Source organism: Marmota monax, unplaced genomic scaffold, assembly GCF_021218885.2.
Source record: "Marmota monax isolate L192 unplaced genomic scaffold, Marmota_monax_Labrador192_F-V1.1 WCK01_AAM20220418_F8-fsc00057, whole genome shotgun sequence".
In the NCBI taxonomy this organism is placed as follows: Eukaryota; Metazoa; Chordata; class Mammalia; order Rodentia; family Sciuridae; genus Marmota; species Marmota monax.
In genome coordinates, this window is record NW_026693933.1 from 8,937,354 (window position 1) to 9,203,976 (window position 266,623).

The 266,623-nt window shown below is 38.8% G+C and overlaps 3 protein-coding genes and 1 pseudogene across 6 annotated transcripts; 3 read left to right on the forward strand and 1 right to left on the reverse strand.

Moving 5' to 3' along the window:
• Positions 1–34,064: 34,064 nt before the first annotated feature.
• On the forward strand, positions 34,065–82,635 carry Gpnmb (glycoprotein nmb). Of its 2 annotated transcripts, XM_058585348.1 has the most exons (12): positions 34,065–34,249; positions 40,541–40,693; positions 41,463–41,606; positions 43,689–43,862; positions 46,840–46,998; positions 47,273–47,584; positions 53,617–53,715; positions 54,875–54,977; positions 56,537–56,745; positions 61,030–61,123; positions 61,511–61,711; positions 74,707–82,635. In XM_058585348.1, the coding sequence occupies exons 1-11, from the start codon at positions 34,180–34,182 to the stop codon at positions 61,662–61,664; spliced, it is 1,671 nt and encodes a 556-aa protein (XP_058441331.1). In that variant the 5' UTR covers positions 34,065–34,179; the 3' UTR covers positions 61,665–61,711; positions 74,707–82,635. The 2 variants fall into 2 exon arrangements, with proteins under 2 accessions (XP_058441331.1, XP_046319606.1); XM_046463650.2 differs by lacking the exon at positions 74,707–82,635 and having other exon boundaries at positions 34,066–34,249; positions 61,511–62,692.
• Positions 82,636–83,615: 980 nt separating this feature from the next.
• Positions 83,616–105,923, forward strand: Malsu1 (mitochondrial assembly of ribosomal large subunit 1). Of its 3 annotated transcripts, XM_058585349.1 has the most exons (5): positions 83,616–83,888; positions 85,447–85,625; positions 91,346–91,427; positions 92,989–93,168; positions 105,907–105,923. In XM_058585349.1, coding segments are annotated over exons 1-5 (693 nt in total). In that variant the 5' UTR covers positions 83,616–83,638; the 3' UTR covers positions 105,909–105,923. The 3 variants fall into 3 exon arrangements, with proteins under 3 accessions (XP_058441332.1, XP_046319584.1, XP_046319585.1); XM_046463628.2 differs by lacking the exon at positions 105,907–105,923 and having other exon boundaries at positions 92,989–93,198; XM_046463629.2 differs by lacking the exon at positions 105,907–105,923 and having other exon boundaries at positions 83,617–83,888; positions 92,993–93,198.
• Positions 93,816–240,407, reverse strand: Igf2bp3 (insulin like growth factor 2 mRNA binding protein 3). Its single transcript, XM_046463626.2, has 15 exons — positions 239,876–240,407; positions 238,452–238,512; positions 193,725–193,773; positions 141,286–141,337; positions 141,131–141,194; positions 129,410–129,691; positions 124,744–124,878; positions 122,872–122,994; positions 120,875–121,010; positions 118,901–119,026; positions 103,728–103,844; positions 100,428–100,502; positions 97,545–97,676; positions 96,602–96,715; positions 93,816–96,121 (listed from the first exon to the last, which is right to left on the reverse strand). Exons 1-15 carry the CDS (start codon positions 240,048–240,050, stop codon positions 96,023–96,025), a joined length of 1,740 nt encoding a protein of 579 aa, XP_046319582.1. The 5' UTR covers positions 240,051–240,407; the 3' UTR covers positions 93,816–96,022.
• Positions 155,430–155,555, forward strand: LOC124106105 (U1 spliceosomal RNA; annotated as a pseudogene).
• Positions 240,408–266,623: the final 26,216 nt, after the last annotated feature.

Consider the following 266,623-nt stretch of genomic DNA (forward strand, 5'->3'; position numbering starts at 1 on the left):
CATTGTGTCTTTCATGCTCATGACAATTTACATATTTACTTGTGTAGCCATTTATTTAATGTCTGTCTCATCCCCTCCCCACAATGCTCAGCAATCAGCCCCCCTACTGCATTCCCATGAATTACCAGTAAGTCTGACCACATCCAGGCATAAAGCCCAACCCAGAGAGGATAATTAATAATTTATTGAATGAGGGGAGATTCCTCATTGAACAAAGAGATTGTTCCTTTGTTGTTAGGGATAATCATCAGTCAAGTAGATTTAGTAAGGTCCAGGCTATAAAACCGTCAGCTTTGGACAAATATGACTGAATCTGAAAGATGGAAGAAGAAACACATCTTTATTTTATTAAATTAAATAACACTGCTAATGTTCAAATCCACTACCAACCACATATTGACCAGAATTTATTCACTACTATTTGAGCAAAATGTGATTTTGTTTTTGAATTCCTATTGTCAAGGTATAATTTACATGCAATAAAATACATGTGTTTTCAGTGGAATTAAATATATATATACTGGCACTGGAGATTGAACCAAGGGATGCTTAACCACTGAGCCACATTCTCAGCCCTTTGTTATATTTATTTTTTAGAGACAGGGTTTCCCTGAGTAGCTTAGGGCCTAGCCAAATTGCTAAGGCTGGCTTTGAGCCCACGATCCTCCTGCCTCAACCTCCCAAGCCCTTGGATTTACAGATGTGCACTACCATACTCAGTGGGATTCAATAATTTTTGATAACTATATATACCTGTTTAAACACCACAGTACTCAAGACATAGAACTTTTTTCATCACTTCAGAAAGTTCTGTCTTGTCTCATTGCAAACAATCCCCACTTCTGGTCAAAGCTGATCTGCTTTGTGCCACTATAAATCAACGTTGCTTGTTTAGAAGTTCATATTTTCTATCTGGTTTCTTTCAGTTACCATAATATATTTGAGATTTATGTGTGTTATTACATTATTAAATAAGTCAATAGTTTCTTCGTTTTTATTCATGAGTAATATTCTTATGTTCGAATATCACAGTTTGTTCATCCATTAACTTGTTGACAGGCAAGCTTTTCTACTTTTTAACTACTGACTATCAGAAAAACTGCTGTAAACATTTGTGTACAGGTTTAGTGTGGATATTTCTCTCCAGTAAACTCTTAAAAGTGGAATGGCTACGTCATATGGTCAGTGTATGCTTAACAGTTTTGCTTTTTGGGGAAATCTTTTTATCAGCACATATTAATTATACATATTAATGGGTTTCAAGGGTGCACTTGATCAAATCCAAATACTCTTTTTTTTACCCTCCCCATTTCACGCTTAATATTTAATTGCCAGATTAAGCAAAAAACAAAAACAGGACACATTAAATGTGAATCTCAGATCAGCAATGAATGATTTTTAGTATAAGTCTCATACAATATTTGAGACACAGTTACTCTAGAGAAGGTATTCATCATTTATCTGAAACTCACATTTAATTGAATGACCTATATTTTTTTCAGGTAATCCTATTTTGATAATTCTAACAAAATCACAAAGTTTGAATATATCTGGCTTCATCATATTTATTTAATAATGTAGGCTTTTGATAATAAATTTAAATAATATAAACACACATTTAAAAAGCAAATGCTCATGTGATAGTTGCACAACTCTAACATGATAAACACCACTCTACAGGACACTTCAAGAGGGTGAATTACTGAGTATGTGAAGTATATCTCAATATAGCTTTTTTAAGAAATGTGATCACACTACTCCAAAGCCTGGGCTTCCTGGCTCTTACAAGTCTGAGTCGTCCACCTCAAGACCACCTTGAATACAGGAAACAAAAGAAATTAATGTCCTTTTTCAGAGAAGGCTAAGAAACGACTTCACCCATGAACCAAGACTGTCTGCAAGAAGTGAGAACCACAAAACATGTCCCTACTTTCAAAGAATGTGCTATTCAGTTGAGAGTGCAGAGGGAAATCACAGAGCTTGTTATTAAGGATCAAAAGGAATGTCCCAGACAATAAGCTCTTGAACTGTTTGAAGCTAACAGATCACTGGAGCCTGGCATGCAGCAGAGAAGGCTTTGTGAGCTTTGAGCCAGGTGTTCAGTAAGAAGGATTTTACTAAAAGAGAAATGGAGAGAGTTTTCTTTGCAAAGAAGCTGGCGTGAGCCAAGATGTGAAGGCAGGAAAGCACAGGGCATGTTTGGAGGTAGGGTGGTAGCAACCAGTTTGTAGTGGGCTGCCTGTACACACAGGGAACTGAGGCAGTGAAGTGGGTGTTAGCCACACCCAACATGAAGCTTTGTTCTCAGTTGCATTAGCAGTGGGGACCCAGGGTGAGGTCTTGAAGCGAGAGTGGTTTCTTAAATCTTGAAAGAAGTGTGCAGGGTAGATTGGAGGAGAGAAGCGAGGATGTCACAATGCAATGGTACCACAAAATGAGTGGAGTAAGGACCCAGACTCCTGTGCAGCCACAGGACAAGCAGGAAGAAAAAAATGGCAGTGTTCAACTGGATGAAGACTTGAAAGGGTGACACTGCCATGGAGCTGAGGAAGAGGGAAGAGTCAGAGGGGACTTTAGCCTCCCACCAAGAGTGAATGGATAGACTTATCCATTCAACAATATATAAATATATCAAAACATCACATTGTACCCATAAAAATGTACAATGACATGTCAATTAAAAATAACACTGAAAAGAAGTGATTGTGCTCCCTCGCGTCCTCTTTTTCTTCCCCCAGAGGTAATCACTGTTTGGCTTGAGGGGTGCCCTTCTCCTCTCAGCATGCACAGGTCATACTGTCCTGTCTATAGTTAGTTTTACCAGAGCTTTCCCACTTGTAGTCTTCCTGGGTCACACAGGTGAGAATCCACACCTACATTCCCCAGAATCCCCTTCTCTGTAAGGTTCCAAGTTTGCTTATGAGAGATATTTGCTCATATCCACAAGGAGGAAGAAAAGGAAAAGGAGAGGCCATTTTCCTCGGGAGGCAGTTGCCCCAGACAGGTAGGAGATGTGAGGTTCAAAGCAACTTGGAGAAACTGTTCAGTTTGGTCCTTCAGACTGAGACCATCAGCTGCAGCTTCCCTGACCTTCCTTTCCCCAGTCCTTTCCATACTTTCCCTCAGTGAAACCCCCATCCCTGGAATGTGTGGACACTCTTGTGATATCCTGACCAAATCCCATACAAAGATTTACCTCCATCTTTTTTAACAGCTGCATAGTATCCCACTGTATGAACATGTCATAATTTATTTAACCTCTCCTTTATTGATAGATCTTGGGTTTTTTCCAGAAGTTTACTAACACAAATAGCATCAGGATATCCTTTTTAGACCACACACACATGTACACACAGTTATTTCTTCACCAACCTCCTTAAGCACATGACTGCTGAGTTGTGCTTTTTGTGTTTTTAAGGAAGTTTCCATCACGCCAACATGTCACATTGTTAGGTTCCTGTGACCACTATGAGGAAGAGGAGGGGAAGGGAACCCTGGAGGCTGTAATGTTTAGATTTTCTCTTCACTGTCTTCAGTTCACTAAATATAATCCAGTTGTTAACAGAGGGGCTCCTTGAAGCATCCTCTAAATTAGGGAAATTTTTTTTCAAACTTCTATGCAAGTCTTAGTTGCCTTCTAATCTGTTTTTGTTACCTGGAGTGGAGGTCTCTCTCTCCAAATTAATTCTACCTCTTAGCCTTTATGTCAGTCAGCTTTGTGTTGCTGTGGCAAAATACCTGGAAAAAGAACTTAGAAGAAGAAAGATGTATTTGGGATCAAGGTTTCAGTCCATGGTCAACTGGCTGCATTGCTGCAGGCCCTTGATGAGGCAGAACATCATGGCAAAGAGGGCATTGTGTGGGGAAGAAAAGAGAGAGAGAGAGAGAGGACAGGGACAAGACATACCCTCCAGGGCACTACCTAAAGTTTCCACTACCTCCCAGTAATCCATTCGGCTATGAATCCCTCAATGGTTTAATCCAGTGATAAGGTTAGAGCCCTCATGATCCAGTCACCTCCCAAGAGCCTCACCTCCGAACAATGGTACACTGGGACCAAGTCTTCAACACATGAGGAATACTTCATAACCAAACCATAATCACCTCTGTTCCACCATCATAACCTCTGTTCCACCCTAACAATTCACAAAAATTGGGGGAAAAAACTTGAAATTTCTAGTTTCCTTTCTTCTTTCACCATTGTCTAAGGGCTACAACCCAAACTAAAAGAAATCTACTGCTACAACCTTCCAACCTCCATTACCACAGGGCTGAGACCCAGTCCCCCAACCCATGCTTGGCTTCTCAGACTCTGTGTTAGCTCCATGGCTTTGTGATGAACAGTCTTCCCGGTCCTATAGTGCCCTTATCCTGTATTGTGATGTGTAGCCATCACCCTGAATCCATGAAGTTGAACTTCTAGCTGGACTAATGCAGCATCTGACAGAAATATGTTGAGCATCCTTTCTGTTGCTGACACCAGAGTAAACTACCACCACCAACACCACCACCATCATCATCATCATCATCTTACAAACCTCTCTGGGCTAGCTTCATTTTTTGAAGCCCTAGAGTTGAGCTGTAAGATCATATAGGTCTCCAGTTAATGCCCAATTATACTTTGTTTTGTTTTTAATAAAATGGATCCTTCCTTCCTTCCTTCCTTCCTTCCTTCCTTCCTTTCTTCTCTTTCTCTCTTTCCTCAGTACTGGGGATCAAATCCAGGGCCTCATTCATGCTCAACTAGTACTCTGAAACTGAACTACAAACCATAATAGTCTTTTTTTCTTGATCTTGCAGATTTTTTTTTAATTTTTTTATGTTTTGCCTTCCTATCACCAGTTGTACAATGCTACCAACCCCATTTTCTAACTCCTGCATTGGAAGTTTTCTTCCTCCACCTTCTCCCTTTGAAAGATTCCCACCCATCTCCATTAGTATCCTCAATTGCATAGGGTTCCTAATGAAACTTCCAGCCTACTTTGCAATACTGTTTCCTTCAGGCTGCAACATTTGATGACAGTTTATAAACAAAAATTTCTTTTTAAAAAAATTTTTATATTTTACAAGTAGTTGGACACAATACCTTTATTTTATTTATTTAATTTTATGTGGTGCTGAGGATATAACCCAGGGCCTTGCATGTGCTAGATGAGCACTCTACTGCTGAGCCACAATCCCAGCCCAAACAAAACTTTATTTTACTGGAACTTGGTAGGCTGAATGAATAAGTACTATTCATAAAATAGCATAATATTGCTGTCAGCATTGTTTCTAAAGACTTACAAATACTGCACTGTTGGTATTAGTAAACATTTGTTTTGAAGGTTAAGTTTTGGGGTATTCTTTTTTCTTTTTCTTTTTAAGGTACCAGGATTGAATCGAGGGGCAATTTACTACTGAGCTAAACCTCCCCAGCCCTTTTAATTTTAATTTTGAGACAGAGTCTTACTAAATTGCTGAGGCTGATCTCAAACTTGAAGTCCTCCTGGGATTATAGGTAGGCACCACCACACCCAGCTAATGTCTGTTTTATCAACAGAAAACTATGATCAGAAACAGGAATGGTATTGAAGTTATAAGCATGACCTTGTAATTACGTGATTTTCCAAAACAATTTTTCTAACTCTACATATATCAGCTATCCTTTGTCCTTTGAAATAGTACTTTATTTATGTCATCATAGTTGCCTAATTTCTATTTACTTATGAGATTTAGAACAGAAGAACACACAAAAAAAAGTCACTCGAAACAAAAATTTTAATTAAATTACTAATGCAGAAGCAAAAAACACTGGCCTGCTATTATTACTTAAGGTGGGATCAATATAAAAATGTTTGCTAATTTGATTTTTTTTAGTCAATTACATTTATAGTATTCAATGATATATCATTCTATAATAGCGTGTGTATATGTATATATATGTGTGTGTGTATGTATATATGTAATACATATATACTTTTAAAAATTATTTTATTTGTTTATTTTTTTATGTGGTGTTGAGATCAAACCCAGTGCCTCACATGTGCTAGGCAAGAGCTCTACCACTAAGCAACAACCCCAGCTCTCTCTATATATATACTTTTTAAAAAGTGGTTTCTCTACTCTTCCAAATTCCACTATAGCCAACACCTTTTTTAAAAAAATATTTATTTTTTAGTCTTAGATGGACACAATATCTTTATTTTATTTTTATCTGGTGTTGAAGATCCAATCCAGTGCCCTGCACATGCCAGGCAAGTGAGCTACTGCTTGAGCCACAGTCATAGCCCTAGCCAACACTTTTCTGAGCACATTATGAGGCCCAAGATCAAGTTTCTCCTTTGGCATGTTCTAGAGTATAGCTCATTCACCACTTGCAATGCTGGAGATTACTTTTCAAGGTTTTATATTAATAGTTAAATGTGTATTTTATTAAAGATTAGAGAAAGCATAACTAAGCCAGGCATAGAGGTGCAGGCCTGTTATCCCAGCAACTCAGGAGGCTAAAGCAGGAGGATCACAAATTACAGGCCAATCTCAGCTATTTAGCAAGACCCTGTCTCAAAATAAAAAATTTAAAAAGGGGTGGGGATGTGGTTCAGTGGTTAAGCACCCCTGGGTTCAATTACCAGTACCAAAAGAAAAAGAAAAGAAAAAGTAAAAGCATACCTAACAACTTACCAAATTCCTGATTTTATGGGTACTGTTGCTTAGATAAAGGATAGCTAATGTATGTAAAAACAAATATTAAGTAAAAAATATGATAAATGGTACCCAAATATGACAAAACTACGAGGTGGCTCAAGAGTGGCTGAAGTGGAGACAACTTTGCTCTTTCTCATTGTGCTTGAAACACTGTGGTTCTTCATCAGAGTTAAATAATGTGATGCCCTGGTCCTCATCCATCCTTTTTCCTGCTCTATTCAACTCCTCTGCCATGGGCATAGCAAGCTAACGTAGTGACTGGCTTTTTGTTCTCCCCTGTTTCCTGGAGCACTGAGGCAGAACTTGCCTGCTGGATTAATTGTGCTGCATTTGAGTGTCAGAAAAGATTATTGGCATATCTGTTTCTATGATTTTGATTTGTTTTGCTTTTGAGGAAAGGTATAGTAGCGTCCTGTGCAGCTCCAGAGTCCTGTGCAGCTGACTTAATGTCACAGGGTTTGCTGGCTGGAGGCATTTCAACACAAGGCTCAGGCCCCTACAGAGGTAATCCCATGACTCCATGGGACTGCCCTAGTTACTCTTGTGCCAGAATCCGGTAGTCAGTAATACTGCTCAAGTGAATAGATCCTGAGCCATCTTTTTGTTTTCTGGGAATTTTATGGAAAGAGTGTGCTTAATCTTGGAGGATTTGATTCAATCATTGTCACTTAGTGATTCAAATTTTTTTTTTCAAAAAGAATATAAGAGATAATTTAAAAATGCATTCAATAAGATAAGATATTTAGACTAGTAGGTAAGGAAATAGGGGCAAAAGGAAAATGAGAACAGGAAAGATACAGTGGAACTAAGAGTGAGTAGTGTACCCCAGATACGAACTATAAAGGCTCCCTTTGCTGGTGGTGTGACAGAGTTTGCTCTCAGCTTATTAGCAACAAGATAATGAAAGCAATAATGAATTATGTATCTCACAGCGTCCCTAACATTTTCTTATAAAAAAGAGAACACAACTAACCAATTGCTTACAGAAGGCTAACAATCCCACATGCTGAGATTAGAGAGAAGCTTCTCTTGTACACATACCTTCAACAGAGCCCTGGATGCTTTCCCTGGGATGTGCCTCAGTACAGCTATTTCATTCATTATCCTTTAGCAGACATGGGGGTTCAAGAGTGAGCATCACCAATCAATTCTACAGGGAACCAAGACTATGCCTTTTGGGAACACATTTCAGCTGATTAGCTTAATTTGTGGGCAAATTCTGGACAGTCTCCACTCTGTTATCCACTGCTCCATAGACACTGTCTCTCAGCAAGCTCTGCAGACTCTCTAGCATCTGTGAGTTCAGAGAAATGCAGTTGTTCCAGAGGACCATGTAATTTAAGAGGCTGAGCTGGAGGTGAGCTCAGGACTGGCTCTGTAATTTGTGGGGCTCAGCGTAAAGTGCAAATTCAGGGTTCATTGTTCAAAAAACAGAGGAGGTAAGCAGGTCTCTGAGTGACAGGAGGGTGCTGATGGGAGAATCCTGTGCCCTTAGATGCTGTTCCACCATACCAGATCCAGAAGAACTGCCTGAGCTAGACAGTAGACCCAGCTCTGCACCACTAGCTAGAAGTCACAAGGCCTTTGGGTCAGGAACATCTTGAGCAGGAACCACCAAAGAAAATTTTGAATTCTTCATTCATTAAATGCATATTTATTGAATGCATACTAACTAGATCAAACACCGATCTTGAGACTTGGAATACAGTCAAGAACAAAACAGACTAAAATTCTACTCTTAGGAGTTTACATATTACTTGTAGGAGAAATTTTTTCTGTATATAGGAAAATGATGAGTACTATGTAAAAAATACAAAAGAAAATAGATTATACTGTAACAGGGATATAGTTATTATAAATAGGGTGGCCAAGTAGTCCTACTGAGAAGGGAACCCTACATAAAATAAAAAAGAGGCAAGGGAGGAAGCCAAGCCAATACCTGGGGGAACAGCCAATGCACAGGCCGTGAGGTCCAAGGGTACCTGTGGGTTTGAGCCACAGCATAGTGAGCATGGTGGGCTGGGGAAAGTGGTGTGGGATGAGGTCAGAGAGGCCACAGGGGCCACAGCACAGGCCATGGCAAGATTTTTTACTCTGAGTTAAATGGAAAGTCTTTAGAAGGGTTTGAGCAGGGCCATGATCTTTTGAGGTTTTGTTTTGTTTTGTTGCTATTGTGTTGGTCTCAAAAATGATTCTTCTTGCTGTCACATTAAGAATACATGGTGGAAAAATCAGAAGAAGATAGTGTAATGCAGCTGAGAGCAGCTTCTTCACTTGCTGTGACAAAAACACCTGACAAGAACAATGAGAGGATGAATCATTTACTTGGGGGCTCATAATTTCAGAGGCCTTAATCTATAGGTGGCCAACTCTATAGGACCTGGGATGAGGCAGATCATCATGGTGGGAGTGTGTAGCAGAGGAAAGCAACTGAGGACATGGCACCTGGAAGCAGAGAGATCTCTGCTCAACAAGGACAAAATATACAGAGCCACGGGCGCTTTGCTCCCATCTGCTTCCTCTTTCACTTCGATCCGGGCAGAGAAGCTGAATGTGTAATCAGCAGTGGATTGTAAGTACCCTAGGCAAAGAAAGCTCAGTGAGCCCCGCCTTTTTTTTTTTTCTTGAATATTTTTTATACAGGGAGAGTTTGTGGATTGGGATTGTTGGCTGGGCTGCGGTTTCTGTGCCGAAAATCCACTCCACGGGAGCCGCCATTTGCTCTCTGCTTGCTGTCTTGATGGCTCTGTCTACATTGTCCAGCAGCCGCACCTAGAGGTTGGAGCTGGGCTGCGAGCCGAGCCCTGTCCTCTGAAGGCTGGACCGCGGCCTTGAGCGCCTGGGTCTCCTGTTTGCCGCTGCACTTTCGGGCAGAGCCTTCTCTGGGGTCGTTCTGTATCCCCCTGCAAGGGGACCTGTGCTCCAGAGGAGGGGGGCCTGAGAGCCACAGCGGCAGCCGCTTGGGCCCCGGGGGCCGGGCACCAGGCGGCGGCGCAGCTACGGTCGCGGACGAGCGCGGCGCCCCTGAGCGTGGCCCCGGGGAAGAGGCGATGGCGGCAGGGTTTAATTTCTAGAAATCTGGACTGGAAACAGAAGCAGCAGTTTGTATAATCCCAAGAACTTGCTTATGCCAGGAAGCTGTAAGGGCAACATGAATATCATTGAGGAGATCTAACAAGGCAGCGGGCGGGGAGAGATCAAGTCTCTGACCTCTTCAACTGCGCGGGCATAGGGAGCTGTAAATTGTATAAATGCTGTTTGCTCAGGATCACTAGGCGATGCTGAGCTGATGTGGATCTGGGGTGTACAGTCTGGGCCCCTCAGAACACACACACCGAGCCCGGATCGGCTGCATTCAAGCTCCGGTTTGCCTGCTTCTCGTGACTCAGCACTAACGATCCCGCTGAAATAACTGGTTGGCCCTTATGAACTTTCAGAGGTAAAAACCAACCGCGCTTCATAGGCAGTGGCCACAGGATTGAAACGGGGATTGGGAGAGACAGTCAGGACCCACCCGTTGCATTGGTCACCCGGCAAAGGGAACGAACGGTCACCATTTGCATGGGATACCACCTTGGCAGAGAACTGACGTCACGGGAGGAGGAGATAACTGCATTGAAACCAGCGCGACAGGGCTCCCAGGAGCAGCAGACCTGGCGTGTAGCCAGTATTGAGGTGAGCGTCACAGGTGAGCGCGGCCTGGCTTGAGGAAACACAAGAGAAGGCCCTAGGCACTCAGGATTGGAGACCCACCCAGTCTGTGAGGAAGAGCTCCTGCACAATGATTGGTTCCCACCTATTGAGAGGAGAAGCTTGACCCAGTGGGCACAGCTCCACCTACTGGAAGAGAAATTAATCGAACTCTATGACTGCATTTATTATTATTATTATTGTCATTTTTTTTCTTTCATTTTCAATTTTTTTTGTTGTTGTTGTTCTTTAACTTTTTTAAATGTTTTTAATTTTTTTATTTTATTATTATTTTTTAATTTTAATTTTCATTATTTTTATTATCATTATTATTTTTGTAAAAAAATTTTTTTTTCTTTTCTTTCTTTCTGTATTTTCTAACTTTTTTGTGTGTGTTTTGTTTTTGTTTCTTTTGTCTTTTCATTTCTTTTCAATTTTCTTATTCCCCCTTCCTTGAATTCTACCTGCCTACTCTCATTCTCTTTAGTGACTTCTTCCATTCCCTTCTAATATCTTTCCTCACAAGCATCAAATAAATTTATAAGAGTAAACAGTAACTCAGCAAACAGAACAAGAAGTAACATGAGCAGCATAAAAAAGCAAGGAAGAAAAGGAGTACAAACAATGAAGGACAGCCTAAATATTCAGGAGGACCTAGAGTCAGCAGAAAAATGGTCATATAAAGAACTCAAGGAGGGGCTGGGGATGTGGCTCAAGCGGTAGCGCGCTCGCCTGGCATGTGTGTGGCCCGGGTTCGATCCTCAGCACCACATACAAACAAAGATGTTGTGTCCACTGAAAACTAAAAAATAAATAAATAAATATTTAAAAAAAAAAAAAGAACTCAAGGAATACCTTAGACAGATGGAATGGAACCTTAAAGAGGATACGAGACAGCAAATCCAAACAGTGAAAGAACACTTTGAAAATGAATTACATAAACAGATAAAAGAAGAAGTTAAGCATCTTTATCAGGAGATAGAGATTATAAAAAAAATCAAACAATAATTCTAGAAATGAAGGAAACGATAAACCAAATTAAAAACTCAATTGAGAGTATCACTAACAGAGTGGAGCAAGTAGAAGCCAGAACGTCAGATAATGAAGACAAAATATATCACCTTGAAAAGAGCCTAGCCAACTCAGAAAGGCTGGTTAAAAATCACGAGAGAAACATCCAAGAGATGTTTATGTTTATGTTATGTTATGTTTATGTTATGGGATAACATAAAAAAACCAAACCTATGAGTCATCGGGATAGAAGAAGGTACAGAGATTCAAACCAAGGGAATGAGTAGCCTGCTGAATGAAATAATTACAGAAAACTTTCCAGAAATAAAAAAGGAAACAGATATACAAATTGTAGATGCATACAGGACACCAAGCACACAAAATCACAGTAGACCAACGCCAAGACACATTGTTATGAAGATATCCAATATACAGAACAAAGAGAAAATATTAAAAGCTACAAGAGAAAGGAGGCAGATTACATTCAGGGGTAAACCAATAAGGTTAACAACGGATTTTTCATCACAGACGCTGAAAGCGAGAAGATCCTGGAACAACGTATTTCAAACACTGAAAGACAATGGATGCCAACCAAGAATTCTGTATCCAGCAAAATTAAGCTTCAGGTACGACAACGAAATAAAAATCTTTCATGATAAACAAAAGCTAAAAGAATTTGCAGCCAGAAAACCAGCATTGCAAAGCATGTTGAGCAAAACACTACACGAGGAAGAAATGAAAAACAATAACCAAAACCATCAGTGGGAAGTGCCTCTATAAAAACAGAGGGCGGGGGGAAAGCTAACCATGGAGAAACAAACTAAATTAAATTTAAAAAAAAAGAAGATAAATAATCAAACATGGCTGGAAGTACAAACCATATATCAATAGTAACTCTAAACGTTAATGGCTTAAACTCTCCAATAAAGCGACATAGGCTGGTAACATGGATTAAAAAAACAAATCCAACAATATCCTGCCTCCAGGAGACACATCTGATTGGAAAAGACATACACAGGCTGAAGGTGAAAGGTTGGGAAAAAATATACCATGCACACGGTCCTCGTAAGCAAGCAGGGGTGGCCATCCTCATATCGAATAAAATCGACTTCAAGACTAAGTTAATCAAAAGGGATAAGGAAGGACATTATATACTGTTAAAAGGAACCATTCACCAACAAGACATAACAATTATCAATATTTATGCACCAAATAATGGTGCTGCGACATTCATAAAACAAACTCTCCTCAAGTTCAAGAATCAAATAGACCACAACACAATAATTATGGGTGACTTCAACACACCTCTCTCACCATTTGACAGTTCCTCCAAACAAAAGTTGAATAAAGAAACTATAGAACTCAATATCACAATCAACAACCTAGACTTAACTGACATATATAGAATATATCAACCATCATCAAGTGGATATACTTTTTTCTCAGCAGCACATGGATCCTTCTCAAAAATAGACCATATATTATGCCATAGGGCAACCCTCAGTAAATATACAGGGGTGGAGATAATCCCATGCATTTTATCTGATCATAATGGAATGAAACTGGAAATCAATGATAAAAGAAGGAAGGGAAAATCCTACATCACATGGAAAATGAACAATATGTTACTGAATGATCAATGGGTTACAGAAGTCATAAAGGAGGAAATCAAAAAATTCTTAGAGATAAATGAAAATACAGACACAACATATCGGAATCTATGGGACACAATGAAAGCAGTTTTAAGAGGGAAATTCATCGCCTGGAGGTCATTCCTCAAAAAAAGGAAAAACCAACAAATAAATGAGCTCACACTTCATCTCAAAGCCCTAGAAAAGGAAGAGCAAAACAACAGCAAATGTAGCAGAAGGCAAGAAATAATTAAAATCAACGAAATTGAAACAAAAGAAACTATTGAAAAAATTAACAAAACTAAAAGTTGGTTCTTTGAAAAAATAAATAAGATCGACAAACCCTTAGCCATGCTAACAAAGAGAAGAAGAGAGAGAACTCAAATTACTAACATACGGGATGAAAAAGGCAATATCACAACAGACGCTACAGAAATACAGAAGACAATTAGAAATTATTTTGAAAACCTATATTCCAATGAAATAGAAGATAGTGAAGACATCGATAAATTCCTTAAGTCATATGATTTGCCCAGACTGAGTCAGGAGGATACTCACAACTTAAACAGACCAATATCAATAGATGAAATAGAAGAAGCAATCAAAAGACTTCCAACCAAGAAAAGCCCAGGACCGGATGGGTATACAGCGGAGTTTTACAAAACCTTTAAGGAAGAATTGATACCAATACTTTTCAAGCTATTTCAGGAAATAGAAAAAGAGGGAGCTCTGCCAAATTCATTCTATGAGGCCAACATCACCCTGATTCCGAAACCAGACAAAGACACCTCAAAGAAAGAAAACTACAGACCAATATCTCTGATGAACCTAGATGCAAAAATCCTCAATAAAATTCTGGCGAATCGGATACAAAGGCACATCAAAAAATTGTGCACCATGATCAAGTAGGATTCATCCCTGGGATGCAAGGATGGTTCAATATACGGAAATCAATAAATGTTATTCACCACATCAATAGACTTAAAGATAAGAACCATATGATCATCTCAATAGACGCAGAAAAAGCATTCGACAAAGTACAGCATCCCTTTATGTTCAAAACATTAGAAAAACTAGGGATAACAGGAACTTACCTCGACATTGTAAAAGCTATCTATGCTAAGCCTCAGGCTAGCATCATTCTCAATGGAGAAAAATTGAAGGCATTCCCCCTAAAATCTGGAACAAGACAGGGATGCCCTCTATCACCACTTCTATTCAATATAGTTCTCGAAACACTGGCCAGAGCAATTAGACAGACGAAAGAAATTAAAGGCATAAAAATAGGAAAAGAAGAACTTAAATTATCACTATTTGCGGATGACATGATTCTATACCTAGAAGACCCAAAAGGGTCTACAAAAAAACTACTAGTACTAATAAATGAATTCAGCAAAGTGGAAGGATATAAAATCAACACGCATAAATCAAAGGCATTTCTGTATATCAGCGACAAAACTTCTGAAACGGAAATGAGGAAAAACACTCCATTCACAATATCCTCAAAAAAAATAAAATACTTGGGAATCAACCTAACAAAAGAGGTGAAGGATTTATACAATGAAAACTACAAAACCCTAAAAAGAGAAGTAGAAGAAGATTTTAGAAGATGGAAAAATATACCCTGTTCGTGGATAGGCAGAACTAACATCATCAAAATGGCAATATTACCAAAAGATCTCTATAGGTTTAATGCAATGCCAATCAAAATCCCAATGGCATTTCTTGTAGAAATAGATAAAGCAATCATGAAATTCATATGGAAAAATAAAAGACCCAGAATAGCAAAAGCAATTCTAAGCAGGAAGTGTGAATCAGGTGGTATAGCGATACCGGATTTAAAACTATATTACAGAGCAATAGTAACAAAAACAACATGGTACTGGTACCAAAACAGGCGGGTGGACCAATGGTACAGAATAGAGGACACAGAGACTAATCCACAAAGCTACAACTATCTTATATTTGATAAAGGAGCTAAAAGCATGCAATGGAGGAAGGATAGCATCTTCAACAAATGGTGTTGGGAAAACTGGAAATCCATATGCAACAAAATGAAACTGAATCCCCTCCTCTCACCATGCACAAAAGTTAACTCAAAGTGGATCAAGGAGCTAGATATCAAATCAGAGACTCTGCGTCTGATAGAAGAAAAAGTTGGCTCCGATCTACATATTGTGGGGTCGGGCTCCAAATTCCTTAATAGGACACCCATAGCACAAAAGTTAATAACAAGAATCAACAAATGGGACTTACTTAAACTGAATAGTTTTTTCTCAGCAAGAGAAACAATAAGAGAGGTAAATAGGGAGCCTACATCCTGGGAACAAATTTTTACTCCTCACACTTCAGATAGAGCCCTAATATCCAGAGTATACAAAGAACTCAAAAAATTAAACAAAAGGAAAACAAATAACCCAATCAACAAATGGGCCAAAGACCTGAACAGACACTTCTCAGAGGAGGACATACAATCAATCAACAAGTACATGAAAAAATGCTCACCATCACTAGCAGTCAGAGAAATGCAAATCAAAACCACCCTAAGATACCATCTCACTCCAGTAAGATTGGCAGCCATTATGAAGTCAAACAACAACAAGTGCTGGAGAGGATGTGGGGAAAAGGGTACTCTTGTACATTGCTGGTGGGACTGCAAACTGGTGCGGCCAATTTGGAAAGCAGTATGGAGATTCCTGGGAAAGCTGGGAATGGAACCACCATTTGACCCAGCTATTGCCCTTCTCGGACTATTCCCTGAAGACCTTAAAAGAGCATACTACAGGGATACTGCTACATCAATGTTCATAGCAGCACAATTCACAATTGCTAGACTGTGGAACCAACCCAGATGCACTTCAATAGATGAATGGATAAAAAAAATGTGGCATTTATACACGATGGAGTATTATACAGCACTAAAAAATGACAAAATCATGGAATTTGCAGGGAAATGGATGGCACTAGAGCAGATTATGCTTAGTGAAGCTAGCCAATCCCTAAAAAACAAATACCAAATGTCTTCTTTGATATAATGAGAGCAACTAAGAACAAAGCAGGGAGGAAGAGCAGGAAGAAAAGATTAACATTAAACAGATACATGAGGTGGGAGGGAAAGGGAGAGAAAAGGGAAATTGCATGGTAATGGAGGGAGACCCGCATGGTTATACAAAATTACATATAAGAGGTTGTGAGGGGAATGGGAAAATAAACAAGGAGAGAAATGAATTACAGTAGATGGGGTAGAGAGAGAAGATGGGAGGGGAGGGGAGGGGAGATAGTAGAGGATAGGAAAGGTAGCAGAATACAACAGTTACTAATAGGGCATTATGTAAAAATGTGGATGTGTAACTGATGTGATTCTGCAATCTGTATTTGGGGTAAAATTGGGAGTTCAAAACCCACTTGAATCAAATGTATGAAATATGATATGTCAAGAGCTTTGTAATGTTTTGAACAACCAATAAAAAAATTAAAAAAAAAATAAAATTAACACACATAAATTTTTTTAAAAAAAGGACAAAATATATACCCCAAAGTCACACCCCAGGGACCCACCTCCTCTACCCACACCCTACCTGCCTCCAGTTATCACCCAACACAGTAGTCCTTTCAAATTATTAATCCACCAAATGGATTAATCCAGTGGTTAGGTTACAGCTCTCATAACCTAATCATGAGCTTTAATGGGGCACCTCATATCTAAACTATAACAAGAGGTGACCAATATTAGAAAGAAAGAGGTGTGTTGGTATTGAAGCTGCTCCAGCCTAAAGAGCAGGAGTGTCTGCAATAGTCACCAGCCTTGAATATGAGGGCTGGCACCATTGTGTGAGACAGAAGACAGAGGCTGGAGGGAGACTCTGGGGAAGGGACAAGCTGGCATCCAGCAGACATCGACTCTCCTATAGACTTGCATCTTCTGGATGTTTCATACAACAGAGTTAGGTAATATATGTCACAATGTGTGCCTACACCTTTCACTCAGCATGTTTTCAAGGTTCCGTGTTGTAACACATATGAGCACCTCATTCCTTCTTGGGAATGGAAAATATTCCACTGTATGGATAAGTCATATTTTGTTTATCCATTAATCATTTCTATCTTTTGTTTGTTGTAAATTGTGCTCCTTTGAACTTTAATGTACAAGATTTTGTTTCAATTCTTGGGATATAGGGGTGGAATTGCTGGGTCATATGACAATTTAATGTTTTACTTTTTTAGGGATCCAAACTGTTTTTTACTATGGCTGCACCATTTTACATTCCCACCCGTAAAGAGCTTGGGTTCTGATGCCCCCACATCCTCATCAACACTTGTTCTTTTTCTTTTCCTTCCTTATTTCTTTCCTCCTCCTCCTCCTCCTCCTCCTCCTCCTCCTCCTCCTCCTCCTCCTCCTCCTCCTGCCCCCCTTCCCCCTTCCTTCTCCCCCTCTTCCTCTACCCTGTCCCCTCCTCCTCCTCTTCTTCTCTTCTTCTTCCTCTCCTCCTCATCCTTCTACTCTTCTCCCTTCTCTCCTCCCCTTTCTTTCCTCCCCTTCCCCCTCCTCTCCTCCTCCTTCTCCTCCTTTTTCTTTTCTTCTTTCTCTCCCCACCCCCCAACTCTCTTTCATTCTCTCTCTTCTTCTTTCTTGGAGTGATACCTCAGTAACTCACTGTGGTTTTAACCTACATTTCCCTGATAACAAATGACAATAAGCATCTTTCTTGTGATTTTAAGCCATTTGTATATCTTCTTTAGAAATGGGTATTCCAGAGAACTGGAGTCATCCCTGAATAGAGTATTGGAGGGCCTTTTTTTCCCAGTATTGTTTGTTTTTCAAGTGTGAATTGAGCCATGGCATCTCATAGAGTAGATGCAGATTTATTAAACAAATGAACACTGCTGAGATGGTCACTATTCTATTCTCCATTTTATTTAGGAGGAAACTGACACTCACATAGCACTAAGTGGAAGAGTTAGGGCCATTAGATCTTTCCACAGAAAGCTTAATTTTGGAATAAGGTTAATGAGCTTATGAGGCTCATGCAAGAATCACACATGGGACACAAAATCTGCTCATCAAAAATAAGTTCCTAGAGGCCAGAATTGTAGCTCGGTGTTACAGTTTGATCCCCAGTCCTACAAAAAATAAAAAATAAAATAAAACAAAAACATAATAGCAAAAATAAGTTCCTATTTCTCTGTCTTCCTGATAGTCCAGTCTATAATAAAGTTTCTGAAAGGGAGTCTGATCTTTCTCAGCCCTCCAAGAAGACCTTCTTATCTATCACCTCCTACCCATCAGTCCTCTTCACTCTGCTTGCTCTTCAAAACAAGTCTTTTAAAAGTGGCTCAAAAGTTTCCTCCTCCAGGTAGTCTTCGAAGATTGAGCCTACCATACTCTTCAGTGTCTCCAGCCACCTGTCAATCTATGCCTGTTGATGACAGGCTTTATGGTCTCTCTATAATACTTTTATGCACATCAAAACTTAAATGTTCATGTGGCATTATTCATAATAATCAAAGTGGAAGCAATCTAAATGTCCATCAAATGATGAATGGATAAATAAAATATGTAATTTATACAATGGGAAAAAGCAGAAATCTCTATTCCAGTCACAAAGAGGCTGACAGAAGAGACTAGGACATTGTGGGTCCTGTAATCTAAGAAAAGGCAGATATCTGATGGTGCTGTTAGGTGAGATGAGAACTGAGCGTGAACCATGAGTTCTGACATCATGGAGCATAATGACCTTGACAAATGCTGTCCAAAGGAATGGTGGGGAGAGAAACTGCATTAGGCAGTTTTTTGCCACCATTACCAAAAAAATCTGACAAGAACACTTTTCAAGGAGGAAGTTTATTTGTGGGCTCACAGTTTCAGACATCTCAGTGCACAGATAGCCAGCTCCATTGCTCTGAGCCTGAGGTGAGACAGAGCATTATCTCTGAAGTGTGTGGAGGAGGAAAGCAGCTCAGGACTTGACAATCGGGAAGCAGAGACTAACCTTGACAAAATATAAACCCCAAAGGTGCACCCCCAAAAAAACCTATGTCCTCCAGCCATACCCTACCTGCCCACAGTTACCATCCAGTCAATCCATTCAAGTAAAATAATGCACAGGTTAGATTAAGACTCTCATAACCCAAATTTTACCTCAAAACTTTCTTCCATTGTTTCATGCATGAGCTTTTGAGGGGACACCTCATATCTAAACCAAAAGAGTATGGAAGAGGGTGTGAAGGCAGCATGTGGATATTCTTTTGAAGATCTGGGCTACAAATAGCAGCAGAGATCTGGAACAGCAGCTAGCCAGGAAGAAAAGAGGAATGTCAGTCCTACAACCACAAGAAACTGAATTTTGCTAACAACTGCAGGAGCTTGGAAGATGACCCTGGGATCTAGAAAGGAACTCAGCCCAGCTGACATCTTAATCACACCCCATGTGACCCTGAGCAGAAGATCCAGTGAAGAGCAGAAGATCCAGTGAGGTTGCTCAGATTCCTAAATCATGAAAATGTGAGATAAGAACTAAGATGTGAAGAGAGGATTAAGTACAAAGTGATATTAAGGAATTATTGTTAAAATGTAATTTGTTAACATGTTATAAAATATGTTTTTTTAATTTTGTATTTGGGTTTTTTAGGGTCCAGGATTTGCTTAAAAAATAATATCAAAGAAATAAATAGATGAAAAATGTAGGAATAAATTATGACCAAATATTAGTAGTGATTTCATGATAATGTTTTTATAATAAAATTAAGATTTGGGGCTGTGATTGTGGTTCAGAGCACTTGCCTAGCACATATGAGGCACTGAGTTCAATTCTCAGCACCTCATAAAAAATAAAATAAAGGTTCATTGACAACTAAAAAACATTTAAAAAATAAGACGTGTGTGTTTGTGTGTGTGTGTGTGTGTGTGTCTGGAGAGAAAGAAAGGCCACTCTCAAAGCCTCCTTCTCCTCCTCCTCATTTCTTCTGTGGTAATTTCACTTTACCTCACTGACAAGGGTGTTCTCTTTCGGCTTGCTGTCTTTCTGCAGGATGTGCCTGTTAAAGCATACTTTTATAATCTTCTCATAAAAGTCGGGTTAAGCCTTTAACCTGCAGCCCTATGTGTCATAGCATCAGTAAGAACTGACCCAGAAAAACAGCAATCTCCCCTCAGGGGGTCTGCTTGAGGCCCAAGGGGCTGACATGTCATGGTACAATGACTCATTCGGGCCCTGGTGGGCCCTCCTGGTGCCAGCCCCAGCTGTCTTTCTCACCACTCTGAGCCTCCTCCACCACATCGGCCCAACCTTCCTTCTTTCTCAGAAACCCCATTCCCTCAGCAGAAGCCACATGTTCCGCTCAGACCCCATCTGACAGCTGTGGCCCCTGGCCCAGCCCCACAGACCACCAGTGTTCCCTTTCACAGGCTCTGGTGTGTTCCTGCCAGAAAAGTCCACTTCCTTTACGATCCTCTTTTTCATGGTGTCACTTTTTTTGGCCTTGTGTATCATGCCAATTCCTTGCACACTTGATGAAAGGATTCAGGGGCAGAGAACTTGAATCAATGGGGTCTTTTTATTTTTGAACATCAGTAAACAGCACAAATCAGTTCAATGAGTTCAACCCCCTCAGTTATTTTCATGCTTACTTCAGTCCCTGCCCGCCATTAAATCCTCTGAAAATGCCTCTTGTTACCGCCAGCTAATGAAGAAAGTCGTTCTTTTTTCTAAGTTTGAACACACTCCAAAATGTTGGCCTGAAAGATCAATTTAACATTGGAGAGGCCCAAATGCAAAAATCTTTAACCTTCCTTTTTAAACAGTTCATTGTTGTTATTCTAATCGTTTTCTTTCCTCCTCATTTTATTCTGCTCACTGGTAGTATTTTGATCTGTTTAGTAGTGCAAAGTGCAATCTTTTATTTCCAAGGCTCAGAAAGACGTGCCAAAATCCTTTCCACTGATTAAGGTACAAATAATGTAATTAGAGATTAAAAGGTCCAGTTAACCTATTAACTTTCCTTCATCAAAATGGACCCCTTAGGCTCTTTTTTTTTTTTTTGCAAATCTCAACATTCAGGTCCAAGAGGGACAGTCTGCAGAATATTTAGTGTTACTAACAGAGAACATGGCGCTCCTTGTTTTTGACTAAAATTAGTCAGTGATATATTAATTGCCTAAGAAGTAAAAATCATAGGAAAAATATCCCTAAAACAAGGATTTAAGGGCTGAGGGGATTACTCAGTGGTAGAGGAGCACAGTACTGCCAAAAAAAAAAGATGGGGGGGATTTAGAACCAAAAATATATATGGTCTCCAGTAGTTCTGAATGCTTAATATCTAACAGAAAAGACCAAACCTTTCTTCCTACTTGAACTTTTAGGAATGTAAGTTAAGGCTGCAGGTGACATAGCTTCACCAGATACTTCAAACACCCAATGAAACCCTCAGCACAGTAGGAGGGTTCAATAGAAAAGTCTGGAATCAGACAGCAGGGGTTCAAATCCTAGTTCCAGTGATAACTAACTATGTGATATTGAGCAGATTACTTCACTCTCACTCTCTGTGCCCTGGTTTCCTCATCTGTAAAACCAATTAAGAGTTCCTACCCCCAGAGGGTTGTTGTGAGCATGTTCCCAACGTGGGGAAGTGACCCTCACTGTCACCACCTTTGTGTCCCAGGTGGATGATAGTTAGCTCTCTCTGATTCAACCTCACACAACCCTGTCACAAAGATTTTCCCCACCTACTGCTCCAGGCCTTTCTCAGGCTTCTGCTCCCTGATACCTGCCTGTACCTGGCAAACCTCCTGCATTTGCCCTTGTCACATGGTCTGCCACTCCCATGAGAGGACATTACCCTGTGGCATGCTAAACCACCAAGCCTTCTCTTGGAAGCAGCAAAGAGCAGGAATCCCTCAGGCCATAATATAAAGCAGAGCTATTTTCCAATGTGCTCTTTAACTTTTCCTATGGTGGTTGTTGGTTATGAAGGTAGGTAAAGAAAGCTGAATTAATTTTATCCTTCAGTTCAGGATACATTTTTGCCATTAATCCATATAAGTCTTTTTCCTTTATATTTTATTTATTCTTTTATTCACTTTCCTATTTTCATATCCTCCCAGGTCACTATTCTGCTTCTAAAGTATTTGTGTAAAGGGGCTGTTGTTGAGGCAAACGTGAGTCTCTAAGTTACTAAAGTACATGTGAAGCACCCCCTGGTATCAAGATCTGGGCTGCTGAGGACATCTAGACTCCCCTAACTGCTGCCTGATGTCCTGTGCTGCATATCCTTTCATTTGATTATCCCCTCCCCCAGGAGATGGTCACCCCAGTGTATAAAAAAACAGAAGGAAAAGAAATTTCTCAAAAGATAGTATTGAGAAATCTTGCTACTATGTGGATAAAAATAAAACTGGGTCTCCACCTAATACTACACATAAAGTGAATTCTAGATGGAATGAAGATCAAAATATGAGAGTTAAAACAGTGACATTTAACAAAAGAAAATTTAGTGGAATATCTCAGTGACCTGGAGAAAGATGTCCTTAAACAAAATTTCATAAGCATAAAATTTCTTCACCATCTTTTCCATCCTGTCTGGTTTTTCAGTTCTCTGTCTCCTCTGAGTCAGACTTTCTCAACTGCAGAGAGATTATCTTCCAAGGACACAGACAGAAAAAAAAAAAAACTTTAAACTCTATCTTTTCCCTACTTTGTTTTTTGTCCTGTCTGATAACAGGGAGTCATTTTGTTTTCTTTTGTTTCTTTCTAGGCTCCTCATTTGCCCAGGTCAGGCTTGGCCAACTATGGCTGTAGGCCAAATCCAGCCCACCACATATTTTTATACAGATAATAAAGGCTTTTATCTCTTAGTTGAAGGGGAAAAAAACTCAAATTAAAATATTTGTGACCATGAACATTATATAAAAATAACTTTCAGTGTCCATTAATAAAGTTTTATTGGAACACAGCCAGGATCATTCATTTACTATTGTCAGTGGTGGCTTTCTCACTACGACTGCAGAGATGAGCATTATGACAGAGGGCATATGGCCCACAAAGCCAAAAATATTTACTATCTGGCTCTTTACAGGAGAAAAATCCCCAACCCTGCACAAGACATGTGCTCCTCGAGGTGGGGAACATATCCAATATATCTTTTATTTCCCTGATTGTTTAGCATAGGACCTTGCAGATAATCAATGATATTTCTATTCTTTGAACTACTTTTTTGCTTCAAGTAATAGAACACCTGTTTGAAAGGGTTTTGAATTCTGGTATGACAAGAAAGCTAGAAAGAAGACTGGTCTTGATTCCAACTCAATAATATTAGACCAGAGCCCTGGGTTGGTGTCTCTTTCCTATGCCCTCACAGTTTCAAGTTGGCTGCTCCACCTGCTTGGATCATTTCCTCATGTGGGCATGTTCCAAGACAGGAAATTGGCAGAGACACAGGCAATGGACTTAATCTAGTATACTGTCATGTGGCATAATGATGTTTTGGTCAAAGACAGTCTGCATATGTAATGGTGGTCCCACAAGGTTTCATGGAGCTAGGCTGAGGATGGAGCTCAGTGGTTGATCTAGCATGCATGAAGCCTTATCACCTAACGACGTCGAAGCTGTTGTGACATTAATCACATGTTTTTGGTGACCCTGGTATAAACAAACCTATGGCACTGCCAGTTATATAGAAGTATAGCACAAAGAATTGTGTATGGTACATAATAATTGATAATGATAACAAAAGACTATTCTACTGATTTATGTATTTACTGTGCTTTTTGTTATTTTAGAATGTACTCCTGCTACTTATTAAAAAAAAAAAAAAAAAGCTTACTGGAGAACAGTGCACTACACTACCCCTGCAGCAGACTCCTTCATTTTGTATTTACCTCATTTCTTGGTTGCATCAAAAGGCCACATAGAATGATTGACTTCTGCCATCTAGGTTGTGTAAGTGCACTCTAGGATGTTCCCACACGATTACAATTGTCTAATGACACATTTCTCAGAATGTATCCTGTCATTAAGCAACACCTGACTGCACATTTCTCCTTATAGGGGAAGAAAATAATCTGTGGAGCTGCCCCCAAAGCAGACTTCCCTCTATTGCATTATCAGAAGTGGATCATAAGCTCCCTTAGAGTGGGGCCTGGACCCCTTCCCTTGAGAACCAGAGATCTCATCTCCACCAAAACTCCTACAGCATCAGGGAATGAGAAAGAAAAGAATAGGTCTGAGATAGGTAATGAAAACTCTCCCCCTGAGCTCACTAATAGGGAGGCTGAGGTTGGGTTGTGTTTTTGTTTTTTAAGAATTTAACCTTTATTTTTTGTTTATCTGTTTTTTATGTGGTGCTGAAGATCAAACCCAGTGCCACACGCATGCCAGGTAAGTGTTCTACCACTGAGCTATAGCCCCAGCCCAAGAGGCTAGTTTTTGACCTTGATTAAAGCAACCCAGAAATTTGAACTATTTTTTTTTATGTGTTGAATGAAGCAATAGTTTAATTCCAGCCTTCTCTAAGATGAGTACCTCATTTTAAAAGAGAATGAATGACTTTCAGATAATTTCAGGTGCTTTCCAAACCAAAGAAGCACAAAAGGTAGCTGAATCACTTTATAAGTTCCGCTTGTCCTTTCTAATGAAATTTAATGTTCTACAGTAAGGCCCCTTTAGCTGCTGGACAGTCACGTGGAGCAAGGCCATAAGTTGAATAGCATCCCACAGGGCTTGTATAGGCAAAGCTCTTAAATTTATAATGACTAACTTGTCAAGATCACAAAAGTGCTCTCTTGCAATGGTTACACAAGCTATCAAACAGAACTAGAGTAATGGTTTATAGCCAAAGTACACAAGGAGCACAAAAAAAGAAAGGCTGGGATGTGAACACACAGGTTCCAAGAAGACCGGGAGCCAAAGCTCAGCATGTGACCCTGGCCCCCATGAGTCAGAGCCCATGAGCATGCCCTGACAGGTGGCTCTTTTGATTCTCCATACTCTGTTACATGTTCTGTTTATGAACCTCTGCATGCTGGGCTCAGCAGATGTGCAAAGGAAGCACAAATAAGGACCATTAAGGAAGGCAGCATAAGTTTTAAAACTAGAAATCTTCAAATATCCACTTGATAAAGTTTTTATATGACAGTATTTATATACTCCTTAAAATTTTGGTTGTACTGGGACTGGAAGCATGGCTCAGTGGAGAGCATTTGCCTAGCATATATGAGGCCCTGGGTTCAATCTCCAGCATTGCAAAAAAATAAATAATAAAATAAATTTTGGATGTTCCATTTTCCATACCAGTGATTCTCAATTATTTCCATTTGTGGCATGGGCAGGATCTGTCCCACACTCTTCCCTGTCCTGTTCTGATCATCCCAGCTGCCTCTAAGACCCGGGTGTGAACACAGATGAGTCAATTCACACAGTCCTCTCCCAGAGGAACCTGGAGCAATTAGGGGCTGTGGTGAGAAATTACAGACTTATATGAAGCAAACAAAATGCTGGTTTTTACAAAGGGAATTGCCTTGACTAGTCGAGTGCACAGTTCTGGCTCTGTCCATGTTCCCTAATGTCAGAAGATGGTGAAGAGTTGCTCAAAACAACAAATCACATCTAAGTTGTTAAACTTTGAGCTTAGACAACTGCTATGAATCCTAGCCTATCCATTCTTCTCCCAGAAATTCAAATATATAGGGTATACTCTCCACGCCAAATGTTGAATTTTTAGGGTACTCATCTCCCCACAACATACACACACACACACACACACACACTTTAGTAGAATTTACATTCCGTGAAGAATGGGTGGAAAGTAGGGAGGCAAGAGACTCATGTCAGCTTCCAGCCAGTCTACAGGTCCTTGGGTGGAAGCTGGACAAGGTCCGGAATGCTGGTCTTGTAATAGAACTTCTCGTTTCATTTGGTATAGGTGGGCACATTCTACCAAACTCAGTTTCTTTGGTCTCTATTTCCATATTTAGCCTTTACTGAAAGGTATTGGGTAAAACTCCCATTTCATTTTTCAGTCATTCCATGTAAAAGACTAATGAAAATATACCATTTAGCTATATAGATTTATCAGTTTTAGATTTACATGATTGCTCTAAGGAAGGTAAATAAATGTATGAGAAAGTTATAGTGAACTGAGAAAATGCTGAAGATGGAGGGTAAGGTAGAAAACTTCTGAAATGCAACCTCTTTTAAAAACTGATCTGCTGTAACAAGGGAGAGCATGTTGTCATGTATGTGAGCTAAGGTATATGGCATTACATTTATGTAAATGTTTTCTGTGAAATCACTTAAACTTTTTTCAGAATTTTCCCATATATACTGAAGTCAGAACAAACTTGCTGCTTTTTATGTCCATGAAACTTCATCTTGTAAATAAAAATTGTAATGGCCCTCTCTTATTGACATAGGCCTGCACACTTTAGTCAACAAGAATATTCTGTAGTCTGTTCTATACCTTGCCTTGCTAAGAGTTTAAATATATTTCTGTTTAAATCCTATCAAATTTAATGAATAAAAACTGTTTAAAAGTTATTGGAAGATGTGATGCACTGAAAAGGAAGTAATAGCACATATGTGTTATTATGGCCCAAAATGTACCTAAATCTAAGCATAAGGCCACTCCAAAATGAGGAACATTCTATAAAAAACAGGCCAATACTAATATCATGAAAGATAAAGTAGGCTGAAGGAACACATTCAAGATCAAAAGAGATAAAAGGGACGGAACAACTAAATGCAATTCAGGATCCTAGATAGGGGTGGTGGTGCTCCAAAAGATATGATTGGGGGCTAGGGGTGGCAGCTCAGTGATAGAGTACTTGCCTAGCACATGTGAGGCACAGGATTCAAACATCAGCACCATAAAAATAAATAAATTAATTAATTAAAAGTATTGTGTCCATCTACAACTAAACACTTTTTTTAAAAGATTGCAATGATAATATCTTGGCAAATTTGAATAGGTTTGTTGACATTAAAGTTTCCGATTTTGATAATTGTACTACACCAATGCTAAGAGAATATACTTGATCTTGGAAACATCAACTAAATAAAATAAAAGTAAATGAGGGCTGGGGTTGTGGCTCAGTGGTAGAGTGCTTGCCTAGCATTGTGAGGCATTGGGCTCCATTCTCAGCATCACATATAAATAAAATAAAGGTACATTGGCTATATATTGGCTATATATATATATATTTTTAAGTAAATGAGTTGGATGTCTGCACCTTACAGTTCATTTAAAAAACATAATAATGGCAAGTGTGCATATGTACATGTATATACCACAGGTATGTGCAAATTAAATATCATGTAAGTGTGACCAAATTTTCAGATCCGTAAATATGGAGGGTACATGAGAGTTCTTGTATCATTCTTGTATCTCTTCATATGTTTGAGATTATTTCAAAACAAAATAAAAATTTTTAGTTATGGGTTCATACCCTGCACTTCTGAAATCAGTTACTCTGAGAGATTTTATTCTGCATTGACACTGAAACATTATCTTGAGCAAGACGCTGATGACTAAGTTGAGATCAAAAAGGTTTACAACCAAGTTTTGCAAGATTTATTTCTACTTTGAAAATAATGCTGGAGACGGACAGTCGGGTGTGGGAAGTAGTCATTAAATCAATTATGTGTAATGGGAACTCAACTTCTATGTTTCCTCTTTATCTCCACTCCTGGGAAATCCGTCAGGGGAAAAAGTACCTGATGTACATGAAAACATCCTCCCTCTTATACTCACTTTCCTCACAAATCAGGCTGGACTCTGCACGTGGCTAACTGGCAAGCGATGTCACTTTTACGACTCGCAGGCATATGCACTCCCTTGGGCTGAAGCTCCTGAGACTATCCCTGCTCAGAGAATCCCAAGTCACAGCCCCTCATGAAGTCATTCATGTTCCTCCAGAACTGTGCTGTCCAGTATAGTAGCCACTGGCACGTGCAGCTGTTGAACACCTGCAACGTGAGATTGTATATTGACAAGTGCCCTAAGGGCCGCGGGTGTAGCTTGAGGGTAGAGTACCTGCGAAGCATGCACAAGGCCTTGGGTTTGATCCCCCGCTCTGCAACAAATTCAAATAAATTGATACGTGCTGTCCAACACACACTGGATTTCAAAGGTGTTTCATGAAAAAAAAGATTGTAAAATATCTCATAAATAATGTAGTGTGTTGATTACCTATCAAGGTGTTTTAGATATATTGTATTAAACAAAGCACACTATTCAGATCATTTTAACTATTTCCTTTTACCTTTTTTATGTGGCTACAAGGAATTTTAATTTATACATGTGGCTCACATTATATTTGTATTAGTGCTTGAGAGGTGAAATGGAACAGCCCTGTCCTCCAAGCCCTGGCTGTGCACCCTGACATGTTTCCATCAGAACAGGGACAAGTGCTTCTCCACCTGACTGCTGCCTCTGCTGGGCTGTAGGCTCCCTAAAGCCAGAGCCTTATTCTTTGTACCTTGGCTTTTAGCCTCACCTCTGCCTCACCTGATCAAGGTGTATTGTTGAATTAATTGTTCATGTTAATTTTTGGGGGGTTAAAGTGAAATTCATATTACAATATTAGCCATTTTATTTATTTATTTTTATTGTTGATATTAGCCATTTTAAAGTGAGCAATTCAGTGGCATCTTATACACTGATAATGATGGGTAACCACCACCTCTATCTAGTTCTCAAATATTTTTATCACTCCAAAATAAAACCCATTAATCAGTCACTCCCCATTTCTATACTCCCTCCCTACAGCCCCTGGAAATCACCAGTCTGCTTTCTATTCCTATGAATTTGCCCATTCTGGACATTTCTTAAAATCACACCGCATGGGACTTTTGTGTCTTGTTTCTTTCCCCCAGCATAATGTTTTTGAGATTTAGCCACATTGCAGCATGTTACGAGTATTTCATTCCTTTTTTTTTTAATATTTATTTTTTAGTTGAACACAATATCTTTATTCATTTTTATGTGGTGCTGAGGATCAAACCCAGGGCCCCGAATACGCTAGGCAAATGCTCTACCGCTTAGCCACAACCCCAGCCCTTCATTCCTTTTAAAAAATATTTCTTCTTCTATTCATTCCTACAAGGAATGCTCTCCAGGCACTTTTGTCTTATCAACTAAACTCATAGTTTAACTAGGTCAATTCATACTCTTTTTTTTTTTTTTTGTACCAGGCATTGAATTCAGGAGTGCTTAACCACTAAACCACATAACCAGCCTTTTTTAAAAATATTTATTTATTTATTTATTTTGCTGTAGTTGGACACAATACCTTTATTTTGTTTATTTTTTTATGTGGTGCTGAGGGCCAAACCCAGGACCTCACATGTGCTAGGCGAGTACTCTACTGCTAAGCCACAACCCCAGGTCCCCCCCCCGCCCCAGCCCTTTTTTATATTTTATTTACAGACAGAGTCTCACTGAGTTGTTTAGGGCCTCGCTAAGTGTCCGAGGCTGGCTTTGAACTCTCGACCCTCCTGTCTCAGCCTCTTGAGCCACTGAGATTATAGGCGTGCACCACTGCACCCAGCTGCAATTCGTACTTTTTCCATAAACACTTCTCTGTTTCCTCCATCTTCTCTAAACTCCTATAGTTCTATCTACATGACTTCATTTAAATGCCACATACCAGTAATGTTTAGGATTGACTTAAAACTAATCCAAAAGTGCGGGGGAGGGGGGGAGGGGGGATGAAACACCACTGGCTCTATTCTCCCTCTCCCCATACTGTCATCTGCAGGTGATGGACATGTTGTTCATTGTGTTATTCTATTTGGGGGCTTTGGGGAAAGTTTCCACAATAAAAAATTCAATTTTAGAGGCTAATGCCTTATCCTCCCAATGAGATCCTGGGCTCCTCTAATTTTTATTCCTGCCTTAGAGGATAATAACTTTTATAGAAAGATAGCCCTCCACTAGTGCTTGCTGAATTAATTCTATCTGAAGTGTAAAAACTTCCATCCGGAAAAAAGCTGGATTTAGATGTGAGGAAAAAGATCCAAGGTGCTAGTCTATCTCGTTTCCTGGCCTTTCTTCCACAGCCAAACCTCTTTTTGATTTCTGATCTAGCTACCCTTTTCTTGGGCTTATCATTGATCTCCAATGAATAAATGCAATGCTGTGGCCCCAGTGTTCTGAGATGTTTCTGGATAACCCATAATTATCATAAAACTGGAAGCCAGGTTTGTATTTTGATTCCTTTCATGGCTCCCTCCCTTCTTTCTCAGCATAGATCCTATTTTGTTCTCCTTCCTGGGTCCCACCGTTCTCCTCATTCCCCATGGCTTCCTCTGCTGCAGTGTGGCTGGGGTGTAACTCAGTGGTAGAGCCCTTGTCTGGTGCATGCAACCACAATCCACAACAAGCACTCCTTCTACACTAACGATTCAGAGAAAGTTCTCTAAAACCAAAACTAGTACGTAAATAGTGTGGTAATCCACATTTTTTTCTACAACCACTGCTTTTTCTAATTTTAAGTGGGGCCAGGAACTCCACAAGAAGAGTCATGTCAAAAAAATGTTTGCAGCCAGCATCCAAGAAGAAAAATGTCTTTTCTCACATCTGGTGTCTAATTCCTTCAGGCAGAAAATCAGCTAAAACGATAGCAGTTATTTCCACTTTGATTGTAGAGGCAAGCGAAAGGGACACATTTACCTTTGAGATCCATTTTCTTCTCATTTCCTGAAAAGTAAGGGGAAAAGATTTTGATGGGAGAGTAATTGCAAAATTTAGCAAACCTTGGAAAGAAGGAACTTTAATTACTCATTTGTGCAGAGAATACCCAGACAGGAGAGATGGAAGAACTAGACACAGAGCAGAAGTCTCTGAGTCATTTGCTAATGCTTAAATCTGAAAACCGTGACTCTGATTATGATGCGTTAAAAAGCCTGCACTTGGCAAGGCAGTCACATGGGCTGGCTCGTTCCCTCCCCCACCCTCTCTCCCCGAACTAATTCCTTTATCTTTAGTTTATTCTTGCCTTTCCACTCTGCCAAATATCAAAGGTTTTGTTTCAACAGGTCTGTAATCTGTAATCTTTGGGAGGTACTTTCCATTTTTGTTCCCATTACCCACATTTCTTCAAGAATAAAACTCTCTGCCAAGTCACCTGCTATATGACTGTGCTAGGCAGAATAATAGCCTCCCCAAAATCCACTTCCTAACCCCCCAAACTGTGACTATGTTTTATGGCAGGATTGGGGTAAAGCTTGCAGATAGAATGACCTAACTGGGCCCAGTGGTCCCGAAACATAGGACAAGAGTCAAAAGTTGATGCTGGACAGAGGTGAACAAGAGACCCTGTCTCAAAATAAAAAGAAAGATATGGGAGAACCCATGTCAGAGAATGAGATATGAGGAAGACCCAACTAGTTATTGCTCCCAAGAAAATAGGATATGTGAGAAGCTTCTAGAAGCTGGAAAAGTCAAGGAAGCAGATTCATCACTAGTGCCACTCTCCTGACACTTCAATTTTAGCACAGTAGTCCCATGGCAGACCTCTGACTTTGAGAACAATAATCAATTTATATTGTCATAAGCCTTTGAGTTTCTGTCAAGTTCGTTATAGCAGCAACAAGGAACTAATACAACAGCTTTTTACAAGAGATGGCAGGGAAGGGACCTTAACTAATTTTTATGATTACACTTAAAAACACCAGTTTGAACTGAGCAATTTCTAAAACTAACAATGTTAATACCAACCTGGGTGATTCTTGTGTGTGGTTGATGCCTGCCACTGCTTGTTCCTTTGAGTGGCTGCTGGCTGTCATCACATCCTAGGTATTCCTCAAGTTGGGGCTGTGGCCACCAGGAAGGGTGTCAGAAATAAAGATGCTTAGAGGCAAATAGTAACACTTACCAAAAGTTGGCTATTGTTTGCCTTACTTGGTGTCATTTCTTTTTTATTTCCTTCCCTCCTTCCTTCCTTTATTTTATTTTATTTTATTTTTATACCAGGCATTGAACTGAGGGGTGCTTAAAGCGTTGAGCCACATCTTCAGCCCTTTCTATTATTTATTTTGAGACAGGGTCTCTCTGAGTTGTTTAGAACCTCACTAAATTGCTGAGGCTGGCCTAGAACTTGCAATCCTCCTGCCCCAGGCTCTCAAACTGTTGGCATTACAGGTGTGTCATTTCTAAATAGAGTAATTGTGTCTGTAATACCAAACAATTGAGATGTTTCCCTTTTTTCAATCAATTATTTCAATTTCTTTCACAGTATGATTTTTATTTTTCAAAAATAAAACAAAGTGTAGATACTCTTTATCTCAAAGAGCCCTGTCTCCAATTACTTTATATATTGTCAAACTCTGGTCATTAAGGGATAAATTATACAATTTGTAGTTCTTTGTAATTAAGAACTTCTGGTGAGAGAGAGAGAGAGAAAGAGAGAGACAGAGAGAGAGAGAGAGAGAGAGAGAGAGAGAGAGAAAGGACAAGTGAACTTCCAGTTTCTTGTTCACCTCTGTCTAGCACCAACCTTTGACTCTTGCCCTGTGTCACTGTCTCTCCTTGATGGAGCAGAGAAGGCAAGAAAACATAAAAGAAAATTTAGTCATTGTGACTCCCTAAACAAAACTAAGGTTTTCTTATGGAAGAGTTTAACATTTCCAATTTATTTAGAGACAGAGGACGCTAATCTAGCCAAAAATACAAGCCAGGACTGTGTCAGCAACAAAGAGCAATAATATTTAATAATAGTAGGAAGTTTTTCCTAAATTGAAAAGCTTTTTTTTTGAACTGTATAAGTTATACATATTAGGTGTGGTGGTGCACACCTGTAAGCCCAGTAGCTCAGGAAGCTGAGGCAAGAGGATCAAAGGTTCAAATCCAGCCTCAGTGAGACCCTGTCTCAGAATAAAAAATAAAAAGGGCTGGGGATGTGGCAGCGTGAATGCACCCTTGTGTTCAATTCCTGGTAGCAAAAAAAAAACTTACACGTTTTGTGAACAGCAAATAGAACTATGTAAATTATTTACTTTACATGACATAAAACCAATAAATATTCCCATGATTCACTTATTCATCTGTATTTGAAAACAGTTGTCTCAATCATGGATTATGGGCTCATGTGCCTATCTTTCCCTTGATATTTGCTTCAAAGGCTATAAAAGGAGCTCTAGGCAGCTGCATATGGCCTAGGTGTAGGAAATTGGCTGTCTCTGCTCTACGGATTTCAGTTTCACAGACTCTTTCTATTCCCCTGTAATACAACCAAACATAAACCAGTACTCCACATTTTTCCCTTACTCCCAACAAGGACTTCTAATGCCCTGAAAATGGTCACATGGATGTGCCTTGGAGAAAGATCACATGCAATAGAGTTCATGTCATCTTTGTACAAAATTTATATTTCAGGCAAGCTTGTTTTTACATCAATGCCTGCTTGCCATAAAATGAAATAAATATGCAGTGTGTTTTATGCAATTGATCCTGAAAGATACAACATGCATGTACATGCTTTAAGAACAGTCACCTAAGATTATGCAGGTTGTTTTGAAAATTATAAAGAATTGCACTGATATTCCAAATGTGCTTCTGAGTAAATTTCTCAACTACTGGAAACCTGTGCAACTGTTTCCAGCACATTCTGGCACAACATCTACATTATTAGCTATATATGTATAACACTATCTCAAATGACTGGAGAGACCCTCCCCATCTGTCTCCTCTTCAGGGAAGGGAATACAGAAGCATCTGCTAGTATTGGGAGCTGATCATCCTAAAGTACAGAAAAAAGATCTATCCTCTGCACATGAGCTGAGTGACTGAAGGAACCACAGCAAGTTCATCATCAATGAGGATGGAGAACTGAAATTTTATTTGGAGAAGAATATTAAAATGGGGTCATAGGATAGGAAGTTCCTCTAAAACTAGTAAATATGAAATTACAAAATCCAAATCAGGCACATCCAAATAGTGAATAAATAGATGCCTGGGGTGAGTGAGTCACAAGCACATGAGCTGTAAGAGGTTGAATTCAAGAAAACAGATCAGGCAATGCTGCTTAATACCATCACATGATCTGCCCCGAGGCCCTGTATTTCGTTTAATAAAGAGTGGGGCACGGCTGAGCCCAGAACACTAGTGCTCTCCGTGGATGGGACCAGAGGAGTTGAAAGTTATATCCTGATTGCCAGGGCAATTCAACATGGAATGTCTCTACTGTGTCCTAGGATTTCTGTTTCTGGCTTCTAGACTGCCACTTGATGCAGCCAAACGTGAGTAATTCTATTTTTATGTTTAACCCCTCCTGTGACTGTTGGCTAGGTGATGGATAATAATATCCTCTGAGCTGACCTGGACTGAAACTCCCCAGGAAGCATTCACGGATTCGGACTCATTCATTTCTCCTGCAAACCACTGGGAATGTTGAAACTCCTGCATCCTCCAACCGCAGCCTTGTTTCAGGCTCATGGAAAATAGAAATCATGCAGCCCTATGGAGCTCTTTTTTCATTGCCAATTCCTCCTCTGCTGTTGCCAGACAGGGGTTGAAAGAGGGAGGATGGTCCCTGTCCCTAGAATAAAGTAACTCTACCAACAAAACTTTGTCTGGCTTCCTTTCAACAGCATGGAGACAAACCTCAGATGAAATGGGGGCTCAAATCTGGAGACAAGCTCTCTCATGCCCTATCCAGAAACTTGGCTGAGCTTTCTCTGCAGACCTGTAGGAGCTTGCTGCCCTTTCTCTGAGGTTACTGAGAGAAGGGCTGACACCTGCTTCTCTACCCTGGTTATGCTTTAGAGATGGGGCAGTGTGTGTGCACTTCTGTGCGTGTGGTACTGGGGATTGAACCCAGGACCCCTTTACCATTGAGCTATATCCCCAGTCCTTTTTATTTTTATTTTGAGACAGTCTTGCTAAGTTGCAGTGACTGGCCTCAAACTTGAGGTTCTCCTGCCTCAACCTCCCTAGTAACTGGGATGACAGGTGTGCCCCACTGAGCCAGCAAGACTGGGCACTTATAACAATGTTGATGCCAATCAATGAAATCGGCATGTTTGGGAGTGGGCTCAGCCTATTCTCACTTAAAAAGTGCTCTGGCCCTCCGGATGCGCAGCCAGGGGTGGGAACCACTGAGGTGGAGTGTGCCCACTTGTTTAGTGCACAGGTGACCCTGTTCCTCCAGGAAGAGCAAGCGAGTTAAGAGTGAAAGTGAACCACGCCTCTCCCAGAAGGTCCACCCCACCTTGCTCCAATAGAGCAGTGACCTTCTAGGGGTCCCGGTTCCTCCAGACAACTCCATGAGGGGTCAGCGAAAGTGGGGGTGGGTTTGAGCATCCTGGAAGCCACACCTGACTGGTGCCCAAGTGTGTAGTCACTATGCAGGCCGTCTGGTTTATGTCACTCAGGTAATGCCCACAACCGCCTCCAGCACTTTGGACCAGTGAGTCCAAACACAAGGACCTCAGCCAGCTGGGGCCAGGCGACCTGCCCAGTTGGTGTCGGTGTTTGGCTCCTTAGAAGAGCTCGGGGAGACTGAGGCTGTGATTGTCCCTCTTCCCAGGGGAGGAGAGAAACCACAGAGAGGGCAAGGAATTCAAGTGGAGTGTGCCCAGTGGAGTGGCAAGGCCCACAGCTGGTAGATGGAAGAGGAAAGAAAACGGCCATCTAAAACGCTGTCCTTCCTGCCAGGGCTTAGAGGACCCACTTGGGTCCCCTGCCAGCCCGGCTGGTCCCCGAGTGACTTAGCTTCATTGAGTTTTCATTTCCTTTTACCAAACTGGTGATAAGTTCTTGTGAGATCAACTAACAAAAGGTGCTTGGCTAGGAGACATACATGGTGGAAATTCTTCTTCTCTGACAGATCTGCACCCCGCTCCAGCAGACCTCTGAGGACAGACTCCCCAGGAATCTGCATTCCTGAGAGATTGAGATATGGGCACACAGACAGGTCCATGGGAGCCCCTGCCCCCGATTCCAGGTGTGCTTAATAAAACAGATTAACCAGAGGATGAATCTGGGCTGTCAGTTTGAGAAGAGTCCCAACCTATTAGGCAGTGTTACAAAGCCCAGACATTCCTGGGTTCCTCTTGCCCTAGACTAAATATTCTGGCCCAGATAAATAAGGGCAGATAGCATTTAGCAGTGTGTCAAACACCAAGGGACTTTGAACCATAGTCTGGGCAATCACAAATCTTTCTTTGCAATCTGCTTTTTACAAAATGCAAAAAAGTTGATGACAGAGTAGGTAAAAAGCAGCCCCAGACACCTGCTCTCTGCTGGAAGGCAGAATAGGGAGTGGTGAGTATAGAGGGGGAAGCCCACCTAGCAGTGGGCCACTCAGTCCTACCTTCTGCCTATGTCTCCTCCCCCCACATTCACACACACTTGTTGCTTCCTTTTAGAACCTGCATACCGTTCATTTATCTTATTTTCAAATCTGACCTTTCCTTTTGAAGTAATTATACATTCATATGAAATTGTAAGAAATAATAGATCTCGATGCACCCTTCACCCACTTTGCTCCAGTAGTGAGATAAGGCAAATCCTGGTATCGTAACCAAGATATTGACATTAAGATAGTCAAAATACAGAACCAGTCATCACCACAAGCATCCTCATGCCCTTTTATAGCCAAATCCACTTCCCCTCCACCACTTCCCAGACCCTAGCAATCACAAATCCATTCTCCATTTTTATAATTTTGTAATTTCTGGAATGCACGCAAATGGAATTATACAGTAGGTGACCATTTGGCACTGGCTCTTCTTTGACTCAACATAGTTCCCTGGAAATTTATTGAAGTTGCTGCATCTATAGTTTGTTCCTAGCCGAACACTATGGCCTATGCCTATAATCTCAGCTCCAGAGGCTGAGTAGGAGGATTGCATGTTCAAAGCCAGCCTCAGCAATTTAGCAAGGCCCTAAGCAACTTAGCAAGACCCTGTCTCTAAATAAAAAATTAAAAGGGTTAGGGATGTGGCTCAGTGGTTAAGCGCCCCTGGGTTCAATCCCTGGTACCCCCCACTCCCCCAAAAAAAGTTTGTTCCTTTTTACTGCTGAGTAGTATCCCATGGTCTGTATGAACCAGAGCTTGTTGAATCATTCACCCACTGAAGGACATTTGGGTTATTGCTCTTGGGGTTACTCTGAGTAAAGCTGCTGTGAATCTTCAGACTTTGATATGAACGTAAGTTCATTTCCCTAGGACGCACATCAAAGAGTCAATTGATTGGTTGTACAGCAGTTGTGTGCTGTTCTACAAGAAATCAACAGTCTTGCTCTACCATTTTATATTGCCACTAGCAATAACTGACTGTCCCTACTTCCTCTGCTGCATTACTCTTTATTTGGGTTAAACTGATAGATCTATGGGGGTTTTTCATTGTAGTTTTATCAGGCATTTCCCTATTGGCTAATGAAGTTGGGTATCTTGCCATGTGATTATTTGTCGTCTGTATATTCTCTTTGTTGATATATCTGTTCATGTTTTTTAGTCATTTTCTAATTGAATGGGTTGTTTTTTCAGGTTAAACTTTGAGAATTTTTTATATATGAGAATACTACTCCTTTGTTGGAAATGTGATATGCAAAAAATTTCTCCTAGTCGGTAGCTCTACTTTTCATCCCCTTACATAGACTTTGACAGAGCAAATTTTTTTTTGTTTTAATAAGGCCCAATACATCAGTATTTCCTTTTATGGTTTATAGCTTTGGTATCAAGTCTAAATTCTGGTCTAGCCCTGAATCCTGAAGGTTTTTGTCTATGCTTATTACTTTTTTTCCCAGCACCTTTTGTTGAAAGTCCATCTTTTCTCCACTGGATAATTTCTAAATCTTTGTCAAAAATCAGTAGGCCATACTTGTGTGGGTCTATTTCTGGGCCCCTTACTTCATTTCCACTGACCTATGTGTCTATCCCTTGACACGCTCCTTTTAAGTTTATATTTTTCCTTGACTTCTAACATTTAAAATCAGAGGAGAAATCTGTGTTTTGATTATATTTCTGGAAATTCTCTCAGGATCTGAGGAAGAAGAAGGCTCTTTGAAATAGAAAGAACTAGTCGTGAGGATGAAAAGATGTGAATCTTCATTTCCACTACATTAAAGATGGCCCTAGGTGAATCATATCAGTCTCTAGGCCTGGCTTTATTCATCCGCAAAGGGAAGGAGTTCATTCTCTGTGACTCAATTAAAAGTGAATTTCCTATTACAAACATTTATTGATAAACATGAATTTCCTGTCCTCACTCAGCATCTGTTTCCAAATAAGAATAATGACAGAATCACATAGCATTTGGGTTTTGTCTAATTTGAAGGTCCAGAAAAAACATATGACCTGAGGTCAGACAGCCAGTTTAGTAGCAGAACCGAGGCTAGAACCTAGGCTCTATGACACCTAGATCAATGTTCTCTCCCATTCCACCTGACTCCCTGTTAAGAGGGGACAACAAAATGTCTCTTCCTGGGGAGAAAAAAAACAAAACAAAACTCTTTCTCCTGCTGGATACAAAAGAGCCAGGCTCAGTGACACATGCCTGTAATCCCAGTGACTCAGGAGGCTGAGGCAGGAGGATCAGAAGCTTGAGACCAGCCTCAGCAACTTAGTGAGCCCTGTCTCTAAAGGAAAAATAAAAAGAATTGGGGATGTAATTCAATAGTAGAGCACTAGAGCACTCCTGGGTTCAATCCCCAGCATCATCAAAAAAAAGGAAAAGATAAAGGAGGTCAGTAGCAAACATTCAATATGGTTTCTCTGAGCACCCACTAAATACCATACCATGTGACAGACCTTTTCCAGAGCTTAAAAAAACAGAGTTTTGGGCCTTTAAGAGTTTGTGGCCAGGTCAAGCCAGCACTAGATTAATTGATGAGACAATGATTTTTAAAAGCATATGATTAGTGGTTGACTAAAGATTTCAGGTAATTGACATTTGGCCATGAACGAAATACTATAATTCTGAAAGGAAAAATAGGGAGTTCATTCTCTCGTGTCTCTTTTTATAAAAGAGGAAACCTTGTCCTAGAAGCTCTCAACAGATTTCCTCTCCGCTTTCATTGCCTAGGATTTAATCGTCTGCTTCTTCCCAAACTGTAAGAAACGCTGGGAAAGTGTCTGAAATTTTGATATGTTGTAGCAGAGCCTCTGTCGGGGAGGGAAAAACTGGAGTGTGAGCAGGAAACGGCTACTGGTAGCCAATCAACCAACCTGCTACAAGCTTCAAAGAAAGTGGAGACCACATGACCAGAGTTGTCAGGCAAGGAAGACATCAACAATGAAGATCAGAAATAATTTTAAAGGAATTATAATATTATAAACTCTAGAGCAATCATTCAAAACAAAATAAGACAAAGAGATACAGTTAATAAGCCAGTAGTAAAGACAGAATGGAATACAAATAAAATCCTAAAAAGTACAGCTAGAGAAGAAAGACAGGAAAGAAGAACAGATGGGACCACCAGAAGACTTAAATTGCACAGTATTTATAATTAAATTAAATATAAATTATCTAAACACTTCAAATACAAGGTGGAGATTTTTTCCAGACTAGATTTGCAATAACAGAGCCAACTATATGGTGTCTCCAAGAAACCCATTTCAAACATAAAAATGCACCTAGGTTAAAAATTTTTTAAAAAAATAGAAAAATATATACCAGTTAAACACTAAGCATTAATATCAAAGTATTTTTCAGAACAAAGAGTATTACCAGGGGCAGAGGATCAATTTCTAATAAGAAAAAGATCAACTCATCAAGAAGACTTAACACATCTAAATGCCTATATACCTAAAAACAGAGCTTCCGAAAACATGTAGCAAAAACTGACAGAAATAAGCAAATTTTTGACAATGCACAATTCTAAAGATTTCAAGATTCCTCTCTCAGTAATTGAAATAAAAAGTAGACAAAAACATCATCAATTAGCTTAATATAGTTACTTTTTTTTTTTTTTGGTGGTGGTGGTATGGGGACTCAAACGCAAGGTCTTGCACCTGCTAGGAAAGCACCCTGCCACTGAGCTCTAACCCCAGTCCCAAATATAACTCTACAAGTGCATAGGGAACATTCACCAAGCCAGATTATATTCTGGGCTGTAAAAAATTTCTTTCACGGTGGGATCTCCAGCCCTGGTATGTGTCTCTTGGAATCCTGGAGGCATTCTTGAGCCTAACTTTCCTTAGCCAACAGCATAGTTCAGACTGGGAAAAAGATGCAAAAACTGTCTGAAGAACACTGGCATCTGAGTTTTCCTAAGGATATTGTACCAAATCCAAGTGTTCGGAAGATATAAGAAGCCAAGAGATGTCGAAGAAATACTGGCTTTCAAAACATTTTTTTGGTTCATTTAAAGTACATAAAAGAGATCGGTTCCAAATGCTGTATGCAAGTTATTTCCAGTAAACTCATTTTTTAAAAAGCACCCTCTGTTTACTTGGCATGTTGGCTGTATTATGGATGTGCTTTCCAACGGTATGAAATGAAATCTTCTTTAACGATTGTTGCATAAGGACTAAATGAGGGATGGAATAGACAAAGTAATTTGTTTTTCAAATACCAACACAGGATTTCATGATGTGCTGGGCAATGAAAGGTATCCTGGTTATATGAGGAAACACAACCAATTAAATGGCTGGTCTTCCGATGAAAATGACTGGAACGAAAAGCTGTATCCCGTGTGGAAGAGGGGAGATGCAAGGTGGAAAAATTCCTGGAAAGGTAAGCCCAATTGAACCCTCACAACTGGAATTTCTGACTTTAGCAAGTCTTGGAGGTTACAGAGTTCAGGTTTTCGCTGTCACTTCCAAGTGCATGGCACCCGGATTTGATGATCTCTCCTTTATCCCGACTGTTTCACTTTCTAGACCACTTTTTAATCTTAGAATTTTCCAAATTTATAATGCTTGAAATATTTTGGAAAGTCAGCAGGTTTAGTCTCAAACCTTTCTAACCAACGTGGGAATGGTCACCTTCAGAAAAGTGTGGTTCATCACAAAGCGAATATCTTTCTACTTAGATAAATAATGAGTCCTTCAGTCTTTGGGTATTGAGATGAAAAAATATGTGAACTTTTAACATTTGTCTCCTCCATCCCATTGAGCAGATTTTTTCAATCATCATAAGTAAATATTTTTTTAGTGGTTAGAAAATTCTTTCACGAGTCAGATTTCTGTTTATCTTCTAGAATGTTGTATTCTGAAAGCTAAAGTAAGGCATTCAGAAAATAAATTTAATATAGCATAAAAAGACATATGGAGCCAGGTGAAGTGTGCCTGTAATCCCAGCTATTCTGGAGGCTGAGGCAGAAGGATTGCAAGTCTGAGGCTAGCCTGGGCAACATAGCAAGACCCCATCTCAAAAACAAAAAAGTCCAAAGAGACATATGGATCCTCTTTCTGGACCTTATCAATTGATTAAACTTTACTTTAAATGTTTATTAATGGGTGAAAGGTAAAAGATCAGTGAGCTCCATTTCTTGTTGCTCTAGGAGGCCGTGTGCAGGCAGTCCTGACCAGTGACTCACCGGCACTGGTGGGCTCAAACATAACCTTTGCAGTGAACCTGGTATTCCCCAGATGCCAAAAGGAAGATGCCAACGGCAACATAGTCTACGAGAAGAACTGCAGAAATGGTGAGAATGCAGTAGTTCTCCTGAACTACAGGAGACCCGTCTCTACCCCTTAATGCTCACAGGTACTTCTGAAAGGGCAAGATGCTGCTGCTGTCCTTGCCACCCTCCTTCTTGTGCTGGACGACAGCGAGGGAGAATGTGGTCCTACCAGGTCCCTTCATCAAATCAACAGCAGCCAAACCTACTTCAGCCCACTGGTGGCTGTGCTGATTGGATCCCTCTTTAAAAACTACACTGTCCCACCCAGCTTTTTCTTAGTGTCCAGTTGAATGGACAACCTCATTGATCTCAGATTATGATTTTATTACTTGGAACTTTTTTTGGAGATCAAAATTGCCAATTTGACAGATGTTTGCTGATGAGTTTAATTTCTGCTGAACAGTATTTCTCAAGCAAATGCTGTGTGGCTTGCACAAATGCTCAAATGTGTATTTGGGGCTCTTAAAGAGATAAGTTCTTTAGCCCGGCATGGTAGCACACACCTTTAATCCCAGCAGCTCAGAGGCTGAGACAGGAAGATCGAGGTTTCAAAGCCAGCCACAGCAATGGTGAGTCGCTAAGCAACTCAGTGAGACCCTGTCTCTAAATAAAATACAAAATAGGGCTGTGGATGTGGCTCCATCAAGGGAAATTATCTTTTCAAAGCTGTACATTCATTATTATTATTATTATTATTATTATTATTATTATTTTATTCTTATGTGGTGCTGAAGATTGAACCCAGGGCCTTGCACGTGAGCACTCTAACGATAAGCCACAACCCCAGCCCTAAAACTGTACATTCTTAAAAAAGAAAAGAACAGCTAATTTACTGAAGCTTATTCTTCAATCAGTGCTAAAGCTATTCAATGTCTTTATAATCTGATTTTATTATTTAGAATTTTTATTAAACTGTTGATGAGTTCATGCCTTATTATTTTTTTACCTTCTCCTCTGGGGAAAACATTGAATTCTGTATGGAAAGGGCTTAATATTTAACACGTGTTAAGTAATATGGTCTTTTTTTTTCTGTTTCTTCTTTTTTAAAAAAAGCTGATTCTTATGACAATCTAGTCCTGTGAGCATTTTTATGGGAAATAATTCTTATGAAAATGTTTATAAGTATCTATCATCACTAAAAAAAAAAAAGAAAGAAAGAAAAGGAAAACTAGGAATCTTTGCAGAAGTAACCGATTCCAGGTGTAAGGTAAGAAAGTACTAGGCCATCCTGAGACATCTGTTGTGCCAGAAAATAAGAAAGAGCTCACAGACTACCCAGGTTATGTCAAAAAGACACAGGAGCCAGCTCAAGGAGCTTCCATTGGCCATGTTTGGGATAATTTAAATATAAAAAGCAATAACAACTTATAGATTCATAAAGAAAAAGGGTCAGGCACAGTGGCACACACATGTAATCTCAGTGGCTCCAGATACTGAGGCAGGGGGATCGCGAGTTCAAAGCCAGCCTCGGCAAAAGTGAGGCCCTAAGCAACTCAGTGAGACCCTGTATCTAAATAAAATACAAAATAGGACTGGGGATGTGGCTCGGTGGCAGAGTGCCCCTGAGTTCAACCCCCAGTACCCAAATAAATAAATAGGCTTTTCAAGGATTGGGGATGTCGCTCAGGGGTAGAGAGCTTGCCTAGCAGCCTAGCATTGTGAGGCCCTGAGTATCATCCCCAGAACTGGGGAGGAAAAAAAAATTATTTCAAAAATATCAGTGACAATAAATAAATAAATAAAAGAGGGTAAGGGGACTGTTCTAGATGAAAAGATATTGACCATTACTTGTTTAAAATGGAAAATTCCATACACACAGAAAACTTGAAAGCACCCAGATACCTTCCACCTATGGTCAACAATCTAAAATTTTTGCTATATTTGCTTCTCTCTGTAAGTTTATATTTATATCTGCATAGGTATAGATATAGAGATTAATTTATTGTTGCAAAACAAAAATAAAAAGGGCTGGGATGTAGCTCAGTGGTAGAGTGCCCCTGGGTTCAAAACTCAATATGGGGTGGGACTGGGGGTGGGGAGTTAATAAAATATTTAATTCAGAGTTGAGCATGATAATCATGTCTTGTTTCTTTCTCTGTTTAGATTCTGGCTTGTCTCTTGACCCGTATGTTTACAACTGGACGTCCTGGTCAGAGGACAGTGACTGGGGGAATGGCCCTGGCCAAAGCCAGCACAATGTGTTCCCTGACGGGAAGCCTTTCCCTCACCACCATGGATGGAAGAAATGGAATTTTGTCTACATCTTTCACACACAGGGTTAGACTTTTACAAACTCTTTTAGCCTCTTCTTTGCCTTTTTAAAGAATTTTTAAGCTTCACACCAGCTGTGGGGTGCACACCTGTAATCCCAGTGACTTGGGAGACTGAGGCAGAAGGATGATCATTTTGAGGCCAGCCTCAGCAGTTTAGTGAGACTTTATCTCAAAGTAAAAATGAAAAAAAAAAAACCCCACTGGAGATGTAGCTCAGTGGTAGCCACCACCCAACTCCCCAGATATAAGTCCCCAGTACCAAAAACAATAATAGAGAAGAATAATGAGAAGAAAACCTTAACCTTCTCTTTTCTTACACTAAAATTGAAATTATAACACCAAAACTTGAACAACAGTTACTCCATTAACTCTCCTGAGTTTGAATGGACATAAGAGAGAAAAATAAAATTCTGCTTGACCTTGCTAGATCTCCAGGACACCAAAGAATTAAAATGAGAAAAGAACAAAAAAACAGATCCAATCTCTCTCTCTCTCTCTCTCTCTCTCTCTCTCTCTCTCTCTCTCTCTCTCTCTCTCTCTCTCTCTCTCATTTTTTTTCCAAAACAAAATCACTCAATTATTTAGGCTAAAACAGTAATATGAAAAAAACCTATTAATATTTATTCATTCAGATGGCACATGGATGGGCATTTATTCTTTAATGTCCTCAAATGAATTTTTAAGAATTAAATGTATGCTCTTTGAGGGGAATTTGGGAAATGCAGAAAAACACAAACAAAAAATACACTTCATCCATTGAACATGATGGTGTTTTCACTACTAATATTTCCTTTCTGTTTGTTGTACCTGGAATTGAACCTAGTGTCTTGCACATTCGAGGCATGTCTTAAGCTACATCCTAGCCCTTTGGATTTTATTTTGAGACAGGGTTTTGCTAAATTGCAAAGACTCGCCTCAAACTTATAATCTTTCTGCCTCAGCCTCCTGGGATAATAGCCATGTATCATAGGGCCTGGAAATATTAATATGTTTTTTTTTATACCAAGGATTAAATCCAGGGGCACTGAGCCACATCTCCAGCCCTCTGTCTTAAGATTAGAATGTATACCTGTTTTTGCTTGCTATTACAAGCTACTATCATTAAAAATTCCTATTTACATTATTTTAATGGCTGCATAATATTCCATTATGTAGAAATAATATCATCTAATTACTGTTCTTCCTTAACATAGCCTACCCTCTCTTTTTGTAAACCATAAATGGTGTTCTCTTTGCTTTATTAGTGGAAAAGTGATTATTGTAGGAGAAACAAATTTAGGTTATTATTAGCAAGGCTGCTAAATTTTTAATTTAAAATGTCACCAGAGGGCTAGGGATGTAACCGGGGTTAGAGTGCTGTTAGCATGTGCAACATCCTGGGCTCTATCCCCAGTACAATTAAAAAAAAAAAAAGCTACCAGGCGAGTGTTTGAAACTACTACCAAACAGCTTCTACATCTCTAAATGTTTCTTCTTTCCTCATAAATTAGAGAATGTACCTTTCTCCTCATTGAACTTATTTATATATAAAAACAAAATCATAATACATACTTATTAAACAAAGTACAAAATGTCAAATATTATGCCCATCAATTGCTTTAAAGCTGTTTTTTCAATTCCATCTTGGTCCTGTCAGTCAACTCACCAAACATGACTTCCTTGACCCATCAAGGATGTGTTCTGACTGTTTACATGGAGTCACTTATCTTCACTACCACTCCTGGCACCATGTAGTTAAGGTTTTTTTTGGTGGGGAGTGGGATTTTTTGGTGATGCTGGGGATTGAACCCAGGGCCTTGGTGCATGCTAGGCGATCACTCTACCCACTGAGCCATATCTCCAGCCCCCAAGTTAAAGTTTAAGTTAACACTCTTTAGCCTAGTTGTGATTAAGTTCCTTCAACTTAACCAGATCAGATGTCTTTGCTTAAAAGTCAGTCTTCAACCTAGAAATTGCTGTTTTTCTAACAAGACTCTCGTGAATTTCCATCCTCTACTGAGGTCTCAGAGTTTAGGGATATTCCCAACTCAACTAAGCTTGATCACATCTCTCAGAACTGGGATTAACATTTTCCACTTGTAAAACTATTCCTCCATTCCCTCTTCTATCTACATCTTTCTCTCATCACTTACTTTATATAGTATACACACACACACACACACACACGTGTGTGTTGGTTAAATGTGTGTGTATACATATATCTTTATATAGTGACAGTGATACAAATACTATCAGAAAGTAGAGGATTCCTGTGCCTCTTTTAAAAAAAAATCCTGTTTAACAATATAGCTCTAGTCATATTGTCAACAAATTAAGGTAGAACACCTCATTGTTACATTAAATGCATTTTATTTTTTTTATTTACATATGACAGCAGAATGCATTACAATTCTTATTATACATACAGAGCATAATTTTTCATATCTCTGGTTGTATACACAGTATATTCACACCAATTCATGTCTTCATACCGGTACTTTGGATAATAATGATCATCACATTCCACTATCATTTCTAACCCCATGCCTCCTCCCTTCCCTCCAACCCCTCTGCCCTATCTAGAGTTCCTATTCCTCCCATGCTCCCTCTCCCTACCTCACTATGAATCAGCCTCCTTATATCAGAGAAAACATTCAGCACATTAAATGCATTTTCTGTGGGGGGAAAAAAATGTGTACTTCAAGTGCCAAATCACTTCAGTCATGTACAGTATTTACTTGTAAACTGAGGGCCAACTGTATTATCCCAATAAATAGCTCTTTTCATTTTAACCAACAACCCACAATGATGTGTGTACACTGTGGGTGTGCTCTAGAAAGCGCTACATAGAAACCATCTTCCTTCCTGGAGCAGCTCTATCTTCCCTTCCCATCATCCCTCCTCAGGGCAATCCCTCCATGGCAGTCACTGGTCTTTCAGAATCAACTTCTAGAAAGATGGTGTGATGTTGCAGGTAACTAAGAACGTCCATCTCCTTGTAGGTCAGTATTTCCAAAAGTTGGGACGATGCTCCGTGAGAGTTTCTATAAACACAACCAACATGACGCTTGGCACCCATGTCATGGAAGTGACTGTCTATAGAAGACACGGCCGGGCGTACATGCCCATTGCACAGGTTAAAGATGTGTACGTGGTAACAGGTGCGTGGTGTTGTGGGCTCTGAGGATGAGGCACGTGGCTCTACTGGGGGTTAAGAAAGAGCACTGAGTATCCTGGGTTGGGTTATGATTCACCTGGGCCCCTACCCAAGCTTAATTATGTTGTATCCCATCTATGTTTTCCAGAAGAACTTGAGAAAACTTACATACAAAAAGGAGAGCATGATGCTGTGTTACCCCTAATTTTTAACCTAAAAGCCTCACCACTTTAGATAAAGCCTGGTGCAATCCTTCTTCTTTGTGATGTTTTTTGTAGATGAGATTCCTGTATTTGTGACCATGTCCCAGAAGAATGATCGAAATTCATCTGATGAAACCTTCCTCAGAGACCTCCCCATCAAGTTTGATGTCTTGATTCACGATCCCAGCCACTTCCTCAATGAATCTGCCATTGACTACAAGTGGAACTTTGGGGATAACACTGGCTTGTTTGTTTCCAACAATCACACTTTGAATCACACGTATGTGCTCAATGGAACCTTCAACCTGAACCTCACAGTGCACGCGGCGGTGCCCGGACCTTGCCCTCCACCTTCACCCAGACCTCCAAAACCAACCTCCTTATTAGGTAAGCATTTTATGGAGGATCCTGGAGGTAAATTCTCTTTTAAATTTTTTTATTTGTTTTTTTTAGATATACACGAAAGTAGGGTGTATTTTGACATATTATATGTATGTGGATTATAACTTAGTCTAATTGGGATCCCATTTTTGCAGTTGTACATGATATGGAGATTCATTAGTTGTGTATATATGGAGGAAAGTTATGTCTGATTCATTCTACTGTCTTTCCTATTCTGGGGAGAGATTCTTTAGTGGCTAAAAAATATTCATGTATGTTATACACATACACACACACACACACACACACGTGATGCTGGGGATCAAATCCAGGGTTATATTATTAAACCCTGCTTAAGTTAAGGGTCTGGGGCAGCTCAGTGGTAGAGTGCTTGCCAAGCATGAGCAAGGCCCTGGTTCAACCCTCAGCATCATACGAAAAAACAAATGCCTTTTGAAAGAGTTGTGTAGAGACTCTGCAACGATTCCACTTTGGACCTGTTGATTTTTTAAAACCAATTTATCACCATCTTAAAGAGCAAGGAAGAAAGGAAAACGTGTTTAAAGTCATTTTCCAGGTAGAATTTGATGACACGTACTTGGCGCTTTGACCCTCCTAATTTGGGCTGCCTCTTGCTATGTATGTGATGCTTTCCCTCTCGGAGCCTGTCACATTTTTGTTTAGCTCCCATTTTCCATATGGATGAGAAGACACACTGGCCTCTTGTAAAGTTGGGCCCTCTCCATTTTCCTTCTGCCCCCTCCCACAGTACTGATCCCACACTTATTCTCCTCCCCTACCCTATCCACGTACTGATCCCACACTTATTCTCCTCCCCTACCCTATCCACTCTCATCCAGTGTCCCATGAAGACATAGCTATACTTGAAAGCAACTGCCAAATGGCTCAAGAAAGAATGATGCTTGCAGGCCTTTCTGGACCAGCAAGCCTGGGCCACTCCAGCCATTTCAGTTGCTCCAGAAAATAAAGCTTGATTAATCCAATACCACCTTCTATTAATAGTCTGTGAAGACATTCAAGAAGTTCCTCAGAGACCACTTTGAAGAGACTGGCTCCCATCCCCACTACCCCATGCCAGCGCCACCCTTCCTCACTGGGCCATTTGCTCATCTTAGCACCCCAGGCTGACATCCTCTCAGTGGTCACAAGAGGGCGCCATGACCAAACCCAGCAGGAACACTCCATCAGGATGCCTGCCAGTGCCTCCTGTGGTTGTTTCTACCAACACTTGTTGGTTATAAATAACAAACTGCTCAAGTGTAAGTAATAAAATGTTATCTTGTTAAATCGAGAACATCTCGGGTTGGGGTTGTAGCTCAGTGGTAAGCACCTGCCTAATGAGGCCCTCAGTTCAATACCCAGTTCCCAAAAAAAAAAAAAAAAATTAAATCACAAAATCAAGACACTATATGGTATTAGTACTGACTCTGATTGTTTTTTGAAATGTTTTAAATTACGAAATTAATGTACATTTCATAGTAAAAATTAAACAGCAAAGTCTAGAGTAAAAAGTAAAAGTCCTTATTACATTCTTTTTCCTGTTGGAGTTGGCAGTGGGTTTTTGTTTGTTTGTTTGTTTTGCCATACCATAGAGTTACATCCCCAGTCCTTTTTATTTTTTATTTAGAGACAGGGTCCCTCAAAGTTGTCATCTTCCTGCCTCAGCCTCCCAAGTAGCTGGGATTCCTGGTGTGTGCCAGGGACTGTTTCTTTCCAGATCTTTTTCTGTGCATTTACAAACATGTTTTGTATATACATGATACACATGTAGGTTTATCATTTTGGTTTTTATGTAAGTGGATTCATGATGGATAAGCAAACTGTATAAATATGATGGATATATATTTATACAGTTTTTTTAAGTGAACAACATCATAGACATCTTTCCATTATCAGCAAATATTAGTCTATCTCATTTTATTCAGTTACTACATAGTGTTTCATAGGATGTAGATGCTATTGTTCGTTGTCTTTTTTGATGAGTGATAAGGTTAATCCTAATTACAATTACAAATAGAACTGTACTGGATTAGTTTAAATACACAGCTTCATTCTTTTTTTTTTTTTTTTTTGTACTGGGGATTGAACCCAGGGGTGCTACACCACTGAACTACCCCCAGCCCTTCATTCATATTTATATAACTAAATTTATATCAATAATATATATAAATAAACTTAGGGAAAGGGTCTCATTAAATTGCTTAGAGCCTCACTACATTGCTGAGGCTGGCTTTGTACTCTCCATCCTCCTGCCTCAGCTTCCCAAGCCACTGGGATTACAGGTGGGTGCCACCAAACCTGGCTTTCATTCTAGTATTTCTGCAGATGAACCAATTTCTTTATCTATAAGTATTGATGGTCTTCCTTACAAATAAGAACAGGTGTAAAATTCTGCTATCATTTTTTCTAAGTTAGACCATAAGACAAACTAGTAAACCTTATGAGTTAGTTAAGTTTAATTATGAAGGGAAGTTTCCTGGTTGGTTTTTATCTAAAGGTGTTTAATCAATCCCAAAATGCCTTGAAGCTGTGCAGGGAGGGAAGAGTGGGGCTAATTAACAGGCATTGAAATGGACCAGCCTTGGGGAAGGGCATCAAATCTTCCTAAAACCCCATGTATAACTTCCTGACATGTTAGGATAAAGCTAGTTGGGTGATAATAGGAGTCAGCTCATGGCTTCTAAAAGAGGTCTTCTCTTCTAAGGGCGGGGGATATAGCTCAGTGACGGTGGTGTGCTTCTAGCAAGGGTAAGGTCCTGTATTCAAGCACTGCAAATAAATAAATAAACAAATGGAATTTTTTCCCAGAGAACAATTCTAACTGTGCTCTCAAATTAATGGGCTTGGATTATTGAGCATTATATTATTATTTGTCCAAAAATTATGCACCCCCTGCTTTAGCAAGGGGCTTCATATGGGAAAAAAAAACAGCCCAAAACAGAAACCAAGTGCAACCACAGTCATGAGATGGTTACAGAGTTGAAGAGGTGATGACGTTAGCTGATTAAATCATGGGGCAGGTGTGTGTGCACTGTTTTTGTCACAGAATGCTCTTTCCTTAGCTGACAGTGCTCTTGTTCATTTTTCAGATTTTTTGGGGGAGAGGGTACCAGTGATTGAACCCAGGCATGCTTAACCGCAGAACCCTTTTCTATGTTTTATATTAAGACAAGGTTTTGCTAAATTGCTGATGCTGACTTTGAACTCACGAGTCTCCTGCCTCAGCCTCCCAACCTGCTGGGATTACAAACATGAGCCACTACTCCTGGCCATTTTTCAGACTTTTGTGAAAAAATCTAAAGCAATCCTTGTAAGACTGATGCTGATCAGTGTAATATAATATGTATGGGATATGTATCAGGATATACGTAAGGATCTGAATAGATACCATGTTCTGATATATATTCACATGTATACATATATACCGTATCCTCTCATATTAGACTTACATAAAGAATCAAACCGGGTGTGATGGCACATACCTGTAATCCCAGCAGCTCAAAAGGCTGAGATAGGAGGATCATGAGTTCAAAGCCAGCCTCAGCAACTTACCAAAGCCCTAAATAACTCAGTGAGACCCTTCTCTAAATAAAATATCAAAAAGGGCTGGGGATGTGGCTCAGTGGTTGAGTATCTTTGAGTTTAATCCCTGGTACAAAAAAAAAAAAAAATCAAGATCTTTACCTCCCATTCTACCATTCTCTGGGTAATAGGGACATAAATACTGAATTAAGGATAAAATGTGCCTTCTTTTCCATCTTTTAAAGTGTTCATTTCTTTTTATCAACCCTTTAATCATACCTTGACTTTGTGGATATAATATCTATAAAACTCCATGTGCATTTTATAAACTCTCTACATAAGGTAGAATGACTGAATCTTATTATTTGGTCTTTTTTAAAAAGAAGTTTTGTTTTAAAATACGACAAGGTCATGGTTCTATGCTCTAAATTCTACCTGCCAAGAACCTCAGAAGAAGGAATTTTGTCGTTTTCTGGGGAAGAACTAGTGATCTTAAATGTCCTGCACAAACAAATCTATTTCTATAAAGCATATCAGCCTAGTCTTGGGAGAGACTGAATATCCTGTAGTCACTTCCAAATGACCACTGTGAAACTCAAGGGACATTCCCAAGAGCCTGCAACAGCCTGTCCTGATAATCCACTGCAGTGCCAGGACCTCTCTAAGATCCACTAAGCAGCAGGCATTTCCCAACTGTCATGAAGCACTAGTTTCTGGAAATGTGCTGAGAACAGCTCTGAGAAGTCCTTTCCAGGCACAAGAGAGTCACAGGTCATGTCACCCATAGTCATAGAAGGCCTGGAGAAATCTCCCAACTGGCTTCATCCTTACATGTCATGAAGCCAGATAAGGGGCTCCTAGGAAGCTTTGATGTCCTTCCCCAAGGCTCGTGCATTTCAATGAAATGTAATTAAAAAGAAAGGCTGAGGATGTGGTTCAGGGGTTCAAACCCCAGCACCACAAAAAAATAAAATAAATCAATAAAAAGAGATGATAGGGGCATATTTTCAGCACCATATTTCCTTTCTAGTCTTTTCATCTTGTTCAAAGAGTGGCAACACCTTTAAAATTATAACTAGTAGGATATTAGAGTCTTTGCTCTAATTATACTCAACACTTATTCATGTCTTACATTCTCTTCTCTTTTTTTCCCATAATTTTAATCACAGTAAGATTCTTAAAATGGATCCTTTGGAACTGTGAGTCATCCAAACAGAGAGAAAAGTAGTTTTTTCCATATTATGAGAACTAGAGAACTGATATTTAAATATTTCCTATGGGGCAGCCATATGAGAAGCAGGTTTTATATACCTTATTTCATTTAAGTTTCATGGTTCGACCCTGGGAGGGTATAATTTTTATTCCTGTTTTATATATAAGCAGATAGAGCAAAGTTAAGCTAGGTGACCTTGGTTTCAAACAGCTAAAAATGAATGCTGCTAGAATTTCGGCCCAGAATGCTTGCCTCCCAAATTCAAATGTGACTTCATCTAGCATGACCTGCTTTATTTCACTGTAATCCTATATCACAGATTTTTTATTATTATTATTATTATTATTATTATTATTATTATTATTTTTGGAATTAGGCATTGAACTCAGTGCACTAAACCACTGAGCCACATCCCCAGTCCTATTTTTTATTTTCTTTAGAGACAGGGTCTCACTGAGTTGCTTAGTGCCTTACTGCTGCTGAGGCTGGCTTTGAACTCAAGATCCTCCTTCCTCAAGCCTCCCAAGCCGCTGAGATTACAGGAGTGCACCACCGTGCCCAGCTTGTATCACACATTTTAATATGGTTTCATCTTTTCATTTGCTTCCTGTGTTTAAACAAGATATAGGATGGTGTTTGGGGCTTGGGGTATAATTCAGTGATAAAGGGCTTGCCTGCCATGGACAAGAATCCTGGGTTCCATCCCCAGCACTACCAAGAAAGGGGGTTGGGGATTATGTTTATTTACATAATTTAATAATTATAATACCTTATAGCCCTCACATCTGTATGAATCTTTATACATTTAGTTCAAATTTCTGCATCAATGTGTGCAATTCTTAATTTTTTTTTTCAAAATAGCAGATAGATAAATGTTTAAATTTTCAGTTATATCCAAAGGCTGAATGTTTTCCCTGGTACACAGATGTTAATTCACAATAAGGGGCTGGGGAGAATACACAAGGGGCGGGGGGAGAATAGGAATAGAGTGAAGGAAGGAGAGGGAGAATAGGGGTAGGAATGATAGTAGAATAAATCAGACATTATTACCCCTTGTGCATATATGTTTGCAGGACCTGTGTAACTCTACATCTTGTACAACCAGACAAATGAGAAGTTATATTCCACTTATATATAATGTGTCAAAATGCATTCTACTATCATGTATAACTAATTAGAACAAATAAAAGTATGTATATCAAAAAATAATCTTCATTTCTGTCATGTACATCTGTTACATTCTTAGCAAATGTTTTAAAATCTTATTATTCAAACACTCCAGTGCCTGCTGGTGACAACTCCCTGGAGATGAGCGAGACTCCCAATGGAAACTGCCAGATTAACAGATACGGCCACTTTAGAGCCACCCTCACCATTGTAGGTAAGGCTGAAGGCCAGTGGGGAAGGATGCCAGAGTCTACCAAGCTCACCCATTCATTTTGCTTTCTCTAGAAGGGTAGAGGTGGGGATCAGGGACACCCCACTGTGTCCAAGGTGATGCCACAGGTGCATGACAAATGCTCTCCTAGTTTCCAGATTCCCTCCTGCTCACCTGGGCTTTCCTTAGACATTCTATGGAAGTGAGCCCTGTGTAGCCCATATGCTAAGGAGCTGCCCTGGACCTAAACTCCACGTGTGCATCCCAGTAATCTGAATAAATAGGGGGTGAAGCGGGGCCAAGATAGAGTTGCCACAACTTCTACTCTCTTCTTCTGGCTGCTTTTCACAATGTCATCTTTCTTAAGTGAAAAGGGGGAATGACCAGCCACCCATGACTGTGTACTTTGGATACTGCTTCCAAGGCATCCAGCAAAGTAGACAGGTGGGGACCAAAGTCCAGCCTGTGCATCCTGGGCTAAGCCACCTCTGCCTGGGAGCTGGCCTCACCAGATGTGGGGCTGCATCAGCCCAGGGGTCACCTTTTTCGAAAACATCTGCCCAGAGAGGTTGTGCTTTCTAATAGGTTCTAGAAATAAGAATCTAGATTGGACAGAAGAACAGTTCATTGTAACTTTGGAAATGCTTCATGGACATGCATCCCAAACTATGATCTGGTGTGTTTCTGTTGGCAAGAAGACTGTCTCTATTTTTCCTTTTCTTTTTCCTTCCTTCCTTCCTTCCTTCCTCTTTCTTTCTTTCTTCCTTTCATCATTCCTTCTCACTAAGGAGTGTTTCTTAGTCCATTCAGGCCTCTATAGTAGAGTACCATACATAAGTGGCTTATGTATTTCTCACAGTTCTGGAGGCTGGAAGTCCAAGATCACAAAGCACTGGCAGATTTGGTGTCTGGTGAAGGCCCACTTCATGGATGGCCATCTTTTTGTTGGGTCCTTACATGGAAGAAGGGGCAAGGGAACTCTTTGGAGTCTCTATATAAAGACACTATCCCATCACCTACCTCTGGCCTTGCCTCCTAACACCTCCCCCTTGGCTGGGATTTCAACATAAGAAGTTGAGGGGACACAAACAGTATACAGCAGAGTGGTTGTTTTCTTTTTGTTGTATTTTGATGTGCTTTTGTATGGTGGTTCTTTTGCTAGAGGGAATCCTAGAGGTTAACATCATCCAAATAGCAGATGCCCCGATGCCCAGACCAAAACCTGACAACTCCCTGATGGACTTTGTTGTGACCTGCAAAGGGACGTAAGTACATGTCTCTATTGGAGGGATGGGTCAGAACAAAGACCCTGGTCTGAACAGAGGCCTGGACTGCCAATCGTTCTCTCTAATTTAAAACTACCATTTATTGCTGGGCACAGTGTCACACACCTGTAATCTCAGAGGTTGAGGCAGAAGGATCACAAATTCAAGGTCAGGCTGGGAAATTTAGCAAGACCCTGTCTCAAATTATTTTTAAAAAAATTACATAGATAGATAGATAGATAGATAGATAGATAGATAGATAGATAATTGGGGAGCACCCCTGGATTCAATCCTCAGTACTGAAAAAGTAAGTAAATAAATAAATAAATTCCTATTTATTAGAAACCCAAATGAGAAAGGATTATGAGGTGCCACAAAAGGTGCTCTCAAGCACATACTTAGTTTGTTAAGAGTAGAGAAATGCTCACTACCTTTAACTGTTAATGGTTGAATAATAATTATAGCAACTAATATTTATTCATGTTCTCAGTGCTTACATCTTCTCATATTAAATCCTCACAACAATCACAAGTCTCTCCATCTGACCAGAGGTGTGTGAGGTACACAGCGATCACAGAGCTCAGCCACAAAATCCACAGTGGTACTCAGCAGAGCTGGGCTAGCAGCCAGAGGTCTGGCTCAGAGCTGGTTGGTCTTCAGCTCCCTGGGGCCATTCCCAGTGGGTGGAAGCCAATGTGAAACTGTCATGTGATAATCCTCTCTATACAATTCACAAAGCTTTTTCTAACATAATTTGATTTCCTATGATTTGGTCATGACTATATACAATAAAATACATATAAATTAGCACAAAATATATCAATTAATTAAATATATCTTGACAAATCAACTAATTTACATATATATAACTTAGCTAATAAAAATATGGATGTTTCTAAATATAGAAAGTAATCAAGAGAATGGAATAGTATAAAGATGTGACCTCATTTGGTAGGAAGGAATATAACTAAGAAGGTCTCTGGCTTGGGGAGATGAGTAGAATGAACTGTTTGTATGACCTTGGACTAGTTATTTCCCCTCCCTAAACTGGTTTGTCACCTGTTGCACTGAGATAATATTACTTTCTTCTTGAGCCCAGAGGGACAAGTAAGATCATATCATGTATCTAAACCCAGCTACGTGCACATAGCAAATCCTGCATGGTATTTTACTGGACCAAGACAGGGCCCACTCCAACATCTAATAATATCTTTGCCTAACACCTAAGCCATGGGCACCTTTAGACTTTCCATGGAGCCAGAATGCAGAGGGAATGAATAGGGCTTCACATATTTTCCATAGTCCCTTGCCTTGGGAGACGTCATCTCTTCCTCCTCTGTCCTGAGAATGCAGAGGAAATGGTAGCAAATTCCCCAGGTTTATTCAAGAGTAAACCAGGCATGACAATTCAACATCAGACGATTTGGGTAAGAACAAGATGGGGTTCAATTTTATAGAAAGATAATGCTTTTTTTTATTCTCTATGAAAAACTGACATTACATTCCTCTCTCCACCCTCTGTGATCTGTGTGTCCTCCCCAACCCCTCCCATGTCACAGCATCCCTACCGAGGTCTGTACTGTCATTTCTGACCCCACCTGCCAAATTGCCCAGAACATAATCTGTAGCCCCGTGGATGCGGAGGAAACCTGCCTGTTGACTGTGAGAAGAGCCTTCAGTGGGTCCGGGACATACTGTGTAAACTTCACTCTGGGTGATGACACAAGTCTGGCCCTCACAAGCACCTTAATCTCCATCCCTGGCAAAGGTGAGGTGTGTGTAAGGGTTCTATGAGCATTTCACATTGTAAGTAAAGTGTCCAATAGTAAAGCCATTGAGGGCTTTGCTGACAATGTTTAATTTTATTTCAGTGCAAAATTTATTGAGCTCTGGTTAATAAGGATTGAGAACTGGCATTAAAATAGAACCACAAATCTACTTAGGAAAGTGATGAGAGAAAGAGAGACTCTATGAAATACTGGCCAAAGAAAAGCCTTTTGATGAAAAAAAATCAGCTGTTGACCATGGATGAGTAATAATGGAATATGATCACTGCATGCTTGATAGATTTGTATTTCAAGAGGAAAATGTAAAGGCCAGGATCAAAAAGTAACAATGCTCTCCAGTGGAATGATAAGAAAAGAGAGGCTGAAGTCACATTTCCATGAGGGTCAACTGGGTAGATATGAAACTAAGAGAACAAGAAACCCAGTGGAACCCCAACTCCCTTCTCACTTGGCATGTGTCCTTTCTTTCCCTTCCCCCAATCTACCAAGCATTACACTGACAGTAACACACCAACTCGCCTGCCCCTGAGATGTTTGCCAGAAAAACTACTCTTGGCCCTCCTCATTCTTGAAGAGGTAAAATGTCAACAAAATAGACTAAAGAATTACAGTAGATGGGGCAGGAGTGGTAGCTCAGTGGTAGAGCGCTTGCCTAGTATGTGTGAGACACTGGGTTCCATTCTTAGCATCGCATATAAAAAAATAAAATAAATATCCATTGACAACTAAAAAATATTTAAAAAGAAAAACAGTTTCATTAGAAATTTGCACTTACTGGTGGTACCCTATTTCCTCCAGTCCCCAAACTAATACTCTACCTAGTGGCCCTAACTGAATCTCAGTTGGAGCTGACTTTGTGGTCTGACTTCTTTTTTTTTTTGAGAGAGAGAGAGAGAGAAGAGAGAGAAAGAATTTTTAATATTTATTTTTTAGTTTTCGGTGGACACAACATCTTTATTTTATTTTATGTGGTGCTGAGGATCAAACCCAGCGCCCCGTGCATGCCAGGCAAGCGCGCTACAGCTTGAGCCACATCCCCAGCCCCCTGACTTCTTTATGTCTTAGGAGAAGTGCTCTTTGGTGGAAGGGACAGGAAAGAGTAATGTGTACACAGTGCACTAATTTTACTCCTTAATTTGAGTATTTTCAGGTACAATCTAATGACTTGCAACTCCTTTGGATAAACTAAAATGTACTTATATCTTTATTCATTAATCATATAAAGGGCAGCTTTAACCTCACTGGAAAGAAAAATCTAAGAAATCATACACATACAACCATGTGTCTTTTGATGAAAGGAACACATTCTGAGAAACTCATCATTGGGCAATTTTGTCATTGTGGAAACATCCTGCCATGCTTTTTGACAAACCTAGATGGCAGAGGTCAATCACTGCACTGGCCTCTTGATACCATCAAGCTATGTGGTTAAAACAGATAGATGAGGGCCTGGATTGTGGCTCAGTGTGAAGGAGAATTTCCTTCTAGTCCCTGGTAAAGCGCTTGCCTGGCATGTGTGAGGCACTGGGTTCTATTCTCAGCACCACATAAAAATAAATAAAAATAAAGGTATTGTGTTCAACTACAACTAAAAAATAAAAAAATAAGAATCTACAACTAATATATTATTAGTAGTAGTAGTAGTAGTAGTATTATTAACCAGATAGATGAGGTGCTTCCAGCATAATATGAAACATTGATTCTTGGTAAACTTTTTTCTTTTGATAAGTAGAAGGCACACATTCTAAAATAACAACAGAAAGCATAGTAAAGTATAGGATTACATATATCAGTAACATAATTATTATCATTATCATTATCAAATATTATGTGCTATATATAATCATGTGTGCTAACTTTTATATAGCTATCTGGGCAGCAGCTTCGTTTGCACCAGCATCACCACAGACTGTAGGTACTGCTCTGCAGTATGACATTATGATGGCTACAACGTCACTAGGTGACATAAATTTTCATTTCGATTGGTGTATCATGGGACCACCATTGTATATGTGGTCCATCGTTGACCAAAATGTTGTTATGCAGACACTTCTTGGCAGTTAGTATGAGTTATTGTTAGTGAGATTCAAGGTGCAGATTTAAGAACAAAAACAAAGATACAAGGGTGTCCTGCTTCCTGCAGGGTAGGATGGGTTGGAGCCTGGGTAAAGAGCTGGGGAAGGCAACGAAGCAGCCAGGACTGTGGATTTTCAATGCAGTCACCTCTGGGAGCTGCTGAGGTTTTCCCTCCAGAGCTACCACAGCTCCTTGGAACTACCTCTAGAATCATAACTCAATCTACTAACCTTCCTCGGTGCTGGCAGACTGCTGATCTCTTGTGTGGATTACATGTTTAGATATTAGCTTTTCTCACTGTTCCTATAGTGAGAGATCATGCCGGGTGTGACTTAAGCCATTTTCAAAAACAGAGTAAAGGGGACAGGGGATGCCCAGCATTTGTGAGGCACTGGGCTCCATCCCCAGCACCGAAAGAAAATAAATAAAGGAAGCTCAGGAGGAAAATTTTTAATCCATTGGGTATTGCAGCTTGATAATTAGAGTTTCAAAATCAGATCATCAGAAATAAATCATGGCTCAAAAGCAAATTTATGGACTTTTAGCCCAAATTATTTTTATTGATTGATCTGATGAACATTCATGGAGCAGCTGCAATTATTTCAACAAATAATCATTAAGCATCTACTTCAGACCCAGCACAGTTCTATGCCCAAGATAAAATTCTAGATACAGGAGCAAGACAAAACAAAAGTCCCTGATTTTCTTAGCTGTGACAAACGTTACTAAAACAATTTTTTTTAAACATGACATTTAACCATTTATTTAAACACTGAATTAAGCAACACTCAGAGTCAGAAAAGTTTGAGAGAATCCCCACCACCACCATGAGGGTTTTGGTTTTTTGGCACTGCGGTTTATTATTATTAAGCATTGGAGATTGAACATAAGGACACTCTATCATAAGCCATATCTCCAGCCCTTTTTACTTTTTTTATTTTGAGGCAGGGTCTCACAAAGCTGTTGAGACTGGTCCTCCTGCCCCAGTCTCCTGATTTGCTGGAATCACAGGCAGGCACAGTGGCACCCCAGTCAACAGTGAGCTTTTTTGCAGTGCTGGAGATTGAACCCAAGGCCTCATGCAAGCTAGGCAAGAACACTAGCACTAAGTCATAGCCCAGGCCCAGCAGTGAGCTTTTTTAGAGGCCAACCAGGACACTGAGCAGAGAAATCACCTAAATGGCTCCAGCAGTTCTTTAGAGCTGCCTGTGATTGGCTACAACTGGGTAGTTGATTACATTCTCCTAAATTAGATTTTGGTGATATGGCTTACCCTTTAAGCTTCCCTTTGTTAAGTGGGAACTAAGAATACTTGAACAGCCTCGGGCCAAGAGCCTTTTCCTTATTTAAGATAGTCAAACAAATAAGCAAGAGATTATTAAGAGGAAAACTAAGCCAAGCCCAGGAATGGAGAGAGAGGAGCATGGAGGATGGAGGGGGGAGGGCAGAGGTTGGCTATCTAGATCAGGAGGTGAGAAGATGTCCTACCCACTCAGGGGCACCTTCTCAGTGAAGGGCCTCCTATGAGAGGGACCCGAATCACAAGGAAAGGCCCACGTAGATCCTCAGGGTTCATGTCAGGGTCTGGTTGTATTCTGTGTGCTGGGGCAGCCACAGGCAGTTTAGAAGCATGGCCTGGTTGACGCCTTTTGTTGACGTTAGGAGAGAAATATATGTAAAGAATTAACGGCAATAGAGTCCTCAGGAAGAGAGGCAAGCAGAGTAGCCTCAGAATCACCTGGGAGGCAGAGTGTATGAGGGAACTTGAGATGAGCCATGTCCTGACATGAGAGGTTGTAAAGGGTGTCAGGAGTAAGGTCAACTCCCAGATTTTGAACACAGCCTGAAGGTAGATAGTGGGAAATGAGGTCAGAGGCAGGAACAGTGGATCACTGGAGCCCTTCACCACCTGGGTGCTGCTCAGCAGAGACTTGAGCAGGTGTCCCGAGGCCATGACATCGCTTCCTCTGAGCCCTTAACACAGTGTTCCAGACACAATAATTCATTCTCTAAATGGAAGATAAGCTGACCCAAAGACTATGTATTATTTAATGGAAAAGATTACCAAGAGCCTAGAGGGAGCCATACATCTTCCGTGATAGCTCCCTTCCTCATTTATTTAATGGCATTACAAGTAGCATGTCCTCTAAGTGAAAGATGTAACTAATATGGTCCTGCTTCTGTTTAAGACCCAGCCTCCCCTTTAGGAACAGCGAGTGGTGTCCTGATCTCTGTTGGCTGCCTGACCCTATTTGTTACTGTGGTCGCCATCTTGGTGTACAAGTAAGTTTTGAGTTCTAACACTTTAAATCTCTACGTTATATTGTCAAAAGAAATGTGCCATTTCCTTTTCTTTTTCTTTTCAAACATTTGTGTATGAGAAAAAAATCTTCCACGGAAACTTGAATAACAAATTGGCCTGTTAATTTTGCTGTGGTTTATTTTAAAAACCTACAAGTGCTACCAGATGTCCATAATGTTACATCTATGTAATGTTTAACATGTAATCTCAAGTCATGACTATTTTCATAAAATGCCAATCGTGTTACAAGTCATACATTAGATTAAATGGAATTAGCCTTTTTGTACCTGACAAGAAAAAGATTGTACAAAGTAATGTATTTTAGCTGACAAGCTTTATTTAACCACTGTCCAACACATCATTTTCAGAAAACATAAGGAATACAAGCCAATAGAAAATCGTCCTCGGAACGTGGTCAAAGGCAGAGGCCTGCATGGTTTCCTCCACCACACAAAGGCGGGCTTTTTCCGGGGAAACCAGGAGAAGGATCCACTTCTCAAGAACCAACCAGGAACCCTTTAGATCTTCAGCCTAATTTCTGACTGAGAGCCCACCTCAGTGCCATCTATGTAAGTGCATGGGCGTGAATGACTATTAACTCTTTTTTCCTAAAGATTATTGTAAAATATATATATCATGATTGGGGGTGGGTTTTTTATATCTTAATGACACTTTAGAGAAGTGGTAAAAAACTTAGCAGCGCTTCCTTTCATTATTTGCTAGGATTTACATAGAATGTCTTAGGTTATTTGTAGAGTAGACTGTTCATTAAAATCTGACCCAGGTTAACTAGAAGGGGAGGCTGGGTACTTTCTAGCTCTCCATTTAGCTATGTGCATAAAACCAAAGTATTCCTAGTCTGAAGATTATGTTCCAAGCTAACTGAATTCTATTTTGTTGAATATGCATGAGATCCTGACAGAAAAATAAGGTCCAAGACTTTCATATGATGTACATGCTTGTTATACTCAGAAAAATAATAATAATATAATAAATAGATGTGAGTATTGTATTTTGATGACAACCTGCCCGCCCAGCTGAAGGAAGGAATATTATTCATTCATTTATCCCACAGACATACATTTAGTGCTTTCTATATACCAGATATAGTGCTAGGCACATGACCCTGTACCTAGAGAAATTTTATATATATACACACATATGCATATGTATGTACATTTCTGTGCACATATTTGGAATCATGTTATGATTTTCAAAGGAGACTTCTAGTTTTCCTACAAGTTTCTCTGTTTAAATGATATGGAAACTTGATCAGTGAGGATTTAATCTCCATTTGTAACTGAAATTATCTGTCATATGTTAGACATAACATTAATTTTATCTTTCTTGAAAAATAAATTGTGGGAAGAGACAAGGCCTTGGTATTGTAATTATTTTTCTAATGTATTATTTGCCTTTCAATTTCATTTATAGTTTTTGACAGATAAAACTCTCTCTATCATCACCCCAAAGCATTACTAATTTAATCTCATATTTTCTAATATATATGTATATATATTAAATTTCAATTAAAAGGTTTTTAAAAAACATTTTAGTTGTCATTGGACCTTTATTTTATTTATTCATTTATATGTGGTGCTGAGAATCGAAGCCAATGTCTCACTTTACCACCGAGTCACAACTCCAGCCCTCAATTTAAAGTTTTAATATATACATGGATTTAAACAACCAATCTAAAATAAGAGATCAGGGCTGGAGTATAGCTCAATGATAGAGTGCTTGCAAAGCATGCACGAGGCCCTGGGTCAGATACCCAGCACTGCAAAAATTAATAATAATAATAATAATTAAAAAGAGACTTTCTATAAGCAATTTTTGTGGATTCTGAATAGTCAGTAAAATATTAAAAATAAAGACAGAAAATAGAATGCTATGTCACAGTTTGGCAAACTTTTCCTATAAAGGTCAAGCTAGCGGCTTTGTGGTCTATTCAGTCTCTGTCACAGTTACTCAACTCTACCATTGTATTATGAAAACAGCCAGAGATATTGCATAATTGAGTTCCAGCAAAAACCTATTTGTGAAAAAAGGTGGTACACCAGCTTCAGTCCATGGACATGGTTTGCCTGTTCTGCACTAACAGAGCCTAAATAGACAGCAGCCAAGTGCAATCTGAGAATCTAGATTGGATCCTGGCTTGGGTGCGGGGGAAGCAGCTCTGAAAGATTTGGGGGATAACTGGAGAGATTTGAATGCACCCTGGATGCCATATGGTATTACAGAATTAATGTTAATTTTCTTAAAAGATAGTAAAGGTATTGTGGAGACCAACGTTTAGCCTAGTTCTCTTGGATTCCTGAACTTTTTTTTTTTCAGAAATCACCTCCAAAGTATGCAAAAATTGGTCAGCAGGAATTGTGAGAGTTCTGCTCATTTGTGTAATGACTGTAGGGCAATGGCTGTCAACCAGGGATGATTTTTTCCCTTGCCAGGGGACATTGGCAATGTTTAGAGATATTTGTAGTTGTTACAACTGGGGCGGGGTGCTACTGGCATCTAGTGGGTAGAGGCCAGAGATGCTTTTAAATATCCATCCATAGGGCAGTCCCCCCAATGAAGAATTATCTGGCACCAGAAAATATGCTATAGAGTAACTGAAGTAGTCCTGGGTGTAGATATAAAAAAGACAATTTGAATTTTAACCCAGCCCTACCACTCAAAGCTGAGTAAATCCAAATGTGTTATTTGACCTTGCTTGAGCCTTCCCTTTCTCAGTCTCCTCATCCGTAAAGTGAGTATGAAGTTTCTACCTGACTTCAGAGCTGCTGAAAATCCATCTGCAGGAATAAAAGTGCTTTGTGTATGGCCCAGTAGTGTATATACTCTGTGTGAGGCCTAGGGACAGAAGCAGTGCAGAAAGGCTTTATCATTTTTGTGATTAAAGGCCAAGACATTAGTACCTTAAGCAGAAAAGTAATTTCAATTTACAGCAGAATCACCTGGAGCTATGTTGAAACAGAGATTGCTGAGTCCACCCCAAGGGTTTCTAGTTCAGTGTTGTGAGATGGGTCCCGTAATTTGGATGTCTTACAAGTTCCCAGGCGATTGTGATACTGCTGGTCCTCAGGCAGTTTTTTAAAATTTGATTTGAGCAATTAGTCTTGCCATCTGCTCTTCCCTTCTCCTATCAATAGGGGGAAGCAAAGAGCAGCAAATATATGGTCACCAAAGAAGCAGGTCGAAATCCTCATCAAACCTCCCTCAATTTCAGTCTAACAAACGGCAGCAAAGAAGGATGAAATAGTAAATTATTTAGATTTATATTGTCCAAGTGACACTGGCAACTAGCCATTTAACTTCCTCTGAATCACTATCTGTAAAATGGAGAAAATAAAAGATAGTGGGATGGCTTGTTTAATGTTTGATGAGAATGGGAACTTCCAAAGAAAGTTGTATGTGTAGGTAATAAATTATTCTCGGAATTTCTTATTCCTTATGAACTTTTTTAAATGTCGCCATTTTAAACACTCCTGAAATTTTTATAAACATTGTTTGCCCTCTTTGAATTTTCAATAGTTTAGAAGGCAGAATGTTCAAGGTGTTCATTACACCCAGAATGTACAGTGACTCCAAAGCCAAGTGACAGGCCAAGGATGGACTGAAGAGAATGCAATCATCCAGAGGGTGAAGGTGACCTCCCTCAGGCAGGAGTCCTGGTGGAGGGAGAAAAAAAACCTTAATTTTTTTTTCAAAGAATGGGCTCAAAAGCTGCTAGAATAGGTACCTAAAAAATTCAGAGGTCAGCTTATATAGGACATACCCCTGATGGACGGATTTTGATCATTCGACCATCATTAACTGAGCACCAGTATGTTCCAGGCTCTGATCTACAAGGCAAAGTAGTGACAAGAAAAACACAGATAGCTTCATGGAACTTAGATTCCAGACTAGTGCAGCATGTCACTGTGAACAGGTGGGTTCACTACAGTGAGTGCTGACTTCTGATTCACCCCATCCTGGACACCCCATTGGTCTCAGCTTAATCCACAGGAACAATTCCCCTTCCGGTTAGAACTGAAAGGCCACTCCCTTTGTCCTTAGGATTCTGGAATAAAGTTTACTTTGGAACTCTTCCACAGGCTCTTTGGAACTTGGATGCCTTAATGTTATTTTAACCAATTTTCATTCCATGTGTAACTTCCCCACAAATATGATGTCACTTCACTAATTAAAATGTCTCTCTAATTTATGATGTAATTTTCAACTGTTAATTGCAATCATATAGGTTTTAATGATACAAATTAAATATCAAGACTCAAGCTTATTGAGTTCTTAATTGTAAGGTGTTATTAAAATAAGTACCTTTAGGGTGAAAAGAGATTAATCACTGCTGAAAATGTAGCAGCAGATTTTGTGGCTGTGGAGGCAGTTTTAAAATTCGATTTGGAATTGAGTAGAGGAAGATAGGTAGGGCTTTAATTGAGAGCCTTGAGCTCCACCCTAGCTGGTGGCTGGAAGCCAGACATTTCTCCTCTGTCCTGAATCCTCCTTGTCTATCAAATGGAACCAAGGAGAAGGGAGGAGTTAAACTAAATGCAATCTAATGTCTCTGGGTTCTAATACTCTACTGTGCAAAATGGGTAGGATAGTTCTATTCAGTTTCCTTATGGAGAAATGTCAGAACAATTGTATTCTAAATCAGAAGTTGGCACATTGTAGCTCCCCAGCCAAGGTCAACCCCCTGCCTGTTTTGCGTGGGCCACGATCATGAAAAATCACTTATAAATTATTGGGGGAAAGAATCAAAAGGATAGGGCTGGAGTTGTAGCTTAGTGGTAGATCACTTTGCTGGGCCTCACAAAAAAAAAAAAGTTCTATTTGTGACACATAAAAATTATATGAAATACACTGAATTTGTCCTTAAAGTTTTATTAGAGGGCTGAAGATGTATCTCTGTGGTAGAACACTTGCCTAATATGCTCAAAGCCCTGGGTTCAATCCTAGTATTGCAAAAAATAAAGTTTTATTGGAACCCAGCCATGCTCCTTCATTTACATATTGTCAGCCACTGCTTTGCATTTCAGCAGTAGAGCTGAGTATTTGTAACAGAGGTTGTATGGCCAATACAGCCTAAAAATATTTGCTCTGTCACCCTGTACAGAAAATATTTGACAAGCTGTGTTCTAAAGCATTGTCAGATTCTATTCTGCACTGAATTAGGAAAATAAGAATTATTCAGAGAACTTTAATTACATGAGGTAATTTTCTTGAGTGCTTGAATTGTCTGTCGTGTTTTTCTATAATAATGACAAATGCTATATTTTGTGATACAGTAAGTAATTTCACATTGCTTATGAATTGTTATATAAGTATGTCATAACAGACCTACCTGAAGAAAAAAAAATATGAGTACTCACAGGAGAAGTGACAAATAGGGGGCTGGGGCTGGGGCTCAGTGGTAGAGCGCTTGCTTAGCATGTGTGAGGCACTGGGTTCGATCCTTAGCATCATATAAAAATAAACAAATAAAATAAAGGCATGTAGTCTATCTACAACTACAAAAAAAAGGGGGGGGGAAGAAACGACAAATAGGATAATCACAACACCAAGGACCAAGTGATGGGGCTGAAAGTGGAGCTCAGCAGTATAGAAGTTGCCCAAAATGCAGGAGGCCCTGTGTGGGGGTAGGGGGAATGATGTTCAGAACAATAGGAGAGACAACCCAAATATCCATCAACAGTAGAATGGAAAAAAAACAGTTGTGATATACAAGGAAGTGCAAATAATCAGCCAAACAAATGAAACTACAACCTTCACAACAAGAGGGAAGATTCTCAATAACCATGTTGACAGAAAAAAAAGCAAGTTGCAAAAGAATATATACCAGGCCATACCAGTTGTACAGTTCCCCAAAGCATGGAAAACTAAACAATATGGGAACACATACAAGCATAGGAAATAAGCCTATAGAAAAGAAGGCAAGGGAATTATTATATAAAATTCAGCACAATGGTCCTCTCTGAGGAGGAGGAATGGGGTGGTATGGGGTGCAGCAAGGGGCAAGAGGGGGCTTCCTTAACATTGTGATGTTGCACTCCTGAAGCTGACCCATAGGCTCATTTTACTATCTTTTATAGTACCTACGTGATACATGTTTTTAGTAGTCTTTAAGTATTGCTTATTTTTATGTAGAATAAAATAACCTAAAAAGAATTTTAAAATAAAGACAAACTGAAAAATTGGCAAAGGTTAGTGAACAGACAATTCACAAAAGAAGAAATCCAAATGCCAATAAACATGAAAAGATGTTCGTTTGGGGCTGGGATGTAGGATGTAGCTCAGTGGTAGAGAGTTTGTGCTGGGGATCCAACCCAGGGCCAAGAGAGAAAAATTCGACCACACCTTTAACTAGGGAAATGCAAATGAAAAGAACAAAGATGTGTCAATAATAAGCCACTGGTGCAGTAGAGTAGTTATTTAGGTAAAGTTTTGAAATATTTAAAACAATATCATAACTTGTTCATGCATACATATGAAGCTCATATGTAGGTGCACGAGATGGTCTGCAGAAAACTCGGGGCTGTGGTTATCTAGGATAGAGCCCCCATAGGGAGGGGTGGGAGGGGCTTCAGCTAAATCTGTAACAGTTTCTTTCTAAAGGAAAAAAGATCTAAAATAAATAGCAAATTAAAGATTTGCTAAATCTGGGTGGTTCGTTGGTTTCTCTGCACTTTTCTGTTTGAAATTTTTTATAATTTTTAAAAAGAATAAGTTATTGACCATCTTTTCATTCCTCATGTGCTGTCTGAACAAACTAATAGGAATCTATTCTGTTCAAAACTGTTCAGAGCTCTGATTTCTTGGTCTTTTTCTGAAAAATCTGCTTCAGATGAGGTTCCCATGGATATCAAAAACACTCCAAGGGGCACCAGGTTCAAAAGCCAGGGGTATTTTCTTTGTTTGCTTTTTGTTTTGTTTTTGTGGTGCTGGAGATAGGTCATGCATGCTGAGCTTACCACGGAGCCACATTGAAAGCCCCTGCCAGTGACATTTTGATTCCAGTCTTAGCCTGAGTGTCCCCTAATGTTTCTGAAAAGAGCAGAGGAAGTATCTTCAGCAATACTATTTTGTCCCCTGAGGACTATCTTTAAAATGATCTTAAATAGTGAACTCTTCTAAGACGACTTCAAGTAGGAAGCCCTTGTAAGTTTGTTTTTTAAAATCAAACAAAAGGCCAGGTGCAGTGGCCTGTAATCCTAGGGGCTTGCAAGGCTGAGACAGAAGGATCCTAAGTTCAAAGCCAGCCTCAGCAAAAAGAGAGGTACTAAGAACCTCAGTGAGACCCTGTCTCTAAATAAAATACAAAAAAAAGGCTGAGGATATGGCTTAGTGATGGAGTGCCCCTGAGTTCAATCCCTGGTAACCCCCCCCACACACACACAAATAAAAAAAACTAACAAAATATCTGTTGTTTCCTCTACAACAGTCTTCCATCAGGTGAACACTTCAGGCATGGATTATAGTCATGTCTTCCAAATGTTTTTCTCAGCGCTCGTGTGCTCCTCAGTCTCCCCCCACTCCTTCTCTCCCTTGGCCGCCTTTTAAAAGATAAATGGAACCACCAGCGCTGAGGCACACACCTGTAATCCCAACAGCTGAGGAGGCTGAGGCTGGAGGATCATGAGTTCAAAGCCAGCCTCAGCAACAGTGAGTTGCTAAGCAACTCAGTGAGATCCTGTCTCTGAATGAAATGTAAAATAAGGCTAGGGAAGTGGCTCAGAGATTGAATGCCCCTGAGTTCAATCCCTGGCACCTTACCACCACCCAAAAAAAGGTAGCTGGAATTGTCAAGGCAGCTTTGAACAACCTTCAGTGGCCCTCCATCACCTACAGGGAAAATCTAAACTCTTGGTGTGATTGGATAGATTCAGATTTAACTGTAAAACCGCTGCCTTGCATGATGCAAACAGAGCAGAGAACAGGAGATTGGTTTTCCAACTAATGCCTGGGGCCCCGTGTTTGGGATCATGACCTACATAGATGGTCCTTCACTATGTTTGTCAAGACTACAAGGGAATACAGGCACTCTGCTGTCTAGCCATTTGTTTTATTCACTCTCTGGAATCAAACATTTCATTCACCCGTCTCTAGGCTTGGGGCTCTCAGGGCTCCCTTCACTCTCCTCCTTCCCCACTCAGCATTGTGTTGTTGACAAGAATGTTTATGAGTGCTAGCCTTATGCCAGACTCTCTGCTGAACTTCTTTAACACAGCCTGAGTTGCTTGTTTGAAATCAAGATGAGTCTCAGTTACTGTGACTTATAACATATATCCCCTGATTAGTGTTGTAAAATAACTGCTTTATTGTGCTCACAGATTCTGGGGATCAGGGTTTGGGCAAGGCGCAAGAACCCTTTTTCTCCTCTATAAAGTCTAGGGCCATAGCTGGAAACACTCAAAGAGCAGAGGTTGGAATCCTTCCGAATCTTCTTCACACATGTGTCTGGGGCCTGGACTGGAATCACTCGAAGGCTGGACTAACGTCTCCCAGGGTTAACCAGGTTGTTGTAGTTGCCACAATATTTTGGACTTCTCTCAACATGATAGTTTTGAGTAGCAGAATCCCAAGAGGGCCATTTGAGAGAGCCAGGGGGAAGCTAAATAGCCTTCCCCACGTAGACTCAGATGTCACATGGTATCTCTTCAGCCTTATTCTATGGGTGGAGACACAAAATCATTCAGATTTAAGAGCAGGGGACATAGACCCCACCTCCAAGTGCAAAAAGTGTCAAAGAACTTGTGGTTATGTTTATAAATGCCCAGGAGGCATCATTCTATTGAAGTGAACACTATCCTTTAAATCCTTTCTTACTACTTTTCTGTTTCATGTTTGGTTTTTTTACTTCTCTATGTAGAGAGTCCAGGAAAGCCAAAGAATTTCTTTGGGGGCTGGAGCCTAAATCCAGGGCCTCACACATTCTAGACAAGCACTCTAACACTGAGCTCCACCCCCAGTCAGTCAAAGACTCAGTCTTTCACAATCCTGAAATGTCTGGTCAGCCCCTTTCTGTCATAGGAAACCCTTTGAAGATATCTGACTTAATATAGTAAGCACTGAATGGCTGCTTCAAGCCAACTCCCTGATTGACATTTATATAAAATCCCACAAACACAACTTCGGGGCTTTAGGATTCTCCTACAGGATTTACTGATGCATATAGAATAACTATTCTATTTAGCCAAGTGTAGTGCCACATGCCTGTAATACTATAATCCCAGCAACACTGTAAACTGAGGCAGGAAGATCACAAGTTTAAGCAAGACCCTGTCTCAAAATAAAAAAATAAAAAAACAAAGGGCTAGGAATGTGGTAGAGTGCCTGGGGTGCAATACACAGCCCACCCCCTGCCAAAAATCTTTTTTTTTTTTTTTTTTTTTTTGCATTTAAAACTCCTAACACTCAAACCTTCCTAGCTTCTTCATGAGCATTCCCTGTAATCAGATGGGTAGGGAACCTCAGAAGAATATGCTTCAGAAACTCACATTTATACATCTCCTCTCTGTTGAAAGCCACTTTTTGAAGGGGGGTGGAAGGAGTGGGTACCGGGATTGAACTCAGGGGCACTCAACCACTGAGAGCCACATTATTTTGTATTTTATTTAGAGTCAGGGTCTCAATGAGTTGCTTAGCACCTCACTGTTGCTGAGGCTGGCTTTGAACTTGAGATCCTCCTTCTTCAGCCTCCCAGGCCACTGGGATTATAGAAGTGAGTCCTGCCACTGTGTCCTGCTGAGGAGCCACTTTTGATGTGGCAACCTGGTGAAGAAGAGCAGACCCAATGTAAAAGCAAAAGTCAAATAATATGAAGTTCAAGTCCAGTGTGGGTGTCCTCACCAGGCTTCCAAGTGGGCTCCCCAGGCAGCTGAAAACACCTTTCCTGGTGTTTTTCCCACTTGTCATTACCTGTTCAGCCCAGTGCCTGAACATTTCCCTGAACACAAATTGCATAAAGAGAAAGAAAAATTCTGGGGAGTAGTCCTTGAAAGGGAACTCTGGCTTAGAATTCCTCTCTATTGAGATCTTTTAAATACAGGGTTGTGGGCTGGGGATGTGGCTCAAGCGGTAGTGTGCTCACCTGGCATGCGTGCGGCCCGGGTTCGATCCTCAGCACCACAAACAAAGATGTTGTGTCTGCCGAAAACTAAAAAATAAATGTTAAAACTCTTTCTCTCTCTCCCTCTCTCTTTAAAAAAAAAAAAAAAAAAAAAAAAAAAGTTTAAGTATAGGGTTGTTTCAAATGATTTCTTAAAATCAGTGCAGGCCACCTGATTTGCCCAACTTTAGGCCTTGAAGTCACAGCAGTTGCTACTGTGACATGGTCGCACTGTGCCCCCTACCAGAACTGTTTCCATTTTAATTACATCATAACCATGCTATTTCAGAACTCTAAAGAGAACAAATGGGAGCTAAAAGAAGAAAGCAACCATACCCAGTGCAGCTCAAGTTAGGAAGCCTCTTTCAGCAGAAACCTCTCATAGGAACCGTATTTTGTAGAAAACAAAGGGCAAAGTAAACTCTTTGATTTTCATAAGCAAAACTGCTCCATCCTGACATGATGTGAGACTACATAAGATTCCTTGTTTCTCTTTCTTCCCGCCAGTACTTTTTTTATGTGAGAGTGGGTCTCCCTATGTTGCCTAGGCTGTTCTCTAACTCAGGGGCTCAAATGATCCTTCTGCCTCAGTCTCCCAAGTAACTTTGCAGGTGTGTGCCACTGCATCCAGCTTGTAAGATTCTTCCTAACTCATCAGTTAATACATCCTTAGGTTTAAAGAAAGATAGCTGAAAAGTATACTCTCTTACATACTGCGTTTTGGTTTGGAGCTTTGATCTTTTAAGTGCCCCAAAAAAATGGTTTAATTTCCTCACTGTTGAGCTCATCAGTTGAATCCCTGGTTCACTAGGCATGTAACTTTGATACTATTTTTTTTCCTGTAACCTTCAGATACTTTGATTTGCAAGAAAAGTTTATTTTTTTTCCCTAAGCATTTGTAAAGTAGTGGAAATAAAAATAATGAATTAAACAATTAGATGCTGAAAAGATATTTGTACTTTCTTAGGTTCTTGCTTTTCTCAAGCAATTAATGCAATTTTATCTTTGGGGATGGGAATTCATCTGTGTGACAAACTGAAAGTTTTTTTTTTTTTCTGGAAAAAAATTACAATTTATGAGTTCAAACAAAAACAGCAACTCAATCTATATGGCACTTCCCATGATTCTTAGATCCCCCCCTCAAGTGCCCAAGTCAGAGGGACTTCTTCAGCAGTTGAGCAGTCAGAGAAGGGTGCAAGTTCAGAGCCTGTTTTTCAAAGAAACTCTCAGCAAGCTGAGCATAGTGGCGCATGCCTGTAATCCCAGCAGCTCTGGATTGCAGGTTCAAAGCTGCAAGGGAGGCCCTAAGCAATTTAGAGAGACTCTGTCTCTAAATAAAATAAAAAAGGGCGGGGGATGTGTCTCAGTGGTTAAGTGCTCCTGGATTCAATGCACAGAACCAAAACAAACAACAACAACAACAACAAAAAAACTGCACCAAGAGGCTGAAATCAAAGGAGGTCAAGATGAGGGAGCTACCAGCTGTTCACTATGTAATGGGTGTTTTGTTTTATTTTGTTTTGTTTTTAGTGTCAGCTGGAAATGACTTTTGGGGGGATTTTTTTTTAAAGATAACGTCTGATTGATCTGGCAGAAAACTAAGGAAATTTGTTGATGGCTAAAAACTATCTAAGAAAATACAGATTATGCTGGGGATGGAGCTCAGTGGCAGAGTGCTCACCTAGTATGCATGAGGCCCTAGGTTTGATCCCCAGCACCTGAAAACAAACAACCCCTGGCCCCACCAAATCTACAGGAAAAAGCAAGCAGTGGGGCCAGAGGCTCCCCTGAGGGGCACGTGCACACCTCTGCTGGCCTTGGGCTTGGGTTTAAAGGCTCTGCTCTTTGGGATAAAGATAAACAAATAATGAAGCCTGGATGAGGTGAGATAAATGCTCCCCTTCCACACATACTCCCTTCCGCATAATGTGGGATCCCTGGATGATATGTTTAGTGGGTGAAGCACAGAAAACTCACCCCTGGAGGGAGAGTGGAGACCTGTGCCTCCGTTGGCGAGGATTCTAAGGCTGGTGCTAAAGAATAAAATGAACAGTCCCCCTCAGAATTCCTAACCCTGAGCCTGTACTCAGGTGGGTCTAGAACTGGGATTCACACGGAAAAACCTCATGGCTAAACAGTTCATTTAAAGTGGTTCTGGACACCTAGTGCCCCCCTGCACCAGGCAGAAGCCATGCAAACTTTGTTTACTGGAACACTAAGCTTCAGTGAACTGCCACAGATATTAATGCAAGGATGTGGGATCACAATTAAAAACAACAACAGCTCATACATGTACAAACAATCCTTTATGAATGAGTCAAGAGAAGTAAAAGAAGCAGGCAGGCAACTATTGCAGAGATTGGAATGATCAGATATAAGGTATGAATTAAATATATTTTAGCTGAGGATGCTGGTGCCTGCTTGTAGTCCTGGCTACTGGTGAGGTTGAGGGAGGAGGCTTGATTGAGTCTACCCCACGCTACAGAACAAGATCCCCGACTAGCTGGGTGTGGTGGTGCACACCTGTAATCCCAGAAGCTTGGAAGGCTGGATCCCAAGAGGGTCGCAAGTTCAAAGCCAGACTCACAATTTAGTGAGACCCTAGGCAGCTCTGGGAGACCCTTGTCTCTAAAATAAAAAGCTGGGGATATGGCTAAACACTCCTGGGTTCAAATCCTGGTACCAAAAAAAAAAAAAAATTCATATACAGCTATCAAAAAAATGGAACTCAAAGTGTGCTTAAAGGAGTAAAAATCAGAGTCAACCAACATTGGCTCAATGGACCGCTACTTAGAAGCTTCTTGAGACCAAAATCACGATCCTAAACATTAGAAACAGTGAGCAGAATCTGGGCTGTGTTTTTAAAAATTTTTTGGTATGGAAAATCTCAAATACATACAAAAGGAGAGGAAAATCATGACGTAGACATAATCTAGCTTCCACAATTATTCAATTCATAGCCAACCTTATTCCATATATATCATTATCATTTTAGTTCTAAAGAAAATCCCAGACATTATATAATTTTATTCAAAATATTGCAGTATATATTTCCAAAAATAAAAACTCCTTAAAAAAACCCAAAAGCACAATGTAATTATTTTATATAAAATAATTAACAATTTCTCTACCAAACACCCAGTTAATGTTCAGATTTCCTTGATCATCTCATAGTTATTTTGCTCATTTTTTTTTTCCCCACAGCACAAGGGATTGAACCCAGGGCCTTGGGCATGCAAGGCAAGCACTCTACCAACTGATATACCCCTAGCCCCTGCTTTAGTCTTTTAAAATGGCTTAACAGCAGACTGGACAGAGAGAGAGAGAATCAGAAAACTGGAAGCTAGATATAAAGAATTCTCAGACTATGTGTCATTGGGCTAGGAATACAAAAGAATCCCAGCAGAACTGAATAAAAGTCTAGACACAGATTTTTACCATCTGACACAGGTGACACTGAAGATCAGTAAGGAAAGGAGGAATCATTCAAGAAATGCTGCTGAGATAATTGAATACATATGTTGGAGAAGAAAGAATTCTTACCACACGCCACACACAAAAATCATTTCCAATTGAACCAAGGACTTAAATGTAACAGGTAAAACTTTTAAAATTTTAGAAGAATATAATGTCTTTATGATTTTAGAAAGATAGGATTGCCTAAATATGACAAAATATCTCAAGCCAAAGCCAAACCATTTGACTTCACTGAAACGTTAAAAGACAGAACAAGAAATGTGAAACTTCATGCCATCAACTGGGAGAAGATGAAAGCATATATTTAATATGTATAACTGATGAAGAATTACCATAAAGAATATGTAAAGAACTATTCAAATCAACAAGAAAAAGACAAAGGAGCAAAGACACCACTAGGCATTTCAAAGAATTAGTATAAAAATGGTTCTCAATTTAATAATGGTTCCACTTCTGAACAACTTTCCAGTGGTTCAAAAATGATACATTAAGTAGAAACCATATGTCAAATTTTGATCTTTTCCCGGGGTTAGCAGTATGTGGCACAATGCTGTCTCTGATGCTGGGCAATGGCAGTGAGCCCCAGCTGCCAGTTAGCCACTTGATCATGAGAGGAAACAACCAATACTCTGCAATACAGTGTTGCTAAGCTAGGATGTTCAGTATTCACTAGGTTAGATGTACTGAAGGCATTTCCTTCCTTCCTTCCTTCCTTCCTTCCTTCCTTCCTTCCTTCCACCCAGGGGCACTTCACCACCAAAGAACTTTCCCAAACCCTTTTTATTTCTTATTTTGAGTCAGAGTCTCTCTAAATTGCAAAGGCTGATCTTGAATTTGCATTCCTCCTGCCTCAGCCTCCTGAATTGCTGGAATTACAGGCATATGCCACTGTGCCTGACCTGAATGCATTTTCAATTTACCATATTTTCAATTTATAGTGGGTTTACAAGCATGTATCCCCATCATAAATGTAGGAGCATCAGACAGAGACAATTGTCATAAACCTAATCATCACAGTTTGGGGATGTAGCTCAGTGATAAGAGCACTTGCCTAGCATGTACAAGCCCCTGAATTCAATCTTCAGCACTGCAAAAATTTTAAAAATTTAGAAATCATATGAACTGGGGGCTGGGGGTATAATTCCATGGTAGAGTGCCTGCTGAGTCTGCGTGAAACCCAGAGTTCAATCCCCCAATACTGCCCCCCAGTTGTCCCCTCCCCCAATTTACATGTTGAAGTTTTATTCTCTAATGTGACTGAATTTGTAGGTAGAGCCGATAAAGAGGAAATTAAAGTTAAATGAGGTCATAAGGGTAAAGCTATGCATCCAATACAGGAGGGGAGGGGGATTTTCCCAGGCTGGTCTCTAACTCATAGGCTCAAGTGATCTTCCTGCCTCAGTCTCCCAAGGTCTTATCTCATGTGGTGATGCGACAGGGACACTGATTGGGTTTTTGAGTCAGGAGGCAACAATGTTTCTGAATCGTTATTTAATACCACAATTCACGATTTAATACCAGGGACAAAACATTCCACAGGCCACATAGATAAAGATGTAAAATCCCAGAGGATTCTCTGAGTTGACATCCATGGTATTCTGCTGACCTGGAACATCACTCCACAACCTTCCAATCACATTCCCTTAGAGATTGTCATCCTCTGGAGTTCAATGTGAGTGGACCCCTGAAGTCAAATGAAGTGGGGCCCAGCAGAAGCCCTCTCCTTTTCTCTGCTTGAGGCCCCACACCTGTTCAAATATTGCCTCCTGGTGGAGGCTACCCCAGCTCTGGCAGAACTGCTGCTGTGCCCTGCAACATTTTGTATCTCCTCTTCAAATACAAGTATTGATGACATGTACTCTAATCTTTTTTTATTATTTTTAGTTGTAGATGGACACTATACCTTTATTTAATTTATTTATTTATTGTGGTGCTATTTTTATGTGGTGCTGAGGATTGAACCCAGTGCCTCACACGTGCTAGGCAAGCACTCTACCGCTAAACCACAACCCCAGCTCTAATCTAGACCTCTCCTACAGTCTGGAAGCTCCTAGGAGGCAAAACCTGTATTTCATTCTCTTTCCCCTCTCTGTCCTAGCCCAGTGCCTGGTTCAGGAATGTTTGTTGGCTCCAGCCTTGGGGACGGTTTGTAAGGAGGGGTGAATTACAGGTCTACTCAGAGTGACCCACTCTCTGCAAACTATATACAAACTGCTCTTACAAAAAACTGTTCCTCAGTGGGAGGAGAAAATGCAGTTTCATTGCAAGGATGAGGTACAAGTCGGCCTGGTAGGTCTGCAGCTTTCTAGCCATTCCTGTAGACTATGAGAGAAGCAATCTCCTGGCTGCAGACAGAGATCAATAATCCAAGGGGACAGGTGAGTGTTCAGAGGCCCAACTTCCGAGCAAACAGTGACTTTGAAAGATGAGAAAACAGTGCCGACCAACACAACTGAGAGAGGTCAGAGGCAGCACTTTGTGCCAACAAATAAGAATGTGGAGAAATGGTAGAAGAGGTGCCTCCTCTGGTAGGAATCTTCTGTGTGAGGTTTCGAGATGCCCTTGTTGTCATGAGGGAATCCAAGGAGGTCTGGAAGCTGCCTCGACTCAGTCCTTCTAGGTTCTTGACTGTGTGACAGAACAGATTTTAAGGATGGGTCAGGTTTCAACAGAGAGGAAGAGCTTTCTTAGAAAGTGAAAGGCAAGCCCCTCTGGTGATGCATATCTGTTATCCCAGCTACTCAGAAGACTGAGGCAGGAGGCCAGCGTGGACAACTTAGCAAGACCTTGTCTCAAATAAAAAATAAATAAAAAGGGCTGGACATGTAGCTCAGTGATAGAGTACCCTGGGGTTCAATCCCCAGTAACTCACTCCCTCAAATTGAGATGCACCCCCATGGTTTAATGTTGAGTTTTTATTAGGGCATACAATGAAGTGGAATATGTATGATCCAAAAGGGCTGGACTTTTCTCATGGCTGGGAAATATTGAGCAAGGTCGTGTATCCCCATTAGGAGGTCTGGTCTGGTATGTAGGTTTCAGCTTACGTTAAGATCTCTGGTGGTTGGTGGAGGTGATTTGTGTGATCGGACAAGATCACACAAATGGTTTGACCAGATGTTAGCTCTCGTCTCCTGAGGTTACCTGTCTCTTTCTATTGAGGTCTTGTTCCTGTTTTGCAACATTCCAGAAAACTTATAGGGAACTAGAAAGTGACAGAGAGTCATTTTACGAACTGTGTAATATGTCCTTACATTTTGGCCCTTTTCTGTCCTTTGAGATTCTTTGTACAGTTCACAAGTTGTTCCAAGTTGTTTATTCTATATTTTAACAGGAATATTTTTCCTAAAGAGACTTTCCTAAAGAGTTCTTTGCATATATCTACATTTGTATCTCACCCTCAAGTAACAGGCATGGTACTTCCTGAGAAGCCGACATTCATCTTAATGCAGGACTCAGTGTCCACCTGGGCCAGACTCCCTGTCCTTGCAGCACACAGGACAAGGCTGGCAAACCAGCACAAAATATCCGAGCAGACACCTCAGATCTCCTACCCTGGGAGCCTGGAGTGCAGACAGACAGTGTGGTACCCAATCTCTTTAAAAGGATTTTATAAAATCTCTTTAAAAGGATTTTATACCATTTCCATTTAGATTTACAAAGTGGGTGACAAAATAATTTTTAAATAGAAATATAAAATGTGAATTCACAGTATTTACAATGTATGTAATTTATAAGAGAGGTCATTTTAATCCTAGCCCTTCAAAGCCTCAGCCATTCTCTGAAGAGAAGAAATGGTACACAGAGAGGGGAAATCCAGGAGAAATGATTCAATTTAAATGACAGGAATATTCACCAACTGCCTAGTGGTGTCATGGGCTGCCCTGTGAGGTTGGAAAAGGTTGCCCAGACCGTGGAGTAGCAGTCCCAACCTTTTTCATTATAATGACTTTTTGTTCAAAAAATTGTGGCTCTTTACATATTAATCATTGAATAGACACATGACAAAAAGCTGATTTGAACTAAGCAATACTTTTAAATAACCTTTCATTGAATTCCAATAGTATCTACTATTGAGAGCCATAGCCGAAGGGGCCCCAGCAAACTTCCAGCTGCCAGCTGATTGGCTCCTCTGTAGTGATGCCCATTGGGCTGTTTCCCCGCCCTTTCAGACCACGGAGCTGCTCATTGGGGGAATCTTTTGGCTCTGCCCACATGACCCAGCCAATCAGCCTCAAGAGCAGGAGGAGTGGGGGTTGAGAGGCTTCCCTGAAGCTGGTGGTGGCAGTTGGGCTCTGAGGGAATTCCTGAAGAGCTTGTGTGGTGGGTGTGTGTTCTAAAAATAAAGTTCGTTTCTGTTTGACAAGTGGCTCCTGAATTGTTCCCAGCCAGACTGCGGCATTCTACCTCCATTTGCTTAGGAAACATGTTTACTCCCTCCAAAGACAATATTTGATGCATCTGTGGGTTTGAGGATCCTTTGTCGTCAAAAGGAGGTTCATGGTCCACAGATTAGGAAATACAGGTGCATAATAAATGCATGTGGGGAGTAAGCAAAGGTTAGACTTGACAAACTTTCCAGTCCCAAAACTACATGAATTCAGTCATTCACCTATAACACAATGATGTGCCGGACATTGTGTTATTGGGCCTTGTGGTCCAGATGAGGGTAAATTCAAGAAAATTGCTCAGTTTTTCTCTACTTCAGCCCCTGTGTCTTTTTTTCTGGACCAGTTTGCTTCCTGCTTGTCTATTTTATTTTTTTATTTTTTTTATTTTTTTGAAGCAGGGCTCTGTGAGAAAAAGTCTCTGTGACTGCAACTTCCTACAAAGCCCAGGAAACAAATTTGGGAGCCTTTTGGTCTCACTGCCAACAGAACACATAGGAGGCTCCTGGCATCAGGAATGTAATTAGTGTTTATAATAAGGAAGCCCGTGGAGTCACGAACCTGGTTAATTTATAATTCCTGACTCCTTCAGAAAGCTGATGTGGGCCTCAATCCTTCCTGAGTCTTAGTCCTCCAAAGGTAAAGATCATTAAACTACCACCCCCTTCTATTCTAACTTTAAAAAGTTACAAGATCTGAAAACAAAGTCCAACAATAGATGGTCCAATTTTCAAGGAGTTAGGTATTTGCATTTCTGAGGACATCTCTTACAGATAATAGCTATTTCTGAGTCTTTACCTCAGGTAAGAAGTATGACTTGCAAAAACAAGCTTTTGGTAATTGACATTAAGGATACAGTGCTGGCACCATAGTCTCTGAAATTATAGATGATAAAACACTGCTGTCTGGAATGGCATCCCTGAATATCACAGTCTCACCTGCAGATTATTAGGCACGGGTGTCACTTTGCATATAGACACAGCTTCGCCATGTCAGTCAAATGAAACTAAGAAACTATGGATGTAAAAGAATGTTACTTGTGGTTTTAGAAATTGCAGTTCAGGAGACATAGGTCCATAGAGTTCTGAATCATTTTTCCAAAGAAGTCAGGTGTAAGGAACATCTGCCATAGACATGCTGGGACATGCTGGGACTCACTAACTTGCTGGACATAGGAACAGCAGCCATTGAACTGCTTAGTCATGTCTGCTTGCAATTGATAAAGAACTGTAAGGGAGCACTAGCCATAGGAATGCTAAGCAATGACTGGTTACAATTGATAGGGAGCACAGCTCCATGGACGTGCACAAAGAACATGCTCAGCTGCAATTACATCACCTCACTGGACACCTCAATGGACATTGACTTTCACTGGGTGTAACCAATCACCCACATACACCACCAACTTGGAACTGTATTTAAATTACTGGTCCTGCCACATTGAAGAGTTTTGTTCCAAGGACATCAGTGACACTAGCCTCCTTGCTGACCATCCCTGGACTGACTCCACCATTCCCTGAGGTCCAGCCGTCAACTGGAGAGAACCACAAGACAAGGACAATGTCTGCTCTTTGGCTAAGAGAAATCTCATGGTGTTGGAGGTATTTGGGGGCTTGTGGTTGCCCTAGGTTGCATTAATTGTTTATATTTAATAATTGGTGTTATGGAATATGCATGTGCATTTAAAGACAATTCACCTCTGAGTAATTATTAATAGTGCCGCTTGTGACAGCAGGGAAGATGGAAACTTATACAAGCAAACTGTTATTACAAGGCAATAAAAATTCTTTTTTAGGAAGAATTCTGTTAGAGTTGAGAACATGGGCTGTGTGACTGATAGAAGATAAGAAAAAGAATGCATGTGCTTCATAAAATGTCCATAAAACAAAAATCTAATAGTCTCTTGAAATACATGTATAGTCTTGGGGCACAATGAAATTATCTATTCCAGATGTCTACACTCAAAGGGTGGAGGTGACCAAAGTTCATGTTTCTAGGCGGCAGCTTGAATCATGCATCATAAGTCCTGCCTCCCTAAAAGCCTCCTGATTCCATTCAGAAAAAGCTCTTTTAATGTCGCTTTTGTTTTAACTTTCCTTTTACTTTCACAGGTATCCCTCCTCTCCCAGGTATAAAAGTCCACGTTTATCTTAACATGTAGATTTCTAAGGGCCCTGAGACTGCTTCTCAGCCTTGATAGTAACCAGAATGTGATATTCCTAGTGAAGCCTAGAAGAATGTTTCTAACAGGACCTGATTTTTTCCAGACTACACAACCCTTGTAAGTGATTAACCATGACATCCTCAGTTCCAGGAACATTCTCCTGTCTCTTGAACAAGATCATTGAGATATGCAATTGCTAAACTATCTATTTCTAGATAGCACTGACCCTATTTCTCCTGGTCTCTTCTTTGGTCTCTTAGACTCATGGGACACAAGCACAAGCCTTAAGCCAAGACCTTTCTCTTCCCTCTACTGAAATGCAACCCACCTTTTTTTTTCAATTAAAAAATTAACTTTTATTTGTTCTTTTTAGTTATACATGACAGTAGAATGCATTTTGACTTATCATACATACATATAACTTCCCATGCAACCCACCCTCTCTTAGGTGCAGCCTCCTTGGCTAATTTCAACCACATGTGTGTGCCTGATGGTATTTTTCAAATGGGTTTTATCAGAATGAGTACAAGGTGTTTCCTTCCCATGAGGCCAATTTGTAGACATAATATATAGTCATGCATCTTATAACAATACTTCAGTGAATGACTGACTGCATATACAATAGTGGTCTCATAAGATTATATTTCTTCATGCCTTAGCCATCTTAATTTGTGCAAGTATGACATTTGCATAGTGAAATTGTCTGATGATGCATTTTCCAGAACATATCCCCATCATTAAGTCATGCATGACTATTCTAATTTCCTCATGCAAGTACTATGGTATATACAATAATCTTTGATGGCAAATACAGGTGGTGAAGCAGGTTTGGGATGATCAGAAACAAGGGTGAGATCATGGAACAGAGGGCAAAAAACTGGGAGAAACATCAGATTCATGCCTGTGGGAAATGGAATTGAAGACAGTGGGACTGAGAGGGAGTTATGTCTCCTCTGGGAGGACAGAGGAGACATAACTTTATTTGTAATACTTTTTCTTACTTTCAAAAATAACTTCAAGTGATTGAAAATATTTGAGTTGGCCACACAGGTGCTTATATTAGTTCCTGTATTTTATGAATATTTCTATTGAATTAGTGTTTGGAGTTTTTTTTAAAGAAATTCAATAATGTATTGGACATTTTTGGAATACCTACAATGTGCTTGGCAGAGTTTGAAACAGACTGAATTTGTGCCCCATCCCTATTTGAAATTGGGAATGGCTTCCTCATGCTGAGTGGAGAGGGGCGGGAGAGGGGGCTGCCCCGACCCTGACAAGCACCAAAGAAGATGGGAACCTGTGTCCACTTAGTCCTAACATGGGCTAAATAAATCTGCATTGCACATTTTCTACCTTTTGTCACTTCCCTGCCTTTTCTTCTTTAAAAGTTCTACTTAATTTCAGGGATTTTGAAAGTAGAATTTTTGAAAGAAGTTTCTTCTCTTTCCCTCAAAACTGGCTATTTTCCTTCCAATTTGAATTCGAATATTTCTAGAGCAGCCAGTGTCATAGCTTAGCCTGTTTCCTCCTCAGGCACTATTACAGCCCCATGGCAACATGTTCCAGGCAATGGGGATATTTGCCTACTTTCACTGTCCTCTCTAGGAAACTTCCTTTCAGGAAGTCACTTTTTTTTTTTCCTTCCAGACACCCTACTTCCAGTTTCATCTTGGCCATTAAGTATGTGACGCTAGTCATGTCATGTCAGTGTTCCTCATTCTCGCGGTGCTTCCACTGGCGGAAACTCTTCCATTCAAGGGTATAGATAGATGAACAGTTGACTTAAGAACTTTTCCCATACGGTACTTTACACCTCTGCCTTCTACCCCACATTATCCAGGATATTCGATTTTCCTCATGGGATTTCAGATTTTCAAAGGAATATTGAATGTTTTTTGGAAATGGGAGAGGGTAAAAATTACGTTGTTTTGAGTGGCGGGGGGGGGGGGCAGTGTCTGGGATTAAACCCATAGCCTCCATATGCTAGACAAGAGCTCTGCCACTGAGCTACACCCCAGCATCAGAAAATTTATGTCTTAATTTGCCTTAAGTAGTACGGGACAAAGAAGAGACACAAGATGAGAGAGAAAACTCAAGGTAAGCTGTCACTAACCAACCATTACCTCCCTAGGAAACCTACTCCCAAGTTAGTCAGTCCTTCTGGGTCACTGCAGTGCTGCCCTGGCTCGGGGCTCCGCCCACGGCCCCGGCTCCGCCCACGGCCCCGGCTCCGCCCGTGTATCAGACGCAGAAATTCCAGACCTTGCCGGATTGACTGGGCCAATCGAAAGATGCAGAACCTGCTCGGGCTCCGTGGAAGCCCCGCCCCGCGGCGTGACGCGCTGCGACGGCGATGGAGTTCGGCGTTTGTGCGGCGCGGCGTCTCGGGCGGCTCCTGAGGCTCCGGGATGTCTCGCGGCGTGCACCACTACCGGCTGCGGTTGTGGGACCCCGGCTGCAGCTGCTGGCTGTGCGGCGGCTTCCCGCGGGACCAGCGCTCTGCCGGGCTAACCTGACCCCGGGCCTTGTGCGTGGCCTGCACAATGGGCCTCAGCAGGAGGAGCGGACACCCGGCGAGGGATTCCCAGAGCTGGACGTTTCAGGTACGGGGTGGAGGGAACCTCTCTCTGGGTAGCTGGGAGCCAAGTCCTGACGGAGGAGGTCGTGGGTTCCCTGCTTTATGTATTTCTGTTAACGAGTCACGTAACTACAGACCCAGAACAAGAAGGTTCGTCAAAGGTTGCTGCCGCCAGCCTTCCTGTTTCACATTGAAGAAACAGGCCAGAAGATGAGCTGTAGTCTTAAAAGCATCAACCGTGGCATGGCCTCACCGGACCCTTGGCATCAAAACGTCGCGGTACTCCCCTCCCTTCACTCTCGACCTTAGGTCCTGGGAAATGAGATGTGAGATTCTTAGGAAGAGCCAGGGGCGGGGGCCAAGGTATGCGTGAGAAGCGCCAACAAGGTGAATCCCAGTTAAATACTGTAATTATTGCAAATGTTTTTAGAAACTTGAGAAATGGTAAACAGGTTATATCCAAGAAGTAATAGCCGTGCACGGTGGCGCCAGCCTGTAATCCTAGCGACTCAGGGAGGCTGAGGCAAGAAGATCTCAAATTCAAAGCCAGCCTCAGCAACTTAGGAAGATCCTGTCTCAAACAATTTTTAAAAAGGACTAGGAATGTGGCTTGGTAGTTAAGCACCCTGGATTCAATCCCGGGTACCAAAAAAAAAAGTTTATTAAAAAAAAAAAAAGATATTGTAGACTATTAGAGGGCGAACTCTTGATGAATTTAGCTACTAGGTCCTTTGGAGTCAGCTTTAGCACTTAGGTGAGCTGTAAAATTATAGGTTCTAGTAATACTCCAAGCTAAAGAAGTGAGTGTTGAAATCTCTACATAAAAAAAGATTTTCATGGGTAAAAATTGCTAATAACCCAAATTGCTTTATGAGGAAAAACATGATGGTTCAAACTGAGAATCACTTTACTGATTGATCATAGCCCACACTAGTTCCACTAGGGCCTGTTTCTTCATCTCACTTGAAGGCTGTGACTATTTGAGATCCCTTCCGGCTGATAATTCTGGTTTTATAAACCTTTATGGCAGGGATTTGATTTAATATGCCCCAGAATATCACCTCCTTCCCAAATTGTGCTACTGATTTTTTATAGCATTTCTTTCTTTTAAATATTCTATATCTGTTCTTTTTTTTTTTTTTTACTTTATTATTTTTTTATGTGGTGAGGATGGAACTCAGTGTTTCATCTGCGCTAAGTAAGTGCTCTACTACTCAGCCACAACCCCAGCCCCTTTAATGGCATTTCTGTGTTTGAGATGTATTGCTCATTTTAGTAATAGTGACTAGAAAATCATTTGTCATTGACTTATGGTTCTACTTTGCATGTGGTATTAGCAAAGGAAATACAGTGGCTGTGTGTAATCTGAGCAAATCATGAAAGCTGAGCAATGCTATATGAAACTACTGCCCAGGTTCAGCTTCCAGAAGGCCTAGGCCCTGCCATCTTTTAGAACATTTTGAATCTTAACATCCTCTTAGAGGAGCAGTTTTAGTCTCCTTTGGGAGGCATCTGCATCTCTAGGTGCATACAGGTCTCTCTCCTACTTGGACATGTCACAAACAAATACTTGTGCCTTTCAGATCATACTGGTCCCAAGTTTGACATCGATATGCTGGTTTCACTTCTGAGGCAAGAAAATGCAAGAGACATTTGTGTGATCAAGGTTCCTCCAGAAATGAGATATACAGATTACTTTGTGATTGGTAGTGGAACTTCCACCCGACACTTACACGCCATGGCCTACTATATTGTGAAAATGGTAGGATGCTTTATTTTCTTTTTTGGATCATTAACTAAGTGGAATAGTGTCAGTGTCAAGGCTGAGCACCAACATTTACAGAATGAATCATTAAGTAATACATCATTAATAAATTATTAAGAAGCCCAACTTCAGAATTTGTAAAAAGTGTATTTATGTTCTTTGGTAGTGAAAGGTTTAGGAACAGTGTCCAGCCTTGTTGAGTCAGGCTATTTCCAATTTTTGACTCTTGTGACCACAGAGAAAAAAATTTAAAAAAAAAAAACCCGAAGGCAGGCTAGAAGACAGTATAAGCCAGAAGCATTTCTAAAACAGCACTATTATACAGTAGCCACTAGCCACATGTGGTATTTATAATTGTAAATTAAACTTACAAATTCAGTTCCTAACTTGTACTAACCACACTTCATGTGCTCAGTGGCTACATGTGGCTGATTGCGACCTTATTGGATATTCATGAAACATTTCCATATTTGCAAAAAGTTGTCTGTGTTGGCCTACATTTTTAAATCAAATATTTGAGCACTGTGCTCAGCCTGGGGAAAGTAGTGAGATAGATGTATTCCTTGCCCAGTGAATTCACAGGTACTAAATACTAAGCCTAATTACTAATTAAGCTTAGTATGAATCAGAATGGGGGGTGGGGCTGTACTTGGAAGTTTCTAGCTGATTCTGGTACAATTCTAGAGGGGAATGGACTTCTCTTCCCTGTTGAAAACTGGCTAAAGAGAAGGCAGTTAAGACCAAAAGTATAGCTGAAATTGAATTGTGAAACAAGGGGTCTGAAAATGCCCTGATGTAACATGTTAGAGCAAATTCCAAAAACATAGATCTGGGAAGAAAACCAGGAGAGCAAGAAGAAGAATTATCAGACAGTGTCTCTATTATATGCAGTATTGGGATGGAGTAAGATAAAGATTTAGCAGTCACCATTAGATTCAGGACTATTAAAAAAAAAAAAAAAAGACTGGGAGGTTTTTCAAAGAGGTTTCTGGAAGAGTAGAAATAAGGGACTAGAAGTTATTTTTTTGAAAATTCTAGATGAGAAAGGAGAGAAATGCTATGTCAAGAACATTTTGTTGTTTGTGTTAGAATATATATAATGAAGCACCCACCGTTTTAATCATTTTTAGGTGTATATTTGTTGAGTAAGTACATTAACATTGATGTACAATCATTACTTATCTTTCATCTTCAGAACTTTCTTCATCTTGCAAAACTAAAACTGTAGCTATTCAACAATAACTCTCCATTCCCTCTTCCCCAACTACCATTCTACTTTGTTGCTCATGAATTTGACTACTCTTAGTATCTTACATGAATAGAATCATATAGTATTTATCCTTTTGAGACTAGCTTATTTCACTTAACATTGTGTCTTCAGGATTCATCTATGCTATAGCATATGCCAGAGTTTCTTTTTTAAGGCTGAATAATATTCTACTGTATGTGTATATTGCATTGTTATTCATTTACCACTGATAGGTTGCTTCCAACTTTTGGCTACTGTGAGTAGTACTACAATAACATGGTATCAAAATACTTGTTCATATCCCTGCTTCTAGTTCTTTTAGATGTAGTGGAATTGCTGGTTCACATGGCAATTCTGTTTTTCAATTTGGCAGGGAGGGGTACTGGGGATTGAACTCAGGGGATCTTGACCACTGAGCCACATCCCCAGCCCTATTTTGTATTTTATTTAGAGATAGGGTCTCACTGAGTTGCTTAGCACCTCACTGTTGGTGAGGCTGGCTATGAATTTGCTATCTTCCTGTGTCAGTTTTCTTGAGCCGCTGGGATTACAGGTGTGTGCCACTGTACCCGGCTTATTTTTAATTTTATCTTCCCACTAGTCATGTTAAAGTTTCTAACTTCTCCAGATAGTAGCCAAAACAGTTTTTGTTATTTTTAATAATAGTCATTATTATGGGTGTAAAAATAATACTTCATTGTGGTTTTATTTGCATTCCTGCTTAGTGATGTTGAACATATTTTCATTTTATTGAGCTTATGGAGAAATGTCTATTTAAATAGATAATTGTCTTTTTTTTTTTTTTTGTGGTATTGGGGATTGAACCCAGGGCCTTGTGCATGTGAAGCAAGCACTCTATCAACTGAGCTATGTCCCCAGCTCGACACTTGTCTATTTTTAAGTCAGATTTGATTTTTTGTTGTTGTGTTGTAGGAGTTGTTTTCTGGTTATTAATCCTTTAACAGATACGTAATTTGCAAATATCTGCTTCCATTCTGTGGGTAGCCTTTTTGCTTTGTTTGCCAAATCATATTATACAACTTTTCAAAAATTTTCTTCTACAAGTTTTATAATTTTAGGTCTTATGGTTAGGTATTTAATACATCTGGGAAGGTACCAGGGATTGAAAGCAGGGACGCTCTACCACTGAGCAAAATTCCAGCTCTTTTTAAAAATTAAAAAAAAAAAAAATTGAGACAATGTCTTGCTAACTTGGTGAAGCTGACCTCAAATTTGCAGTCAGCTTCCCAAATTGCTGGGGTTACAGGTGTGTGCCACCACACCCAGCTAAGCATGCACACTTCCTTTTTGCAGCAGTAGGAATTGAGCCTAGGGACATTGAACTATATTCCCAGTCCTTTTTATTTTCAGACAGGATCTTGCTAAGTCGCCCATATTGGCCTTGAACTTATGATGCTCCTCCTTCAGCCTTCTGATGTGCCACTGTGCCCAGCTTTAATCCATTTTAAGTTAGTTTTTATTGATGGTATAAGGTTTTCCATGTGTATATACATCTTCCCCAGCACCATTTGCTGAAAAAACTAGCCTTTCCCCATTTAAGATCTCAGCACCCTTGCAGAAAATCATTCAACAACTTATGTGAGGGCTTTTTTTTTTTTCCTTTTCTTTCTTCCTGGATTTTATTCTGTTCCTTTGGTGTATAGGTCTGACTTTATGCCAGTACTACAAGTTTTGATTACTTTAACATTGTACTAAGGTTTTAGCTTTGTTTTGTTTTTGCAGGAGCAGGGACGGGAGGTGGGTCCTGGATATTGAAATCAGGGCCTGTTGGGCATGTCCTGAGCCACACACCCAGTCTCTATACTGTTCTAAAACCAGGAAATTTGAGACCACCAACTTTGTTCTTTTTTAGGATTGTTTTTGTTAGGGTTAGGTTAATTTTTCAAAAAACATCACTGGATTTTGATAGGGATTGAATTGAATCTGTAGATTACTTTGGATAGTATTGACTTCCCTACAATATTAAATCTTCCTTTTCATGAACACAGAATATTTCCCATTTATTGGTGTCATCTCTTTCATCAATGTTTTTTGTCTTTTGGTACTAGGGATCGAACCCAGGGGTGAACCACATACCTAGCCCTTTTTATTTTGAGACAGGGTCTTTCTAAGTTGCTCGGGGCCTTGCTAAATTGTTAAGGCTGGCTTTGAACTCATGATCCTCCTGCCTCAGCCTCCCAAGTCACTGGGATTACAGGCATGTGCCACCGTGTCCAGTTCATCAGTGTTTTGAAGTTTTATTGTAAAAGTCTTTTTTGCCTCCTTTGCTAAGTTTATTCTTGGTATTTTCTTCTTTTTGACACTATTGTAAATGAAATTTTTTCTTAATTTCATTAACTTTCATTATTATTTGAATATAGAAATGCAACTGATTTTGGTGTCGGCCTTGTATCCTATAATTTTGAATTTATTAGTCTTAACCATGTTTTTGGTGGCATCTTTAGAATTCTACATTATGAGATCACATTGTCTGCAAAAAGATAATTTTATTTCTTCCTTTCCAATTTGGATGCCTTTTCTTTTTCTTGCATAACTACTTTGGCGAGAACTTCCAGTATTCTTCTGAATAGAAGTGGGCATTCTTGTCTTGTTCTTAGAGGAAAGGCTTTCAGTCTTTGACCATCTAGTATGTTAGCTGAGTGCTATATGCTGGTTATTACATATCTTCCTTTTATTACCAGTTTGTTGACTGATTATATCTAAAAGGGCATTGAATTTTGTTAAATGATTCAGTTCAGATGATCATGTGGATTTTTTCCCTCATTCTATTAGTGTGGTATATTACATTGATTGGTTTTCATATGTTGAACCATCTTTGTATTTCAGAATGAATCTCACTAGATCATGGTATATAATCCTTTTAACATACTGCTAAATTTGGTTTGCTGATATTTTGTTGAGGACTTTTGTATTGGTGATTTTCCTATCAGGGTGAGGTTTGCCTCAGAACAAGTTAGGAAGTGTTCACTCTTTAGTTTTTTTGAGAGTTTGAGAATGATTTAATTCACCAGTGAACCTGTCTGGTTCAGGGCTGGTTTTTTTTTGTTTTGTTTTGTTTTGGTTTTTTTTTTATTTTATTTTTTTTATGGTTGGGAGATTCTGATTACTAGTTACAAGTTACAGGTCTATCCAAACTTTGTTTCTTCATAAGGTAGTTTGTGTATTTCTAGGGATTTGCCTGTTACACCTAGGTTGTCCAATTTGTTGTATACAGTTGTCTATAGTATTCTTACAATCCTTTTCTCTTAAATTGGTAGTAATGTCTTCTTTCACTTCTGATTTTGAATCTCCTCCCCCCTTAAAGATTTGTCATTTTGGTTGATACTTTTGAAAAGTCAAATTTGGGCTCACTAATTTTTCTATTTTTTTTCCTAATTATTTTTTCCTTCTTCTGCCAGCTTTGTTTTTCATTTACTGCTTTATGGTATAAATTTAGGTTGTTGATTTGTAATCTTTTTTTAGTGTAAGTATTTATATCTATGAAATTTCCCTTTTGCTGCATCCCAGAAATTTTGGTATGTTAACTTTCATTCCTCTCATTATTTTCTATTTTCGCATGTGATTTCTTCTTTGATCTGTTGGTTAAGAACATGCTGTTTGATTTCCACATTTGTGGATCTTCTAATTTTTTTTCCTGTTGATTTCTTTTACTCCATTGTGACCAGAAAAATACTTTGTATTTCATTCTTTTTAAATTTAAGACTTCCTTTGTGGTCAAATACCTGATCTGTCCTGGAGAATTTCCTATGTGCGTTTGGGGAAAATGTGTATTTTGCAATTGTTGGGTCTGGTTGGTCTATAGTGTTGTTCAAGTCCTGTTTCCTTACTGATCTTCTGATTACTCTGTCCATTATGGGACAAGAGGTATTAAAGTCTGTTTTTGTGCTGCTGTCATTTCAGTTGTCAGTATGGTTAGGAGCTCTGATGTTATAATTGTTACATCTTCTGGGTGAGTTAAACCCTTTGACCTTATATAATGTCGTTTGTCTTTGGTAATAGGTTTTGATTTACACTAATATCAGACAAAATAGCTGTATTGCGAATAGACACATGGGATGATGAAATTCCCTAAACATGTCCTGAAGCCAGATGAAATTAAATCAATAGCACTGAGATCTTGCCTTAAAATAGGAAAGTGACATCTGTCTTCCCCGAGAGTGAGGAGAAGCATATTGGGTATAAGGGAAGATACAGATGAGGACCAAATGTTGAGTGGGCACCTTGGTGAATGAATAGGGTGGTCCTCTCAGGACTTACACAGGAGGATTTGGCAAAGAGGTATAGAGAAGATAGGAGGGAGATATTTTCCCTAAACTATTAATATTGGGGCAAAGTACCAAAACTAGTAAGCTAGTTTTCAAATTCAGACCAGACAAATGCTACTGGATCCTCAGTAAGAGCAAAGACCTCTTCCCTCCTTTTAATATATGGACTGACTTTTTTTCAGTACAAACACCTGAAACGTAAAAGTGAGCCTTATGTTAAGATCGAAGGGAAGGATACTGATGACTGGCTTTGTGTGGATTTTGGTAAGTTATTTGGGCATATTTCACAGATAAGTATTGATATTGTTTAATATTGAGTTGATTTTAGCTACAAAAGGATTGAGATAAAATTGCTGAGTGCATCTCCAAGTAAGATTTTTGAAATTTGTTTCAAGTAATAAAAGTTCTGTTATAACTCACATGGTCTTTTTCACATGTGAAGTCTTATATCTAACAAAAGTACGCTAGATGAGACCCTCTTGGAGGGAGACATACTGTATGGTGTATATGTAACTAGCCACTCAGGTCTGGAAGGATAACTATAGACACAGAAGTAGAGGAGATTCTTTAATGGTAGCAGAGGAAGGCTTGATGATAAAGTATATGTCACCTTGGCCATAAATAACTCAAATGAGAGCACAAGGCTGGAATTTTAAAAAGATACCAGGTTGTAGTAGTGAGTATAGCTTCAAAACAGCTTCCAACAAGACGTTATAGAGAGAAAATGTCAAGAACTGAGGGGTCTGAAATTTTATCCTACTTGCAAGCTAGTAAGTTGTCCTTCCATTGTCATAGGTACTGATAGAAAATATAAAACTCTTCTGGAGTTAGGGCAGTTGGCAGCAGTAGCGGTAACCAGCATCATCAATTTTGTACTTGGTCTTTGAGCCCCAGTCTCATAGGACAACAGAGGGGCCAGATGACACACGTACAGAGTTTTAAGAGGAGCTCTGAGATTATTAAGATGATGTTTATAACAAGGAGGAAGTGGGCTTGCTTGGCTATAACCTCATGGGTGTTCATGATGCCTGATGTGTAGGAATTGTCGATATAATCAAAGCAAAAACAAGCTGTCCCTGAGGTCGCAGCAGAATTTCCTGGAATTTTAGCATTGGTCCTGTGTTGACTTTGATTTTTGTTAATTTTGCTTAAATGCAAGTTTTATTCTATGTAATGAATGGCCAAAAGTATATCACCATTCGTGGACCCTATAACTTTTGAGGTGATAGAAGGCAGTAGTAAATACCACAGGATATTCTTTTAGTATAGCACTTCTACAGCCTTCACAGAAAGTAAAGTATTATGTTTTTCACCATTAATATTTTAGATTGGGTAATTTTGTTGAGTCTGGGTGATTATCTTGTATATCAGAGGCTATTTAGCAGTATCAGAACGACTGCTGTCCTCTGTTGTGGAGGGAAATACTGTCGTTCCAATAAGACAATGCACTATATAAACAGCCTTGGAAAGACAGACTAGAGCCAAAGGCAGTGAGTACTTTCAGAAATATCTAAGGAGAATTGTTTCCTATGAGAAACCTAACAGATCATTTCCATCAGAAGTTTACATATTGACATCATGTACCTCCTTATATGATGGATGCAGTAAGGAACACACAGCATCATTTCTATGGTATGTTTTACTGGATTGAGGTCTACAATTTGCCTTTCTAAAAAGCTCTTGGGTGATGCTAATCTGGGAAACCACACTTTGATAACCACTGCTCTAGTTCCTAGATCCTAAACTTACATTAGATTAGAGTTGAGAGACAAGAGTAAAAGTAAATGAATTGTTTTCTTCATTAATTCTTATCTGTCTCTGATAGGCAGCATGGTGATTCATTTGATGCTTCCAGAAACCAGAGAAACCTATGAATTAGAGAAATTATGGACCCTACGTTCTTATGATGACCAGTTAGCTCAGATAGCACCTGAGACATTACCTGAAGACTTCATTATTGGAATAGAAGATGACACTTCATCCCTAACTCCAGTGGAGTTCAAATGTGAATAAACTTAGATTGCTTTGAGTCAGATGAATTGGATTGAGTCACTTCTTGGAAAACAGTTCCTAAATTGCATCTCCTTGCTAGAACAAATCTTATCTACCCTCATGGTTGTTCATGATGACAGATGTGAATTGTTGATACAGTCAAACCCAAAACAAGTTGTCTATCCTGATCAGCTACCAAACCAAAATTTCCTGAGTTTTAGCATTGGTCCCTGTGTTGAGACTCTGCTCAGATTTTTATTAATTTTCCTTAAATGGAAATCTTGTGGAGTGGCCAAAGTGTTTTTGTTAACACAAAAGTACATCAACATTCACTGACCTTGTAACATTGAGGGGATAAATAGTAGTAGTAAATACCACAGAATATTCTTTTAGTATAGGACTTCTACAGCTTTCACAGAATGTAAAGTATTAAGAAAAACTCTTGGAACCTGTAGTCATTAATTTGTATGTAGTAGTCTAATCAGTGTTCACATTAATGTGCCATGGATGAGAGTAAAATCTACAAGTATTGGTGCCTATTTTGAAACTAACATTCTGTTACTAAAAATCCAAGTTTGTAGACTAAATAAAAAACGTTCACATTCACCTGGAAACATTACACAACAGGCTATATCTAATGATGAAAAACTTTATTCTGCATCAAGGTATCTGGAAAATGAAGCTGCATTTGGGGCACATTATAGATGAGGAATGATCCATACACGGGGAATACAAAACTCAATTATAGAATTATTTCTTAGCTAGTACCAGATACTCCAAATTACAAATGCTTAAGTGAAAGTAAAACATGATTTGCCACACTAAAAGGCTAGAAGTGAAATATGGCAGAATTTAAACCAGCAGATATAAATGCAGCACCTATCTGAATTAAAAAAGAAAAATACTAGAAAAATCAAATATCAAGGAAGAACTCTGGCCTTAAACACATCTCACCTGAAATCCAACCAAAAGCCAGTCTGATTTTTAGCAGTTTAAATTCATTGTATTAAAAAAAAAAAAAAAATGAATGCTAGGTGAATTCAGTGACAAAAAGGGCACTTTTTTGCTAAAAACTACAAAATTAACTGGTTTTCTGAAATATTTAGGGAAACATTTTAAATCATTTTCAGGTCTAATATGATATTGCTAATCTTCAGAAAAATTTACCTAAGCGTGTAGAAATTCATCTTGAATTATGAACGAGGCAAATGATTCTTAAAGGGTTATGTAATGCCTTTCAGATTATAATAACATGATGACTGTGATCATCTCATGAACAAAAGCAACAAAAATTTAGAGAGCAGCGTGGCCTAGAGACCACCCATACCCACACAATTGTACATTACTGGGCTTTGCCATTGAGTTAAGGAATGGGCAAACAATTTCATTGTCAAAGGCCAGATGTTTTCACAGTCATTCAAATTATATTCCCAAAACTATTTTCTTGCATTCTCTACCTTTTGACTTATTTTCAAATAACTGGTTGCAGATTATACAGAAAATCTGCTATATTCTATTTAATACTTTAGTTTTTTTTTTTTTTTTAATCCATTGCTTAAAAATCTTCAAAACAGCTTAGTGAGGATCATGACAGCGCCAGGCATAAGGAGATGTAGCCCATTTGTTGCTTTTAGCACTGTCACACCATCTGTCTCATTGGTCTTCGCAAAGCAGTTCTTTAGGAGTCTGCTTAAAGCGTAGACCAATTGGTCTGAAGTGTATTGGCAAACTAAACATCCTATAAGACAAGCTGGAGCTTGTTTTTTTTGTTTTTGTTTTTTTTTTTAAAAAAAAGCCTTTTCAAAGTTTTTGCATTTTTTTGTTGACGCACTTTCTTTAGGTTGTGATAGTCAAAAGCACAAAGCATTTATGCATTCAGTCATGTAGCTAAACAAAAACCTGAAGTCTCCTGAAGCCATTTAAACTAGCCGTTCCAAAACCTCCTGCCACCACATTGCTCTGTTAGTACCATCAAAAACCTTCCCAACTATAAACAAAGGAATAAATGGTATTGCTGCTCTCCAAATATAGGCACTGCTCCATATCTTTGAATATTTACTGGATTTTCCAACTAATAACTGTCAAAAGCCTCAAAAAAAAAAAAAAACCTAAAATTAATTTTCCAGCTTTACTGTCACCAGCCAGAAGTAAAATTCCATTCAGTTATTTTCCTGTTCACTAATAGCTGTTGAATTTTAATTTTTTTTAAAAAATGGTTGGACTTTTATCTTTATAAAGTATATAAAATTTTCAAAAAAGGAACAATTTTGTTTTTTACTGTATTACTGAATACCTGAGGTAGTTGAGTAAAAATGCACATTTAATACCCCTGCCAACACCATTCAGCACTTCCCTTAGGTTATTCATGTTAGTGTTAGATAAAAATAAAAAGGTTTTCTATGCTAATGGCTTAACATTTAAGTTCCTGTGATAACCCTATTCTGATCCAATTTTAACAACTGGATTTAGGAGCAATCTATTTTAATTAATTTGATGAATTTAGCAAATGCACCTTTCAAGCGAATTTCTGGCATTATGGGGGAATATTTAAGAAAAATTAGAAAATTTGTTATGCCGTGAAACTCCAACAAAGGGAAGTGCAGAGCTCTTCTCTTTCCCTCCCTCCCCCATTTACTTTTTTTTAAATTTTTTAAATTTTTTTTAAAGCTGGGTGTCATACATTTCAGAGAGCATAAAGTATACATTCTCACAGAGACAGGAGTTCAAAAGTTGCCTGGTCCTCAGAAACAACTGGCTAGGTAAAAACTTGTGCATGTGATTCTGGATGGGGTCAGCGCCCGTCTGTTGGTTAAGCAATCTGTCTTTGGTTTGGCATCTGCCTCTGTGGTGGGCTGTTTCCTGAGCCTTTACTTCCGCCTTGACTGAGGTGGTCCACACTGCAGAGCTTTTTGCTGTTGGTGCTGCTTTACCTGAGTCAGAATTTCCTGAATTTTTCTCTGGGCAACCTGCAAAAAAGACAGCTTAAAAAATCTACCTGATAGAAAGTTACTTTACTACATCAGCAACTTCAAATAAAATGCATTTTTTTTTTTTTTTGGTTCTTTTTAATTTGACTTCTCTATACAAACATGGAGCATACCTTTTTCTAATTAGGATTAGAACACATTTGCTTATTAGAAATATATCCTAATCAGTTTGCTAGTCATCTCTGAAATCATCTGCCAAAAGGAAGACTAAAAGTGTTAAGCATCAACTAGGTGCACCTATAGTCCAAGCAACAAGAGAGGTTGAGGCAGAAGGATCATTTGAGCCCAAGAGTTTGAGGACAACCTGGGCAACACAGCAAGACCCCCCCCTCAAAAAAAAAAAAAAGATAACATAAATGCGTTAAACATCAAACAATCATTTTTGTGTGGTATACTCATGGAGGATTGCTTCCAGTTGAGAGAATCAAAAGTGATTACATCATTTTAGAGTCCACTTGCCTGGCAAGCATAAAAGTGACCAGTTATTTTGACAACCACTTGGTCATTCTCATCAGGTGTCTGGTCACGGGGGACAACAACTTCAGCACTTGACAAATTCTGGAGTTCATTCACCTGAAATAGACAAATATACACGATTTTAAGTGGCATTTAAAAAAAAATATCATTCCCAAGCACTTACTATGTGCCAGACACTGAGCTATAGCTTTTACAAATTTCATTTAATCCTAATAATTCAAGAGCTTAATTGTTCTGCCCTCATTTGATTTGGTGCTGTGTATAGAATCTGGGGGCATTTTAGTAACTGAGCTACATCCCAGTCCTTATTATTGTTTAATTTTGACACAGGGTCTTGCTAAGTTGCTGAGGTTGGCCTAGAACTTGGAATCCTTTGGCCTTAATTAATCTCCCAAGTCACTGGATTATAAGTGTGTACCTGGTCTTCGTTTTAAAACATTGGAACTAAGGCTCATTTGAAAAAAAAACTGATTTAAGCCCATTTACACAAGTGAATGGCAAAGTTAGATTGAAATCCTGAAAATCTGATTCCAAAGTGTGTGTTCTCCATTACTTCCAATTTGTAAATAGCTTTGGATATTTCTTAGATGTTAGAAAAAGAACCGACATTATTTGCTTTTTTCAGTTATAAAAGTACAACTTATAAATGAAATTTTTTCAGTTCGTGTTCAGTGTTAACATTCTCAACATTAATGCTGAATGCCTCTTACTAATAGGGACAGTCCTCTCACAGTATTCTGAAAGATATATTACTTTCACTAGTATCCAACATCCACATTCAAGTACAATAGGCATTCTTATCCAAACCTTGGTCAAGATGGTCCTGCTTTTTATAAATTAGCCAAAATTCAGGGATTGGAACTCCCAAGTACCTTTCAATGCTTTCCCTTTTATACCACTGCACAGGTTTTGCTGAAGTACTTGCCGTTTTGCCTCCTTTTCCAATAACTCTGCCAGCAGCAAAGGATGGCACTCTGATATGAGCTTCAAGTTTCACCTCTTCTTTAGGACTAACAAAGTTTTCTTCTTTAATTTTTCCATAAATTCTTCCCTGAGCCTACAGGTGAGAATATAGCTGATCAGCGTCATTCATGTTTGAAATACATAAAACCAATTACCCTTTAAGTTGGCCTAGATCCAACTGGAATAACCCTTTGTAATGATACACCTGTATTTGGAAGACTGTTGAGTAGTTTAAGAGACAAATTACGAAAAGAGTGACAATACATGCACCTTGGGTGAGATGATTCAATGATAAAAGAAGGATAAGCTATATTTCTGATGAAAATAGGCAAGTCTAATGAATAATTTGTGTCAGATTTTATTTGCTCTCCCATCCTGAAAGGTAAAACTTTTTATCTGACGATGAGAAATTAATTGCCTTTTTCTTAAGCAAGAAAAGACTGGGAAAAACTACACAGCCAGCTACACCAGGTTCATGAAGAGCCAAGCTCATGTTTAAATGAGCCAGTAAGAAACCTGCTGAGAGGAATTTCTATTTAACCATGTTTATCAATGTTATCCAGGTGATTTCTGCTTTAAATAGGCTACAAAATCAATTTAATGCACACTCCTGATATTCACAACCAACATATCTCCTACTGCATGCAACTAGTTATTACATATAAGAAACTACTTTTGTTATGTACAAACATTAATTTGCTCTGGTATACACCAAAGGAAAAAGTCCCAAGAGTTGGTCGACTCTGACAAGAAGTCAGGCAAACCTTAAAAACAAAAAGTGGTTAGCTTCTGCACCAAAGGTGCAGGCCAAAATGTACATATTACCTAATACAATCAAAGGACCCTAGCAATGTACACTATCCTCCAAAATAGAAGCTCTTGAATGAGAAAAGACATGGATTAGGTTAACTATTCCTTAGACTTCTAAAACAACATTCATTTGGAATTATCACTGATCACATAAATGAGATTTAACCATTATAGCTTACAGTGTTATATTTAACTTAACTGTAAACCCTGGGAATTGCAAGATACAGGGAAATAACTTTGAATTTCCCATGATACAAACATAGCAGTTCCAAGATAGTAATTTCAGTTTTAAAAGAGCAAAAGCTTAGATCTAAGGAGAAACATGCAATAACTGATATTTGTATTTACCTTTTAAGATTTAAAATTAAGAACCCTAAAGGTTCAGCATAGAAAGGAATTTTCATAATTCCAGAGTTATGAGCTGCCTAGACCACAAGGCTGCTGTGCAGGAGTCCATTTCTTCACCTAAATGTGAACCAACTGTACTCACATCTCAAAGCGCCCCCTTTGTTTCCTATTCTTTCTGTAAATGAAGTGAAAACAGCTTTGGATTTTTAGTTTAAAAAAAAAAAAGGCCTGAAACAGAGGTCAAAGGAATGATGGGGGAAAGGGGCAGGATGCTAGGGGTGGGTAGAATGCCTAGGACACAAAAGGTCCTGAGTTCAATCCTGAGTGACCCACACCTGTAAAAGGGTGGGGGGAGAGATAGTGAAAGTGGGTGATTGAGGGCTGGGGTGGGGTAGAGTGCTCACCTAGTATGGGCGAGGCCCTGGGTTCAATCTTCAGCACCACATAAAAATAAATTAATTAAAGATATTGTGTCCAACTACAAAAATAAATAAATAAATATATATATATATATAAAAGACAGTGGGTGATTGGCACATTCCCGATATGCATGTGACATAGGCAATGTTACTGGCCAGTTTAGAGCTAAGGAAAAGAAGGCTTAAGGTTAGATGGCTGTCCAATTATACAGCTGCTAAGTGGTCAGTTGGACCAAGATATATGGGTTTTGGATAAATAACAGAATTTAGTTGCTTTTATCTAAGACAAAGTGTTCCATACTAAATTTTTTAATTTTTAATTTGTTCTACTTAGTTCCATACTAAAATTTAAAATTAGAAATACATTCATATTTGTGAATTTGGCATGGTCTCAGTCCGTTCACCTTGAGTTGGCTGTATATTGTAGCACACTGATATTGTGCTGCTCAAGTTTTAAGCACTATTCTAAGCACTTTGTATATTATTTAAACTTTATAACTACGTTAGGTTGTAAATGTTTTTATCTTCGTTTTATAAGTGAGAAACTGGCCAAAGAGACATAACTTGCTCCAGGTTTCAGATGGTAAATGCCAGAGCTGGGATTTAGACCAGCAAACTGGCTGCCATGTCTGCTTTATATCACTCTGCTACATTACCTTTGCGTATACAAGGAAAGGCCTTCTGGCCCCAAACTCCAATAAACATGTGCAGTGGTTCACAAAGGTCAAATGCTATGAGAGCTCCTGCTCTTCAGGCCTCTAAAATCCCATAGATTAGAGTGATTTGTGGAGAGTCTACGGGCAAGGGCTAATAGAGTTGATTCCAGAGTAAGATGAAAGGGGGACCTTTTGCTTGTTTGTTTGTTTTTGGTGGTGCTGGGGATTGAACCCAGGGGCTAAAGTGGGGCACTTTAATTCAAGATTAGAACCTCTTGGAGACAGAAAACTCTGGGTACACATTTCCAAGGCACATATATTAATAGGAAAGTTTCTAAGTTTCCTCTTAAGGTCTCTCCTTCGCGTTATCATAGAAGGGTGTTGAACAAATCACCTTTGGGAAACAAATGGAACAACCATTTCAGAACTCAAAATTAAAGGCTTTTGGTTTATTTTTAAAATACAATTGAGTTGTGGTTCCATTCTGATCTTAGACATGAAATTTCTTTTTATTTTTTTTAACTGAGTAGATGTTTTTTATTTAAAATCAGGAATTCTGAGAGAAGGCGGCATTATGGTTCTTCCTACCATCTGTAGTCTGGGGGCATATACCTTGAACTGAGCCTCTGGTGGTCCAGTGATAATCACCATCCTCACTTTAGCATCTGGTGCTTCAGCTGGAGCGATCTGTAATAGACCCATCACCAACGGGTTATGATACTTTCAGGTGTCATTGATAGAACACTTAGGCCAACCAGCTTGACATTTGCATGACTGACCGAAATGCAGAATTTAAAGCCTTCTGGAAGGAAATTATGGAGAGGCAGTGATTAATGTGGGTTCATCAGTTAGAGCTCCTGCTATATACTATAAACATACACTATGCCTATCTGATGTAAACCTAAACATTCAGACTCTCAGCCAACCTGCCCCACACCCTGATGAAGGATGACCTCTACCTTACAAATGGGGAAATGGAAGGCTGGAGAAGTTGAGCAACCTGGCCCATGAACTCAGTGGTTTGTTTCCATTGAGTACCACTGGTATTGTAAGCACAGGCAAAGTGTGGCCCTTGATCTGCTTGCATCAGAACCTCTTGGGTTTCCAAGAGACCTTCCACCTTATATTTTGAGGCTACTCTATCCTCTTTTATAACTTTCAGAGTTGCTGAGCCCCTTTTACCTAATTTAAATAAAAGGAAGTCTTGCTTTCTTAAGCTATTTGTACACATTTTTTACTAAGTCCACAAATCAAAGATTATTAGTAAATTATCCCCATGTATGTTCACTAAAATAAGATATGAAATAAATAAACACTGATTAAGTGGGAGAAAGATGAACTTGGGCTTTTCTATTTTCACAGAATATATGAAATCACACAAAAAGCCCCGACTGGGGAAAGTATGCAGAAACTTATATAGAGAGAGGAACCAACATTCCCAACAAGACCTAGGACAAAAGGATTTGGGGACCAGTTGCTAGGAGTTACTTTAAAAGAACTGGTTAGGCATGATGGCACTTGCCTATAATCCCAGAAACTGAGGCAGGATGATCATGAGTTCAAAGTCAGCCATAGCAACTTAGCAAGGGAGACCCTAAGCAACTTAGTGATACCCTGTCTCAAAAAAAGAAAGAAAATTTAAAAAAGCTTTCAGTGATTAAATGCCACTGAGTTCCTCTTATCAAAACATAAAGAAAAAAATTGTTGACATTTACTATACAAAACACAATAAATAACTATGTAATACAAAAAACAGTATTTCATATAGGAACAGGAAGCAAAAATACCAAATTGCACCACAGTGATGATCACTGTCAATTATGTGATACATTCTAGACCTTTCCCCACACATAATTTACATCAAAAACATCTATTTTTAATGAAGCCTTGCGTTCTCTCTCCATAATAAAGCTAACATTTCTCGTCACCTACTTTATGCAGGGCACTGACTGGTATTTGCAAACAACTACTTGCTTTTAATCAAAACTCTTTAAGGAAACCACTATTTTAAAAAAGGTATTCAATTTTCCAGCTTTGTTGTTTTGTTTCAGATACCTTTGTTTATTGATACTGGTGATAGAAGGCTGGGACTAACTGCACTCTTACATTTGTTAAGAGTATAAATTGCTATACTCTTTCAAAGCCTGAAAAAAGCACATGCCCTCTGACCCATTAATTCTACTTTCCATAAGCTTAAACAAATAAGGCTGTATATCTTATTTATCACTGTACTGTTTATGCAAGATAAATGAGGAATGATCTGAATGTCAAGTAAATGAACACAAATGATAATTTGGTAATAACTAAATATTCTATCCCTAATACAGTAAAGTACATGGAAATTTGTCCATATGTAAAACAATACCAAGTATTGGGAATGGTGATGAATCTTTCAGATTATGCATTTCAGGCTTTTAAGAAACAAAAACATTTTTTCAGCCTCATTAGAAACATTCGTGAAAGCCAGAAAGTAGAACTGAGCCTCTAATACCCAATTCTTATTCATGAAATGTTCACTTCAGTTTTTCCAAAACAGATCTACTAGGGTTTTGTTTTTTTTTTTAAAATGTGAATATGTCTCAGAATTTATTTTTAACTTAATCAGGAAACTAGGAGGATAGGAAAGTTGTTTCACCACTTGATCTTTTACCATGTCTTTTCCTTTGCTCACTTATTTATTGCTATACAAGAATATATAAGGGCTATTTGTTTTGATTTTTAATTATTTAATGTCTTTTGGTGTCCTGGTGTAGGTGACAAATGCATACTCACGTATCCACCACAATTAAGATACAGAACACTTTTCATCACCCCCTAAATCTCTTCCAACAGCTTCATTATGCTCAACCCTTCCCCCTTCCTTCACTTCCGGCAGCCACTGATTTGTTTTCTTTCTGTCCCTATAGTTCTGCCTTTTGTGGAATTATCATATAAATGAAATCATACAATGTGTGGCTTTTTGAGACTGACTTCCGTCTCTCAGCACAATACATGAGAATCCTTGCAAATTGTTTTTATCAATAGTCTCTTTGCATTGCTTAGTAATATTTATTGTATAGATGGACACATTTTATCCATTCACCAGGTTTCTTATTTTGGGACAGTTATCAATAAAGATGATATAGATAATTTAAGTATAGTGGTGTGTGTGTGTGTGTGTGTGTGTGTGTGTGAGTGAAAACCCAAATTTTCATTTCTCTTGGATAAATACCCAGGAGTGGGATTTATGAGTTGTATGATAAGTGTACTATGTTGTATGTTAATCTTAATTTTTAAAGGTTCATAAAACTTAGTCAAAATAAAACCTCTAACTGATGTTTTCCTGAACAAAACTATAGATACATCAAGCTTTTTAATATTATGTTGTTTTAGCACGTCAAAATACAGAATCTTCAAAAAACACACTGTTATATTATGGCAGAAAACATTAACTGTCTTCTGATATTTGTTACTCTACTGTCTGTAATAATGAAATGTTTAGCTAACTATACACAGACTAGATTTCCCTAATGCCCCTTCAGCTTCATCTGGCCAAATCCTGAGGAAATGTCCCTAGTAGAAAGGCTTTGTTGTGTCCTACTTGTCCCTTCTGGCTTGGACAACAGACCAGATTGTTTGAGCACTGAATGATGTCTTCTGGGACCATGAGAGTCCAAGATCACACCTGGCAAAGATGACTAGAAGGAGCTTAGAAGTCCAAGGTTTTGAGGAGCAAAGTAACCAGCCAAGCCAGCCCTGGATTTCTTGCCTCCAGAATCAATCTGGAGGTTAAGCTACTGTTGTTTGGGGTTTTCTGTCAGGCCCTATGTAACCAAGACTACCTCTAACATTCAATTCAAATTATTAAGTGGAAAGATTTATCTTTCTAATTTGCTTAAAGAACCAGGACAGCCACAGTTGGCAAAACAGTACCTTAATTGAAGCTCCTGCAAAGCGAGAAAGCTGTTTGATGTGCTGGCCCTGCTTGCCGATAATGGCGCCGACTGAAAGAGCTGGGATAAACAGATGTACAGTCTCCGTTTCTGATTGCTGATAGAAAAGAAAGCCAGAAAGTACATGTTTATTTGCTACAAATCAGGGGGGTTTGTTTTGTTTTGTTTCGGGTTTTGGCTTTTAATCATCAGCTTTGGCATGAGCACATTCTCACATACAGTACAGGTATTAGAAAGGTTGAAGAGGAGGAGAAACTATCAAAATAAGTTGACAAGAATTTATCCCACAAGTCAAGAAGGTCTCATATTCATTCTGAAACCATTTGTATTTAAAATTCCACTTTTTTGTACATGATTTTTTTTTTTAAGTACCAGGGATTAAACTCAGAGCCACATCCCCAGCCCTATTTTGTATTTTATTTAGAGACAGTGTCTCACTGAGTTGCTTAGCACCTCACTTTTGCTGAGGCTGCCTCAGTCTCCCCTACCACTGGCATTAGAGGCATGCGCCATTGCACCTGGTTCTATACATGATTTTCTGAAAATTTAAGATGTCACTGAGTTATAGATTTAAATGATACACAGACATTATAAAGTTTAAACAAACACTAAAGAAATAATATTGCCTTAAAAACGACAATCTTCCAACCACTTTTCTTTTTTTTTAGTTTTTTTTAGTTTCTTTTTTTTAATGTTTATTTATTTATTTTTTTAGTTGTAGTTGGACACAATATACTTATTTTATTTATTTATTTTTATGTGGTGCTGAGGATCGAACCCAGGGCCTCGCACATGCTAGGTGAGCACTCTACTGCTGAGCCATAACCCCAGCCCCCAAGGTAGTTTCTTGATAAGTAAAAGAAATTCTGGACAACACAGCAGCATTCAAAGATGCCAACTCCACACCTCATCTGTGTAGGTTTCACTTCTTAAATACATAGTGAACTATCTTCTAAGAAAAACACCCAGGTCTTTTCATAAAGAACTAAATCATGAGAAAACAACCAATGTCATTCCATTCTCATTACACTAGCAGAGGACAGGATTAGAAGAGGACTAATTCACCTTAGTGGTAAAATGCTGTAATTACTTTCCCATATAATTCCTTACTCCTTCTATTTCTGTCTTCCCTTTCATTTTTATATATAAGTGAATAAGAAAACGTTCTGAAGGCTAACTCCTGTAAGGCTGTGTTTAAGTGGATTTCATCTGAATACTCATTCCTACACCTAAAGCCACCTGTGCCCTTTAACATAGCCATTCTCGAAAGCAAAACAAAACATTCAGTTACTGGATTCTTTAAAATGCCAATTAGAGGTTCAGTAATGTTACCAATGAACTTAAAAGGTGTATAGAAGCCATACTCATATTTATACAGTTTATACTTGTTTACTTATCTTAGTAAGAAAAACACTTCCAAGAATAAGTTAATTCCAAGAAAAGTATTACAAGAAATATTTTAAGATAAGCCACAATAGGATATGCCAAGTAAAGCAAAATATGCATTTATTTAAAAAACTATATATACCCAGGGGCTGGGATTGTGTGGCTCAGTGGTAGAGTACTCGTCTAGCATGAGCGGGACCCGGATTTGATCCTCAGCACCACATAAAAATAAAGGCATTGTGTTGTGTCCATCTACACCTAAAAATAAATATTAAAAAAAGAGGAAAAAATAACTATATATAATAAGCTAATATTTCTAAATATGCTTGTAATAAGAAATTTACATGTGAATGATTACGTAAAAACATTTCAGAATTATCTGTTGAATCTTCTTATTTCCATTCTAAAGCACGTATGAATTTATTTCCCAAGTACTGAAGTCAATCCATCAATACTGTAAAATATACACCAACATACACTGCCATAAAATACTTCTAATTTCTAATATTTAAACCTAAACACTTCTCAAATTTCTAATGCCTTGAACAAAAAGTATGCCAACAGTTTTGCTCAAACCAGGGACATATTTGCAATTTGATTATTTTAGAAAATTTTTGAAAATCAGAAATTTGCAACACAAGGCTCTGACATTTTTATTGGGTGTGGAAACAAATTTTGTGCCACTGAATGTTGATCTACCAAAGGACACCATCACTCTTACCACACAAAAATTATTACTGGCATTAATGGTTCCATATTCTTTCTGTAAGCAGAGTGAAGGCAGAGAGCAAGGCATCACAAACACTATGAGAGACTGATAATCAACTGCAGAACCCCCCATAAAGATGAATAAGCTGTCCAACTTATCCCTCCACAAAGACTTTTCGGAGCTTATTTATTCTATGTCACAATCTATACATGCTACTTGGTAAGAATTTGAATTATGTGGATTTAAATCTGAGAATCATTTTCCTTTTCTTTAGACTTCCATCTAACATTTATGGGTAAAAATTAGTCCTATATGGACAATTGTTGGGTCAGAATCTTGTTATTCGTTTTGTTTGTACCAAGGAACAAACCTAGGGGCGCTTAATCACTGAGTCACACCTCCAGCCTTTGTTTCTATTTTTGTGTTTTTTTTTTTTTGGAGATAGGGTCTTGCCAAATTGCTTAGGGCCTCACTAAGTTGCTCATGCTGGCTTTGAATCTGCCTCAGCCTCCTGAACTACTGGAACTATAGGCATGCACCATGACACCCAGCAGAACCTTGTTATTTTTTTACAAATTTTCAAGGAAAATCTCAACTACTGTATCATCTTAAGTTTAAAGGAAAGGTTCAGTTACATGTTTAAATGTAAAAAAAAAAAAAAAGTAAGTCTTTAAATTTCTTTCTGCTGAACAAAAAGATTAAAAATTTATTGGGGCATGGTAGAGCATATCTATAATTCCAGTGACTCTCGAGGCTGAGACCGAAGACTGCAAATATGGCCTGCCTCACCTCGTCTCCAAATAAAAAAATAAAAAGCACTGAGGATGTAGCTCAGTGGTAAAACGCCCCCAGGTTCAATCTCCAGTATCAAAAATAAATTAGTTAACACTATAGAAACAATAAAAGGGCTTTTCTTTGAATACAAGGACTGACTTTTGCCTAACAAACCCAATAAAATGGAAATGCAATATAGGAAGTGATACAGATGATACCTACACAAATTTAAAGTACAACAGTATGCAAATGAACATTAAGATAGCAAAAATGTGTTAGGAATTTAAGTCAGAAAAATGTAAGCTGACCAAATTACATAACTTCACAATCAACCAGTTATCTAAATAAAATGCCAAGTCTAAATAGTTTCACTAGTTAGTTCTTTCAAGGCAAATACTCAGGAAGAATGACAAAATCCTAGTTAGAAGACAGACATGGAAACTAGAAGCAGACAGGCACGTTTAATGGGCAGAAAAAAAGTACTGACACTATAAAGAAACAAATGGGCAGAGTACAAATAGTATGTTCTAATTGCTTGTCTACATTAATCAGATACTTTGAATATCTTCCTATGTCACTATTTAACTCTCCCAATAGAGTATTCTCTTGAATAGATATACTTCACCCAATTTATCTCAGCCCTAATGGCAAATATACATAGTCTCCAATTTTCATGTTTCAACCGAATCTATCTATTTGTTTATTTTTTACTTGCCAGGGATTGAACTCAGGGGCACTCGACCACTGAGCCACATCCCCAGCCCTGTTTTGTATTTTATTTAGAATCAGGGTCTCACTGAGTTGCCTAGTGCCTCACTTTTGCAGAGGCTGGCTTTGAACTCCTGCTGCCTCAGCCTCCCCAGCTGCTGGATCCCACTGCACCTGGCTGGATCTTTTTATTTATTTTAGTTGTAGATAGATAATAAAGGTATTGTGTCCATCTTTTTTTAATGTGGTGCTAAGGACCAAACCCAGGGCCTCACACATGCCAGGCACTTGCTCTACCACTGAACCACCATCCCAGCCCTCAACTGAATCTTTGTAGACAAATTTTTGTGCCCTTGTTCAAACACCTCCATGATTCAGATTAAGAACTACTGGGTTTGAACATTTTAAATCAATAATTATCAAATTGTCAACTTGTTTAGTCTACATAGAATTCCAGTTATTCTGTACCACTAGAATTCCAATTAAGACATTCATGGCACTTTTGAATGCTAGCTTTGTGGTTTTTAATGAATAGTGAGAAATGGGTAAAAAGAGCACTGAGCTAAAATTCAGGTTAAGAGGGGAATAACTGATGAGGGAGCAGGGTATGTGGCAACTGTGTGAGAAGATCTGTTGAGTTTGTTGTTTCAGGTACTGTGCCTGAACTCATTTGTACCTCATGACTAATAACTGATAAAAACTATCAACATTTTCATTTAAGAGATGAGAAAATGAATTGGAAAAGTTAAGTCATTTGTCCAAAGTCACATAACAGATGGTAGAGAAAGGAGTCAGACTTGGGTATGTTCTAAACCATATTCACAAAAAATCAGTGTGTATCCTTCTTTCAACAGATATGGATGTGCCCTGTGGAAAATACAGATATTTTGGCTCTTAAGAGCCAAACAGCACTGTTGTTTGAGGTGGGGCTGTTTTCCCTTTCTTATGACTTCCTGAGTCAACTGCACACAACCATATTATGCATGTTCGAGACACTTAGCAACTTAAAAGACTAAAGAGTTTCAGTTCCCTTATCTTCAGTGACAGTTAATTTTCCTGCTGTATCTGAGGGTGCTTTTATAACACCTTCAGAGTTAAGTTTTCAGTTTGTCACCAATTCATAGTGCAATTGAATTTTTAAATATAAATATTCATCCTTGTATAAATACTTTAAAGAATTTATGTTAAGGGGCTTGGATTGTGGTTCAGCAGTAGAGTGCTTGCCTAGCACGGGCGGGACCTGGGTTCGATTCTCAGCACCACATAAAAATAAAGGCATTGTTTTGTGTCCTTCTACACCTAAAAAATAAATATTTTTAAAAAAGAATTTATGTTAAGACCTACTGGGTCAGAGAGCACAAACATTTAAAACTGACAAATTTTTCAACTAATCATGCCAGTTAATTTATTTCATGGTCAATTAGCTTAATAAAGAAAAGGAGAGATCATTTTAGTACAAACCATGTCCTTAATTTTCATGAAAAGTAAAGCAATGTATGAATCTGGAACCCATGCCTAGTTTCCTATAAATGAAAACCATTTGAACTCTGTTCTTTATCTCTTCCTTTATCTTTGTCCTTAACCATGTACATATTTAATAGTTAACCCAAAATTCAACTTCAGGGAATATTCCTGACCTACCCCTCTTTGATCATTGAAGTTTGTTTCTTTAGTATATGTGCAAATAGATGAGCTAACTAAATTTCTACTATTTATTACTTGATAAAATTATTTGGTTTTCCCCATGTTTTCCAGGACAGTGTAACACACTGCAGGCATTAACACAGTTCTGTAGCTCTAGAAGCCTCCCGACTAACCTCTGAACTGTAAAAATTTGTGATAAGGCCCTATCCTGCCAAACTTGGCCAAATCACTTCTGTTGCTTTTCATCACTGAAAGGCACCAAATAAAATCATTTCATTCTTTAGTACTTCTAAATATAGTGCCTTTCTTTGGAAGCCTCTAGTATGCTATCCAGTCCCCAAAGTCATCTGTCTTTTTAAGTCCTTACTTTGTAACTGGATAAATCAAGTAAATTGATGGTGACACTGACCACAAACTCTGCTCCAATTTAGCATTATTTTGTCATTCTAGTCTTACAAAGACCATTAAGTAAATCATGGCCATTTTTTAAAAAAGTAGGGTAGGATCTAAACATTTTTATCTTAAGAACATCCAGAACATGTCCTATATAATATAGGAATCTACTTTGCTGTAGTTATTGGCTTGATGATGATAAAGACCTTTTTAAGGGGTAAGACTAAATCTCATGTGTAACTAGCTAGACTCTATCCCACAGTACTTCATCATAACTATGTGATTACTTCTTGGGCCTCATTCCAGAAAGAATTTTATGATGCTTACAAAATATACATAATCTAAAAAGATAAAACAATGGTGGGCAAAGAAATAAGAGCATAGGAATCTGAACAGTAAATATATATTGATGCCAAAACTACTGTTATTATACAAATTTGGCTTTAAGCAGGAAGTTTAGAATTAAAAAAATAATAATAAATCAGTTGTATGACTTACCAGATCTAAGGGGAAAATTTTTCATTTGCTTAGTAAAAACTTATTTTCCTGGTACTGATCCCAGAGACCAGCTTCTAAATCTCCTTAGAAAATAGTAATTTAACAGGCATTAAACTCAACAACATCCTCAGAGTCAATATCCCAGAGCCTCAAAAGCACATCCCCAGCATGTGCCTTAGCCTAGAACACATCAAAGACAGCTGCTATGAGAAAACTCAGGCAAAAACAGGGCTGAAGACTCAAAAGCTTAACAAAAGCAAAACTTTCTTCCTGACACTGTGATGAAAGGCTACTGTGTTTTTGTTTTGTTGATTTGGGGGGTGGAAGTACAGAGCTGTCAAATTCCATATGAAGATTAAGAATAAATTTTGTAAGCAATATGTGGAGCGTTGGAAAAGGAATGATCATCAGGAGAGAAGGGCTGAAAGGACCAAAATAGAAAGGGCAACTACATAAACAATCAATACACACATGTAAAATCAGCTAGACTGGGATGAGAACAGAAGCAACAGAACCTGTCAGTGGGAAAAGGAGTTAGAAGGGAACTCATTTTCTGTAATTTCCTCTGCTCCAATTTCTTATCTACCAAGCACCTCCCTGGCCACAAATTATTTTTCCAAGGAGATTTTCCTCTGAAGATACCAGATAGTTCACATAAGCATCCTGTCTACTTGAAAATCTGGCACAATTCATTCTTGGGTAGGACTCAGCATAATAGGCCATGTTTTCAGGATTTGGACATCCCAGTAAGCAGATAATTTCATTTTTACCTACAAGGCTAAATGGCCAGAAGAATGGTTGTGAGAAGCCTATGAACTTGAGTTTCAGACTTGGGGGATAAAAAAACTTTAAAATAAACAATCCTTGCATCCAAGGAGACATTCAGCTGTACTATCCTGAACCTTTCTTTGTAAATCCTTTTCTTGACATGTTTTTTGGGGGGGAATGATATTCACAGGACACAAGCTGCTTCCCAGTGGATTTCTGCCAGATTCCCATCAGCAAACCTTCCTTTGGACTCCTTGGTAAACTCTATGCTGTGGCTTGAAGTAACAGAGCAAAGCTGCTCAACTGGAAGTTTGCATAACTGAAGTCTGCCAATGAATAATTCCTAATCATCTATCGTGAAGAGACAGAAGTATGAGGAAACAGTAAGGTTAAGTGTATTTACTTTGTGGGGGAAAAAATCTAAGACATCACACAGGCATGGAGACATGCATTTCAGCCAACAAGATCAGCCTCCAGGAACCTGGACTGAGGCCAGCGCTTACCTTTGGCTTGTTCCTGGGGTTTTTTGCTTTTGTTTTTAATGGATTTTGGTCTGGAAGTGAAACCAAGTTTACCCAATTCTATAACCTGAACAAAAATATTGAAGTACTTAAAAAGAAAAAAGTGGAGGGGGGAGTTCCTTCCCATAACCAAGATGTCTTAGGAAATAACAAATGTATGCAATGAGTTATTGAAAATTGTTCACTGAAAAGAAAATTGGGGTGTGTGTGTGCAGTACTGGGAATTGAGCTCAAGGGTGTTTTACCACTGAGTTACATTCCCAGTTCTTTATTTTGAGACAGGTTCTTGTTGGCTCTGAACATGCAATCTTCCTGACTCAACCTCCCAAGTTGCTGGAACTACAGGTATACGCCACCTCACCCAGCAATATTTTGTTTCTTAAACAGTACTTTTTATCATGTATAGCTATAATGGATTAATGAAAGCATTTTTTTTTTTAAGTACTCTTAAAAAAAAAAAAAAAAAAAAAAAAAGACATCTTTCTTAGCTCTGTCATGGGCAGAAAGTTAGCTATTTAAAGTTACACAACCTTTCTGGGGACTTCTGAGAAAACTCCAAAGAGACTATCAGAATGGCGGAGACAGCCCCTGGGCTTACTTCTGCCAGCCCACCTGCACACTGCCAAGACCGTCCAGCAAGACAGTGTGCACTATGCCAGCTCCAGCTCTTATTCTGCTTTATTAGCTGCCAATTCCCTCTTCCCGACTGTTTGAGCATTTCTGAAAGAAGCATTTCCTGTCATTTATAAACTAGAAGTTTGCCAATTAAGTACTGTATGAGCCAGCTGCCAGGCAGGAATTAGAGACCTTTTGTGTGTTGCAAGAACAAACTCTGTGGCTCTATTGGAAAAATCAACCTGGCAGGTTCCGGGAAAGAGAATATTGTGGCAGGATAAGTGGGCAAAGTACTGGAATGGAACAGAGGCAAGGGATTTATCCAAAGACAAGATACAGCATTCTATTTTCATGTTACAAAGAAGGAATGAGTAAACATGAGTAAAGAAATGAAAACATTCTAAAACAAAGTATTTCTAAAAGAAATAGTAGAGTCAGTTTCTTTGGTACATTTAGCCATCAAAACCTAATTCTTTGCAGATAGTATCCATTTAAAATAAAAGTAGGGATTCACCCTTAATGTACAGGACATAAAGGATTAATGATCTTTTGGGGGCCCCAAAAGATCACCAGAGAATTGAACTCAGGGAAGCTCGATCACTGAGCCACATCCCCAGCCCTATTTTGTGTTTTATTTAGAGATAGGTTCTCACATAGTTGCTTAGCACCTTGCTTTTGCTGAGGCTGACTGAACTCATGATCCTCCTGCATAATAAGCCACCCCTGCTGCTGGGATTACAGGCGTGTGCCACCGTGCAGGGCCAAGCTGATCTTAAAATGATATCACAATACTATGATATTCAACAAGAATAAAAAGAGTCAAAAGGAATATAAGAAACAACAATAAGCAAAGAAATTAATACTGTTTGATGAATTTAACCACTGCCTTTAAAAATAATAGTTTATTTGTATTTTTAAAAGAGGTAACTACTAAGCAGACATTGTTTTAGTTAACTTCTTCGCTGCTGTGAACAAAAGACCTGACAACAATTTAAGAAGGAAAAAATTTATTTGGGAGCTCACGATTTCAGAGGTCTCAGTCCATAGATGGCGGACTCCATTCTTCAAGGCTCAAGAACATCATGGCAGAAGAGGGAAGTGGAGGAAAGCAACTCAAGAAATGGCCACCAGGAAGTAGAGAGAGCGAGCTCCACTGGACAAGGACAAAATAGATACCCCAAAGGCACACCCCCAGGGAACCATCTCCTCCAGGCACACAGTACCTGCCTATAGTTACCACCCAGTTAATCCCCATCAAGGGACTAATATACTGGTTAGGTTAAGGCTCACATAACCCAATCATTTCACCTCCAAATCCTCTTGCATTGTCCCATACATGAGCTTTTGGGGGACATCTAGTATCTAAACCATAACAACAACAAGAACAAAAAAAATACAGTAGTGCCCCTTTCTCCAGTCCTAAAATTGGGACGGTACCAAACCCTACATGTTCTATGCTTTTCCTACATGTATCTACCTATCATAAAGTTTAATTTATAAAATTAGGCACAGCTAGAAAGGAATAACACTTTCAAAAATAGACCAATTAAAACAATGTGCTTTAATAAAAAGTTATGTGAACAGTCTCTAAGAGTCAAGAAAATATTAATATTTTTGGACCACTGACTGCAGGTAAAGTAAAACCATGGAAAGCAAAACCACACATGAGCAGGAAATACTGTATAGGTTTAGAAAAAGAACAAACCTAAAAATTAGATAGTGAAGGCAAAGCTTATTCCAACTAGGTACTCATGAACCCTACCTTGAAGTTACATACTGAAACACAACTTCAGTGTTAGAGACACAATATAGTCCCCTGAGTATTGGTATTTACCCCCCCCCCTTTTTTTTTAAAGATGAAGAATCTGGAACACGTAACTTGTAACTTTCTCCTCCAGAATGAATCTAGATCCTCTTCTTTATGAGAGGATTTAAGTTTACTTCCTCCTCCAGGCTCTGGGAGGTTCCTTAAACAGGTAATAATGCTAAGTGGGACAGAGTCAAAGAGGTGCTCCCAATATCTATTCTCCTTTAGAAACAGAGCCTGTGTTTAATGAGCACATTTCTGCCCTCTTGTAGAGTGTGCCTGCTTCTCTTACAGCAAGATAAGGCCAGGTATTATTTTCTGAACAGGATAATGCTAGTGGGAGTGTAAAGAGCTACCCTTAGGCACTATCCTTAAGTAATGCTGCCACCAATTTTGATTTTTTATGCTTCTTGCTCACTGGAATAAAACCCAGTGTCTAGAGGTTAAGTACCCTGGGCCAGGGGACACACACTTAGTAGAGTGCAGAAGGTAGACAGAATCATCACCACCTCAGACAGTCTGTGCTTGAATTCTCATGAAAAACTCATTTAAGTCACTTTTTTCTTGTAAAACAGCTAAGTTGAATTCCAACATGTACAGCTTGCCAAGGTAGATTCAGAAGAGTGAAAACAGATGGCAGCACCCCACATAAGTTTTTGGCCTGTATGTATTTAAGAGTCAGAATGACAAGTGGCCCAGAGTTAAAGGGATACGTCCATTCACTACTTTTTTTTTTTTTTTAAATATTTATCTTTTAGTTGTACTTGGACATAATACCCTTATTTATTTATTCTTATGTGATCCTGAGGATCGAACCCAGGGCCTCACATGAGCTAGACGAGCGTTCACCACTGAGCCACAACCCCAGTCCATCCATTTACTACTCTTTAAAGTAAACATTGATCAAGATACAAAGAGAGACAGACACCAGAGTTGGGCATTTATGCTTACCCCAAAATGTATTCTGACATGCATTGTTGTTGACAGGGAATATTCTTGCCACCACTGAAGTCCTCTCTAGTAAACATTCCTTGTAGAACAACAGTTCTTGGCAACAAATGAGCAGCAAAAAACTCCTGATGACCATTCTAAAACCGCAAGTCTCCAAGCTCCCACCTGCTCCACTGAGATTCGGTTTATGTATGAGGATACAGGTTCTTACCCAGTTAGGACAGAGCAGCTGTTGTTAGCCTTGGCTACCCACTGAAGTCACCTAGGGAGCTTTCAAAAGTGATGGCTGAGCCAGGCAAGGCGGTGCGCACCTGTAATCCCAGCAGCTCAGGAGGCCGACACAGGAGGATCACGAGTTCAAAGCCAACCTCAGCAAAAGCGAGGTGCTAAGCAACTCAGTGAGACCCTGTCTCTAAATAAAATACAAAGTAGGGCTGGGAATGTGGCTCAGTGGTCCAGTGCCCGAGTTCAATCCCCGGTACACCACCCCCACCCCCACGTGCAAAAGTGATACTTGTGCCTTGGCCTTACCCCTAGGGTAATCCAATTCAAACGTTGTTGATGGACCTTTATTTATTTATATGTGGTGCTGATAATAAAACCCAGTGCCTCACACATGCTAGGCAACTGCTCTACCCAGGCCAGTCCGATGGCCTAGGGTGATTCTAATGTTACTGGGGCGGGGGGTCCTCTTGAGGCAGGAAGTAATTAACACTGTACTTTACAGAAGATTGTGGAAAAAATAAATGAAAAGGAAAGGAAAAAAAACAGTACTATATGATTTGTACAAATGTCAGAAATATGAAACTCAACTGAATCAAAGACTCCTGAGGAGAAGATACACATTCTGAAAGTGCTGATGACTACTTACTCATCATAAATGAGAAGTCTGACAAACAGTACCTGAACTGTATGGCCAAATTGAATGTGAGGAATAATGAGACAAACTAATATAATTTATTTCCTGATGTGACTCCCTGACAAAGTATTCCTGCCACCCCTAATAGATATGCTCTGAACCTGATAATATGGAGGCAATCATAATACAAATCCTTAGAGGCATTCTACAAATCATCTGGCTTTTTTTTTTTTTAATGTCAATGTCATAAAAAAGAGGAAAACGGGACTGGGGGTACTGTTTGAGATTTCTAAAAAGGACTAAATAGAGATGTGAGAACTGAATGCAATTCATGATTCTTAATGGATTCTTCATTGAAAATACTATTTATGACATTATTGGGACAACTATAGGAACTCAAATATGGACAGCATATCACATAATATTGTGCCATATTTTCTGAAAGTGATGATGACATTGGTTTTTAAGATAAACATTCTCCTCCCATCTCTGGTACTAAGGGTGAACCCAAGGGTGCTTTACCATTGAGCTACATCCCAGCCATTTTTATTTTAAGACAGGGTCTCCTGAAGTTGCTGAGGCTGGCCTGCAACTGGCAATCCTCCTGCCTCAGCCCCTTGAGTTGCTGAGATTATAGCCATGCACCACTGCACCAGTAGAGTAGGTAGACGTTTTTGAAAAAAAAGTTCAAATAGAACAATGTTCCCATTAATAATCAATCATCTATTGGGGCTGGAGTAGGACTAAGAGATGAAGCTAGCAATAGGTTCAAACCTACAGAAAAATTACTAGGTGTTAATAAACATATGTAAGATATGCACAGCTGATCAACTGCTCCAGCCCGACAGATGTCAGAACGACCTTTCTTCTACCTTTAACATTTTGAGCGGTACCTCCTACAACAACTGAGGGAAATGTCCAGGTGTATATTTGAGGATTTCATTTTATCAAAGACATATAGAATAAAGCATAATGCCTACCACTATTCCACAATGAACACAGATGCCAAGATTGTCCTTGTTTTATCCAGGTAAGATCCACCATTTCCTTCATCTGTCCTTGAACAGCTAAGGTGTTCTCAGATCCTATCTTGCTGCAATATTTCCACCTTTACTATGGCAGCTTCTGTATCTTCTGTTCTCATGGTTTACTTCTAATTATATTTAATTTGACTTAGTTAAATGTCTCAGGAGAAGCAAAGATCACCTATTCCAATGAGATCTTCCTTACATTTACTTTTGGCTCACTTTTAGTAGAGTAAGTAAACATCATTGGAATCTTCTTCCCATTCTTAAAACAAAATTGTTACTTAGGTCACTCAGGTATTTGAGATCATAAAAGCACTTCAAAAATTATTCTCAATATGATCTTACTTTTCTTGAAACATTCTCCATTTTCCTAATAACACAGGAACCTAATATACAGAATATTATCAAATGAGAAAACGGACTAAATCCAGAAAATATTAATGTGCATTATCTTCTATAATTTCTATATTTTTAAAATAGTTACATAATAATTCACTTTAGGAATTTTTGCCAATAAAGCATCCATATAAAAGACAAATGTCCAAGAATGTTCAGTTACAGCACACTATAATAATGTGAGGCTTTGGTGACTAGAAGCTGTCATCAGCAGAGATAAGAAAAAGTTAAAGGAACACTTCAAAGGGAATGTGAACAACAGAGCAGTTAAGTGACTTGCCCAAAGAGAAGTCTAGTTCATTCAGGGCATTCAGCAGAAGTGTATATTAGATGTGACCTTCTCCAGCACAGAGTTACTTTATGTAATCAGTGCATTGTAGCATTTAGTAAGGATCACTACACAGAAATACCAGGGATATAATATATCCCCCAACATTCAACTTTATGATAAATGAGCCTATTCATAATAAGATGGTGGAAATATTAAAATTTAAGTACATATACTTTAAAATTCCTATTTTAGCCCTTCGCCAGTTTTCATATAATTTGAAGTCTGTAGACTAGAAACGTTTGACCTGAAAGTTTTTAGGCTTCATTCATTTAGTTCAGGTTTTTCTTTTGCAGGTAAGAAAACAGATCCAGAACCAAGAGGAGTCTGACCTTTGGTGACACAAACTCTCAGCAGAGCAAGGCTAGACCTCAGCTCTGACTCCAGGGCTCTTTCCACTAGACCCCTTTAGCATGAAAGTACAAATAAATAGGCAGCTACTTAAGAAAATTTCAGGTAATGCATAATGAATCTATTTGTACTTGATGTCAGTTGAAATTTGGGGTTGGTTTGTTTCTTGATGAAGTCTTGCTGTGTTGCCTGGTCTGGCATCAAACTCCTGAGCTCAAGCAATCTTGCTGTCTCAGCCTCTTTGAGTAATAGGGACTATAGGCATTGGCCACCACACATGGCTTACATTTAGCTGAAATTTTCGTGGTTATCCTCAGCCTTGTTACATGGTTTCCAGGCCTGAACATACTAGAAATGACAGGTATAAAGACACAAAAGGAAGATAAAGGGACAAAACATGGACAATCTAGTAATCTGTCTTCTCTATAAAATTTCATGTCAACACCATTTTACTCACATATTTATTCTACACAGCAGTATAATGGTATGCTCAACCTATTCCACTTGGATGTTTTTCTGAACGGGTATAGGAGCCATCGCACAAAACATTAAAAGATAAGAGCCAAACAAGGAGGGAGGGATGTAAAAACACATTGATGACAAAAGACCCTAGAAAGCTGTTATTTGAGTGTCTTCCACCATTTATGATTGAAAATGCACCTAAATTACAAACTACTTCCAAAATACTTTATCAGATGTTTGCCCTGATGAAATTATGTTCATGCTATGCCTAGTCTCCTATTGCTGACCTGAGAGAAAACATTATTCTTAAAGACTAGATATAAAAATAAGTTTTCTTATAGAATCTACCAAAGGTCATTTAATATTTGCACATACAAAACAGAACTGTGGGAAAAAACCATCCTAGCTCACCGACTTAAAAAGTACAAATACCGAAAATGGAAAGCACGCAGTTTTTCCTGATCTTTCAAAGCAGTTAATTTTCAGATGACAAAGATGAAGGAAGCCTTTTAAAAATCCTTTCCTTCAACATTTAAAAATAATCTTTTCCCTCTCCCATAAGAGCCACAAACTCTTATGCTTTTTAAAAACACATGTTGACAATCCTACTATCCAAAATTTTCAAAATAACTCATAGTCTATTACTTTAACTAGGGTTCAACTGATAAGACCTAGAGAGTACATAGTAGTTGTAAGCTGATGATAGATCATATGAGCCTATGATAGATCATAAGGGCAGACACTTGCACTGCAAGAGGATAAGAGCCCCAGACACTATCAGCCTGGTGAGTCAAGGACAAGGAAAGGAAATTCTCATTCCTAAAGTGACAAAACATAATCTAGTAATCTGTCCCAATTAGCACCGAATCACATTACTAGTACCAACGATGTCTGACTGCATCCATCTGCTCATATTCCACTCAACCATAAAGCAAGCCAAGGCCAATAATCTTACCTCAAACTGTGGGTAGGGAGGAGTCATAGCTGAAGGGGGCCCTGAGGTGGGAGGTGGCATCCCTGAAGTGGGTGGGAACAGACCCAAGGCATTCAGATTTAATCCAGGAATTAAATGTGCTTGAAGCTGTAATGGTTTAAAAAAAAAAAAAAGGGTTCTTTAATTTGACAAATGAAAGAATCAAAGGAAATTGAAACGCTTTTTTTTTTTTATAATAGGGATTGAACACAGGGATGCTTTACCACTGAGCTACATCCTTAGCACCCTTCATTTTTTTTTTATTGGTTGTTCAAAACATTACAAAGCTCTTGACATATCATATTTCATACATTAGATTCAAGTGGATTATGAACTCCCATTTTTACCCCAAATACAGATTGCAGAATCACATCGGTTACACATCCACGTTTTTACATAATGCCATATTAGTAACTGTTGTATTCTGCTACCTTTCCTATCCTCTACTATCCCACCTCCCATCTTCTCTCTCTACCCCATCTGCTGTAATTTAATTCTCTCCCTTGTCAATTTCCCTTCTCTCTCCCTTTCCCTCCCACCTCTCATCTCTGTTTAATGTTAATCTTTTCCTCATGCTCTTCCTCCCTGCTCTGTTACACCCTTCATTTTTTAAAGAGCCAGGGTCTCACCAAGTTGCTGAGGCTGGCCCCAAACTTTGGGTCATCCTGCCTCAGCCTCCCAGGTTGCTGGGATTACAGGTATGCATGACTGCACCCAGTGGAAGCGAGCATTTGTGACAGTATTCAGATTGTGTATTTTGTATGATGACATAAATTTCAGAACAAAGCAGATATTCCAAGTGACTACACTTCAGTAGATAATTTACATCTGTTTACATCTCTAAATATCTTTAAATCTGAGATGATTTGCCCCTGCCTAGATCATCAGTTGCCCACAGGTTTTTCAAGGACAGGGAGCATGGCCTTCCTTTCCCCCACTAGAAAGAAATTGCTTAGCCGAAATGGTACTGCCTACTGAAATGGTACTGCCTGCCGTGAGCACTCCAAAAATACGCAAAGAATGCCTTGAATCAGTTGAAGGGGTGCACAAATAAGAGCTGCTCTCTGAGAAGCACACCAGGTGCACTCAACCAGCTGTAAAGAGATCTTTACTCCTTATAAAACCCAACATTCCTGGGGTTTCAAGCCTAAGAAAGTCCAGCGCTTTGGAAAACAGGACCCAACACCATGTTAGTACTGCCAACCAAATCTTTGGAATGGATACAGGAACCAGAAGGGAATTTTAATTTTAATTTTATAAAAGCTGAATAAGCAAGGTGGAGAGTAGAACTAGGCTTCAGTGTATCAGAAAATCTTTGCACAAGGCCTGGAGTTGGAATTAATCCCAGTTGATTCTGAAACATTAGATAGCAGTGATGACATTAAGGTAGACAGGCTGTCATGTGGGGTAAAATTAGCATTCTAGGTTTTTCTCACAAAGGTAATATTGTCACATTTCCCTTCTTTGTTTCATATGAAAGGTCCAACTGATGAATTTTGTTAATGATTTACTTCAAAATTTAAGATGGACTTTTGAAGTTTTTCATGTTCAGAATTAATCAATCCATTAAGGAATGTCATAATTTGCTTTAATGATATACTACAAATTATTTTTCATTTTATTCATTTATTTTGTACTACTGCAGTTTGAACCCACGGCCTCACACATGCTACTATACAAATACTCTACATTCCCAGCCCCTAAACTTGTATTTTTTAATAGTAACTTGAAGCCAATGCTCAAAAGTTTAGACATTTGCTAAAATCACAGAGTGTGCCAAGCCTAATGTCAAAGACTGTTCTTTCCTACTAAGCCAGGGTACTTGGTATGGTGCTAAAAACCCATTAAAATCATTTCTTCTGATGCTACCACTAAAGAGATTTAATATCAATGCAAGGAAAAACATCTTTTAACTATTCATCAAAATAAGCACAAGTCCTTCATATTAAAACTAACATTCATAGAAGCAATATCATTTTCATAAGACTCCCTGATTTTCTTCATTATCTCTTCCTCAGCTTTGGCACATGTTTCAACATTGCCTTTAACAGTAATGGTGCGTTCTGGATTATACAGCGTCAATTCCTGCAATCTGCAGATTGAAAAAGAAGGGAAAGATAAAGAATGGAAATTATAGGAGGAAGACAGTTAATAATTCAGTCACAGATAGCAATTAAAACCAAACCGTGAAGCCTGGCATTGTGTAAAAGTGGGTGGTCAAACACGATGGAAAATCAGTAAGCCCCAAAAGACATGAATCAATCCAAGCACTGCAAAGCTACAGAAAAGAAAGAAAAAAAAAAAAAAATCCCCCTCCCATCCTCTCAATAAAAATCACTGGGTGTATATACTTCAAGCCCATGTTTTAAATATAGCTTGCTTATTGACCACTTAAAGTCAAACCATTTTCATAATTTAAAGTGAATTGAAAAGGAATTATTAGAAGGATGTACAGATTTAGTGGAATCCAAAAGCATATAACCTTTGTATTGACCAACTCTAGGCATAACTGGCATTCTCGTGCAATTGCATTTTCTGGGTAAACAAGCAAGGAAAATGCATGGAAATATTCCCAAAAACAAATCAGAAATTATTGTCTACATTTAGTTTTTATGAGTATTTTTAGAATTTAGATTAAAGTAGAATGGAGGAAATGTACTACATTTTTTAAATGGTCCATTGATGACCATCCCAACTACAAAAGAGTTGGATAGCAAAATTCAGAAACTCCCTGCTTAGCCCAGGTCCTGCTAAAGCTTCAAAATCTACAAAAATTTACATCTGAGAACACCCAACAAGCCTAAACTGGTCAACAGCCTCAAGAAAAAAAATATAGAGACATTTACCATGGAAAACAGAACTAAATACACAGATTGAAAGAATATGTTGCACTGGTACAGCTCTCCTTCATACTCCTAGAGTTAAAGTCCCCATTTTCACTATTAGCAAATGTTGTAGATTAAACTTGAGTCAGATATTATTTCTTCTTCTCAAACTTTAACTAGAAATGTAAACTAAATAATGAAGAAAATGGAGTCTATGAAGTCTCTTCATCTTGGACTAGTTAAAGTAGTATAGAATTCTAATCTCCAGTCTCAGCCCAGCCCTGCCAAGCATTTTATGTTACAATTTTATCATTCTTTTCCAGTTCATCAATTTCATCCCACCTTTTTAGGTCCTCAAATGAAAACTAGGGTACTCACCCCCAGAAAAAGAAACCTCTCCATATAATTTCAGAGCATTCACGGACTTCAGGTGTTGTAGCCCGCCTCCGAGACGATGCCCCTCTCCAAGTTATCTGTAGTCCCTACACACATGCTGAAGAAGGCTGACTTGTTTAAACAACATTAGGAAATGATATGAGAGTAAGTAACTTCTGAGATGCTGTCATAAATAGACACTGCAGCTTCTACCACGCTCTTTCTTGGATCATTCCCTCAAGGAGGAGAGTATGAGCTGTCTGTCTAGGACACTTACGCAGCACTGTGGAGAGGTCCATGAGGTGAAGGGCTGAGGCCTTCCAAAAATAGCCAGCATCAACCTAGCAACATTATGAGACCCTGAGCCAGAACTATCTCACTAAGCTGTTCCTGAATCCTGAACCACAGAAACTGAGCAATCCATGTTCATTACTGTCCTGAGATGTTATAATAATCTGTTATACAGCAAAGGATAATAAACTAGATAACATATTACAGTTTGAGGAATACAGGAAAAAAACACCATCAAGACCTCAGCTAGAAAATATGAATGAAAAGCATTTAGATGCACCTGTGTCTTTTGTGAGAACAGATATTGCTTTCGATATAGATAGAAATAGATAGTAGGCAAGTAGATAGAGTTTGAGAAACTGTCTAAAGGTGACAGTACAGATTAACAAACAGCTGTAAAGAGGTAAAAAGCAGAGCTTAATATAAAACACACAGTAAGAAAAAATGCAAGGCTGCACTTACGGAGATATTGTGATTTTAGTATCTGTGTCTTGCTCAATTTTTTTAAGATTTCTTCCTTCTTTACCAATAAGACGGCCTACAAAGTTATTATGGGCTAAAATCTTCAAGGGGAGCTCTTCTGTGCTGTAGATTCAAAAAAAAAAAATAAAAAGAAGTCAAAATCAGGGAAAGTAAACCTACTCTTGGATTTAAAAAAAAAATTTTTTTTTTTTTTAATTCATTAAACATTGATTTCCTACCTACCAGATGGGAAACGTTATGCTAAGTACAGTGCTGACAATTAGCCTACATTTTAGCAATGCATGAATACAGGGAATGAAAAAAAAAATAGCAAGTTATTTGAATAAGAGTTAATTTTTGAAATTATTTTTCTTTTATTCACTTCAGGGAATATCTACCTTCAAAGACATATTCTCTTAATGAAATCCATACTCCTAAACCCCTAATGCCATAACACAAAGGCATGGATACAAAATAGTGTGATCCTAGTATAAATTTCAAAATACATACCTGGAGTGTTATGGTTGGGATATGAGGTGTCCCGCAAATGCTCCTGTGTTAATGCAGGAATGTTCAGAGGTAAAATGGTTAGATTATGAAAGCTGCAATCCAATCAGTGGATTAATCCAATAATGGATTAATCCATTTAATGGATTAATAATTTGGAGGGACTAACAGGGTGGTAACTGTAGGCAGGAGGGCATGGCTGGAGGAAGTAGGTTACTGAGGGCATGCATTTGGGGTTTAAGGGTCCAAGGCGTGGTCCCTCTCTCCCTCCTCACAATCCTTTCTCTGCTTCCTGGTTGCCATGAGCTAAGCAGCCTTGTTCTGCCATGCCTTTTCTACATGATGTTCTGCTTTACCTTTGGCCCAGAGAAATGGAGCAGCAATGGACTAAACTCTGAAACCATGAGCCCAAAATTAATTTTCCTTGTGAGTTGTTCATGCCAGGTATTTTGTTCACAGTGATGAAAAGCTAACTAACACATGGAGATGAGTATATAATTTATAGAAGAAACTTAACAGTGGTACTACTTTGGGGGATAAGAACAGAAGATAGATGTTCCTATTCCTTTTACTGTGCATTCTGTATCTTGCACAATTTCTAAACTATATACATATCACTGTTTAAAAATGTCACTAGGGTTATCAGATAGTAGGCTTTTCCCTTATTTTTCTCTATACTAAAAAGTAATTATGTTCTTATACTGCACCAACCATATATAATACTTTCTGCTAAGAAGATATTTAAATGTCTCTGCAAATTAGGCATTGGTGATGAGGTCCCCGAGCTAACTATAGAGCCTTCCTCTGGATTCAGTTTTTAGTGTGGCTATTCTGTATACTAAATGTGGCTCAGAACTCAACCACCACTCAAGTTCCTATGGAAGAAATATTAAGAGTTCCAACCTGCAAAACCCAAATAAATCTCCAGTTTACCTTTGCACACATTGAGGCGTTTCCTTACCTCTACACTCCCTGCTGTTCAGGGGTGAGGAGGAGCAGAAGACAGGGCACCCATGGGCTCTGAGTAAAGGACAAGTGAGGATTTGGGGTCCCTGTCTCAGCAGAATCCCAGGATGCTTCTTGGTCCTGGGTTGGCTTCCTATGTACTCCAACTACCCTCTTCTATCACTGGATTTCTCTTCCTCATTATCATTACTCACTCCACATTCAAATACAGATGAAAGTGAAATATTTAAATATTTAAATCAGATTTATGTTTCACAACCAAATTAGTAGTGCTAACCACTGTAGCTCATCAGGATAGCATTTCCCTTTGTTTGCTGGGAATCTCTAAGAACTATGTCATAGAAATTCAAAATAAAACACCATATAAATCTCTTTTGTAAGTTAGTCCCCTTTACTCACAATTTTATATCTTGAGCTTCCTTATGCATAATCTCCAGAATAGACTTACAAGCCGCGGAGGTGCCTTCAGGGGTGGAGAGGATCGTAATTGACTTCTCAGCAGCCCCTGCATTCTCTTTACGATGGACATCAATTCTGAGAGTGAGCACAAGCAGAGAGAAAGTGAGAGCTATAAGGTATATTCACAACAGAGTTTTTGATTACCAACTGCGAAGCCCCAGGACTTCTAGGGAGAGAGTGGATGACCCACTTCCCTCAAGAGCAGAAACTCTGTACCACATGTCAACACTGATTCCTCTTAGGCAGATGTTAATTCCAGGAACATGCCCCTCTCTTTCCTCAGTCCAACCAAGCAGGGATATCTTTTTATTTAGCCCAAGCTACTGGTGCTTAAAACTCCCTTTCAGATGCCACAGTACAAATATCTCACAGGCAAAGAGCCTGGTATTCTGACAAAAGGCTTTCTTCTGCTCCAAAACAAATAGGAGCTGGAGTACGTGCCAATGGGGCTGGAGCTGGAGTCCCACAAGCCAGGTTGAATTCCTTGTTCTGCACAGAATATCCATTAAGTGAGCACATTTCATTCATCTGCTTTCTTTATGCAAGGCTTCTGTGTCTGCCGTCTCAATAGAGGAAAGTCTGCAACAAATGTAGTGGAAATGGAACCCAAAGAGATAGCAATTCTACTTCAAGGAAAACCAAATGGTCAATAAATGCAAATAATGTTCAGACTCACTAGGAATTTGTATGCATGCCAAATGAAACATCATTTTCCTCCAAATCTCAAATATTTTGAGATGGATAAAATTAAGTTTTAGTGAGATGAAGGGTAATGGGACACACCCACACTTCTGGTGTGAGTACATAGCAAACTGGCAGAACCTATCAAAGGTAATGCTATTGTCATCTTTCAACTCAAGAACACTTCTCATAACATCTTATATAGACAATCACATATGTGGACCAAGAGTGGTATTTCTCACTGACATTTTAAGCCAGATTCAATCATTTTGTGATGGTGCATCCTGTGCATTGTAGGATAAGTAACAACATCCCTGACCTCTTCCCACTAGATGCTAGAAGCATACCCTTTACCCAGTTCTGACACCAAAAGTGTCTCTAGACATTGCCAAACATTCACTAGGGGAGACCAGCTCTTGCTGAAAACAATCAGCATAATAATCATAATAATAGATAATAACAGTTACAGTATATCTATGTCATAGAGCTAGTTTGTTGTTTTGTTTTTGCATTTCCAGAGACCTACCCTAGGGCCTTGTACATTCTAGGCAAGCAGTTTACGACTGAGCTTCATTGCCAGCCCATCAGAAAGCTATTTATCAAAAAGGTGATGAAACTACAAGTACTAATATAGTATGTGGTCATCAGATACAGCAAAAATCACTTCCCTTCTTCTCTATCGTTAATCTAAGAGAAAAATATATACCATAATATGATTTCTTTTTAAAAAACTACAAAATAGGGCTGGGTCGCAGCTCAGTGGTAGAGCGCTTGCTAGCATACATGAGGCACTGGGTTCGATCCTCAGCACCACATAAAAACAAATAAAATGAAAATGTTTCTTTTAAGGGGGGGGGGCTGGGGTTGTAGCTCAGCAGTAGGGCGCTCGCCTAGCATGCTCGAGGCCCTGGGTTCAATCCTCAACACCACATAAAAATAAACAAAATAAAGGTATTGTGTACAACTAAAAAAAAAAAAAAAGCTACACATTAATAGATGCAAGGAACAACTCCTATAAATACATACCCGGCTTCATCTCACTCTTGACTATCTCAAGAGTGAGATGAAGCCGGGTTTGGTGGTGCAAACCTGTAATCCCAACGGCTCAGGAGGTTGAGGCAAGAGAATCACGAGTTCAAAACCAGCCTCAGCAATGGCAAGACACTAAGCAACTCAGTGAGATCCTGTCTCTAAATAAAATACAAAATAGGGTTGGGGATGTGGCTCACTGGTTAAGTGTTCCTGAGTTCAGCCTCCAGTACCCCCCCCCCCAAAAAAAAAGAGAATGGGGTGAATGCTAGGTGTGTAGCACGCACCTACAATCACAATAATGAAGGCCAGGGATATAACCCAGTAGTAAAGCACCCTGGGTTCCATCTCCAGTGCCCTCCCCTCCAAAAAAAGAAAGAATGAGATGAACCTTTAGCCTTTCTTATTTTAATTCCCAAATTTGTACATTTGAATTAAACACAGAATAAGTTTGCTGTTGCTTATCCCAAAAATCTACGTTTTAGGGAAAATTAAGTACTTATTGAGTCAGAGTCATGAGCATGATGACCACTTCATTATGCCAATCATTTCAAGGTTTGGGTTTCCTTTTCCTGAACACATGATTGAAAATTAAAGCTTTGCGCAGAAGTAAAACCTGTAACTAAAAATAAGGGTAATATAGAAATGAAACAAGTATGGGCTCCCTAGAAATAATAAAAAAAAAATAGTGTCTTATATAAAAGTGCCAATCTCAGGAACTATCTTCCTAGGTTGTTTCAATACCCAATCAGTGTCAGTCATGCTTATCTTCTGGTAACTTGTTAATATATCCCCCCTTCTGTTTATTTCCACCCTCTGTGTTAAGGACTACCAAACTGTCATCCCCCAAGAAAAGGGAACGTAACTTTGGAGATTAGGGTGGTCCCCTAGAGACCATTCCAGAAACAGAGGTTCTGATAATGATTAGTTTCAACGGCAAGAGTTAATTAACTTCACTGGCAGAGTTCTGCAAACAAATCATCAGATACAGCAAAAATCACTTCCCTTCTTCTCTATCCCCCATCTTCCTGCCTTAAGTAAAACAAATAGTTCAATTTAAGTCACAGTTCTTTCATCCAACAAGGAAATGAGGAGCTCAAAAACGAACAACTCTAATCTGCCACATGACAAAGGAAGCCACGTAATAAGTTTCTGCAGGTAATGGAAGGTCATGGCAAGCAAGTAGCTTTTAAAATTTAAGATTAAAGCCAGGCAAATTTATCTAGATTATGGTTCAGCTGTCTTCCCTACCTACTATATTATCAGGTCAGAGCCATCAATTTTTCACACAGGTACCAACCTAATGTCTCTTGCTTCAAAGTAGAAGTCAAAATAGGACAACATGGGGGCAGAGTGGCGGTAACCACCACAAAATACAGTTCCTTTTAGTTCTACATGAAAAATGAGTCAGACAGCTGAATGTAGACAAGGTGCCTGTGATGAATATGGATAACTCCCATGCCTGGTGGAACAAAGCACACAGCTCTATTTTCAGAGAAAGACATGCGTAACTCCTCAAATCACATAAAACCCTCTTACTAAACTAAAAAGGCAAAAAGGATCCAGTCATCTCTGTAGTCGTCCCAAGGCTTACCGAACAACATTGTCTATACCCAACCTCTTCTCCCTAGTGCAAGCATAAGTTCTCCAGAAAACACAGTAGGAACAGGACCAGATGTGCCTTGTAGCATTTTACAGAGCCCTGGATAGGGAGAGATCACCACCAAACCCCAGAGTCAAAAATATGCACACCACAGTATGGTTTAGAAAGTCTAACAACTAACATGTAATGCACTGGAGCTTCTAAATTGAGGAGGTAATTTAGATATTTATATAAAGGGCTTTAAACACCATTCACATACACACTCATTTTCTCATTTGATAATGTAAGAGCCACCTCTGCATCTGGCAACAGCCTTAGCACTGTGGCTATAGTAGTGATAAATAAAATAGTTGCTGGGGCTGGGGATGTGGCTCAAGCGGTAGCGCGCTCGCCTGGCATGCGTGCGGCCCGGGTTCAATCCTCAGCACCACATACAAACAAAGATGTTGTGTCCGCTGAAAACCAAAAAATAAATATTAAAAAATTCTCTCACTCTCTCTTAAAAAAAATAAAAAATAAAAATAATTGCTTTCTACTCCTGAAAAGTTACCTCCAATGTTTGAACATTGTAGTACAGTGGTAAATAAAAATAGTTGCTTTCTACTCCTGAAAAGTTACCGCCAATGTTTGAACAATAATCTTACAATCCCCTTAAAACCTGCCAATTAGGGCCAGGGTTGTGGCTCAGTGGTAGAGTGCTTGCCTAGCATGCGTGAGGCACTGGGTTCAATCCACAACATCATATCAAAATAGACAAATAAAGGTACTGTGTCCATCTACAAATAAAAAATATATACTATCAAACAACATCCTGAAGAAAAAGCCATTCTAAATAACAAGGCTTAATCACAGGATAAATTTGGATCATAAGATGAGCAATTCTTTACTGAAGAAAAGAGAAAACCATCTCTGTATTGAGGCCACAGAAGAAATGGATTAGAACCAGAAGGTGACTTCCAAAACCACCGAAGGCTGGAAGTGAGGAGGGGGTGAGGCAGGAATAACCTGGCACTGCCCTTTTGTCTGCCAGGGCCTTTCCCACCAAAAGAGGATCGGGTATCATTTGTTTTCCATTCATGTGTGAAAACTGGAGGTTCCCTTTGAGGTTTTACACAAATGAACACTCATAAACACTCATATCAAATCACAAGGTTGTTTTTTTCCCCCTCACATTCCCAAATGCTGTACAAAGAGGTTCCTAACCTGTTTGGAAGGGCACCAAGTTCTTGAACAACACACTCTGTTAAGATTCAAAGGGGATGACAAGAACACCCACCACACAGTAACACTCACTTAGACTGGGTCTGTTTGGTGATATTCCGGATGGTGGCACCTTCTTTTCCTATAATGGCTCCAACGAACTGGGTGGGAACCAGCAGGCGCAGAGGCAAGTCACATGGCTTCTGTTTGGACACTGATCCTGGGGACCCTTGCCTTGATGAGCCCCTCTGCCCAAGCCCACGGCGCCCTCGGGGCTGCTGTGAGGAGTTCTGCTGGGCGGCTGTTTCATCAGGGATGTAGGCGACTTTCAAGGTGAAGTTCTCCAACTGGAATCCGTTCAGTTTGTCTAAGGCTCTGAAAGTTCACAAGGAGCAAGGGGTGGGAATGAAAAGTAAGTGATACAATGAATCTTTAAGCAAAGCAACAATCACTCAGAACTATTAGCTCCAAAACTTCTGAATAAAGCCACTATACCAATAGCAAACCAAACACACACACAATCCCACCACCTCCCACACTTTTCCTTTTTAGTCCACACAGGGAGAAAAAGGCTAACAGGTTCCAAGGGGGGACTTACTAGCAATCTACCAAAGAATAAAGGAAGTGAAAAAAGAAAAAAAACATTTTGTCAAACACTTAACTGAGTTTAACCCTGAGGTTAGTAACAGCTTAGAAATGCCCAAATAGCAAGGGAGAAATGAGCAGGCAGCTTGTCCTGTCTAGTTTCCTAGTCAGAATGCAATGGCCATTACAGTTCATCCTCTAACAACATGAATGTTTAAAACATTCAAAGAATCAATGAACAATCTCTACATAATTTACAAGAGATAGGTTTAAAAAAAAAAAATGGGGGATGGAGGAGTATTGGACATTGAACCCAGAGGCACTTTATCACTGAGCCATATCCCCAGCCCCATTTACTTATTTATTTTATTTAGAGATGGGGCCTTGCTAAATTGCTGAGGCTGGGTTTGAACGTGCGATTCTCCTGCCTTGACCTCCCAAGCTGCTGGGATTACAAGCCATGGCAAGATAGATAAAATTTAATACCAAAGATAGCTCTTTCTGTGAGTCAGTCCCCGAGAAAGCGGTTGTTCCTGATCTCATGAGCCTGGGATCTGACTTGGAAGAGAGAGGCAGGGAGGCAATGAGCACAAAAGAGGAAGACTGGGAATAGAGTATTTTTCCATCCATTCATCACACTCTGTATCTATTTTTAGAAGAATTTGCCCCTCCCCATTTTAAAACTTCATTTTAATGTTTATGTGGAAAAGTACCCAATTCGTAGACATCTCAGTGAATTTTCACAAGGTAAAGAGATACATCCAGACCCAATACTGGTGCCTCAGAAGCCCACGAGTGCCTCCTTCCAATAATTACTCCTTTCCTAGACTTCTAGCACCATGGATTAATTTTGCCTACTTTTAAATTTTATGGAAGCATGAGTACACGAGCTAAGCACTCTTTCATTTCTGTCCTCTTTTATTTATTATAAAAGTCATCCAAATTGTTATGTTCTACATATTTTTAAAAGGTGAAAATTTATGAATAAATGGTATAGGGTGCATAGCCAAGATTTTTAAAAACCACATGATCACACCCCCAGAAACATACCTTTTGAACTTCCCAATATACAACAAAATGGAAACTCAAAAAAGGTCCCACACTTTTCTTAGGCTCTTCAGGTTCTTGTTCCTATTCTGTTACAACAGGCCCCGAGAGCAGCCCACACAGGGAAAGAAAAACAGGCTTACAATACTCTCTCCTGCTGCTCTGTGTGGTGGTTTACATTTTATATACACTCGTTTCCCTGTTTGTAATTCTTTTTTTTTTAAGTTGTCAATGGACATTTACTTATTTATATGTGGTCCTAAGAATTGAACCCAGTGCCTTACACATGGCTAGGAGAGCGCTCTACCACTGAGCCACAACCCCTACTTGCAATTCTTGACCGAGATGGAAAGAGATGGGTCCCAGCACCAGCAAGGGTACCGAGAGCACAGAATAGAAGATAGACGCAGACAAGCAGCTGCAGAGGCTCACTGCTGGGCTCTTGGGCCAGAATTCTCCCTTTCCTCATGTCAAGCTCCCAGCATATGAATGAATTCTTGTTAGAGATCTCAGTCATGCAGAAATACAAAGTAAATGGAAGATGCTCTGTTCCCACCACTCAAGGCCCTTCCCAGAAATGCTGCTGTGATACCTCTGTAAATGGACCTGTGCCACTTTCCATGTCTACAAACATGTGGATATGTTCAATACCTTCTTCAAAAGCCTAACTGGGGTCATGATGTACATTGTTCAGTGGCTTGCTTGTCCTGGGATGTTTCCATGTGGTTTCTATGTCAGAGAACCCTTTTTTTTTGGCGGGGGGTGGGGGGGGGAGTAGGAGGGGAGTGGGTGGCTTTTATTGATGAATTACAATTGTACATAATAGTTGCGTAATTCTGACATCATCATACATGCATGGAATTTTATTTGTTCCATTTCAGTCCCTAGTGCCCCCTCTTTTCCTCCCCCTATTCCCATTCTTCTACTCTAGTGGTCTATCTTACACTAATTTACATATTTTTAATTAGTGCTTTATATATAAAAATGTAGAATTCATTGTGGTATGTTTATACATGTACATAGTGCAATTGTGTCTAAATCATTCAGCATTTTCTTCCCCTTTCCTTTCTCTCTTCCTTCCCCTTCAGTCTCTTCCTATTGCTGATTTTCCCTCTGTCTTTATGACATCCAACCCCCTCACACACAATTTTTGTCCTCCTTATTTTGCTCTACCTTCTGCATATGAGAGAGAACATTCAACCCTTAACTTTCTGAGTCTGGCATATTTCATGTAGCGTGATGTTCTACAGTGCCATCCATTCACTGGCCAATGCCACAATTTCACGCTTTATTACTGAATCAAACTCCATTGTGTACATATACCACATTTTTTAAAATTCATTCATCCACTGACAGGTACCTGGGCTAGTTCCATAACTTAGCTATTGGGTGCTGATCTGCTATAAATATTGAAATGGGTGTTATCACTATAGTATGTTGCTTTTAGTTCTTTTAGATAAAGACCAAGGTGTGGGATAGCTGGGTCACATGGTGGTTTCATTCCTAGTTTGAGAAATCAGAGGACATTCTTTTCACAAGCAACAGAGGAAGATAATGGGCATACACTGTGACTTATTTACTAACATCTTGATAGCAGAACCTTAACATGCTGTTCTTTACTTTCCTGCTGTTTTCTTTTTTCTTACGGGAAAATAGATTGAGGGCCCTAAAATATTTTGGTTATTCCTACAAGGAAACAACTGACAAGTTTTATTAATGTGGTATATACTTATTATAATAGAAAGTTGGAACTGTAGAAGTTTCAGAGATTCAAAGCGACTTTACACCTTTTTGAAGATCAGGCAAAAGATCATCAAAAGTTCCTTAAAAATAAGCCAAACTTAGAAACTGAAAGGTTGAATGTTTTCTCTCATATGCGGAAGCTAGAGTAAAATATAGGAAAGGGCGAGGGAAGATAGAATAACAAAGAACCAACTAAATATAAATTAATAGATGAGCAAAAGGAAGTCTACTAGAGGAAGAAAAATGGGAGAGGGGCAAGAGGACGGGAGGGAAAATGAGGGGATCATGAACTGAAATCAAATTGCATGCATATGTGAGTCTGTGAGGATGAACCCAACTATAAAGTTCTTACAAAAAAAAAATTTCCTTCAAAAACCTGAAGTTCATTCCTTTATCTATAGGCATAAAAGGCAATACAGTTCACAGTTAAATCCTTTCCCATGACAGAACTGAGTTGCCAGCTTCAGAAAAGAGTAATGAAGGCCAATGTTATAAAAAAGAGGTTAAAAAAACACCTTATTTCTGGATTGAGACAGAGACATTCTTCTCTATAAGGATAAACAGAAGCAAACACATAATTCCAGAATACATAGAAACATCTGGTAACTTATGTCCCAGTCACATGTCCAAGAAACCATATAAATTTCATTAAACTAATTTTATAAGATTTTTCTATGAGGGGGTGAAAAAGATTCATTTGGGAGGTCAGATGACACAGAGTGCCAGTACCCAGTACACAGTCTAGGTCCCAGTCATTCCAAACTTGGGCTGTTCCAGGCAGAGAACAGAGAGCCCCTATTGTGTATATTAGGGTTATGGCCCCTCGGACCACAGTGTTTCAAATGCAAACACAGCTGTAAAGAAACAAGAGTAACCTTACTGTAGAGTAATGGCTTTCTCATGAATAAAGATCCTCAGTTTCTGAACTTAAAATCAACCACTGAAACCTTTGTCTGAACAGTTTAGGATATTCAGCTATGTTACAAAGTGGTCAGCTAAGTTCATGGGGATATTTTTAAATATTTTCACCAAGCCTACTGTATATATAAGACATAAAGATGAACAATTATAATCATCCAAAACATATACATGCGGTCAACAGAACTCAGGATGTTTATCCACCAGTGTACTACTCAGGATCCTGTGTTCCATCATTACTTAACTCTTTGCACTGATGGTATTTACAAGATGCTGAGTAATTTTTTTTTGGTTGGCAGCACTTAATTATACTGATAAGAAGTTTACTGGGGTGGATCATAGTTTACACTTGAAAAAAAGCCTTGGTAGAATAGCTAGTTCAACTTGAGGACGAGGGAAGGAGAGAAAAGAAATTAACCCAGAGAAGTTACATTTCCCCACAGGTCCACACAGAGATTTGAAGGTTGAAGAGTGTGAAGGATAGAGAGAGACCAGCACCCTAGTCCAGCTGAACAATAAATAGCTACGTATTCTCACAAAACCATTCATTGTTTGGCTGTTCAGCTATGAAATTTAAAAATGAGACTTATAGTCAGTTTCAACTCTAAAATTCCACATCTAAAGTCTTTCTCTTTTCAGGGGGTGGTGCTAGGGATTGAGCCCAAGGCCTTTCCATGCTATGCACACACTTGCTCTACCACTAATCTTCAGTCCCATTAAGTCTCCTTTTTACTTTCAGATATCACTGCTGTGATCAGGTAGGTCCTAACAAGATGAAGTTTAGCCATTATGGAAAAGTCACAAATTCAGTTCTCTCTCCTACCATGCTAATGATCATGGTATTTGGAGATGGGACCTCTGGGAGGTGATTACAATTCAATAAGGCCACAGGGCGAGATCCTCATTCCATGGGACTGTGGCTTTATAAGAGCAGGAAGAGGAGAGACCTGAGCTATCGTGTTCTGCCATGCCATGTGAGGGTCCACACTGCCTCAGGACGCAGCAGAGGGACCCCACTACTAGAGTCCCCACCAGCAAAAAGGACCTCACCAGATGCAGCCACCTAAACTTCCCAGCCTTCCATAAGCATTGGCTAAATAAATCTTTATTCTTTGTAAATTACACATTTTGTGGTACTCAGTGACAATTACAGGAAACAAACTAATACATACCAAGAATAAAGATATTTGACTCAGAATTATAAAAAACCTGATAATACTCTTGCAGGGATTTTTAAAATTTTTTAAATTTTTTTGTTCTGGAAATAAATCCCCAGAGGCACTTAACCACTGAGCCACATCCCCAGCACTTTTTGTATTTTATTGTGAGACAGGATCTTGATGAATTGGGCCCCGGTGAGTTGCTGAGGCTGGTTTTGAACTTGCTAGTCTCCTGCTTCAGGCCTCCTGAGCCACTGGGATTACAGGCATGCACCATCATCATACCCAGCAGAGGGACATATCTTAACAAAATAATTATGGACAAAGTCCCATTATTTACATATAAAGGACTTTATTACTAAACTAGTCCTAAAAGCAAAGCAAAAACAAAATTCAACAAGTACATACACACTAGATGTATAATAGAGAACTAGATAAATAAACTACAAAGGCTACTATATGGAGAATATAAGTAGTATAAATGTAATTAAGAAACAGCTCACAAAACTTTGCAGTGTCATCTCTGTAATTTTGAAACTCATGATACATGGGACAAAGTCTACGAACTCTATGTCAAATTTAACAGTGGTTATCTTTAAATGGCAGGGAATTAGTTTGTATTCTTAATTTATTTTTCCATAATAAATCTATTTACATAATTTTTTTAAAGCTTAAATGTGGATTTCCTCCCTGAGGCATTAGCCAAGTTCTTCTAAACACTTCTAACCATAACTGCGTGCCTGATTCAGATCTTCATACTGATATAAAAGGATCTGCGATGACAGTTTCAAAGCATGAACATTCCTATTCTCCAACAAAAAATAAACTCCAGAAACAAGAATCCCAGACAAGAAAATATAAGAACTAAATGCCTACTCATTCTACAGGGTTATTTCTATGTCACACATCACACATCCTCCTATGAGTACTTTCTGCCCCTGACAGCTTTAGCTTGGCATCTCTCTGAAGAGGGAAGGAAATAGGTGAGCCAGAGAATTAAGCCTGTCTTGCTCTAAGTCCATTCACTAAACATACACTTGTCTTTTTAATGATCTTTAAGCTTTCATTAACTTCAGTATTTTACTAATTTAGTAATTTAAGACTAAAGCTTAAAACAATCCTACATTATTTCTAATATTGTGTGCTATGAATCTTTTAATTTTCTTAGCCACAAGGTGGCAGGAATATCCATGTTAAAATCTATCTTAGAAATAAAGCCATATTTCAGGAATCCTCTTTAAGAGTGGCAATCACAGAGCTTTAAGTAACAAAAGAGAGGCAGCTATGAACATTTAACCTAGGTCTCTAGCTCCTCAGGATCCACCAGGCAACATCTGAAGTGCAGTACACGGAGTAATAACAGGGTAGAACCAGCAGCAAAAACACATTGGGAAAATCCTAACAGCTGCTAACTTTTGAGCTCTCACCACCTCCTATTATAGTAAGTGCTTTGGAGGCATTATCTTAGTTTATACCAACAGCCTCATGAGCTAAGGACTATAATTATTCCCATTTTAGAGACTAGGGGTGAACCAACAGATTAACTTGACCAAAATCACAGACAGGAAAGTGGTGGCACCTCTGTGTCCAGTCCAGGCCACTAGACTCTGGAATCTATCCTCTAAACCTCCAAGCTCCACTCACACCCTCACAAGCATATCGCAGTCAAAAGACTTCCAAGGAGCAGATGCCAGGAGGAGAAAAGAGCTCAAATAAGATCAATGCGGCCCTTGTGACCTCAAGATTTGACCTGTAGGTGGCCTGCCAAGATGTCATGGAAAAATGACACTGCATTGGTGTAGCCTGGAGCAGGCTTGCAGGGTTCAGAGGACCAAGTCCTAGTTCAAGGTGCTTCAAGCTACTCCAGAAGCAGCCCAGAACCCAGTGTGTTTAATAAAAGGTACTATTGCTGAAAGCCTGTATGCTGGGTTTTTAGATACACCTTTTTTTTTTTTTTCTTCTCATTTTGCTGTTGGGATTTGAACCCAGGGATGCTCTAACACTGAGCTACACTCCAGCCCTTTATATCAAGAAAGGGTCTCACTAAGTTGCTTAGGGCCTTGTTAAGATGCTGAGGCTTTCCTCAAACTTGTGATCCTCCTGTCCCAGCCTCCTGAGTCCCTGGGATTATAGGAGTGTGCCACTGTGCCCAGCTTGATAACTATTTTCTATATGTGCATGTATTAAATGAATGGTTTTTTTTTTTCAGTCTTCATAGCATAGCTAATAAAACTGAAGCTCAGAGGTCAAGGTTACTAAGTCAAGGCTGCCTGACTCTAGGACCCACACTTTCTCTAATATAGTCAATGCCTCACAAATAAAATTTATCCTCATAGAATAAAAGCATACTCCATATCCCTTTTCTTTAAAAAAAAAAATAATTATTGGGGGCCTGGGGCTGTGGCTCAGCAGCAAAGTGCTTACTTGGCATGTGCGGGGTGCTGCGTTTGATCTTCAGCACCATATAAAAATGAATAAATAAAACAAAGGTATTGTGTCCAAATTCAACTGAAAAAATATTTTAAAAAAATTATTGGAAAACTGAAAATTTTCATGACACTGTCACAAAACTGAATTTTCTAGTCTTTAAATCCATTAACTTCTTTAAATACCCAATTGCTTTCTAATTGTCTTTGATCTTTGGAATTCTTGAGAGAAGGTGGAGAAACACACACATTTATATATATACATTTATATATTTTTTAAAGAGGTATAGACAGATTTAGGAAAGCAGAGATAAATTCAAGGGAGAATGTGGACCATCTTGGGAATAGGAAACAGTGTAACTGGGGCTGAATCCAGAGGCACTTTACTAATGAGCTACATACACTCCCAGTCATTTTTTATTTTGAGACAGGATCTCACTAAGTTGCCAAGGCCGGCCTCAAACTTGAAATCCTCCTGCCCCAGCTTCCTGAATCACTGGGGAGTTAATACTTAGGGTATATACTTTATTATATTATTTAGAAAACATTTCTATCAGAGTAAACAATTTTTGTTATAAATAAATGTATTAAGTCTTTGACATATTACTAAGAATCCTTATATAGAAACATACTTCTGTAATTTTATTTTAGTCGTTTACATGTGCTTTCACATTTTCTTAATAACCATCAAAGGAAACAGCTCTAGATTAACACTTTAAAAGTTAACTATTCTCCTTTGCAGACAATATTTTTATAAGCTAACTAGACAGATAGCAACTAAATTCAAATGGTCCCTCTTCAAATACTCATCTTGCACTGTGGGAGGCACATCTTTGAGGACAAGGACTTTGCCTTAAATCACTGGTAACTTGTGGTTGAATTACTACTGGATAAAATTTAACTGATTTGGGGACAGGGTGGGAGGTACTGGGGACTGAACCCAGGGCTTCCTGCTTGCCAAGCAAACACTCTATCACTGAGCCACATCCCTAGCCCAAAAATTAACTGAATATTAGAATAAGGGTTATTGTGAATTATTTTCCTAGTTAAAATGCCTAATTTATTTATTTAGGTATTCTAATTATCTAAACCAGACAATTCCCAACAGCCTTCCTTCTACCTCCCCTTGGTATCAATAAGACTAATAACTATTATAAAGAATTTTTAAAAAAGAGAATGTCTCCACCTTCACCTAGATGTCATATTAGGAGCACGTTCAGAATAATTCTGCTTTGACTAGCCAGTCTACCTTCCTGTGCTTTGGAACTTTATTATTATTATTATTATTATTATTATTATTATTATTATTATTATTAAAAGGAGCAGGAAGCTAACTGCTTTCTCTCTACCAAAGTTTTTCTTAAGCTTCTTCAAAGCAATGTAGGTTGTCTCCAACATAATTTCTCCCATTTAACTATTAAGCATCCCCTCCTTAATTTTGTTAGCCTCATGTAAATTTTCGAATAAGGCAACTAAGACAGATACATGACAATCTCCAAATACCCTGGAATTTATTCTTTCACTCCATATTTCCCATTCAACAAGGACTTGATTCTACTAAGTATTCAATACAGATCTTTGTAAAGAGTAAAACATGTTGCGACAAATCATGCATCTACTTTTTGAATGCCCTTACTTTTATCTCCTAATCTACTGAGGGTTTAAAAGGTGAAATTTTCTTTTCTTTTTTTTTTTTTTTTTTTTTTTTTTGAGAGAGAGAGAGAGAGAGAATTTTTAGTTTTTGGTGGACACAACATCTTTATTTTTATGTGGTCCTGAGGATCCAACCCAGCGCCCCGCGCATGCCAGGCAAGCGCGTCACCGGTTGAGCCACATCCCCAGCCCTTGTTGTTGTTGTTGTTATATAATGTAGTTGAAGGACAAAATTTATAAAATATCATTTTATAAAAGACCTCGTCTCGAAATTAAAAACAAAACAAAACACTCATGTCACATTTTCTATTATGTCCAAGACCTTATATAAGAGACATAAGTAGTCATAAAAACTTTATAAATTTTTAAAAATTCTATTTGTTCTTTTTAGATATATATGACAGTGTATATTATTCATACATGGAGTATAACTTTCCATTCTTGTGGTTGTACATGATATGGAATTACACTGGTCGTGTATTCACATATGAACATAGAAAAAGCTTTTTTAATGAATCAAGGATACAAAGAAAATGCTCTTAAAACATTAAAAGCCTTCAATTTTACTTGAGAGAGAAAATTCACCTCTTAGACTGGTAAATTTTGATGAAACCCACCCTGGGGGGACTATGGAGAAACCCTCTCACACAACGATGGGCATATGAACTAGCTCTAGAACTAATAAATAAAATTAGAAACAAAACTCTACACCATAGAATTTATCCTATATGTGGACTCACACACATGGATCCTCCAAAGCATTGTTCTTAGCTGCAAAAGACTGAAAACAACCAAAATATGCAACTTGGGATGAACTAAATAAGTCATTTCATATCATGAAATCATTTTCTGCAACTATAATACCCATTATTTGGGAGACTGAGGCAGGAGGATCGATAGTTCAAGGCCAAACTCAGAAACTCAGTGAGGCCCTCAGCAACTTAGCAAGACCTTGTCTCAAAATAAAAAAAAAAAAAAAAAGGGTTTGGGAACGTGATTCAGTAGTAAGGTGCATACAGTTCAAAAAAAGAAAAAGAAAAAAAAGCACATACACGTGTAAAACACTTAAATGTTATGGTATTATTTGTGCTAAAAGAAAAAAAATACAAACATGTATTTGTCTTCCATATGGTTATCTCACAGCTCTCACAAAGGGGAGGCAGCTAGGGAACAATACAAGGAGGAAGATTTGCACTATGCTCATCTTTAGATCTTTTTAAAATTTTGTACAATATGAATATTACCAATTTAAAAACAGTTCCTTTTGTGTTATACAAATTTCCTTCTCCTTCCCAGGCTTATTCTTCCTGCCATAGTCCTTCTGTGAGTGGTTCTGCCTTTAGTAACTTAGGTGAACTTCCTCTCTTGAGGTTTATTTCCCCTTCCCTCTTTAGGACTCAGAGTCCATCAGTGCTGTCCTTCCTTGCACACAGAAGGGACTGTCTGTTCCTGCCTGCACTGTATCTGGAGGTGACTCTTCTGTAGTTAGCTGACACCTAGTGTTGTGCTTCATTTCTTAATAGTAGGGTTTCTTTTTCTTTTATTTTCTTCTTGGAGTGCTGGGGATTGAACCCAGGACCGTGGGCATGCTAGGCAAGTGCTCTACCACTGAGCTACATCCCCAGCCCTGTGCTGGGTGCTTTGTATGCCACTTGTCCACATTCATGTTCTGAATAGAGCTGTCAAAGGCAGTATTCGTGGGACCCTTGTTCTCTCTCTCTAGTGCTCAGTTCATTAGATCATTCAAAGCCTACAGAACCTTTTCCTAGAGGGAACTGACTGTGAAGTTTTATTAACTGCATTGGGCTATACTTTTTCCATAAATCTATAAGCAAGTTACATTTGTTCAATGTCTGCCTGCTCCTAAATGACAATAGTAATCACTAGATAATTCAGGGAGCAAGATGACAACATCTATTAGTTTAATCCACGATCAACTTGCCAGCTTCAGATAAAATAGCAATGAAGTGTCACAATAGCAATGAAAAAAATTGTAACTTGGAAACAATACATGGGCCCAAGACTTCCAGAAAATAGGGTGTAGTTCAGGGTATACTACATTACTCTGTTAATGGCATTGAAGAATATTGAAAATGTAATAAAATGCAGTCGTTCCTAAACATTCAAACTTCTTTTAAAAATGCTTAATTGCAGGGTCTAAGTTTACGAATAGTTTCTTTCTGCTACCCATCATCCCTTCTCCCATTAAGAAATCCATAAAATATAAGTTACTGTAATTAACCTAGTGATTACATAAAGTTAAAAAGTTTCAAACTGCTTACTGTCTAGCTTGGTCCTTACTGGAATAGGTTACATTTACCACTGCAGTTTCCGAGTCAGTGTTCACTAGAGAAAGAGAAAAACAGAGAGAAGACAGTTAGTTTTCTTTCTACTTTCTTCCTTTTACAAATTTGAAAGCAATTCAGAAGACATGTACCTTGCTCACAGCTCTCCACCACTCCATACTGGACTAGTAAACTATCCAGCACCTAGCAGGAGGGGGAGAGAAAATTATAAATTTTGAGTTTCCCAAGTTGAGTTTCCCAAACCAGGGTGGATTTAAAATCACTAAGTAACTGTGATGGAAGAGAGTCAAAAAAACTAACTGGGGAAGGACACCACAAAGAGCACACACGATGGACTTCTCTCTCCTGCCCTACCGGTCCCCAATCTCTATCTCATTTCCTATGGCTAAACAAGAAGCAACAGGGACTCAGGAAAGTGTTCAAGCCACAGCTGCCCAACTTGAGGCTGAAGGAGAAAGGAGTGCATCTTTCTCACACACCCAGGCACACACATACACCCATATTCCTTATACACCCAGAAGAATTAAGGTTGTTCATAATATCTGAAAGTAGAAATAACCCAAATGTCATCAGATGGTGAAGTGATACACAAAAAAATGTGATACATTCATACAATGAAATATTAGTCAGCCATAAAAAGGATATATTTAAACAAGCTACAATATAAATGATTGTTGAAGATATCACACTAAGTGAAAGAATCCAGTATCAGAAGATCACATATTAAAATGATCCCATTCGTATAAAATATCCAGAATCGTGAACTCTATAGAGACAGAAAGTAGATTAGTGGTTGCACAGGGCTGTTGAGAGAGGGAGGGTAGAAGCCAAAAGCTAAGGTTTTGTGTGCTTTTTTTTTTTGGGGGGGGGGAGTTGGGGAGGAATGGGAGAGGAGGGGTACTGGAGATTTAACCCAGGAACACTTTTACCACTGAGCTATATCCCTAGCCCTCCTACCCTCCACCTCCTTATTCTGAGACAGAGTCTTGATAAATTGCTGAGGGTGACCTTGAACTTGTGACCCTCCTGTCTAAGCCTCCCAAGTCACTGAGTTTATAGGCATATGCCACTACACCCAGCTGAAAAGTTCTGGTTTGAAGAGACAAAAACATTATAAAGTTGTAGGTGATGGTTGTACACCTCAGTTAACACTAAAAAGCATTGCATTTTAAACCGTGGATTGTATGATATCTGAATTATAACTAAGATCAACATTACCAGGTAATGACCTAGGGGTTTTGTTTGTTTCTATCTCTGAAGATTTTTGCTTCCTGATATTAGGACCCACTACTCGGGTCCCACTGCCTCTAAAGTATCTGAACAAGAGTATGACTGGCATGCTTGCCTCCAGTCCCAAACCCTTATGCTATCCCCCTGCCATAAATTTCAGTGGCTTCAAATTGCTGGTGTAAGTTGTCCATATTTCAGCATGACCTAAGAGGCTGTCAATTGCCTGGTACTGCCAACCTCTTCCATAAACTCAATATACTTCCCCCACACCTACGCTCCAGTCACACCCTCAAGACTGGGTAAAGTGCCTCTCTGTCTCCCACTTGCTGAATACCTGCTCCTGCAAATGAAAGCAATATCATTTTATAATCTCTTTATCTTTTTTTCCCTCCCACTAGACTAATAATTATTAACCTTAGTGATGTGATTGCCAGGAGTGTCACAAGTAATCAATTCCTCATTGTCACGCTGGCTTCTGTGCTTAAGGTGGCAGACAATTTATAACGTGTGTATGACCTTAGATTATAAATCTTCTTATTTGCTTATGTGTTCCATGTGTTTCAGGGACAACATTGAGCATTATAGTCTATACACTCATCTATATACTGAAGGTCCCTCTGGAAATGGGTTACTCCTTCAATGTGGCTCCCCAACACAGCTGCACAGACCTAGAAGATCTAGGCTCTGTAAGAGAAGGAGGCATGCTACACTTTTGAACCCAATGCTTAGCTCAGTGAGGAATAGTTTTTGTCTTAAAGGCAAAGGAAGCTAATTCTAGGTTCCTTTAAAAGCCCATAGTAATTTAAGCTAACAGATATTTGTATGAATTCATACAAAAAAATGTGGAAATAAAAAAGCAAACATTAAAAATAAGTGAAATTAAGCCAAGCATGGGGCCACATGCCTATAATCCCAGTGGCTTGGGAGGCTGAGGCAGGAGGATCATGAGTTCAAAGCCAGCCTCAGCAACTTAGGCACTTAGCAACTCAGTGAGACCCTGTCTCTAAATGAAATATGAAAAAGGGCTAGGGATGTGGCTCAGTGATTAAGCACCCTGGGTTCAATCCTCAGTACCAAAAAAAAAAAAAAAAGTAAAATTAAAGTAATATTCAAAGCAGAAGCACTTAATATCCTTTGACCACAACACAAACTTTACTAAAACATACTAAAAAAATTTTACTAGAACACCTGTCCCTGTAACTTTCCAAATACCCAAACTAGTGTCAGACATGGGGAAAAGTTTACCAGAAAAAGTCATTTTGACCATCTCATTTCAATAAGATGGGGAAATATCTCCACTGAATCAATTTTGTAGAGCTAGGAGATGAAGGGACGTTCCTTCAAATATAGCTCAACACATTTTACAGCAACAGGAACCAGTTGTTGAATATGGGTAAAATCTACCCAGAAGTTTGTTTATATCTATCTATGAGAAGACCAAGTATGTGACAAAACAAGGAAGCCTATATTGGCATCCCAATAATCATTTTTAGTAGACAATGGAACAAAATGATTTTCAAGTTGAGCGGGCTTGCATTCACACACCAGATAATTGACAATCTTATAAATCCTGCTGCACTTCATTCTGACCACTGGGAAAGCCCAGGGGGCAGCTCAGCTCCTACTATTCAACATGGATGTCCTGGCATTGAAGCTACATAGATCAAAGCCCACACAAGTTAAATCCTGCAACATGGGGAGGAGATGGAAGTTCAGAGTTCTAAAAGGTGACGTGATCAGAGGGCCCAAGAAAGGTGCCATCTACTCACAGAGCCTCTTAAGTCACAGTGAAAGAGCATCTGGAGCTAAGTGGCTAACAGTATGTTTCTATTGAGTACTGCTGAGCTAGGCTGGGTTTTAAAAGCTGAGCTGGATCAAGTCACACCTAACTTTAAGGGTTTTCTCTCATATTTTGGACAGAACTCAATCCCTGACAAGTGCCCTGAAGTTCCTGTGTGACCCATTCATCTCTCTAACCACACTAGCCTTCACTGGGTTATGAATTGTGGCCAACTGCTTTCTAAGTAGCAATAACATCCCAAATATTTGATCTATTTTAACTCATTTAATAGACACAATCCCATGAGGTAACTTTATCCCATTTGTAGACACATAAACTACAGCACCAGGATGTTAATAATGTTAGAACTTGGATAGTTAAGTGCTGGAGAAATGACTCAAGCCCCAACTGTCAGATTCCAGAGCCCACCCTCCTAACCACTTTGTCTTATAATAAGATCCTTCACTTCTCCATATAGCTAAAAAATATAAACATACAGACTGAAGCCAACTCAATCCTTACTTGGCATCACCTGCAATGGAAAACAAAACCTGTCCTTCATCAGGTAAAGAGCTTTATCCATTTTCAGGGGTCAATAAGCTTTCCCAGCCAACATTTCAAGTAGTGAAGACTATGTCAATATACATCAAATGCAGGTATGAACCAGCATTAATTTGTGTAATACTTGTAAAAACATTCTATCTTCTATAAATTAGGATTTTTTTTTAAACCACCTGCTTCCAAAAGGGGTATCCCACGCACACAACTACAGAAGAAACCACTTTCAGTTTGGTGAAAGTGGTGGTCTGTCCAGAAGTTTTTAGAAGTATGTCATATGAAAACATTAGGAAAATGCAAATCAAAGCCATAAGGGCATATCATTTCATGCCCATTAGAATGGCCTGTCTATCTCTACACACACATACTTATACTAGTGTAAAATAATTGTTGACAAAGACATGGGAAAAATTAGGAACCCACATAACACTGCAGGAAGAAATATTAAGATATTGGAGCTGCTATAGAAAACAGAAGAGCAATTCCTCAAAATATGAAAACAGAATCACTATATGATCCAGCAATTACACTTCTGGGTATATACCCCAAAGAACTGAAAAAAGAGGGCTCATAGGTATTTGTACACTCGTGTTCATGGCTGCATTATTCACAATAGCCAAAGATAAAAGCAACTCAAGTGTTCACTTACTAAAGGATAAACAAAATGTGGTGTATATACACAATGGAATACTATTCATTCATAAAAAGAATGAAGTATTGATCTATGCTATAGTGTGGACAGACTTCAAAACACAGTATGCTAAGTGAAATAAGCCAGACACAAAAGGCTACATATTATATTGTATGATTCCATCCATCTGAATAGGTGAGTCCACAGAAACAAATGGATTAGTGGTTGCCAGTGGGCAAGGGTAGGGGGATGGGGAGTGACTCCTAACAGGGATTTGGGGGTAATAAGGAAAACAATCTATATCAGTGGTGACACACAGCCTTTTTAATATACTAAAACCTACAGAATTTCACCTCGATGTTTTTTTAAAAGTATGTGTATCTGTTTATACTTATCTATTCACAGATGCACACATAAGAAGAGCAATATTCTGTTGAGTTTTTAATTTTCATATAACTAGGTATCAAGTAGTGTCTTACACATCTTACATATACTTATTTACTCCTCCAAACAGGGTTATTATCCTCAGAACAGATGCATAAACTGGGGTAGCCTTTAAGTAACTTGCTTAAACACAGCATTTCCCACATGGCTCCCCACCACCACCACCATTCCATCTGATTTCCTGGTGATCAATCCACGCTGGCAAATACAAACCTAACTTCTTATTAACTGCCACATGGAAGTTGTCCACTGTACCAGCTATTAATTTATTTTCATTACCTTTTCTTCCGACTCCTTAAGTCACAAGGTCCCCCCACCATGTAACACATCACACAGTTGGGAGGAGGAATCAAAGAGTTAGGACAGCACTGTTCAAGCCTCAGCACCAAATGAAAAGACAAGAGGCTGGAGAATCCAAGAATCAAACAGCAGTTTCAGTAGCTTGCTAACTTACTCCTGTAGCAGACAGACAGGGATAATCACATCAGACTGCTAACATGTCACCAGATAAAAGGGGAAAGGTAGGTCAAAAGTCTAATTGTGATTCCAACATTATTCTAGGTAAAAGCACTGATCAAGTTGCTAGGGGACAGACAGGTATGAATGGTGGGAACATGAGGTTAAGAGAATAGCTCTCCAAAATGGGCCCACAGTGCTGACCCCCACGTGCTTTCTTTTCCAAGAAGCAATTTACCTGCAGCCCTGCCTGGCCTAAGTGGACAGGATATGTCACATTCTTCGGCAAACTACCTGTTAACTACAGGAGAAATGCAGGCCCAAGATAATGTTGTTCAGTTTCTCTGAAGGGGGGAATTTTGTGACTCTTTTCTCAGACCAGATCCCAAAACTCAAGGAGATAAGGATAATTTCTCTTAACCATAAAATCTGTAAGACTGTAATGGTTTAGAGTCCTATTAGAACAGGTCAGCATGGGCCAAAATGACCTGGAGTTGCCATGGCATGGGAACTTGAAAGTCTGATGTCATCCTGCTATTGGTCAAAAGTCAGGAGGTGGAACAGAGGACCCACTCTCTCCCTTGAGAGAGTGTCCCTTTCCCTTTTCCTATCCCTTCAATAAATTCATGCCTGTTACTCTGAAAGGATTCTGAGATCTTTTTTTACTTGAACAGGGTGGTGGTGGTAGGGGTGGGGGTGTACTGCTTCAGTTTCCTGAGAGGCCCCAAGTCTGTAACAAAATGAATTGTCTACTAGGAGTGGTGGCGCACACCTGTAATCCCCAGAACTCAGGAGGCTGAGACAGGAGGATCCCAAGTGAGGCCAGCCTTATCAACTTTGCTAGACCCCGTCTCAAAATAGTAAAAAGGACTGAGGACGTGGCTTGGTGGTAAAGCGTTCCTGTATTCAATTCTGGTATAGATAGATCGATCAATCGATCAGTCCTTTAGGTGTGCAGTAGTTGTTCTGGCTCTGTATGGCTTTATAACAAAATACCTGAAACACTTAGATGAAGGGAAAAAAGGAAACTCATGAGTCTCTGATTGCCGTCAGGACTGGACTGAACATAAAGGGTTGGTGGTATCACTTGTAACAGGTATAACTAAGAATACCAGACCATGAAAATACATGTTCTGGTAAGGGTAAAACTACCCTTAAAACACACCAACAGTTTAGAAAAACAACCACTCCAGTTATAAACAGACAAAGACACCAACAGGCCCAAAGGATGGTGGTTAGCATCAGAGCCAATGTGCAGTCTAACAAGGGGCCACTGAAGGAAGCCTTGCACTTCCCTGGCAGAAGTGTTACCAGGTCCATCTCTCCAAAACATCTGACAACAATAAAAAAGCAGCAGCCAAACACTCCTACTGCAAAACACTCCTACCCTTTGACCCACTAATTTCATTCCTATTTAATTATCACTAAAGAAATCCTCAAGAATGAGGGTGAGCCAGGCGCGGTGGCCCATGACTATAATCCCAGCGACTCAAGAGGCTGAGGCAGGAGGATCACAAGTTCAAAGCCAGCCTCGCAATGGCAAAGCACTAAACAACTCAGTGAAATCCTGTCTCTAAATAAAATACAAAAAAGGGCTGAGGATGTGCAACAGTGGTCAGGTGTCCCCGAGTTTAATCCCAGGTACCCCCCTCAAAAAAAAAAAAAAGAATATGAGAAAACTTATGCAGATATGTTCATGGCTATGTTAACCGTTGGACTGATAAATGGAAAATTATATGGCCAACAATGAGAAATGGTTAAGAAAATTACCATTAAAAAAATACACATAAAACAGAACAAACAACCATTATAAACACTTATGGAGTCCAGTACCATAAAACCTGTTTAAAATAAAATGTGAGACCTTTATATTTCAAAGAATGTTATCAAGAAAATGAAGACACCTCACTGGATGGAAGTATTTGTAAACCATATATTATATTACACATAAAAGGGACTTTCATCTTATGTGAAACAATGCTCGTCATAGTCACAGATGACATATGACTTCATACCCACTAGGACAGTGATCATCAAAAAGCCAGAGATTAGCAAGTGGTTGGCAAAGGCTATGGTGAAACTGGGACCCTCAAGACATTGCTGGGAAGAAATTAAAATGACGACATTTGGAAAACAGTGTGGCAGTTCCTCCAAAAATTACTTATGACCCAGCAATTCCACTCCCAGGTCTACAGCCAGGTGAACTGAAAAATCTAGGTACACAAGCGCACAATCTTCATGGCAGCATCATTCATAACAGGAAAAAAGAGGGAAACAACTATTAACTGAAAAGTAGATAAATGTTATGTGCTACATGCATGCAATAGAATATTTTCCAGCCATGAAAATGAATAAAGTACATGCTAAAATATGGCTGCATCTTCAAAGAAGATGTAAAGATGTTGAAAGAAGACAGGCACAAAAGCCCACATATTGTATGATTCCACTTATATTAAATGTCCAGAAAAAGCAAATCTATAGATAGAAAGTAGGTTAGTGTTCCTAGGGTCTGGGAAGAAACTAGATAAGAGGAAGGGCAACTGACTGGGGTCACTGGGGGGTAATAAAAGTGTTCTGGAATTAGCTGTGATGGTCCTAATCTTGTGAATACACTTAAAACCACTGAAATGCATGCCTCAGAAGAGTGAATTGCATGGTATAACAATTGTAGCTTAATTTTCATAAGCAAAAAAAAAAAAAAAAGCTTAAAATTTGACAGGATATACAACTATATATACAACATGACCTGAGCATGTTGGGGGGTGGGGGGGTGGGGAATGCTTCTAATAACATCACCACTGCGGGGAAAAACACTTTCTCTCTTATCGCTTTCCCAATGAACATATAATTTTCTAGTGAGGAAAAATAAATAAATAAAACCAAACAACTAACTTTGATTAGACAAATTGTTTCCAAAAATAAGGAATGCCAAAAGAAAAAAGGAAACACCAAGAAAACAGAAATTTCTTCTCTCCTTTTTGGAGAGGTGGGGGTACAGTAGTCTGGGGGGATTGAATTCAGGGGCACTTAACCACTGAGCCACATCCCAGCCCTTTTTTGTATTTTATTTAGAGACTGGGTCTCACTGAGTTATTTAGGGCCTTGCTAAATTGCTGAGGCTGTCTTTGAACTTGTGATCCTCCTGCCTCAGCCTCCCTAGCCACTGGATTACAGGTGTGAGCCACCCCCTCTTCTCTCCTTTTTGTTTGTTTTGGTACTGGGCACTCAACCACTGAGCCACATCCCTAGCCCTGTTTGGTGGTGCACCACTGCATCCCACCATTTTTTTTAAACTGGGAATTGAATCCAGGGATGCTTTACCACCAAGTTATACCCCCAGTTTTTGTTTGTTTGCTTTTTTATTCTTATTTTGAGACTGGGTCTAGCTAAATTGATGAGGCCCTCCTCAAATTTGTGATCCTCCTGCTTCAGCCTCTCAAGTTGCTGGGATTCCCAGTCTGTCTTCTCTCCCAACCGTAAGGCTCTCCCAGGAGAGAAAACTGAACCACAGGCAGGGTCAAATGTGTGAATTATTTGGGGCTTGGGCAGAGGAAGGAAAGATGCTCACTACATTCACACACTGCAGCATTTGCTGGGCAACCACCAAGACAAGGTCTGAGAGCCGGAGGAGAGTAGACAAAGGACCAAAAAGTCAGTGGAGTTCCTCTGGTGGCCGTTATGATCGCCATCTATTTCCTAAGAAGTTCCGTGACTTTGGAACAGCGGAGGGATGAGTCATCACACATTACCAAGCGAATGTCAAAAGGAGTTCATACTAACGTTCTTGGAATTTTCTTCTTCTGAAATTAGTTGGTGGAACCACGAGGTTCTACGGGGCAAAACAGGGTTTCCCACACTCCCCACCATTGCCCTCAGTCTCCACAGTATGTATTCAAGAGATGAAAGTCTTACTTAGCACTCAGTCACGCTATATTTGCTGTACTTAAAAACTGCTTAATTAAGCCCATGACGACTGTTTTTGGTCCAAAATTCTATTGAGCAGCTTTTCACCCAGATCTTACCCCTCAGATTGTAACACGATCCTGCTTCATGCTGTTTAGAAAAGATCTGAGTACCGATTTGGATGACACTAATGAACTGGGACTGGAAGCAGGCATGCTTGAGTAGTTTTAAGGTTTTAATAAGTCACAGCGATCCATCAATAGCCAAGGAGGAGTTACAGTTAGAAGTCAATTTAATTAGCTGCAAACTTTTTAGGAAATCATGCTAAGATGGCAAGCTGACTTCACAGAGGTTCTAATTACTAACCAAATTCACAAAGAGTGTTGTTGTTGTTGTTTTTGTTTTTTAAAGCAGAACAAAATTAATAAAAATTAATTTTTATTCTTCAAACTACTTCTCCCCAAGCCCCTGCTTCCATCCCCAACAGTGGATGGAGTAGTGAGTCTACAACTCACTACTCCTAGTACATGCGATTTGGATCCTGTATGCTCTTGTGACTTCTATTTGATCACTTTCATTATATACAACCGCATAGATTCTAGCCACATATCAACTCCATGCATCTTTTATTGCTCACAAGTGAGTCCAGTTCTTACACAGATACATGTGAGAGGCCAACCCAGGGTCAGATGTCTTGCCATAGGGAGTGGGGACACAGGGATTTGAGTATCTGTTTCTAGATGGGTTGGGAGATTCAGAACCTGGTAATTTCCTCTAATATAGAAAAGCTGTTTCAAAATTAATGTTCATCGCTGAATACAATGAGCACCTACTACATTATGTGAGTTGAGTTTAAAACCTTTTAGACTTCCCATGGCTCTAAGGGGGGAAAATTAATGGAAATTAATAAGATTCAAGCCTACTGTCAACGTTACTATACAACCTCATCTCTCATGCACTCCCCACCGATTTCCTTCTGGCTGGATCTTTAAGAACACACTTTGGGTCTTATACCTCTGTTAACCTGGGTTAACAGTTGGTACAGGGTTGAATATTCATATCCACCAGTACCTGAGGGTGTAATTCTAGTCCAATGACTGGTATCTTTTTTAAGAGAAATTTGGTCAGAAACACACCAAAAAACACAAAGTGACCATGCTAAGAATGGAGTTGTGTAGCTATTGGCCAGGCAGGGACTATCAAAGACTGCTGGCAACCAGCCAAGAGACAGGTTGCCTATGTTTTGATTTCAGGCTTCTAGTCCCCAAAACTGTGAATGAATGAACTTCTGTTGTTTTAAGCCTCCCCATTTGTGGGGATCTGTTAGCAGCCCAGGGAATTCATATACCTCTCACTGTCCACAGTGAGTACCTTAAACCTAACCCAGAGTGGTTCATATCAGTATAAGTGAACAAGCCATTATTAACTTGCCCGTGTCTAAATGAGACTGTACTTTACTGTTGTGTGTGGAACAGGCCGTAGCTCAGTTAAAGACTCTGGGAATCCAACATGGCAATGGAGAATCTCACCACATCCAGCATCCTCTACACCCATACACAGTAACTAGCCACCAACAATCCCCCCACCCCCTAGAGTAAAAATGGCTGTATTCAAAGCATGAAGTGGACCACTGTTACATTTCCCCACTGTCAATTTCTACATTCCAATTCTATGGGAAAAAAGGTGCACTGCCATCTCCAAGCTGCTTCCTGCTTAAAGAGGGCTATGTTGGGGAAGTGTTCTCCATCAGGTTGAGCATGAACAGTTAAGGGTACTGAGCATCAGGGCTCCATGGCCACCACACACTCTTGATCGTTCACACACATTATCCCACTTAATCATCCAAATAATCTTCCAAAGTAGATATTAACCCTGTTTTCAAGATGCCAAAAACTGAGCTTCAAAGAGGAAAGGCTTCTTGCCCAGTCAGGAAGCAAAGACAGAAAGGATTCTGGATTTGGACCCACCCTATGAACTCTAAAGCCAATGCTCATTAGGGGTGACACACTATGCATTTCTCAGAAAGTTGCCATTTCATATAGAAAATGATTCTTCAAAATCTCTTCACATCAACAAGAAGCACAAAAAGTTGGTTAGTGTTGAGGCTGGTTGAAGGGTACATGAGGTGATTCATTACAATCATATATAAGCAGAAATTTTTTAAAAAGTCTTGATACTCAATAAAGGCTAATTTTTGAAACCTACTACAAAAGTCAAACAAACTAACAATGATCCTCGGGCAAAGATAAAATACTGTACTGTTCATTAAACCTCACTGTGGAGCTGGGGCGTATCTTAGGTTACAACTTCACTATATAATGCATACAAAACAGGTCATTATCTCTGAAAGCCACAAAAACAGATTCACAGAAGAGCTACTTCCCCCATTTTCAAAGAACCATATAGACTTTTAGAGTAAAATGAAATTTAATCTCAATTTATTTTTCTCAAGATGAAGTTTTCCCTTTTTATGTAGTATTGACCATACTACATAAGAAAAATTTTGCCTCGTTTATATTTTCCAGACAGAAACAGTAAAATTTCTAAAAAAAAAATAAAACAAAAACCAAAAACAAAATGGAAAAGTTCAAGCACAGAATTTCAATCACAATCAAAAATTCTGTGAAATATAAATTCACCAGCAGTATGCCCTCAGCCACCTCCATAATTCAACTCACACAGGCACTTTTCAAACAACTGCTCTCCCTTAGGTGATTAAACAACAGTGGCTCTGCCCATTAATGATAATTTGAATAGCAAGATCAAAACTCTAGAACCCCATAACAAGCCCACTAATCTCCCACATGATAAAAATACTTAAGTATTTTTTAAGTATTTGTGGCACTGCAAATTGGTGCAACTGCCATGGAAAGCAGTATGGAGATTCCTCAGAAAATTTGGAGTGGAACCACCATTTGACCCAGCTATCACACTTCTCGGTTTACACCCAAAGGACTTAAAATCAGCATATTACAGTGACATAGCAGCTCAATTCACAATAGCTAAAGTATGGAACCAGCCTAGATACCCTTCAACAGATGAATAGATGAAGAAAATGTGGTATATATACACAATGGAATATTACTCACAGCCTTAAAGAATGAAATTATGGCATTTTCAGGTAAGTGGATGGAACTAGAGAATATGATGCCAAATGAAATAAGCCAAACCAAAAAACCAAAGGCCAAATGTTTTCTCTGATAGGGGGATGCTGATCCATAATGCAGGGAAGTGGGTAGGGAAGAATGAAGGAATTTCGGATTATGCAGAGGTGAGTGAGGGGCAATGAGAATGGGAAGGACAGTAGAATGAGACAGACATTATTACCCTTCATACATTTATGATTATACCACTGGTGTGACTGTGCACCACGTACAGCCAGAGGAATGAGAAGTTGTGCTCCATGTGTGTACAATGTGTCAAAATGCATTCTACTGTCATGTATAACTAATTATAACAAATTTAAAAATTAAAAGAAAAAACATGAACACTTTGATGAACAAGGCTTTAATACCAACTATTCACATACATACAATGAATACTGATGCAAATACAGAGCAAAAATTAGGAATTTTCACTTTACATGCAGACTAACAAGCAAATCACATATCTGATAAGGGACTTGTGTCTAGAATACATGAAGAACTCTTATGATTCAAAAATAAAGACAACCGTAGTAAAAGGTCGGGGAGGATCTGAATAGGTATTTTTGCAAAGAAGACATGAAAATGGTCAGATAAGCACATGAAAAGTCGCCTGTCATCAAGCACATGAAGACACCTCACTTAGTTACCAGGAAAATGCAAACCAAAGCTACAGTTAGAAACTATTATATACCTTTTAAGATGCTACAATCAAAATGCCAAATAAAAGTACTGGCAAAGGGCATGGAGATATACGAACCCTCACATAATGCAAGTAAGAGTGTAAAACGGTGTGCTTAGAAACACAGTCTGCAGGGCCTCAAAACATTTAACAAATTACTATGTGGTTATAGCAATTCTACTCCTAGGTATATATCTAAGAGAAATTTTAAAAAATAATATGTATACACATACACACACACACACACACACACACACACAAACACTTGCACATGAATGTTTATAGGAGCTTTGTAATAGCCTAAAACTGGAAACAACCCAAATGTAATACATAGACAAGCAAAACGTGCTATAACCACATAATTCAGCATTATTCAGCCACAGAAAGGAATAAAGTACATGTTATGATGGGAAAGAATTTTTCAAACATTTTGCTAAGAGTAAGAAGCCAGACATGAAGACACATTATCTGATTGCATTTATATGAAATACACAGAATAGGTAAATCTGTAGAGACTGGAAGATGGGAGGCAGGTGTCAGGATAGTGATAGCTAAAGGCTCAGTGTTACTTTGAAGTGACAAAAATAAAAATATTCTAAAATTGTGGTGATATCTATCTATGGATACATTCTAAAAACCACTGAATTGTATGTTTAAAATGGGTGGGCTCTGTGGTTTGTGGATTATGTCTCAAAGCAGTTAAAAATATATTACATTTTTCTTGGGCTGGTGCTGTAGCTTAGTCGCAGAGCACTTGCCTAGCATGTGTGAGGCACTGGATTTGATCCTCAGCATAACACATTAAAAAAAAAAATAAGTAAATAAAATAAAGGCATGCTATCCATCTACTACTATATTATCAAACATTAATCTTATTTTTCTTATAAGAAATGAATCTCACAAAAACCAAGTAGCATACCTGGAAAAGTTTCTCTTTCTACAAGTGTCTCAACATGTCAACATAATTGGAAAATGACCTCTCTGCCTTCCTTTTATGAAATAACAAATCTCTCATAAATCTATGGATGCTAACACTACACAAGGAGAAAACCAGATATGTGATCCCTGACAGAAGTCTATACTACTGTCTATAAAGTATTCTTGCTTACAGACAAAGAGTGGAGGGAATGAAAATGAACCAGCCTTTCGTGGTTCTCAGCCTTGGCAGTACAGCACAGTCTCCTGGAAAGCTCAGTCCTGACTCTAGAAGTTGACTTACCAGGCAGGGGGTACATAGCCTAAACATTAGAAATTGTGAAATTCCAAGTGATTGTAGCATGCCATCAAGGTTGAGATCACTGCTTTGCATATTCCTACCAATTCTCAGGGAAATGGAAGCCTAAGGAATGTGTACTACACTACAGAAATGAAATCAATTAATAGAAATGTGGCAGGACAAAAAATTCCTAATCAGTTTCTTCAAGAAAGGGCAAAGAAAACTGGGTGCAATACTTACCTGACAGCGGAAACACCACGATCACCCAGGTGGTTTTCCCAGGGCGAGGCTCCTCCATTGCACTTGGGAGGTGCTGACCCCTGCGATTTCCCTAAATGTGGGAAACTCGGCTGCGTTCGCGCTCTCCCCAGGTTTCTCTAATCGACAGTGAAGCAGAGTTGACGGAGCTGTACCTGCCCTTTCCCTACAGCTGCATCCCCACACCTGCCTGTACTCCTGCGCTCTCTCCTTTAGCTGTGTAGCTTTGCAGTGTTCTGATGGGGCTGGGGATGTGGCTCAAGCGGTAGCGCACTCGCCTGGCATGTGTGGCCCGGGTTCGATCCTCAGCACCACATACAAAGATGTTGTGTCCGCTGAAAACTAAAAAATAAATATTAAAATTCTCCCTCTCTCTCTCCCTCTTTAAAAAAAAGAAAAGAAAAGAAAACTGGGTGCAGTGGCGATTGCCTGTAATCACAGTGGCTTGAGAGGCTGAGGCAAGGAGGATCATTGAGTTCAAAGCCAGCCTCCGCAGCACTGAGGTGCTAAGTAACTCAATGAGACCTTGTCTCTAGATAAAATACAAATAGGGCTGGGGATGTGGCTCAGTGGTTGTGTCCCCCCGAGTTCAATTCCTGGCACCAAAAAGTGAGGGAGAAGAGATAAAAGCAGAAGGAACTTGAAAGTGAAGAGGTTTAAGATAAATAAACAATTGCAAAATGTATAACTTATGTGGACACTGATACAAACTATTTTTTAAAATGTGAAACTAAAATATTTGAAAATTTTTCACATTTTATAATAATTTTTGTATATGATGACAATTTGTTTTTAGAAGTCTGTACCTTTTCAAATATGTGCTACAATATTTACCAATAAGATTGTTTATATAAGATTCATTTAAAAATTATCTGATAGAGGGAGAAAGTGGTAGATATAGAGAACATGAGATTGGCCACAGGATGGTAATTAGTTAAGATATAAGTACATTCATTTTACTATTTTCTTATATTTGTATCAGCTTCAAACTGTCCATTCTAGAAAGTTTTAAATTTTTCAAAAATTTGACATTCAAGCTCTACTGACATGCCTTACAAATGAAATCAATAAAAATTTTTCTTTTTCTTTTTTTTTCACCCGAAGTTCCTTGAAAAACACTGAACAAAAGTATGAAGCCTTAGCCGGGCATGGTAGCCCAGGCCTGTAAGCCCAGCAGCTGGAGAGGCTGAGGCAGGAGGATAGTGAGTTTCAAAGGCAGCCTCAGCAACAGAGAGGCACTAAGAAACTCGTCTCTAAATGAAATACAAAATAGGGCTGAGAATGTGGCTTAGCAGTCAGGTGGCCTTGAGTTCAATATCTGGTACCACCCTCCCCACCCCCCCAAAAAAGTATGAAGCAACAGACTGGAAGCAAATATTTAGAAACATGTCTGACAAAAATTTGTCTCAAAATATACAAAGAAATCTCTAAACTCTATGATAGAAAACCAATTTTAAAATGTTCTAAAAATTTTAACAGATTTCATCAAAAAATATGAATAGCAAATACATAGAGGAAAAAATGTTCAACGCTGTTATTAATTAGGCAAATGCAAATTAATGAAATCAATTTGCCCTCCAGGATGGCCAAACAGACAGTAGTAACAAGTGTTGGCAAGGATGTGCAGAAACTTTAACACCCATCATTCCAAGTAACATTGTAAAATGATGCAACCACTTTGGAAAACTGTCTGGCAGTTCCTCAAAATATTACACAGGGTTATCACGTGGTTCAGCAATTCTGGAAACTGAAAACATTTCCAAAAACTTGTACACAAGAGTTCATAGCAGCATTATTCACAATAACCAAAACGTGAAAACACAACTGCCTACCACCGGTGGCACCTGATAAGCAAATGTGGTGTGTCCACACTTTAGTGAGAAATTTAGCAATCCAGAGGAACGAAGTATCATATGAAGTCATGTTTAGCTTAATCTAGGTGCAGATAATTACATGTGCACACGCACATAGGTTGGTGTATAAACATGGATTTTCTCCATGAGCTGAGAGTATCTAGAAGCAATGATACCCCAGTAGCAATGCTCACACACCGCCTGCCCTGACCTTGCATCCCAATACCACTCTCCAATAAAAGGAGCCAGGTTCCTTAGAGAAAAGGCTGATTAGGGAATAATCCTGGAACACCTCATAGTGCCCAAGTATGGAAATATTCAAAAGAAAAACTAACTGCCACAAGGCACCAAAGATACACAAGAGCCAACAGAGTTCCCAAAAGTCAAGCCTGGACCAATTTGAACAGCCAAGTAAAGTAGTATTAGATTACAACCAAAGGTACAAAACAAGTATTTTCAAGTCTGAATGATTGGATAAAATCAAACTACCGTGGGAAGAATTTCAAATTATTCATGTAGTTACTCTGCTCAAGAAGGTGGAGAGTAACTCCCCACTCAAGCTCAAGTATGGGCTGTGCACAGTGACTTACTTCCGAAGAGCCTAGTACGGAGGATGCAGGAGGAGTAGCTTTACAGTGGAACAATCCAGGAGATCAAGATGAATACGAAGTGGTAAATCATGTTGACAGCAATGTACCCTTGACATGATAATATTAAATTTTCATTATATCTGAGGTCTTCCTCCCACAAAACTCATCAACCCAGTTTAATCACAAGAAAGACTTCAGCCAAATCCCAACTAAGGGGCAAAATGTAATTCTACAAAATATCTGACTACTCCTCCTAAAAAAATTGTTAAGATCATCAAAAACAAAAGAGAGTCAAGAAATTGCCACTGATAAGAGGAGCCAAAGGAGAAACAATGACAACTAAATGTGACATGGTATACTGGGTAGGATTCTGGAACAAAGGATATTAGGTAGGTACTAAGGAAACCTGAATAAAGGATGGCTGTAGATTATCATAAACAATATACAACAAATGTTGGTTCATTAATTGCAACAAATACAGCAAACTAAAATATGAAATTAATAACACAAGAAATTGGGTCAGGAGTATATCCCCTACTATCTGAAAACAGGGTTGTCTTTTTTTTAAATATATTGATAATTACTCTAAACCAAAAAGTTCATTTAAAAAAAAATAAATGAAGCACTGATTTATACGGCAACATGCATGAACTTTGAAAATTAACTAAGTGAAAGATTCCAGCCATAAAAGCCTGCATGTCAGATGATTCCATTACAGCACATGAAATGGCCAGAGCAGGTAAAACCACAGAGACAGAAAGAAGATTAGCACCTGACAGGGGCCAGAAAGAGGAAGTGAGAAGTGAGAATAGGTTTAGGGTTGCTCTTAGGGTGATGAAAATGTTCTAAAAATTAGTGGTGATGTTCCTTAACTTAGTGAGCATTTGAAAAACTACTGAATTGTGTGTTTTTATAGTGATTTTTGAGTATCTCAATAAAGCCATTATCAACAGTTGTTAAGATACTACAGTTTGGGGCTGAGGTTGTAACTCAGTGGTCGAGAGCTTGCCTAGCACTGGTGAGGAACTAAGTTCAATCCTTAGCACCACATTAAATAAATAAATAAATGTATTTTTAAGCATACTACAGTCTTATTAGAAAGGCTAAGATTAAAATGCCAAGTATTGGCAACAACTGAATCTGCTGATGGAAACATAAAATGGTACAACTACTTTTCCAGGACAACTTGGAATTTTCTTGAACATTAAATATGCATCTTTCTTATGACTTAGTTATTCAACCTTTAGATGTTGACCAAAGAAAGCACTGAGAGGGAAAACTTTTCCCCTTGCTCACTTGGGCACAATGGTTGGCATTCACAAATGTAACTGGCCATAGAGAGATATGCAGGAGAAAAACTAAAATGTTTTTGCAAGTACATAGAAGTGTATAGCAAGGCAGCCCCCTAAACTGGTAGATGGGGTTTGATTCACCTAGCTTAGGTAGAGAAGGTGGGGAAAGAGACACCTATGGGAGGAACAAGTGGGCTTCTAGGAACAAAGGGACGTAAAGAGTTTGCAATGTTTGTTTATGCAGGAGCAAGGGGTATTCTCAGTCTCCCACCCCCCCCAAGACCAAAGATAAAATTCTTAGGAAAGGAACTTACCAGCTTCACTCCCAGCAGTTTCTGCCTTTAGTCAGATTAGGAAATCTCCAAATAGGCTTCTTTCTTTATCTGCTGAATTTCAAATTCTTTAAAATAATCTTCTGGGCACAAAGGTACACACCAGCAGTCTCAGCTCAATAGGCTGAGAAAGGAGGATCGCAAGTTGGAAAATAGCCTGAGTAACTTAGTAAGACTATTTCAAGATAAAAATATAAAGGAAGTCATGCACGGGGTGCAGTGGAGCACAGCAGTAATCCCAGTGGCTTGGAAGGCTGAGGCAGGAGGATCACGAGTTCAAAGCCAGTCTCAGCAACTCAGGGAGACCCTGTCTTTAAATAGAATATTAAAAGGGCTGGGGATGAGGCTCAGTGGTTAAACACCCTTGGGTTCAGTCCCTGGTATTTAAAAAAAAAAAAAAAAAAAGGAAGCCAGCCATGGTGGCACACACCTTTATTCTGACAACTCAGGAGGTTAAGGAAAGAGGATTGCAAGTTCAGGGCCAGTCTCAGGAATTTATCAAGACCCTGAATCCAAAAGGGGGTGGTGGTAGAGAGAAGGACCCTGAGGAATATAGCTCAGTGGTAAAGAGTCCCAGGTTTAAATCCCCAGGACCAAAAAATAATAAAAATTAAAGGGGTTGGGAGTGTGGCTCCATAATAAAATACTTGTCTAGCATGTGTGAGGCCCTGGGTTCAATGCCAGTAGGGTAGAACAGAAAAGAATAAAAAGGGGGTAAATTCACCAACAGGATGTAACTCTAAATATATATGCACCAAACACTGGAGTACCCAAATATATAAAATATTAACTGATCAACAGGGAGGAATACATTCCAATGTAATAATAGAATGGAAACCCACTTTCAGAAATGGACAGATCATTCAAAAGGAAAACTGACAAAGAAACAGTTAATTACTCTCTGAACCAAATGGGCCTAGTAGACATTTAGAGCTTTTCATCCAATCACTGCAGAAAAAACATTATTCTCATCAGCACATGGAACATTCTCCAGGAAAGACCATGTTAGGGCACAAAACAAACCAACAAAAACATGCTTCTGAACAACCATTGGAGGAATGAAGAAATTGAGAAGGAAACTTAAAAATTTTCTTCAAACAAATGAAAACAAACACAACACTCCAAAATCTCCAGGCTACAGTAAGAGCAGTACCAAAAGGCCTATATCATAAAAGAAGAAAGATTTTCAAAAACCCTCAAACCAACCATGTGTGTTGGTGCACACCTATAATCCCAGCTACTCAGGAGGCTGAGGCAGGAGGATCATAAGTTCGAGGACAACCTGGACAACTTAGTGAGACTGTCTCAAAAATTTAAAAAGGGTGGTCAGGGGTGGATAGTTAAGACAACAGAATGAATCAGATATAACTTTCCTATGTTCACATATGAATACACGACAAGTATAACTTCACATCATGGACAACAAGAATGGGAAGTTATACTCCATGTAATGTATATGACAAAATACACTGTATTGTCATGTATATCTAAAAAGAACAAAAGGGGAAGTTGTGGATGTAGCTCAGTGTTGTAGAACTTGCCTAGCATGCACAAGGTCCTAGGATCAATCGTCCGTCTCTCCCACCCCCTCATGAACAATCTAATCTTCCTGGAAGCCCATGCTGATCTTTTTAATTCTTTAGAATTCAGCCCAACAAAACACAAAACTGGGACTTTATCATAATAACCAATGAACTGCAGGTGCCTTCCTCAGAAACAACTATCACCAAAAGAAATGTTTCATTCAAAAGATTTCAAAACTTTCAAATCACTAAAAAGCACTGACCGTCACCCATAGACAAACCAATTCATAACCTGGTTGAAAACAGAACAAGAAAACCAACATGATTTTTGTCTTTTGATGTGAACATTCATTACACACCACTTTATTTCTCACTCTTCAACACATTTAGGTTTGGAGACAAACAATTCTAAGCATGTAAAATAATTAAAACCTGAATACGGGGCTGGGGATGTGGCTCAAGCAGTATCGCGCTCGCCTGGCATGCTTGTGGCCCGGGTTCGATCCTCAGCACCACATACAAACAAAGATGTTGTGTCCGCCGAGAACTAAAAAATAAATATTAAAATTCTCTCAAAAAAAAAAAAAAACCTGAATACCCCAGTAAATCTCCATTAATAAATACATACCCAGTAATACCCGTGAACTCAGATTAAAATGTACAAAACTTATTTGCTTCCCCTAAACAGCACAGCTTCCCTACAAAAATACAAAATCAAGGTAGAGACTCAGCAACTGTGCCTCCAGAGGGACACCAGTTGTGAAGGCCAGGGAGTAGAACACAGGAGGGACAGGTGTGTGATCTGGATTGTTTGATAAACAATGCAATGCCTGTGGACTCTCTCCACATATTGGGAGGGTTTCTGCATATGAAAGAAATAGCAGACATTCTCAGGGGACTGAACTAAACAGAAATTCATAGAAAGTGAAACAAACACTTAAAAGGAAGCCAATGATGTTCATTTCATATGCCAGATTCAAACAACTGGTTGTATTATGTGGAGCACTGAGAAGGATTCTGAGGCTTCATCCAGGCTCAGTGGGAGAAGCTCTCCTCCTGTGGGAGAAAAGAGCAGGGCATAAAAAGTACCTCCAATTCCCAAGCAGTGACCCTGCTCCATGGAATAGATCCTTGAGAGGCCACAAAGTTATTATGAGAGGTACATAAATCCATTCAAGCTTTCAAGGTTTTATGGTAGACTGAATAACCAATATATCCTATACATATATGTCATAATTGTTTTCAGATGTGAATATAGATTGTTTGATTTTTTTAAAAAATGGTTAAGAGCTATCGATTTATAAAGGTAGAGAAGCAACTAATTCATACACCAAGGTCTTTTAGCTATGGAAAACCTGCACAACTAAAAAAAAAATAACTACTCCCAAAAGGATGAAGCAACTTACAATCACCACAAGATTTTTTTAAATATCCATGACAGAAAAATAAAGCCAGGGAAATTAAGAGTTGAAAATGAATAAAATGTCAGTGGTAAAATCAAGGCTCAGAAAATATACAGCAAGGTAGAGGTGACCCTTATACCAAACCAAACCTGGAAAGTAAGTAACACAGGCTCTACCATGTACTACAAGCTCTGTCTCTAGTTGTAAAGGGGAGCATATGAGCCAAGGTCTTCTTTTTAAACAAACATTAATTACACAGCAAGTCAGGATAAAATTCCTACCATACAGAAAAAGCTGTGACTGATGGAAGACTTGCCCATGTTTAGTTAAGCAAGAAATAAACGAGCAAGATGAAGTCGTATCTTCTGTGGGAAAGAAATCAGATTATTTGAAATCAGAAATATTTGTTCAGCTGGGCAACTTCACATGGTCCACAATCCTGGAGTCATGGAAATGCAAAGAACACGCTCAGAGTTGATGGCATCAGATTTGCTGAGAAAGGAGAACGTGGAATAATGATGGGTGTGAGCTCAGGAGGGTTGAGCACTAATCCACCATAATGAGGCCGGCATCTGGGGGCCCAGCCTGCTCAATAGCAGCCAGAAGGAGCCCCACTCACTGATGCTTCTGACTGCTTTGCAACTCCTTTCTTCCACTAGTGAAGAAGTTGAACTTCCTCCAAAAGAAAGTTAAATTTAAGATAAAGTATTAGAAAGCTCAACCAAAGAAGCCTGAACTACACAAAACAAAGATTTAAAAACCTGCAAGATAACCTTTCCAATATACTTACTCCCTGATAGTGAAGAGCCAACACAGCTTGCACCAAGATTTCCATTTGCCTCCATCAAAAAAGAAAACAGATTATTTAAAAAAGAAATTCAGTAATTGATTTCTAGATTAATGAAACACAATGACCTGGCACAACAAGTTTACATTCTATTTTCTTATCCTGACTCTCCCTACCATCCCCACACACAAAAATTCAGTGATCTATTTAAAAAACTAATAATAACCTATGATAGAGTTAACAGTTCAGGCAGTGAACACTGATCAGCTAGTCCACTCTGGGCATTTTTCTGGGTCTTTGAAGACCACATGGGGAAAGACACAACTGTCCCCAAAGCTTAGGGTCAGTGAAAGAAACAAAAATATAAAATGCTTAGTGCAGCCATAGGGCTAAGCACAGAAAAAACATGGGAGATACACCTAATCCAGGTGTGGCAGGAAAATGAAGGCTTTGTAGAAGAATGACCCTCAGCTGAGAGCTAAATGGTTCAGTAGGAATTAAGAAAGACAAAAGGAACAAAGTAATGCTTACTTTGAAAACACCCAAGAAATCCTGAAATGGAGAGAAAGGTGGTTGAGGAATTAAACTACTTCACAGTAGAGGATCAGAATTTCCACCAAAGGAAGGAGAAATGCCCCGAAGAAGTGTATTAATTCATAATATGCTATACTATGCCCAGGTGAGGCACTTGTGTTATCTGCTGGTTTTCACAATGACCCTGGGGAAGGGGGGAGGATGGGGACCTCACTGCTAATCCCTTTTCACAGTTGGATTTTATGGCTAAGTTCCTTTGCCCAACACCTCACATACAGTAGGAAACTGTCAAAGTCCTCATTCTCCCCATGCCACCATTCTGGTATTTGCTGATGGTTGGACACAGAAACATTATAGCCTCTGCCTTAATGTTTTATAAAAACATATTCTCCAGGGACCGGGGTTGTGACTCAGTGGTAGAGTGCTAACCTAGGATGCCTGAGGCACTGGATTCGATCCTCAAAAAATTAAAAAAAAAAAAAATGTCCACGCTTATATGGAGAATATATGCACAAGGCTGTGGAAACTCTTCATAAAAATCACAATGGTTTATTTTAGTCTTGTGGGGGCTAGAGAAGCTAACTTGGATAAAATATCAAAGCTGAGTCATGCAGCAGATTTACCCGCTACACACAGTAGGCACTCAAATAATTCAACAAAGACTAATAAGGCAGAAGCAGAGACAGAGGAGTCGCAAACTTGGTGGTTGAGGGAAGTGGGGTAAAACAGCATTAGGACCATGAGAGCACTGTGCTGTCAGCTGTCAACTCAAGCCTGAGTTGAGGCACAAACCATCTCAAACTGACATCTGACTGCAGCTGCCTCTTCTCTCAGGTCTTGGGGCATCAGCTCTTAACTGGCTTTACACCAACAGTGCCTCCTCCTAACTTGTTATCTGCTGGGAATGCTATACCCGTACTCTGCAAAATAACAAGACATATTTTGTAGAAAGATTCTGTGGGTTCTGAAGACCTTTAACTTTATAATTATAATTTTCCTTATTAGAATCTCCACCCACCCTTAGGGTTGTGACCATACTTCTCCCCCGCTCCCCCGACCCCCCCGCCAAACTAGAGATTGAACCCAGGAACACTCTACCACTGAGCTAAGTCCCCAGTCCTTTTTATTTTTTGAAACTGGGTTTAATTGCTGAGGCTGCCCTTGAATTTGAGATCCTCTTGCTTCAGCCTCGCAAGTAGATGGGACTACAGGCAGATGCCACCTCACTCAGCTCTCTGCTACCATGTATTTGACATTGAAGTGCTGGCTACAGTTTATTCCTACTGTAGAATACTGAGTAATGGTCCCAAATACATCCACCTAATCCCTTTAACCCATGAATGTTACTCACATGACAAAAGGGGCTGTTGCAGTTGTGAAAAAGGACCTTGAGATGGGAAGATCACATGAGATTATCTGGGTGGACTTGATGTAATCACCGGGTCCTTATAAAACAGGCAGAGGGGGACTGGGATTGTGGCTCAGCAGTAGAATGCTCACCTAGCACTTGTGGGGCCCTGGGCTGGATCCTCAGCCCACATAAAAACAAATGAATGAAATAAAGTTATTGTGTCCAACTACAACTAAAAAATAAATATTAAAAAAAAAAACAGGAAGAAGAGTTGTCAAAGTCAGAAAGAAGGCACTGTAACAACAGAGGCAGAGAATGGAATGGATGCTTTTTGAAGATGGAAGACAGACCACATAGGAGCCGAAGAAGACATAACCATGACAATCTTGAAAAGGCAAAGACCAACCCTGCTGGTATCCTTGAGGCCAATTTCAGACTCCTGGCTTCTAGAACTGGAGAAAAATTACTTTCTGTTCTTTTAAGCCACCAACTTTGTGGCAATCTAACTCTTTTGTTTTATAACAGAATGTAAGGCAAGTTTTCTATGTCACCAGTCACCCTTGAATTAGTTTAAAATACTTCATCCTCTCATAAAAAGTAAATGAATTGTTTAATGAAATAAGAAAAGAGTAACAATAATCTTAAAAGCTGGGTACATAGACAGAAAAATAGCATATCCTATGTTTGAAAACTTTCAAAACACAGCATTAAAAAAGTCACTCACATTTCTTTTTTTTTTTTTAATTTTTTAATATTTATTTTTTTTTTTAGTTCTCGGCATACACAACATCTTTGTTTGTATGTGGTGCTGAGGATCGAACCCGGGCCGTACGCATGCCAGGCGAGCGCGCTACTGCTTGAGCCACATCCCCAGCCCCAAGTCACTCACATTTCTAAGGAAGGTAGCACATTTCTACATCATCCCTCACTGAGGCCAAATGAGCCAATTTTTCTGCCAACACTGGAACAAGTGGTCATTTCTTTAGTTTAACACCAGATCAGATTATTGGCTGGTGGTTTAGGGACATGTGATATAAAAAGTATGCATCTTTAGGGGCTGGGGATGTGGCTCAATTGGTAGCGCGCTTGCCTGGCATGCGTGCGGCCCGGGTTCGATTCTCAGCACCACATACAAAGATGTTGTGTTCGCGGAAAACTAAAAAAAATAAATATTTAAAAAAAAAAAAAAGTATGCATCTTTAAACATGTTCTCAGTACAGCTGAGAAGCATGTGGGCACTCACTAACTGAAGCAGCAGTTGTGTGTCCTGTATCTTATTTCTCCAGAACAGAGGGTCAGAGAGCAAAACCATGTGCAAAAATTCTCCATAGTGTTATGTTTTTGCTGATCACATGTAGCTAAATCCACCTAAGACAAACGCATTTCTAATGCACCTCAACCCTGTAAGAGTCCAAAAAACAACAACAACAACAACAAAAAAATACCCACAAAGCATCTTTGAATGATATCCAGGGAGGTGGTGATGGGCTTGGAGACCACTGCTGCCCTTGTCCTGCTCCTCCAGGATACATATTTTGAGAAGCAAAATGCTGTCAACCAGAGCTTTACTTCACAAGCACCAATTCTATCCGACCAAGAAAACAATCAAAGGGACATGCAGACCAGAAATAACCCAGCCTTGGAAAGCAGAGCATGTAATAAGAGTTCATCCTTCAATTTCATTCCATTTGTTACAGGCACCAAAAATTCTTCAACACACTGAATGTTTGTGTACCTCCCCCCCCCAATTTGTATGCTGAAAAATCTAACCTGCAAGGTGGTAGAATTAGGAGGTAAGACTTTTGGTAAATCCATGAAAACAGAACTCCAAGAATAAGATTAGCACCTTTTAATGGTGCACGCTTGTAATCCCAGCTGTTTGAGAGGCTGAGGCAGGAGGATCATGAATTCAAAGCCAGCCTTAGCAAAAGCAAGGTGCTAAGCAACTCAGTGAAACCCTGTCTCTAAATAAAATACAAAATAGGGCTGGAGATGTGGCTCAGTTGAGTGCTCTTCAGTTGAATCCCTGGTACCCAAAAAAAGGGAGAAGGGCCAGAGAAGTCCCTCATTCCTTCTGCCATGTCAGGACTCAGAGGATGGCTATCTAGCAACAATGAAAGCCCCTCACCAGATATCAAACCTGCCAGGACTTGGATCTTAGACTTCTCAGAACTGTGAAAGATAGTACTTTTCTGTTTGCCAGGCACAGTGGTGCATGCCTATATAATCCTAGTAGGTCGGGAGACTGAGAAAGGAGGATCTCAAATTCAAGGCTGGTCTAAGCAACTTAACGAAACTGTCTTTAAAAAATAAAAATAAAAAAATAAAATAAAATAAATATACCCCAGTGATAAAGCACATCTGGCTTCAATCCCTATGACACCCCCCTCAATAAATAAATATGTTGTTTCTAAGCCACCTAATGCATGATAATTTGTCATTGCAGCCCACACAGGTCCAGTCAAATACCTAAGGGCCCAAGCTTTATTACTTCAGGTAAGAACTTCAAAAGCCACCTCAGGACTCTGTCCCAGGGTCTAGCCATAAATAGTAACGCAAACACATACCTAAGCTAACCATATGCACCACAGCAGAATGACTACATATAAACCAAGTTAGCTGGAAGAGCAAAAATGACTACATATGAACCAAGTTAGCTGGAAGCTCCAAAATGCTACCAAAACTGACTTTTAAATCACAATTGAAGGGAAAGTCTCTACAAGAAAATGCATTAATTGTTCTGGTGCTACAGACTAGTAATCAGAAAACTCAGATAGTAGTCCCCTTCAAGTCACGGTGCCCAGCAGCCTAATCCCTCCAGCAGGGCTGGCCTTCTCCACTCAAACCCACGGGAAAAAGAGCTGCCAAAGGAAATCCATCATCAGCATCACCAGCATGAACTGCTAGAAACCCGGGTACATCCTACCCTGTTATAGGAATGATCTTGGATCACTAAGACTCAAAGTGTAAAAAATATAGCAAGTCTTCTGAAATTAAGGTTTGAAAAGTCACTGTTTTTCTGGGTGCAGTGGTGCATGCCTATGAATCCCAATGACTCGGGAGGTTGAGGCAGGAGGATCACAATTTCTAGGCCAGCCTCAATAACTTAGTGAGACCCTGTCTCCAAATAAAAAATTAAAAGGGGGCTGGGGATATAGCTCAGTTGGTAGAGTGCTTGCCTCACATGCACAAAGCCCTGGGTTCAATCCACAGCACCACTAAATAAATAAATGGAATGGAATGGGGCGGAACAGAACAGAATGGGAGATGGAGCTAAGTGGTAAAAGAACCCATGGGTTTAATCCCCAGGAACAAGCAAAATAAAACTAAAAGTCACTGCTTGCTTCCACAAGGGTTGTCATAAAGAAAATACAGATTTTTAAGTACATAAAGCTAAGAAAAAATAAAAAACAATGAGGCATGCCCATTAAACCGAACTGCACATTTCTGTCATAAGAATGGATCCCTGCTGGTCGCAGTGGCACATGCCTGTAATCCCAGTGGCTTGGAAGTTGAGGGAAGATGATCACTAATTCAAAACCAGCCTCAGCAAAAGCAAGGCACTAAGAAATTCAATGAGACCCTGTCTCTATATAATAGGGCTGGGCATGTGGCTCAGTGGTTAAGCACCCCTGGGTTCAATCGCCATACCAAAAAAAAAAGAAGAAGAAGGGAAGAAGGGATCCCTTGAGTAAAGGCAGTTTAAGTTCATTTCCATAACCATAAATGTTAGAGTCTGTAAACAAGTCAAAATAATACCTGGCATTTAGCCAGGGGAATGTTAGAGTTCGTAAACAAGTCTGGATGGTGCCTGGCAAAATGCCAGAGGGAGTGGTTTGAGAAGTAACAAAAGTGAGCCATTAAGTGTAGAGATTCCTGATTGGTTGACTGATGTATCTAGTTTATGCTAATTAGATAAGCTGTGTGGAATGTATAAATACTGCTCCTGTCCTGCAATAAACGGCTCCTACTCCTGCTGTATCAACGTTCACAAGTTGTTCGTCTCCCCCTGATTATTCTGCTGCAGCCAGACTGCGGCAGATGGTGGCCCGTACCGGGAGCCCCGGGACACTTGGGGGTAAGTGACGAAAAAAAAAGCTGCCCGTCCATAGATAGGACGGGAGCAATCTGCTCGTCCCTAGGCAGATAGGGCGAGAGGAAAAATGGCCATTTCAAGAAAATGGAGAAGATTGATACAGTATGTTTGTGTCTTGTTTTGTCTTGAAATGTTGTATTGTCTTTATGATGAAAATATGGAAGGGGTGAGAAGTAAATTACTAAGGGAAGAAGGCACCCCAGTGGAACCAAGAATAGTTAGGGCATGTGTTGATAGAAGCCCAGGAACTCTAGTCAGAAAGAAAAAGAAAGTTCAGAAGAAGAAAGATTATCAGAGGAGGAAGGATTATCAGGAAAAAAGTTGCAGCAAAAGGCTATTACTAAATACTTTTCGTTACCGGAGGGTGCATGAAGCAGAGAGGCGGCTGCCGAGTGTGCAAGCCGGTCACAGCGCAGCAAGGATTTTCCAAGAGGCGATGGCGACTGGCCCTTCCCCGCCTCCTGGCCGGGGAGCTGGCTCTTCCACTGCTGCGAGCCCAAATCTAGACCTGACCTGGAGGCACAGTCTCGCAGGCTCTTGCTCCCTGTGCCCAGTAGCAGTTTGAGTCCGGGACACTCTCCAGGGCCATCTGGGGCTGCCCAGGCACTACAGCCAGCAGAAGACGCTACTGGTGTCCCTGATGTTTGGTCATTTTCAATGCCAATAACTAAACTACAATGGTTCTCCCACACCTGGAAGCTAATGAGTAATGAGCACTATTAATGCTTATTTCAAATGCAAAAAAACCTTGATATAATGTACTAAATTATTCAGAAGGTTGTTTTCTTAGTAGAATGCTACAGGATTTTCTTTAGCCATCCGGAGTTCCTGCCTTCATCCCAATGCCAGTAAAGACCAAGGTGGAAGAATTTCCAGTGTTGCTGAAAACCTGACGAGACTTCGGCTGAGAAACAGACGAGATTTCGGATCAAGCTAGTTGCCTGAAGAACTTACCTGGACTGTGATTTAAGCTAGCTGCCTGCAGAACTTACCTGGACTGTGATTTACCTGGACTGTGAATTAATCTATTGAGACATTGCTTTACCTGGACTGAGACAACAAACTGTAATGTACAACAAATTGTTACTCGGTATCTTTGCTAACAGTGTCATTGCTGGTATAATTTTTCCAAGGGCTTCTTGCATGGAGCCATCAATTGGCTTGGTATTGTGACATTTTGTATCCTCCCCTTCTGCTTGTAGCAGATTATTTATGGTGTTTGTGTAAAAACCACTATGGTTGTTATTTAAATTAAACAAAAGGGGGAAATGTTAGAGTCTGTAAACAAGTCAAAATAACACCTGGCATTTAGCCAGGGGAATGTTAGAGTTCGTAAACAAGTCTGGATGGTGCCTGGCAAAATGCCAGAGGGAGTGGTTTGAGAAGTAACAAAAGTGAGCCATTAAGTGTAGAGATTCCTGATTGGTTGACTGATGTATCTAGTTTAGGCTAATTAGATAAGCTCTGTGGAATGTATAAATACTGCTCCTGTCCTGCAATAAACGGCTCCTACTCCTGCTGTATCAACGTACACAAGTTATTCGTCATCCCCCTGATTATTCTGCTGCAGCCGGACTGTGGCACATAAACTACTTTCAACAAAAGTACTGTATTATTTATGACAAACAAAGGAGGTAGGCTGGGTGCAGTAGCTTGTGCCTCAAGTCCCAGCTACTGGATACAAAATAAAGAAGGGAGGTTGATGTGGAGAATCACTGCAACCCAGGGTTCTGAGGCAAACTGGAAAATATAGAAAGACCCGACTCAAAAAAAAAAAAAAGAAAAAGAAAAGAAAGAAAAAAAAGAATTAAAGAAAAAACAAAGGTGGTGTTGGGATTAAAACATTTGAATATTTTGCTTTGGTTGATGGACTAAATCTTTAAAATGAAGAATTTTTCAGAAAACAGGCATTCTGGGTGATGGCAGGGAACAAACCAAGAGAGGAAGTTAGACCATATCACAAAAGACAATTTCAAAAGCAGAGATTAAGCATTGAGAAACTTTTTATAACAGATGGACAGGGATTTCATGAAAGCTAAATATAAAACAAATCATGGCTTGTCTATTTTACTTAAAATTTTCATTTTTCTAATAACTTATTCTCATATTTTATGAAATGTGGCTGGTTGGAAATTTAAAAACAGCTGAAAAAGTAGAAGGAATGATTCCCAGTAAGAAACTTCACTCCTTAATGCATCATTTTAGAAATCTGTGGGTCCTTGGTGGTGAGAAAAAGGACCTTCGGTGACACTTGATAGGTAGAGAGCCGATTTGTCACACATCCTGAAGTGTGTAGCAAAGCCTGTGTCCTGCACAGCTTTTGAAGGTCCTAGATATTTACATGCACAAGAATCCCCTTTATCTGAGCTTACAACCTAAAATTATTTATTGTGTAGTTTTAATACATTCTGAATCTTCCAAAATGGCAACATAGGTCCCCCAAGATTCTATTTTTATCTGCTTACCATCACTGTAGAAATTCACTTAACTGAGACTAATACAACTTTAAGTTGCCCATATATTCTTATATGACCATCAATCAGTCCATTGAAAGCTTTTTTACATATGATACAAGCACTTAACGATTTCATTATGCTGAAGCTCTTGTCCAAGTACATTTTGTTTTGCTCTGTTTTTTCCAACTGTGGTACAAGTAACAAAATGTACGTTTATACAGTCCAGATGCAATAAATACATTCACATTGTTGTGCTATCATCGGCACCCATTTCAGAATTCTTTTTATCTTGCAAAACTGAAATTCTATCTATACTCATTAAGCAGTAATTCTCCATTACTTCTTCTCCCACCCTCAGCCCTGGCAACACCATTCTACTTTCTGCCTCTATGATATGATTATTCATTTATATGTTTTCTTTGAAGAAATGTCTATTCATGCCCTTCCGCCTTTTTAATCAGGAATTTCATGTGTATTTTGGATGTTAACCACTTACCAGGTTATGGTTTGCAGGTACAGGGTGGGGAGGAGTTGCTGCTGCTGCTATCATTACTGCCCAAATTCAGAGCAAGTTGGGTCAGGGAGGAGACAGTGTCTGGGGTGTAGGGTCAGCTACCTATGCTCAAATATTTGTGTACTGAAATATTCTGTTTAAAAAGTTGAATAAGGAAACTATAGAACTCAATAACACAATTAATAACCTAGACTTAATTGACATATATAGAATATACCACCCAACATCAAGCAGTTACACTTTTTTCTCAGCAGCACATGGATCCTTCTCAAAAATAGATCATATATTATGTCACAGGGAAACTCTTAGACAATATAAAGGAGTAGAGATAATACCATGCATCCTATCTGATCATAATGGAATGGAACTGAAAATCAACGATAAAAGAAGGAAGGGAAAAGAATACATCACTTGGAGAATGAACAATAGGTTACTGAATGATCAATGGGTTATAGAAGACATCAAGGAAGAAATTAAAAAATTCTTAGAGATTAATGAAAACACAGACACAACTTATCGGAATCTATGGGACACATTGAAAGCAGTTCTAAGAGGAAAATTCATTGCTTGGAGTTCATTCCTTAAAAAAAGAAAAAACCAACAAATAAATGATCTCTTACTTCATCTCAAAATCCTAGAAAAAGAAGAGCAAAACAACAGCAAAAGAAGTAGAAGGCAAGAAATAATTAAAATCAGAGCTGAAATTAATGAAATCGAAACAAAAGAAACAATTGAAAAAATTGACAAAACTAAAAGTTGGTTCTTTGAAAAAATAAACAAAATCGACAGACCCTTAGCCATGCTAGCGAAGAGAAGAAGAGAGAGAACTCAAATTACTAACATACGGGATGAAAGAGGCAATATCACAACAGACACTTCAGAAATACAGAAGATAATCAAACATTATTTTGAGTCCTTATACTCCAATAAATTAGAAGATAGTGAAGGCATAGATAAATTTCTTAAGTCATATGATCTGCCCAGATTGAGTCAGGAGGATATAGACAACCTAAACAGAACAATATCAATTGACGAAATAGAAGAAACCATCAAAAGACTACCAACTAAGAAAAGCCCAGGACCGGATGGGTATACAGCAGAGTTTTACAAAACCTTTAAAGAGGAACTAATACCAATACTTTTCAAGCTACTTCGGGAAATAGAAAAAGAGGGAGAACTTCCAAATTCATTCTACGAGGCCAACATCACCCTGATACCTAAACCAGACAAAGACACTTCAAAGAAAGAAATCTACAGACCAATATCTCTAATGAACCTAGATGCAAAAATCCTCAATAAAATTCTGGCCACTCGGATACAAAAACATATCAAAAAAATTGTGCACCATGATCAAGTAGGATTCATCCCTGGGATGCAAGGCTGGTTCAATATACGGAAATCAATAAATGTTATTCACCACATCAATAGACTTAAAAATAAGAACCATATGATCATCTCGATAGATGCGGAAAAAGCATTCGACAAAGTACAGCATCCCTTTATGTTCAAAACTCTAGAAAAACTAGGGATAACAGGAACATACCTCAATATTGTAAAAGCAATCTATGCTAAGCCTCAGGCTAGCATCATTCTGAATGGAGAAAAATTGAAGGCATTCCCTCTAAAATCTGGAACAAGACAGGGATGCCCTCTCTCACCACTTCTGTTCAACATAGTTCTCGAAACACTGGCCAGAGCAATTAGACAGACGAAAGAAATTAAAGGCATCAAAATAGGAAAAGAAGAACTTAAATTATCACTATTTGCAGATGACATGATTCTATACCTAGCAGACCCAAAAGGGTCTACAAAGAAACTATTAGAGCTAATAAATGAATTCAGCAAAGTGGCAGGATATAAAATCAACACGCATAAATCAAAGGCATTCCTGTATATCAGCGACAAATCCTCTGAAATGGAAATGAGGACAACCACTCCATTCACAATATCTTCAAAAAAAATAAAAGACTTGGGAATCAACCTAACAAAAGAGGTGAAAGACTTATACAATGAAAACTACAGAACCCTAAAGAGAGAAATAGAAGAAGATCTTAGAAGATGGAAAAATATACCCTGTTCATGGATAGGCAGAACTAACATCATCAAAATGGCGATATTACCAAAAGTTCTCTATAGGTTTAATGCAATGCCAATCAAAATCCCAACGGCATTTCTTGTAGAAATAGAGAAAGCAATCATGAAATTCATATGGAAAAATAAAAGACCCAGAATAGCAAAAACAATGCTAAGCAGGAAGTGTGAATCAGGCGGTATAGCGATACCAGACTTCAAACTATACTACAGAGCAATAGTAACAAAAACAGCATGGTACTGGTACCAAAACAGGCGGGTGGACCAATGGTACAGAATAGAGGACACAGAAACCAATCCACAAAACTACAACTACCTTATATTTGATAAAGGGGCTAAAAGCATGCAATGGAGGAAGGATAGCATCTTCAACAAATGGTGCTGGGAAAACTGGAAATCCATATGCAACAAAATGAAACTGAATCCCTTTCTCTCGCCATGCACAAAAGTGAATTCAAAATGGATCAAGGAGCTTGATATCAAATCAGAGACACGCCGTCTGATAGAAGAAAAAGTTGGCTACGATCTACATACTGTGGGGTCGGCTCCAAATTCCTCAATAGGACACCCATAGCACAAAAGTTAATAACTAGAATCAACAAATGGGACTTACTCAAACTAAAAAGTTTTTTCTCAGCAAAAGATACAATAAGAGAGGTAAATAGAGAGCCTACATCCTGGGAACAAATCTTTACTCCTCACACTTCAGATAGAGCCCTAATATCCAGAGTATACAAAGAACTCAAAAAATTAGACAATAAGAGAACAAACAACCCAATCAACAAATGGGCCAAGGACCTGAACAGACACTTCTCAGAGGAGGACATACAATCAATCAACAAGTACATGAAAAAATGCTCACCATCTCTAGCAGTCAGAGAAATGCAAATCAAAACCACCCTAAGATACCATCTCACTCCAGTTAGATTGGCAGCCATTATGAAGTCAAACAACAACAAGTGCTGGCGAGGATGTGGGGAAAAGGGTACACTTGTACATTGCTGGTGGGACTGCAAATTGGTGCAGCCAATTTGGAAAGCAGTATGGAGATTTCTTGGAAAGCTGGGAATGGAGCCACCATTTGACCCAGCTATTCCCCTTCTCGGTCTATTCCCTAAAGACCTAAAAAGAGCATGCTACAGGGACACTGCTACATCGATGTTCATAGCAGCACAATTCACAATAGCTAGACTGTGGAACCAACATAGATGCCCTTCAATGGATGAATGGATAAAAAAAAATGTGGCATTTATACACAATGGAGTATTACTCTGCATTAAAAAATGACAAAATCATAGAATTTACAGGGAAATGGATGGCATTAGAGCAGATTATGCTAAGTGAAGCTAGCCAATCCCTAAAAAACAAATGCCAAATGTCTTCTTTGATATAAGGAGAGTAACTAAGAACAGAGTAGGGTCGAAGAGCATGAGAAGAAGATTAACATTAAACAGGGATGAGAGGTGGGAGGGAAAGGGAGAGAGAAGGGAAAATGCATGAAAATGGAAGGAGACCCTCAGAGTTATACAAAAGTACATACAAGAGGAAGTTAGGGGAAGGGGAAAAATAATATAAGGGGGACAAACGAATGTCAGTAGAGGGGGCAGAGAGAGGAGAGGGGAGGGGAGGGCAGGGGAGGGGAGGGGAGGGGGGATAGTAGAGGATAGGAAAGGCAGCAGAATACAACAGACACTAGTATGGCAATATGTAAATCAATGGATGTGTAACTGATGTGATTCTGCAATCTGTATATGGGGTAAAAATGGGAGCTCATAACCCACTTGAATCAAATTGTGAAATATGATATATCAAGAACTATGTAATGTTTTGAACAGCCAACAATAAAAAATTTAAAAAAAAAAAAAAAGAAATATTCTGTTTAAATGGCTTCCCTATTATGTCTTTCAGGCATTACTTGGACATTATACCAATTTTGACATCATGTATGTAAGTGGTTAACTTTTCTGTGAATTTTAATTTAGGATTATAATTCAGACACTACACAGGAGGAAATTATAGATCTGAATAAAGAAACTCCAATAAAATTGGTGTAGAAGTCATAAATAGACTTGGAGGGAATATCAAAAGTCATCCTCATTGCTACATTTGAAATTACAGAACTACATATAGTTTATAATGCAGTGGCTAAGAGAAAGATTTGGAGGTCAGGTTGCCTACTTTGAATTCCACTCAGCCAATGTTAGCTGCAAGAATTAGGCAAGTTTCTCCATTTCTCAGTTACTTTTTTCCTTTTTCTTTAAGGTAAGGATAGGACTATTACCCTCCTTACAGCTAACCCTAGAACCCTCCATCTAGGGTTAGGTGTAATAATCAAATGAGATCCACCCAAAGAGGTTCTCATACCTCCCTCCCCATGATCAGTGTGCCCCACTCGTACACTATTCAGGTAACTTAAATCTGAAGGCAGAGCAGTAAAAAGGAAACGAAGAGCTAGGAATGTGATGATAAGCATAAACATGAAAGAAGAAAGGACCAATCAAATGCAAGCTCCTTGCATTTGACTTGACCAATCAAATGAGAGCTCCTTGGAAGGAGAGGGCTCGGCCTATGTGAGCATGCGTGCACACAGGGTGTCTAGGACTGGAGGTGGTGGGACTCCATCCAAGCTGTGCATCTCGCACAATGCGCCTTACCTATTCTGCGGGGAGTGGAGATGCCCGGTCAAGGGAGTGGAAACCATAGGACAACTCACCCACACAAAAGGATCATAGCACCAAGATTAAAGAAAGAAAAACTGTTGCAGATGAATTTACAAACCGGAAGAATAGAATATCATGGATTAACTGAAAACAGAATACCAAGACACAGAAAATTTAACCAAAATCACAAAACCTTGATTTCATGTAACAGTGTACAGCATTTGTTTGTTCTGCAAGCTTTTCTGTTGAGCATTTCAGCAAATATTTAGAGTAAGATTTATTATATAATCTTAAACAACAGGGACTCAAAAATGGTAAGCAGTTGTTAAAAACTGATGTTAACCCCCAGTGTTTTCTTGTTATGTCCTTCACTTGAGAGATATTTTGACAACCCAGTCTGTGTAACATGAAAGAGGCAAGGTGTTCTTATGAAATGAAGAAGTCTTTAGAGGAATGAAGGCTGAAGCTGAAGAGAATGATTTTCAAATTATGTTTAATTATCTTGCCATGAATCTGGTAATTTGTTTCACTTTTCTCAGAAGTCTTAGGTCTTGTTCTTTCATATATTATCAAGCATCTCCTCATTATGATTTGGTAGAGCTGGCGGCGGGGGGTGGGGGGGTGGTCACTGTAGCTTGCTTTGGTATTTTAGTACAGTGGGCAAGAGTCCGTCTCTCTCTTTAGTGGGCACCCAAAAACCTGTAGTAGCAAATCACTGGCAACAAGTTCTAACATCTGGAATTTCTAGAGTTTACCCCAAAAATCAACTGACATTTCTAGATATTTGATTTTTAAATCATATCCTTGGAAACATATTTCGAAGGAGAATGTTATTAAAGAATGTGTTAATAGACTGACTCAAATTTCAGCACTTATCAACCTTTGTGTTATTGGTAGCAAATGAAATCAAAACTGTATCCTGAAAAACCCACTGTCCTTTAGATATGATGTTGCCCTGGGCTCCATTAGAAACTCACTGCAGCTGGGCATGGTGGCACACTCCTGTAACCCCAGTGGTGCAGGAGGATTGAGAATTCAAAGCCAGTCTCAGCAATTTAGCAAGGACCTAAGCATTGTAGCAAGACCCTGTCTCAAAATGAAAAGGTCTGGGGACGTGGCTCAGTGGTGGAGTACCCCTGGGTTCAATTCTTAATTTAAAAAAAAAAAAAGATCTTTTTAAAATTAAATTGTAATACAATTGCACAATGTACGATATTTATTGAATGAGTTACATAAAAATAAAATTCTTGCTTTATTATTGTTCAAAAAAGTCTTTTTTTTTTTTAAGGAGTCTGAAATACCACATTCATTATCATCAACCAGAGTACTCCTATTAAACAATTTTGATCTTTGTATATTCAGGTACATGTAGGAGAGGGTAGGGGTTGTGGACACGAAACATTCACCAATGGAAGAATTTAGCAAGTTGAACACAGAAGTGTTCAGAAGCTGGTTGATGATGGCCAGTTGCCAAAAAGCATCACACACCTCTGTTCTACCAGCCCACTGAACATCTACCATGATCTATCAGACAGGAACCAAAAACCAAGGAACCCTGAAAAGGAATCAGTGTCTAGGAAATAAGATGTCTAGGAAAGATCACAGAAAACTAAATGCTCTCCATAGAAGGACAAATGAGGCCACTCAGCAAGGCAGAAACAACAGAGGGGGAAATGCCCTAACACTGAGGCAACCCTTGCCTTTCTGGCTGCTGATGCTAAAATTAGAAATAGGATTAAGAGTGCCCTGCTGTTCCCAATTTATTACTCCCAGGTAGGGAACTTCTCCCTCTCCCATGTTAACCTTGAATATTTTATTCATTAAAATCAGAGGTTGGAAGCAATTAGAAAAGAGCAACAAGAAAAGGTTTCTACACACTTAAACTGAAAGGATGTACATTACATATACATCTTTAGTGCTGAATCACATGGATAACTCAAATACATGTTCTTTTTTAAAACAAAGTCTAGGGCTGGGGATGTGGCTCAAGTGGTAGCGCGCTCGCCTGGCATGCGTGGGGCCCGGGTTCGATCCTCAGCACCACATACAAACAAAGATGTTGTGTTCAACGAGAACTAAAAAATAAATAAAAAAAAAAAAAAAAAAAAAAAAAACAAAGTCTAAGGAGGCGTCACTTAATCAAAGGTTATCTACAAGTGAGCAGTGAATTTTAAAGCAATTTACTTGTGAGCAGTCCTCTGAGAAATAAAAGGTTCAACCTGCCTCTTTGAAAATTTAGAAGGAACAAAAAAATTATAGTCCAAGAAACAAAAACTCCAGTTTCTTGATCCAGATAAAACCAAACAAGTAAGTTTTCCCTCTTTCTTCTATTGAATGCAGCTATCAATTCTAAACAGAGTAATAAGGCAACTATTTGAAGACTCTGGAAAGTAAATGACGGCAGATGAGTAGAAGAATTTGTAGTAGTACTGACCTTGAGGTAGTCTATTTACCACTTTTCTTCTTCAGGTATGTACCAGGCCAAACTCCGGGCAAAACAAAATTTGAAAGGTCTTAGTGGACACAGAAAATAACTTAGGAAAAAACCTGTCCTAGCTTCAGAGCAAGAAGGATCACCTAAAGCTGTGCTGAAAAGGAGGAACCCTGGCTTCAAGAGAATGGCTTGACTCCTGTTGCTATAGAACCAAAAAGGGAAAGAAGCCCCAGAGAACCATAAATACTAACAAGATCATGGAGAGGGAGGAGCCCAGGAAAGTCAGTAGGAAATCCTAAGTTTAGCCCCCAAATAAATAAGCTTGAATGCAAACAAACAACATACTCGGACTTTTGAGAGCTTAACCATGGGATAGACTGGCCAGGTCCTGGACTGGCAGCCACTGGGTGATGAACATGAGACCAATCGAAAGAATACTTCAAAAGCTGCAAAAACAACTGAAATTGGAACCCTAGCCCACACAAGGCTGTTTGCAACTTGCAGCCTGAACTCAGCTAAGTAAACTGTACCTAAATCGGAATCATCAGAATTCTCCACAGGGAATAAACCAGACCAGAGTCTCATAATATTCAAGATGTCCACAATACAATCCAAAATTATGTGGCATATGAAAACTAGAAAAATCTAGACTCATGAGATTGACAATGCAAATGGCAAGAATGAAACAGATGTTGAAATTATCTGTCAAAGCCTTTAAATGCACTTCTTATATATTAAAAAAAAAAAAAAAACTCCACAAAGGGAAAAACAGAGTCCAAGAAATAGGAGATATTAATAAATTCACTGTATGGGCTCACAGCAGACTGGATTACTACAGAAGAAATTGTCTTTGCCCATGAAGACAAATCAATAGCAATTATTCCATCTGAGCAACCAAGAGAAAACAGACTGAACAAAATGAACAAAGACTCAAAGACCAGTGGGAAAATGCAAAATGCCTAAATTCATGTTACTGGTATCCTAAAGCAAGAGGGAAAAGAAAATTTTTGCAAACAAAAAGAATTTGCAAAAATGATAGACAAGGTATTCCAATTTTGGCAAGATGTAGATCTGAGACTTAAAATGTACAGTGAATCTCAAACAAGACAAATCCAAAGAAATCTATCTGGAGATATGCATCATAACTATTTATCAAAGGTCAAAGGCAAAAAAAAAAAAAAAAAAAAAGAATCTCAAAAACAACCAGAGAAAAATGACATTACTTACAGGGCAGTGGTTCTTTAAAGAGATTTATATTGCCCCCAAAAGGATATGTGGCAACTTGTGGAGGCAGAGATCTGCTGGAATCAAGTGGGCAGAGGCCAACTGTGCTACTAATGAATCCACAAAACACAACAATGCTCTGTCTTTAACAAACATATGTCAGCTATTAGGCTATAGTCTCAAAGTAAAATGATACAATATACTATGCATGCATTAATCAAAAGCTGGAGTAATATTTAATTGCAGACAAATTAGAATTCAGAGCAAAGAAATTTACCAGGGATAAAGAATGACATTACAGGGCTGGGGATGTGGCTCAGGCGGTAGCGCGCTCGCCTGGCATGCGTGCGGCCCGGGTTCGATCCTCAGCACCACATACAAACAAAGATGTTGTGTCCGCCGAAAACTAAAAAATAAATATTAAAATTCTCTCTAAAAAAAGAAAATAAATAAAATGCTCCCTTATATATATATATAAAAAATGACATTACATCATGATAAAAGTGTGAATTTACCTTTGAAGACAGGAATACTAAATGGACTTGGCAATCGGGTTTCAAAATATGAAACAGGGCTGGAAAGAAAAACACTTAAATCCATGATAATAGTGATAAATTCCAATAGTCCATTCTTAGGAATGGATAAGTAAAATTCAACAAATATACAGAACTGAATAGTATCAACCAACTGGGATTAACCTTTACAGAGCACACCACCCAATAACATGAGACATCCACCATCCATGAGAATATGATAAAAATCTACCTCAAAATTATACCCATAAAAAAAATTATTAATAGATTTTCAAGAATTATAAATACACAAGATAATGTTCACTAGCCATAAGAGATTTAAACTAGAAGTCATTAACAGAAAGGTAATAGGAACATCTCCAATCATTTAAAAACTATAAATAAAAAAAGAAAACTATAAATACATATAACTTCTTAAGAGTGGGGTAGGGGGGAATCAGTGAAACCAAATGCTGGTTTGGGGGACTTTTTTTTTTTTTTTTTTGGAGGGAGGGGGAATCAAAGATGGAAAAATGGATAACCCCCTGGCAAGATTGACAGAGATAGAAAAGAAAGTCAGAGCAAGAGGACAAAAGTTACCATTGTCAGATCTAAAAAAGGGATATCACTACATCCCCAAAGGAAGTTAAAGGTTAGTAAGGGAATATTACAAAACTCTATGCATTTCTATTCAACAATCTGAATAAAACAAACCAATTCTTCAAAAACTAAATTGCCAAAATTATTCAAGATGAAGTAACCAGAAGAATCCTGTTAACTATTGAAGAAATAGTTTTAACTTTAAAAAGAAAAATCTGAGGTTTTGAAATTCTTTGTTCAGCTGATTTCACTAACAAATTCTACCAAACATTTAAAACCACAAAACCAATTCAGTATAATAACTTCAAAAAAAAAAAAAAAAAGTTTCCAAACTTTTTTTCCCTCCTTCTGTATGATGGTGGGCCTTGAACCCAGGGTCTTACACATAGTAGGCAAGTTCTCCACCACTGACCTGTATTTCCAACCTCTTCCAATATATTTTGAAGTTGTTACCATGATAACAAAAATCAAAGACAATAGAACAAAAAGTACTCATGAATAGAGAAGTCCTTGATTTGTTAGCAAACTGAATCAAGCAATATATGAAAAGAGTAAAACACCACAGCAAAGTAGAGTTTACATGGTAGGAATGCAAGGTTGATTCAATATTTGTAAAATATTATTTATCATAACAGCCTAGAAAAATTACATGATCATATCAGTTTATGCAGAAGCAGCACTAGAAACAATCCAACACTCATCGATCATATAGGCTATCAGCAAATGGAGAATAGAAAGAAGGCAATATTTTCAACCTAGACATCTACAGGAAAATCTGCTAACATTTTTATGTAAGAGCAAAGATAATATTTTTTCACAAAGATTGAGAAAAGAGTAAGGATGTTGGGGTCCTAGTCAATGCTTACAGCAAGAAAAGAAAAAGAATGGAAAGGAAAAAAATAAAACTGCCTGTTTGTAATGACATGATTATCTAAGTAGCAAATCCTTAACTTTAAGAACTAATGTTTAGGAATGTCAAAGGATATAAATCAATACATAAAAATCAAACATTTCTCTATTTTAAAAACCAACAAAAGGAAAACAAAAATATTTGCCCATTAGCATAGCTAAATAAGTATTGGCAAGGATATGGAAAAATTAGAACACAGTACACTATTAGTAGAAGTGTAAAATGGTGCAGCTTCTATGGTGGTTCTTAAAAAACTAAAATAGGGACTGGGGTTGTAGCTCAGTAGTAGAGCTCTTAGCTAGCATGCAGAAGGCCCTGGGTTCTAGCCCCAGCATTGAAAGATATTAAAATTAAAAATACTTAAATTGCAAGCCAGACACAGTGTGTGCACCTGTGGTATCAGCTACTTGGAAGGCTCAGGAAGGAGGATCAAGTGAGCCCAAGAATTCAAGGCCAGCCCAGGCATCAATTAGCAAGACCCTGTCTCCGTTGCATAACACCCAGCAATTCCAATTCTGGGAATGTACTCCAAAGAAATGAAAGCAGGGTCTTAAATAGATATTAGATCACCTATTTCACAGCAGCATTATTCACAATAGTCAAAATGTAAAACAATCTCATGTTCGTGGATACAAGAATGGATAAACCATTATGGAATATCCACGTAATAAGATATTATTCATATCTACTTAGCTTGATCTGCTACTTGTTTATACCATGGCAATAATTGGACCCAAATTCTCATTTGATTCATTTCAAGTGCTCTCTGTTTAACTACGTCTACAAAAAGGTCTTTACATGTGAAATTAGTAGCTTTGTATAAATATAATTGTTTTTAAAAATAAAATATTAAAAACCAGAAAATGGAGGGAAAGCGTATGAAGGAAGAGGGAAGATGGAGTCCTTTTTTCCTCATATTCATAACTTCAATTTCATCCCACCAAATTTTTGGGGGGACTTTTGGTTTTTGCCTCCCCCCCCCCCAGTTTATGCCATTTGGTAATCTATGTGATTTATGATTGATTCCTTCCAAATAATCTGATTGTCCTTCTAGATGAGGTATATGGTTATTATTTGACTTGTTATTCTGCTATGCATTCTTTCAAAATGTGCCAAGTGAATCCCCACACTGAGGATATACCAGTGAACAGTCCACTCTCTATTGAGCCTCTCCTTCTCCCACTTAGGATATATTTGGCCACAGAAAACAGCAAGTGTACAGGTAAGTGTTTTGAAAGTTTCCACGAATTTGGAAAGAATGATAAAAATCCCATGCAGAATAAATAAATAAATAAATGTTTTTAGAATAGGCTTTTTAAAGGGTGCTCTGTCGACTGGCCACAGAGCACTAGTGTCTGGATAACAATTACCCAATTTCCTAGCCCCAAGCAGTTAACTTCTCTTCCTCCTAGTCTTCATGCATGCATTCACACTTAAGACTAATTGTCAACCTGAACTTTGAAGAAGTATAGAATCATGTAAAACACTGCCCAGCCAGGCATGGTGGTGCACACTTGTAGTACCAGCTACTTAAAAGGCTAAGGCAGATCTCTTGAGACCAGGAGTTTAGGGCCTTCCCCAGAGTTCTGCCTGAAATACAGATGAGAGATTTATTTACCAATTATTTCTTCTTGGATTGGCCATGACTGCTAGAAAATACTACTGAAACAAAAGATCTCTCCATTTACAATGAGCACTTAATAGGTAGTCTGTGTTGTTGATAGTTTGACATAATTCAAATAGAAAGGACTGAGTATATTCACTTAAGTTACAGAACGCATATGCAGACTGTGAAATTTAAAGAACAGCTTCACAATTTAGCACTAACACAGAACCCCAAAACTGCCAACCCTGCACCTCCTAAACATAGGAGCTTGAACACATGAAGAAGCAGAAGCTGCCTGTGTATCACCCCTTATGAATGATTGTATCTACATGCTAGTTTCTCCATTTAAAAATATGAGCTACCTTTAAAAGGCTGAGTTAAGACCGACTCCTCTACAGGAAGGTGGCCAAGGGTATAGGAAAGAAGACCAAAGGAAGCATCAAAGAGGAAGCAATTAAGGACACTTGGTGTCCTTTGGCCAGAAGGGAGAGGAGGACTACAAGACCAAGCCAGTGTGACTTCAGCAGTATTAAAGTTCAGAGAGAAGGCAAAGCAATACATTGAGAGGAAAAGAAATTTGGTTTCAGATACCTCAAGTTTAAAAGATACCAAAGTACATTTACTTTCCATGCAGAAACAAAAATGTAGGAGACAAGTGAAATTTGAGATGGTTTTTAAAAGGAAACAGAGAAAAGTTCACTTAGGAATAGAAAAGTACACGCCACAGAATGTTAGAGAAGAACAACCAAGATTGAGAAGATCTGCAGGGAGAGGAACTGAGGGCATAAATGTAACACAAAAATGAACCACAACAAAAGGCAGTGATTTGATCTCCCAAGAGCATGATCACACAATGACCTTCAACACCATTTCCAAAGCAGCCAGGGCAGAGCAGAGGGCCAACCCTAGTCTTTTGGGACAGGAAGATTCAAGATAAACCTGGGGCTTCTTGTACCACAAAATTAAGGAAGCTAATAACTACTGAGGTGGCATCAAAAGAACACTGACACTAACTTGAAACTAGCAAGGTCCTCTCAGGATAATGTAAACATCATTGAGAATGATTCCAATAATACTGAAACCTAATAATATTTAAACCCATGAGCTTGTAGTTTATACACAAATTCACTGCCATCCTTCCAGAATGCCAACACACCCTAAGGGGTGAGGGGAGGGTACCAAGCATTTGTCCCATTTCTTTTATACAAACTATACCTCAGAGTATTCTAACAACTATTGAGGACAAATTCCTCCTTACAAATACATTCCAACTAATAAATGAAGAAATGGTAGAGCTCAAATACTACTAGTTCCTGCAAGCACACAATAATGAAATCTAAGCAATGATCAATGACATTTCACATCACAAAGAGACAGACACTATTTACTTCCTAATTAAAGAATATATACCACCTATATATCCTTTTGTCTTGTCAAAATAAACTAAAAGCAAACTTGTGTATAATCCAAGCCCACCAGGCATCAGAGGGATGTGTTAAGTGACCACATATGGATATAGTTCAGCAAAATAAGAATGTGGAACACTATACAGAATAAACCAACTTAAAGGAACAGGGTGGGAGAGCAGAAGGGTTGGGTATAGTGGTGCACACTTGTAATCCTAGTGACTAGGGAGGCTGAGCCTGGAAGGATTGCAAGTTCATCCTCAGCAATTTATGACCTTCAGCAACTTGGCAAGGCTGTGTCTGAAAACAAAAATTTAAAAGGGCTGGGGGTGTAGTTCAATCCCTGGTAGCACATGGAGGAAAATAAGGGTGCAGGTGGGGGGCTATTGATGAGAGGATATGCAACAGAATAACCCAAAATATCAACGAATTTTTGCCAGGCATGATGCATGCCTGTAATCCCAGCAACCTGGGAAGCTGAGGTAAAGGGATCCCAAGTTCAAAGTTGGCCTGGGGAATTTAGTGAGACTCTCCCTGTCTCAGAATAAGAAGTGTTGCCGGGCATGGTGGTACATGCCTCCAATCCCAGCAATTTGGGAGACTGAGGCAGGAGGATCGCAAGTAAAAACTCATCCTCAACAATAACAAGATCCTATCTCAAAAAGGGCTAGGGATGTAGCTCAGCAATGAAGTGCCCCTGGGTTCAATTCTTGGTACCAAAATAGACAGAGACTGACTTCTATGGGTTGAATTGTGCTCTCCAAAAAAATTCATGATAAAGTCTTAATTCCCAGTATTTCCAAATATTACCTTATTTGAAGAGTCTTTATGGGGGCAAATTAAGTTAAAATGAGGTTACTAGGGTGAACATAACTGGTCCTAATCAAAAGGGGAAGTTTGGCAACAGACACAGCAAGAAGGCTACACCACAAAAATCAGAGTTGTGCTGCCACAATCCAAGGAACTATCAGAAAGCCAAGAGAGAAGCTTCAAACAACTCCTTCCCTCATAGCCCTGAGAAGAGGCCCACCTGAAGACAACCGAGCATCCCTGACTTGAGTCTCCAGAAACATGATACAGTGAGTTTCTGTTGTTCAAACCTCCCAGTTTATGTTATTTTATTATGGCAGTCCTAGTAAATAAGACAGAGTATCTTTTAGGGATACATACCAAAGTCTTTAATAATGAGGAGATATAATGTTTAGGATTTACTCCAAAACAATCTAGAAAAGGGGGACAAGTATAGATGTACAAATAAAACAAGATTGTTCCCCCCATACTTACAATGGTAGTAACTGGGCTTCATTAGCTTATTTTTGTGTTTGATATTTTTATAATAAAACATTTAAATAAAAAGCAAGAAGACCTTCAAGATCACCTCGGGGAGGGGAAAACACATACAACTACAGAAGTACAAAAGGAAAACAAATGTCCAAGGATCACAGCACAAGGTCTTGGAAAGCTCATGGAGATAGCAGGCAGGAACCAGAAATACTTGCCTCACATGCCTGTCATGGGGAGACTGGAATTCTCCTGCATGCCAGTCACTAGATGATTTCTGAGAATGAAAGGTCTGACCCACCCCAGAGCAATCATGCACAAAATACCTACTGTCCACAGTTCCCCAAACACCAGAGTTTTCCAAAGACACTCATCACTCCTTCATCACTCAAAGCCAGAGTCTTTCCTCCAGACCTGGCCATTTCTGTCAGGTTCCCTGTCAGACTTTCAGGATCATGTTGAAAGCAAATTAGTGATAACCGAAAGAAAGAGAAACTTACGTTTTGCTGGAAGTTTCCTGATAGAGCAACCTGACTATGGGCTAGGTATGCAGCTCAGTGGTGGAGCACTTGCCTCCAGGTGTCAGTGTGGGTTTGATCCCCAGTGCTACCAAAATAACAAAAACAAAAACCAGAACAGAAACTCTGACCTCCTCCACCACATGACCTGGACACTTTCGTTACTCCACATCTGTGTAATCAGTGGTCTCATCTGTGAAGTGGGGACATAGGACTATTGTGAAGATTAAAACAGGTCAATCTGGTATCTAGCACCCAAGCACTCAGTGTTGTCATTTGTCATGTGATCAAAGTCAGGCCATTGTGAAGAAAATCACCACCCACATACCCAGTTATTATCAGCTTCTGCTTTATTTAGAGCTCTAACTTATCCTTCAATCTTTATGTGTTATTTCTAACATTTTACATTAGTGATTTCCATTACTTCTGGCTTGGTTCATGGTTTGTATCAACTCAACTGCCTTTACACATTTTCTGTTTGATTGAGTTCAAGTACTTCATGTTGTCAGCTTTATATTATCAATTTTACTTAAAATGTTCTGTCTTGGGGTTGGGGCTGTAGCTCAGTGGTAGAGTGCTTGCCTAGCACATGTGAGGCACTGGGTTCAATCCTTAAAATTTTACCCCATAAAAATGAATAAAATAAAGGGATGTATCCATCTTCCACTTAAAAAAATCTTTTTAATGCTCTGTCTCATGCAATTTCTAGCTAGCATTAATTCCTGTAACCATCATGAAACAGCTAACAACTGACCACAGCACTGAAAAGCAATTTGCACTTGGACAGAAGAATGACAGGTCCTATCTTATATATGGCAATGTCCTCCATAGACCCCGTCCTAATCTCTTCACTTGAAAGTCACCCCACTGAACCCCAACCCAAGATAGTCTTCTCTCTGGATTTCCTCTCTAAGCTATTTTATATTAATTATGGTATTATTCCCCCACCACCACCAAAATAGATAACGTGGCATCACTATTTTCCTTATTTTTCTTAAATAAGGTCCCCCTCAGTTTCCCTTTTTCTGCCAGACCCTGGCTTACTGACATTGCTATTTCTACTCTTAGTATAGCCTGATCTCCTTAGAAGGGAGGTCTCCTGCAGTCAGTCTTTTCTTCCTATAGTCAGAGTTCACATAGACAGGAAATAGACATCCTTGAGATGTTACCAACCTTAAGAAGCCGTTATTAATCTTATATAAATTCATGACCTCTACAACTCATCCTCGTTAAGTAATCTTCTAAATTCAGCGCGGATGACATAATCTCTCATTATAAGTACTTGCTTCATCTCACATGAAGATGATCATTTTCTAAGGTTTCTACCTTATATAGAACATGTGTTTTGATTTGGCCTGAAATGTGGGCATCTTTCCAGTACCCTAGGGTTTTAGCCAGAGTGGGTGGCTGATGTGAGGGTGACTCTCAGGAAGACTCTGCTGCCCTTTCCTAGGACACCTTGATATTCATGTAACACTCCCTACACCACACTAGGGAAGAATTAACTGTTTTTAACTGTAAAAAGAAAGCCAAGGGTGTTTTAATACTATAGAAGTCAACTTTCTCTGAACTGGTTTTTAGGCTCTGGATTTAAAGGTAACGTCAAATACGGAAGTATTCTGTTAGGGCAATTCTAGGGCCCTAAAGAAGAAGAAGCTTTTAAGATTTCCTATAAAATCCACTTAGTTGCAAAAATTGCTTCAAGCACAGAAAGAAGCACCAAAAAGACTTTTAAAAGATCATTAACCCATTAAGTTCCAAATTTTCAATATTTGCACTCAATAGGTTAACATTTGTTGCTCAATTTAAGGTTTTACAGATGTTCCACATCTGGGACAAAATGGATTAAGATAACTCTGCTCTTGGGGTGGGGGCAGCAAACAATATTTTATACTGCAATTTTCACCTGGACCTTTGGGTGTTTCATTGTTAGTATACCAGTTGCTTACCTCCCATGTCAAGAAGCAGAGCCCAAACCATCAGCCTGTATATACCCGGAATATACTTCAACTATAAAGAGCCCCCTTTATTCCACTGTTGGGCCGAAAAGGCAACTTTCACTTCCTTAATCATACCACACAACACATACTGAAGAAAAAACTTACGGTGCTGAAACCCTTTCAGAATTTTTTCCTAACATATTTGTCTTTCAAGTTCAATTAAATCCAGGAAAAATTAAATATCTATGTGTTGAGATAAAGCCAAAGAACACTCTGTATTTTCCAGCAAAAAGGAGATTTTATAAAATGCATCCCTATTAAGTACTTGTCAGGCCACATATTCAAATCTTTGTCTTGGAAATACAGTCATTTCAGTCATGGGCAACATCAGGGTTAAAAATCTTACAATACAGGTGTGACCACCCGTACCTCACATAGTTTTCCCTAAATCTGAACTCTGGAAACATCACTCTATCAACTTCTGTCACTGACCCCAGAGTGTTGCTCTTTAGTTACTCTATGACTTTACATAGTTAATGGGTCATACAGTTCAAAGGTGGTATGGCCTCAGGCATTTCACTGAGTACTTATTGTCTAATAAGAATAATAAAGATTCCTAATAATAGTGAGATAATAAGATTAGAGAAAATTTTTCTTTTTTCTAGAATTTTGAGTTTTTATTTTTATTATTTTTTAATATAAAGAAAGATATTCCTTAAATTTAGAAAATGGGACCCACTTAGAAGTTGAGTAGGCTGAAAGAAAAAGGACCATCACACATGTTTAAAGTTAAATATTTTACTAGGCCTTTATCACCCCTGCCCCAAGCATGGTGTTTAATGAAGGAGGGGCTCCCTTCATATACAACAATCGATTCTTTTGTTGGGTGGTGGGGTAGTTAGGGGTTGAACTTAGGGTGCTCTACCACTGAGCTTTTAATTTTTATCCCCAGCCTTTTTCGTTTCAAGACAGGGTCTAAGTTGTCCAGGTTGTTCAATTTGGCAATCCTTCTGCCTCAGCCCCCTGAACAACTGGGATTACAGGTGTGAATCGCAGGCCTGACTACAAATCTACTCAAGTTCCTCAGGCAAAAGTGTAAAGAATAAAGTTTTCTCCAATTTCCCATCTACATTCCACACATTTGGTGACAAACAAACCTTCCTAATTCTCAGAAGATCCTTCAAAAAATTAGTTTCCTCATATCATATCTTTATCTGCCATAAACACTTGGGTAGAGAAACATTCGGTCAATCCAGTGTCCAAAAATGACTTACCATCATTCAAAACTAAATGGTTAGAAACCATTTAGCACTTGCTGAATGCACACAGTATGCAAGATACACTACCCAGAGAACTTGAGGAGTCCCCTTCTCAATACTTGGTCATTTAAAGATGATGAGAAACAGAAGTGGGGTTGAGAGAGTAGCTCAGCAGTAGAATGTTTGCCTATCATGTGTGAGGCCCTGGATTCTATCCCCAGAATAACAGTAATAAAGATGATGATGACAAAAGTAAAGATAACAGTGGTATAAAGTTAACTGTCCAGTTACAAATCTTAAAGCAGCACTGTAATCTCACATGTGTTTCTGTATGGTCCCAGATTCTGTAGTCCCAGCAGTGACCTCACAGAAAATGGCTTATGATGACCAGCAGAATTATGAGAGGGGTCATCTTCCACTTCTAGGTTAGAACTTTGGGTACCAAAATTATTAGTATCCATTAAGCTCTCAACTGCAGATCCACTCTTGGGCTTTGTGATGCTGAGGTAGGACTCTTCGCACTGTTCACCTTTCCCAGCTGTTCCCTGTCAGTTTCTGTAGATAGAAAGAACTAGGAGACTAAGAAGCAGGAGGGCAGAGAGAGAGAGAGAGAGGACATGCACTCTCCTGTTTGTAAACTGTTCTTCTCAGCACTGCACTGTTTTAAGAGCTATAGCTCACATAATCCTATGTAGTGTTCAATGAAACCTAATGAGGAGGCTACACTAGAAATGAGGAAAATGAAGCGCAAAGAATTTTAAAAACCTGTTCAGAAATCATATAACTAGACCACCCAACTAGAAAGTAGCAGAGCCAGGATATAATTTCAAGACTGACACCCAAAGCTACAATGTTTCCTACAAAATAACACTATAAGGCTTCTTCCAGGTACTCCAAGCTGTTCCACAGGCCTATTTACACTGTTCAAAAGTAACTCACTAAAGGCAAGTGCTTGCTTTTTTAACTTCCTAAATCTTATTAAGTCCCTTTTCCTTTTTCATGCCTCTTCTTATCTGCAAAACAGTATCATTTGTCCTATGGAATGTCCCACATTCTGAATTTGGCTATTTATTTCTTTAAGGCATCATTTAATCTGTCCCTCCAACATCCATATTTCTTGTAAAATCCAAGTTAAATGAAAACAGAATCCAGTCAAACCCCTTTTTGAGGCAAGAATATTTTGTCTATGGTGCTATGTATTTTCTACTCCATCAAGTCAGGAGGTACATAATGTCTGGTTGTTCCTCTTTCTGTGATCCTAAAATTAATCAGTGGATTCAAAGCCTAATCCTTCCATTGTAATAGGAATCTGGAACTCTAAGTGCAAAATTACCACAGTCTACAGTAAGGCTTAGGCCCAAGACAGCCAGCACACCCACTATAATGGTATAAATAATGATATATAAAGTGGCCCCTCTCCAAAAAGAAATAATAAATGGTATTCACTCAAGTCTTCAATAAAAGGAAACACAAGTTCATCCCACTCTTAACAGGTCCTTAATAAATTTCCTTTTGTTGATCAATATATCAAACAATTAATAAATGTTTAAAAGGAGATCAATGATGAAGAGTTCCAAAATCTAGATGCAAGCTTTTTCTGTGTTCTTCCTTAATTATTTTAATCTTTTTGCCCACATTTTCCCATTTGAAAATGAAAATGTCACCAACTGGTGATACCTCAAAGGACTATGGAGAAGGTAAAACAAACAATGAAGGTTAAGAAAAATTAAGTTCAGCAAATAAAGGTTTGCTTTTCTTACTTAGATTTTACCCTGAATGAGGGAAAAGCTTGAGAAGCCACAAATCTGAATAGATACTATGAAAGAATTAAAAGAAAACTCTGCCATTAGCCTATAGCAGAAAGGCTAATGTACTAATAACTTATCTAAGATTGGCTGCAACTATTAGACTATTTCATTAAAAGTACATTATATTACATGTAATTCTTGAACAGAATATCATACTAAAGCACATTTGAAAACATATTTAATATGGCTCATCCTCAAATAAGGGTATCAAACTGCTAATCTTGATACCATGACAGCAGATTTGGGGACCCAATCCCCAAGCTACTAAATGCCCCAAGCAAACAATCTAAAACAGGAAAATGTAGGAATTTAATCTTTTATCCTTTGTAGATGGAAGCAGTGACTTATTTTTAATACATAGAATAACTTGAAACATTTAGCATATACCAAAAAACTAATCCTTTCCTGCAAAGCTTAAATGCAATAAAATTATTCAGAAGATAAACGTTGCTTAAAACATTCTGAGCACAAATTATTTGTCACCAACTGAGGGACCTTGGGGGAATCAAACTGTAGACCTTCATTCCTCAACTCACCAAAGAACCTTTTTAATCATACTTTGATTTTTCTAAGTGCTCTGGTTTAGTGACCCATCACAAGTCACTTCAGAAGACTGATCTGAAACACACAAAACTAGTTACTTTTTGATTTTTATATTTGAAATACATAAAAGCTGAGAAGTTTCCCTGCAGCACCTTCTCTAAGGCAGGTTTTAAGAACTTGCAGAATCCATCATCTGGAAGAGTCAACTGACATTTTCTTTGATCTCTTCATCTACTATTGCCTCAAATTCTCACCATGACATCCTTACAATGCTTTAGTAGATGCTGACACAGGCTATTCAACTCTGCTACATAGTTTGTGTTTATACATCATCACTACAGTGCCACCATCTGAGCAAAAGGAAGCAGAATAACATTTCAAAGTAAAGTGAAGGTAGCACTACTCATCTTTTTAAAAAATTGCTATGAGGGAACTTCGTAGTTCAATACAATTGACAAACTCACTAGGAAAAACTCAAACCAACAAGATCCTGTCCAGATGGAATGAGGAAGATAACCTGGTGATTCAAGACTATGTCAACTTTTTTTTTTTTAATTTCCAAGACAGATTTGTAAAAGATATACCATATTATTAGGAAGAAAAACTCACATCAAGACACAGGCCGTAAGAGAAGGATTTTTGTTATAGCATACCCGAGAATTGAAGGAAGGAGAAAAACCCCTGAAAAAACTAACAGCAGTAGACTTTGATATTTGGATCTTAAATTCAAATATAGAAATTCTTACCTCCCACTGTAAATGAGGCGGGATATTTCGTATCTGAAGTTTCCGAATCCTGCAGAAGAATTAAAACAAAAAATTTTAAGAAAAACACAAAAGCAAATGTTATTAACAGCCAACATGGAAGTTTAGAAACTGTATGAAATACCAATATCTTATTAACTATACACCAACATATAATGAGAAAATGTAGCTCAATGAAAAAGTTAATTGCAAGATGCATATTGAGACCATTTGGGGATCTGGCATTATTGGGTTATTATGACATTTTAAAAGTCACTAAAACTAGCAGAAAAAAATGTTTGAAAAACATTTTGTTGGATGACTACATTCAAAGTTCAAACACTTTCTCCTAAAATTAAGCCTCACAGGACACAAAGTCCAGATGTTTTTATTCTGAGATCACAGCCAAGACATGAATAGAATTAAGGGAACTCAAAATTGGGAACAATCGGTGAGAATCACATATTTTCACTACCCCCTGACAAAAAATTAACACTGTCTTCAATTATGAATGTAATAATAAATCATGGAACTATAATACATGTAATTTTGATATCAATATAAATCAGATATTTTCGTGTCACATTAAGTTGTTGGGAATCTTTAAATATCATCTCCACTTACTGCGGTAAGATGCAAATAAGATTGCTAGAACTTGTTACTTAACATTAAGCACAATATTACTGAGTTTTAAGTTTGTTAACTGTGGGGCTGGGGTTGTAGCTCAGTGGTAGAGTGCTCGCCTAGCATTCACAAGGCACTGGGTTTGATCCTTAGCAACACATAAATGTAAAATAAAGATATTGTATCTACCTAAAACTAAAAAATAAATATTTAGGGGAAAAAAAGCTTGCTAGCTGTATTTCAAAGTTATTTGTTTCCTTTATAATCCCTATATATTTCATACATTTAAAAAGATCCTAAGAAGAGGTGTATAGGTTTCAGACTGCCAAGAGTCCATAGTAGAGAAAAATGTTAAGAAACCCTACCTTAATCCAAATGCCTACATTCACACATACAATTATGTGAGACTGTACTAGAGATGCCACATACCCATAGCCCCTTAGTAGTAAGAAGTAAGTAAGAAGTTTTATTTATCTATTAAAACCAATAAAAATTTTGTGGAATCAGGCCTCTCTGACCACATTAAATATCATCTTAAAAAATAAAATAATAAAAATAACAACAAAATCTAACAGGGGGCTGGAGTTGTGGCTCAGTGGAGAGCTTGCCTAGCATGTGTCCAGCACTGGGTTCAATTCTTAGCACCATGTATTAATAAATAAAATAAAGGTCCATTGACAACTAAAAAATATTAAAAAACAAACACCCTGACTGGAGATATAGCTCAGTTGGTAGCATGCACAAGGCCCTGGGTTCAATCCCCAGCACCACCACCACCCCCCCCCCCCCAAAAAAAAAAACCCTAACAATGGAATTTGACATCAAGTGAAAAATTAGACTTCTTCAACTTATAAAATTTAAAAACTACAGTGAATTTCCCTTTCCAGGTCAAATAATTCATGTTTTTCAAGTTCCACAGCAAAACACCAGTTTACACTAAAGTCACAGACTAGTTCTTTGCCTCTTCCCTTTCCCCAAAAGCAAAAGAATAAATGCCGCAGCTGCTACCTATTCATCTGAAATGCCAAGGAAAATATAGATGAACCAAATTCAGGGGCACCCTATTTGCAATCATAAAAAGGATAAGGAAAGGGAGAACCACTATGAAATCATTTTTATGACAAAGCAAAACAAAGCAAACCATCAAGGAGCAGTCTACCAAAGAAATGGTAAAGGGAGTATCAATCTAAGGAAGGAAAACAATAAAAAAAAAAATTAAAAAAAAAAACACCATCTACTTAGAATTTGGAGATTAAATACTAGTTTGAGATTTGTATAAAAATAACTCAAGTGTTCATAATTGTAAATACTGTGGAACAGGGACTAATTTTCTATAAAAAGCTTAAAAGTACACCCTAACAAAAAAATGTTCCAACATACAGATTTCAGAACTGTTATATATTATTTTAGCTGACATAAAAGTTACTCACACTATGTAAATATTTACTCAGGGTAACTAAGGATATAAGAATCATTTGCTACACATATGCAAATACTCATCTATTTTAATCAAGCATCTGACACCATAAGGATAGGAAGCATAGTTTTAAAAAATTAAGTATTCACCCCTATTAAACTCAATTTGGGGAGTACAAAACTTTTCCCAAAAAACACATAAATATACATGCTGAACTGAGGTCAATTAGCAGATGATTATTCATATTATAAAAACAAATATCAACTTCTCAGGGCTTTCAGGAAATTCTTTAAATAAGATATTCTTTTTGTAACATTAAAAGGAATCCATTAGCTCTATTTTCCAAGGAATTTCTACTTATTCTTCAAAGTGTACATTCAACATTTATTTACTTGAAGTTACTCCAGAATAACTAGTTCCCTTAAATGGTTGTCCAGTTTCCATTATCTGATTCTCTCAAGTTCCATTTTAGACAAACATAAAAACTAATTCCATACAGTTAGTGTTCTGACATCTAGAATTCCATTTGCCCAGAAACTAATCTCACAATTTTACCTCTGATTCCTCGGCTCCACTCTTATTAGTACAAAAGCCAGAAGACTCAACATGAAAACGAACCAACCTATGGCATAAATGGTACTCACAGAGCACAAAAATATGAACTTCTGCTATGGAGAGGACTTGAGAAACTCTACCCCACACCTGTGCTTATCAAGTTAGCTGTATACCGTTAAACACTATCACCCACTTCTCTACCACCTCCCACCTGAGCTTTTAGAACTAGGTTTTATTTAAATTTGATTTAAATATTTAAAAGTCAAGACAATAAATATTGATGTTTTAATTGACTGTTTCCACTACATTATTAAATTATTAAAGCTCAATTCAACCATCAACAAAATAGTGTTTCACCTCCACCTGTAACACATATAAGCAGGCTGCATACTCCTTAACAACAGGGAGTAAATTAGACTATCTTGCTCACTGTTGCATTCAGAGTCTAGAATAGTGCTTGACACCTGATAAGCACTCTATTGATAAAATCTGTTATAATACATAGAAGGGAAAGAAAAAAAAAAAATCACAAGATTCATGGATCCGCCACCAAGAAACATTTCCAGTGGTTTTTCTTGCAGCTTATAAAAGTGAGAAAAACAACTACTGCACTTAGGTTTGAGGGAGAAAAAAACTGAATTATTGAAGTAGTTGCATTACTTAAAGAAAAAAGCCAACATAATCTATTTATAAATTAATTAATCATTCGGAATCATAAGGAAATTTAAGGATTTTCTCTCGAGGGAAAAATGGGATTAAAGTTCTCAGACTAACAGATAAAATTATTTTTTTAAAGGCTTACTGTGGGTCTGGGAGTATAGCTCTATGAGACAGCACCTGCCTAGCATGCAGAAGATTTTAGAGTTCATCCCCAGCACCACAAATAAAACAGAATGCCTAACCATGCTTGAATATTAGTTACCATAAAAATTCAATAAGTTATTTATTAAAGCAGATTTAATTACAAGATAAAGAGCCAATAGAGAAGCTCATGTAGATTCTAAAGAGCATCTTCAAGTTCTTTAGTAATTGCTGAATATGGTGGCTCACATCAATAATCCCAATCACTCAGGAGACTGAGACAGAAGAATCACAGGTTCAAAGACAGCCTCAGCAATTTAGTGAGACCATTAGCAACTTAGCAAGACCTGTCTCAAAATAAAAAATACAGGATGGGGATGAAGCTCAGAGGTAAAGTGCCCTTGGGTTCAGTCCTCAGTACCAAACCAAAGTTTACTAATTGATGGAATTTGATTTTCTATAAATTTTCAAATTGGTAAATTAGAAAAACTAGTAAAATGAGCATCCATATATCCATTACCAGCTTCAATTATCACTTATCTGGATCTTGTTGATTCTATACTTAACAGCTCGGCCAACATGTCCTATTTACATATCAGATCATGCTGAAATAAATTAAGTAACTGTGATAAGGATCTTATTTCAACATAACTACAAATCTACTATTGTACCTAACAGAGATTACCAGAAACTCCTTGTTATCAGATGTTCAATGTTTATTCTCAAATGCCTGATATGAATAAATAAATTGGGAAAAATACTTATCAATATCTCAAGATGCCTATATGCATGAAACTGACATGTCTTTTAGGTTTATTTAATACAAGAGTTTCCCTACTCTGTTTTCTTGCCATCTATTTGGTAATCCCAGGTAATAAATCCTATTATCTAATTCTGGATTTTACATATTGCATCAAGGCAGAAGGGTATGGTACAGCAAAGCTGCTTTCTCAATGTGTCCAAGAACCAGAGAGCAAGTAAGAGCACATGTAAACCAGGTGCCAGGGATGACACATGCCCTCTAAAGCATGCCTCTAGTGACCTACGTCCTCCAACAAAGCCCCACTGCTACAGTTTCCACTGCCTCTCAATAACACCAAATACAATTCCTTCAATTGATTAATATTTAATTGTCCTTTAATGGACAAATCCTCATCTGTCTCAACTTCAAGGAGTCCAGCCAGGCACAGTGATGCACACCTGTAATCCCACCAAGTCTGGAGGTTGAGACAGGATAACAAATTCAAGGCCAGCCCAGACAACTTAGCAAGACCCTGTCTCAAAAGAAGAATTAAAAAGGAGCCAGATGTGTTGGCACACACATGTAATGCCAGCTATTTCAGAGGATGAGGCTAACCTCAGCAATTTTGCAAGGACCAACATAGCAAGACCCTGTCTCAACAAATAAAATAAAAGGGGCTGGGGATGTAGCTCAGTGGTAGACTATCCCTGGGTTTAATGCCCAGTACTGAAGAAAGAAAGATCCAAAGACATCATTCTTTCTTTTCAGAATATAACTTAGTGTCCTGGCATTGTCCAAAGGTAATCAAGTATTTTAGTTTTTTTCTGTTTCATGAAATCACAGATTCATAAATACTGTATATATTAACCTATTGCTCTAATTCTTTTTGATGCTCAACCTCCCCCATCTTTGGCCAGTAAATGGCCTCTTTGTGTTGCCTCCGACATCTTTCTACATGACTACAATTTGAGGGCTATTTTGCTTTCTGCTATGATATTTCAGGTTAAACTTTTACATCCTTTGCCCCCATCTGCAATCAGTTTTATCTATGGAGCACTAGAAGTATACAGTATACTTCTGTATACTAGAAGTATACAGAACCTATAATCTTGTCACTAGAGTTGTTCATCCTATTGGATTGGTCATTGCTTCAAAGCCAGGGCTAGGAAATGCAATTTGTTTGGAACAAAAATAAAACATGCATTTAATGCTGATTATTTCTAATTCAAATTTTAGGTTACCAGGGTTGTACTGAAAGTCTTTGATATTTCCATCTTTTCTTCCACTGGTAAAATTGACAACAGGCGTAAAAAAGAATATAAACAAACAAAAAAAAAGCTTTGTTTATTCTTATTTAACTTTCACAGAATTGTATAGAGTAGCAAACAAAGCCAGAAGTAGTTTAATTTGTTTGTGTACACAAGCTTATTAGTGACAGGGTCAGAATCCACCTCTGGGCATTCTGGCTCTGAAGAAGTGTGTCCTCTTAACCATACTAAGTCTTACCGATTTCACTTATAACCCAACCAACAACATGACCACATCAAAAAAACTCAGTGAAAAGTACAAATTGCGGGCTGGGGTTGTGGCTCAGCAGCAGAGTGCTCGCCTAGCACGTGCAAGGCCCTAGGTTCAATCCTCAGCACCACATATGAAAAATAAATGAAAAAAAGTATTTTTTTTAAAGAACAAATTGCAAGTTATATTCAAGGTAAAAAGATATGCTAATCCTAAGCAAAATTTTCACTTTACCCCTTGGCTTTAATTTTTTTTTAAGTTGTAGATGGACACAATATCTTTATTTATTTTTATGTGGTGCTGAGGATCAAACCCAAGTGTTCTACCACTTAGCTACATCCCCAGCCCACCTCTTGGCTTTAAACCTAACAGTCATAATTTACATACTACAATCTACTATTCAAATTAAATGGACAAAGTTATTCAGGTGGAGCATCTCTAACCTCAAATCTGAAACACTTCAAAATCTTAATTTTTTTTTTTTTTTTGAGCACTAAGCACCTAACACGACACCAAAAGTGGAAATTTCCACATCTGACCTCATGTGACGGATCAGTCAAAACAAATGTACTGAAAATATTGTATAAAATTACTTTCAATCTATGTATATAAGGTATATATGAAAACCAAATTTTGTGTTTAGACCTGGGTCCCCTACCCAAGATAACTCATTATGTATGTATACAAATATTCTAAAATTTTAAAAAGTCCTAAATCTAAAACATTCCTGGTCCCAAACACTTCAAATAAGGGATCCTCGGGCTAGGGATATAGTACAGTTGGTAGAGTGCTTGCCTCGCATGCATAAGGCAGGCCCTGGGTTCAATCCCCAGTACCACCACCAAAAAAAAAAAAAAACACCAACCAAAAAACCACCAACCAAATAAGAGATCATCAACCTCAACTCAACCTGTATATTTACACCAAGAAAGGAAGAAGGAAGACAATTATATTAAAAACTGAACTACTCCTCTGCTTTGAGAGTTTATGAAAACTGTATACACAGGCATTCAGTTACTGTGAATCTAGTTATTTCATGTGAAATTCCAATGCAAGCCTTGGAACCTTTCATTCAAATCAACTTCAAGTATTGAAAGTACATTTTCTTTATCTTATTTCTCTGTCTCACCCCTTTCTTTCTACCAACATTTATAAGAATCAAGTGGGACTCTTTCCCACTTCATAGATGAAAGATACTGAGGCTCAGACAGTGAGCTAACACTGCTAACAAGCCTGAAGGCAGGAGGAGAAAGACAAGCCTAACTTGTATATTGTTCCTCTTTGCCTAATTTTCTTATGCCAAGGATTGGAATACAAGGTCTACATTTGAACTGCTCATTCTCAAATAAAAAGCCATACCATGTAGAGACGAAGAGCAGTACAATGTGGACTCTCTGACCTGCCACTTGGTGGCACTCCCTACTGGCTACAAACCGTTATTCCAGCTCAAATGCCCCAGAGGAATTTGTTCAGTTTGGATAAATACAATACTGTTACAAGGTAGTTATATCTATCCCTTCTTATTTTATACAGTTAAGAATTAGCTCTTTAAAAAAAATCAACTTCAATTTTGAGAAGGTTAATACTCTAAGTAGGAGTATTAACGGACCACTGCTACTTGGTATAACTTTGCCTCATTGCTGATTTGGCAATGTCTTACCAAATCCTCTGACAAGAGGTATTACCTATAATTCAAGGATTCATTCTTACATCATTTCCTTATATAACATGCTCAAAGATTTATCTTATAAACAGGGAAAACTAGGAAGAATTTAGAGACCCAGGTAAAAAGAGATTCACTAAATTATAATATATATAACAAAATCCAATGGAGACATTACAAATGTGAAAGAATAATGAAAACATTTCATGATAGCATGCATTAAAAAAAAAAAAATCCAAACATTCGAGGGCTAAGGGTGTACTCAGTAGTATAGCGTTTGCCTTGCATGCATAAGGCTCTGGGTTCAATACCCAGTACAAAAAAATAGCCCCCACATTACAAAAATGAACATAGAATACAATCTCATTTAAAAATGAGCTTTAGTGCAATAAAAAATATTCCTGAGCAGGATAAAGTTTTTCACATACATGTGTGCACGGGCGCATACACATATCCCCAAACTTAATAAGGAAGAGAGACACAGCACCAACAACATACAGCAATAAACTCTGGCTGGTAGAATCATGGAGCTAGCTTCTTTTAGCTCCTGTGTTTTATAATAAAACAAATTATTAAAAGGGAAATAATCCATTATAGTCTAACCATCAGCTCCCCCTAGGTTTTACAGTCCAGCAAAAGAAATCACACATTTTAAGTCAGCCTTAAGGAAGATCAATAAAAATAGAAAGGATATACAGCAATCTTGAGATTGAGTAAGTAGACTCCTGTGAAAAACCGAATCATACCTATTGGATTGACAGAGGCCCCAGGTAATTGTTAAAGGGGGATGCCAGATTATAGTAAACTGAATACTAGATTCATGCAAAGGAAAAGACAGTATGCAGTCTCCTCAACTACAAAGCAAGTCACTGCAAGTGTGGTCTAAGGACAGCCTACATTTGATTAAAATCATCACAAGAGCTGGCACACATGCATGTAATTCCAGGGACTTGGGACCAACCTGAGCAACTTAGTAAGACCGTGTCCCAAAATTTAAAAGTAAAATGTCTGGGGATGTAACTCACTGGTAAAGGGGTTCCATCAAAAAAGAAAAATGAGTCCAGTGTGGTGGTTCACACCTGTAATCCCAGCATCTTGGGAGGCTGAGGCAGGAAGATCACAAGTTCAAAGCCAGCCTCAGCAACTTATCGAGGCCCTGTCTCTAAATAAAATATAAAAAGGGCTGGCAATGTGGCTCATTGGTTAATTGCCCCTGAGTTCAATCCCTGGTACCAAAAAAAAAAAAAAAGAATCACCACAAGCTTGCTTAAAGTGCAGATTCTAGGACCCCCAACACAGACTTCCTTAAATAAAATCTCGGGATAGGGGAGGAGAATGTGACTACATACATATGCACATACTTGTACACACACTGATTTAAACTGGGTGTAGGGGTGGAGTGGACGACAGTGAGATCTAATTAACAAGACAAGTCCCCTAAGGGAAAAATTACTTCTATCTTATTCAGTGTTATACACTCCAGTGGTTAACAGATTGCCCAATTCAAAATAGGCAATTATTCAGTCCCTTAACATTACAGTTTTAAGTGAGAATTTAAGGTGATTCTTCCATCATCCCCAGCTCCTAGATCTCCATGGGAACAACATGCATGTTGTAATCCCCTAAGCTAAAACAGAAATATATTTATCTTTCAAAGCTGCACACCTTGGCTGGGCATATAATTCAGTGGTAGAGTATGTGCTTAGTATGAGAGAGAACAGGATTCAATCTAAAGCATCAAAAATTTAAAAATAAACTGTATGCCTTATTATCTTCAGCTTTGTAGAAGTTGGACAGCCATAAATATAAGGATGGAAATTCAACTGAAGCCAGGACTGGTAGAGCCCAAGAAAAGATACACATTATATGTGTTACTCTTATCACTGATACTTACTTTCATACACTATCATTTCTAAGACAGGGTCTCAGTGGGACTGGAGGTACAGTTCAGTGGAACAGTGTTTGCCCAGCATACATAGGGCCTTGAATTCTACCCCCAGCTCCGCACCTCAAAAAAGAAAGAGAGAGAGAGAGAGAGAGAGAGAAAAGAAAAAGAAAAAATTCAGCAAAGACAGAGTCTTACTATGTTGACCAATCTTACCTCAATCATCTACTAGACACACAAGCAATACTCTTGCCTCCATCTCCCAAATATCTGGTGCTACAGGTACATGTCACTGTTCCTAGTTCTCTGTATATATGTACCAGGGATTTAACTCAGGGCCACTCGCCAACTAAGCCACATCCCCAGTATTTTATTTAGAGGCAGGGTCTCAATGAGTACCTTAGAGCCTTGCTAAATTGCTGAGGCTGGCTTTGAACTTGCAATCATCCTGCTTCAGTCTCCCAAACAACTGAGATTGATATTACAGTATGCACCAGGGGGCCCAGCCCAGTTTTTGTTTTAGTTTTGTTGTTGTTGTCATTGTCTTCAGTTTTTTTGTTTTGTTTTGTTTTGAGGGGGTATGGGGCATCAAACCCAGGGCCTCAAGCATGTTAAGCACATGCTCTAACACTGATCTATAGTTCCAGTTACCACATCTTTCTCTGGAGAGACTAACAGTTCCTTCAAAGCCGGGGTATAGTCAAAATTCTTACACTTGCATAGGATACATGCAAGATGGGAAGACAGAACACTGTGAAAACTTACAGTTGAAGAATAAGGTGACTACAGATAACAACAATGTGATTTTTCAAAAAGCTAGAAAAAATAATTTTGTAAGTTTTTGCCATAAAGAAATGGTAAATGAGGAGGTAAACTTTACTTGATTTAAACATCACACAATGTGGGCATGTATAGACATATCACATAGTATCCCACTAATATAATTCCTTTTTAACATTTAAACTGGCTGAGGTTGTGCACACCTATAATCCCAGCACCGTGGGAGGTGGAGGCAGGATGGATCATAAATCCAAGGCCAGTCTCAGCAATCTGGCAAGATCCCCTCTCAAAATAATACTAATAATAAAGAGGGCTAAGATGTAGCTCAGTGGCATAGTATCCCTGGGTTTAATCCCCAGTACTAGGGAGAAAATTGAAATAATTTAATATTTTTCAAAAAGCTGAAGAGTATACAAATTCTTAATCCCTGAATAGGCAAAAGATTTCTGTAGCCTTCACTGAGATTTTATCTGAAAAATGTGCCTTTCAACAAAAGTCACCACCAGTATTTCAACCAACCACAGAAATACCAGTAATTTAACAGCAGAGAAAGTTACTATTTAAATAAAAGCTTCATTGCCTGTATGACTCACACATATAGTTCTTTGAAAAGTCTAACATTAACACAATACAGCAAATTACACAACTTCCTTAAAAACTAGGGTGATAACCAGTGAATAAAGGAGATATATATAACCTTTAAGGTATTTAATCACACTGAAAATTAATCATTCTCATAATTCATAGTTCAAATTTTATAAATATCATTACATTACACTTTTTTCCAGTAAATACCAACATTTTTAATAGTGATTTTAAAAACCATATATCTTCAATTTGTGACTACTGAGCACCTGAAATGTGTCTACTCTAAGTTGTTCTGTAAATGTAAAACACAAAATGGATTTGAAACTCAGTACCAAAAACAGCAAAATTTCTTGATTTATTATACTGTTCACATGTTCAAAGATTCCTACTTTACATGTATTGGGTTGTACAAATCTTTATTTTTTTTTTGCGGGGGGCGGGGGGGGGGGTGTGGGCAGAATTGGAGGAGATTAATCCCAGGGTGCTCTATCTCTAAACTACATCCCCAGCCCTTTCTTACTTTGAGATAGGTTTAAGTTGCCAAGGCTATCCTTGAATTTGCGATCCTCCTGCCTCAGTCTCCCATCACTTGTCTCTTTTTTTTCTTTTTTTCTTTTTGTGGTACTAGGGATTGAACCCAGGGCCTCATGCAGGATAGTCAAGCGCTCTATCACTGAGCTACATCCCTAGCCCTCTTTTACTTCTTAATTTGGCTACTATAAAATTGAGATTACATGTAAATTCACATATATATAGTTACATATATATATATATATATATATATATATATATATATATATATATATGTATCATTAAAGAGGGATAACAATGCACTGTCATTATGGTTTATAAGTTTTTACCATAAAGAAATGGTAAAATGAGAGAGCTGGATTCAATCTAAAGAACCAAAAATAATAAAGAAAAAAAAAACTCCATGCCTTATTATCTTCATCTATGTGGAGAACAGAGCTAACCTAAAACTTGGCAAGGCTAATTATGTTTTATTTCTTTTTGTCAAAGACACTTAAAGATCAAGCAGCCAAGTTTTTTTTTTTATAGAATATTTATTTTCCACATAGAAATAGCCATCACTAATTTAACTCTACCTGAAAAAAGAGGAGATTTAAGCTGACAAAACTGTTAAAATTGCTCTATTTCAAATATAGGAGTATCTCCACATAACACTTTTTATTTCAAATTACTGCTAAGTAGATGTGGTTCATATCCAAGGCAGATCTTTGGATGTGTTTTTGTAAGTGGGAAAGTTGTGGCTGATTATCAAATTATACCACCTTCTCATCAACTTTAAAAACTACAATAATCTCACTACCTGAAAGTGTGAAGAACGTTTCCAAGAAGTAGTTTTAACAGCCCACATGTTTTACATTTGCAATTTTAATGTTTTATATAATCAAGCAAATAAAATAAGCAAGCAATCATTACTGCTCACCAGAAAAATCAATATGGAAATTCTGTTTCATGTAATTAAAGAACACTCATGTGCCAAGAAAATTAAGAAGGAAGATAAGGTTGATTCAAATGTCCACCTAGGCAACACAACTCTCTTCTGAGATATAATCGAACTAGACTTTGCAAATAACCCTTTTCCCTACAAAAAGCACAATATAGATGCAATGCTACCTTACCAAGCTCTAATAGCAATTTTTCCTACTTAATAAACTCTTACCTTCTAGTGAAATGGATCATGTATGTTTATACCAAAGAATAAAGAAAAACCTTTCACTTAAAGCAACATACTTCCCCATCTCTTTCAATATTTCCCTAAACTTGAACTGGCCCACATTAACCCATTACTTCCATTTGTAAATAAAAGCTCAGCCAACACATTAAAAATTTTCCATTTCTCACCTATATCACATTTATCAATTAAAGTAAAAAGGGGGGACTGAGACTACAGCTCAGTTGCAGAGCATGTGCTTATCATGTGTAAGGATCAGGGTTATTCCGTTCACCCAAAACAAGAACAAAAGACTAGTCCTGAAAATGATCATGTCTATAGACCTACAGTGTCCTCTAATGACAAAGATACATATTAAAAGACACTTCAGTAGGATGGAGTTGTAGCTCAGTGGTACAGTGCTTGCCTAGCATGAGTGAGGCACTGGGTTTGATTCTCAGCACCACATATAAATGAAGAAATAAAAAATACAGGTTCCATCAACAACTAAACAATATTTAAAGACACTTTAAAAACACTGAGCAGCCAGATACAGTGGCACATGCCTGTAATCCCAATAACTAGGAAGGCTGTTGTCAGGATCCCAAGTTCAAGGCCAGCCTCAGTAACTTAATGATACCCTATCTCAAAATAAAAAATAAAAAGGGCTGAGGATGCAGCTCAGTGGAAAAGTGCCCCTGAGTAATCCAGACCCTGGAAACTCCTGTACAAACACACACCTAAAGTTTTTAACAAATTGATTTTTTAAAAAAGAGACCTAGCCAGGCACCATAGTCTAGCTATTCAATACTCCAAAGGCTGAGAGGAGGATTCCTCAATCCCAGTTAGAGATTGGCCTGGGAAACACAGCAAGACCCCATCTAACACAAACACACATAAACTTTATGGCCTCATCAACCAATTACAATGTAGGGAACTTACTTAAATCCCAATTTGAATTAACTAAAACAAAGGTAAAGAAATAACTAGACAACCAGAAAAAAAAAAAAAAAAAACTGGAATATTTGATAAATGAATTAGTGTGGTTTTTAATATGTAATAGTGAATTAACTAATTTTTTAAATCAAGAAATCTATTGTACTATCTATAGTTTTTGAAGTCCTTATCATTTAGAGATGTATAATAAATAATTTAGGGATATAAAATGCTTGTCATCTTGAATTTGTTTCAAAATAATTGGGAGAGGTGTGGCATTGGTGCAGAGAAAGATGAAATAAGCTAGGTGGTTTTTTTTTGTTTTTTTTTTTTTGGGGGGGGGGGCGGGTACCAGGGATTGAACCCAGGGGCACTTGACCACTGAGCCACATCTCCAGCCCTATTTTGTATTTTATTCAGAGACAGGGTCTCACTAAGTTGCTTGGTGCCTTGCCATTGCTGAGGCTAACTTTGAACTCGTGATCCTCCTGCCTCAGCCTCCCCAGCCACTGGAATTATAGGCATGCACCACCACAGCTGGCCATAGGTGATTCTTGAAGCAAAATGATCAGCATAGAATTTAGTACTGTTGAAATTTCTGCTTTTCCTACTCTCAAAAAATCTACAAGTCACTATCTTCACAAATGGTAAATTCCATTAAAATCAAACTCCGGGCTTATTAGTACCATGAAGAAGAAAACACTAGACATTATCTAATGTATCCCCACATTTTAAAAGAAAAGGCTGGGGTTGTACCTCAGTGGTAGAGAGCTTGCCTCACATGAGAAGCACTGGGTTTGATCCTCAGCGCCACATAAAAATAAATAAAATAAAGGTATTGTATCCATCTACAACTAAATATATATATATATATATATATATATATATATATATATAATTTAAAAAAAAAGAACAGTAATTTTGGGCTGGGACTGTGGCTCAGCGGTAGAGCGCTTGCTTAGCACAGGCGGGACCCAGATTCGATTCTCAGCACCACAAAAATAAAGGCATTGTGTTGTGTCCATCTACAAAAAAAAAAAAAAAGATTCTCTCCCCCCTTTAAGAAAAAAGAAATGTTTTAAGTTTACAATACTAGTAGTAAAGAGGCCTTAATACTTTTCAGTCTTCAACCACATTACCTTTCCTATACAGCAGAAAAATTAGATATGTTTCAGATTGTTACATTAGACAAAATTCCATCTTCTTCCCTTGCCTAGGAAGGACTATACATTTAGATTCATTTTTCTGCAATAACCAGAGTAGAACTTTAAACAAAAATCTTGTTCCATAATTTAATGTGTATGTATTAATAAAATTTACTGTAGTGTTCACTCACAGAATCTTTCTTTCATTAGTTACATTAGGATGACAATTCTTTGTAATTTGCATTTATACCAATTCTGACACAGAGTTGCTATAAATCAAAGGCTGCATATTTTTTTAATATTTATTTTTTAATTGTAGTTGGACACAATACCTTTATTTATTTATTTATATTTATGTGGTGCTTAGGATCAAACCCAGGGCCTCGCACGTGCTAGGCAAGCACTCTAGGCTGAGCCACAATCACAGCCCCAAAGGCTGCATCTTCTAACAAGCAAGACAAAGGTCAGCAGCATCCAGGAAGATTAATCATTTCTAGATTATTGTTAAATTGTAATTGTGGTTGAAATAAATTTTTAAAATTTCAACTGGAAGTGAAATATCTGTAATAAGTTATCATTTATTCAATTGACTTCTAATGGATAGACTGACAGGTAGGCTGGGATTGTGGCTCAGTGGTAAAGTGCTTGCCTAACATGTGTGAGGTACCGAGTTTGATTCTCAGTACCACATATTAATTAATTGGTTAAATGTCCATCGACGACCAAAAAAAAGCTGTGCCGGGCACTTCAAATACAATTTCATTGTTCCCTTATACCAAAGGTGGGAGGCAACTCTAAGATTCTCACTTTACAGATTTAAAACAGCCTCAAGATAGGTGTGGTGGTGCATACCTGCAATGTCAGCAACTCAGAAGGCTGAGACAGAAAAGCATATTTGTGACCAGACTCAAATTGAGACCTGTCTCAAAAAACAAAGGCTGGACATATAGCTTTTGAAAGAAAAGTAAGATAAGTTTACATCACTGGTAGTAAAGCACACCAGCCTCAAGGGATTATTTTAACCAAAAAGCAATAAATAAAAGCCAAATTCAAACTCCAATGTCTATGGTATTTATTTTTACCTTTCTTTTCTTTCAGATGTCAACTACTTGGCTTCTATGTAAGAAAAGACTACTTACACAGATCTTCATGCACACTGTACAATATAATCCTAACAGTATAAATCCCTATCTCCAGGAGAAAACTAGAAATTATCTAATGTATCCCCACATTTTAAACAGGAGGCCCAAGGAGATCATATCAGCACAGAGTGGGTCATTTCAAGGAAAACAAACTTCCAGCCTCACCCACCCATCATGAAATAATGATTAAGACAAATGTCTCCACTGACAATAAAAGATCCAATACATCCAACCATGTTTCAAGAATTTCCCTGTGGGCTAGAATGTAGCTTAGCGCTAGAGCACTTGCCTGGCATGTGCCAAGCCCTGGGTTCAATCACCAGTACCAGCTAAAAAGAGAAAAGAACATCACTTGACTGGGAAGTCATTTTGAAGGCTCCACATTGTTATTGCTGTTACCTTGATAAAATAACCTTAAAACTAGAGTTAGATATTCGTCTTTTAATTAAAAGTTTTTTGACCTAGTTGTTGCACATATTTTCCCTTAAAACATCAGTAACTATGTCACACACATTTAACAAAATGTTACACACTTAAACAAAATGTTACATACCTGCCTAAGCAAGCACATAGCTCTGGGTTTCAACCCCAGGACCACAAGAAGAAAGAAACAAAGAAGTTACATATTGTTACATTTTAAAAGTGACAGGTTAAACTATGCCTATCACAACAATCGGGGACATGATATGCTATATGCTATAATTAATATGATTAAATGCAAAAGCACACTACCTATGACTTCAATATATCCCCAAGCCCATAGAGAATACAATTCCTTCGAAGAAACTCTTGCTCTCCTCCAGAATAGTGGTGTAATTGGCCAAAGTGTTTAATATAATCCCAGAAATGGGGATGGAGTAGGCACAAACAACCAAAGGTATAAATAAATGACTTCTTACCCTAAAGAGTATCCACAGCACATCTACCTGCCCTCAGGCTTTTTCTATAATAGACACCAAGAATTTAAAATGGCCCTTTCCTCCAGGCCAAATGTTCTACCCCTTTTGAAAGCTTTACAATTAGAAAAAGGATCATATACTAAATCTGTCATTAACAATCTGTACAGGGCATTAAACTTTTAGTGGGCTGGGCTTTAGACTTTAACACCTTGTAAAAGTGTTGAAATAGTGTTTTGGAAATGCATACACTTCAAGAAGTTCTTAAATAGCCAAGCACTTCAATTGCCTAAAGAGAGACTTGTAGAAACAAGCACAAAATGTAAGCTTTCAGAACAGACTGTCCATCGGGGGGCAGCACACCAGGACTCCAACACACCCCTAACCACCAGCCATCTGTCCACCTACATCATTTTTATTTTTACACAGGCTTTACTAGAATTGGAGAGGGGCCTAAGTCAAAATGTTAACATTTTTTTTCCCTAAGAAGCCCTGTATTATACATATACACTTAAATTTAGTTTACTGATAAATACAATGTGAACACATCTTAAATTTAAAAGTACATTATATAAGAATTTGGGAAACCAAATCCCTTATTCACAGATTTTTATCTGTGGACATTACTTGTTTTTTTAGCCCTATATTTAGAATTTTAGATATTTGGGGTCTTGGAAAGGTTTACATATATAAAGTAGAAAACCAAAAAATTAGTTGCAGGGGCTAGGGATATACTTCAGAGGTAAAACACTTTGCCTAATGTGCACAAGGCATACCCTAAATTTAATACTCAGAACTGCCCCCCACACACACACACACAAATGCACAATCGGAAAAAAACAACTTTGCTTTTCAAGAGCATGCAAAGTCAGAATTATAAGACTGAATAGCATCAAACAACCAGTCAGATCAATTTACTTTTATATACAGCAAGTCATACATCTTAAAATTCTGTTTAAAAAGAGTCTTGAAGAGCCTTAACTGCTTCCACCTCTTCTAGAAATTGCTAGTTATCTAATCAAAACAGTTTGAAAACCTCAGTCAAGCTATTTACTTAAAGTTATTGCCAGAGCCAGGCATGGTACATATCTATAAACCCAACAACGCAGGAAGATCTGAGTTTGAGGCCAGTCTGGGCATTTAACAAGAATGTGTCTCAAATTAAATAATAAAAAGGGCTGAGAATGTAGAATAGTGGTCAAGTACCCCCTGGATTCAATCCTACTAACTAAATAAATAAATCAATAATCCTATTACAAAATAGACAAAAAGTTACTGCCTGCTATGGCAATGGTTACAAATATGTTAATGTTTACATAGTTCATATAAATCTGCTTTTTTTACAATGTTAATTTTTCTCTTTTAAAATTACCAGTCAAGGCTTCTCTCTCTTTAGCATCCAGACATAGCAGTTGCCCTTAACAGGATTTAATATATAAATTGAAAGAAAATGAAGCTGGACATGGTGGTGCACCTATAATCCCAGTGACTCAGAGGCTGAGACTGAAGCAGAAAGATGACAAGTTTGAAACCAGCCTTTGCATCTTAGTGAGACCCTGTCTCAAAAATCTAAATTCAAAAAGGTTTAAAGGTTGAAGATGTGGCTCAGTGGTCAAGAGCTCCTAGGCTCAATCCCCAGGACCAAAAAAATAAGTTGAACTGCAAATATAAGTAACTTTAAAATGCAATCCCTTAAAGCAAATTTATTATCAGGTGGCTATGGATTAATGTCATAAATCTAGCCAGGCCCTGTGGCACACACCTGTAATCCCAGTGGCTCAGGAGGCTGAGGCAGGAGGATTTCGAGTTCAAAGCCAGCCTCAGCAACTAACTTAGTGAAGCCCTAAGCAATTCAGCGAGTCTGTGTCTCTAAATAAAGTACAAAAAAGGGCTGGGGCATGTGGCTCAGTGGTTAAGCACCCCTAGATTCAATCCTCAGTACCAAAAAAAATAAAATAAATTAATTTTGTTAGAAGTCTGAAATACAGAATAACTTTTTATTTTTTTTTTTTATTTTTAGGATAACAAGACATAATACATAAACACATTCAGACTTTGCTAAGACTCATGTCCACATCTTAAACTGTGGTGCTTCAAATTTAATTGAAAAGTTCAGTACTGACTTGTTAAGAGTCTGTAAACAAGTCAAGATGGCACCTGGCATTATGCCAGAGGGAGTGGTTTGTGAAGTAACGCCAGCGATCCATTAAGTGTGGAGATTCCTTATAGGTTGACTGCTGTATCTAGTTTATGATAATTAGATAAGCTGTGTGGAATGTATATATACCCCTCCTGTCCTACAATAAACGGCTCCCACTCCTGCTGTATCAATCTACACAAGTTGCTCGTCACCCCCCCCCCACCCCCGGTTATTTTGCCCAGCCAGCCGGGCTGCAGCAGATGGTGGCCCGTTATGGGGAGCCCCAGGACACTCGGGGGTAAGTGACCAAAAAAAGCTGCCCGTCCATAGATAGGGACGAGCAGATTTGCTCCCGTCCTAGGCAGATAGGGCGAGAGGAAAAAAACGGCCATTTTGAGAAAATGGAGAAGATTGATACAGTATGTTTGTGTCTTGTTTTGTCTTGAAATGTTGTATTGTCTTTGTGACGAAAATATGGAAGGGGTGAGAAGTAAATTACTAAGGGAAGGAGGCACCCCAGTGGAACCAAGAATAGTTAGGGCATGTGTTGATAAAAGCCCAGGAACTCTAGTCAGAAAGAAAAAGAAAGTTAAGAAGAAGGATTATCAGGAAAAAAGTTGCAGCAAAAGGCTATTACTGAATACTTTTCGTTACTAGAGGGTGCGTGAATCGGCACCGTGTCTGCCACCTGCTGGAGCCGGTCATGGTGCAGCAAGGACTTTCCAAACTGTGGCAGCCGGCTCTTCCCCACCCCCTGCCCGGGGAGCGGGACACCACTGCGACAGCCCAAATCCAAACCTGACCTGGAGGCACAGTCTCGCGGGCTCTTGCTCCCTGTGCCTGGTGGCAGTTTGAAGTTTGAGTACGGGACGCTCCCTGGGACTCTCCCCGGGAGTCCAGGACACTCCCTGGACTCTCTCCGGGGCCATCTGGGGCTGCCCGGGACGCTGCAGGCGGAAGACGGCCCGAGTCCCTGAAGTTTGATGGTTTCCAAGGCCAGTAACTACAATGGTTCTCCCACACCTGGAAGCTAGTTCCTGCCTTCGTCCCAGTGCCGGTGAGGATGAGGATGGAAGAATTTCCAGTGTTGCTGAAAACCAGATGAGACTTCGGATCAAGCTAGCTGCCTGCAGAACTTACCTGGACTGTGATTTAAGCTAGCTGCCTGCAGAACTTACCTGGACTGTGATTTACCTGGACTGTGAGTTAATCTATTGAGACACTGCGTTACCTGGACTGAGACAACAAACTGTAATCTACAACAAATTGTAACTCGGTATCTTTGCTAACGGTGTCATTGCTGGTATAATTTTTCCAAGGGCTTCTTGCATGGAGCCATCAATTGGCTTGGTATTGTGGCATTTTTTATCCTCCCCTTCTGCTTGTAGCAGATTATTTATGGTGTTTGTGTAAAAACCACTATGGTCGTTATTTAAATTAAACAAAAGGGGGAAATGTTAGAGTCTGTAAACAAGTCAAGATGGCACCTGGCATTATGCCAGAGGGAGTGATTTGTGAAGTAACGCCAGCGAGCCATTAAGTGTGGAGATTCCTTATTGGTTGACTGCTGTATCTAGTTTATGTTAATTAGATAAGCTGTGTGGAATATATACCCCTCCTGTCCTACAATAAACGGCTCATACTCCTGCTGTATCAATCTACACAAGTTGCTCGTTACCCCCCACACACAGGGTTATTTTGCCCAGCCAGCCAGGCTGCAGCATTGACTGCTATGGCGCATGCCTGTAATCCAAGCCACTGCGGAGGCTTGAGGTAGGAGGATTACAACTTAGTGAGATCCTGATTCAAAATAAAAAATAAAAAAGGTTGAGGATGTGGCTCAGTTAAGCACCCCTGGGTTCAATCCCCAGTATCAAAAAGAAAAGTCCAAGTATTTGCTTTAGGTATTTTGATGTTGTTTTACCAAAATCTCATCTAGTCCTTTAACAAATTTACAGGTTTACAGTGGCAGTCTGTAAACCAAATGAAAATTTGCAATAAAACCAGCAACTAGAATTTTATGTTTATTCAATCATTTACAAGCAGTTTAGTGAAATTCTAACATGCTAAAATTACTTACACTATGTTATTTATACATTAATTAGTGTAAGTAACATAACCCATCTTGGAATGAGTTTATATTAATACTGATAGACAAATCTAACATAATTAAAAGTAAAATGCATCGAAAAGATCTACATAATCCAACAGCATATTAGCAATATTTTTAGATAAACTTAATGTTCAAAGTTAAAACACAGAACTGGGCTGGGGCTGTAGTTCAGTGGTAGAGTGCTTGCCTCACACATGTGAGGCACTGGGTTCAATTCTCAGCAATACATAAAAGTAAATAAAGATATTGTGTCCATCTACAGCTAAAAAAAAAAAAAAACTTAAAAAATACAACTAGGGGCTGGGGTTTTAGCTCAGTGGTAGAGTATTTGCCTAGTACATGTGAGGCACTGGGTTCAATTCTCAGCACAAAAAATAAATAAATAAATAAAATCACATCTACAACTAAAAAAAGTATTTTTAAAGACAACTAATCTTAGATATATTATGCACCATTAAATTAATACCTATAATTTTACTATGAGGTATTTAATTATATTTAATTATGTTTGGGGGATTTTGGGGTTTTTTGTTTGTTTGTTTTTTTGTGGTGCTGGGGATTGAACCCAGGGCCTTGTGCATGGGAGGCAAGCACTACCAACTGAGCTATATCCCCAGCCCTTAATTATATATTTTAAGAGTTTAAACAAGTCTGTAAATTCAAACTCAGACTGATGTGACTTCCACCTAGAATTATAACAGTATTTTACTAATTAATTAAAAATTCACGGGCTGGGATTGTGGCTCAGCGGTAGAGTGCTCACCTAGGGTTCAATCCTCAGCACCACATAAAAGTAAATAAATGAAGGTATTGTGTCCAACTACAATGAAAAAATAAATAATTTTTTAAAAATTCATCACAGTACAATTTCATTTTCAAAATAAAGTATTTGCTGGGAATGGTGGCGCACATCTGTAATCCCAGCAACTCGGGTGGCTATGGCAGGAGAATCACAAGTTCAAGGCCAATGTCAGCTAATGCCACTAGCTTCAATATTTAGTATGTGAGAGAGAGAGAGAATAAAAAGAAAATATTTTTTTAAAATTTTACTTGAAAATTTCTTAGAATTAAGTTTTCTAAAAATCAGAATCATCTGTAACACTAATAATGAAACCTAAGATACTATACCATCCTATTAAGACAAGACCTTTAAACCGGTTATACTGTATTATGGGATTACATATGGGTAAATACACTTTACTCCTAAATTAAGATGCACTATTTTAATAATACTGAGCATCCTATATTACCACAATTTTCCCTCTCACCTTCCATAGTGCCTTTAAAATTAGTTTTTAAAACTTTGACACAGTAAGGTACAGAAAACTCGGTAGAATTTTTTCTGAAAATTATAAATTCAAAGATGCTCATATATACATATAAATCTTCCCCAAAAGAACACAAGAAACTGCACAGTGGTTTTATCTGAGGAAAGAGAAAAGGCAATTTTAATGATTTTTATGGTTTAAATATTGTCATTGTGTACTATGTATTTTTAAAGTTTTCCTACCCTTTACTCTAAAACAAAAAAAAAAAAAAAAAAAACCAATTGACTTAATTTCTATGGAGTTTTTGTACACAGTGTGACTCAAGAAAACAGCTTGTAATTCCATTTGTTTCAATATGTATACCATTCACCAAGAGACCCAAGAATAAACAGGGACACTGAAGAATGTGTGACAATGCTTTACCAATTTTACAGTTATTACATTGATAGTATGTGGAAATGCAACAGACTGGGGAAAATGATCAGGAGCTAAAATAAAGTAAAATATTATGGAAAAGATAACCTTTATAACATTATTTAAGTCACATACATATGTGCAAGTTATTGTGTTTTCTGCAGAGCAATGTATCAAATTTAAGACTTAATATGTCACACATGAAGTAATCTGTTATCTTAAATCTTATCCTCAAAAAACAGTTAAATATCTCAGATTTATTGTATTAAGGTAGCTAAAGTCTGTAGGAAGTTAAGTACAAAGCTGCTCAGCCTAAGCAAAGATTACATCTACCCCTGTGGGCATTAGATCAACACAACCATCCTTCCCACTCTGCAGAATCAGTGCCTTCAGCATACCACCACCAAGTTCAAACATCTCTTACCTTAAAACCCTAACACTGACACCTGAGCAATGAAACGATAGTAACATTATAATCTATAAAATGGGACCGGGGTTGTGGCTCAGCGGCAGAGTGCTTGCCTAGCACACGTGAGGCCCAGGGTTCGATCCTCAGCACCACATAAACAAACAAAATAAAGGTATTGTGTTCAACTAAAACAAAAGTAACAATAATCTATAAAATGAGGATCCATAAGCCATATCAACAAATAAAACAAATGGGTTAGGGTAGTAGGGAAAGCTCTTAGAGTAAAATTCCAACTAATAAATGTAGAAGAAATACAGAATTAGGAAGTCACCACGTGACAGCCACTACACTAATAACACTGTCAGACAAGAATCAACAGATGCTAAAATTAGAGAAAGTACTGTAAGAAACAGGATATTTGCATTGTCTCAAAATAACTACCCATGAGGTTCTTGTTGCAAAGAAAAAGAAAATGGTCACTTTTCCCCTGGAAAAGCCTGGAAATCACCACCTTAAGCAAACAGATCAAAGTTATTATCACTATGGGAACAAAATCAACACTCTTGTCTCCAGATATTGACACACTGAAGGGGATGACTTCCAAGGTATTCCATTAACAATATATAACCTGGTGGCTAGAGATGTAGTTCAGCGGTAATGTGCATGCCTAGTACATATAAGCCCTGAGATTGAGTCCCAGTGCTGAAAAAAAAATTGTAATAACCTGATTCTAACCATGGTAGACATGCAAGGAGGGCAATTCTACAAAATAACCAGCTTATACCCCACAAAAACATGAAGGTCATGAAAGACAAAGACTAAAGATCTGTCCTAGACTAACAGACCAATAAGAACCACACATAAATGTGGCATGTAATCCTGGATCAAATTCAGGATCAAAAAAGGATATTTAGTCAGACAACTGGCAAAGTCTGAATAACATTAATCAATGAAAAATAGTATGGAGCTAGGGGTGTGGCTTAGTGGTAGGGTGTCTGCTTGATATGCATGCAGCCTGGGCTCAATACCTAGCACCACAAATACATAAGTAAAGATATACAATAGTGCTTCCTGCTTTGTGTAGGTACCTGTGAGTATGAGCAAAAAAAAAAATTTTTTTTAAAAACAAAATACTGGGGCTGTAATTGTGGCTCAGAGGCGGAGCGCTCGCCTACCATGCATGAGGCCCTGGGTTTGATCCACAGCACCACATAAAAATAAAGATATTGTGTCCACCTATAACTAATTATATATATAATTAAAAAATAAATAAAAAACAAAATACTATAGGATCAATTTTGTTTTTGATAATTTTACTGTGATCATGTAACAGAATGTCCTTGTTTTTTTTTTTTTTTTTTTTTGCAACACACACTGAAAATACTTAGAGGTAAAGGACAGTATATGTGCAACTTTCTGTCAAGTGTCCCAGAAAAATTAGAGAGCAGTCAAACATTAGCATTTAGGGATAATGAAAGAAGGATTGCATGTACAACGTGTACTGTTTTTGCAACTTTCCTATAAACTGAAACAAAGTGTTTTTTAGCTCTTCCTTTAACCTACAACCTTCCAACTGCCTTGCTATTCCTCTGAAGTCTGTTCTGTAAAAGTCCTTGAAAGACTAACCAAGCTCTCTGTCTCTACTTCCTCTCCATCTACAGTTTTCAACCAGTTTCAACCCCACCTCATCATTAAACCTGCATCCATAGGTAGATGACACATGCCTACAGTCCCAGCTACTTGGAAGGCTGACACAAGAGGATCACTTGAACCTAGAAATTCAAAGCCAACCTGGGCAACAGAGCAAGACCCATATTTTTAAAAAGAGTAAAAGACTGCATCTGTCAAGATCACCAGTGGTTCCCCCTGATCTCAAGATCTCTCCTCCTCCTTCCATCTATTCACTGTGATATCTCCACATGTCTAACAGAATTTCAAACTTAACCTGGGCAAGCTGATCTCAGTATCCATCTCCCACCCCAACCATGCTGCTCCCACAATCCTATCAAAATTAGTGGAAGTCTGTCCACCCAGGTCCTTGAGCTAGAACTGTTGAGGCATTCTTGGCTACTTCTCACTCCCTCCACAGCCCCTCTCCATACTTACTCTTGGCTTTGGCTTCAAACTAGAAGATTCTAATCACTCACCATCACCACCAATACCACAATAACCCTGGTCCCAGTCACCACCATTTCTAATATGGATAATTAAACTGGTCTGGAGATGTCACCCCACATCCCCAGGACTATTCTCAAGGGAGTAGCCAAAGAGGTCCCTTTTAAGGTAATCTGATCAGAACTGTCCCTTCTTAAAACTCTTCCAGGGCTTCTCATCTCACTCCAAGGGAACCTGCAGAGCCCTTTGCCCTTCCACTAGCTCACTGGCGTCTCTGACCTCCATCTCCTCCAGCTCTCCCTTGTGACTCCACTCCAGCCCCGACAGTGTCCTCATGGACTAGAAAGGCAGAGAGCACATGATGGCCCTGACACTCCTGGACTTGCCATCCTCTCCCTGCCTGTGTAACTCTTCCCACAGACATCTTCTCATTTCACCCCCTCACCTCCTCCAAGTCTTTTCTCATGCAGCAATTTCATGGAGAGGCATCCTACAGGAAATAGCGACCAAACCCCACTTCCTGCCAAGTATCCCCATCCCTCTTTATCCTATTTTTACATTTCTTTGCAGTTCCCCCACCACCCTGGGTACTGGGGATTGAACTAAGGAACACTCTGAGCTACATCCTCAGCGGGTTTTTTTTTTTTTCCTCCATGTGGGGATATGAGGCAGACAGGATCTCACTAAGTTACCAAGTAAGACCCTGTCTCAAGATAAAAAAAAATAAGTAAAATGGAAGGGGCTAGGGATAGTTCAGTGGTAAAGAGCCCCTGAGGTTGGATTTGTAGTAACCCCCCCTCCAAAAAAAACAAACAAACAAAAAAAAAAAACTAAGATCTAAGTCCAGCAAAAGATGGAAAAATATAACATAATAATAATCTAGTAATCTACCAACCTCTCAAAATATGAAAAAGGTGAAATACCATGAAAGGTCATTATTGTGTTGTCATTTTCAAAGGAAAAAAAAATCATCATCTAAGAAAATTATCTCTCCAGCAATAGGAAGAGACTAGTTATTTTCTAAAAATTTGGGGGGTGGGGTACCAGGGATTGAACTCAGGGGCACTCAACCATTGAGCCACATCCCCAGTCCCATTTTGTATTTTATTAGAGATAGGGTCTCACTGAGTTGCTTAGCGCCCCCCTGTTGCTGAGGCTGGCTTTGAACTTGCAATCCTCCTGTCGTGGCCTCCTGAGTTGCTGGGATCGCATGCCTGGCTCTAAATTTCACAGTTACTAGGGGAAAGCAAAGCTGGCTGAAATACCTTTAAGTCTAGACTCTTCTTCATCATTCACACAAACACAAAGAGCCACAAATTTTTAGCCTCAAAACATCTAAACTGTCAAAAGAAACTTTGAGGGCTGGGGATGTGGCTCAAGCGGTAGCACGCTCGCCTGGCATGTGTGTGGCCCGGGTTCGATCCTCAGCACCACATACAAACAAAGATGCTGTGTCCGCCGAAAACTAAAAAATAAATATTAAAATTCTCTCTAAAAAAAAAAAGAAAGAAAAAAGAAACTTTGATGGTGCCCTGCAATCTGAACTAGATTTCCTTAATGTTTTAGGAATAACAAAATGTACCACACTGTTTTGTTTTCCTTAGGCATGGCCTGGTGTCCACATGAAGGGATTACAGTGTTTTGAAGAACTTGAAGCCAGAATATGGATACCCAATTGTCCATTTTCCTCATGTGAATGTTTTCTATATTGTAACTATTCTAAATATTTTCTATGTGTGTATGTTTTTCCCCTGCGTTTAAAGTTTCTTAATTTTTCTTCTGTTGTTTTCCCTCTACCCACACCTGTTTTTCACAAACTGATTTGTGTAAAATTCCCTGTCAAGGCTAGCATGCCATAGTGTTGTACAAAATACTTACTCACTCACTCTTGCAGTCTTCTGTTATGATATAAATGCATTTTCACAAAAAAAAAAAAAGAAAAAAAGATTCAAACAATTTCAAACTACATATTAGTGTGGAGCAGCAATTCTCAATGTACAAGTGTATGAACTGTTTTGGGTTTGTTTTTTGTTTTGTTTTGTTCCTAAGTTTGTTTTGTTTTCTTTTTGGCCAGAGTGAGGAAGTGAGTATCAGGAATTGAACCCAGGGGCTCTACATTCCCAGCCTTTTCTGTTTTTTGAGACAGGATCTCCCTAAGTTGCTGAGGCTAGCCTTGAAGTTGTTTGTGATCCTCCTGCCTCATTCTCAAGAGTTGCTGGAATTACAAACATGCACCACCAAACCTAGTCCCTAAGACACTTTCAGGAGATCCAAGAAAGTCAAAATTATCTTCCTAATAATACTAATTTTCCCCTCTCACTGTGTCCACATTTGTGTGGGTGGTACAAAACAAACAGTGATGGATAAAATGCCGGCCCTTAATAGCATGAATTAAGGCAGTGGCTCTAAACTGTACTAGTAGTCAACTTACATTCTTCGCTGGGACTTGCAATAAAAAAAATTACCCAAGTTTTGTTTTAAAATCTCCTTACTGAAACAGTAAAAAATTTTATAATCATTAAAACTTCAAGCCTCCAACAACTCAGGAGGCTGAGGCAAGAGGATCGCAAGTTTAAAGCCAGCCACAGCAACTGAGCAAGGCCCTAAATATTAAAGAATTCCTTTCCTAACTATCTGTGTGAGGCTGGATTTTCTCACATTCTTCGGCCAAAACAATATCACACAATTTGAATGAGAAGTAGTTGTGAGTATCCAACTACTAGGCTAAATCTACTAGGCCAAATTAAAGACATTTGCAAAAATGTAAAACAACTTCACTTTTCTAGAACTTTACTGGGTAGGGGTGTAGATCAGTGGTAGAGTGTTTATTTAGCTTGTGTAAGGACATTGGTTCAATCATCAGCATCTCAAAATAAATTAAAATAAAATAAATTAAAAAGCCGGGAGTGTTGGCATACACCTATAATCCCTGTAAGGAGGCTGACATAGGAACATCACAAGTTCAAGGCCAGACTGAGCATCCAAGAGAGAGACTGTCTCAAATAAAGAAGGGCTGGGGATATAGCTCAGTGGTAAAGCATCCCTTAGTTCAATCTTCACTATTGTTAAAAAAAAAAAAAAAAAAAAAATGCTCTTTGGGTATTCTTGGGTTGTCTCCCTATGTTGCCCAGGTTGGCCTTGAACTCACAATCCTTCTGCCTCAGCCTCCAGAGTAACTAGGATGTTGGCACCATGTCCAGCTTGGGATCCTTGAGTTTTAAGCATAAAGGGACTGAAGCCCAGAAGTTTCAGAACCACTAGAATAAAATATAAAACGAAAGTCCTCCCACCAGCTTCTCTCCTCCTCAACCAGCTTTCCTTTGCAAAACCACTCTGTTTGGTGGTCAACTCCCAGATGTTTCCCTATGCTTTTGCACAGACATATGTACATGGAAGTTTTTTCTAGCTGGACACAGTAGCACACACCTGTAATCCCAACTACTCAGAAGACTGAGGCAGGAGAATCAAAAAGCAAGTTCAAGGCCAGACTGGGCAACTAGGTTAAACCCTATCTCAAAATAAACATTAAATATGCTGGGTGTGTAGCTCAGTGGTAAAGTGTCCCTGGGTTCAATCCCCAGTACCACACCCCCCACCCCCAAAAAATTAAGTTATTTCTCAAATATCTTTGATTTTATTTTGTACCAGGGATTAAACCCAGGTGTGTTTAACCACCAAGGCATATCCCCAGCCCTTTTTAAAAATATTTTATTTAGAGAAAGACTCTCACTGAGTTGCTAAATGCCTTGCTAAATTGCTGAGCCTGGCTTTGAACTTGGAATCCTCCTGCCTCAGCCTTCCAAGCTGCTGGGATTACAGATGGGCGCTACCATACCCAGCCAAATACCTGTCTTTTAAGAACTGTTCCATAATTTGCTTTTCAGTTTGCTCTTATGTCAGCTGATATAAATCTATGTCCTCTTATAACTGCTATAAAATATATCACAGTATATTTGGCCAGAATATGGAACATTTTCTTTTGATGGGCATTTAGGTTATTTCCAATTTTTAACTATTAAGGAGCACTGAAAACACGACTTTTTGCCAAGTTGTTGTTTGTTTTGTTTTTGTACTGGGGATTGAACCCAGGGGCACTCGACCACTGAGCCACATCCCAGCCTTATTTTGTATTTTATTTAGAGACAGGGTCTCACTGAGTTGCTTAGAGCTTCGCCATTGTGAAGGCTGGATTTGAACTTGCGATCCTCCTGTTTCAGCCTCCCGAGCTGCTGGGATTACAGGCAAACGCCACCTTGCCAAGTATTTTTTTATAATAAAATACCACAAATGACATTGCTAACAGATACATGTTTGACAGGGCTGGGGATATGGCTCAGTGATAGAGCGCTTGCCTAGCATGTGCACAGCCCTGAGTTTAATACCAACACTAAAAAAAAAAAAAAAAAAGATGTTAAACATACCTAAAAGTTATAAATTGTTTAATAATATTTCAAAGTATTTTCAACAAAAAGAAAAAGGAAGGGAAAGGGACCTATTGTTCTTCTTAAAATAAATAAATAAATAAATAATCTACCTTCTAAGCTCAAAAATAGGTAACTGAAAAATGTCCTGGAGAGTCAAAACTTAAAGCTGGGTTGTCTCTTTGCTTGAAAAATAGAAATAATGCTTATCCAGATTATCTGTATTATAACTATTAAAATGTGATGTGTAATATAATAAAGCCTAAAAATTCTGAGTTTATGGATTCCTACCCAGAGACCTTTTTGGTTCTTGTTCTGGCAGAGCTGGGGATCAAACCCAGGGCCTCACACCGACTAGGCAAGCACTCTACCACTGAACTATCCCCCAACCTCTATCAAGTTCTTGATGATTTGAAGGGGTTTGTATGATATTGCTGATTAAAACTATACTTACACATTATAGAGCCATGAGTACTAGGCTATTTTCCATGATACTTCAAAGGTATTCACACTGAAGTCTGACAAAGTTAAGTATCCCTAATCCCCAAATCTGAAATACAAAATGCAATCCTCTGAATACTGATGTGGCAACTCAAGAGGTTGCGGGGGTTGGGGCTGTAGCTCAGTGGCAGAGCACTTGCCTAACATGTGTGTGGCACTGGGGTCCAATCCTTAACACTGCATAAAAATAAATAAAAATAAAGGTGCTGTGTCCATCTGCAACTAAAATATACATAAAAAGTTTAAAACAGAAGGTTGAGATTTTGGAGCATTTCAAATATTCAGATTAAAGATACTCAAAAAGGTCTATGCAGATATTCCAAAATCAACAACCACCACCTGAAACATTTCTTGTCCCAAGCATTTCTGATAAGGGACACTGGACCTGTACTGCCAAATGGCATGCATGCAAAGACACTTTGCCGACTTGTTCTATCTGTATGAGTGTCCATTACTCCACTTTCTTGCCAACACCAGATAGTATTCATCATACTCATTTCTCCTAAATTGATAGGAAAAAAAAAATGCCATTATAACTGGCATCTCCCTAATAACTACTAAGACTAGGTATCTTTTTTCTGGCTTTTCATATATTCCCCTCTGAACTACTTCTTGTCCTTTGTCCATTTTTGCACTGTGTCTACCTCTTTGAAATTAGCAGTTTTTTTTTTTACCTCCTAATCTATTATTTCCTTTAAGTTTGATCTCTTTTAAAAAACTATTTTATGCAGTGACGCACGCCTATAAACCCAGTGATTTAGGAGGCTGAGACAGGAGGATTGTGAGTTCAAAGCCAGCCTCAGCAAAAGTGAGGCGCTAAGCAACTCAGTGAGACCCTGTCTCTAGATAAAATACAAAATAGGGCTGGGGATGTGGCTCAGGGGTTGAGTGTCCCTGAGTTCAACCCTCAGTACCCCTACCAAAAAAGACTATTTCACAACTAAACACATTTTAGGAATCAAAGACCTATGTATGTATTGTATATATGAAATACAAATTCTTAACTTATTCAGTGTATAATCCATATTCTACAAAGAAATATAAAGCATTTCTATATATCTGTACATAAGAGACAAACCATGGGATTACGCAGGAATCAAAATCCATCCTTTATCCTCCATGCTAAATTTATTTAGTGCACAAATTTATTATCGAGATAATTCTACTCATTTGTCAGATAATCCAAGAAGTCCTTGACAGATACATCATTTAATTGCCAACAACCCCATGCAATAAGTTTTATTACCTCCATTTACAAATTAAAAAGAAAACAAAACTGAAAGTTTAGTCAGTTTGCCTAAGCAGTGACTCCAACAGAGGTCTGTGTGGATCCAACCAAGATACCACCGGCCCTACCTACCACTGTGCTTTATGTTGCTGTCCCTAATTTCACTCAGTTAATAGTACATGAACATATAAAAGTGTCACTTTTTTCTCTAAAGGTCCATTATATTATTTGGGATGCCTTTAATAAAAAAAAAAGTCGAATAATACCCAGGCACCATGGCACATGCCTATATTCTGCCTCCTGGGTCGTGAGGAACACCAGTTCTAAGCCAGCCTCAGCAACAGAGCGAGACCCTGTCTCAACATAAACAATAAAAAAAGACTAGGAATGTAGCCCTAATAACATGCCCCTGGGTTCGATCCCCAGTAGCTTAAAACGACAAGTTATAGGAGCTTTAATCATCACTATGGATGGTTGTCTTGCCATCATTAATCATAACATGAGTTCAACCAACCTTATTACAAATTGACTATCATAATTTACTCCACTTACTTTATGAGAGGGTACCCCTATAAGAGCAGCTCTGAACTGCTTTGTGGCAGAGTCGTTCCCAAGGAACTCTGAGGAGAAAGCAATTTGATAGGCTCTCTGGTGAACAGAGCCAAAAATTAACCCAGGCATCAAGTTATCCACAATAATCCCAAATACCCATCTGCTAGACGTCATTTACTAAACTGATAGAGCCCTTAAGTTAAACACATAAGAATAGCAAAGTCACCTACTAAGTATACAGGCTCCGCTAGCAACCCCTTCTAGGCTCAGCCTCAAGATCCTCCTGCCTCACACTTGTGCCTCTTTAATCCCAAACAGCTTGTAGTTCCCCCACACCAAGATGTTTCACACTCACGTGCCTTGGCTCCCGTTGTCCCCTATGCCTCTCCCACTCTCACTGGTGGGTTAGCCTCTGCTTGACTTCACTTCCTTCTCTGAATCTATACCAAGTTATCTGTACCAACACCCAGGCTAAGCCTAATGCCCCTTCTGTGTTTCTGGGGCATACCTCATAGACGCTATGACATGGTTAAAACTTTTTTTCTTTCTTTCTTTTTTTTTTTTTTTTTTGGTACTTGCAAAGATTTTAACCTACCTTTAGGAACACTATCACAGCAAGCCACTGCTACTATTGAACATAAAAATAACATCATCCAGGCATTCAGCCAGAACAAAGTGAAAGCAACTGTACTCTACTTTTCTTCAGGGCAGGGTCTTGTTCTTTCTAGCCCCTGAACCTAGAATGGAATAAACTATGAGCACACATCTTCTATCTGCTTAGGCCATAAGTAATAAATTCATTTCTGAAATTTATTTTAAAAAAATGTAGAAACAGGTAAACTGGCACATAACAAATATAGAAATTTAAAATTACACCCACATTTAACTCAAAGAAAATGTGGGTAAATGCAAAACTGGCTGATTTTTTCCCCCACCCCCAGAACTAGGGATAGAACACAGGTCCTCTATCACATCCCTAGTTCCTTTTCTGATTTTTTATTTTGAGACAGGCTGTAAGTTGCCCAGGCTGGTCTTCATCTTGGAATCCTCCTACTTCAAACTCATGAATTGCTGTCAGTATAGGTACACATCACTGTGCCCAGCAGTTTTTATTTCATTTTAACATACAGAGGGCACAACTAAAATGGGATAGTCTCAAGTCAGCATAACATTCTCAGTAGCAGGGTAATGCTGTGCCTAGAACCCTAGAAGCCTCCGCTTGAAAAGATAGTCCTGAAACTCTCCCTGCACACTTCATTGTAAGAAGCTTTCTTTGTTGTCAAATTATAACCAACCACATCAACATAAGAAATTTAGTTTTTGTTTTTTTTTTTTTTTTTGGGGGGGGGGCACTTTTAAATTTAAATGTTCTTATCTTTTTGGCAAAAACAATCCCCAGTTCAAGAAATTGCCAAAATTAGTGGGCTAAGAATAAAGCACATGCAAAGTGTACAATCCCTAGTACCACAGGAAAAAAAATTCCTAAAAGGAGTCCAATGATACACATGGAAGCATGCTTGACAGGAGTTACTATGAAAAGAACAATTACTGTACACCCATGCTGAACAAATGCAGCTATTGAATGAAGGACAGAGAACTGCCAAACTCTGAAGATTCTGAGATATATTAGTTATAAAATTACTAAATTTTAAAGAATCATATTATTAACAATATGATTTATTATATCCAAAAATGTTTGTTCAAGGCTAACCTCAATAACTTATGATCCTGTCTCAAAATTTTAAAAACATGCAAGGAGCCGGGTACAATAGTGAATGCCTGTAATCCCAGCAGTTTGGGAGGCTGAGGCAGGAGGATTGTGAGTTCAAAGCCAGCCTCAGCAAAAAAGCGAGGTACTAAGCAACTCAGTGAGACCCTCTCTAAACAAAATACAAAAAGAGACTGAAATGCAGCTCAGTGATTGAGTGCCCCTGAGTTCAATCCCCAGTACCCCAAAATAAACAAACACTCAAATAAATAAATAAAAATTAAAAAGGGCAGGGGATGTAGCTCAGCGGTAAAACACCTCTGGGTTCAATCCTGGTTCAATCCCTAGTATCACACCCTACCCCCCCCCAAAAAAAAAAGTTTATGGCTACATGCATAATGTATAGAAGAATTTCTGGAAACCAACATATCAACTAACCAGTGGTAAGGCCTGGGAAGCACATGGAGAGAGTGAGATTTGAAAAACAAATACCTTTCACATTTTACTTTGTATTTTAAATTTATTTGAAAGCACACATATGTAAAAATTCACCAATGTACTCAATATTTATACAATATTGTATCTAGGTTATACAATAAGAAAAAGTAATACATGTTCGCTGTAAACAAAAACAACACCATTCACAAATTTCATCCTGTGTGTGTTGGGGGTGGTTTACTGGGAATTGAACCCAGGGGCACTCTATCTGAGCTCCATTGCCAATCCTTTTTGAGACAGGGTCTTGCCAAGTTGCTGAGGCTGACCTTGAATTTGGGATCCTGCCTCAGTCTCCCCAAACCCTAGGATTACAGATGTATGCCACCACGCCAGGCTCCACAAATTTCTACTAAAATGAGTCCACGTTGCAAAACAGAACAAAGATCTTCCATATTTCTGTTTTCACCACCAAATTCATATTAATCCAACTTTCACATCTGAATGTAAGGGAAATAATACTGCAACTGCCATTGTTGACTATTGGGTTGTACTGTATTAATGTTTCACATAATAATCCTACCAGATCCTATGAAGCATCACTTCTATAACCTTCTTGGACCTCAATTTCCTCATCCTTAAACACTACCTTGCATTTATTAAAGAGGTACAATTTGGGGCTGGGGATGTGGCTCAAGTGGTAGCGCACTTGCCTGGCATGTGTGCGGCCCAGGTTCGATCCTCAGCACCACATACAAACAAAGATGTTGTGTCCGCCGAAAACTAAAAAATAAATATTAAAATTCTCTCTAAAAAAAAAAAAAAAAAAAAAAGGTACAATTTAAACCCAGATCTAAGACCTCATATCCTACATCTTTCAAACTGTACCCTTCAGTCCAAAAGGATACATAAGGAAAGAAGCAAGGCTCTTCACCAAGAGGTTTCAGCACATATTCTCCCTTCTACTCTACCAATCAGCAACGATATTCTGAGTCAAAGACACTTCCTTCTGCAAACAGGGTCCTACCAGACTTGAAAACAAAATGGGACAGACACTATGGACTCCACTCCACACACCTTTACTTCTTTTGCAATCTAAAGACACATCCCAATGAGTCACAACCACCAAAGCCACTGCATCTCCCTCTCTGTGGTCCCTGTCCTACTCTCACATCTCCTTAGGCCCTTCTCATACTTCTCTGAAGTTCACTTATAGTAAGATGAAGCTGCTAAGAAAATAAATTAAAGCCAAAAGAAGCCCATTTCCTGTCCTAAAACAGGATGTCAATGTTTTTATTCTATAAATCCCCAATTCTAGACTACCTCTACTGTCTTTTTCCTGAAGGAAGACAACAAACCTAGTTTCAAAGAAGACAAACAAGATTTCTATACTTCAGAGAAGGCAAGGAAACAGGATTCTGCTCTGACTTGCCACTGCAAACAGGATCGGGCTCCTGTGTAAGCTACTTTAAGGATTTGGACAACTTAAATAGAAGGAATGAAGGCAGGCAGGGCAGAGTTGCAGGGCTGAGAAAATGGTTCCTCTGATGACTGGCAGGGCTTCAGGTAGGTCACCTCTCCCAGGGCTTTATGGAGAAATCTTTGGTAAAGCAACTAATAGCACTAAAGAATATATTGTGTATCTCATTTTTATTAGTTTTTCCTTTCTGAAAATAGCAGGTATTTAACACATTCCATAGTATTTTATGGATCAAAGGACTTGCATAGACAAAGAAAAAAATATCTTGAAAGGAGGTAGTCAGGCCTAGTTTTCTGTCTCAAAATCAATTGATCTAACATACCACCTAGTTTGGCAACTATTGCGACCATTAAAGACAGAAATCATTTCAGAAGCATGCACTTTTACAAAGAACCAGATTTTTAAATATGTGAAACTGAGGGGATTTGGGTACTTCCAAAGACATTTCTTTTTTTTTTTTTTAAACATTTTTCAGTTGTTGATGGACCTTTATTCATTTATTTATATGTGGTGCTGAGAATCGAACCCAGTGCCTCACACATGTGAGGCAAAAGCCCTGCCACTGAGCCACAACCCCAGCCCTATATTTTTTATTTTATTTTATTTTTTTAGTTGTTGATGGACCATTTATTTATTTGTATGCGATGCTGGTAATTGAACCCAATGCCTCATATATACTAGGCAAGTGCTCTACCACTGAGCTACAACCCTAGCCCCCAAAAGATATTTCTTTTTTTCTTTTTTTAATATTTATTTTTTAGTTTTCGGCAGACACAACATCTTTGTATGTGGTACTGAGGATCGAACCCGGGCCGCACACATGCCAGACGAGCACGCTAATGCTTGAGCCACATCCCCAGCCCCCCCAAAGATACTTCTTACAGCAAAAGTTTTATGAATGAAATGAAAGGAATGCCTAATATACACTTGCATCCCAAATTTTAAAAAAAAAAGTGTTTAAAGTTATTTTTTAAAATATTTTTTAACTTGTTTATAGACCTTTATTTATTTATTTATATGTGGTGCTGAGAATCAAACCCAGTGCCTCACACATGCCGGGCAAGTGCACTACCGCTGAGCCATAGCCCCAGCCCAAAGTTATTTTAAATTAGCCCATGATATCCATAAATGTTTTGGCCAATAGTTTCAACCTCTGCTTGTCAAACTATGTATTTAACCTACTAAACAGAAGTACTCAATTTGATCTCTCTGATTTTAGAACCTAAGATAGCTTCAGAGAATTTTCCAAATGTATGTTAATAAAAAGCAAAAGAGGGCTGGGAGTAGGGCTCAGTGCAGCGCGCTCGCCTTGCACATGGGAAGCACTGGGTTTGATCATCAGCACCACATTAAAAAATAAAATAAAGGTATTATGTCCATCTACAACAACAACAACAAAAAAAATATTTAAAGCAAAATGACTTGTCCAAAGAAAGTTAGCTCAAAATCACAAAAAAATTTCTAAATATTCCAGAGAGTAAGTCAATAGTCATACAGCAATGGGATATCCCACTATTTCAAAAAAGCCTTGTCCACTGAACAAGAGGATCTATTAAATGTAGGAGATTTTTCCCATCTCTAATACATAATAAATAGAATATGCTTATATGTGTCTCTGGAAATTAAGAAAATGAATTAAGATACAAATAAATGAATTCTGGAAAGACTACATTCCAGTTAGCTCCAAAGTCCACAATTCCCATCTATTTACAGCAGAGCCAGAGGCTGAGATTTAACACCACCCTCATTCGCTTACCATTGATCTAAATCACAGACTCTTAAGTGGTAACATCCACAGCACAGCTGATCACGCCTTCCATTCTCCACAGGCTCTCTTCACTTCTAGAAGGTCACAGTTCTCTTTTGTCTACCTGCTTTACTGCCCTCTCCTTCCTTCCAGAGCCTCAGGCTCAATCCCTTGGTGATCTATCCTGACTAATGGTTTCATGGCTTCAAGGTAAGCTAATGAAGACACTAATTTTCACTTAGACTTCTTACCTTCAATTGAGCTCCACTGAAGATATAGCCAAGTACCTACCCAACTTCTCATTTGAATTTCTAGTTAAGTATTAGAAACAAATGCCAACATCAAAGTTGCCAATTTCTACCCAAGAATCTGCTCCTCTGCCAAAATTCTTCATTTTGAAAAATGGACCCATTTTCCTTATACCTGATTGCTTTGACCAGAAAAAAAAAAAAAAAAAAGGCTTTTCATTTTTAACTCTTCTCAAACCTCTCATCTAATGCATCAGCAAATCCTATTGGCTGTTCCTTAGATCACTCTGAACAGAGAATGGCCACTACTCATTATCTCCATTACTAATATCTTCTTCCCAAGGTATTATGTTAGGGGCTGCCTCCCCATTTCCAATGAAGTTTTCAGATATTGTGTTTGGTTTTTAGGATTGTTTGTTTTCAATGACTGTTTTTGCAGTGGGGATGGGACCCAGGGCCTCATTGATGCTAGGTGAGTGCTCTATCACTGAGCTATATCCCCAGCCCTGTTCCAAGCATTTTGAAGCCACTTCACCAATTTGTGGAAGATAATCTAATGATGGCCAATACTGCAGTGCCTGGAGGCATATGCCTGTCTGTAATTCTGGCAACTCAGAAGGCTGAGGGAGGAGGATGCCAAGTCAGAGGCTGGCATGGACAACTTGGTGAGAGCCTGTCTCAAAAATTAAAAAGGGCTGGGGATGTAACTCAGTGATAGAGCACCCCTAGTACTGCCCAAAAAAGAAAGAAAAAAAAAAAAAAAAAACACCCATTTCTCCCTCTCGCTCCATGCATGCCACTCCTCCATCCTCCTTTTTGGTTTTGTTTGTTATTCGGGTGTCAGGGGTTGAACCCAGGGGCGTTCAATCACTGAGCCACCTCCCCAGCTCTTTTAATATTTTATTTTGAGACAGGGTCTCACCAAGTTGCTTAGGCCCTTGCTAAATTGCTGAGGCTAGCTTTGAACTCATGATCCTCCTGCCTCAGCTTCCTGAGCCCCTGGGATTACAGGCATGCAACACCATACTCTGCTACATATCCTCCTTAAATTTGGACTGGCTTGGTGACTTGTCTTGATCAATGGAATGGAACAGAAGCAACACTCTTGAGCCTCCTGTCTCAATTTTCTCAACCACTGGGATTACAGGCATGTACCACCAGGCCCAGCTGGGATCTATCTTTAAGTGAATAAGCAGCTTCCGGTTTCACTTGGGGCAGTTGGTCACTGTGCTATTAAAGCTGTTCAGGCTACTACTGAATGATGAGATACTGTGTGGAGAAAGATCAAAGAAGAAGCCCATGGGGCCAGTTACATGAGTGAAGCTTTCTAAGAATCTTTTTGCCACCCTTAATAAATGACCCAAAATGACATCACATGGAACAGAACCAATGACCTAACAGACCCATAGCATCACAAGAAGATTGGAGTGGATTTGTTAGGCAGTAATAGATAACTAAAATACCATGATCACAATAGAATCTGCTCCCTATAGAACTATCTGATAATGCCAAATATTCTAAGAACTTGGGACTCTTTCCTCTTATACTTCCATTGGATTTTTCTTGGACTACTTCTGTGATAATTTCAAACCATTTCCTAATCAAATTAAATGGTCTCAGGATAATTCTCTAAAAAATGTACAATTGCTGTACTATGTATTCCCCTTCAGGGCAATAAAATTCACACACTATGTTAATATTTATAACTATTTACCAATACTGAACACTTGCCAAAATACAACTTCAGACCATGGTAAATTATACCCTTGATTTTAATGGAGCACTCAAAACATGCTTGCCACCAGCCTTTAAGCAAAATCCTGGCAGTCGAAGCCAATTTGTAAACACAGATTTATGGGGCAGAGAGTCTAAGAATGCCAGTCCTATCCTTTGGTCACTGCTACCACACTGCCACCTCCTGTCTTATGACTCTGAAAGCCTGAATCAGAGGCAATAGTAGATAAAGGAAACTCAGCTAAGAATAGCACAACTAACCATCTTTCCGCCTCTCCTTCCTCCCAGACCAAACCAACTGCCAGCATTACTAAATGGATAATTCATACCTTTCAAAAATTAGTTACTGCTAGAAAAGCTGCTGCCTGAATGCAGCTAAGGACAATTATAATGGAGTCACCTCAAATAGATAAAGGTAGTTCAACAGCTTCACTTTAAAATCAACACAACTGCAGAGGTAGTGCTCATAAAAGGATCTCAAAGCATGGCAAAGATAATTTCCCACTTGCTGACTGAATGAGGTACATAAGCAAAAGCAACTGAGCTACCATACTACAGAAAAATTCACGTCAAGCTCCTTAGAGGGAAAACCTCATCTCTAATTCCAAAAGATACTTTTGAGCCTTAGCTGATAACCCATTTATTTCAAGCAGAGTGAAACCCTCAGAACAAAACATGCCCCCCTTATAGCTTATTATAAGGGCATTTGGCCTGAACAGAGAATGTCAGTGATCAAACAAATCAAAAGAAAATCCAAAAACAGAAGCCAAGATTCTCAATTCCCACTGGCTCCAGGGGCACACATCACATTTCTACAATATCTTTCTCTGGTTTACTGTGGACACATGGTAGAAGTTACTTAACATTTAGTTTCTAAACATTCTATGAAGGCCAAAGTCACAAATCTTTCAGGCTGGGGATGTGGGTTGGTGGGAGAGTACTTGTCTAGCCTGTGTGGGTTTGATCATCTGTGGGGGGAGGCTTGTAAAGTAGATATAATCTCAGTGACTTGGGAGGCTTAGGAGGGAGGATACCAAGTTTGAGGCCAGCCTCAGCAACTCTAAATAAATAAATACCTCAATAGTAGAGTGACCTCCAGTTCAATTCCTTGTACAAAAATAAAGAGAAAAAAAATCTTTCAAGCTGCACTGAGAAAACAATGAATCAAGTAAAATCCCTCCATCTACAGTTACACATTGCTGATCTTAAAATGGGCACTCCACAGATACCTTTGCTTGTTAATTCGTAACAATCGAAACCTCAAGTATCTGCATGTGTGAGAAAGGCACTACACAAGATTCACCTGTACCATACCTATAAAGAAGGGGTACTGTTATGCATACCTGTGCTTAAATGTTCTACATTAAAATTAGCTATGCCACGCAGCTTGGTGCACACAAGGCCCTAAGCAACTCAGCAAGACCCTGTCTCAAAATAAAAAATAAAAAGGGGCTGGGGATGTGGCTGAGTGGTTGAGCACCCAGGGTTCATTCCCTGGTACAAAAATTAAAAAAAAAAAAAAAAAAATAGTTTGTGATATCCTAAGACTTTGAAGTTGGCCCACAGTGAGGGTTTATACATGATGGCTAATGGGCACACTGGTGGTCATGGCACCATCCTATTCCGTACTTTACTATTTACTATTAAAATACAACGCTAGCTTCTAAATGGAGACTTAAAGTAAAATGCATTTAAAACCTCATCCAATTTATGTGTTAAACAAGTATTCCAAATAAAAGTTATTATTTTTTTTCAAGAACATTTGAGTTTAAAGGATTCTCCTTGGGAAAAAAACATATATTACCTATAATATTATGCCATTTTCTCTCCTTTATTTAAATATGTTTCCTGCTACACATAATCCTAATCAAGGCCAACAGCTAAATTGTGAATGTTTGATCAAAAATAGTTAGGCTGTAGGCAGGTGTGGCAGTACACGTCTCTAATCCCAGCTACTCAGAAGGCTGAAGGAGTATTGGAAGCTTGAGATCAGCCTCAGAAACTTAGCAAAACCCTATTTCAAAATAAAAAATAAAAAGAGTTGGGGATGTAGTTCAAAGATAGAGCATCCCTGGGTTCAACCACCAGTACCAAAAAAAAAAAAAAGTATAAAAATTTTTCAGAAATTGAAAGTTGCAGAAATTTAACTAAAAACCACCATCCTGTTCCCTCCATGTCAGCAACTTTGCCATTCCCTCTCCCATGCCCAACAGCCCACAACATAACAAAAAAAGGACAGTGCTATTTATATAATCACATACGGGTTCATACAATGCCAACAAGATAGAGGTGGCTCTTTCAACCAAACTCAGCTAAAACAACCTTTCTTTCTTTTTTTTTTTTTTTTTTTTTGAGGGGTGGGGAGAGAGAGAGAGAATTTTAATATTTATTTTTTAGTTTTTCGGCAGACACAACATCTTTGTTTGTATGTGGTGCTGAGGATTGAACCCGGGCTGCACGCATGCCAGGTGAGCGTGCTACCACTTGAGCCACATCCCCAGCCCCTAAAACAACCTTTCAAAGTCACAACTATTTCCACACTCACCTTTACCTCCAAGAGGAAAAAAATTTAAGCGTATACCTTGAAGTCACCCCCAAGACTTCCTATGCTGCATCTTTTATATTTGTAACCTAAAATGCAACCCAATGTAATCCTCTCTTCATTTGGTATGTAATTGGATGTGGAGGACCTCAAGCTCTATATGGTACTACTATAATCTTCCCCAACTGAAGGATATCTGAATGCAGAAAAGCCACATTCCTTCCACATTCCCTTGAGACTTGGGTAATCAGGAAGTAAGCTTGGTCTGAACCAATCTCAACAATACCCCTTTTCGCACCCAACAGTGCTAGCAGTTACAGCTAGGCCAGTTTGCCAAGCATCCAATCACCTCCTGGACCTGCTCCCCTGTTTAGTCAGTGCAAGTCCATTCATCCATCTCAGAGTGCTGCCATAAGCATTCTCTGGCACCAGGTTCCCAATATGCCTTGCACAGCAGGTATAAAGGTCACTGCTACACAAAGGGGTGTGGCTGTCTCAGATGCTCACGTGATGATGGGATGGAATGAAACTACTTCTAAGCATTAAGAGCACAATTTGGGGGCCGGGGCTGTAGCTCAGTGGTAAAGCACTTACCTTGCATGTGTGAGGCACTGGGTTTGATCCCCAGCACCACATAAAAATAAAGATACTGTGTGTTCATCTACAACTAAAAGCAAAACAAAACAAACAAAAAAGAACACAATCTGGAGCCAAGCACTGTGGTGTATACCTGTAATCCCAGCAGCTGGGGAAACTGAGGCAGAAGGATCACAAGTTCAAAGTCCACCTCAGCAACTTATTGAGGCCCTAAGCAACTAAGCATGACCCTGTCTTAAAATTAAACATAAAAAGGGCTGGGGATGTGGCTTAGTGGTTAAGAGCCTCTGGGTTCAATACCAAGGTCCAGAATAAATAAATAAATAACACCACACCACCTGAAATCCAGCAGGCTTACAGGATTGACCTGAGGCAATCAACTTGCTATCAAACCCCACCATTGCCACCTCTTAACCTAGCCATAGGTACTGGGCACATGGTCCCCAGGATGCCTTCTTGGCCCTCTTCCAGACCCTGCACAAATGAAACAATCCAGATAAGGAAAACTACATCATAGCTCCAAGGTTCAGTTAAAGCAAAATTGTAATGTAGATTTCCAGCAAATTTACCAAGGCAGAAAAAGAAGGCTCTACTTTTAAGACATTTCAGCAGAAGCAAAGGATTTATAGTACTCAGCTGTTCTTTCAAATCAGTTTTTATAAGTCTCCAATGTACTCAGTCCTGTTTACTTTGCTAGCAAAATACTATCATTTAAAATCCTAAGCATTTTAGCTAGTGAAAAATGAGCTTGAAAATTTAATCTACATTATTAATAAACTGAAGAAGTTTTCCACTGATAAATATTTGCTGCTACTGGTAACATTTTGCTTTCTGTTTTCCAAAAGAGGAACTTGTGTTTATTATAAAGTAACAAGTAACTAAGCATATTTTTAGGCTGCAGCAAAAGCCTTTAAGAATAAAACAGTTGTTACCAGACAATGTTTCTAATTTAATTCCCTACACATGTGGAGAAACTAACCTCAGATTGTAAAAGAAAAGCAGAGGATAAGGTGAATTACATGCACGTCAATGAACTGTAGAACTCAAGACATTTAGATACTCTGAAATGCTAAAATGCGAGTTCTTCAAATAAAATCATTTGCCTATCTTTAATACAACATTTGATGAAAACTAAGGGCTGGGAAAGGAGCTCAGTGGTAGAGTGCTTCCCTAGTATGCTTGAGGACCTGGATTCAATCTCCAGAACAAAAAAAAAAAAAAAGGAAAACACATTGACTAAACATGAAACCAATTAGAATTTGTAGAATGTGCTTACAGTTTTTTTTACCCAAGGTAATCAACTCATAGATTTTATCTTTAAACTTTCTTTGAGGGGATATGACTTCTCCCTTCATTTTTCAATCCTGTAAAACTAAGATCAATTTAGATACTTTTCAGTACCCATTATTTTAGAAGGTTCTTAAAAAGAAGTATACAGTACTATAACTTGATCCCTACCAAAATGCCCAACTATAATTAAATAAGGTCACTTGACTATCTCTCCAATTATCCTAATGAAAATTAAGCACATAAAGAAAGAAATCCACAAAAATCCAAACCAGTTCTGCACTATATATGTGAAAATGCTGTGCCTGGGAGAAAAAAGTTCAATCTAGAAACAGGCAGAATTTTTTTTTTTTTTTCCTGCCACCTATCTCTGCAAAGCTAACCCCTCAGGCTCTCCAGCACACACACACACACACACACTCACCAATACTTAAGGAGACACAAGCAGACCTGGTTTGAATTAACTTCAAGCTTATTGTTTGGCACAGGATGGGGGAAGGTAGAAGGCAGTAACCCTAACCCCACTTTGCAAAACCCACAAGGGTACAGGCCAACCCCAGAGGCACTGGGAGGGACCAGTTCCTTTCCAGTTAGAATTACAGAGCCCTGAACAGGCCTGCACTAGAGAAAGAAGCCATTTCTTCAAAACACTTCAGTGGCTAAAGAGTCTGCAAATATTTTGTAAAGTGACACACTACATATGCTCTTGGAGAAGAGAAATCCCACTGCTGAAATAGCACAAATCTTCCAGACTTCACTATCTCTGGGTGGTTATTTGTATGCAGAAATCATACCAAAGGGCCAGGAAGCATGGACAAAGGCAGTGTATGCAGAAACCTGCATAACTCTGGAGTGATTGAAAGGCACTTCTGGGTTGGAGAAGCCCAGGTTCACTCACATATTCCAACACTCACTAGCCAGCATACAGGGTTTAAAAAAAAAAAAAAAAAAAAAACCTTTCCTCTCAGAAGCGCCCACCATGGTGTCTCAACCAAAGAAAGAGAAGGCAGGGCTGCCACACCAAAAGAAGTGGACAGCTACCTTCACCTATCCTGGACCTGTAGGTATGGGGATCATCCATAGCTTCCTAAATCTGGCAGATTCTCAAAGACTGATCCTAGAGATTGATTTCCTGCTCTAGTAACTTGACCTGCTCTGCAAAGAACATTAGCTGTGAGAGCTTCCTTGACAGACTTTTATAACCAGTAACAATAAACCAGCAGCAGGGGCCACAGACAAGCCCTCTATTCCTTCCCAGAATTATCAACAAACAGCCTTGCCATAAACTTAAACCGAGGGAAAAGACAAGAAAGGCCAAGCCATACTGCAGTCACTTAAGTGTAAAAGAAAAAGAAATTGTTTTCAGCTGTGTTTTGTCTTGCCTCCTCAAAACTGGGTAAGAACAAAATAAGCAAGCTCACCTTTGCCTTTTGGGGACCGAGTGTTCAACTTCTATGGGTTTCCCGTGCAGTTCCATTTTACCTGTGGAAATACAAGAGGTGAGACCTTCGGTCAGGTTCGGCGGCTCTCCCTACCCTAAAGACCTACACAGACTAAGCGGCGACACAAATGGTTCCTGACACCCGGAATGGACCCCACGGCCCGGACGAGGCTCAAGGCTGAAGAGAGTAGCCAGGGCCACTAAATAGGAAGCTGACCCCCTCAGGTGGGTGTGGGTTTTAAACTTACAGATGGTTGAGGAAAGAGATCAATTGTTGGACCCACGATCTGGGTAACATTCTAGCCCCCCCCCCCCCCGCCGCCGCCTCTCCCCCCACATCAAAGAGTCACCCAACCCAAGGTCCGCAAAAGGGAGGTGGCCACTACTCTCATCTCCTGGACACTCCCCAAGGGGCAAACTCGGGGGAGGGGGCGCCCCGTCCCTTCTCTCTGTTCAAACCCAGGCCCGACCCGAACACTTCGCGGTGGAGAGGGCAGGGAGTGGCAGGAAGGGGTCGGGGACAGCAGAGGAGAAAGAGTGTACAGCCAGAGATATAGCTCAGTCAACTGAACCCAGGCGCCACCAGCGGCTAAGCGTCCCCATCAAGTCTGAGCTATAAAGAAGCCAAAAGGCACAGGATTCCCAAAGGGTCCCCACTGCATCTTTCCTTTGAGTGTCCCACGCCAGCCCGAGGTCCTACCACGCACTGTCCCCGGGGCCGAGAGCACCCAGTCACCCCCAGAGGCCGCAGTCGCCCAATGCTGGGGCCGGGAGAGCGGCTAAAGGCGCAGCACCGTGGCTGTGGCTCCCTTTCTGGAGACAGGCGGCCGCCTCCGCCCACCTGCCCCCTTGCTTGTCCGACGGGGTGAAGTGGAACCCGGTAATCCGGCCCATTCGCTCCTCTCCAGCAGGGTGGAGAGGGAGCGCTGGGCCGCTTGTGCGAGGCACCAGCCCGCGCGGCCTCACGGGCAACTGGGTCGAGGGCACTTTCTGTTCTCCAGGGCCGGGGGACAGAGAAGCAGACGCTGTAAATAACGTCCAGAGGAAAACACCAAGGAAGAAGAAACAAGCGCGCGTCTGCGCCCGGCCTCGGAGGCCCCGGGCCTGGAGCACGCGCTGGGCCCGGCCCGGGCGGGGCGGTGGGAGAGCGCGCCTTCCAGCCCGCGCCGGGGCGGTCTTGACAGCGCGTCTGCCCTCGCCGGGCGAACGTGGCCCGGGGGGGCGAGTTGCGGACCCCAAATTGCAGCTGAAGCCGAGGAAAGCCCCGTGCCCCTACGCGTGTGAGCGCTCGGGCCTCAGCCCCGCTCCAAGCTCGGGCCGGGCCTGGGGCCCCGCGGAGACGCCCGGCCCGCTAGGGCAGGCGGCGCAGGGCCGAGGCGGACGGGCGCCCGGGCTGGGGCCCACCTGAAAGCGCCTCGATGGCCTTGAGGGCCCAGCTCTCGTCCGGACAGTCCACGAACGCGTAGCCCGTCTTCACCAGGAAGGGTCCCGACACCGGGATTTTAGCGTCCTTGAAGATACTTTCTAGGTCCGAAGGGGCGGCGTTCTCGCTGAGGTTTCCGATATACAGTTTGTTCATTGTTAAGAGTGGTCGTTTTAGAAAAAAATGAGAAAAACGAAAAATTAAAACCACCCACGGTGATGGATGGATCCGGAGGGTTTTGTTCTCGTCTTCTCGCCTTTAAAATACACAAACACAGTAAGAACCAAGTATAAGAACGAGAAGCGAAAAATCGGATCCGAGGGTTCTTGTTTTTCCAAGTATTAAAAAAAAGAGAAAGAAAAGAAAATGCCTAGCTACAACCCAAACGCATCAACGACTCTTCCTAACTCTGAGGAGGAGGCGGGATTAGCGAGAGAAAGGAGGAGGAGGAGGGGAAAAAACTACTTTTTGTCTCTTCTCCCCAACCCCTTTGGCATCGGCCAAAGGACTGTGAAAATATCACACTACGAGAGGCAGGCGCCGCCTCCCCATAAAAAACCCAGAAGGGTGACTGGCAGGAGGGAGGGGAGACGGAGAGGAGGGAGGAAGGCGCAGGAGGCGGAAAAAATCCGCTCGGAGTGTCCGGCTTTTTGAATGAGCCACGTGTTCAAACTACAAATCAACGTCTCACGTGAGGAATCCCAGCGCCTCAATTAGAATGGGTTTCGGAGGAAAGGGAGGAAAAAAAAAAAAAAAAAGAGCAAGCGAGAGGAAGAGGGGGAGGGGAAACGAGATTGGGCGAGGGACCCTGAGGAGGGGGAGGAGGAATAGGGAAAAATGCTAAAGCAGCCGCAGCCGGGCTGCAGAGGGGAGTGCAGCGCGGGGAGCTGATTGTCACCACCCGAGTTTAGAAAGGGTTATCTGGTTAGGGCGGATCCGAGAAGGGAGGAAGGGTTAGAATCCTGATTTTCCTTTTAAATAAGGAAAAGAGTAACGGTGCTAACTTGACAATTCCTCAGCTCTAGCTCCTCTAGTTTTAATCATTCGATTTTTAAAAATAGGTGATTAACAACAAAACCGAACAGTCACAATCTTGAACTCTCCTGGTGGCTTTGATGACAAGGAGGAGTGTAACCCCGGCAAAGACTCGAGCACGTTTACAAGGCTGGCGGAAACGCAGACAGGGAGTGGGTTGGGTGGGGGCGGGAGAGGCGGGCAGACGCGCCGCACCCTCTGCACCCTCCTCGGGCCTCGGGCAGCCGGGTGTGGGGCGGCTGGGGGCCCTGGTGGTGGGGGAGGGGAGCCCGCGGCGTCCTGGGCGGGTGTCTGGGCGACACCTCCTCCGCCTGAGCTCGCGGTGGCTCTAGGCTTCGCGTTTGCCATTGGCTGCTCGGTTCAGAAAGACTCAGGGATAAATGAGGCCGGGGGCGGGCTTGGCCACCGGTGGGGGAAGGGAGCGCAGGAGCGGAGGTTTCTGCTGTGGGGATGGGGACCTCGGGGGTTTGGGCAGCCGGAGGAGCAAAGTCAAAGTGGGAAAAGTCGGTACTTAAAGGGAAACCCTCTCTTCCTGTGGTTTCTTAGAGGGGGAGGGTCTGGGTAGGCTAGCACTTTCATTTAAATAATTTTAGTTGGAGAACTTGGGACTCTTAAACAGGAAGACTGCTCTGCGTTTCCCCTAGGTGGTATTCGCTCTTGAAAAACTACTGGAGTCTCTTTCTGCCTGCATTTGACCATGCGAGCCATTCATAATTTTTCCTGTATGTAAGGAGTACAATGGTTGGTGAGTGGGGGAGGGTCTGGGCCCGGTGGAGCCTTCCAGGGCCAACAAAATGTGAACTGGACACCAGGAATACGGAAACAGAGGCAGTGCTGAGGTTCTTGTGGAAATCTCCAACCTTCGTTTAATGGTTGTGTACTGCACTCAAAAGCCTTCGTTTGTATCAGATACTTGTGATATATTTTTAACAAGAATTTCATGAAAAAGACAAAAAGCTAATTTTTAAAATGTAAAATTCTATTTAGCATGGAAATAGAAACACTCATAACTTGATATTCTTAATAGAAAAGTGTGTGAAGAGAAAAATAATTGTGATTTATATTGGAAACATCAGTAATTGACAACTGATAAAGTTTGCGTCTCTGTCAAAACTGTGGCACTTAAAAGGATGTTTTCCAATTAACAGGTGGATAGCAGATTATTTTTAAACTTTGGAATTATTTCAGGATATAAAGGGTCTTTATATTTTGTCTTTTAAAAAGAACTTAGAATTTTATGTTAAGTAACCGGAAGGTGTCAGATCATCCATTTTAAATGCCACTGTTCTAACAGGTTTTTCTTTCCTGCCAAGCAAATTCAACTTTATAAATGTAAACACACTTTCACAATATCTTCATTTAGTTTAATTTAGTGAGATGTTTTAACTTTGAGATGGGAAAAACGTGTTTTTGTGTCAGTGTTTAGAACTGTATTAATGAGCTCAATATGGAAATATTTCAGTGGCGAAATTTCTCTTTTTAGAGAACCTACTATTTTTCACTTTCGTGCTTTTCAAGAGACGGTTCTAAAAAGGGAAAAATACAATGTATGCTTATGACTTCTTTAGTACTCTGTCAATATAAAGTTATGAATTTATTTTTTAAAGTACCTGTTGCATGTGATCAAAAATTATTTGGAGAAATGTTTTTGATTTGTATTTGCTTTTCTAAAGATCACTTTAAATATTACAATCTGTTGGTCATTTAACTCTTAGTTAATTTTTTTTCATAACAGGTCTGTTATATTCAGCTTGCTTCCAAAGTTGATGGGAATGGTGGCTTCTGGATAGTTGAGTGTATTTGTTCTTATTAAAACCAAGACCAAAGGAAATAACTACTTGTAAACCATGAGGAAAATTGTTTATTTTTCATAAATACTAGCCCATGCTTATCTGTCACTATCAAACAAATTTAACAGCTGGAATTTAAAACAAATGTGTGCTGTTTTGATGAAATGTGTTCCTGGGACTCTTGTGAACTTAATCTGTGTATTATTGTAATAAACTGGATACTCTGGCTAGGAACTTAAAAACATACACGAGCAATAAAAGCTCAGACATCAAAAAGGGACAGGGATATAACCTACTTACAATCTTGCAAGCATTTGAGGGATATATACTCAACGGCAGAGTAAAAAGATCATGGGTAACAGTGCAAAAATATCTTCGGTGGATTTTTAAGCACGAATATAAGTCGGTATAATTTACTGTCTTTATTAATCTCACACCAATTAACTGAATCTGGACTACTCCAAGTTCATTTGAAACAGTTGTGGCTTCTAATTAATTTTAATTCCACAAAGAAAGGACTCCCGCTCATCTATTTACTCTTTGGACAGTTGCACCTCATCTGCTGACCTAACGGACAGTAAAAATGTTTCTTGTGGTCAGTGCAGTATTACAGGGGAAAAGGTATGTATAGGAGGTCGGTTACCGATGCCGCATCCACGGGTTGTGGGGGAAATGCTGGGCAGGCGTGGGGGGAAAGGGCAATCCTGTCGCTCCCACCCCGCTCCCGACCGCCTGCGACCTTCACGCGAGTGGGCACAACAATGCCCGCCGCGTCTCCAGGGCCTTATAGGAGGCATTTTTAACACACTCCTAGTCTTTCAAACAGCTCTACTGGACTCTGATCTGTTTAAACTAGTGGGTTGATTAGCGGTACCTGGTTCTGCCCACGCTCCAGAATCTGTCATTTACTTTTGTTTGAAATTAAAAAAAAAAAAAAAAAAGTGCCCAGGAGATGGGGTGGTTTTGTTTCCATTTTCCTCCGGCTCTACCCGGAGAAAGAGGGCGGGATCCTCCCAGCTCAACACTAGGGAAGGTCTTTCGTGGATCGCCTGCCGCCAGGCAGGGCCTTGACCACTGGACGGCCCTCCCCTGGTCCTGCCGCGGGACAGCGCACTTCTGGCTCCGCCTTGGGGTGCGTCCCTCCGCGAGGAGCCGCGTGGCGAGGCTAGACGTGAGGGCCGGGGGGAGCCTCCATGGTTCCCCTCGCAGAGCAACCCCACCTGAGATCCTTGCTTTCCCCGCACCCGGCGCGAGCCGCGGGATCCGATTGGCAGTGTACATCTGGTGACCCTCCCGCACCTCCGGTCTCAGTTTCGGGCACGCGAAGGGCTCCCCTGGGCTCGAGATGCTCGATACCCACGGAGAAAGAGAACAAGAAGCCCTCGCAGATCCCAGTGTCTCCGCCTGGGGCGGGGCCGGGCCGCGAGACGGCGCGCGAAAGCGTCCCCGGGGCGGGGCTCCAAGACCAAGTTGAGCAACCGGCGTCGAGAGAGACACCGCCCCTGGCTAGCGGGGGTGGTCCTCTCATCCGATTGGCGGAGGAAGGGAGCCTATCATCGTTGGCTGCCTCCTCCCGAGCCGTTTGCTGGTTTCCACCCATTGGCCCCCGAGCCGCCCCTGGATTTCCATCTTTTGTGGCGCGAAAATAACCCTTTGCTCCCTCAATGGTTTTGTTGTGATTGAGGGGTCGGATCGGGTTCCTTTTTTCTTGCGCTCATTTTTCCTGCCCTTTAACTGCTCGCCCCCAACTCCAACCCCCAAGGAAGAAGAAGGGAGGTAGCTGTTAGGAGGGGTGGAAAATAGTTTTGCGTCCGCGTGGGAAGCCCGCCCTTTGGGCTGACCGCGTGGTGCCCGCAGAATCCCCTCCCTTCCCCCACCGTCCAGCGCCCAGAGGTCCTGGGTTTGCGCCATGCTCAGCAGCTGGAGTCACACACATCTTCGTTTCCAACCACTTAGAATTTATACCTTTTTTTGTTTGTTTGTTTAAAACTACAACCAGATACGTTTCCAGATGCCTGAACTTTCCTGGGCTTATAGAGAGATCGGCTCATTCTGCCCCTCCCTTTCTAACCCCCTTGGTCCGCAGGGTTGTTTTAAGCAAAACCAAACAACCCCTCCAAAAAAAGCAAACGAAAAATTCCGGGTAAGATCAACTATGCCGAGACCACGTTTTCGTTAAAACAGCCCTAAGAGCAGTCAAGCTGAGGCCGACCTTGAAGGATTAACGATTTCTGTAGCTGAAATATTCTAATTTTACTGACGTTTGATGGACATGGTGAGAAAAAATTCATATGAATTTGGCTTGGAAAAACACGAAACAAACGAAATAATCATATTTAATTGGGTTAACTTAAAAGGTAGATAGCCACAGTGGTGCATTCTAGGTACTGATGCTTTGGGTAGGTTTTTATTATTTTAAAATAATGTTATTGGTCTTTTCAAAAATAAACTAACAAGATCAGAACTCTGATCATAACAGAAAAGAAGGAAGTATAGATTTGTTTGGTATATCTAATTTCATAACAGACTTTACCAATCTTTCATTATCTGGAGAAAAGGAAATGTTCCTGTTGGGAATATGACTTACTAATTTGTGCACAGATAATTGAAAAAGTCTTGACATACTCGATTTGGTCAAAAACCAATGAAACAATCATTCCTCGGGAAACATTAAAAACTTAGGTAAAATCACTAAGTTCAAAAATGTTTCTCTGTATTGTTAATTCTCAGATATAGTGAGCTACATCATCCTCTGTAAACTCATTTGGAAAAACTATCTCTATTTAGTTCTAGTCTCTAAAAACTGATTAAAGTAACACTGCCATGTCATAATACTAAAAGTTATTTGACTAGCTTTACAAAAACAAATTTTAAAAAATGATTGATTAGTACAAAAAAACTGTTTAAAACAAAAGTAATCATTGCACATATTTTGTTTACATTTCATATAATTCAACTATATCTCACCAATGGAGTTAATAGGATTTTTGAAGCTTTCAAGTAAAATTATTCTTCAGAAATATCAAAGTCATTAAAAAATCGTTTATTTTGAACAAATTGGTTAAATTTTAAAGATTATATAATACATTGCTAATGATTACAGAACTAATAATTTTATAACACTTTAACACCTAAGAAATTTAAAATCCGAGGATAGGATTATTTGTAAAATGATTTTAAGTTGGGATTTTTATACTTTGAAGTGATACAGTAGAAGAATCTTAAGTAATTTTTTATAGTAAAGAAAATTGCCATTAATTGCAATTTTTTTTAATTGCAAAATTAATCTAGACTAACCAAAACCCTAAAACCTGGAATATTTTCAACTGTTTTTCTTAAAATCAAAGATTTACACATTAATCAGTAAGAGAGAAATTGATTTTTTTACTATTAAATCAGGAATGGAGTTTTCTCTATCAGGTAAACTTTATACATAATTTTAGAGGATCCTTTTTATTGCCATTCTATATTGTATTATACTACTTAACTTGGGTGAAAACTGTAAAATACTCATTCTTTTAGGGAGGCAGAGAATTAGAACTTTAATGAAAAAACTCCTTGGTAATTGATGAGTACAGAAATTATTTTCAGACCAACCTTAGAAAACAAAAGAGGTAGGGAGGGGACTGAGGAGGGTAGGAAGAGTTTGGTATTTAAGGTGTTAGTTGTTGGCAGCTCATTTACCCTCCTTGTTTCCTTGCTAAGGGTGGAAGAAAGTGGGTAGAGAGAGCATATATTAACTAATGGAGTAAAATGAGACAGTAATCCAAGCATGAAATCCCACTGGATAGAACAATAAGAACCTACTCTCTCCACACTAAAATAATCTAAAAGCTAAACACATGCTTAGGTTGTAACTAGTTTTCAGCATTTTCTAACACATAAAATTAAAAGATACATCTTTGGTTACTATTTTCATAGTTGGACACTTTTTTGTTTTCCTCACCATTTCTATTCCAGAATTCCATTACAGAAAATTTAGAAATTAAAGTTCTTCAAATGAAACAGCAAACTTTATTACAAACACACACACACACACACACAAAGTATCTGCTTCTAGGTGATCTTTGAGGCAAACTGGTGAATTCCTCATGCTGTCTATAAATGTAAATTTATTTTTTAGATTTAATAAGCAGAACTTTTAAATTCCTTGCTTTCAAGAGTAGTGGTAGATCATTACCATTTCCACTTTGATTCATTAAAATTCATTGACTTTACATTTTGATCTTGAGCCTCTCTAGCCTGATGATCCCAGCTTGAAAAAGCAGCAGCAAGCTAAGTGAGAGGGTTTGTATATTGTTTTATTTCAAAAATTTCAAGTTCATAAAGAATACAGGAACATAAGACGTAGCAGAAAAAAGACAAAACCTAATCTGAAATCTTTATGAAAATTAGCACTAAAAAATTTTTCCTTTTGACACACTTCTCTTAAAATATTTACTTTATTTTTATAGTAGATTGCTTAAAAACATGGAAGTTGGTAGTATTTTTCATTGCTTTTTCTCAATCAACTGTCTTAAATTTTCATTGATTTTTACATTAATAATACTACTGACTTCCTAAACGTAACATTTTGTTTTAAACAAGCTTTAATTTAATACCCATAATTGAAATTGTTGTATGTATTTTAATTATTTATTTTTGTTTCTTGGGTGTCCAGTGTTTATCATTAAAGCAGTTTTTCTAGTTCTAAAATTACTTTTTCTTTGAAGGGCAAACTTGTTTATATCTTATTTGTAATCTGAAATGTTTTCCCTAGCACTTTCCAAGACATGGAAAATAATTGTTTGGGGAAAATAGAAGTAACTAAATCTTACTCTTTTAAAATATGAGTTATGACTTTTTAAGATATGCATGATCTTCTGTAAACCAATATAAAATATATTACTATTGAATATCCTCCATTAGGCTAAAATAACTGGTTCCTCTTTTATAAGTGTTTAATCTGTTTATTAAAAATCTGGTTCATAAAAAGAACACTGACAAAGAAACTAAGATCCTAAAGCCAAAAAAAAAAATATTTTGTTAACATCAGAAATAGATTGCTATCATATTGTTAACTTTTTGTTATAGAACAATTAATTGAATACAGAATGATGTTACCATCTTTTGTTTTTGTTTGTTGAAGACTGGCTAGAATTTTGCTTCATGCCTTTATTACCATGCCTTTTACAATAATGTCTTTATTTTTTTATTTCTTTGCTACCAGGATTCAAATGACATCTTTGGTTTTCATTTTAATGAATAATCATGAGTAAAAAACTACAAACAGAAAATAAACTAAACAATCAAAAGTTTAGCCTAGTACACTCTAGGTGCTTATCTCTGGCAACCATAGAAATATACTCAAAGTTTATTTTAATCTGCAGCCAATATTGTAACTTTTTAAAACATATGAAATTGAATTTTGTTTTAAATAATAATAAAACAAATAAACCAGTTGAGTAAATGCTTTAATCTAGTGAAATAGATAGCAGGGTTCAAGGCAGCATTACTGTGTTCCCTCAACAACAACAACAAATCTTCCAATTGAGGGCAGTTTGTCAGGTATGGAATGCAGTCAATGTGTGCTGTTGGACACTCTGAATATCTATACATATTCCTGCTTGGAAGCCCTTTGTGGAGATTTGTGAAGAAGCAAAAAGCAAGATAGAACTTGTGTTCAAATTCTGAGTTGCACGTTAAAACAAGTAAGGTAAGCACTATTTTAAAAAGATTTTTCTTAACCATCAGAATACTTCAGTATGATGTTTTGGAAGCTGGAGAGATAAAACTAAGAATACAAATTGAACTAGAATTAGAAGTCAATTAGTAGCTTTAGAATTTAAACAATCAAACATATTTTAATTTTAATTTAAACAGAAAAACATGTTTTCAAGTTTGTATCTCACTCTACCTTGTTTTCTATTTTTAAAAAAGTGTTCTTGTGTTTAGTTAGTATCACAACATAAAATATCCAACAATATTATTAAAACATAAATGTAATCAGTTAATAACTGATGATAAAAGCAATACTGATCACATATTTTGAAAATGTTAAATTTATCTACAAAATGTGAAGTTATCATAAATACCTACTATTGATTTGTTTTACTACTTCTATTTGTAGATATGATCCATTTGTGTTTACTTAAATCAAAATAAGCAATATTGAGAAAATGTCCTGAAGGAAGAGTCAAAGAAATTGGTCTACTCTTATGAAAACAATGTTTTCTGAAACTTAAACAGGGAGAGGAAACTCAGATTTTAAGTGAGACCTGGCTCCTGTCATTTACTGGCTTTTCTTTATTGGGAGTTAGGGGAGCTGAAATTAATATTAATATTGCTTCAGGGCAGATCTTCTATAAAGTTTTTTAGTGGATATAAATGAAGAATGATGTTTCAGTCAAATGATATCCCCTTCCCATCACTGTTCTTGTAAAAGATCATCATTATTATTATTATTATTATTATTATTATTATTATTATTAAAGTATTCCTAAATAATTCCATTACAAAGTAGAAGGAAAAGTCATACGCTATTAGTATAACAAACATTTTAGCACTTGGATCCTTTAAACAGATGAAGAATGACCATTGCTTTTTAAACAAATAAAACATTTTATTTTTGTTTCAACTAGTAATTCATTTATTTTCTTTATCTATGGCAGTATTCTACTAACATAGTAATAAGCTGAATTACTCTCTGGGTGTATAAATATGTTACAGCCAAGCACTGAAATATATCAGTAAGAAAAAAGCTCAAAATCCTCAGATTTATGGAACTCTTGGTTAAGCTAAATGTTAAAGTTTCTTCTCACAACCAAATTCAGTGATCAAGCTTAGTCTTTATTTAAAACCTATGAGCTAAAACTTGAATGTATAGTTGATATGCACTTATTTCTAACTATCTAGGGAGGAATCTTTTTAATGGTATATGGTTTCATTTAATGTAAATTTTTATGTAATATAAATTATTTTTTTAAGTTTTTTTCCATGTTTCTTTGTAGTAAATTCAGTCATGAAAGTTAACCTGAAGACTATTAGAGTTATTTTATAAGAATCTATTGTCTGTGCATTAACCTGTGAGTTTGGAATATAACATTATAAACCACAGATTGAGCTGGTATACAACTCAATGGTTGAGTGCTTGCCTAGCATTCTCAAGGCCCTGAATTTAATCCCCAGCACTGCAAAATAAATAAGTAAATAAAAGCCACCATATTTAATGGCATTTATAAACTTATAAAGCAGGTTTTGCTAACATTTTAAAATTTAAATCATTTTTTAACTAATACATAATAACACAGAATTACATATATCCATGGAGTACCATGTTATATTTCAATACATATTAACATTGTGTAATGTTAAAATCAGGTTAAATATATCTATCTACTCAAACATTTACCATTTCTTTCTGGTAAAAACATTCAATATCCTTTCTGCTAGCTTTTTGAGATATACAATACATAATTATTTTCTATGGTCACCCTACTATGCAATAGCACACCAGAACTTGCTCCTATGTAACTACAATTTAGTATCTCTTGATCAACCAGTTACACTGACTTTTTTTTTTTCCTTTTGTACCAGGGAATGAACCCAGGGTTGCTTAACCACTGAGTCACATCCCCAGTCCTTTTTAATATTTTCTTTAGAGACAGGGTCTTACTAAGTTGCTTAGGACCTTACTGAGTTGCTGAGGCTGGCTTTGAACTTGTGATCCTCCTGCCTCAGCATCCCAAGATGGGGAGATTGCAGGCATGCACCACCACACCCCGGCTATGCTGATTTTTTGACAAATAATCTTAGAACTAATTTAAGAACATTGGAGAATTCGATTTTATGTATATGTAGCTGATTAAAGGTTGGATATTCAAACACAAATTCATTTTGAAAATAATACATTTCAAGCAGATTGTGTTATTTGGGACATTATTAAAATAATGCTGTGCCAGATAATCCAGTGACTCAGGAGACTGAGGTAGGAAGATTGCAGCCTCAGCAACTTGTCAAGGTCCTATTTCCTAAAACAACAACAACAAGAAAAAATGAGCTAGGGATATAGCTTAGGGGTCAAGCATTTGTGGTTTCAATCCTCAGTACCACAAGAAAAAAAAAATCTGCAATGTAATATGAAGCTGTAGACTCTGAATTTTAAATTCTGCTTTGGATATATCAATATATTTGTTGTTTTATATTTTTTTGTTTTCAAGAGCTCAGACTAGAATGAATGTAAAGAGACTATGTTGTAAAGGAAAGTCAGTGGTTAAAATACTTGTAACAGGAAAAGATGCAAGAACCAGAAAGTATCTAAATTCATTATGGTTGATAGTGAGTTACAAATTCTCTAAAATGTAATTTGGTAATTAAGATTCTACCTTTAAAAGTGTATGCTATTAACATTTTATTCAAAGAAAGAGATTGAGGCAATTTATGTTAGATCCCAATACTAGAAGACTCTAAGGGGGAAAATGTCTACCCTTTTTTATATATATTAAAAATTATTGGATACTTCACATAAATTCTTTATTTATTTCCTTAATGGGTAAGTGATTATACAGAACATCTTTATATGATTTCCAGGTGAACCCATTTCAAATAAGGTGATTCTTATGGAATGATTATTAGAGATCTACCAGGTACCCATTTTACAGTTGAGAGATTGAGGCTAGGGAAGGTAAATACTGGTAGACTTATTGCAGGTTTAGTGTGATAACGAGAAAAACATCTTAGTTTACGGCTAAGATAGTGAGATGCCTGTTAAAGCAGGTTCCTTGGCCCCGAGATTCATCTTCACTAAAGTTACTGAGGTGAGGAATTGAACCCAGGGGCACTTAAACACTGAGTCGCATCTCCAGTCTGTTTTTATATTTTATTTGGATACCAGGTCTTACTAAGTTGCTTAGGGCCTCACTAAATTGCTGACGCTGGGCTTTGAACTCAAAATCTCCCTGCCTCACCACCGTGCCCAGCTACCCTCAAGGCTTTCAATCTTAGGTTTCTAAGACAGGCAGAATTTCAGCTTGGGATAAGTGTAGGTGTTTTTCTTTGTTCTTTTTGTTTGTTTGTTTGTTTTGTTTTTTAAATTATAGATGGACACATTTATTTGTTTATTTATTTTTACATGGTGTTGAGAATTGAACCCAGTGTCTCACATGTGCAAGGCAAGCATTCTGCCACTAAGCCACAACTTCAGCAACAAGTGTAGGTGATTTTTAAAAAGCAATAATACTGAGTCTTAGCAAACTTTACCTCTGGGTCTGTTTTGTTATCATCAAAATTAGGAGAAAGAAATGCTGTTACTTTCTCTCATTTAGGGTCATTATATAATGTCATTCAGTGATAAACACATCTCAGCCCTGCTACTAAACCTGCAATAAGTCTACCAGTATTTACCTTCCCTAGCCTCAATTTCTCAACTGTAAAATGGGTATCTGGTAGATCTCTAATAATCATTCCATAAGATAAGAATCACCTTATTTGAAATGGGTTCACCTGGAAATCATGCTGAGTTCAGATTTACTTCTGATTAATATCACTGGAGTTGAATTTAATCTTTGCTTTAGTGAAATTTTTAGAGGGGTAGGAGATACTGGGTATATGTATATATTCCCATAGTCCATTTTGAACTCTTTGTTCTGCTCCTATCTCCTGGAGAGAAGAGACACCTTACAGAAGTTCAAGCTACACCCAGTCTTCTTATGGAATGTGATCACTAGTCATCACCACCCCTCACTTCTTACCCCTACCTAGATATAAACTAAAATATAGAACAAGATTTCATGGGCTCAAAGTCCCCAACTGTGCCTTTAAATTAAACGTGCTCCTCCATAAATGTATTTCCCTATATATTGGTTGGTCTTCCTGAACTGTGCATGTCATGTGGTGCCTCCTTCTGTGCATAGCTGACCCTGCTGTGACCCTCAACTGTAAAGAAAAGTTAAACTTATACCATCCTTTACCTTTTTCACAACACAAGGGCACTGAGTAACCTTTGACAAATATTTGTGGAATTTAGTTTTCAGCAAAAGGAATAAGACTGGGGATCCAGTGAAGTTATTGGACCACTTCACCTTAAATAAACTTTCTAGAAAGTTCTCACTACATAGATTCTGAAAATTTTAGTTCCTATAAAATTTTTAAATATGATAGGTAAAACCAGCAGCCAAAATCTTCCAGTAAGTTCAACTGAACTGCATTTTTCCCCACTTCTTTCAAATAAACGAGAAAGACGAAATGTCTCTTCAATCACCTGGCTTGCTCCATGGAGCTTCTTTTCTCTAAGACATTTTATAGAACATTCTGTTAAATGCAAGGAGGAAGGGATTACAGTTTGACACTGGAAAATAATGCAAGGAGGGATAGAGAGGAAAGAAAAGCTTAGTCAAATACCACAGCTAAGTAACTGTGTGTGAGGAAAGCACAATGAAAAAACAAAAACTCCCTGTGAAGGAATCCTTTGCTGATGCCTACCATTAACACAAGCCAACATCCCGACCATAAACTTAAGAAATTTGTTCTAGTCTCCAAGTAAAATAGCTCGTTTTCATAAAAGGTTTCCTTCTGTTAGAATCAGTCCCTGTGTTTTGTCTGTACTTGGACAAGAATTATAATCATAATACAGATTTTAGAATATAAGAAAATGAAAAACAAAATCATCAAAATTTCAAAAGTCATGAGGCAAATGTCAAATTACTAGGTGAATCGTCATCGCAAATGTTTAAAATAATTTATTTGGTTTTTAAAATTAGCTTTCTAACTGCTTCTTTTAGATTTCTGAAAAATGTATCTATTTAGATATTTTAATTTTATAGAAATATATTATAGCCAGGCACGGTGGTGCACACCTGTAATCCCAGCAGCTCAGTAAGCTGAGGCAAGAGGATGGTGAGTTCAAAGCCAGCCTCAGCAAAAGTGAGGTGCTAGGCAACTCAGTGAGACCCCGTCTCTAAATAAAATACAAAATAGGGTTGGGGGTGTGGCTCAGTGGTCGAGTGCCCCTGAGTTCAATCTCCAGCACCCCTACAAAAAAAAAAAAAAATATATATATATATATATATATATATATATATATATATATATATTATAGATGGAAGAAAAAATAGAACCTATTAAGAACAATTGGAAGGTATTCTAACCAAACTAAAGGAGACTTGGACTAAAAGGCTTGGACTTTTCCCCTTTATGTAGAATTGAAATGTTCATTTGAGCAACATTTAAGAAACAGGGATTTTCCCATAGAATTAAAGAATTCCAACACAGTTGCTCCTTTCAAAATAGCTTTAGCAGTGGTGTACTTGAAAAACTAACAAAAATAATGGAAATTGCAGGTCTGTGGCTTTGGGGAGATCCTGCAGATGAAACTTTATTTTAAAATTTTGAAATAAGTACAGATATAGAACTCAGCCCTCAATACCCTGTGATTGTGAGTTCTCCTGTGCATTTTATCTATTTAATTCATTCTCATGAAATGATGGGCAGAGAAGCTTAATGGAGAAAGCAGAGCAATTGAGAAACCATTCTTATTTCTTGCTTATTTTTAATAATGTAAAGCAAAAACAAAAAAAATGCAATTCACTGAAACTTAAGCTGCTAGTTTCACCTATGATATTTCACATTTTTACAGGGACAAAAATTTTCAGAGTCCAGGCACATTGAAAGGATATTTCGTTAACATAAATTTTATTATGTGAAAGTAAACAAAGACCCTCAAGGATAACTTAGCAGAAGAATTTGTTTGGTTTAATTTATAGCCCGAAATACTTGTAAAACTACTAGAAAAGTAAATATAGAATAAAACTTAATTCCACTTCAAATTTCTATTTTTAAGGAGAAATGTCATTCTGCTCTAAAAACAGAACTAATTGTGTTTTGAAAACAAGAAAGACAGTCAAATTTGCATTTATTTGTCATTTTAATTTCTGAGCTGTTATGTTTTTCATGTTGAAAATCTTACATGTACGTAACATTCAAATGCAGACATGTTGTTTACTTCAAATTTTAAACTCATCTATTTTTTCACTTTTTTTTTTAACATAATGAACTAAAAATAACATCAAGTGTTGCATGGTTCAGACTATACTTACAGGCTGGACTCAATTCGAATCATCATTTTCCATGAAGGCTCTTATCTTCAAACTAGAAATAATTTCCCTATCCTCTGACTTCTGATTTTTTTTTCTTTTTTTATTCTGGGGATAGAACCCAGGGGCCCTCTACCAATGAGCTACATATCCAGTCTTTCTCTCTTATTAGTTTGTTTGTTGGTTGGTGCTGGGGATTGAATCTAGGGATGCTTTACCACTGAACTACATCCCTAGTCCTTTTTTTGTTTTTAATTTTGAGACAGGTCTCACTAAGTTGTCCAGGTTGGACTCAAATTTTCAATCCTCCTGCCTGAAAACCCTGAGTTACTGGGATTACAGGCATGCACTACCATGCCCTGCTTGATTTCAGAATTTTAAAGTGTATTTGACCTAGAATTTCGTTTTTATAGTACAAAACATTTATTATTTTTTTTTAAAATTAATGCGTCTCATGTATGATATCTTCCTGATTAGGAAGGTCTGATTTATTTTGGCATTTAAGTAAATTCTGTGAGGGCAAGGCTTTTTTTTGTCTATGTTTTTTTGTTTTGTTTTGGTTTGGTTTGGTTTGGTTTTGGTACTGGGGATTGAACTCAGGGGCACTCAACCACTGGCTCAGTGGTCCCCTGCCCTATTTTGTATTTTTATTAGAGATGGGATCTTGCTGAGTTGCTTAGCTCCTCACTTTTTGCTGAGGCTGGCTTTGAACTAGCAATCCTCCTGCCTCAGCCTCCCCAGCCATTGGGATTATAGATGTGTGCTACTGCACCTGGCTTGTCTGTTTTTGACTAATTTCCCAATAAATTATGTTTGGCACATGGTATATACTCATTTTTTTTTCTTTTTTTGGTACTGGGTATTGAACTCAGGGGCACTCAATCACTGAGACACATCCCCAGCCCTATTTTGTATTTTATTTAGAGACAGCGTCTCACTGAGTTGCTTAGTGCTTCACCATTACGGAGGCTGGCTTTGAACTCTTGGTGCTCCTGCCTTAGCCTCTTGAGTTGCTATGATTACAGGCTTGTGCAACCGTGCCCACTCAATGAATATTTGTTGAAAGAATTTGTGGTATCATTTAACACCCAGCCTTCTCTGCATGCAAGTTTTCAATAGAAGTTCAATAAAAGGAAGAAGAGGAGGAAGAGGAGGAAGAGGAGGGAGGGAGGGAGGGAGGGAGGAGGAGGAGGAGGAGGGGGAGGAGGGGGAGGAGGAGGAGAAGGAGGAGGATCTGAGGCTGTGGCTCAGTGGTAAAGCACTTGCCTAGCATGTGTGAGGCACTGGGTTTGATTCTCAGCACCACAAATAAATGAATAAAATAAAGGTCTATACATCTAAAAATATTTTAAAAAAGAAGAAGAAGAAGGGGAGAGAAAAGATAAATCTTTTGGGGATTGAGAGTGTAGATCAATTTTTCCAAACCAAAATATCTTGAGACTTTATGGTTTTAGTTTTCAAAAGGTAATGAGGTAAAGTCTTTGGTCATAAAGCAGCTATATTATACAGTCCTGTCACATAGAACATCATAAACTTTTATCATTTCATATGTAGACTAACTTTTAAGAAATAAGAACAGAAGCCAGGTGTAGTGATGCATGCTTGTACTCCTGGCAATTTGGGAAACTAAGGCAAAAGGATAGTAAATTCAAGGCTAGTTTGGCAATTTAGTGAGACCCTGTCTAAAAATAAAAAAGGATTGAGCATGTAGCTAGTGGTAGAGCACCTCTGGGTTCAATCTCCAGTAAAACACACACACACACACACAGCTATAAATTTTCAGATAGTAAAATATAGCTTTGCTTCTTATGGTATCCTTCATTTTAAATGTTTCTTATTTCATGATGGACAGTGTCAAATATTCCAAATATAGTATGTCATAAGGTTTCACTGTGTGGTTACCTAACAAAAAAGATTGATATAAATCTCTAGATTCTGAAAATGACTATAGCAAACACATTTTTCTGTAAAGATTTATGTGTTGGGTATCATTTGAACTGGATTTGTTTCAAGTCAGCAATCCTTTCTGTTACGTGTCATCAAAAAACATTTGGTGAGGGCTGGGGGTGTAGCTCAATGTTGAAGTGCTTGCCTTGCACATGTGAGGCACTGGGTGTGATCCTCAGCACCACATATAAATAATAAATAAATAAATAAAGTTATTTAAAAAAAAATATTTGGTGGGCTGGGATCATGGCTCAGTGGTAGCGCATTTCCTAGCATGTGTGAGGCACTGGGTTCAATTCCCAACACCACACACACAAAAAAAAACCTAAATAAACAAAATAAAGGTATTGTGTCCATATACAACTGAAAATGTTTTTTAAAAAATTGGTGATGGGCCAGGTGCAGTGGCGCACGCCTGTAATGCCAGTGGCTAGGGAGGTGAAGGCAGAAGGATCTTGAGTTCAAAATTAGCCTCAGCGATTTAATGAGGTGCTAAGCCAACTGAGTGAGACCCTGTCTCTAATAAAATACAAAATAAGGCTAGGGATGTGGCTCTGTGGTCGAGTGCCACTGAGTTCAATCCCTGGTACTAAAAAAAAAAAAAAAAAAAAAAATGGTGAAGGAGTGTTTACTTTTTCTTTTTCTTTTTTTTTTTTTCTGAAAATGTAGCCATGTTTATTTATTTATTTTTTAGTTTTAGATGGACACAATATCTTTATTTTACGTTTATGTGGTGCTGAGGATCAAACCTAATGCATGCTAGGTGAGATCTCTACTACAGAGCCACAACCCAGCCTGGAAATGTAGCCACGTTAAAGTTTTTTTTTTTGTTGTTGTTGTTTTTTAATTAGAGAGAGAGAGAATTTTAATGTTTATTTTTCTAGTTTTTTGGCAGACACAACATCTTTGTTTGTATGTGGTGCTGAGGATCAAACTGGGCCGCACGCATGCCAGGCGAGCGTGCTACCGCTTGAGCCACATCCCTAGCCCCAGTGTTTACTTTTTCATTCAACAGATATCAATGAACCAAATAACCTCTGGTTGACAAAAATGGTTTAGGGTCCAGTAGAGGATAGAAATAGGTAAGATGTGGTCCTTTACCACCCCTTAGGAAGAGGCCAGTGCATAAGATGTCAGAGATGTACCCAATATACTGTTAGCTTTCTCTTTTTTTTTTTAATATTTATTTTTTAGTTGGACACAATATCTTTATTTATTCATTTTTATTTGGTGCCAAGGATCGAACCCAGGACCTCACACGTGCTAGGCGAGCGCTCTACCACTGAACCACAACCCCAGCCCCCACTCTTAGCTTTCTCTAATGCCCTATTTTAAAACTTTGGTTTAGGGATTTATCTAAATCCTTTTGAACATATCTACTGAGGTAATTGATATTAAAATGTTAATGTGCTTTCAAAAAACAATTCTATCAAAAACTTAATTTTAAATTATTTTTAGTTTTTATTTACCCATTTTTGTCAACCAGAGGTTACTTGGTTCATCATGTCCTAAAGGAATTGGTGGTTAGGGGCACAGAAAGTTCATTGTGTACCACTTAAAGGACTTTTTTTTCTCCTTAAAACATCTCAAGATTGAAAGTATATGTACTAATCTTTTTTTTTTTTTTTGTAGTAAGGATTGAAAGGATTGAACCCTGGGGTGCTTAATCACTGAGTCACATCCCCAGCCCTATTTTGTATTTTATGGGAGACAACTCACTTAGTTGTTTGACGCCTCACTAAATTGCTGAAGCTGGCTTTGAAACTCTCAATCCTCCTGACTCAGCCTCCTGGGCCACTGAGATTACAGGCATGTGCCACCGTGTGTGGCTGTTTTGTTTTTGAAATGGGATCTCACTATATTTTCCAGGCTGGTGTCAAACTCCTGGACTCAAGTGATTCAGCCTCCCTAGCAGCCAGGACTACAGCCTTGCATCACTGTGCCTGGCTAAATTATTATTATTAGGGCTGGGGATGTGGCTCAAGTGGTAGTGTGCTTGCCTGGCATGAGTGCGGCCCAGGTTCGATCCTCAGCACCACATACAAAACAAAAGATGTTGTGTCCGCCAAAAAATAAATATTAAAAATTCTCTCTCTCTCTCCCCCCCTCTCTTTAAAAAAAATTATTATTATTATTAATTATTACTGTTACTATTAGTAGTAGTATTATATCAGGAGTGCTTAACCACTGAGCCACGTCCCCAGACCTTTTTATTTTGAGACAAGGTCTCACTAAATCGCTGAGGCTGGCCTCAAACTTGTGATTCGCCTGTGTCAGCCTCCTGACTTGCAGGGAATACAGGCATATGCTACTAGGCCTGACTCTGCTTTCTTTGCTAAAGTACATTTTTAAATAATGTAAATCCTGACTGTATACATTTCATCAAAACTTATCAAAAAATTAAAAAGCAAAACAAGCAAACAAAAAACCCTCATGCTACAATGTCTTATTTTATGGTATTGGTGATTGAAACCAACAGTACTCTATACTGAGTACCCACTGAACTATATCCCCAGCCTTTTTCATTTTTAATTTTGAAACAGGGTCTTGATATGTTACCCAGGCTGGCCTCAAACTTGACATACTCCTTCTTTAGCCTCCTAAATAGCTGAAATTATGAGGGTGTACCACCACACCCAGCTACAATATTATACTTTATTTTTTTAAATTTATGTTTTAGTTGTAGTTGTACATAATACCTTTATTTTATTTATTTATTTATATGTGGTGCTGAGGATTGAACCCAGGGCCTTGCACATGCGAGGTGAGCGCTCTACCGCTGAGCCACAACCCCAACCCACAATAATATATTTTAAAATGATATATTTCGGGTATAGTAATACAGGTCTGCAATCCCAGTGACTCAGGATGCTGAGGCAGGAGAATTGCTAAATTCAGGGATTTTTTGTTTTGTTTTATTTTGTGATAATGGAGATTGAACCCAAGGCCTTGAGCATACTAGGCAAGCACTCTACTACTGAACTATATCCCCAGGCCCACTTGCCAAGTTCAAAGAAGCCCAATTTAGTGAGATTCTGTTTCGAAATAAAAAGTAAAAAGGGATAGACAATCCTGGTACCAAAAAAAGAAATGTATAAACAAAATGGTGTAGTTTTTATTTGTAAACTGTACTTTAATAAAGTGACTTTACGAGATCAGTGTTCTAACTCCTGAGCTATGGGATCTTTGCCCAAAGGTGATTTTAAAAAGAGGGTGCTAGAGGAATGGTTAATGATATTACTCTCTCCGATACAAAACAAAACATGGTGCAGGAGCACATACCTGTAATCCAAGTTACTGGGGAGGCTGAGGCAGGAGGATCTCAAGTGAAAAGCCCACCTTGACAATTTAACAAGACCCCGCAATTCAGAAAAAAATTTAAATTGTTATTAAAAATAAAAGAAACTGGATTTCATTCAGAAATCATGTCTTTTGATCACTTTTAATCTGGAATACTCCTCAATATTTTATAATATTGAAAATTGCAATTATGTTGAAATCTTTGAATCTCACAGGTCTGTTATTTTATAGAATGCCTTTCAACTGGGTAATCTTGTTTTCCCCATGAGTATTGTATGTTACATATAATGTTTTAATGGATTATCACACAAAACGTTGTCCTTAGTATATTGTCAGGTCCTTTAGTACCAAAACTGATGATAACTTTGATCACTTGGTTAAATGTCTGCCAGATTTCTTTAATGTAAAATTAAAAAATATTTTTTTCTTTTATAATTAATTTGTGGAGAGAGATTTTTAATGTATGTATCTTGTTATTTCTGAAACTTTAACCTATAGTTTTGTACCTACTTTTCAGTCTTGCCTTAATCAACTATCAGGGTTATAAAATCGTGACTTATAGGTTTTTTTACACCTATTTAATCTATTTGAAATTTTTATTGTTCTATTGTATTGAGTATTCATCTAACTCAGTTGTACAAATATATTTTATTGGTTTGTCCATTTCTCACCAAAATGAAATTCCATCTTTATCATGTAAATTTTCATAGAGGGCTGGGGTTGTAGCTCAATGATAGAGCTCTTGCCTGGCATGTATGAGGCACTGGGTTCGATCCTAAGCACCAAATAAAAATAAAGGTATGTAAAAAAATTTATAGATACTTCTATTAATTCTAGACTCTATCCTATTCCTCTTACATTTCTTACTTATTCCTATAGACATGCCTCCTTATTAATTCCTACATACATTCTTTCATGTAATCTTTGGAACAATTTCATCCAACACACATTAAAATCCACTTTTGTGGGAGCTGGGGATATAGCTCAGTTGGTAGGGTGCTTGCCTTGCATGCACAAGGACCTGGGTTCAATCCCTAGCACCACCACCCCCCCAAAAAAAAATCCACTTTTGTAAGGATTAGTATGATTAATGATTAACAAAACCTTTCCCCTTCTGCATGAGAATTTAGCATTTCACCAGATTTCTAGCTAGTTCTCTGGCACCCTGATGAAGTCAATTGTTACTACACTGTTGATAACAAAAAATATCTGACTGGCAAGTTGCATTTTAACTAGAAGAAAATGGAAATATTTGATGGAGACATCATACTTTGAAGCTTCCAAATGTAGTCACATAATCAGGCATGGCTTTCCAGAACTTTGGAAGCTAGGCCTATGGGTACAGGATCTAACAAACACTTTCTTTTTTTTTTTTTTTTTTAATTTTTTTATTGTTGGTTGTTCAAAACATTACATAGTTCTTGATATATCATATTTCACACTTTGATTCAAGTGGGTTATGAACTCCCATTTTTACCCCGTATACAAATTGCAGAATCACATCAGTTACACATCCATTGATTTACATATTGCCATACTAGTGTCTGTTGTATTCTGCTGCCTTTACAAACTGCTTTTTTAATGTTCACTTTTGGTCATAGCTATGGTAATTTATATTAGTCATTTTATACTCAAAATGTTTTTTAAATATATATATCATTATTAAATTCTCATGTAGATGGAATAAACCACTAGGGAATCAATACTAATAAGTACCTAGCAAATTATTAACTTATTTAGATATTAGCCTATTATAATCATAAACTTTATACTGTTAAATGTATTTAAGAAGCACTTAATGAGATTATTTTAGTTTTTAGGAACATCCCTCTAAATAATTTGCCCTTAATATCATAAATACATATATGTTAGTAAACCCCAACTGCAATAAGAAAGGGTTTGGCTAAAAAAAAAACAAACCCTACTTCATATGGAAGGTAAATATGTGACCTGGAGCTGATGAAAGAAAGTCCACTTAGGTTATGATAAAGAGGGGAATCACATGAAGAGTCACATTTATGTAAAATTAATACCATTCATTGAATGCCAGAGGGTTAAAGAGGCCTATTAGTAAGTTTATTGTTATTAATAAAGCTTCAGAATAGCCTGTTTAAAAAATCCTGCTTGAATGTACAGTGTAAATATGTAAACATTTTATTTTCCAATAGACAATAAGTGTCTCTGTGTGACTGGCAATTCTGTTTTTGAAACAAACAAGCCATAGCACTTTTCTAACAAACACTTTCAAAGCCAGGGGAATCCTGCTCTTGTTCCATATGGGTCTCATTTCTTTATATCTCAGTTGTATTGCTGTAGGGAATGCTTGGCATTGGCCTCCTGTTCTATATTTTTCTAAGTGAATATGCCAAATGTGGACTAAGATAGTTTTCTAAGTCTGAAGCTTTATTTGAACTTCAGGTTATACTCCTTGATAAACAGCATTCTCATTGGAACTCATCAAATGTATACATAAGCTGAATGTGGTGGCTCTGTAATCTTGGCTACACAAGTTGAGGCAGGAGGATCACAAATTTGAGGCCAGCCTCAGCAATTTAGTGAGACCCTTTCTCAAAATAAAAAAGGGTTGGGTATACAATCAGTGACTTGAAAAATTGTGCTCTATATGTGTAATATGAAATGGATTGCATTCTGCCATCATGTATAACAAATTAGAATAAATAATATAATAAAAATAAAAGGGTTGGGAATGTAGCTCAGTGGTAAAATGATCCTGAGTTCAAGCCCTAATACCCATATCCCAAATTGATTTGGGATTCATGTTTACAAGTCAAAAAAAGTATTTATTCTTGCATTTTGAAAATTTACAGTACTAAAAAATAATATTTATCACTTGAGCCCATAAGTTTGAAGACAGATAATGTAATGTAACAAGACACTGTGTCAAAGGAAAAAACAAACATTTAGGGGTTGGAGATATAGCTGAATGCTAGCATGTGTCAAGACTTGGGTTCTATCCTCAGTACCAAAAAGAAAAATGAAACAAAAACAAAACAAACCAGGGTGGAGGAAGAGAAATGACTTTGAGTGAATTAAGAGAAACCAGAACATACACACTGTAATTAAAATTTTGAAGTTTTATTGATTACAAATATGTGTATGCCTTTACAAAGTTAGGTATCTTTGCCTATGTTATTAAAATGATAAATTTGTTAGTAGTCAAAAATAATGAATTTTAATATACTGGTAATTAATTAAGTTATATAGTACTTGAAAATAAATTCATGTTCCTTTTTAGGTTTCAGAGAAAGAACATTTTCCATTGTGATCTCTCTGCACAAGATTTTCTTGTGAATAACAGAGAATGCCTCACTAACCTAATATTATCAGGGATTCCAGTTTTCCATATCAGTGAATGTTCAAGGTGATTTAAGAACCAACACTTTTACAATTATGTTAAATTGCCATCTCCCCTTAGTCATCATCAGATAATTGAAAATGATCCCTAACACTTTCTTAGGATCATCACAATTGAATATATTTTCAACATAGGTAGCTTTAGGATCATCACAACTGAATATATTTTCAACATAGGTAGCTTTTGTCATACTCACTTTATACTTCAGCTTACCTTGTTACTTTAATAGGCTGGAACTTTCTCACTGTGAATTTGTGAATGGGTCCTACTAATCATTTCCCAGTGGTAGTATCCTCATTCATTTACTGATTTATACAATTACCTGTTCCATGTCAGGCACTGTTCTAGACCTCACAGATTGAAGTCATAAGGCAAGCAAGTTACTTGGTTGATTCTTCATTTTGCAACTTCCATGTTGCAGAATATATCAGAGAAATAGTTATGTGGTACCAAACTAGTTATTTGTGGATCTTTTTTTTTTTTTAAAGAGAGAGAGAGAGACAGAAAGAGAGAGAGAGAGAGAGAGAGAGAGAGAGAGAGAAATTTTTTTTATATTTATTTTTTAGTTTTCGGCGGACACAACATCTTTGTTTGTATGTGGTGTTGAGGATCGAACCCGGGCTGCACGCATGCCAGGAGAGCGCGCTACCGCTTGAGCCACATCCCCAGCCTATTTGTGGATCTGTTTCATTTTTTGGCTACACATACTTAAGATATTGTAATTCGATATACCATTGAAATAATTTGTAATATAGTTCTGTGGCATTCAGTATATTCATATCATTGCACAATTATCACCACCAACCACCTCTAGCACTTTTTCATCTCCAACTGAAATTCTATATCCAATAAACACTACCTTCCAATTTCTCCTTATATTTATACTTCAAATTTTCCCAAATTAAGCAGTAATTGAAGCCATACTCTCTATATTCTAAATCTGGTGGCTTCTACCAGTGTCCATGCTTGTTTCCCTTAGGGGAAAGTAGGATAGGTCTACTTAGGCCCACTCTGATCATTTTCCCAAGGGTATGTCAATTTACCAATGTACTACATTGTCATTTAACAGGCAACATATAGTACACTCCCTGTATCAAAGGAGTTTCTCAAATTTATGCATAAATAAGCAGTATTAGTTAATTGTGAATATTGCACACATGAACCCTTATTCCTGGGTTAGACCATGGGGAGATGTACTTGGACTACTCATTATAGAAGCCTGTGAATACTTAAACATTGTTTTGTACTAACCTGTCACCTACTTTCCATGTTTCATGAGTATTTTTACTGTTCAGTTATGTTTAAAAATTTCCTTAAATTCATTTTGAAATCATTTTGTGGTAGAAACTCAGAATATTTGTGTTTCTTTATTTTTAGTTAACAATCTTTTGTTAAAAAAAAAAAGCCTCCATCTGTTTAATATATGGTTGGAGTATAAACTGGCAGGCTTTTATTCCATTTTTGTTGTGTTAAATTTCTGGAAGCTACTTAGACCCTTTTTTTCTGTATTCATTATTCCCATTGATGGAGTCATCTTTCATGTGACCTTTTAATATCAATATCTGAATTCAAAGTTTAGAAAAAGGTACTAATTTTGACCATTTAATTTCAGATCAGTTGGATAAGAAAAAAAATTCATGCCCTCAAATTAACCCAATGTTTGATATCAGAGGTCAGCATATTTCAAATAAAACCTTATTTCAGGGGCTGGGATTGTGGCTCAGTGGTAAAATGCTCACCTAGCATGGGCGGGGCCTGGGTTCAATCCTCAGCACCATATAAAAATAAAGGTATTGTGTAGTGTCCATCTACACCTTTTAGGTGCAAAATATTTTTAAGAACCTTATTTCATGTTACAAATACTATACTTTTAATTGCCATCACAGCAAAAGAATATGTATTTGTGCATAAAAGTTCTCAAGATGTTGACAGGCCTGGTGGCACTGTAATTACAGATTACATCTGTAATCCCAGTGACATGGAGGCAGGATTTAAAATCTGTGGTCAGTCTCAGCAATTTAGCAAGACCCTGTCTCAAAAAGGACAAGGGATGTAGCTCAGTGGTAAAGTACTCCCACCCCTGGACAAAATAAAAATTTTTCTTGAGTCCATGGGGTATGTCTATTATTTACTTGGTAGGAGGTTTTTTTTTTTTTTTGTCTTGTCATTTTGTTTTTGGTATCAGGGATTGAGCTCAGGGGGTATTCAACTACTGAGACATATCCTCAGCACTATTTTGTATTTTAATTTAGAGACAGGATCTCACTGAATCGCTTAGCACCTCGATAAATTCCTGAGCTGGCTTGAACTCCAGATCCTTCTGCTTCAGCCTCCCTAACGCTGGGATTACAGATACCTACTACCACACTAGCTGGTAGCAGCTTTTTTTTTTTTTTTTAACCCCAGAAGGGTATAACCTTGAATTAAGTTATTTTATTGGTTTTCTCCAAACCCCTTTCTAGACTAGTACTCCACAGGGTAACCAATATTGGTTATATTTTTTGTAGAAAAAATTTAAAATCCAAATGACTCATATACAAAAAATTGTTCAACAGGTGCACTTTCTCCTGGAAAACAGATTGCAGCTTTCCCAGATTTAAGGACTCCATGATCCAAATAAAAATTAGGTAGGGCCCCGGTGCAGTGGCGCATGCCTGTAATTCCAGTGGCTCAGAAGGCTGAGATAGGAAGATCACAAGTTCAAAGCCAACCTCAGCAATGGCTAGGCGCTTAGTAACTCAGTGAGACCTTGTCTCTAAATAAAATACAAAATAGGGCTGGGGGTGTGGCTTAGTGGTTGCGTGCCTGGTACAATCCCTGGTACAAACAAAACAACAACAACAAAAAAAACAACTAGGTAGGAACCACTGTTCAAAGCAGTTAAGTGAACTAAATGAAACAAGTTTTTCTCATCTTCCAGTGAGTTATTAATAAATTTCAATAGTAGCTGGTTGTGGTGGCGCATAATTCCAGGGACTAGGGAGGCTGAGGTAGGAGGATGATTCAAAGCCAAGCCTCAGCAACTTAGGGAGGCACTTACAACTCAGTGAGACCCTGTCTCTAAATAAAATCTTAAAAAGGGCTGGGGATGTGGCTCAGTGGTTAAGCACCCTTGAGTTCAATTTCCAGTACTCCCCGCCGCCCCCCAAAAATAAATTTCAATACTACAGGTTACAAATAGTGGAGGTCCAGAAATACCTTGTTTCTGTATTG

Coding starts and splice junctions, on each gene's coding strand:
- Malsu1 (XM_046463628.2), top strand. CDS start 83,639: ATGGAGTTCGGCGTTTGTGCGGCGCGGCGTCTCGGGCGGCTCCTGAGG. Junction 83,889..85,446: donor CCCAGAGCTGGACGTTTCAG/GTACGGGGTGGA, acceptor TGTGCCTTTCAG/ATCATACTGGTCCCAAGTTT. Junction 91,428..92,988: donor CTGGCTTTGTGTGGATTTTG/GTAAGTTATTTG, acceptor TGTCTCTGATAG/GCAGCATGGTGATTCATTTG.
- Igf2bp3 (XM_046463626.2), bottom strand. CDS start 240,050: ATGAACAAACTGTATATCGGAAACCTCAGCGAGAACGCCGCCCCTTCG. Junction 141,338..193,724: donor CGCCTCATTTACAGTGGGAG/GTAAGAATTTCT, acceptor CCCTCCTGCTAG/GTGCTGGATAGTTTACTAGT. Junction 103,845..118,900: donor CTCCCTACCCACAGTTTGAG/GTAAGATTATTG, acceptor CTTTTCTATCAG/CAATCAGAAACGGAGACTGT.
- Gpnmb (XM_058585348.1), top strand. CDS start 34,180: ATGGAATGTCTCTACTGTGTCCTAGGATTTCTGTTTCTGGCTTCTAGA. Junction 34,250..40,540: donor GCCACTTGATGCAGCCAAAC/GTGAGTAATTCT, acceptor ATACCAACACAG/GATTTCATGATGTGCTGGGC. Junction 43,863..46,839: donor CTACATCTTTCACACACAGG/GTTAGACTTTTA, acceptor ATCTCCTTGTAG/GTCAGTATTTCCAAAAGTTG.